The following is a 261,791-nucleotide window of genomic DNA, read 5'->3' as shown; positions in this document are numbered from 1 at the left end:
GCAGCAGCAGCAGCAGCCTTTAATTCAGATTCAGATAATTTTAGTTTCAGCTGCTAAGAACCAGCCAGATTGGACAGATTTGAGTACTTAGATCACAGCTGGACCTGGTCCTGATTGGCTCCCTTTTTTGTTTCCTGGCATTGGTCCACAACTTCCTGGAAGCAGTGTGGCTGTACGATGGCACTGTTGGTCTGTCAGTCCACCACTGTGGTCCAGACTGAAATAAAAGACCAACTATTGGATGGGCTGTCATGACATTTCATTCAGACATTCATGTTCCACAGAGCACTGACCTGCTGGTGATCCTCACGCCATCTTTAAGTCCAAATTTTAATTTGTCCAAACCCTGAAAAAACAATGACTTACTACTGTGTTTATTGCCTATTAGCTAACTTTAGCATGCTAACACTCTAAACTAAGAGGGTGAACACAGTAAACATTAAACCTGCTAAATAGCAGCATATTAAGCATGTTTGAATGCTGATGTTAGCATTTAGCTCAAAGCACTGCTTTTTCATAGTCTTGTTGAAAATGATTTAAAATGTTGGTACCAGGGGGTTTATGTTATAACCAACAGCTTTATTAATGGTTCATAATTTACATCACTTACAAGACAATTATAAGAACAACTTTTGGGTTGCCAGGTTGTGAAATGTCTCTGTGGTGTTCATCATCAGGGCAGTTTGAGCTCTCTGTTGACCTGAAGCCATTTATTAACTTATGAACATTAACAACTGCAGACATGATTGTTTTTATAGAAAAAACGTATAAAGAAAATTTATAGAAAACAATATAATTTTCCGCTGCCCAGCAATGTATTCAGATTGCTTGTTTTATTGGACCAACAGCAGATATTTGGTTTCTGCTACATTAAAGCATCAGATTTGAGAAGCTGGCACGAGCAAAGGTGTGGAATTTAGGAAATGACAAAAAGACCCATCTTTTTATTAAAATAGTTGCTTTGTTCGTGATATACAAACATTTATAATTGCAAATTTGATAAGACAACCTTTCATTAATGACATGAAGGATGACTTACCAAAATTCAATTCAAATTGTTTTTTATTAACCATACATACTTAATTTCACATAGTTTGTCCTGTATAAGAAGAGTAACTATTTTAAATATGTATTAGATGAATGAGCGCCATGCTGTCAGACAGAAGGTAAAATTCAACAGTAAATTCGGAGACAGTCCATCTCAGTCCCCACCCCTCCTAAACAAAACGTGTTTAGAAGCAGTTCACCCGGCCCTCCCTGCTCTCAGCACGATCCCGTCTCCCTCCGAGCCCTGGGGACCTGCTATTGATCGTTGCCTCGTAGGTAGTGATTGGACATGAGTGGATAATTTCCTTTGCTGCATTAGAGTCCATTACTGGCCCGCTCCCCGGAAAGCGATAGACATCCTCAAAAGAAAAGGGCAGATTTTTCTTGGAAAAGCAGTCTCCTCCGACAAATGATTTGCTGGCTGAGACTCCTCACACTTTATTATCAGGCCCATATGGAGGTAAGATACTGGCCAACAGCACAGGAGGTCATGGCAATTACCCCCCAGTTGTAAGCAGATATTAGTGTTTATTAATTTATTTCTCAACAACTATAACTTTTGCTATTTCTTCAAAGGAGAAAGTTATAATTCCTGACAAACAGGCTACTATACATTAATAAACTCAAAAATGTAGCTGCTTACAACTAAATTATAGTTTGTTATAAACAATGTATTAAATGTTTGTAAACTGCTTATAAACATTAAATGGGGAACATTAGATTGAGCTCAATCTCAGTTATATCCATTCAGGGACTATTTGTTGATCTTGCACCACCACTGTCCTTCATTTGTACCTTTCAACAAATTTCCAGCTGAGATTTCACCTGTACAGTCAGATTCTTTCCCTAGACACAGATCTGGACTATTTGTGGGTTGAATGTCCTTCTCGGGGCACCTCGAAAGGGGTTTGTTATGCTGGGCCAATCATTACTCATTCACACAGTCCAGGGATTTAAATGGGCAACCTTCCCATCATAAGATCCCTTGTCTTGATACTCGCCGGTATCCTTATGGATATCATAAAGTAGGTCATTAACTCTAATGCATAAAAAACAGAAAACAGACATGAGTCAGCAGGAGTGAAATGCATTGAGCTTGAATTACTGTGTAATCACTGATTTATTTAGGAAGCCCTTTTCCACAGTTTTCGTGCTTTCCTGGATATTTGATCCACCGAATAAGATGCTAAAATGTGGGTGATGTTTGGTTAAAAGTGCTTTCAAATGTTTGAATGGCCTATATTAAACAAGAAATTCCCCATGTACAGCAACAACAGTCAGGTGCTGATAGATTGCAGGATTTAGCAACGTTTTGCGGCTGTTGCTCAGGAGGTAGAGCGGGTTGGCCGTTTATCGAAAGGTCGGTGGTTCAATCCCCGGCTCCCCCAGGCTGCATGTCGAAGTGTCCTTGGGCAAGATACTGAACCCCGAATTGCCCCTGGCGGCTGTTCCACCAGTGTATGAATGTGTCTGAATGTTAGTTTCCGTTTGAGCACTTAGGCTCAGTGTATGAATGTGTTTGACTGGTGAATGCAGATTTAGTGTAAAAGCGCTTTGAGTGGTCGAAAAGACTAGAAAGGCGCTATACAAATACAGAACATTTACATTTGCCTATGGCTTCATCAGCGTGAACCTGAAGAAGCCTAGGCGACAAATAAATCACAGTGAAGTCATCTCACCCTGCTGTGGCTTGTGTTTGATTTTTCATGGCTTAAGTTAAACTTGACTTCTTGTATGTGAAACTGTTCACTGTGGGCTGCAGACTCAGGTTCTGTGATTGCATCTCTGCTTTTCTCACCTTTTAGTAAAAACTGATAAAAGCAGCATGCTTTCTTTTAAAACCTACAGACGTGGATGCTGCTCCAGTAATGCCCATAAGTCATATATGCTTCTGATAATAACCTGTGTGGAGCGATGATACTTTCTTACTCTATTGGGCTGTATAGGAAAAACAGAAGATCAAACTCTTACTGAAACTTCTGCACCATCTACAGAACATAACTGGCATATCGAGTGCCATTTGTGGTCTGCAAATTACATGTAAAATTCTATTTTCACTGACTTTTGACTTAACTCACTGACATTGTAAACTAAACACTTGTTTTTACCTTTGGTTAGACAAAATCAGCACATTTTTGTTTGGGCTCTGTCATTTTTTTTAATTTTTTTTTTTACCATTTTAAGTAGACAATTTATCTGAGAAATAATCATTGTTATTATGACTGTATTTGGCTGTAGACCCTTTGAGCCCCACTGAAGGACACATTGATTTAAGCCACCAGTGACGGCTAGTACTAATTGATCAACCTCTTCAGAGGCGGTGTGGATTTGTAGAGCTCTGCATTTCACTCAAAAGCACTTCAGAAGGACACATGCTCAGTAGCTACATTGGCTTTTAAAGCCAATGACCAACTGCCAACCTCCCTTAGTGGGTAGAAGGAGGTGAAAGAATAAAAATCTTCTCCAGGCCCCTCGAGATCCATGTGACCACTTCAGGCACCCTTAAAATCACTCAAAATAAACTCCCTTACCCCATCAAAGACCCCTGGTAGACCATCAGGAGTCTCTTCAGTAGCGAGAATCCTTAAAAGACACTGTTCCCCTGTACAGGACCCCGGATCATCCCTCCACAAGACCAAGAACTCCCTGAAGAAACCCTGTGACCAAACTTAAAAATTAAAAGAAAAATTGATGGAAGTCATGTACCATTAAGAGCTAGTACAAATTGTGTTTTTGATTAGTTAGATTAAAGTGGAATTTGTCAAACCACGTTCTGTCAGGCTCGCAGGCTCCCCTAAATAATCCACCAACCACCTTTAGAGAACCACAGGCTTCTGCCGCCCATAAGAGTTAATAACTCTTATCATTTATAGGCTGAGGTGCCTATTTAAATATTCAGGGAGGTTTAAGCCACCACCCTTGATAATGATGGCATTTGTAACCCAGCAGGTGAGCCCTTTAACGCAGGGAGGGGGCTGCGTTCTCATTTCTCTGGCGGGCTGCTGCTGCTGTTAACATGATGCAGCTCATCTCTTTCTTCCAGCCGGCTGTACAGACGTAGCGCGCGCATGCCTCTGGAAACTTATGTCCTCCATCATATTAATGGGATAATAATGTGATTGATTGGTCATCTCCCTGGGGAAATGGTCTTTTCTGCTTCCTGAGAGTCTAAGACTCATCAGACAACTTGCAGCTGACTTAGGAAGGATTGTTGCGCAAAAGCCTCTCAGCAGGGTAGTCGGAAATATCGGGGGGGGGGGGGGGGGTTAACCGGGTTTTTCCCGTTTGGAGGAAGGTCTTCCTTCGCCCACCGCAACTGTCAGCTTCCTCGGAGGGGACTAAAGAGGCGGAGGAGGGGGGGCGGAAGGGAAGAGGAAGAGGGGGGAATCCGGCGCTTCAGGACGGCTGAGTCCCGTTGCGATGCATGGAGGCTGCTTGGAAATGCTCCCCGGGTCCCCGGAGCGCATGAGGCGGTCCCAGGCGACGGACGGGCCACAGCACCGGAGGGATCCGGCCGGTGATCCGCAGCTCTGTCAAGCTGCCACACCATAGGTTCGGCTACAAGAGCACGGCTCGGTTCGGTATCCACGGAGCGGAGGCATATCCTCCGACAGCCTGCATCACATCCCCGCGTCGCAGTGGTGGATACTGTGTAACCTGTCGGGTGGCATCTATGCAATTTAATTTCGACTTTTCATTTTATTATGAGCACAGAGGAGGGAGAGGCGGGCTCAGCGTGTGGGGAGGCGAGGGCAGACACTAGCATCAGCCACAGCCACACCTGGGATGAAGGCGAACCCCGCGGCTCCCAAGGACGTCCCCGCCCCGACGACGAGGACGAGGCAACGCGGGGAGAGGAGGAAGAAGGGGGAGAAGGCTGCAGGGATGCATGTGGGGGGAACAATGGGGGACATTTTTCCAGTGAGGATGGGGCGGTCGGGGGCAGATCGTGCAAGGCACAGGCGATGCATTCAAACTGCAGCAGCGAAACCTGCATCCCCACTCCCAGCTGTCGGATCTGCTTCCAAGGCGCAGAACAGGTAAATGTTTCTGACACGGGAAACCGTTAACAGGTCTGATTTAGTGTGTCCAGGATTTTGTTACCACAAGGAGCTCACTGTCTAGCCTTAGTGACCCTGGTTTTGTGAATGGTGAAAGTAGCTTTAAATTGAATGAAGGTGAGGGCACGGATCTTACAGTACCGGATCCCGATTGGCTGACAGCAGCAACGTAGGCTAATTAGAATGAGGTAAACCTGCTGAGTGAGGCTTTCACCACAAATGACATGCTGGAAACTGGCCTGGCAATCAGAACCAAAATAAATCTGAAGACTAAACAGCTTCAACCAAATCCAAACCCGCTGCAGTGACTTCAGCACCATGGACAGCGCACACTTCAGCAGCTCTAAAAGTGAGCCCGGGGAACCTTCAGGAATCCTTGAGGGGACCTCAGAAGGCCCCCAGCATAATGATCAGCATCCCTGAAATTGTTACTCTTTTACCTTTATCTGACAGCTGCTTACTTTGCAGATTTTACAAACAAAAGAAAAATATGAAAATGCTAAAATATGAAACATCATTTTAAACTATCCAGCAGTAGCCGGTATAAAGCAGTTCAAATGAATTCTCCCTTAACTTACAACAACATTAAAATGCTACTTATGCAGCAATGCATCAGTAAGATATAGTACAATACATAAAGTAACACTGGATGGGACCCAAACACAATTCCAAATTAAATAATTCCTAAAGAGTAAAAGCAATGATGTGGCTTGCAGGATTTTCCTACATGGGAAGATTGAATACATTCAGAAGGCTGTAAATGGGAAGGGTTTTTAATTTGTTTTTGAGTTTTTTAGGAAATGGACTCATAAACATGGTTAGCAATAAGTAATTGTAGCAAGCGTTGAGACTAAAAGCAGCTGGAACTGTTTCTACACATAATGCATTATGAGTACTACAATGCTGTAAAAACTGAAAGCACCCCGAGCCAGAGGGAGTGTGACTAGTAGCCACATGAGACTTCCTCCATGGCCATAGTACATAATGACTAATTGCAGTTAATGTTTTTGGTCTATTAGAATATGAGGTCAGAATAATATCTGACCTTATACCAATCATCTAAAGTTATATGTAATCACACTAAATAATTCTATTATTCACTAAATTATGTTTGACTTTATCCCTTTTTGAAGATTTGAACCATATAGTTACATAGTCTTACGTTTATGTGCTCACAAAAATTCAGTCACGAGTGAACGAACACCAAAGAAACATTTATTTCTTGCTTCAAAATAATGTTATCAAACCAGAAACTCAATGCCAACTTCCTCCTTCCTCTTCTCCTGCTTTTCAGTCAGTTGTTAAGGTGTCATGTCTCTGTTAAAAATGCAGCTATTAGTTTAGAGGTAGCTTGCAATATCATTGGGGTCACATTGGCCAACTTTTTAGGCTTAAATTAATCACTATTTTGAAGAGCCTGAGCAGGGCTTTTAACACAAATACATAGTAAGGATGCCCAGGGTCTGAGGTCGAAATGTCCTGACAGTATTGCTGTGACTCAGGAATAATCATGTTAAAGTGATAAGAATTTTAAGATCAGTGCTGTGAGAGCAGGTTTTATATTTAGCTGATGTGACATCCCTGACTTAACATTCAGATCAGAGCGGCAGCTGGTTATTGCCTTTTAGAGTCAACAGGAAATTGAGACGTGGATATTAATAATCTATAATGCATCTCAACATTTCTTTGTCTACTTCTTCACAGTACTGATTAGTCATGTTTTTATAAATTCACTAATAAATTAAAGGCAGTTTGTGTTGAAAGCTACTAGCTGTTGTAAAACATGTTAATCTCAGTGATGAAAAAATTGGGATCCAACCCCAATCCAGATTTAAAAATCCAGGTATGTTCAAACCTGGTGCCATTGACCCAGAAATGGGCATTAAATAACACTGCATTACTTTTCATATTTTTAGAGAACACTTTCAATACAGAAAAACATTAAAATTGACATTGTGGCAAGTTTATTGGTAGAGCACCTTTCAAACAAATGCAATTCACAGTATGGAAAAGTATAGAATTGGATTTTTGTAATTTCCAGGTCTCATGTTGTCAAAAGCAAGACAAGAAGTATGGAGTGTGACTGAAAGATGCAGAGCTCTCCCCCTGTATGTCACAGCCTGCATACAGCTCTGCCCCAAGTGCCTTTTAATAACTACTAAATCCAGACATCTGCTTCCAAATTAGTTTGAATCACAGCATCACAAATAACCAAATATTAAGACTGAGTTATGCACTGATGTAGTTATCAGAAAAGTAAATGGATCTTTTCTGTAAGTAAACCATACCTTTGAAGCTATATGTTCATTGTTGTTTCCATGGACGCTGCAGAGACGCCATGAAAATTGAATAATTTTAATTATTTGGTTCTTATTAATAAAAGATACTGTTTATAAAAATATGGGGGAACAAAAGTATAATATCATTTATTCAGTATGTTAGGAGAAGGGCGGCGCGGTGGTGCAGTGGTTAGCACTGTCGCCTCACAGCAAGAAGGTCGTGGGTTCGATGGATGGATAGATGTTAGGAGAAAATAGTACAATCAATACACAATGAAACAAACTGTATCACATCCATCCTATCAATATAAGACAATGACAGAATGATAAACTCTTCATAATAAATATCTTCCCATATGCATCAGTCCATCTGCCCGCACGTCTTCCTGGATGTGGATGGACAGATGTGGACCTGCAGGGACGAATGCATACTGTCCACCCGTCTCTGAAATCTGACTCTCTGCAGGCCTATAGTGACAGCGAGCCTTGATGAGGTACGATTCATCCCCGTCAGAGCTTAAGGGAAAGAGAGGAGTCAGGGCAGTAAATGCCTAAGTGAATATCCTGTCTTCTGAACGTGGGCTATAGCCTATTAGCAGAGCTAATCTAATAGCTCTGCCTCCGGGTCCAGACTGATATTTGATTTTGATATAAGGCTGCAGGCTGGGCAAGCGAACCAGTTATCAAAAAGAACGCAAAACAGAAATTTGACACTTCAAATATTCATGTCTGAGCTGATAGTGTCAACATCAGTGCATTGCTGTTTTGAATTTTGATTTCTTTTTAAAACTAGACCTGATGACTTTTTCTACCAAACAGTAACCATCTCTGTTTGATTCACAAAGCTTTGTAAGGAATTGACAGTTCATTGTGAACTTTGTAAACATCTCATGGTCTCTTTAATTTTTTTTTTTCTATATTCTACAACAGATGGAGTTTGCTCAGTTGTGATGAAACTGTTTTAACATGTTCAGCATTTATTTGTCTGCATCTGCTGCATGGTCCTAAACACACAAAATGTTCACAGAGCTTTCCAGAGCTTTCAAATGCATCTTATGATCCTCCTCAGTAATTAAGTTTGTAGTGAAGTTGAAAGTCCACCTTGATTTAAGATTTATTTTCAATAATTATAATTCTTTGAATTACTGTATTTACTAACTTGTTTTGGGGCTTTCAACTGAACTGCAAACTCTATGTGCTGATGAAGACAATGAGTAAGGTTGAAACTGGAGGAGTAGCTTGTAAGTGCACCAAGAGCGGAGATTGGCGTTTCAGATCTGACAGTATTTATAATCATAGCTCAAGTTCCACTTACTGTCTTTTTTCGCAGCTTTCAACTCTATTCACTGATAAAACTGATATGAGTTGAAAGACCTTGAAATACCTAGAACAAGTGAGTAAATGGACTTTAAAATAAGATGGTCAGATATTACAATTCTTTGACAAGATCTCCTTAACTTACGCTCAAGTTACTGTTTTTTTCAGAGGCTAATTGACAAAACAATCTCAATTCACTTCCAAGTCCACTTCATCTGACCATGAGATGCTGTTGAAAACGCTATAAAAAGCTAGTAAGTAGATATTGAGGCAAGATGATTATGACATATCAAACATCTACTTCCCAGGTCAAGAATGAACTTTCACAATGAATGAATGAACTAATTATTGAGGTGCCCTGGTGGTAAAGCAGTCAAGTCATACAGGAAATGCATGGAGATATTCTAGTTCTATTAATACCCTTCAGCTGAAGCCTTGTTGACCTCATTGGTCTTTTATTGTTCTAAAATAAGTGGAATGTTTTTGTCAAATGTCCTCTTAGAGAAATCAGAAACATTAAAATCATCCTTGATGTTGGTTTAATCAATCACGTCATCAGTGGCTAGCCGACCCGCATCATTGCATTCAAGCGGAAGCCTCCGAGGTCCTTTTAAACCCACAAGGTTAATATGACATGATGAAAAATGAGCTCCCTGACCACTGACCTTAATATACTATTAATACGCCACTCACAGCCCAGCAGGCAGGTCAAAGCTACCGTAAAGGCTGTCTGAGGAATGCCTCAGGGAAGAAAAAAAACATCTGAACAAATAGATATGGCTGTAATGATTAATGTCACGCTGCGTCCCCGCCATTAATATCTGCGAGTGTTGTAGCTTTGAGAAATGATCATTGATCTGAGCAATGCTGGCAAAGCCCTCTGGTGAAGTCGTGTTTTCTGTGATGTATGACCTGCCTGGAGAAAAGGCCAAACTGAGGCCTGAAAACAAGGATTTCCAGACGATGGGAAAGTTGACTCATAGACCTTGAAAATGGATGTTAGATTAATATTGGGAAACGGTTCTAATATCGACCCAAAGGCACATAGTTTCTCTTGATTCCTGAAGAGATTTTGAGGTTTAATCTTTCACTGGTTCTACAGGGAGCAGTCACAATAATAGAAATACCAGACAAAATACGAAAAGAATAGTGTTTTTACAAAGTTTAACCTTTTCAGCACTATTTACTGTAGCTTTACTTGTGCGTAGCATGCAGTGTAGTCTACATTTTCTTGCCTGTATTTTATCCAGCTTCTCATTAGTAGGATAATCAGTTAAGATCAGCATCATGTCTGCTTTAGATTTTATGTTATTTGTGATATTATTATTTTGGGCTATTAAAGAAACAAATAAGCTACATGCTAATGTCGTAGCTCTCCATGCTAACATGCTGATGTTAGGCAGGTTTACCATGTTCACAATCATACTTTAGCTTGTTAGCATGCTGACATTTGCTACTTAGCAACAAACACAGAGTACAGCTGATTAGCTTGGCAGGTATTCGGTCGTAAACCAGGTACCAAGTATTAGACAAAAAGAAAATATGACCTGATAATGGCGCCAGAATTCAAAGGCAGTAGAATTCATCCATAAACATGGCAACAAAGACATTTTTTCCTGACCCCTGATGGTGAACAGCAGGAAATGTCGAGGCTAGACACAGCAGAATAATGTCATGTGCTGTTTTCACTTAAAATGTTGGATTTGAAGCCTTCTCACTCAGGAATGTGTTGTGGTGGTTTGCTTGTAGCTCCCCTACTACATCATGTATAGGCTGTGGAAGGAGTTCAGGCAGAACCTGGCCAAGGAATCATAAGAATCATAAGAAATTATGTTCTTATGTCAATCGGGAAAAATCCTTTTTTACTGCCTTATTATAGTACGGTATTTCTATTGTTTTGTTCCCTCCACTGTTTGCCCCCCATGTTCATGTTTGACCCTTTGTCCTCTCTCTGGTCTCCAGGGCGACCTGTTGAACCCATGTCGGTGTGACGGCTCAGTGCGTTACACCCACCAGCATTGCTTGCTGAAGTGGATCAGTGAGCGAGGCTGCTGGACCTGCGAGCTCTGCTGCTACCGCTTCCACGTCATCGCTATCAACATGAAGAGGCCGTGGCAGGTAAACAAGGCTGGTTTCACCCCAAAACAGCAGCTGATTTCATGGGCCGGTTCCGGTTCTGTTTAAAATTGCCTCAGTTAGGGACTCTGTTTGGAGGTGATTGCAGTGAGAACCATTACACTGACTACACTTCAATATATTGTCGCCTGTGGCAACAAACAAACACTACTTACACATTACTGTACACTACACTCTACTTTCAATCAGTAAAATATTGACCACATGATCAATATATATTTATATGATGTTCATCATAGTAAAAGTAGTAAATGAAAGAGATAAAAGGGACAACTGTAGCATTTATATGAAAAAGTATTTTTTAAGAATTAAAAAAGGAAAAGGATTCTTCTTGTAACAAGTAAAGTTTAAAACAAAATGAGCAAAAGCATCTTAACAATTGCGTTATTTACAGATTCAACATGATGATTTGAGAGATGTCGAGGCTGGATTTTCAAATTTAATTGGATTAAATGTTTATTAAATCCTGAATCAATTTGCTATGTGGTGTGCTCGAATTAGCAAATGACAACATGTGCTCCGAACTTTACGACAAAGTCTGTGATCTGACATCATTAGTCAATGCCTACCAAACCAAAAACAGAGATTTAAAGTGTACACTCATCTGAGCACCACATGATGCTAAAAATGCTAGTCAGTCTGAATTATTAACACTGAAGTTGCAAATTATTGGAAACACACTTTGTATTAAGATGGAGGTTTAAATGATCAGTGAAAAAGGCGAGTGCTCTTCTTGAGGAACAGATTTGCTGTTTAAATGCCTGACAAGCAATGTGACACCAGACTGCAGCCATTATATCCTTTATGGCTTTTTTTTACTGCTTTTTACAGCCATAAACCTTTTGAGGTTACAGTTTTTTTCCCACCGAGCGTGCTCTCTAAATTATTATGGAGGCATTAACAAGTGATTGTTTTTACAATCCCTGATGTGTCGACCCACCACTTAGATTTATGCTCAGAAAAATTCACAGCTTCTCTGGTCGAGGAGAACAGCCACACAGAGCTGAACTCGTAAAAGCAGTTTCGCTGGCAACCTGACAAATTAGCCCACCTGCGTCTGTCAGAGCCCTTCTGCAAAAGGGTTTACTTGCACTCAGTTTCAAAACCCAAATCTACAAGTGCACCTACGCTATGATTATGTAAATGTTTCTTCTTCTTGACCGCCTAACAAACACTTTAATAGCATTTTTTTTTTATTCTTTATGGATGACACTCACAGAAATAAGTGAACAAATCTGCCCCAAGTGCACATTCTAACCTTTTAAAAGCACAGTATGTAATTTCTGCTGCTATCAAAACAAATATCAAAACAATTACATCAAAATGTGTCTTGATGATGTCATAAAGTACTGTGGGATCATGGGAGTTGAGGAAAATCCATCTGACGTGACTCCGAAATTATTTTCACAGACAAGGTCATGTTTTAGTTTAGCTTAGTCACCTTTGCCAACTTCCTTTCTCACTCTTTGACGTAGCCCATGTTTCCCCAGTAGTTATGTGACCATTAGCATTTAGCGCAAAGCACCAGTGCACCTAGCATCACACAGCTGCTAGCATGGCTGTAGATTGTCATTGAAAATGCAACAACTTGAAGTGGCTATGATCAATATTTTTATGATAACGATGCATCAGATAATGCGCAACTTTACTGTTTTGGTTACTCTTAGAATCTGTTTCAGCCACAGTAGGCAGCTGTTTTCAGTGAAAAAGCTCTAAAAAGAACTGTACAAACAAACAGAAGACAGACAGACACACATTTATCAGGTGGACACAGCCACAGTTCAGACAAATCAGCAACAAATGTTGCTCCGTAATGGGTGGCTCGTTAACATGTTCACCATATCAATGCAGAAGTCGATTATATGTCAATGCTGTTCACAGCTTGTTTCTGCTGCCACCAAGTGGCCAAAAATTGAAGGTTTAAAATGTTCATATCAGTTTCTAATAAGACACCATTTATAGTTATAAGTTATTACTAACAGCTTGAAATAGATCATTTATTAAAGCCTCATACATCAGTTATAAGTCATTAATAATAATAAGAACTTTTGGTTTCGCGATTGGGAAATAGCTTTCTGGTTTGTGTGTATCCTCCTCCACCATGACACTAAGATGGTGAACAAGGTCAACTGTATACCTGCTAAACATCAGCAACTCCAGCCTACAGTCTTGTTAACAAATCGCCTGTGGAAAAAATCTGGTGGTGTGGAGTTTCAAAGATCTGAGCATTTAATAAGCAGGATTAGGAAAAATGCAATTAGGTTGCATTGTGGGAAGTGTAGCATTCAATGTTTTTGAAGCTTCAGACATATTCTGGGCTCTAAATCAGGATATTTCTGTATCTGTAGTAAAGACTTTATTTTCAGTAAAACATAGAAATAATGATGGTTGTTTTTCGTAGCTTGAGGCAAACGTAGCGTTGACTGTGAACCTGCTGAGTGTTTCAGTTTCCTCTTGAGATCTCTGCTGTCAGTATGGAGCCCCAGGATCCCTTCAGTCCTCATTTCCTCTAAAGCTAAACAGATAGAGACTCCTGAGGCTTAAAATATCTGCATTCTGGACCATTTTTCTCACTGAAGAACATTCAGGCCTTTTCAGATCTGTTCGCTCCAGATGGGACTTGAATCACCGGCAGACTGAACAAACAGCTGAGGCTCAGCAGAGCTCTGCTTTCTGTCCGCTCAGTCTGCCTGAAGTCTTTTCTTCTGAAACAAGCAATGTGCAGCTTCACAATCATCCACTCAGCATCAACAATTTTCTGTTTTCATGTTGTTTTCATCAAGTTTTTATTCTGTACTTTCTGTTTTCTCCTCCTCCACTCTCCTATTTCCTATTTTCTCTTGCTATTGATTTGGCTCTGGCACATAGAGCTGTCCTCCTGTTTCCACTTCTTCTTGGCCTCCTTCATCTCCTTTTTAGAGATTCTGTTGTACTTGTAGGAGGTTTTCAGTGCAGCTCAAAACTGTCTGGTCATGACTTTGTGCTCCCGCCTTCTGACATAACCCGTCCTGTGGTTTTCTAGCCAGGTGAAGGTCCTGCCAGTCAGGACAGTAGAGAGGATAGACTCTTTCAGCAACAAGGCAAAGTTATTCAGTGGTAGTAGTTTGTTTTTCTGACTTCTCAAACTTGCACTGACTGATATTTTTGGCCACTTCCAGCGGAAACAAGTTGTAAACAATGCTGAGATATCACCCGTTCAGTTGATATGGTGAACTTCTGGCAACATTAGCATTAATTTTGAGTCGTGTTAGTGCTAAATGCTCCACTGTGTTCACAAGCTAGTCGCTAACTGTGCTGAGCAGGTAGGATACACTGTGTTTATAGAGCTTTTACTCTGAAAACAACTGCCTGTTATTTTCGCAGGGAGGTAATAAAACCAAAACAATGAGCCGAAAGACACTATAAAGCTCTTGGGAAATTAATCTGTGGATTAATTGCTACAAGCCACACCTTTCACTTTACACATAGTGGTCTGATCTATTGTTGTCATAGAAATATTAATTATACCTGCTTTAAATGGTAATTTATTTTAACATGAGCCATGATTCGTATTGGTTATGTTAATACTGTGACATTACTAAAATAAATAGAGTCTGATGGGTCAAGGAACTTGAGCAGTCGGTCGATCCGACAGGTTGGAAACAAGCATCACAGCTTAGTTAGAATAATTTGTGTAATTATTTTACTGCACCACTTTTGTCCTCTTTAATGTTTTCCGGTGCAATGAAGTATGTTTACTAACTTTTCAGATGGGCCCATAAGCTGCATGAAGTGTTGATTTGTTTTCCAACTTGTCTGATTCTCTAACTGCCTGAGCTTTTGGTCCCATCAGACTTTGGACTAGTGACGTCACAGTGTTCCCAGACCTCAGCAATGTGCTTGTTGGGTACAACGTTATTATTACTGATAATAGAATTATGTCAGGGGCAAAAAGCAGAAACCATGCAAAACTTTTTTTTTTGATATCTGCATCTGTAAGTTGTACTATCAGCCCAAAACAATGGAATGAAACTGAGAAGTTAAAAGCTTAAAAACTGTAAAGGGACTATAAAGTCTTTGGTTAAAAAAAAGTATTTCTAATGATTGTGTACTGTTATGATCCAGAGTAACAGGGACACATGTCCATTTTAAATGAGTTGAGCTCCACAAATGAAATTCCATTAATCATTATTGAGTCAGGGTGATGGGAAAAACTTCAGCGAGATCTCAAACATTCTCATTCTACATTTTAACTCAGAAAATAAACTAAAACTATCTACTTGGCTAGATACATGAGATGCAAATAAGTAAATACGTATTTTTGTGATGTCATTGAATTATCCATTTGATCAGAAATGCCACTTCTGAACAGACATAGCTTTCAGTGTGTGTTTCTTACTTTTAACATCCTGCGGGTGGCGCTGCTCAGAAGTTTGCTCCAGTTGAAGGACAGTCTGCCCCTCAGGGTTTGTGCCTTCACAGACAGACATGAAGAGGTCTGAACATACAGATGGAACCATTTATCACAAATATTACCAACACTAATGATGCCAATACAGTAATTGCTGCTGCTGCCAGTCAGGTCAATATTAGAATTGATCTTAACGTCATAAATATTAAAGGACACTAAAGGACGGTACCCACCCATCCACAGCCTGTTTACCCTACTGCCTTCTGGGAAGAGATATAGAAGTTTCTGCTGCCGCACCACCAGACTGCAGAGCAGCTTTCCCCCCCAAGATATCAGACTTTTAAACTTATTCATCCTCAGCACTGCTCCATTGATTATACTTTATTTCTATTTACCATTTTGCTTTTATATTACTTTATTGTCTGCTAGGAAGCAGAAGGGAGTTAAAAACACAATTTCACTCTATAACCTGTTGTCTTGTGACAAAAATAAATCTACCTACCTACCATAAAACTAGAGGGATCAAAATATTTATCTTGTGATTATACACTTTTCATGCAAAAATAACTAGGTATAACTTCTGAAGTGCTGCCACAGCTCAAATGTAAAGTAATTAGGTCCTTACAAGTATGATGTCAGATGAAAACAAATTCACACAAATATGGTTTTGGAACATTTAACCTGTGACACATTAACATACTGTAGAAGCATGCAATTTTAAGATATTTTCATGTGAAATGAAAGACATCACATACAAGGTACAAGGTTGTTTATTAGTCATACAGCACAAGGCTGTATAGCCTGTAGCAACATGTAAATGCTCCCTATTTGTATAGCGCCTTTCTAGACTTTGCGCTTTAACACTACATCGCATTCACCAATCACACACATTCATACACTGAGCCTAAGTGCTTAAACAGAAACTAACAATCACACACATTCATACACTGAGCCTAAGTGCTTAAACAGAAACTAACAATCACACACATTCATACACTGCGCCTAAGTGCTTAAACTGAAACTAACAATCACACACATTCATACACTGAGCCTAAGTGCTTAAACAGAAACTAACAATCACACACATTCATACACTGAGCCTAAGTGCTTAAACAGAAACTAACAATCACACACATTCATACACTGAGCCTAAGTTGCTTAAACAGAAACTAACAATCACACACATTCATACACTGAGCCTAAGTGCTTAAACAGAAACTAACAATCACGCACATTCATACACTGAGCCTAAGTGCTTAAACAGAAACTAACAATCACACACATTCATACACTGAGCCTAAGTGCTTAAACAGAAACTAACAATCACACACATTCATACACTGAGCCTAAGTGCTTAAACTGAAACTAACAATCACACACATTCATACACTGAGCCTAAGTGCTTAAACAGAAACTAACAATCACACACATTCATACACTGAGCCTAAGTGCTTAAACAGAAACTAACAATCACACACATTCATACACTGCGCCTAAGTGCTTAAACAGAAACTAACAATCACACACATTCATACACTGAGCCTAAGTGCTTAAACAGAACTTAAACTCCAGCCCCTGCTGCAGCCTGAGAACCACACAACTATCCATAGGCTATTTTTTGGTTTAATTAGTCCATAACCAAAACGGGTCAAACAGGAGTCAGGACAACTGCCCGTACTTTCGAGACTGTCCCGACTTTTTCGTGACGTGGTCACTCTACTTAGGATAACAAGAAGCCCACTGAGTCACTGCACCTTCAGTTGCAGCTAATGTAGGCTAACTAATCAAATGGTTTGGTGTTGGCAGATTTGGCAGCTGTTAATTGCAGTGTTTACTGGAATTTTCTGGCATTGTCCGTTTACCATTGGTCTGAAGGATGGACAGCAACAAAAATATTTAATCTTCATGATGCAGCCTGTCTCACAGGTCTTCAAAGAGCAGAGGCTACTTGCAATAATATTGCTACATTTTGTTTCCCTTCCTCAGCCCGCCTGCCTTTAGATAGAGCACGAGAGGAGAGAGACAGAGAGAGCACATTGCTCACAGCTTCAGGGCTTATCTGCGACTTCTGAATGGTCCCTAGCAAAATTGTGGTCAATACATTTATATAAATGTTGTGGGTCAGTGTCTAGTCAGTCTATAGCTACACAAACGGGTAACAGCTGCGCAAAGTAGTGAGAGAATAACATGACACCTGACGCTCTGTGCGCTGTGAAAAAGGATTCTGTAGTCATGTAGATTTGAATTAATGTATTAGGTAAAAAATATTCAATATGATTGTGTTTTTGATTTTGAGGCAAATATTTAATTAAAATTTCAAATAAAAATGTTTGGGATAAAATACATCCATTGTAGTTAAATAAAACATAAGCATTATATTTATCTAACCCCAAATAGAGAGAATATTGAGTGAAATCAAATTAATGTGATCAGGCAAATTTTAATTGAAAAGCACTTCCTGTAAAGAATTCCCATGATGCATGGCGTAAAGGGAGTTTTGTTAAAATTAGCTAATATGTCTCCTGTTTGTTTGAAATACAAAATTTACTTTGTGAATTATGTTTTTTTAAACGTGTCTGTTTAGAATATAGTGCTTTTTGTTTGTAATTGTCATTCTTTTGGTTTTTTTTTTCTATACAGTCTATGGTTTACTATTGAAACCAGGAGTGAAGTGCCTGTTTTATTTGATAAGTTTGGCTGCACTGGCTGTTGACTGATGTATCAAAAGCAATTCCCTTGTAAGGTTAAGTTTACAAACAAATAACAATGCATTTGCGGCCGTGCGGGGGTAACCTAGCCGGTGGCCTGGGTCGGCTCTCCCCGTGCACCCGTGCTATCTTCCTTAGTAGATGATTAATACTCATATATCATTGATATATATATAATTATATTTATTTTTATTAGTACTATTTACAGGGAGATTCTTTTTCAAATCAACTCAATATTTTTGATTAGTTAGTAATTAATTCTGTACTGTTTTCTATTTGAATCTTCTCATATTAAATGGAAACTATTAAGGGTCTCATTTAATTAATATTTACTCAATACCAAACACTGTGAAATTTAATTAATAATATTGCTTGTAATCTGTTGCCTAATTTTTATTGAGTAGATATGGTGTATCTTTTCTTACAGTGTGTCCTGCTCAGAGACACTTCGCTCTGTTTGACTGTCTCTCTGCTCCAGGATGCTTCATTCCCTCTAAAGCGGCTGCGAGCTGCACTTTATCAGAGGTGCTGAAGTGAAAATTAGTGGGGAATTGTGGTGATTTTTCTGTCTGATCACAAGTGTTTTCAGTTTCGGTTTTCTTCCTCTCCTCCAGTAGGCTACAAGTCAAATTATTTAGGTACTTATATAGGCCTAACTGTTTTTAAAAACATGGGCCAACGATCAGCCCATAAAGAATAGGCCTATACTGGGATGGCCCAATCACATCTCTTACAGCACCCACTGCCTCCCCCTCTGCTCAGCTGTTTCTTGTGTTGTGGGCCAAAAAAATGATAATTCACCAAATGCGCGAAAATAACCGATATATCAAACAAATCAATATGATACTGATTACTGTATTACAGTCCATTATATTTTTATATTCTGAATTGTCACCTGCCACCTAAATTTTGTTTCCTTTCTAAAGACATTTCCACCATTAATTGGGGAAGAAAATGTCTCCAGAATTCAGGAAATTAATGGTTTAATACCCCCACACCCCCCTATTGAATATTATGTCAATAAATAATTCTTAACTGAATTCAGATTAATTAAGGATTAATCATTGAGGTGAAAAGGTGCCATATGCACATTTAAAAAGACATTTTAAGCTACTTCAGGCATGCCTGTATGTATATAGACTCAGCTGGGATTAAATTAAATGAGAAAAGTTGATCAGGAGAAACATACCTGACAGCCTTACTACATTATATTAGGCTATATTCTTCTTATTTTGAATTGTCACCTGAGACATTTCCTCAATAAATTGGTGCAATGAAATTCACTAGAATGCAGAAAATTAAGTGTTTAAAGCCCAAATTTTTGAGGGGGAGGATCCCCAGACCACCCCAATTTAATATTATCAGTGTTACTTATTATCAATAATATATGTAGGCTATATATATATCATTTACTGTTGCTTTATAAATGTACTTTGGGTAGGCAGCAATGGGGGTGGGGGGGTTAAAACATGAAAGATTTCTGTGTTGGGCTAAGACCCCAATGTTTCAAGAGCCTGGAAACGCCCCTGTCACAGTTTGACTTCGAGATGAGATTTGGGGTTTCTCAGCTGAGCATTACTGATGAAAACAAACTTTTACCATCAGATAATTTGATCTCTTTTCAATTGTCCAATGTTACACTGTGTAAGAAAACACTTGTCTATCAACTTGGGAGGGTTAACAGGTTCTAATTCTGTGTTCATAACCTCTTGGTTTCCCTCTTAAATTCCCCCTTAAGACTTAACCACACAACTCTGAGATCATTTATGCCTTTATCATGGAGCCCAAGTCCATGAAAATACATGCGGAAACAATTGATGTGCAGAAATGATTTTGCACACAGTTTATAATCATTAAACCCAACATTCAGCCTGATGTAGGCTATTTTATGTCTTTGGAAATTTTGCGATCTCCTGTACAATTTAGGATAATTTATTGTTGGTTTAAGTAAGTTTGTTTGTACAACATGAGTTGTACAGTCAGCAGTCGGTCCAGCTCTTCAGATTGTACATTAAGAGCATGTTTTGCAGTCATACCGGTACATGTATATAGCCTTCTTGCATGCATTGTGCAGTCATATCGTGTACACGTACACACACACACACACACACACACACACATATATATATATATATATATATATATATATATATATATATATATATATAATCTCCTTCTTCAGAGGAAATGCATGTGTTATCAAAACGGTTCCATATGTTTTTAATGCACACATGTAGATATGGATGGATTGCAGTAACATAGTTTTCATGGCACCATAAATTATTCAAGTAAAGGCAATTTATAGGATACTGGTGCTCCATTATTAATATTATTAATATATGTATAGTGATGAAAGACTGGCTTGAATGAAGTGAAGAAATGATCTCCATCCATTGACCCTGAAACAAACGACTGTGAGGAGCTTTGCACTCCAACAGATTCTTAAGGGAGACTGTTTTCATCAGAAAATATGACAGCAAAAGACAAACATAGTCTTACACATAGAGGTGGCAGATCATGAAACGCTGATATGAATAGTTTTCATTTTAACAATCACATTAGTTTGAAGGCACTGACAAACGACCTATATTTTGTTTTCAGTCCAAGGCATGTATTTCCTCTCTTCTCTGCGTGTAGTGGCAGTCCATCACCATCACCCTGGTGGAGAAGGTGCAGATCATCGCAGTGTTCCTGGGCTCTCTCTTCCTGGTGGCCAGCATCTCCTGGCTGCTGTGGTCAGCTTTCAGCCCGCAGGCCATCTGGCAGCGCCGTGACGTCCTCTTCCAGATCTGCTACGGCATGTACGGCTTCATGGACTTGGTCTGCGTAGGTGAGCCTAGGAATGATTTATACAGCTGTCAACAGCAGAACGTAAAACACAGCGAATAGCTATACTCTGCCATCAATTATTTATGAAATATTTTGTATCGTCATGTTTATGTGTGGAACTGTTTGACATTTTGAGTCACTTTTGTTGTTTGGAATTGTTCATCTGTTGTTGTAGCTAACAGGCCAAATCTAATAGAGATCTGAAAACATTTTAAAAACTCTTTATCAAAACAAAAAAGTCTGAACTTACAGTTTCCCTCTGGTCTAAACCTGTTGTACATAGAGATGTCCATTTTTTTAAACCCTCTTTGTGAAACCATTTCATTTGTTCTATGGAAAAGAATAGTAATTCTTTTTTTTCTGTCTAGGTTACAAATTCCACAGCACAGATGGAGCATAGCTTTAGTTCAGGCAGAGCACTGAAGTCGCAGCTTGCATGGTTGGCATTAACTGCTTCTTAAATGCTTCACCATCATCATCCTCATCTTTACATCTTTACAGCTCGTACACAGGCTGCTGGACTACCAGCTGACGATCAACATCCACTCATGTTTATACAGGTGTACACAACAGCCAGTATACTTCTCACTAACTACTCTGATGATACTTTATGATGTTTTTACACTGTGGCCTACAACTGGAGCCCTGTTTATACTCTCTCTCTTTTACCTTTGGCAAATTGCGCAACATTAAAAGTATGGAGCTTCAGCATGCAATCGTACCCAACGATGTACAGACAACTATTAATGAATACTTCGAAACTTAAAAACGTGATAATTCTTAGGCAAGTTCTGGTAGGATTTTTAAGCAGATACACGGACCTTTAATTGACATCAGAGATACTAATAATATCGTCAGAAAATGTAAGTCACACTAACTCTAAAAACATTCATGTCTGTGTCTTTAGATTTGACTGAGTTATGACTTAGAGATGTTAATTAAATTTTTTTGAAAATCTGAATTGGGGTTTAAGAGATCTTCAGGCTCTTAAGATGATCTTTGGTACCATGAAAGCATTGCTAAGGTTTCACATTAACCTGTGTACCAGAGGTAAGTCAGGTTAGAGTTTGAGCACCAAATTTTTGGTGATACCTAAAAATGTGAAATGATCAGAGAATCAACATTTCCTTTCATTTAATTTTTGTCATGGTAACAGGCTTGATTGTCCATGAGGGGGCAGCAGTGTACAACGTCTTCATGCGCTGGCGGGCGGTTAACCTCCACTGGGATGTTCAGAGCTACGACAAGGCAAAGGACATGGAGGAGACGAGTACCGGCCCTTCCTCACTGTCCCCCAGGACGCTTTGGTTGCCACTGGTCACCTTTGGGCCCAACGGCCCATTACACCCCACCCAGCTGGGGACGCAGCCATGGACCTGCCTCTGTTTGTCCCCCTTCTGCCCCCACCTGGTGCCTCGAAACAACCTCAGCCAGGACAGTGACTCAGGAGAGGTTGTTATTCGTGTAACATCGGTGTAACAACAGGCAGTATTTATGCAGGAACAAACACATCTGATAGGTCACACTTGGTGGTAGCTGTGCTTCTCTGGGCAGTTTATGGTCTCACACACCCTGATTGTTTTCCTCATACCAAACGTTTTCCTAATGACTTCCAATTGTTTGTCTGGTCTGGGGCCGGTCCTCAAAACAATCTCAACACTTAAATCAACTAACATGTGGTGTTTTATTTATTGCCTTTGTGTTTTATTTTCTGCAGTTTTTCAGACAGACATGAACCACACTCCCCTCCACCTGTTTTTTTCCCTAAACATTATAAAGAATTCATGTCAAGTGTGTTAGAAGGCAGTGATGGGAAAGATGATCAGATTTACAACACACGAGCATATTTTCACACATCTCATGATGGTTTAGGACAGCAGAGATGGCCGTGTCAGAGGTAATACTGTGCATGGTCAATATGGCACTGTAACCTTCTTTTAGGCACTTCTGCATTATGTAGCTTAAGGTCGGGTATGTGGGAGCTGTCAGTTTCCCAGTCGTTGATGTGAACAAGTTGGTTAGGTACAGAATATTGGCGCATGACATGAACGCAGCATAAGGGCTGATCTGTACTGAGATAAAATATCTTAAAAACATATAAAACAGATATTCTGGTAACACTTCATTTTACAGTACCACAGTTTCTTATAATGTCAAAGAAGTGAAAGTGTAGTGGTAAAATGGAGAACATTTCCCCACAATTGGTAATTTCTAATTAACAGTAATTAATAAATAATTAACATTAACTGGGTTTACTTCGGTTCAAATAGAGCAGTTATTTCAAGGAAGTCTTTCTTGAAATCAATGACCTATTTATAAAAACCATACTAACATAAATACCTGGCTCAGAACTTAGTCTTTCCTTGTAATTAGTTCCATAGAAGTGTTGTTTATATATGTTGAGGCTGTAATAACCACTAGGCTACACATCAGAAAACAATTGCTGGATGGCTGTAAAATGGTGATAAATTTCATATTTTAAGATACTTACCAATAGTGGTGCAAAAACACTTAATCGATCTAACCTGGTCTTTGTCGGGGTGTGTTCAGGCTCAATGCAAAGCGAATTTTAGTGGTGCTCCTATTGCAATATTAAGTCATGACACATTTGCTCGAGGCAGCGCAGATTACATTTAAGTGAAGACTTGTCCACTTGATTAGAGAAGAGATTAGAGATTAGATTAGATTCAACTTAAAGTGACAATTTGAGCACTTCCCAAGGCTACAGGAGCCCTCCGTGAGAAAACCGGAGCAAACTCACACACCTCTGATATGTTCAGCGATGTCTGGTGTGGTGCCCATTGATGGCTATCTCGGTCAGTTGGAGAAACAGTCGACCAGTCAAAGCTTTGTAGGCATCGTTTGACATAGCTTGATACACAGCTGCATCCATAAAGGATCGCAGTAGAGAAATGGCCACAAAAATAGTGTCAAACGTGATCGGTGGAACTGAACATATTGTTGTAGACTTATTGCTTTAGATCAAATAAACAAGTTAACTTTGACACTGTGCCCATTGAAAATGACGTTGGTGAGTGCTGATTGGTTAGGGCTACCCAAAACAAAATGAGCCCACCCTCCTTCCAAGACATAAATTAGCTATAGCTAACATGAACACAGTGTCAGGCCAAAAAGTGAATCAAAAGGCAATTTAGTCTGATTACCAGGCAAGATATTGTAAGCTGGATATGGCTGATACCTACGGAAGCCCTAAGCGGCCATCGATTCATATCTTTATTTTACTCCGTTTTCCCGTGTTAACGGAATAATTATCTCGTGATCTTGAGATAACAAAACAGTAGTTTAACGCAGGGGTTGGCAAGAACGTTTCTTAGTGTTAATTTCAAGGTGAATTAGCTCAATGAGTAAGTTATATAACTTGTAGTTTCAAGATTGTGAGTTTGATCCTCACAGAAGACCAACTTAAAAAAAAAAATCTTATTCATCTTCAACAAAGTTGTTATGAAGATGACTGATTCACATGTTCACAATTAATCACGTGCTGGAGTGTGCGCATCCCGGCAATTGGTCCACATTCATTAACCTATGGACTTTTCATTTCCCCATTATTCCCAGGCAGAGGAAATTCATCCGCTTCTCATTCTGGGGAATCCATTTAACTACACATTTCCTGATGGCTATTTCAGAACCTTTGAAATAGCCGTCGGGAAATGTGTGATTGGATTCCCCTAAATCTCTTGATAACAACTTTGTTGAAGAGAATGATTAAAAACACACAAAAGAAGAATAAAAAAACTTTCCAGAAAAGTCAAACCTGCATGTCTGCAAGTCTGGCACTCTACCAACTGAACTAAACTCAGTAAATCAATGCAAATATTATCACAAACAAACACACCTGCCGCTGTATTCAGCTATGGTTCGTTATCTTGAGATCATGAAATCATTATCTTGTTATCACGGGGAAACGGAGTAAAATAAAAACATGAATTGATGGCCACTTAAGGCTTCCGTAGATACCTGTACTGTAGCCTTCATTGACTGTTTTTGGCTAATAAAGAATCTCATCAGGCTCAGCTGTCCTTATCAGCTTTAGCTTCACTTTGTCAGCCTACGTACAACTAAGGCTGTCCTTAGAACACTTGGCACGTTAACATGTTAGCATGCTACAATTGGCACATGAACATGACTACGGTTAGCATTTAAACATAATAATGTTCAGTAGAATAATGTTGAATGTAATTTTGAGAATGTTAGCATGCTAACACTTGGTTATTCTAGGTCCAGAACTGTACTGTAAGAGTTTGTATAGTTTGGAGTTTCAAACTGGATCCAAAACAACTTAACTATGTAGAGAGCTTTGTATCCATCACTGTTTCCTTGGGATAAACCTGCTTTATGTTTTGTACAAATAAAACTTACCTTTTAAAAGACCAGATCTTTCCCAGCAAGCATTTGACGGGTGGAGAAAATTTCACAGATGCAAATGAGCACAAAAAATACCTGATGTCAGAAAGATATTGGGGTTTCAGTTTTACACAAGGTGCAGGCAGCAGAAATGGACATTTTTAACTTAATTATCAGATGATTTGTGCCGGTATAAATACAGCCGTTGAAAATTGTGGTTTTGAACTGTCTGTATACCATTATGTTGAGCTTCCAGGAGCCCTGTGGTGTTTGGGTTGTGGGGTTTTGGGGTGGTGGTTTGGGGCTCTGTTCTCGACCTTGTCATTTGGGTCGTTTGATTTTTTTTGGTGCCTTAGGAGGCTGAGTGACAACGTTGCAATGCGCAGCACAGAAATGACTTGAATGTGACTTTCCCGTTAGCTGTATTTCTATTTATTTTGAATGTAACATGGATGTAATGTATAAAGAATATTTATATATACAGAGAGCAGTGTGGGTTATTTGCCTGATGTCAAATTGAATTTAAGTGCATTTGGCTTTAAGATTGTGTTGCGAGGCAACTATGATGGCTACTGCAGGATGAATGTGAAGGGCACCTTCCTGAGAGCTGAAGTCACTACATAGAGGTGACAGCAGTAACCTCTTCACATTGAGACCCAATGGACAAAAGAGGAATCTAATGTTGGTGAGTCTAACTTTATACAGTATGCACAGTTAATGGCAGGAGCTTTTTTGCCCTATAGGTTAAAATGTTGTATCTCAATTCCTTAATTTGTCAAACAAAAGATCCTAATGGTATTTTACTGACCAGAATTTTATAAAGGTCTCAGTGTGCTTCAAGCAAAGTGCTGGTTGGGTTGTGTAACAGCATCTGAAATCACCTTTCCAATGGCAGAATCGTGGGTGGCTGAGTCAGACCATTTCCCTGATACAGACAATCTGACAATTATGTGCATTTTCTGCCGTGACAGTGAAGGTAGGAAGAGTTCAAACTTCTCTTTCAAACTCCCTTTTTTGATTCTTCACACAACTACTTCTGTCACTTTTAATGTGTACAACAGAAGTATTCACTAGCGTGTGTTTTTATTCCCAGATCTGGGAGACGGTGGGACGCAGTCAGGGGGAAGATATGATTGAGGGCTGTTTGCCCCGCCTTTAAGTGTCGCTATTCAGAACAGTTATTATCTTGTGTTTAAACATCTCTAATGTTATTTAAGATTCCTACAGAGATAGTATAGTTGAGAAGTTATTTTGAAGTTGTCCACTTCAGAAGATATCTGCCCCTGAATGGACTCAACTCAAGCATTTACTTTTAGCATAGCTGCTACACTTTACCTGGTCCTGTCATAGACGTTTGTACACCAGAGATTTCGACACCTGTAGTAGTAGTAGTATTGAGTAGTAGCAGCGAAGTACTACTGTAGTAGTAGTACACAGTAATAGCAGCTGTAGTACTAGTAGCTGTTAAGGCTGTAGTTGTAGTAGTTTTATTTACCAATTAATTACGAAGTACTCAAAACATAAAACTACTACTGTTGATTCAGTCTATGAAAATGATGTAAAATAAAGAACAAGACTTTACAGTGAATGCGCCCTTAGACCAAATATGCAACCATTTATTGTTAGAATCATCCTTTCAATACATAACACAGCTAATACAAATAAAAAAAACAAAACAAGATACCAGTATTGTGTCAAAGATCCACTGTCAGTTGGATAGTTGCGTAGAGAAAAATACAGCAAGATTTTTATCTTGAGAAAATCACCACATAGACATCATTCAGGAGAAAAAATAGAAGGCAAAGACTTACAGTATAAAATGTACAGCCACATGATTATATACTATATATATATATATATAACATTGCACATTATACCAACAAAAAGAAACCACGCATAGAATACAAAATAAGTGTACACAATTTACAACAAGGCACTGTGGGGAAATAACCTGCACACACGTCTTTGGATGGATCTGCCGCCCGCGGAGCTCCAGTGAAATGTTGTAGGAATGTTACACTGCAAACATTCAAGCTGAGCAAGTCATCCAGACTAAAATCTGACTGATCGCATCAAAATCCAACAGCAACTTCTAATGTTTCAATCACTGCAGCCTAAAGGGGCATTATGTGATGTTTCAAAGTCAGCAGACAATAACCGCTACATCTCAAATGTAACAAAAAAGCCCCCAAAAAGTAACCTGTATATATCCCAGTAAATCTCCATAGTTTAAACTGGGATGTTCATGTTGTGTTAATAAAAAATAGCTACACTTTTAGTGGTGATTGAAAACCATGTTTTCTGACAAGTCCTTGGTTCTTATTAAGAGGGGGGACATGGATTAAATGCTGTATTTAGTACATACGAATGTACTTTTAAATATGTATGTAATTTTATAGAAAGTGTTTATGGACAAAATAACTTGGAAAAAATAACAGGAATGTTAGATTACGGCTAATCCAGCAAATTTGATAACTGATAAATCAATGCACTTCATTGCCTTGGTACAAAAATCACATAAAAATCCAACATTGGCATAAAGCCGCCCAGTGCAATGATTTGCTTACAGTATATATAGACAATATATACAGCCAAACCTTAGTTCTCTGAACCGTGGTGCATCTCAGTGACTTAACGACGCTGCAGATGGACTTTCACGAAAAACAACTGATGTTGGTGTGTCAATGTATGCCGCCAGTATTAAGAAATTAATACGTTTGTTTCTAGAAAAACAGAATTTCAAGACTTTTACAAGAGTTTTGCTTGAATAACTTGCGTAGCTGGACAGATTCTGCAGTGTAAAAAAATACATTGGTAGTTAAAGGGAACGTGGGCTCAACTTCCAAGATTCTGGTTACACAGGAACACGAGTGGCACCGATAAGACAAAGTCTGACTTGAGTTTGTCCTCTATTAGTTTGAACAGGCACTTTTGTGACCTACGTATCATAAGCAAATCAATCAAAACAATCAATCACAATCTTGAAATGCTTGAGACGAGTACAGTTGCATATTATTTACAAGTGAACAGATCGTCCCGGAGAAAGTTTGTATAGAAGGTCAGGTCCCAGAGTTTTCCAAGCAGAGGAAAAGGCTTATGGGCTTTAACTATTTTCTTTCTTTTCTTTTGTCTGTCTGCTGTTTTTTTTATTATTATTATTTTTTACATTCGGTCATGTAGATACACCTCTCTTGTAACTTGCATACACATGACACACAAACATGCACACACAAACAAAATCCTCAGTAAGAAATAGCCCCATCCTGCAACAACAGTCCTTGTCCTTGCAAGACATTAGTATTCCAAAAAAGACACATCTGCACTTTCAGAGTGACCTGACGAGATAACAAGGTTGTGTTAAACCTTCAGCTGGTTTTCTTTGGTGTGAGAAACAGTGGAAAAAGTTGAATTTGTTGCATTTGGCTATTTTACAAGTCCAGTAAGTGTCAGGATGAAGGGTTTTGATTAATTGTTTGCCGTATACTTTTGTTATTATCCAATCATTTGTGTCCTTAAATGAAATTAATGGATTTTGAATTTTGTGTTTAAACAAAGAGATGAACAACTTTTCCTGGTTTCGTTCACTTCCTAGGTGGCTTTCCACACTGCTACATGGAGATTTATCTGCAGCTCCCACCACATTGTCAGACTGCACTGTCCATAACAACCATGGGTTTGGACAGTACACACTTGGCCACTAACATATTCCCCATTGTTCACAGCTGAGGAATTCTCCTTTTTGGACAAGAGGTTCACCCAAGGACACTTGTGCAGAGCAGATCTTTGTCGTTCTGATCTAGTAGGTGTGGATGGTTAATGTTTTGGAATGAAACCAGTTACAGTTGAGCTAGTTAACATTAAGAGCATTGTGGTTTGTCTCCAGCATTCACAGAGTCAGCCTGACACGTCAAGCGTACGAGCTGGTCTCTCCAGAGCGCGGAGGATGGCCATCCACGCACAGCCCGTGGCGGCCACGCTCGACCTTCTGTGGCACTCTGGCAGGTGGCCATAAGGTCAAAGGTTAAAGGGCAGAGTTCACCAGGCACTGCACTGACTGCCGTGGCTGCTGACAGACTGACAGTTGCTGTAGCGCTTCTTGACGATCATGCTGATGTAGGCCTTCATCAACTTGGCGATGTCCATGACCTGCAGAGGAGGAAGGCGAGAGTTTATACTGTTCACGATGTTTCAAGATTAAAGGTGGGTGTTTCATGTGATTATCTGTATGCTTTTCTCGATACATTTCCGACCAAAATAAATGAATCCCAATAGAATTGCAGCTCTCAGTGGATTTGTTTGCCACGGCAAATTTGTGCAGGGCTTTTCTCTAGAGCTGAACTTATGAGCCATTGGCTAATTGTAAAATTATTTGACAGTTCTGAACACATCATTCACATAATTTGTTGTGTTGTACCAACCATCTGTGTTTCAAAGACCAGCTCTCGGCCCTCCACGGCGATCTTGTAAGCGTTGGGCAGCGGAGCTCCGAAGGAGAGAATCTGTTCATACGGGAAAACCTCCAGAGGCCACGGCTCTCCTCGTTTGTACACAGATATGGCCTCCCGGCTCACGCCCAACCACAGCTCAGAGGGAAACGCTCCGTCTCGACACTAAATCACACACAGAAACAAGCATGAGAGCGCTGAGGCTTGACTGATTTAAAATAAAAAGGAAGATTTGTCACCAACAATGAAATGCCTGAAGTCATGTATATTCATAAATATAAAAACGTGAGTGAGGAATAGTTACGTTGTGATCTTTTAAAATGCCATGACAGGAAACAACTATGAAGGCAGCGTAGAACCTGCTCACATGTAATCATGAAGTGGCTCTACCTTGAAGAACACTGCGATGACTTGTTGACATAATTAAAATTAAAAACTAAGATTTTAGCCAATACGAACATTTTCTGATTACTAGGCTTAGTATTGTGTGAACTATTAACTATTCTGACACTTTTTTTCAAGTTATTCAAACACGTCCTCACCTCAACGTTGAACAGGGTGGAACCGTATCCCTTCCACTCCTTCACCAGAGCCATGTATTTCACCATGGCCTGTTCCTGGCTCATCCCCTGCAGTTTCTTCCACTTGTCAATCACGCAGGTTCTCACCGCCGCTGCCTCCTCCCTCATCCACGCCTCCAGGCTGTTCTCCTCCTCCAGCTTCTGCCGACTCAGAGAGCCGCTCCTGAAGCTCCTCCTCAGCGTTCCCTCCAGGAAGCTTGAACGTTTCCTCTCGGACGTCCCTGAGCGGTCGGCCACTGAGCCGGTGCCCGGAGCGAACGTCTTGGCTGAGTTCTGCACCCTGGCCCGCAGTCGCACCATGGGGAACACCTGGGACATTTCAGGGATGTTGGTCTGGGAGCTGTGATCGCCCAGGAGGTACTGAAGTCTCAGGGCAGCCAGGAACTGCAGAGTCTCCTCAGGGGCCGGATACTGACCACGGATGACAGCTTCATGGGCCTGTAGACAGCAGACAAAGAGAGGATGTAGAAGAAAATGTTTTAATATTACATTTTAATTGAATATTTTTTAATGCGGAATATAAAATGTTTTACATATATAACGTTATATTTCACCAAATAAGCTTAAATGCATGTGTCTGATTTTGACACAAAGCTGCTCTACTAGACCTTTCAGATTAAATAATATTGATAATAAAATAAATAATATAGACTTTAAAATTAGCCACAATATGATCTAAATCAGGAATTATCAGATTTAAGACGTTAACATGAAATACAAATCTTTTTTTGGTGCTTGAACTCTATGAATTGAATTCTATGCAAAAATAAAATCCAATACCCACTTTTGACTTGAGACAGAACTGGTTAAAACTTCTCACAAAATGAGATTTAAAACAAATGTTGAAAAAATTATTCTGAAACAATGAGTCAGTTAGTCAACTGACAGAAAAAGTCTCTCACTGTGAGAATCTCACTGTGAGAATAAAGTCGGCAGCTGTTTAGATAATTGGTTAATTGTTTTAGAAATGGATCAACAAGAAGTAAAAATCTTTGGGATTTGGGCTCCTGGTCAAACAAAAAAAGGAATTTGAAGACGTTATCTTCTGCTTTAGGAAACTGATGAATCATCTCTCAGTCTGATGGCTCTGCAGAGCAGAAGAATGACTTGTTGGTTTAAATTCGGTCTCACCTGTTCAAACATGAAGGCAAACTCCACACTGTCTTTGGGAACGTTGTCTGTGTCCAAAAAGCAGTAGAGCTTGAAATAAAACTTCCAGCCGGTGTTGTGTTCGTCTGGGCTGGCTGAGAGCCTGAAGACCAGAGAGACAGTGTCAACCAAGACCGGAGGACACAAAAAGATACGCTAAAACACACACACACACACACACACACACACACACACACACAGAGAGAGACGCTTACTTTTCAAATTTGGCGAGCACGTCGGCCACCACCGTGCGGCTCTCAATGGCTTTCTCCGTGGTGTCGTTGTGTTCAAACAGAGCAAACATGTTCCTGCTGTCCTCCATGGCCAGGCCACGGATCAGCTTCTCCACCACCTGACACACACACAGATCAAGGCACAAACACTATTGAATCATCTAGAATGTGCAGATCAGATGAGATCTAACAATTCAAATAATAGATAAAAAATAATGGATAAAAAGCTTCAGATATTTACAAAAAAAATGACACATTCAGAAAAGGTGGAACATAAAAATGCTGGTTAGCCAAAACAAAAGTATGAACTGTACATTTACAGTGTATATACAACATTAAAAGAAAACTCTGTCTCTGTCTTCAAATGGGTATCACAGCTGGTCATGTCATGGTTAATTGTCTGGTTTCAATATTCAGATGAACCTCTTTTAAAGGGGACCCATTATGCATTTTCCATATTTTCTGTCATATCTATAATGTTACAATGTTGGATTGTTCATGTTAAATGTGGCCAAAACTTCAAATAATAAGGTAAACGTATTTAAAAGAAAGAAAGAAAAAAAAAGAAAAAAGAGAAGCATCTACAGTTTGTTTCAGACAGAGGCTAAAAATGAGCATGAAGGGCCAGTATAAGATAGAAAAGGATTTTTTAAAACTTTTTTGAACAACCATTTCTCTTTTTTTACTTTTATGCAGACTTCTTCAATGTACCTGTATATAATATCTTAAGACTCAGAATCTCACTAAGCACTCCATCAGCCTGATATTCCATCTGAATTACCACTTTGTTTAACTTCATTCAAACTGAATCCCTGAACATCGGAGATGTGGGACGTGATTCAGACGTCCAGGACCAGGCTAGCATTCAACACCAGCTTTTGAACCACTGTGTAATAAACATCTTAGCCTGTGTGCCAGCAGCCCCGGCTGTCACCCACCTCTCCGGCTGTTGTGTGTGAGTTGATGGTGATCTTGCAGGATCCTCCGCCATGACAGTGAACTGTGGTGCTCATGTCCTGCCGGGCCACGATGGAGCGGATCTCCTCTTGCGACGGGACGTTCTCTCTGGCTCGAATCTTCTTCAGGGAGTCGAGGGAGAAGGCGGCGTAACGATCCATCTCAGAGCCGGGGAAGAGCTCTCGAGTCCTGCAGGGAGAGAGATTTGGATTTGTTAATGTTAGAGATTACACCAACAGTTATCTAAAGACAATTTGGCGGTAGTTGCATCCCCAAAAATGCATTTTCTGATTCACAAACTGTCTTTATCCATCTGTAAACATGCCAATACCTCTTCAGGTGGAACTTCAGGTATCTGAGGATGCTCCTTGTGGGGACGAACGTGCAGGACATGCAGGCCAGGATCTTCCAGCTGCAGAGGTTTCCGGGGCTGCCAGGCTGTGGCGGACGAGTCGTCTGCTTGATAAGTTGGCAGAAGAGCTCGTCCCGCAGAGGTTTGAGCTCCTGGCCGGTCTGCAGGATACCCTGGATTATGGGCACTGGGTCAGCCACGCCCTCCAGGTGCTGCAGAGAGCTGAACACTTTGAGGGCTTCTTCCTGCAGCGTTGTGTAGCTTCTGTTTCTCAGAGCTGAGCAGGGAGGAGGGAAGCGATCAGTCATGTGGTGGATGGTGTGAGCTCATTCCTGATAATACAGCAGCTTTGGACTGGAATTTACATTTACTGATATTTCCGTCTTACCTGATGAAAGTCCCTCCTCCTGAATGTCTGTTTTTTGTGTCTATATCTGTGTGACTCACCGGTGAGGTGGATGTCGCCGTAAGGCAGTGGTAGCAGTGGTGAGTGCAGCGGGTGGTGGCTGTAGCGAAGGATGGGGTTCCTCTTGTATATCTGCTCCACCACCTCTGAGTTCAGACAGTTCTCCTGCAGAGAGCAGAGGAGCCTGACTTAAACGATGCACTGCTGAGGGTGTACTAGGGTGAACATGGTTTTAAAACGAGGACTGACGTCTTTGCATGTAGCAGGTGCATTTTCCTTTGTAGTAATTTAAGTGAGTAACTACAATGAGATTTGACTTTTGGAATTATGATGGTTATAGTCACAGTTAAATGACAAAAAATGTGTTAAGTTTGAATGTAAACAACTTTGAGCAGTTTCTCCAGTTACCTCTCTACACACATATCTACACTGAACAAAATTATAAACGCAACACATTTGTTTTTGCCCCCATTCTTCATGAGCTGACTTTCTCTATGCACACAAAAGACCTATTTCCCTCAAATATTGTTCAAATCTGTGTTAGTGAGCACTTCTCCTTCGCCGAGATAATCCATCCACCTCACAGGTGTGTCATATCAAGATGCTGATCAGACAGCAAGAGGATTGCACAGGTGTGCCTTAGGCTGGCCACAATAAAAGGCCACTCAATGTCGCAAGGGAACGTGCAATTGGCATGCTGACTGCAGGAATGTCCAGCAGAGCTGTTCCCCATGAACTGAGTGTTTATTTCTCTACCATAAGCAGTCTCCAAAGACTTTTCAGATAATTTGGCAGTACATCCAAAGAACCAAAGAATTTCTGCACAAACTGTCAGGAACCATCTCAGGGAAGCTTATCTGCATGCTCGTCGTCCTCATCAGGGTCTCGACCTGACTGCAACTTCGCACAGCCATTGAAGAGGAGTGGACCAACATTCCACAGGCCACAATCAACAACCTGATCAACTCTATGCGAAGGAGATGTGTTGCACTGCATGAGGCAAATGGTGGTCACACCAGAATACTGACTGGTTTCTGGACTATCCCCCCAATACAGTGGAACTGCAAATCGAGTGGCCTTTTATTGTGGCCAGCCTAAGGCACACCTGTGCAATCCTAATGCTGTCTGATCAGCAATTTGATATGCCACACCTGTGAGGTGGATGGATTATCTCGGCAAAGGTGCTCACTAACACAAATTTTGACAGAACAATATTTGAGAAATAGGCCTTTTGTGTACATAGAGAACAATCTTTGAGTTCAGTTCATGATGAATGGGGGCAAAAACAAAAGTGTTGCGTTTAGAATTTTATTCAGTGTATGTCACTTGAATTAGAGACTCATACGTAACCACAGACAGAGTGTGGACTGCATCTTGTTATCTGTATTTGCCCTCTGATAAACAAGGGACTTGTGTGTCCTGCCCAGTGTATTCTGGGATAGACTCTAGCCTCAAGTAACCCTGCACACAAAATGGATGGTTCTTTTAGTAACCCAGTATATTTGACTTTGCATGTTGTTTAAGAAGTTAAAAATAAAATGAAACTGAATCTGACTCCTTCAGAATGAACCTTCCCTGCATTAAAAAAATCCAATAATTAATCCATTACTTCTATCACCCTCTTATAGCTTCTAGTGGAATCTCCAACTACGTGGATGGAGTTTCTCCATCAGGTTGCAAGGAAGTTTCCTACCTTGATGTCCTGGATGAGCTGCTGGGTCGGTGTGTCGATGGGAGCTTTGGTGTCGATGACGTTCTGGATAGAGTTGGCCCAGCGTGTGGCCTCATTGAGCAGCTTACAGTAGAGACGGTACGAGTGTTTACGGCCGTACACAATCACATTCCAGTAGCCTGTCAGGGGGACCACATGAGGAGGAACAGAAAAAAACACGTCACGTCAAAGGAACAATTGTTTCTGACTGTGAGAGAAAGGTCCTGTAAGGACACAGACATATCACGGATAAATTAAGGCATTTGGCACACATACTTCAATCTCCCATTACAGATGCAAGACACCAGAATAAAATGTCAGTAAATCAAGTCTATTCTATTTCCTTTCCTTACCGGTCTCTTTGAAGACCTTTTCGTCCGGCTGAACCACTGAGCAGAGGCTGTTCAGCACCAGTGTTCCCAGCTTCAGGGCGTTACGCTCTGAGCTCTTATAGTAGTCCAGGGAATTATGGGTAAGCAGGAACCAACGCTTCTTCAGCTTTAGTGAGGCTTTTGTACTGTTCTTCATCTCTTTGTGCAACCAGCCTGGTGGAAATAGAGGAATTAGAAATTTATGTTGCTAGTTGCTTTCTTAAAGGTGAAGTGTCAGCCTGACACGGCAGCAGCAATCAAAACTCTGCAGTTAAACCTGCAATTTTCGTTTTTAATACCTTTTAAATTCAGAAAAATGTCAGAAACCTTGATGGAGTTTGGTGTAAGCTGCTACCTATGTAAAGTTCAAACAACTACAAACCAGAAGTTATTGTTTTATCTACAACACATTGATACGCTTTTAAATAAGGTGATCTATTCTTATCCCGTATTTGAGGACTACAAACTTCCTTATCTGATTACATCAGCAATGATTTTCTTTTTTTTTTGCTATTTGTAAGTTTAAACCAAATAAAAGTAAAAAAACAACAACACACACAGTCACAATAAGTGACCAGCTTCTACTTCTGCTTCTTACAGATGCTCCTCTAGCATTGTTTATATCTATGTTGCTGTGCTGCTGTAAATCTGATCTATTTTTCTGCCTAAGTGCATTCTGGGAGAGATTCTAGCCCTCAAGCCGCCTTCAAAAGGCAGGAAGAGTAAAGGGATGTTAAGATTGTGTTGTTACCTCGAATGATGAACTCCTGTCCATCGACGCGGGTGTCTCCTTTGGAGCGCTGCAGCAGAGTGATCCAGTGGTGCATCTCCTCGGGCGTGTCGGCGTTGCAGTGCAGCAAGCGGTTTGCCGTGATCATGACGAAGGAGTTCGGCCTGTTACGGTTCAGAAATGCAGTTAATGGTGATGATTGTAAGAATAAGAAGAAGAAGAGAGGATCAAACACCGACAGCTGACCCTTCACAAACTTTTAAATCTAAAACCAGATGAAAGACATGAGAACAATCAGTCTGAACTCAGATTGAAGAAGCATCCTAAAGTATGAAAGCAGGAATTAATTTGTTTTTGTGTTGAGGCCATTGCTGGATTTTTAAATATGTATGAAAAGCAGCACACCCTAGTGGCTGAGTTGAAAATAATGAGGTACTGAAACCAAACGGGTCTCAACAGACCTGAATGAAGAGTGGTGGCATTTATCTAACTGACACTACTTCTGCTAGTGTGTGTGAAACAGTGCAGGGCTGAACAAAGAAAGGCCAGAGACGTGACGTGATGTCTGATGCAGATCCTCACCTCTCTGGATTATCTGACGCACAAACCGAATCGATCATCCCTACATCCAACGTTCCCTGACGAGACAGAGAGAGAGGTAGGGGTTTCAGTAACAGTGTTCAGGATGTGGATAATGAGTTTGACCTTCCTCTGCCCCGTGGAAACCAATTATCCCACACAGACACACACACACGAAAGCAACATCACGCTCACTCACAGGTACAACGCTGAAAGGAGGAAACAGCATTTCCAACACATCTATGTTCGATCAGAGAATTGAAAAGAACAGAACAGAACATAACAAAAGAGGGCAGCATGACATAAAACACATCTAAAAGTGTTCAGATTGACACAGAGGGAATTTTAAATGTCAATGGAAGGAAAAAAGAAAACGTGAACAAAGGCAGATCAGCTCTAAGAAGAGACTCATCCACATGAGTTGAGATGTTGTTTTAACAAAAACATTGCTCTTATTCTGAAGCTATTTCACTTCCTGTACATACTTACAGAAGAAAAAAAAAGAGTGAAACCAGTTTGATGAATCAAAAAAATCTATACCATTTATATTCAGGTTTCTATTCTTTTAATATCTCTGGGTGTTTAAGAATATAGTGGTCAATGTTGCAAATCAAGGATCAGGACTGTATAAAACCATGTTCGAGCCATTCTATTTTCATTATTTGTAAAAAGTAATTTAAGATAATGGCTCAGTTATCAGTTTTGGGGGGTTTCAAGTTCTGGGAAGAAGATTTTGACTTATTATTGACATTGCCATTAAGACATCATTTGACAGTGTAACTTGAGATGGGTTTTAGCACCAATAACCAAAACTATTTTTCTTCCTAAAAAACACCCAGCACACATTACAACTCCATTTCCCACAGCGCTTTGCTTCCCCCGCAGTACTCACCACAGCATTCTGGGGGTTGGCCTGCTCGTCGTGCATTTCTCTGATCTCCTGTTCTGTAGAGCCGTGGACCTGACTCAGCACGCTGAACCACTGGCTGGAACCATGCAGACGACATCATCATCAGCAACATCATCAAGACATGCAGCCAATCAGGATTTACAGTGAACAGGACACGTTTGAAGGTCCAAAATACTGACGTCTCAACTGATAAGTTGATTTCAGAATAATTTGACTCAAGCTGTCTCACTAAACTGGGATATCGTTTTGTCACTAGATTACAATTTTCTTTTGTGTCACATAAAATATATGATCTGTCTTATCTAATCTTATTTGGAGTTTGTGAAGAAAGAAGCATACAGAATTCACGCAAAATCATTATGTATTTTATGACATCTAAACGGTGAAAGGCTTTTGGTTTTCTGTCTCTGTTTTTCAGACGTAAAAAGATTTGCATTGGGTGAAATGATGTTGGGTTACTTCTAATTTACTTTTGTCCAGTGAAAAAAATCATCAAGTTACATTTTGGAAATTCTTTTGTTATTAATTATTGCATATTTGTGTCAATATGCTGTTCATATATAGTAAATATTCTATGTTCAGACTGATGCTTTCTCAAACATATGGAGCTGATGTCGGTTCACACTGAGAGAGAGGCTGGCACTGCTAACCTGCTGCCAACACACACACACACACACACACACACACACACACATACACACACAGTTCTTCATCTTCCTGTCAGGACAGATATATGGAGGAAGTGGACTGCCCCCTCTGAGAGGAAATCGATGTGTTACCAGGGGCAACCAGCACAACGACCCCATAGCGACAATACCTCTCCTGTCTGACTGTGTGTGTGTGTGTGTGTGTTTGTTTTCTTGGGGTAATCATAAAAGGAGTTAAAAAGGAGACAAATCTAAAGACAGAAGCTGGTTAAAGGAACAGCAGGTGCAGCATTCTTACTGTATTAATGATATCTATAAGTTAATGATATCTTTAAGTTAATGATATCTTTAAGTTAATGATAACTGAATGTGACATAAAGTTATGGTGTCACATCAGTACATTACAACAAAGACATACCATGTGGGGTTGCTCTGATCAATTCACATGGCTGTTTCTTTTATACTTTCATATATCACGTTTGTTTTTGTCTTCTTTTCAGACCTGTGTAATTCTGCAGGGACATTTAGATGTATTTTTGGAGAAGTATAATTCCAACTTTAGACATTAACACTAATTGTGATAAGGTGTGAAAAGTGTTTTGTAAAGCGCTTTGGACTACATCACTGCATGAAAGGTGCTCTAGATTAAGTTATATTAAACATTACTGTCTGAACACACACCTGGCATCCTCGGCAGACTCTGCGATCAGATGGTAGGTCCTCTCTGGCATCACAATGTCGATTCCATTCTCCTTACCAGTGTTATCAATTATTTCTCTGCAGATCACAAAAAATCTCTCCATAAGAACCTCACCTCGTCCTCTTTGGGTCACCAACAGGACACAATCAAAAGATATGACATTAACTAATAAGACTAATTTTCTTGAAAAATGTTTTGACATTACATTTCTATTTGCAGCTTTCCTATTCAATACTGTTATTATAAAGTCAGCATGTAGTGGCCAATAGAACAACAGCATCCTAGTTATTGAGATAATATTGTAATACATGTACACAGTAATTGTGATTATTTCAGATATAATAATAAGTACTGAGTGTATTTCTCTGACCATTTTCTTTATTCTAGATTGCAGCCTGCATGTCCGATGTGTAATTATGTAAATAAGCTTAACACTCAATTACAACTCCCCATTCTTTTATTTCTTACAGCTTGTTCTCTATAAAGAGTAACAACACACAATACAAACTATCTTTGTTCAGCGTTGTTTTCCTTCTTTTTAGGTGTGTCTATCTATGTCTATCTTCCTGTACATTTTTCTTGGAACTGTGTGTAACATTGAGAGCAACTTAAAACTGGAGTCACATTCCTTGTAGGCCTATGTGTACACACTCTTTGCAGATTCTGATTCAGTGATATATTAATAAGTGTTGTCAGCAACGCAAAGTTAAAACCAGAGTTCGACTCCTCATTCTGGTTTGGAAATGTAACTACTGCGGCACAGCTGACTGTGCCCTGTTAAACGACATCATGCTGGTGATTTTGAGGTAGCCTGATTGTTCCTTACTTGGCATTATGCATGTCGAGCACTCCCTTCATCTTCTCCTCGCCATCGTTTTCAAAATACATGAGCTTGCTCTGCCGCAGCACGAACCAGCGGCGCTTCCAGTTGCGGCGGGACAGTGTAGACGAGCCCCCTCCCTTCTTGTGCAACCAGCCCTGCTTCAGAGCCTCCTGCTTGGCCCGAAACCACAGGAAGGTCTCATCCTTCAGAACACACCAGCGCCGCTTCCACGTGTTTATAAGACCGCCTGGAGAGGAAAATATTGAGAGATTTTGACTCATGTGATCACAGTCCACTGCTAAATCTGTGACCACGAGGGCTGTGACTGCTGGGGGACAGAGAGACGTGAGATATTACATGACATTTGTTGCACTAAAGATTTTGATGTGAGGTTGGAATAGAAGGACAGAACAATCTAACTATTACTACAAATCATATTCTCACTTTACTGTGGAGCTTCTCAAAGAAGTGTAATACTGTAATGAAGGAGATACCTTTGATGTAGAGGAAACTGTGGAAGTACGGCAGCGTGACGCAGCTGTAGACTGAGTCCCGCCGATACGACAGCTCGTCATCGGTATCAAACCTGTCAAAGTCATCCTCGCTGTCCTCAAACTGGAATGAAAACAACAGAAATTCAACATATACAAAGTCAGCATGGCTGAATGTTTTCATGGTAGAATGTAAGTTACTGCCCCTCCTGACAAAATCATTCTCTGACTTCAGCTTCTTAAATGTGAATTTTCTGGTTTGTTTACTCCTCTATGACAGAAAACATAACATCTTGTGGACAAAACAAGACATTTGAGGACATCTTGGGCTTTGAGAAACACTGATCTACATTTTTCACCATTTTCTGACATTTTATAAACCAAACAACTGATCGATTAATCGAGAAATTAATCGACCAATGAATCAACTATGAAAATATTGGTCAGCCCTAATCCTGAGACCAGACTCACCGAAGACTGAGCCCCCTCCGAGCTGAAGCGGTAAGCCCCTGAGCTGTTGTAGGTGCCTACAGAACCACGGTAGTCAGGAGACCACTGGCCGCTGCGAGGGTTGGAGAAGGCCACACTGCCACTGGACACAATGGCTCCCTCATCGTAGTCATCCTGGTCGTAGTCTGAATCCTCGTCTGGTGGTATGAGCTCCACCAGGTCATCGGACTGAGCCTCGGACGAGGCCTGGGGGTGGCAGTAGGCCGAGTCTCCGCTGGAGGAGTTGCTGTGGCAGGCGAGGGGCAATGGTGGTAAAGGCAGCGGCTGGTGAAGCAGAGTCAGGGTGGTTGGTGGCAGTGGTGGGATCACACCATCATTGGCGTATGGGTCTTCTTCAGACGAGTCATCACTTGTTCGGATCCCGCTTGTCCGCTGGCCGTCAGAGTGGCCATGCTCGCTCGGGTTCGGCGAGTCTTTGAAGGCCTCATCATCAGCCCCAAAGCCTTCGTCCACCTCCTCCTCCTCGTTGCCTCTCCTCCGGCCACCCTCTTTCTCCTTCTCGTCCCCTTCGCTGACTCCCAACGAGCTTTCAATGTTCCTCACGCACTCATCAATCTCGTCAAAGTTCAGCGAGTCGAGGAACTGCTGCGCCGCCTTGCAGGCTTCGTCCTCCAGACGCCTGAGCTCCTGGTCACGGAGAAGCTGCAGGCGGTTGAGGGAGGCCTCGGTCAGAGAGAGCTCCTGACGCTCCTTCTGCCTCTGCAGCACCTGGATCTCCCGCTCCAGTCGCAGGATCTCCTCCACCTGAGATGCCTCGTGAGGACGGACTGCCTCCTCTTCTTCAGATCCCTCCTCGAGGGCCTCTGCTGACTCCAGCTCCTCCAAGGTGTCCGGTGATGCTGCAGCTGCTCCTGCAGGCTGAGGCAGAGCCAGAGAGGCTAACTCCTGATGAAGCTCCTCCAGTCTTCTGGCCTCTTCAGCCTGAGAACAAAAACAAAAAAAATTGGAAAACAATCTGATGGAAACATTTTTTGAAATCTTTGGAGGATCTGCACTAAAACTGATATAACAACAGAAGACTTGTCATCCATTCACCTCTAAAATATTATCCTAAAGGAATCATGAAGGAATTTAGGGGTACTATGACACAGGTTTCTCCAGGTCATGTTGGGGTCAATTGCTGAGCTAACTGAGCACTGTGTTTCCTCGACCGGACTCAATAAATAATGCTATGTTAAGTAAATGTAAATGCTCCGTACTTACATAGCTCCTCACTTCACACCTGAACCTGGCTCATAATATTTTGATAACACTATCTGTTTCAATTGACTGTTCTTCAAGTCTTGACAGTGTCATTTATCATAATTTTACTGCAGCTTTTTGCCTCCCCACATCTTTTTCCAAGGTACCTACTCTAATTTCTACACAATGCCTAACAAGTTGATCTGTACTGTATAATAATGAATGTACTCAAATAAGATAAAAACAATAAAATAATCTCAAAAAATTTATGAAAATTGTGTCTGACAGACCAATCCAAATATGCCTATGGAGGCTGGGCTCTGCCGAATATCATCAGTGAAATGTTTAAAATGTTAAATCACACAAATTAATTCCTTAATCAGTTTCATCGTACCTCTCTGGCGAGTCTCTCAGCCTCCAGCCTCTGCCTCTCCCTGCACAGACACAAACAGATAGACATCAGCTGACTGAAACAGACAGTAAAAGATATGATTTACCAAAACACAAGTTAATTACATTTCCCGTCTCACTGTGGCATTAAAATCCCATAAAACCCATCTAGAATACAGGTTGTGAAGATCAGACGGAAAGGCATCTGTCCAAACAACAAATAACCAAAAAGTACATATAATACTACAGGTATGTGGGTATTTAGTATGCTAACTGTACTGGTAACTTGACTAACTTCACATTGCTGTCTCTTTCTGTTTATTTAGTCTTCATCTTTGCTGCTATTTGCTGCAGTGTTTTTTACTTCTGATTCTGATATTATTTGAGTCACAATTCTAATGTTTTTCGGCCAATAAATATACATTAAATAATGGATTTAGTTTAGCCAGAATTGTATATATAGTTATTGGTGACTAAGCTTTGAAAATTAGACCATCATGTTAAGAGAAATTTTGACAGTTTAATGGATATGTGAATGTGAAGTATGTGGGGAGGCATTTAGACCTTTGTATTTCTAAAATCCTGCCTATCATAAATCACTTCTGGTGCACCAGAGGATTTGTTTTCCCCGCTCACTGCAGCTACAGCACCAGACAACGTGTGCTGTATTAATAACAAAAAGGATTACATGAGACCAGCAATTGGTAGAATTTATATAAAAACCCCTATAACTACTCCTTATATTGTCTGGCCCACCTCTCTATCTCCTCCATCCTCCTGCAGCGCTCCTCCTCCTCCCTCCTCCTCCTCTCCTCCAGTAGCCGGCTGTAGGCCCGGCGGGCCAGCTGGCCCCGCACACGTTTCTGGAAGGTGAGCGCTGCCCAGCGGAGGAGGAGGAACTTCCTTCTCCAGTAGAAAGCCCGGTAGTTCTTCTGAATGACCACAATGCACTGCAGAAGCTTCCTGTACTGCTTCCTGTGTGCAGGACAGCATCAACAACGACCATTGGTTAGAATGAGCATTAAAACTGTTTCTGAGTAGCTTCGTGATGTTGTTGTTGTGTTGAGTTTTGTGTATTGAGTCATACCTGGCCATGTAGCCCATGACGTGGGCCTGGATGATCATGGCCGCCTTCAGCACCTCCATCTCCCTCTGCTTCTCCAGGCGATGCTCCAGAGACTCACGAAGAAAGACCTGAGGGAGGAGAAGAAGAGGACAAAGGAAGAGTGTTATTGTATCACTCTTATCGGAAAAACATTTCAGTGTTTAACTGAACTTTAACCTTTCTCAATCCTTTTAAGTCCATGTACAGAGAAAAGAAAGAACAAAATACAACACTACAACTTTATGTAGAATTTATAAAAATGAGGATGAAGAGATATTAGGTAGAGATCAATAAAACTACAGTATTCATTTTGTTTGTTTTGAGCTGTAGGTCCTGACATGTTTTTAACACATGTCCAACTAATTCATTCATTTCCATACACCTTGTTAAAAACATTTCCTTTCCTAAAGTGCAATTTATTATTATTGCCCTCTCTAATTAATCTACTGATTTTTCTGCAGATTTTTTTATTGTATAAATGTCACAAAATATTTAAAATGTCAAGCACAAGAATCCTCACGCTGTGAAGCTGAAACCACAGAATGTCTGGCATTTAAGACTTCAACACATAACTGAGTGACTCAATTAATTGACTATTTGTGTCAGCACCGTGCTCCAATGAAAGACTTTTTCAGATTGTCCAGTATGTGTGGGAGTTTATCAGGTGGAGTTTTAAAAGCATTTCATCAGACCAAAAGGTCATAGGAAAGTTTATACTGATCCATCAAAGGTTCTGGGAGAAGACTGTCACAAAAAAAAAGAAAAATGTGTTGTGACTATTATACTGAGCTATTAAAATAATCCTAGATTGTTATATTATATTTGTTAAATATATACATGTGATTAAACAGGTGCAATGAAAAATGCGTCCTGTTGTGGTATTAAAACAGAGTGGAAGATTAACAAATCATCCAGTCATGGCACACCATTGTACATGGTACATCCATTACATACGCTGTATTACACACACAATATGAATTTACAAGTGAACAGAATTAAAAAGAGGCAGTCCCTCCTTTTTCTTTAACATCACCATTTAAAAGACACTCCCACTTCCAGAAGAACAACTGAACTGAACAAAGCAGCCGACATAAATCAAATCCAGATCCTCCTTGCCTTTTGTTCACATTGCTAAAGACAGCAGATTACTGCAGCGAGTGATTTCGGCTACATCTCTCTGTGAAAAGACCGGTCTTACAGGCACTTAGTGCAGCTGCCTACCATAGAAGCCAAGCTGTCGTCCATTGATAGAGAAACTGGGCTCACTGAGGGACGCCGGGGGTTAATCCGATTAGGGAGGGAGGAAAATGAGATATGGGACATGGTCTCGGGCGACAGAGACGGTGGGGAAATGACACGGTGCTGCGAGGGTACAGGAGTACAGATTGCCTTTCTCCTGTTGAACGATGTATTGTGTGTGTGTGTGTGTGTGTGTGTGTGTGTGTGTGTGTTGTTGGCAGAGCGAGTGTTGAATCCTCAGTGGTGGAGCACTAATGAGATTTTCAGGAGGAAATGTAAACTTGTTTGGGTGATTTGGATGTCACTGACAAGCAGGTTAATTAACAAGGAAACATGCAGTACATGCCCCGGCACGGGCACATACACACACACCCCCAAAACCACCAGTGTCTCCACCTGAAGTCAGATGCTGGGTTATAAAAAAGACAACAGCATTTCAAGCATCAGAGCAGATTAAAACAGTTTGATTTGTATATAGACATTGTTTGCAGTTGTTCATTTCTCCTTCTGTATATATTTATATACACTATGTTTACTTTTACCCATCTTTGTATCCATATCCATAACTCTATCATCTTTTTCACACTGTGGGAGAATATCATACATATTCTGTATCACCACGTTTGCCCCATTTATTGAAGCTACATGTCTTGTGCATATTTGTTGTAACACATATCCAAAAAAATCAGTCTGTTCAAACCCATTACCATTCAAAACAATGTGACCCACTGGTGGGTTTGAAGAAGTAAAATAAAATGTTTTTTTTCCTTAACCTCTTCAAAAAAGGTACATTTGTACACACGCTCACTTCATTAATGGACTTCCTACATGAATCACACATGCTCAAAACGTTCGTCCTAGTGTACAAGCGCACACATTTGCATCTCCATGAATTGAACAACTAATCCTTTTTAATCATTACTATGCTAATTAGCGCAACAAAAGCCGCGCTAAGCCACTGCACACTTTTGATTCCGGCTGTTGGGGCCCTTACGGAGTGCCGCTCCCCGTGACAAGGTCAGGCCCGCGGAGAGAACAGAACCCTGGGAGAAGCAAGCAGAGCCACATCACTTCCAGGAAATTAAGTTTGAGGCTGTAAAAAACAAAAACAACTCCCAGACAATAGTCAGGACATGTGCCAACTGAAAGGAGCTGGAGGCCGGCTCAATGTAAATCTCACTGCGAGAGGCAGTGGGACAAAGTGGACGAATCCCTCTGAGGGAGATTGAATTGATTTAATGGTTTATAGGCAGTCACAGCAGCAGAAAGGGCTCTGTGTTTCAGTGCTGAGCATGGTGTTGACACTGTCAGGTTTAGAGGCTCTACAGAGGGCTTCCAGGTGGTGTGACTTCAGCCTGGTAGCCATGTTGGATGTTCAACTTTCAGAAAAGCGACAAGAAAGCACCACTAACTGTTTTGTAAATCTGGTAATTGCTGGCATTTCATTGCTGCCCTGCAGCCGTGCTTTTCACAGAGGCAACACACCCAGTGTCCTCCCTTACAGCTGGGGCATTTAGCACATTAAAACCCCAGCAATAGGAGAAGACTTGAATGCTGTTCTCCAGAGGGAGAGTTTTTACTTTAAACTCTGGCTCCAAGATGTCTTAAAGATGAACACCATATAAAACAGTTCAATCTATTTTTGATATAGCTCCTTGTTGATAGCTTGTCTTAAACATATGTACAACATATATTTATGTTATGGTTAACAGTAAATATGATGGATATATTTTATATCCAATAATCTTATATTGGTCATCTCGCAGCATTTTTGCTCCTTAATCTTCATTCAGTTTCTTGTGCTACTGATCCTGGACACACACACACATACACACATTCATCCGTCCACCAACACATACATGTATCCTCCACTGCTGTCACCTCTTGGAACATCACACGGTCATGCTGTGATTAAGAATCTCTGTCCACCATCTGTCATTTCCCCACAGCAATCACACACACACACACTAATTATTCATGGCCTCACACACACCTACACACACACACACACACTCAGAGCCTACAGTCACACAGGCTCCTGAGCTCTGGAATGATTTCATCGACCTGGATTTGTAAGAAGCATGAAGCCAAATTAAGCCTTGAGGGGAGCAGAGTGCAGCCAAAATGGATTGGCATCCGCCGGCGGCAAAGTAAGTCATATTCATGTTAGCAAGGAGAATACGGGGCAGCCAGTGTGAGCCAGAGGCAGAAGGAGCAGCAGGACATTCAGGAGCTCAGGGTTTGACAGGAAAAAGTCAATTATACTGTGGAGGCCTGAGCAGAAGGGATATATTTCACTGCTGATCGACAGGAAATGCAAATCCATGGGAAAAATAGTTTTTGAGGAAAATTTTTGAGAAAATGACTTTTTACCTTGGATCCACTCTGGTCTTAAACATATTGACACATAGACCAGAGACCTGTAGCAATACAACAGCACCATACCATACCCAATTACCCTGAATATAATTTAATCCCAGCCTGACTGATGGTCCTTGTTCAGGTCTCAGTTACTAGGAACCAAGGTGACCCCTGAAGACCTCTACTTAATGGTCATGGCAAACCGTTTATCTCTCAAAGATGAAATTTATGTCGTAAAATGCAATAGAAAATGTAAAAACTTAATGTTAGTATGGGTATATAAGCAAAGAACATCTGTCCTGACCTTGGTCTTGCCCAGCTGCCACTCTGCACTGCTGCTGTCATAGAGGTGCAGCAGCTGGATGCAGCTCCCCCTGGGGTCATTTGGTATCATCACGCCCCGCATCAACACCTTGTACCTGAAGAAGTGATGAGGTAAAGCAGAAGGTTAGAATCCAGCGCTTTCATTGTTCACATGACGGAGCAGCATCGATCCGGTTCTTCGGGTATATTTTAGCTAAATACTGTTTTCTTCTTGACCTTTACATGTGTAATGTATCAGATCCTCTTGCTGTAATGCTCAGTGCTTTACATGATTTGGTGCTCTTTGGTGCAACAATGTTAAGAATATTTTTTTTCAATTGCACTGATTTGGGAAATGAGACTATCTGGACAATATTGGAGTTAAACAAACATCTGCAGGTTATTGGTATGTGACATTTCATCAGAGCAATGTGGACACAACCATCCATATCTGTCACATTACAATAGAAGAAGATGTGTGCGTTAATGTATGACTGAGGCGAGGGGCTGAATGCCTTGGTGCCGAGACAAACCTGGAGCAGAAGTCTTGGAAAGGTCTCCGGATGGGGAAGCCGGTGCGTCGAATCTTTACCGTCTCCAACATGCCGGAATATCTGAGCTGGTTCAGAACCAACGTCTGGTCGAACTGGTCAGGCATCTAGAGGCAGACAGTGACGATGGAATTTTAGGATAATTATAATAGGCCATTCGGCTGAAGACGGTCACATTCACATCTCAAGTGGACACTTTTATAAAGATATTTTAATAATGGTCAAATAAGTCAAGGGAGAAAAATATTAATGAGAATGTCGGAAAATGAGTCAAGTAATCATGAACATTTCAGATTGTTGTCTGCATTTAAGAAAAATGTTCTCTTTGTTAACACTGGAGGAGTTTACTTTAAGTACTACTAGTATTACTTTAAGTAATTTTAACACTTACTTACTTATTGCATATATACAGTATATTATAAATTTCCTGTATCTGTTGCTGGTATAAATAAAGGACATCTTGTTTATGATTATATTTCTGCTGGTTTCATGTGACAAGAAAGTCATGTTGATGTCCCCCCCCGCCAAGAAAAATCAACTCATTATTGAGACATAGGAGCCTCTAAAAGCATCAGCAGATGGTTTTTATTCAGTAACGACAGGACACTTTCATTTATGTTCCTCTGCAATTTAGTCCAGTCAATGCAGTCAGCTGCTCATACAACACTATTATAACAGTACTGACAATGTAGGAAACCACGCACCGTGTTGGTGATTGATTTTAGATTTAAACTCAATTTCTGTTTGAGAGCATGTTTGCAACACTGAAATATTGTTTTATATCATACAAAAGACTTTACGGTGATGAAAGGGTCAATTGAAAGCAATTCTGTATTGCAGTTTGCTTTCTGGATAGAAAAGGGAATAAAAAACACAGACAAGGGTTTTTGGTGGTGGGCCTTTTCTTTTTTTGGGGAGGTAGTGGAACAAGCTTAAAACAACATCATACTTTATAAAGTTTCTATGCCAAACAAGTAAGAAAGCAGTGCATTTAAACATCTGGCAGAGCAGCATTGTCATCTCATTGGAATGACAAAAAATAATCACTCAATCACTAAATGTTCTACTTTCTTCACTGGTCTCTAACTGTGTCTTTCTGCTGCTTGTTGCTGAGCGGTATTGTATGGAGACTAAACCAGACATGTAAAGCCAAATCTATGAGCCAAAAGAGAGGCTAAATAACTGCGTAAAAAATTCTGGCAAACTATTTCATATGACGTCTGCAGCTAAACCCCACGACACTTCCATCCCTTTAAACTTCCACACGCATCTACAGACACCAACATACATAACACTGCATTCCACTCATTCACAACGTTGAACTCAGAGGGAGAAGTGCATACGACAGTGGCAGCCATCAACAAATCAAAACCCTTCAAAAAAAAAAAACACACTTGGCATTGAGATACCAATTTTCCTTACAGGAGTGCATTCAGTGAAAGCCATTTTCCCGGGGACCTCTCTCACCCTGTAACCTCAGTGGGTGTAGGAGGGCTTAGAATAAGAGGGTGCTTTCAAACCCACTAGTAATGCCCCCTTTATTCAGCGCCCATCATCCCTGATAGCCTGTTGATGGCCCATTTAAGCTGCTGAGATGAAGGGAGGCCAATTCACCACCAGATCTCGACTGAGTGATTGAATAGTGGCCTTTAACCGCTACCGGCCACAGAGGGGACTTAATTAGCATAACTGACATTTGCATACGGCCGGCTGCAGCGTACAATGCTGAGCGGTGTCAGGAAGCTGCCCTCTGCCTCCTGCCTTTCTTTGCCCCCTGTTTTCTATCTCTATAGTTTCCTCTTTCTGCTCAGATTCTAGCTGCTTCTGGGATGTCAACAACCACTCTTTTTGGGAAGCTTATTCAGCTGCCTGGCCAACGTGGTAAATGAAATCGCTCCATCTTTCTTCTTCTCTATCATTCTTTCATTCTCTGAAACACAATCTGGAGAAGTTTCATGCTGTGTCAAAGCGCAGCCTCTGTCATTTTAAAAGACAAAATAAGAGACCTTCTCTTGCTTTCTGACTTCGTCACAACATTTTCTATTGCAGAAAGATCCATTTTATCCTTTCTATAGAGCATTTCTGTCAATGAAATAACTAAAGCTGTCTGAAGTGAGAATAAATAGCTCAAACTGAGACCTCTGTTGTCTACCTGCAGAGAGAAAGCTGTATGGGTCTAACACAGAATGATGCTCTGCCTTTATATAATACACATAAATCTACTTCCCCGCGACCCTGTACACAGGATAAGCGGTCGACGATGGATAGATGGACATAAATCTACTTTGGAAACTAGTGTCAAGGTTTAAATATTTTACATAAGTCACAAAAACCTGCAATTTTTTCACATATAATTTAAAGTGTGTTTTGAGGTCATTTGCAGTATCCATCTGATGTCTTTTCTATGCAGCAAAGTTCAAATGAAGAGAAATATTACTGTTAATATTGTGCTTCCAACTTTGTGTTTGCCCATTTCTTGTTTCAACATGCCAGTGTCCTCATGCACAAAGCCAGCTCCATAAAGAGACGGTTTTCCCAGTTTAGTGTGGAGATACTGCTGTGCACAGAGCTCTGACCTCAACCCCATCCCACACCTTTAGGATGAACTGGAATGCCTCCAGAATTTTGTACATTTGGGGAGGATGCCAAGCAGTCAGAATAACTGTTCTGAAATAAGTTAGTACAACAATCAGCATCCAGAACAAAGACTGAGAAGTAAACTCAGTGTCTTTCTCAGCCCAACTTCCCTGCTAAATAACTCAGAGCTCGGGGCATTCAACAGGACAAAAGGGGGCGTGATAGTCCTCTCCTGAGGGGGTTGGGAACCCAAGGAGGAAGACAGGGAAGACAACCGAACTCAGGATGAGCCGTCCATCCTTCCCCACCAGTAAGAAGGTACAGAGAGCTGGAATGTTGCATGATACCGAATCTTTATTCATTTAATAATTTTTCATTAAAAATTATTCATTAATGCTTTTACTTGCAGTTGGAGCTACAAATGTCTGTACTTCAATTTCTCTGTGTGAGATTTCATCTTCATCATCTCTTGTATCTACATTTTAGGCATCAAGATTACAGTCAGTGAAAAAAAGTTATGTATTTATGGAGAAATGCAAGAATCAGGCTCCAGACAGTAACAGCACATTCATCTTGGAAAGAAGCTGTGATTTTAAGAATAGTGAGCTGATGAAACATTGTTTGGTCAAAGGACATCTCACTTTACCTGCCATAATGTATTGACACTGGTCAGTTTGACCCTTCACACTAGCCTTCAAGTAAAATTTGAAGCACACTTTAAAACCTGGGAAATCTTAGATGGAGTTAGGATGCCTATGCCCATTTGCGTAAATGCCAAAAAATGATCTGGTTGAAGGTTCTGACCCACTGCTGCCAGATACGTTCATCTGGATCTGTTGTGGCCTACTTTACAGTTATTGTCATATAGGGTTGCAATTGCCCTTCAGCAGCCCAGAGTGGCAGTAACAGATTACTGGTCATTACCCAGAAGGTATCAAATGAGATATTCTCCTTGTGTCAAATCCAATTTTCTCTGGAGGAGGACTTGGTCTGCTCTTAAGGAAAAGGCTCTTTTTTTGCACCAAAAAGATTTTCTGCCAATGACTATACTCAACACAAAAGCAGAAAATTCTCACATTTGAGAAGCTGGAACCAGAGAACATTTGGCAGATCAACATTCTTGCTTTAAACAGGACCAAGAGCATCTAGAACACAAAGAAGTCTGTGTTTCTTTGTCAGAAGTCTTGTTTGCTGCTGGGCGTCCAGGTCTGAATGTGGGAGCCAGCAGGGATTATCACTCTCTGCTCAGTAGGGGCTGCTCTACTGAGTTTTGGGGAATCCCTAGAACAATGTTTTCCGCTCATAGATGGACACAAATCCGATCTAAATCCCTGACCCTGCTGGATTTAAGCCTTACCCACTTTGAAGGAGGATTCTTATTGGTTTAAATTTCTCATAATCATCAACGACACACAGGATTCCTGCAGGGGTAGTATTACTGAGATGAAACCAACAAATACAAAGACAGACAGACCGATACCATGGACAGTTAAGTTGCCGAGAAAATTTCATCTAGCCTCTTTGCACAAGTTCTGATAACGAATAAGAACTCAGAACAAATAATGACACCGAACAAAACATCCTGAATCTGAATACACCAGTGAGATGAATGAAAAGATGAATCACTGACTGTACCACAGGTCAGTATTAACGGCCTAGTTTTAAAAAGGGAAATTATAAAACATGCTGGACAAAGAGCAGCTATGGTCTAGGGATTGAACAAATTATTCTTTCCCATTATCTATTGATCTGTCAGTTATTCTTTTAATTTATCAATTAGTGGAACATGTGGATTGTTTGTTTTGTCTGACTAACAGTCCAAAACCCAAAGGTACTGAATTCATGATATAAATCGAAAGATAAGCGTCAACGTCAAATTCTCACCTCTGGAAAGCTGGAACAAAAGTAAATGTTTGGTATCAACAACTCGCACAAAAAGTGACTTTGACACAATGTTCGATTCTTAAAATCGTGGCACAGCAGGACACACCTGGCAGATGGGTGCACTTCACTGAAGTATGTGACAGACATTATTTCCCATTTTAACATCACAGAGATTGTTTTCTGTGTTTCGGCTATATTGAAGGATCAACAGCAGCAAAAGTGAAATCCCATTAGAAAGAGAACTGAGCTTTTCATCAATGAAACTACTTTCTCTTCATTATCATGTCATTAACTAAACACTCTCCTCATTATGTGTTCAACCTGATCATGCTTTGCCTTTCAAGCTCGATATAATTGTAATAATCATCATGCACTTGCAGCAAAGCATAGCCATGCAGGCTCCATCTCAAGTGTGTCATTTTGGTTCTGAAAGCCTTCAAGTCCAATTAACGAGACGACTAACAGGAAGCATCAGAGGGACTCTCTGTTCGTCCAGTGCATGGCAGTATAACATTACACAGCAATAATCTCTCATTGGATTAATTAATTCTGTAATTAAGAAACAAGCTGGTGCGTCTTTTTCTGGCTATTGGTAGAAAAATGACATCTGTTATGCTCAGGCTTTTTTCTTCTAAAATGAAACTTAATTTAAACAGAGACATCACCTGAGAACACAGACAAACCTTAACAGCTTTCCCACCTTTATACCAAATGTAAGCCTATTGCAATTTGAACAATGCAGCAGTTACTACATTGATTTGGATTCCTCTTAATTACTGCTGCAGTCTATATTACTGTTGATTCGCTTTGCCAAAAATCTAAAGAGATTAATTAGGGAAGTTGGATATGCATTGGTGTCACTCAAAAACATATTTTAACATTATATGCATGCTTTATGATATCTTCATCTTCCTTTTTATTTTCGTGCATTTCTACTAGAACCTTTGTGTGACTGGTCATTTTTTGTGCCTGAAAAGCCTGGAATGATGAGGAACTCGCTTTGTGCATCTGTCATGTGTCTGAACACAAACTATGTGTCATCTCATGCCACAGCATTAAAACCCTCCACTGGACACTTAAACCCTGTGCAACAAGCGCACACTTGAATGCACCGCTTCCCATTTAAAACATGCATCAGGTCTCACCGTGCATCGTAGCTCCCAGCTTCCCTTCCTCAGGCTTCGTCAGATCAGAGACAAACGGTAAATGACAGAAAACTTCCCAAAGCTGCTATCCCCGTGTCTCTCCTCAACACACTGAGACATAGACATTCACACACACTCTTTCTCTCTGCCTCCACAGAGTCAAACAAAGGCTTTCAAACCCAGAACTCCACTCCCCTTTTTGTGTGGAGAGGGAGGGCTGTGGTTGTCATGGTGATGCGTCTCCTGCTGAGGCTAATTTGTGCAGGCCACTTGTAGGCTTGAGAGAGAGAGAGAGAGAGAGAGAGAGAGAGAGAGAGAGAGAGAGAGTGTGTCTCTGTGTGTCAGAGAACAGGCTGTTTACATTCAAATGTGGTGGTGACTTTTGTGTCCACTCACTGCAGCTAACTAGACTGATGAACTGGTGTGATGCTGCCCCAGACTGGCTGAACTGGACCCAACATGATGGGAAACTGGGCAGAGTGATAATTCGATTATATCATCCATCAACGTCCCGTCGATTCATATCATCTTTCATCTTATCATTTTTGTAATCTTATTGTGAGATTTTTACACATTTACACATGGTATACGTAAAGTTGGATAAATGTGGTTTTATTTTATCTTATCCTATCAATGCAATTAAAAATGGACAAAGTGTGAGTTTTGCTCTGAAGCCATTCATAACAGTAGAACACAGTTCATTGCATTGAACATCAGTTTGATTATTTCACATGGGTCTCTAACATACTTTTTTCAGGTATTTTTAAATATTGTGGTGGGATTTTAACCGTTTCACCTAGCCCTCTTCAGACTTTGCCAACCCTGCTTTTGCTTATGAATGAACTGGATATTGTGTTCCAAAGTTGTATTTATACAAAGATACATTTCAGAGAAGTTTCTTTTGTCGTGGATGTTATGGGAAAAAGTCTTCAGGCCAGCGGACCTGTGACCTGTCATTGCCTCCCAGCTCAGCACTGTTCCCGGCAGCTTGCTCTGTATCCAGCCATCAGACTTTGCTCGGGTTTCTTAGACTGAAGCTAATATCTCTGTCCACACAGGAGGCCTGTTCTTCTCATGCAAACTAATCAGAGCCCAAAGTTTAATTGAACAGTTATGTTATAATATATATAAAAAAACATTTACAGTGAAATTTGAATTTGTTTAGGAATTGTGTCTTTTCCTGCCCGCATGATTTGTTTTAAAATATGATCCGACTGCTGGTGATGTGCACATGGGCTGTTAGCATGCTAAGATTAGCATACCCTTCCCTGACTTACATGAACCATACAATGTGCCATTCAGTTATTATTCAAGTGTTTGGTGTGCACAAGTGACATCTCAGCTTTTTTGATACTACCGCTTGGGGTGTCAAAGTCAAAGTTTTTCAGATCTTATACATTGTGGCTTCAATTTTGAGAGTTAGAGCACATTTAGAATGCACATTAAATAATAACAATTACAATACTTACAATTATATCTTTGGTTCCTGGGACTAAGGAGTCAGACAGAGACACTGATTTATCCGATTTATCCTAGTTAAACTGATAACTGACAGTAATAACAGAGATGTGGGTATTCTTCTAGAGATACAAAAGCACACAGCAATGTGTTGTCAATACATGTCCAGTCCTGCTAACAACAAGAACAAAAATCAATAGACTCTGATCAGCCTCCATAGTTGTTATTACTGTCAAAACACACACACGCACACACACTATAATGCTGCCTACAGAAGGATGGGGTTGCTATGGTGACGGGCTACTGCATTTGATGAGCATAGATGATGAGGATGACAGCTTTTTATGAGCGGGCGAGCGTGTGTGTGTGTGTGTGTGTTCGTGTGTGTGCGCGTGTGTGCGTGTGTGAGAAAGCATGAATAGGGAGTTGTTGTGCTTAAAAGACACAAAGGAAAATGTCTGGAAATGCTGACATCTGCCTGCTGATCATCCTTTTATCCAAACTGAATTCTTTATGTCTGACTGTCTTATAAGCACACCAACAAAGTATTAAAATCACAAAGTATAAAGTTATAACATAAAACAAACAAAAAAAGAAAACAAGAGTTAATTTGATGTATTGGAGGTGTCATTATTACTCTGATGTAATACTGTTATGTCTTTGTTTACTTATCACTTTTGGGTTTTTTTGTTGTTTTTTTTTTACAGAAAATGAAAACAGTACTTTTGTAAAGTGGAGAAAAAGATTGATAGAGAAAATCTAAAGCTCAAAGCAATCACATTTCTGGTTTGGCTCATTTAAACAAATCCAAAAGGGTACATTTCTCTATTCATGTTTGGTCTGAGTCAGAGACAAGCACTCAATATATCTCATGTTAAACTAAAGTTTAGTTGGAGGGATTTAGGACTCTCGCTATCCTTGTCCGAATGTACGATGTTTTCCCACAGTCTGCATTTCTCTAATCTCTACAACGCAGATGCAAAGTTAGCATGACCCATACTCAGAATAACCACAATTGAGAATAAAACCCAGATTGAAAAATACCGTATTTTTCCTTTATGAGGCAGTCTTGTACTAATGTCTTCTTTTGTACAACAAGAAGGAAACATCTGATATGAGTGCAGGTAGAAACACCCCAATCACTGAAGTAACTTTCTGGTAAGACTCCTGTGTCTTTGGTGTGTGACTATTTCAAAGTGTACAGTAAGTGCACACGTGTGTGTGTGTGTGTGTGTTCATATGTCTATGTGGGTCCTAATTTTATTTAGAGCCAACAGTCTGTCCACACTATTATGCATTCAGTCAATATATTGATATTTCCACAGAGACTCCACTTCCCATCTGCAGGAGTCTCATGACCCTGCAGGCTTTTTCAACACATTGTTACATCACCGCACCGAAATAGTCTGTTAGTCACCAAATTAAACTCTCCTCACTTCCCAAAATGTCTTTACTTTCCAAAAATGTCTCAAAAAACAGAGGAGCTAAAAGTTTAAACTAATTCTAAAGGTTTCTGAGGCAACACTTCCACACTGAAGTGTTGATTTTTAGGGGTTTATTATTGTTCACCATCATCATCCTTTCTGCGTCCATCTTCGTGCCCCCCCTTACATCAGACACCTGCTCAGAGTCAAACAGGCAGATGACAGGGACGCCTCTCGGGGGCTTTTAGGGGCCGCGTGCCGTCCTGTCCTGACCCTTTTTCCCACTGGGGCAGCCCTAACATCCCCCCACCTCCTTCCCTCACTACATTAAGCCCCATTCAAAAGTCATCATCCAGCCTTGTTTAACATTCAATCAGAAGAGGAGTGCAGACGGTTGTGTTTCGCCTCATAAAAACACGCCGGCTGTCCCGCTGGTCTCCAGAGGACAACAAAGATGTCCACAGTGTGTGTGTATCTTATCTATGCATATGTATTGTGTATCTATTCATCGGAAATTTAAGAAATAAAATTGTCCTTCAGATTAAAAAAGGACAGCAGAGTAGAATCACACAGACTCTAAACTAAACTAAACATTAAAGGCTTCCCATGTACACTTTTGGTTTTGAACTTCATGGCAGTATACAGAGTTTTTTAATGAGCAATCAGACCAACTGTTCTGACTGCTCACTACGTGCACAGTATGCCATGTATGACTTTTGAGGGTGGTAGGTAAAATAAGCACAACGTAAATACAGTGTGAAGCGAACAAAACTGTGACTGAAATCAGGTAAGTAAGGCAAACAATATGGCCGCAGATTGTGGTTCTTGACAGTTTGGACACAATTTGTTCACAGCTCAAAAAGTGTTTTGCTTCTCAGATGTACTCACAACCCTTCATCACAGTAAAAAATAAATAAAATGTAAAAACTCACGTGGACGCAATCATCTCTCACACACACACACACACACACACACACACACACACACACACACACACACACAGGGGTCTCGGTGTGAATCATCAAACTCTACAGACAGAAACACTCTTCACTGACGGTACAGACGTGTTACATCTGTACAAAGTGTCCACATCTGAGCCTGGCAGAGCAATGAGTGGTGTGAAGAAACAGGAAATGGACAAAATAACATAAACGCCTGTCATTATGATATAATCTAATCTCACAGCCATGCCAGTTTCTGTTTATTTCTGTTGATACTGACGAATTGTTTATATCCACTGTACTCTACAATATGCCCGCCTGAGGATGAATTCCACCACTGGAAAACTATCTATATCTTATCACTGCAAGCTGTTGATAAAATGCTTTTTGGCTGGTGGATTTGTTAAACATTTTGAGAATATTTGGAGAAATAATTGTACTGGGAACATACATTCTGACAATAACTGCTTTACAACAGCTTAATGTTGTAAAGCAGTTTTAAAAATATTCACTGTCAGCTACTACTGTATCAGTTAAACCATACAACCAGTTAGCAGGGACTCTTCTCTGGTAGCTAACAACTACTGATGACTAGTCATGGTAACTATCAATAATTACAGACATCAGTAATCAGTGTGAATCGATTCCACTACTGACTGTATTTCTACATCAACGTGACACATCTGACGTTTGCAATGATGCTGCTAATGAGTCGACAAAGCATCCAGACAGACATCGATAAGATACTGATCCAAGAATAGTTCTGCCAGTGAGTTAGTCAATACACGGCAGCCTGGGGAGTTAAGTCAATTTCAAGCCTCGTTTCAAACCACAGACTGTAGACGTTACAAGCCAGAAATAAAATATAGAGCTAAGGCAGTGGAGCCTGGTCGCTTCTTAAAGCGGACTGAGGAAGCAGCAACCTCCATGACTCCTCCATGACTGAGCATGATATGCTGAGACAGTTGTCAATCAAGCAAATTCACCCACAATCCAACGTCAGGCTCCATTTCCAGCTCAGCCTTAGCCCCTTCGTCTTTCAGGCTTTTGATGTCTTTTCTCCTAGAGGGGTTCTTTCATTGCTCATGCTGTAATAGATTTTACTTTTCATATAGACAGAAAACTGTGTTATCGTGCGTCTGAATTTAGGAAGCCAGATAAAGGAATAACTCTATGAAACAGCGCCTGGCCAACACTAACAGATGCTAACATGAGAGGGGGATGGGATTTGGGCTCTCTCATCGTCAAGTGTCTTTGTTGTTGTTTTTTACTGTATTGTCATTTCTGTTGTTTTCTATTGCCTGTGAACTTTGATGCCATTTTTGCCAGGACTCTTGAGAAGAGAATATCCTGGTTAACATTTTTTTTTTAAAAGTCAGTGTCTTCCAAATGCAAATGTTTTCCAGAGCAGAAAACAGAAGTGTAACATGTATGTATCCAGCACAAATCACGTCATGAGTTCAGTCGTTGGAAAATTAATTTTGCAATATTAGTACACAAAACAGTTCAACTGAGATGCATTTTGAGTTAGGATTGGTTATAGGAGTTCTAAGAAGGTTAATTACAAAAGTTATATTTATATCCTCAATAAACATAAATTAAATACAATATTCTGTGAATATGGATTCGCTGCAGTCAGTGGTGGGAGTCACAGTGCAGACGGTTAATCCCTCCATTCTTTCCTGTATATAATTTGTGTACATTATCCCCACATTCTACAATACTCCAGCCTGTTGCTAGGCAACCTGGGGTCAAAGGGCGCCAAAAGGGCCAGACACCTCTCATTCCTGTGTGTGGCTGGTGGGTGGGGGAGGACTGTTTGATTATTAAATGACAGACGATTCACACACACTCTCTCTACTTCAGTGCTCCGACATCCTGACCTGCTAATGTTTGCTTTAGGCAAAGTAACGAGTGTGTACTAGTGTGTGTGTGTTTGTGTGTGTGTGGTCGGTCCTGAATACCTATATCAGCACTCACCTTCTGTGTATTTGGTTTAATGCATCGAATGAAATATGGGTTGGAAGTGCTGAGTGTGGCCATCAGGGAGTGCAATGAAACCTGCAATAAAACAAACACTTTTGTTAGTACTAATATTACTATTCTTACTGCTATTGCTTCTACTACTACTACTTCTACTACTATAACTACTAATATTTATACTACTTCTACCTATCACCTATTTATCTGTGAAAGGTGCTATATCTAATATACATATAAGAAACGTTGCTTACTTACTACTGATGCTACTATTACTAGTATGACAGCTAATATTTTTAGTACCTTTTCTCCAAGAAAAGGTATTACTATTACTACTAGCTGCTACAGTGCTATTCCAAACTGTTATGCATCAAATGCACATATATTATACACCACAACTACATTAGTTACTGTTTTTTAATCATAAGTTACTGCCTTTACTAATGCAACTACTGTGGCCACAATGTACAAAGGTTTATACTATTACTGCTATCACCATTATTTGTGAATGTTATTGCATGAGTTACTGCAACTGTTACTAAAACTGTAATAACTTGTAATTCTCCTCCTTCTACCACCAGTATTATGATCACCATATTACTACTGTAATAACTACAACTACCGCTGCTACTATGGTTTCTAAAACAACTTACCACAAATGATCTACAACTACTGCTTCTAGTACTACTACACTATTTCTGCATCTACTGCTGCCGCTAAATTTCTGCAGAAATGGCTACCACTACTACCACAACTGCTACTACCACAATAACTACAAGTTTTTTCCTATTAATACAACTAATATAACTTCTATTACTAGTAATATTAAGACTGCTACTTTGACTTTTACAACAATTACAACTATTGCTATTACTACTAACAATGCAATTGTTAATACTGCCATGTTATTTTTTCCAACACTACTAGTATTACTGCCACTACTGCAGTACCACTTGTGCAACTACTATAATAGCTACTGATCCTAATGCTACTACCACTAGTGTCAGAATTAACTGAAACTAAAAAGAACACGCACTTATGTATAACTTCTCCTAATAAAGATCATTGAGCTCTGTAGTGTTTGTGTGGTCATGATACTTAGCACTGATGGACACAGTATTTGAGAAAGAGTAAACAGTAAACATGTTGTTTGTTTATGACCCACCTTAAACTGGGTGCTGACTGTGGGCCGTCTGTGCTTGGAGCTGTTCTTCAGAGTGTCCTGTTTGTTTCGGCTTAATACATGTTCAAACAGGTCGTAGACAAAGTCCAACCTTTCAGAAGAAAGGGGAATAGTTAGGATACAGATGCTGTGAAATTGCATTCTGAACATTAAATCTTCCTAATTTAATAGTAACTGCAATTAAAATAGTTGTTATTCAAGTGTCAGTGATAATGCACCATATTAATAGTGTACCCCAGTTATCAGTCATTGTTTAAGAAGTCACACTATGGACAGACTGAAATTATTTATAGTTATTAATAATGTATCCAAAAAAACTAACTTTCAATATTATATGTAAGTCTCTACGACAATCACATCAAAGTGAGATTATAACAGTATTTCTGGAAGTTTAGTTTTAGGTGTTTGAGTTTTGATTATTGCTTGACAAAAGTAGCTGTGAAAGGTGCAGACTGCAAATGTTCAACACATTTTAACAGGTGAGCCTGCAGAGCTGTGCACAGAGGAGAATGATAAACTTATTATGATACATTTGCTGTGAAAAAGCACCAGTTAGTTTTGGAATAGGAAACATGTTCAATTTGTTTGCCTGTACTCGTCCAGCTAAAATCGAAGAGTGAAAGGCTTTCAGTTTGAATTCTTGGTCTGAGAAAGTCTGGAGACACAGTCCAGCGTGCCTCTGAGCAAAGCATTTAATGCCAAACTCTCTTTTATTTGTAAAATTACAACAGTAGACAGGATGAAGCAAGTCATAATCATAATCCTCTCCTTCAAAAAGTTAGAAATGCTGCTATCTACCGGCTCTCCCTCAGCAGGTTGAGTATGTCATCTCTGAAAGTGTCTCTGTTCTTCTCCAACATCCCTCTCACATCGTACACCACCTGCAACAAACCACAGGGGGGCGTCAGAGAGTTATATAGGAACAAAGACAAGCGATGCACTACCTGGACATGTGTCTTCCTCTGCAGCTATTCAGTTTAAATGGATCAGTTTAGTATTTTTTGTGAAGATTGTTATCAAAAAACAAGCGGTATCTATAATGTTTTGAGCAATAGTTTGTTCTATTGCAGAAAACATACAACATACAGTAGGCAACACAGATATTAGGGTCTTACCTCTCCTGCATAGTGCTTGACTCCAAAGTAGTGCACAGCAACACGTGGCTTCACATAGAAAGAGTTTTTCTGCAGCAAAAGGAAGGAAACCATTTAATTGCTTTTGACAAACACTCCTCGCTCCTCTGTAATATCACTAACAAAATCACAGTCACTGAGAAAAAGGCAGACTTCAGATGATTACAGATCCGGTCTGTTTTCTGAGCTGAACAACTGAAATCATACCTGCATAAAATGTGCTCCTAATACTGCTGTAAAATAAGAAAACACGTCTCTGTGAATCAGAAAAACTGTATTATTCTCTGAGTAAAGAATCGACTCCTATAGTCGCCCTTTCAACCCTGTCTTCATGTCTCTGGTTTGTTGTATCCAATTGTCTTTTATTCGATCATAATCTTGTTTAATAAGGCTGTAAAGCTTCACTAAGAGCACAGCCAAGAAAATATTTACAAGTCTTCTACCTATTTACTGCTTGCAATCACATCAGTGTTTAAATCAAGTCAAGCTGTTTGCTGCAGATTTAAAAGCCAAGAACTGTAAACAGCTGTTGGCCAGAATTTGCTGACAGGATCAGTATCCTGTTAGCAACAGATCCTAAAAACATTACTTTTACTATAGAATGCAATGTGAATTATAACTGTAAGGTTCATATATGAATCTTCAGGTTCAGACTGCTTGTAACATTATTTCAAGCTAACAAAGGGACACATCCCAGGCCATGTACAGTTGTACCTGGGTCATTTTTATGACACATCATAAGTTTAGAAATTGTTCACAATGACAGAAAAAGACTAGTCTATTTCAGTTACTTATCGACACAAAGGCTAATCCTGGCGGTGGAAATAATCTTACTGGTTCCACTGGCTAGTGTTGTAGTCAAGACCGCCCAAACCGAGTACAAGTCAAGACCAAGACCAGTGTTTATCGAGACCGAGACAAGATCAAGGCTGAGAGCAGTCGAGACCAAGACCGAGGGAGGGCGAGACCGAGTCAAGACCAAAACCAGCATGGCATGCAATAAAATGTGGAATGAGATCATAGGTACTTTACAAATTGATCTGAAAGATCCACATTCCCATTAAAACACCCACATACAAACACTAAGAGCTGAAATCAACGTAAGCATCGCAGGGAGGGGTGACAGTTGTTAATTAGGGTTATTGGTTCCATTTGAAGCAACATGTTTTACTTCAAATCAAAGTTAGGATGTTAACAAATCAGACAATGCAAAAGCAATTTATTGATATTCCCAAAGTCATGGTCTTGAAATAAAATCCTGAGTCCTCAATGTCCGAGGCAAGACCGAGTACAAATGCGGTGGAGACTGAGACGAGACCAAGACCATCAAAAAGTGGTCTTAAGACCAAGAGCGGTCTCGAGTACTACAACACTTCCACTGGCGCAGAGGAAGTTTTTCTGAGACCACATACACAGAATAGAACTTATTCTGTCAAAATAATTCCTTAAAGTGTCTGAATGATGATGACTTGTTATCCTTTTTACACTCATTGCAATTTGTAGTTACGTTTTCTTTTGTTTAGATAGTAGAAGTCTTCACATTGTTAGCTTTTAATGTGTGAGCTTCTGTCTGGTGTTAATTAGGCTCAGACTCAGAAAAACTGCAGCCCAGTGTATTCATTCAAACATTTGTGTGTTCCCACTTTCACTCTGCAATTAGAGAACAAACTGCCGGACTAAATGTTAGTCCCACATTGATGAGAGACTCTCGAGTTGAACAGACTGGATGTGAAGCAGAACTCTGCAGTTAAAAAGTTGTTGAAAAGTGAAAGGGTCAACTGAAATGTGTTAGATGGAGACCTACTGAGTGCTGGCTGTGGAGTTTCTCCAGTAAGGTGTCGTCTGTGGCTTTAGGGAAGTGACTCTCCTCATTCATCAACGCCAGGAGACCCAGTTTCTATGGAAACACAGAGGGATCATCATCATTATCGATAACAAGATGATCTTACTTGTTCTTATCCTCACCACTGTCATCACAGCTATCTTGACGCTCTTTTTTTTCTTGACTTGCCTATTCTGATATTTATTATTTTTTAGTTACATAAATCCATATTTTAAAAGTTTACCTCCCAAGTACATAATTTCCTGTTCCCTCTTGTTAAACACGTCCAGAAACTTAATATTACTAGTAATATAATCTTCATCAACACCATCTCATTATTTACCTGCAACAAGACTTTCTAGAAATATTTGTTTTAAAAGGTATCAAAAATATCCACAGCAGCATCAACATCCCACTTCCTTCTGCACATAACTCCACAGTCGAGCTAGAGTTTTGGTATCACCCACAAACCTTCTCGATAAGATCCAGACACTCCCCGTTGTCCATCCAGTTGATGTCAACCCAAACCAGGCCTTCCCTGCAGGAAGCAACCAAAAAACAAACAACAAGGGTCAGAGAGAATTTACAACAGCAAATAAAGAAAAGGACAGCATTTCAAGGTAGCTGAGCTTGGCATGAAAGTAAACACATTATGATCTCGTATTCAAGTCTTTCAGTGGACCTTTCAGATGAACTTTTGGTCCAACCATCACCTGGCGTTTCATATTTTAGAGGAAACCCTCATACTGTGCTCCTGTGCAGGTAGCAAAGTCCTACAATCAGGACTACCAGCTGACAGCATGGCCATCTCTGTTTCATCCAAAAATATCACAACAAGATGACAAACACAGCCAAGACAGTTTGGAGGGCTGCAGACTCAAATAAAAAAACAGAGTGTTGGTGGAGGTGGAGGATATCAGGTAATAATTTGGTCGGACTGTACACTACACTGAGAAATAATGAAATGTTTATATATAATGTAAAATCATAATACTTGACAGGCTACAATATGCAGGGTTCTGATTTTCCATGCTAGGTTAGCCAGTTAAAGAGTGAGCCGGTGGCTCACATGGCAGCTTTCTAATGTCATGTTAATGAAATCTTGAATGTGTAATTTCCGTCTAAGGAGATCTAGAAGCCAAAGAACTATAAGTTAAAGCTAGCTTGTGAGATAGTGACCACAATCCTTCGCTCCTTCTGTCCTGACTGTGTGTTTGAACAATATACATTTGTAATATACCAAGAACTTAGTTATTTAGTCTCATGTGAGTTGCTATAAATTTAATCATTATGGAAAAGTAACACCACAAACTAGTCTTGCTTAAAGGTACCTAGCAGTAAGTTAGCTCAGTAGCTTAACTGCCATTTCAGTTAACATGATTTAGTGTGGTAAGCTACCTTAAATCACATTTTACATGTATTGAATTAGATTAACAGATTTTATTTATTTCGTTATAAATATTACATAGTAGACACCTGGCAAGGCAGATATCCCTGAACTATAAACAATAAATAATCAAAATAAATATTATTTTCCAAACAAACTAACCTAGCTCCTTAACATTTTCCTAAAGCAGAGGAAAACCTAGTGTTCACATCTTTAAGGTATGAGCTATGGCTATTCTTTCTTGTGTAATGTTGGACTGATAGCCCAATTATCTGCCCAGCATGAAAAATTTAAACCCCTTCTGAGATAAATGTTAGGCTACTGTTGTTGTTTGCTGACAGCAAAAGGCTTGTTAGAAAACAACATTCTGGCTAAAGTAAAAGTGATGACAGACGACAGACTTTTGGAGTGAAAAACCATACATGAAGAGTAAACAACCTCCACCTACTTGTTGTATTCAAGTTGCTCCAGGGAGAAAATGTGCTTGTTAAAATATTCCTGAAGCTTCTCATTTGCATAGTTGATGTTGAACTGCTCAAAGCGGTTGACCTGAGGGGAACACAATCAGGCAGAAATTAGACACAGAAAACATAGAGGGAGAGTTAATGAAGTGAAAAACAAGACATCCCTGAGGTGTGTTTACCGATTTTCTTGATTAACATTTAAAATCTGATTAAAATACTTGGGGAAAGAGAATAAAAGGTCATATTGTTGAATTTAATTGAGTGTGCTTGTGGGATTGTGGGAGGGATTTTAATTTAATTTAGTTAAATTTAATAAAGTATTTATCCCTGAGACAATATTAGATTCTAGGTTCCTATTAGATACACAAAAGGAGCTAGAAAGCATAGGAGTTTTTTCTCCTCAAATATCAGATAGATGTCAGTGTACGTCTAATGGTGCAAAAAGAACTTTATGATGAATCTTTTCTCTGGTTCAAACATACCTCGAAGTTCTCAAATCCAAAAATGTCCAGGATGCTGATGGATTTGAAGTCTTCTTTGCCCCTGATGCGGATGTTGAGCTTACGAATGATCCAGTTGAAACACTGAGAATAAAGTGCCATGGCCATGGAGTCTCTGGAGTCTACCGCCTGCAGAGAAACAAGGAAAATGTCACTGGTACCAAGCAGTTTGTTAAAATCAGTGGTTTGAAGGTTACTGAAAAGTCAGAATAAAGAAAAATCTTTTATGTTTCCAGAAAAGTATTCAGTCATCCTTTATTTATTTACCCTGTCATATTAAACTGTTATATTTCAGATAAAATGTTTTTCACAGAAAGTTACTTAGCTCCAAGTAAGACTTACAGAAAACAATATGTAAATACACCTTATGGCTCCTTAAGAGCAGCAGGCTTTATAACATTAGCTTATTCTCTTTTACATCTTATTTTTATTTCAGAAATATGGCATCACTTTATAAGTTTTAAGCCTGAGAAATTGTGATTTCTTTTGCTGCACCTACAACTAATGATATTATTTAAATCCCTAAACAAAGCAGAAAAATAGTGCTACAAACTTCAAATTCTTAAAAGTAAATTAATAAAACAAAGGTTCATGGTACATTTGCTTTAAATACGTTTTCTTTATTGGCTAATAACTAATCAATTAAAGATGATGAAAACTCTTAACATATGTAAACTTTTTTTTACAGTATCTACATCTATTTTAAGGAAATTCTCATTCTGACCTACAGCTGAAATTATTAGTTGACTGAGGTAAAAATAATTGACCACTTTAATAGAGCAAGTATTTTTCTTTCCCTTCTCAAATGTGCTGCTTTTTTCTGTTTTATATCATCGTTTGCTTGGTCATTGGAAGACATCAGCTTGGGCTCTGGGAAGCTGCATTGAGGAATTTTCTGTCACTTTTAGACTAATTACTAGCAACCCTTCTCTGATCATACAGTTAAGTTGAAATAACCAAGAACAGTTCTACAAAGGTACCGAACACTACTGTGTTGCTCCTTTTTAGTACCATATTAACCAAACACTGAACGGTTTGTTGTCTAATTTTGTAACAAAGAGGGAAACTACACCATGGAGATTAGTTTTCTAGTCATCTTTTTGCCTGTGAAAACAGTTGTGAATGTCTTCTGCATGAGTTTTGTCAAGTCTCAGAAAAAGATGTTATCTCTACTTGATTTTTTAATGGAAAGCTTGAGTTGCAATCTAGGTGTGTTTGTAGAGATCATTCAGGTTATTGTACAGGCGTGGTAACTGCCATTTACTGACCTGTTCCACAGTCAGAGGTGTGGAAATTTCTTCGCCCCTGAGGATCATGGACCGATGGGTCAGGACCTCTGCCAGCTGATCTGAGTTCAGCCCCAGGAGGTCAGACGTCCGGCTGAGGGCTGCTGATGTATAAAACACACAAACCTCATTATCAGAGATTTCAGAGATGTTTGGACTGAACATTTCATTTTAAAACTCATTCTAAAGCTGACATTAGCAAAAGATGTCTGCTTGTAACATCCAGCTGATGAATTTTTTTTCCCAGCATCATCCTACTCATTCATCCAGTAAAAATCACAAACCAGTGATCACTTCCTCACGTCACCACGATGGCCTTTTCAATAATCAATAACTGCTGCCGCTACCTTTTCAAGCGTGACCTTTGACTCTTGTATATTAAATACGTTTGCATTTGTTCAGTCCGGTGATAACATGACCCTGGGGGCCAAACCTCTCAGTGCCACAGGAAGCGAAGTTGTAACATCCAGCAATGTTAATGACGACTAACATCCTTGGCATGTTTGTTCACTGAACTGTGGATTTTTTCCTTTGATGGATTAGTCTATAAACATACTGTGTGAAACATGTTATTTTATATTCATACTTATCTAAACAAATGAAGAGTGTTACATTTTTAATTGCTACATTTTTTTTGATTTAAAGAAGAAAAGAAAGGAAAGAATGATCACATACGTAGTTAAATGAATGAAACTAAAGTGAAGCGTTTTGCACTGCTACGCAACAAAGTAGAGCCACTTAAGCCTTTATTCCTGACAACTGCCAGGCCCTACTCATGTTAACGGAAACATACTGACAATGACTAAGGTTGTTGTTTTTCTTGTGAGGACAGTCTCACCTTGACAGGAAAGCAAAAAAAGTAGTTGGAAAATGCTGAAAGTGACAGTGGAGAGAAGTAAAACAGAGGAAGGTGAGGACAAACTCTCTGACCTGATTTAGAGGAGACTTGCGCTCCTCCCGCCGTCATAAACTCGATGTTCCCTGCGTGGAGGATCCCAGCCAGGAGGCGAAGGATCTCCCCAATGTTCTCCTCCGTGAACTGCATCGTTCGCATGGAATTCTGAGAACCACAAACACGCAAAAGAAGCAGTTGACGAAGGTCACAGCTTCATGTTCTCGCTGCAGGCAGGCAGGCAGGCAGGCGGTCTGATGGATACATGTTGAATTCCTCACCAGCTAATTTTGTTTCTTTTGGGTCTAGACTGAAAATATCTCTGACAGCAGCTGGTAGTTACCATCTGTCTTCAGCAGGCTGATTAGTCTTTTGGGGGATTCTGGAGGTTTGGACAGACTCAGAAGTGGTGGTCTGAGTTTGGCAGCAGTGGTTTCACTTTTCAGTCTCACCAGGATCAAATACTCAGTTTCTTATTCTGATTTAAGGTTATGAATAAATGAATCATACAGAAATATAATACAGTATGTATGTGGGAATGAAAAAGTACATTTTTAGTGATAAAGCTAGTTGTGTCCTGCGTACCAAAACATCCTGAAAAGTGCCCTTGTCATTGATTGTCTTGTCAGCGATGCAGCTGGACTGTCTCAGGTAATGGTAGCTGTCAGGGTGGGTCAACCCGAATGCCTCTGGAACAACACAAACAAGCACAAATACAAATGCACTCAGTTACCTTTTCTGTTTTTCTGTTTTTCCCTATATTACAAAACCGTGTTATTATTAAGTGTCCAAAATGAGTTTTGCATTCAACACATTCTAGATAATGCACTTTTGTAAATTGTTACTATCTTTAAGTTTAGTAAAGTGTGACCTACCTTTCTGCTGGGTGTTGATTCCTTCTAACAGGGCGTAGAAGATGTGGTAGTTTCTCTCCCCTGGGTTCTGCCGGACCACTCGGTTCTGTAGGGGAACAGAAGAGCTGCTATTAGGTACTCATATTTATATTAACACAAACATGCATGCACAGTTTTAAAGTGGTACTCCAACCAGAATATATCTTTTGTGCGTCAAGCACTAACCCCAGTTTGAAATGTGTAAATTATTTGTAGTTTCATCCTCCCCGCTGTGGTCTTTCAAACCACTCTTGCAGCACAATCCACTTTTTTTCTGAATTGCTTCTGTGTTGCACTGCCTCAGAAGCTCTGTGTTTAGTCATATTTTGGCACAGTGTTGAGAGTTTGGAACATACAGATAGATTAGAAAAGCAGTGTGCTGCAGAAGTGGTTTGGGAAGTGTTTGTGGAGGTTTAAATGCTTTGTTTCTACACCCTGAAGTTGTCACGACTGAGAGCTGCTCTACCGATGACATTTTTAGCAATTGAAGCCCACGGGAAGTCTGACAATAGATTTTGATGGAGTGTCACTTTAAACACACTCAAGTGCAATTACAGACTTAGTAGGAGGAAGGACACTCACCTTTTCTAAGAGGTCTGTGATCAAAAAGTGTCAGTCAAGGCACATAACTGCTGGAGATGGCTCTACAGTGGCTACCAATGTGATTCTGCTAATGTTCTACAAACACAATGACTAAAGCAAAGCACTGTTTGCCAGCTTACACCTGTTAGCTTACACCTGTTAGCTTACACCTGTTAGCTTACACCTGACTTTCCAAGTTCATACTAACCAGAGTAAAAAACAATTGGAAGTCTGAGGCTCTACCTTGTCCATGGCTCTGCATATGTTTAGCCTTAAAGGCATCTTTTGCCAACCGCTTCAAGTACTTCCTTCTTGTATGTTAAGCCTGGATAGGAAATGTGCAGTTGAAAGGAAGTGGCAGCCGCTTGAGTGGGTTTTAAAGGATACAGTCAATGATTCTGCCTCCCTGGATATTGCCCTTCTGGCTGAAATGCAGCTGGATAAACTTCCCAAAGCGGCTGGAGTTGTTGTTGTAGACGGTCTTGGCGTTTCCAAAGGCCTCCATGATGGGACTGTGGAGTGAAGAAGGAGCAGGATTAACCAGGACATTAACCAGGGTTCTTCAATTAAACGTTTGCCAACTAAAATAGTTAACCATAAATAACATTAACAATTACCTGCTCTCCAGCAGCGCCTCCTCCACATGTGACGTCCCGTCTCTTGACGATACCTCCAGGGAGTGCTGGCTCATGGCCGACAGGAACTTTAAGATCAGCTTGGTGCTTTCTGTTTTTCCAGCGCCGCTCTCTCCACTGTGGGGGAAGAAAATACACGACTGGTGAGAAAGCAAATCTTCATAATCAAATCTTCATTTTTTCTTCTTCTTATTATTATTGGAAATAATGATGTTAATTTTATTCTTTGCATTAGGCTTGATATATTTTCTGCATTAGTAGCAGCTGTTGTAGCAGCAGCAGTAATAACAGCAGTAATAGAAGCAGCAAAAATAGTAACACCAGTAGCAAAAAAAAGAAAATAAAAAAGCAGTGGTAATATAACCCAAGTAAACATGATTACTATACATTTCAAATGTTTTGGGAGGGCTGCAATAAATAAAGTTATACAGGCTCGAAAGAGCTTGATTTTCAGAATCAACATTTTTGTCAGTCCAACGTTCAGACACAATCAGACAGCCTCCAGCATCTTTTAAGACTTTTGATTGGAGCAGAAGGTGTGACACAGGTCTGAACTCAGTTTGTGAAAACATCTGAAAACTTGTGTGGGTGGAGTGCGTCTTTACTCAAGGTGAGACTGAGTGTCTTTGCCTGCAGGTTGTTTGTGCTTGAAAAACCTGCCTGCCGCAGGTTTAAACTATCGATTACTCACAACAAACGGGGTCAGATATGAAATAAGTGTTTTTCCTGACTCATGAGTGAACACAACAGATAGTTTTCACACACACAGTTGACAGCATGATGGGAAATACTCAGGGTACATGTTCCAAAACTCAACCACTAGATGGTGCACTGGACACTGCTAATTAGCTGTGTGCTGACCGTCACTGCCGTCATCACCTGATTCGTGACTATGAATGAAATGTAGGATGCAACAACACAACAACAGGCCTCAAAGCCACAAAGGAAGATCAATATGATGGGAAGACCTTCATCTTATTCTCCAGAACTGAAATAAGGTGCGTAGAGGCACTGCAGGGTGGTGACGCATGACAAACACACATGACAAAAATCTGCAGTGGAATTAAAGTTGAATCTAATTAATGTAGGAACAATAAACAAACCAGAATATTCACATAGCAAGCATTTAGGAGGCTAACAAGATTTAGTCAAACAACAAAAGAACACGTAAAGATGGGCAGATTATTGAAGAAACAATAACATGATGGTCATTACTTCAGTCAATTGTTCAGTCATGACAAACATATTTGGGTACACTGTTAACACTAGCCTTGTGTATTTCAGGTCTAAAATCTCAGCTGTTTGGGCAAAGTATAATGCCACATGAATAAATATTTTTACATTTAAAATGGATCACGTTCATTTAATCTGTTTAATGTTTAATATGAATGATGTTGCTGGTAGTGACAAACCCCACAGATAATATTCACCTTCACAGACGGAAGTTCCCCTCAGCTCTTCTGAGCAGTTTGGTGTCACTCAGTTCATTGTTTTATATTAGGAATGCTATTTTATTGACTCTGATAAACACACTGTACACTACCTGCCCAACACCAAACAGTAGATGCACTTAAGAGACTAGACTAGCTAGTAAAGAAAGTGAAGCATTTAGCAGTTAACTATCCAGAGAGCTGGAGTTGGTGGAGACCAAAAACAGAGCTAAAATGAAAGAGATTATTGATTCGACATTCATCATGTGGACACTAACACAAATCCAACAGGATGGTAATGTAGCTCTGCGTCTGCTGAATGTGTAAATAGGAAGCTTTTTGCTACAACGCATGGGCTTGCAATTGTTTGCTAACATGTTATCAAACATGTTATCAACTTTATGAGATGATAACATATACATTTTGTACAGCTTGTTTGCTGCCCTCAAGTGGACAGAAGTCAACCATCACTGCTGCTTTAACTTTTGCCATTTGCACAACAGTAACTGATGTAAAGGTTAAAAGAAACACGCAGTTCATAATCTTGATAGTGTTGTGATAACTACAATTGAGTTCAGTTCAGTTTTCAGTTTGAGCACCAATGAAATGAAAGTTACTTTTCAAAAGAATTATGAAAGACTTCTAAAATTTCAGTATAGTTTTCTTCACAGACTATAACTGGAGAAGAACCATTAGAACTATTGGCTGCAGTTCTGTGTAGTAACATCAAGACACAAGATTTTACTGACAATAAAATTCAGGGTTCATCATTCAGGGTTTTGGCTGTATGCACTATAAACTAGACACTAGACAGAGCCGACATTTAAAACAGCTACTCTCCATTTACTGCGGTGATGACTATGATTTTGCATGTCAAACCACCTGACAACCTTCATCAGCCTGATCCATAATCAGTGGTGTCCAGCGTTACTCTCATCCCACTGCAGGCTTTGTTTACAAACCAACTGATGGGACTGGAGACATTTTTCCATTCATCATTATCTGAGTGTCTCACACAGGGCCTGGCAGCAGACTGGGATGGATTCTGGGGGTCTGTAACAGCTTAGTTTTAATTTGTGATGTTGACGCAGATTAAAACAGGTTTGTAGTTTGACGTATTTATTTCCATTGTCATTGTTTTTGTTCTTAAAGCCAAATAGTTACATGGACATGTTCGGAGAGATTTTAAATTAAACTCAATATTAAAAGGAAACGACTGCAGCAGCTAACAGCATACTGGCTTCCCTCAAAATGAAAATCCTGTTGTTGGTTTGCATTTTTTAGGTATTTTTGCTTGTTCAATGACTCAAATTAACCGTCAATGAATTTACCTCAGAAGGTTGTTTAGGTAAAGTAAATGACAAACACAGAATATTAAAAAGAGAAATGAATGTTGGCTCTTGAACGAACTTGTGTTTGTGAGTTTTAACTATCACCGCTGTCAAACACAGCGTGATGCCTGAAGAAACGCCTCACACACCTCTCAGGGACAACATGAACTTGGCAACCTGCAGCCACACAGTGTGAGGGGCTGGCCATGTTAATTATTAACCTGGGAAGCCATTACACTGACACTGTGAGCAACTCAAGAGCATTAGTCCACAAAAGACACATCATTCAACACAAACAGGACACTTCACCGCAGTGTTGTCCAAAACACACCAAGACCTCTGAGACCTTTAGAAGCTACGCTGGTGGCTATAAACATAAACAACATCTCTGTTGACTTTCTTTGCGTGAATAAAGGTTTTAAAAACCAATTGGAATGGCTGTTTTTAAACGAGCATACCAGTGTTGATGTTTTATTCAGTTTATTAAAACTCATACAGTTCACAATACTTTTGAGAAGTTCTGACCATATTTGCAACCTTTTTAAATATACACGTACAACTACATTACCAGATAATGTTAGTCTGATAACACATCAAGCTAGTCTGCAAGTTGATTTTCTTATAATACTGAACTGAATGGAAGTTAAGAATATACATCCAAAACTCTAAAACATCACAGCATGTTTTAGTTAATGGTCACACATGATGTGGAGTTTGAGTAAAGTGCAGGCATTTGAGTAAAGTGCAGGCATTCGTTTTAAAAGCCACTATAGGGCATCTTAAATGTTAGCTTTTTTTTCTCCTTATGAGTGCTGCTTTTCACATCTGTAAACATTTTATGACCAAAGGTGTGATTCATTTTAAGAACAAAACTCTCCAAACCCATTTGGGTAATGGCTGGGTGACTCCCGGCAGTCACACTGAAGGTTTTCACAGCTGAACTGCTGTAAACTCAAATGTTAGAAATGCCTTTGATTGAGCCAGCTTTTCTCACGGCACAATAAGCGATGTGTTTTTGCTTTCAGTTTGCTTACAATAAAGAGGCATCAAAGAACAATAAAGAGAGCACCAGTGAGCAGAAGCTACACGAGCTGAACAGACAAGGAAAGGCGAGCCAGCTAAAACTCAAACTATTTGATTGACAGGTGATGGCTGAGAGGTGCACAGCAAAAAGATGGGGAAGGAACACTTTTTACTAAACAAAACCCTGCAGATGCTGTTGAATTTAAATGATAGTAACCTGTGCTAACTGTGGCTGCAGACCAGAGACAGGAAAACTAAATTAATAAAAAACACTGAGCCCCTGGCATCACCAGACTAATTCTGTTTCCCTTCTATTCATTTTCGATTTCAAAGGGGCATTAACAATGGGCGTGGACCAAAATGCCTCTGGATGCAATTGGGTACACCTAAACCAATCACAGCAACAAAACATGTGATGCAGTGAAGTGTTACCCACTTTACCCACATTAAACTTTCCAAATGCTGTCAGATGTACGGTAAACATCTTTCTTTTCGATAATGGCTTTCAGTGCAGTTTATTGTTTTTTAAAATTATACTATATTATAAACTACTTTTTTTTAGCATTTGAAGCAAAGAAACTCATTGGGTGACATTTGAATCAGATACAAGTTAAGTTTAGATTACTGATACATAAAGAGCAGCTGAAAACAAAATAGAGGCTTGTTTCATATATTGCATGTGCATGTTACATGAACTGACAGCAGACTGAAGGAAGTCTACTGGAAAACAGGCAGTGGGTAGCATATGGACAGACTGCATTATATCCTCCTCCTGGAGCGTTACGGTGGTTCAGAGGCCTGAGGTACATACCATGTAGTCACGACACTGTGAAAAACATCCACGCTCTTGCCTCCATCTCTCCTGACTCTCACCATTGGAAACTAATCTAATAAAGCAGAAATGTTCTTTGTTTCCTTTCCAGCTAAGTGAGATATTTCAACTTTTACATCCTGGAGCAGAACACAGAAGTTGGAGATAATTAGATGGCCAAATTCCAACACACACAAACAGAATCTTGAATGGAGTTCATTCTAAACCAAAGTTCCCTGATAAAATGATTAATTCTGACAGGAGAGCAGGTAAAATCTAACATACTGAGTTGAGTTTTTAATGTTTTGTGGGCAGATTGGATGTCTATCATAATGGACATTTGAATATCTACCTTTGGATTTTTACAACTTTTAATTCACAACTATGAAAGTAGGCTAAATAAACCCTGTCTATTCATCAGTGAATACACAGAGCATGTTTTATTTATAGCAACATTACTTTATTTATATATCATGTTGACAAAAGCTGATAAAAACAAAAACATTATAATATTTTAAAATAACATTTTAATCTGATTTATTAATGTTTCAATGATTTACAGACTATTTTATGAAAAACACAAAAAACAAAAATGCAAAATGTAAATTACTTCACATCTAAGTAGATTTTTTTGCTAAAGATTTGTACTGATTTGTATTTTATGGGCACCTTTGTAATTTTTCTTGTACTTTGGGTTTCTGGCAGCTTTGTATTTTATGTTAAATTAGTGATATGACAAACATTCAGTTGAGTTTGGGCTGAATAAAGGGACACAATGCATGCTGGGTGGGGACAGGTTAAAAGGTGTTAAACAAAGACAAAAGGTATTGCTTAGAAAGTCTGCAAAATTTTTTAAATCAAGATCAACCTGGACTCCAGAGGGTTTTACGCCTTATTTTGAAATCTCACTGGTATGTTTGGTTGGACAGAAAACAGGACTGGAGATAATGTAAACTCTCAGGGGGTCTGGCTTTAGCTTGAGATTTGATCGCGTTGCACCTATGGACACATGTTATGACACAACGGGCTGCAGGTTAGACACTCACCATGTCAGAGATGACTGAGCAGCCATTTATGGTTCAAGTCATAAGCTTCTTTAAAAGCTCCAGTTTGGAGCATTTTTAAACATGTCAGTGTCATTTTAATTATGACACCTTAGAATACTTAGAATTAACAACCAAGAACACAGAGGAAATTATCCGTTTATCCGAACGGTTTATCTTCCCCCAGTGAAACGATTAGTGCTTTTGTTTGTCTAAATTGAGAAACACACTTCTGATGCTTTCCTTCTTCCCTCTCAATGAACACGTTTATCTTTAAAGTGATTTTTCCACGGGTACCTCCTTTCACTTCCTGCTTAGGAAGCATTAGCTCAGTTTGTCTTGGAAGAACTGCACTCTTTGTCCATTTTGTGATATAAAGAAATCCAGCCGTTGTGTCTGTTAGCTTGTTTTGATGTTTATCTGCCACCTAGTGGCCAAAAGTCATTATGAGGCAGCTTTAAAGTTTGTGTATTTGAGCGTTTGTAATAATACTTCATCCAACTAAACTAAATCCAACAAAAGGCAAGCAAAACAAATCTTTGATTTTTTTAAAACTTTGATTTAACTTAATTTTTTATACACTAATTTCTTCTTTGCATTTATATGACATGTTGATGTCCTTAGTGTTTACCTTAACACGTTAGTCTTAAAAACTTGGTCACTGACATCTGAGGGATGTGTTTCTCTGACTTTCTCATTCTCCAAAATTGCTCAGTGCAGCTTTGATGTACTTAGGTTTCAGTTCAGGTGATAACATGGAAACACTTTTTTAATATTGAACAGTCAAGTTAAGACTCGAGTCTTTGGCTAAAGTTTTGGGGGGTCTTCATTACAGCTGAAGAGAAACTGTAAATTCAAACACACAGCCACTCTGGAGATCTTGGCTCTTTCCAACATTGGGTCAAACTTTCTTAAAGGGATTGGATCTTACTTTAAAGGGCTTGATGTGTGTATCTCATTTAAATAGCTTAGACTATAATGACGGCCAAATCTGAAGGCCTTCTAAATGTTACTTATTTAAAAGACCTCTGGCTTCATGCCAACATGTCCAAACTAGGACACACACACACACACACACACACACACACACACTCCTAAACAGCACCCTGCTTTTGTATAATCCCTGGCTCTCCACACGCTGTTGCCACCCAAGGTAAAACCCCCCACAGGCAGGAAGGGGGGAGTCTTCAGCGGAGCAACTGAGCGTGCTGGACAAACTGCCCTCACAGCTCTGGACCTCACCCAGGCCTTTTGTACCAAGGAGCAGAGCTGCAGACTGTTAGAGAGTGAAAGAGTTTCTGAGCGAGGGAAGAGAAACTGAGACGAGAAGTAAAACACAATGAAAGAGAAAAAAAAAATCCATCTCTACACGTCCCTTAATCTGGTATAATCTGTTGCCTTCTTCAGAACTGAGAACTTTTCACTGGAAAAAGTGAAATGATCTCAACAAACTTCTTGAAAGAAGATTAAGATTAAATTACTTGTTAAGATGGACTGGAATGCATGTCTAAAGTCTGCCAGGCTCCTCTGCAGGGGTAGTGCTTCACTGCCAGAAATATTAAAACCTAACAAGACAATTACTTACACACTCAAAATTCAAATATGGCCTTCTCAACCACACTAGCACACGGACTTTAGAGATGTGGGTGTGTCGTGTAACACTTTGGTCCAGACTGAAATATCTCAGCAACTACTGGGTGAATTGCCAGTTTGGTACAAACATACATGTTCTCAAAAGGATGAATCACTTTGGTGCTGCTCTGATCTTTTGAATCCCAAATCGTTACTTATGGACGTGTGGTCAAGACCCATTGGCGTCGCTTTTCAAGGCACTGGGTACCCCTTTAATGTTGTTTTTGCGCATTTAAGTTAGTAATGATAAATATGCAACAAGTCAGGCTTTCAAAATAAAGCATGAGGTTAACTTTGTCAGACGGTCTCAGTTTGGTTAGGTTTAGGCACTGGACCTGGGGTGTCAGGACGCTGGTGCACTCTCTCCAAACGCGTGCATGACTGCACTAATCTGATCAAGAAGCTGTAAAATAAAAACAGTAATGTAAAACAGATCAGATCTACTTTATGCAAGGCAATAAAACACAAAAAAACAAATAGTCAGCCTAAGTAAGTTCCGGTTTAAATGAGTGCTCATGTAAATACACCTACAACAAACAGGGCAAGATATGCTCTCTTCCTTTGCTGTGATGCATTCCTTCCTTTGGTCACAGTTTAGTCAAATTATTAATCTCACAGTGCACCCAACAGAGAAAAATCCTGCAAAATCTCAAGAGGAAACCCCTCAGGTATGTTTTTGCAGGGCTTTAGTGCAGGGCTTTTGTGAGCCCAGATGCCTGAGTAATTAACAAGGCTAGAGAGTCTTGAGTTTGACCCCACGCCCATCTCTGGGGTCAGCAGGCCAGAGACAAACTGCTGGGTCCGGCTGTGCAGGATTACACCCTCAGACTGTTGTAATTCAATCAAATCTGGGCTGTTTTGGACACAACGGCAGCCAGTCAAAACAAAATCTTAATCTTTGTAAATGAAAGTCTGTCAAAGGTTTGAGATAATCCCAGTGTTTTATGTTATAGTTTGACCTTAAGACATTTTCTAGAACCAAGTAGCAGTATTTCTTTTTTACAAAATAAACTGAGTATCATATCTCAAAATGTTTCGGTGGTACTGAGAGTCAAAAACTGCAAAAAGTAGTTGGTCAGACATGCAGTCTTTTCAATGATCAGATATTTCCTGATCTAAATAAAAAAAATTATATCTAATTGAAAAGATCCAAAACAATTATTAAATGGACTTAATGTGAGACTGGTTTGTTCAAACTCAAAAACCATAAACTGACTTGTTCAGATGCACATTTGTGCATGTGTATACTGTAGATTTACAATTATTGAGACACGGTAGTAAAATGTTTCCTTTAAAATGTTTGATATAGACCGGAATAAACCCAGAAAAGGGCAAGAAAGATGCAAACTAGATTTATTGGCTATCAGACAATCTTGGCCAATCAGAGGGTCTCAATGATACAAGAAGTTTGAACTAGCCTGCATTTTGAACATGCAAACAATGGTGTGGATATAAACATGACAAAAGTATGTGGACACCTGATGTTGGAACCTGGCTGCAGGGATTTACTTTCAATTAGACATAAGAGAGTTAGTAAGGTCCAGCTCTAATGAAGGGTGATCAGGTCTGGATGAGGTGGTTTGTCTGTTGGATGGGGTTAAGGTCAGGGCTCTGTGCAGGCCTGTCAGGCATTGCCATGATGAAACAATAAAGGGCCAACCACAAGCTGCTGACACAAGGTTGGAAGAACACTGTAAGATATCATTGCATGCTGCAGCATTAATATTTCCCTTTAGGGGACCAAACCAGTAAAACAGAGCCACGCAAAGACCAAAGGCACGGAATTAAGATGTAAAAACATGCTAACTAGAAGTCTGAATCTCCTGTTTATTGCTTTATTATCTAGAAGAAAACCTGCCATGGTAGCACTTGCTGTGCGCAATGAAACTTTGGAGGTTTTCCAGGAGATTCTTCGTTGGTGGTTCAGAATACGTTCTTGCTGAAATCTGCAGCAAAAACACAATGGGGGGTGGGGGGTGGGTTCTATTAAAATCATGTGGCTTGACACAGGCAGGTATCCGCATCAGTGAAAACGCAAAGCGGCATTCATGAGCATTAATGAGCAGATGTCTTGTGTTAGAGCTGGTTTCTTCTTCTTCTTCCTCCTCCTCTTCTTCTTTTACACCGGCTCCTGTTTCATTCACCTCCCTCTGCCTGGATCTGATTACCCACAGTCCCTAAATCCGACGAGAAAGCTTCCTGCCTCGACTGAAAGTGCCAACTAGCAATTTATAGCTCTTCTTATTCTCTCTCTCTCACACCCACACACACACCATGAAGCAGTCCTTTTTCTGTATGGGTGGGGGGTGCTGCCATGTTACATGTTTTACGAGGGTCCGCTCTGAGATGGCTTTGGTGTTTTCGGGGGACCAACAGGAGAAATATGTGTGTCAGAGATTATTGTGAACCAGACCACGTACTGTGGCAGCTGGGCAGGACTGACTCGGTGATCAAGTGATCCTCCACCTAAAATCTAGCTTTAGGTTTCAGACACACAACTTTACTCCTGATCTGGCGGTTAAAAGTTTCTTGCATTTGTCAAGTTTCAAGCCCCACCATTGGTTTAGAACACATTCTGTTTCATGTCTAACAGTGAGATTGAATTTACAGTGAAAATACATGTTAATACTTGTTGTCTGCTGACTTCCTTTCCAAAATACTAACTTATCTTGACTGCCATAAAGGTTAAATGCAGTTACAGTAGGTCAGAACACATTTGAGCAGTCTGTCTACCTTTTCATATAAATATATAAGAAATGTTAATGCTAACTCAAAAGCTCCACTGAACTAGTTCATTCAGAACTTCCACACTAAGGTTACATAGGTGGAAAACTAGTAAGTGGATCTTTCAGTTGAGGGTATTTTGTCTCAAATAATATAAAATATAATAACACATCAATCCAGGGTTTTCAAACACAAAGAGTATTTTTCTACTTACTGTGACTGTGGCACATAACCAGTAACCAGCAGCTCTTCTGATTTCCCATTTCTCATTTTTCTCGTTTTTCTGAGCTACTATTGTTGTAAAAGGCCTTTGTTTACTGTAACTGTAGACAACAGGTTTGTCTTGTAACAAACACCAGAACAACTTTGGCTGCACAAAGGCATACAATCCTAGGAAATATGTTTTAAGGGACCTAGTTCTTTTCAAAAGATCTGTATATTTTGCAGTGAAAATAAGTTCAAACCAAAACGATGAGCCTGTAGTTAGTAGTACAGAACCACTGCTAGTAGGTTGACGATAGGTGGGGTATACATAATCCATAAAAGTTATTTATATTATTCTATATAATTTAATAAGTGACTTTTGTTTGATCAGGGTTGCCTCCCAACAGTGCACTAGGAACCCTGAACAGCCGCCAACCTGACGTTCACTCAGCAGTCAGCCCACACAGCCAGGCAGCAGCCCTCAGGAAAAACACTTGGTAGTCAAAAAACTGAGTGTCCCTGCTCCGCCCTGCAATTATTCACAGCCTCACACATCCATCACCCGCAGCAGCAGACCAGAGGGAGCTCCAGCACTTCGCCTCTGCTGAGACCGAATCACTCTCTGGTCCAAGTATCAGAGAGTGATTATTTATTAAACACTGTGTGAACAAGAATTTTTAATTTACACCGTTTTACAAACTTTTGATTATATATAATTATATATTAATTAATTGATTACTTAGTTCATTTCAATTTTGTGTAGGGCTGCTCCACCTGTCTCTGACACGTTTCTGGGCATTATAAACAATATATTCTTAATCTTGTATGAATGTTATGTTGCAACATATAGTATATACAGTATAACATGTCAACTTATGTGCAAAAACACTATTATTACTTTAAAAAAACATTTGAAATTATGTTTTTAAAAACATTTGTGCATTAAACTTAATGTGTTATTTTTGTAAAAAATGTTTTGCAGGCAATTTTGCTTTTAAATATTAACATTTTCTTTTGGCTAAGCATACGGTGGAAGCCATTTGATGCCCTGCTCATCACAATAACGTTTATTTCCCTACTTGCAACAGCTGAACTAAGTAAGACCATGACCTGGAGCTCAGACCATCGTGTTGGACATTTACAACGGGCAAGTCAAAAGATGAACTGTTCAACCTCAAAATATTCTCAAAGATGCAAATAATCAACCCTTGTGTGTGTCTTGGGAGGCTCAGTGTGTCATTTACTCTATTTTAACTGTAAACCGTCAGGTTGCGTTTTAGCTGAGACAACAGTTAAAGGTCACGACTGTGGTCTGTGGTCTATCCTCTCTGCCCTGCATGGCTTCATGTGCTGCTGCTGCTGCTGTCACGGGAAAAACTACGCAACCAAATTGGTGTTTATCTTATTCGTGAAGTAACAGATTCTGTGGTAAATTAAGTGTTTTCAGAAAGAACTGGTTGAAAAGTCCGCGGCATGGGTTCATAAATACACAGAGTTCAAGGAGGAAGGGCAAATTTCATTTTGAAAAGCAAGAAGAGAAGAGACTACTGAACCCTCGAGGGAAATATGCTTGTTGCAGCAGGAAAAGCACCAGGAATCAGAGGGATAAGAACACACACAAGCAGATCTGTAGCAGTGATACGTCTCTGTTAACAGAATGGCAGCATTGTGAAGCTCAGGGCCTTCTCCAATGACAATATGACATGTTTGTGTTTACGCCTCGCTGTGCGCGCCGTGGTGCATCTTATTCCCACTGACCAACATCCTGACTGACAAAAGAGTTTCTGTGCCCTAAACAGGAGGACGAAGGCAACTCAGAGCAGAAGACGACTGGAGGGAACATGAAGGCGAGACTGCACACACAGAGCTGCTGGTTTTCACATTTCATTAGCAACACAGGAGTTTTTCTATTCAGGTATTGATGTATTCAGGTCAAAACTTAGTCACCAAAATTACCTTTAAAGTCACTTAGCCTGTGCCTGAATTGTCATTAAAAACCCTATTAGAAGTCTAGTTAAACACCTACAATCACCCACAGGAGAAACCAGGTTTCTCTAAATCTCTCCACCAGAGAGTTTTGGGTTTCTACTTCAAATTATGATTATGAATTCATGTTACTGCAGTGTGAGTGATACAGGGATGTTTTGGCTCGTGCACCATTATTCTGAGGGTGTGTCTTGTGGATTAGGCCAGCTACTCAACGGGATCAGTTGATGCTTATGGGAACAATGATCGAAGTAAACTAAGAATTGTCAGATTTTATGTTTAGTCATTAACAATGCAAGCAAAACCAGTGTTCACTATATGCTTTCTTCACAAACTCAAACCAGGTTACATTTGAAAGGGGACATGTGTGTCTCATTACCCACAATGCCAATGAAACAGTCCCAAACAGGGCTGCAAAATAATGCCAGCTAATTGTCAGAAAACTGCACCCGTGCCTGAAGCAGTGAGCTGCGTCTGACCACCAACCCCTACCTTTTATATTATTATTTATATTTTCACCTTGCTCTGCTTTACATCTTAGTTTTTCAAATTCTCCTTGCTGAAATAATTTGAGCTTGAATCCTTGAATGTCAGTAAACTCCACACAGCACCACATGTTTACCACATGTTTACCATTCTGACTGACCTGTGATCCTTCGCACCACCAGCGACAAGACATGTAATGTTGGTGATTTAGATTTCCACAAATTCCTGTTGCGTAACAGGGGGAAACCTTTAGCATCTGCAGCTGTTGAGATGGGACACTCCAGTCTTGCAATCTCACTTTGTGATTCAGGCTCATTCTGATGGAACAATTTGATGGTTTTAATCTTGTAGCAATGCAATAATACTGTATGTCATAATGTTGGAAATAAAAGTGCACTGATGACTGATTCACACTAAATAAAATGTCTTTGTCCCTGATCCCAATCAGTTCCACACAGTGAGGTTTGCAGAAATTGGAAATTAGTTATATTATTATACTTACTTTGTTCTTATATAATTCTCCTTACTCTGTGACTATTTTGCTGCCAGAGCACCCCCATGTCCCCACAGGAATGAATAAAGTCTACTTGCCACATATTCAGGATACCTCGATGACCACAAACACAACAGTTCCCACAGAGTTACTGGGATGTCTCCTGCATCCGCTCTTTCTAATCCAGGGGCCAAATATTATCATTTCTTAAATGTAAATATAACTTTTTTTAAAGTCAGGGGGAAACGAACATCTCTGTCTGTCTGATACAACAATGGAGCGATGGCGGATGTGAAAGTCATCCAGCTCAAATCAAAGAGGAAGGATGTGAGGAAGGAAAGCAGCGGCCAGAGGATGGAGATAGTAACAGAGTGTGTGCGTCGAAGCATGTAGTGCTCTGATCTTCAGAGCTGCAGCCAAACTGCTCAGGGGACTTGAAATTTGATCAAAGTGTTTGGCACCCTCAGGGGACAGTGATTAACCAAGCTTAAGACCACAACAGTTTATTCAAAGTGCCAATTAGAGGACTTGATATAACCTCTGACAAGAAAGGTTCAGATATACTGACTGGGCGTTTGCTGCCAGTAACACCGTACAATCTGCACAAGTTGGGACTATTAGGAGGATGTGGACACGAGGAAACTTTCTCACAATGGAAAATTTTTAGATTTTCAGCTAACATCAAAATAGATTTCTGTGTCAGTCAGCTTGTTTTAGAGTGTTCTGCCCCCTAGTGCACAAAAATATATATTGCTGTAGCTTTAAAGTTTCATGAATTTGATAAAATTTTTGCCTGGCTCACAGTCAAGACCACCTACCTGATAAGGACACACTGGTTCTGCAGCCTCTTCCACAGTGAGCGGTAACACTCGTTGGCGATGGCAAATATGTGTGGGGAGATTTCACCAAGGTGGTGTCGGCTGTACAGCTCCACGGCCAGCCGGTCGTACAGGCCGGGGAGCCGCTGGTAAGGATTCACCGCCGCCAGGATGGAGCCGATGTAAGTCTGAATCAGAGAGATGATGCAACGTGTGTTAGAATTATAAACATGAATACAGTATGAAAGAGCAGATATATTATGATAATCTCAATATGTGAAACCCTGAGAAGGTAGTACATATGTAAGAATGTACATTTCTACAACACAATGGGATTTTAAAGTAGTGTGGAGTGAATACAGGGTTTGTAATATGACATCATTTCTACTTCAAAACCAGTTCATTGCAGGACTGGTCAAACTGGATTGGATGCATTAATTTGTTGAAATACCTTGAAGGTTCAGATAACATTTATTTCAGGGGATTATTCCAAAACAGGCTTTCATATCCAGTTATTTTACTTTGTCTGATTTACCCCAAATGGGGAATATTTATTGCTTTATTGACATAACGGACATGAAAGTCCACGGAATAACAAAACATTTTAAATTTTGGCCTGCAAAGTACTTTCCTCAGCATGCAATTAATGCTGCTATATTTACCCTTCAGGCAGCGTGAAAGCTAATTAGCGTTGTTAGCACATCTTTCTGAAACCAAAACATAACATTACTGTAAGTTAAGAAGTGTTGACACCAAAACATTTCACAGGCAAGTGTGAAAAGTGCAAGGAAAATAAAAATTATGGACTAGAATGAAAGTGTTTTGGAAAAGGTGTGTCGTACATTTAAATCAAAACAGACATTATGGGAGCACAACATTTTCATAACTTCCAGCTCGCTTATTAGTGTTGTTTGAAGATTTTTAGCCTCGTTAGCATGTCTTTTTGAAACCAACATGTACAGCCAGCGAGCAAACTAACAAGCAAAATAGTGTTGCTAAAACATTTCAGACACAGGTGAGACTAGCATTTGTGATTGTGAGACAATCAAAAACATGTATGAAGCAGGTAAAAAGTTGAATGTTTTTTGTTAAATGGACTGAATTGAAAATGAAGTGTCACATTGGACCAACAATTACAGAACATCAATTTCTGAAAACCCCTCTGATGACATGTGTAATAACTCATCTCTGAACCCATACGTCACTACTTGTCATTTAATAAGAGGCGGACAGAGCAAATCATCTCTGCTGCCTGTCATTGCTCAGGTGGAAGCACAGACGGGCCAAAGGCTACACATAATCCAATTTCTCTGACAAAAGCACTGTGATAAAACCCCATTAAGCTCCAGGTGGACGACAGCAAACATAACAAGCAGCCGAACACATGATCTCAGAAATACACAAAATGTCCTTCTTCAGTTCTCCTCATCGGGAAAGCTCAGCTACACAACCTTCAACACATTTGACCTTTTGTTTTTCTTTTCACCGCCCCCCCTCCCCAAAGAAACTGCAGATTTTCCAAACCAGCTTCATATTTCAAAGTTCAAAGCAAAACAAACCAAACTGCTTAAATAGAAGCTTGTGAAGCCAGAGAACGTGTTGGCAGCAGCCTCAGGGCTGCGGTGGTGACTAATGGATAAATAGGCAGGCTTGGAAAAAGGCAGCACATCAGCATGTATCTGTGAGAAAACAAATGGTTATTTCTGCCACTGGCCTCAGTTTGAAAAGTTGTAAAGGTTGCAGCAGCATCATCGGGGTTCTCAGAGTCACCCGGGTTGTGCAGAAAAATAAGGGGTCGCTGTCAGAAAGGCTCATCGTTATTGTCAGAAGCGAAGGTTTGAGCACTTGCAAAGGTTAGAAAAGCATTAAGTATTTTTTTTTAACATCCACTTGAGCATAAAAACAGTGATGCTGTCAAAACTGGTAAATGCTCAGAGGTGCAGTAAACCGGCTGAGAGACCTTTTCCATCTCTCAGACGTGGTCACATTCCAAGACAACAAATCTTCCTTAAATTAGTTGCTTTAAAAAAACAAAACATAGGAGGAGTAAAGGTGATCACAGTTTGTAAATGTTACAAATGACTAATGGCTGGTTTACCAATAAGCACCCAGCTAACTGTTCTTAAATCCTTTGTATTACATTTGAGACATTAGAGTCTGATCTGAAAGGTAACACTTTGTGGAGTTTACTTTAAAAAAGCCAGAGTAGGCAATGCACACCAGAGGCCTCTAGATTCAATTCAGGACAGAGCACCGTCTCATTTCCCAGCCCTAAATAGAGAACTAGCAATTTTATTACATTTGATTGATAGATGGACGCAAACTGTACCTTGACCTTTTTTTGTGTGCGTTACATTTCATTTATTTATGAGATATATAAGAACAATGCACAAAAAAAAATAAAAAATAAACATTTCTGTAAAAGTTCCAGTGTTAGCCAGCTGGCTTATAGCATGAATATTTGGTGTGCTGTGGCTGTCAAGTGACACTTGTAATGGAACAATTTAGCTGGGTATTGCAATAAATCGAAATAATTGTTCATAATTTAAAAACAAATCTCTTTAAATCATTTTTTTTTATAATTTCTATTTTACTGCTCTGCTTTTGACATTTGTAACATTGTCCTGTGTAACTGACAGATCACTTTCTCCAAGAACACTGCAAATAAACGACCATTGCATGCAGCTGCTCCACTGCTCATGTTTCTTTCTAGGACAGCTGCAAAAGGGAATTCCCAGTAACTTTAAGGCTTAAAAGGTAAGATTATTATAAACTTCACCCTCATGTCTCACTGGAGTCTTCATGTTCGACCATATACCTTTAAAGTGGATAAAGATGACAGTTTCTGAAGATAAGAACAGTTTTGTCTGTTAAACTTGGAGTGAAAGTGAAAATCTCATTACAGCAGCGCACAGTGTTCCCATAACCTCACATTAGACTGTGAGTGCCTCTGGCCTGGAGGAGGACATGAAATGCATTAAGAAGAAAGAGACAGAGAGAGCTGAACATTTTGGTCTGGAGAGCATCCCCATCTCCCCTCTGTTTATCTCCATAAAAACACAACATCTGAAAGAAAACATGGCTTTCAGCCTTCTGTCAGTCACAGTATGAGCAGAATTTCAGCATCTTGTTTTACTCTTTAAGAGGAGTATTTCATACTTACTGCATCTGTAGCCATTTATTATTGTTTTATTACCTGTAATAAAGTCAGTAAATGTGCTATTCAAGTTTATTATGAAAAAGTAGAGCTTTAAAGCGTTGTCTCCTACTAAAACAAGCCGAAAAATTAAAAACAGAAGACTAATTTTCCTTGAAACAGTTTCCAAATACTGTTTACTTTGGATGAATAGGAAAGAGGAAAAAAAACTAAAGGTCTCCTTCTAACGTAGTCTGCCATGCCTGAGGTGAAACCATGTTCAGTGCTCTGAAGTGGCAAACTCAAATTACAGCCATAATAACGATAATTAGTGTAATAGGCATGCCGATGTATAGGGCATGGAAAGAAAACCAACAATAAAATCCCCCTGGCAATGCAAGGTTTCAGCTGAGCATTTGTTATCGAGCTCAGTGTGTATGAGAACCTCAGCTGAATGGAAATAAAGAGAGGAATGAAGAAAATAGCTTCTGTTGTCTCACTGTGTATATTTTCCAGAGATCAATAGTTAATATCTCACTCAGCTTTCAACATTATGAAAACAAGAAAACATCTAACCTTAAAACTACACATGCAACGTAGCATTAAAATTGCCCAAATATGACATGATACTGATGCTGACATTCACCCAATAACTGGTCCCATTAGTCGCATCAGTAGTGGTAGCCTGTGGTGTTTAAAGAGGTAGTATTAACAGCAGTCATAGATTGTTGTGGTAGTTATAGCAGTATCCGTGTTCAGACAGACAACAGTGTTGCATGAAAAAATGCAGCCCCCTCATTCTTTTGAATTCGATCGCCACTGATGTGTGTTTAAAAGTTAAACCTGGCTCAACTTTTGCTGCAAGGCAATATCATCTGGCTAGATGCTGCAAGGGCCAATCAAATATGTGCAAGTGCACATTCCTGGTAGATTATTTTGCTTAGATGTGAATGCTGTATTTTACCGTTTCCCTTGCCATTGACACAACAAATTTTCCAGAGTTGTAAGATCCTGTGTGAGAGTAATTTAAACCTCTGCGCAGTGTTTTGGTTTCTGATAAACTTTCCGAGTCATGTATCTGTTACTCAAACCTGCCTTCCTGGGTCGTTTACTGACCATGTTTTTCTCATTATCTTATTATCATTAACAAATCCCACGAAAAGATCCAGTCCAACAATGCGTTAGTCCACCTCTCAGTTCTTTCTGACTTCTCTCCCATCTGTGGCTCTCAGCTCCAAGCCCACTGGTTCTCCTGAAGATCCAAATTTTAAGGATATAGTTTGATTTTCAAAAAGGCTTATTACGGCATTAAGAAAAAGCCATTAAATGACTATGAACCTGCCCCAGCAGTGATATCTCATTCGTTTACACATTTGAACTACCCCTCCCTGTGTTACATCCTGGCTAAACATCCTGTACAAACAAAAAAACCCATCAAACTACAGAAGCAGTACACTCCTTTTGCTAATGCTGCCGGTTTTACTGATGAGGAGGTCTGCTTGCACAGGACTCCCCTCCTGTACAAACGTCTTTATCACCTGCCCCATGTTGCTCACTAAACCCCTTCCACTAATCTCCCCTCGCCATTCACCTACTGACTGACTGACCTACATTCAGCCTGGATGCAAATACATTTGAATGGCAGTTGAGGTGACAGTATTTACATGATAAATATTGGCTCTGCACTGCAAAAGTAAAAAGAGGAAGGGGTGTTGTTATAGTGATATACAGTGGATCATACATGTTATCTCTCAGACAGAGCTGAGTGTAAACACAGCGTGGCAGCTCTCTGCTCAGGTGAAGGAGTCAGTTTATAGGCATAAGAGCAGAGAGGTCCGTCTTCCGCCGGCAGAGTAAACACTTTACAGTTGGACTGATCTCTGGCTCTGAGGCTGTCGTGCATCACTCCGCTCATCTTGTAAATGTCTTTGTAGATGCTTATGTAGAGTTGTGTAATGTTTGGGAGTTTTACTTGAGTTCTTTTTTATAGTATATGCGGAAAGTCGACTGAGAAACAAGTTTGTGCAACGTCTCAAACTTCTACACCTTGTGACAGTTGTACGGGATACTTCTGCATGTATGAATGTACACTCATTTGGACTCACACTTAAATACTTTTAAGGTTTCATTTGTACACTTTGTCATGCATTGAACCTGGATTCGCTTTACAATCCATTTTTGCTGAAACTGTGGTGGTGGTGGTGGTGGTGGTGGGGGGGGGTTAAGTTCACAAGATGGTGAGTGTCGCTCAGAGTAAAAAGTCATGCCTCCCCTTAACTCGATAAATTACAACCATTTGGACTCAATTAGATCCCCCTGTTGCTCCGTCCTGGTAACAGTTTCCACGGCAGCACCCTGCCTGAGAGCTAATTGGCTGTGACTCTCATCAGAAGCCCCCCTATTGGCTGATGTGATTAACCGCGGCCCCTCGTTCTCCATGTGTGGTGTCAAATACTCTGCGTTACAGAGTCATACCACAGAGGTGACCCAAGAAACGTGATATCCACATTTACATAGTTTGCTTGAGGTATTTAACCTGTGGTATTTATGACAGTTTACAGTTTTACAGTCCAGCAGTATGATTATGGGCACAGACATTTTGGCATTTGGCTCACCAATGACTAATTACATTTTTCAAAAGGTGACCATCTTTATGCCAAAGGTTATATACAAAATTACAAACAATTAGTGGATCCAGACTATTTTAATTGTTGTCTGAAGAGGAAACAGACCAGAGGCAGCATTTATATTTAATTTCTATAATTAAAAAGTAATGATAACTATAATTGAATGGGAAAAAAGAAAGAAAGAAAGAAAGAAAGCGTATGTATCTGGGGACTCTCTAATGAAACCAAACTCGCAACAAAAATAATGATAATAACAATATTTACGCATACTGATTCAAAAATGTAGTTTTGGGCGATCCGGAAAGCTGAGTACTTCAACAAACAAAAGAAAATGCAGTTTTGTTGAGAGTTTCCCATAGACATCCAGTGTGGCATTAACCAGTGTTCTAATTAATATGTAATGAAACAAATATCATAATTTGATTAATAAAAGGGTCGTAACTTTGGTCTAACCGCCTGAAACAGACTGCAAATTCTGCTGTTTTGTTTTCTCTTCATTACAGACATTCAAAACCTGATTGCACTTGGTGACACCTGGGCATTGAGTTCAGGTTCATGGTTTTTCACTTGGGAGAAATACAGTATGTCGATATTTAAGTTGATATTTTTGTCTACAGGGATGTACAAATGGTTAGTGTTTGATAACAAAAAGATAAAGTATGAGTACAGTATCACTTTACTTTTAGACATTTTCAAGAGAGAAAACCAACAGACAAATGGCAGATATCTGTCACTGGTCAAACTGACCTAAAGTGAGTGTTTTGCTCTGTGACAGAGAGCTGTAACTCAAGCTCTTTATGTTTACAGAAAGAGCTTCAGTCACTGCTGATGGTGTAAATGTAGAACAGAGGGAGGCATGCAGGCGGTCAGGCCCGTCCAAAAAGTAAGATATGTCTGAGACAGAGCCAGATAAATGCACTGAGAGGGAAATGAAGACCAGATGGAGAAAAAAACTGGAGGACCAGAAGCCAAGCGCTCGCCCAACCTGTCTGACTGACGGCAGGAAATGTAAGAGAGGGGAGTGAGGTGGGGATATGAAGCAGTCAGAGTTACCGTGTCACCAAGACAAATTCCTGCACATTTGTTATACCTGACGATTAAAGCATTCCTGATCCACTGTTTATGTTTAATATCGCTGTTGATGAACAGAAACCCCACATCTGCAAAAACCAGGTTGTTCAGGGGAGGAGAAAGCTGATTCTCTCAGCGATGCCCATTCATTTTTTAAATGAGGCAGTGTTTCCTGGGGCCTTCAAACCTTCTCAACACATGATAAGTTGTGGAAAGTTTTGGTTGCAGCAGGGTAAAAAAAAATATATATATATTCTGACTGGAGGATGGAGTTTGACTTTCTGTTTTGCTTGAGTAAAAACTCCAATCAGGCTTATTGGTGTTAAAGCGCCACTAAGACATGACACGCTAGGGAATATGCATTAGACCTGGTGAATGTCCAAACTCTTTTAGCTTTGTTTTTGGTCTCTACCAACTCGCGAGGGAAATGTTTGGCTCTGTAGCTGCCAAATTCTCCACTATGTCCACTAAAAAGTCTCTAAATGTGTCTGTCTGCTGTTTGGTGCTGAGCAAGTAGTGAATTTGTAAAGCTACTGTTTTTGCAAAATAGCTGCCTCCTGTGTCTGGAAGCGACACTATGAGAGCATTTAGACTTAACCATACAGTCAACGTGTCATAAAACAAAAACTGTGAGCTGAAAGAAGCTAAACTTCCCATGCAGACCTCCATGCCAGTGTGCCTGTGTCCACGTGGACTGAAGATGCTGACTGCACAAGTGCACACAATTGTCACAAGAGCACAGCTCCATGTACATTTTGGAGTATAAACCAACACTTTAAAATGCTACACGCAGGACTCTGAGCTACAGATGCAGCGATGACCAGACTTCACCATTAACCACGCTTTTAAATGTCACGGTTATTAATCGTAAAGGCTCCGCTACACCGAGTGTTTCAGTTGCACAAAACAAAAACGTTTCACGAGCAGTGCACCAGCTTGAAGTGCCGTGGTTATCAGAGACATGGTGGCTACTACTGTTCACTGGTTAAACTATGGCAGAGGGACCAAAATGTGTTGTTTCCACCAAAGACACACCAGAAGTCAGCAGTGTGGGAGAATTTTGGGTACACCCAGACTGACCAGGGCGTTACTAAAGATGTTGGATCACCTGTTCAAAAACTTGCTGTTAAAAGGTTGCTGCTAACGCAGTGAATAAACTACATCAAATCTGATGCAGCACCTGCTGGATTACCACCGAGCTTTGCACGCCCAAGTAAAGGGCAAGGCAAGTTTGTTTGTATAGCAAATTTCAACAGCAAGGTAATTCAAAGTGACTTACATAAAACATAAAAGCAACAGGGAAATAAAAAAAGTTTAAAAGAAAACAAAAAACAAAAAAAAGCAGCACGTAACCTTTCCAACCCACCACAGCGCTATGAGGCCCATTATTTTCAATGACTTGCACCGCACCAGGGCGGTTTGTTGCTGTGTCGAGCAAAGTGAACTGTGTTGTGAAATTAATTAATGCACAATAATCGTGATAATATTGAAACCGTGATTATTCCTCAGACTAAATTGTACCAACTAAATCTGTACTCGTTGCATCCCTACTGTGAGCTTATCTGTACTTACAGCTACAAACAAATCAGATATTATTGGTGTTTGTAATAATTCTGAATTATCACATGGAAAATCAACACCGGTTGGGAGTTTGATTCCTATGTTTTTATTCAGGGTAGAATGAATGCAGATGAGCAAAAAACTCTCAAAAACATTCACTACCTTGAGATACCTCAGACTCTGAAACAATGATAAACCTTTATAGAGTTATTTTTCAAGGCTCAGTTGTTAGACAAAACAACATTCAAATGCAACTCTAGCATATAAACACACAGCCTAGTGATCAAATCTGTAAAAAACCCAGATCTTGCAACCAAAGAGTAATCATCTGTGCCAAAAGTGATATGTCCACCAGATTCCAGACAAAGCAGTTTTTCTGTTAGCAAAATAATTGAACAAATAACAGTCGGGTGAATAATGTTTCTTTTCTTTGTCTCATTTCACTAATGCAGAGATTTCAGCTAACATCTCTTTTATTGTTAGATATATATGCATATCTAACAAAAAAGATCTATATTAAACCAAAGGGAAAGTCTCCACCTGTGGTCTAGATCAGGTCTCAAAGGAAGCGACCAAAGTATTTCTATACATGACCTGCAGGAAATGACGTCAAGAGAGTTTTTGGCGACGCGTAAAGCTGTGTTAGCTGGAAGATGCTTTCTCCACACCTAACAGTAATCAGGACTCAGAGATGGACGATGGCTTCAGCGGAAACCTCTGAAATGTAAATGTATCTTTTGCACATGCAGACGTTCGGCTTCTAATAAGGACTAACGTGGGTTTGTGTTTCAGTGGGTCTAAAGGAGTGTGTGTGCGTGGGTGTGGAGACTGATAAGGGGTTTAATTCCAAAACCAGATATCTACTGTGGGAAAAAAAGCATCATGTAACACTGCATTATCTGTATTGTTTCAGATATCACGACATTCATTTGTTACTGCCTGTAAATCAACAGTTTCAGCATTAACTTCTTTGCTCATATTTTAACAACATCAAAAGGATCAAATGAGGTGTTTAGCAGGTTACTCATTCACAGGCCGAAGGTTTCACCAATTGTACACAGGTTTTGAACAGTCAACCTTCTGCTCAATAAGGAGCTCTCTACATTCCAGGCTTGTGCTGCATACATTCTTCTCAGTTATAAGTTAGGACTTTATGAAAGTGGGGCAGCAGCTGGCTATTGCAGTCTGTCAGCGACACGGCGGCTTGTTAAAATAAGCAGAGTGAGTCACGAGACTCATTCTGCTCTTCGCTGAAACTGATTCTGCTCTGTGCTGAGTCTTTGATCAAAGATGGAAGGAGCAAGAACCTTAAATCTTAGGAGTGTGATTGAATAGTTTGTCCTGTGTGAAGCATTTCAAACTAAGCTGAGCTCTGGCATCTTTATTCTTCGTCCAACAAGACCTCATGTGTATCTAAACAACAAACCAGGTCATTTGTGAGTGCCTTCCAAAACAAACCAAATGACTCTTCCAAAATGACTCATGAGTGTTTTATGATCCACCACCTCTATGGTTAGAGTTTGGTTAAGTTTAAGCAACTAAAGCTGCTTGGTTAATGTTTGGGAAAGATTACAGTCATGGTTTTAGAAAGTCAATGTTGACTGTTAGTAGGAGACAGCACATTAACTGCTGTCTCCCATGTCAAAGTCAGATCCTTTGGATGTCCAACATGCACCCCCACCTTCTCCGTAAACCCTTATTTCCACTGACTGTGGCTGTTTCTGCCTCCCTTGCAGCTGCTAGTGATGAAATGCTACAATTTTAGCCAGTGTCCAGCAAATTCATGACCGGAGCATCTCTCGCTCAGATCTTTTCTCAGCTCTACGTCCTTCAAGTGTAAACTTGACTTTAATTCACATTAAGGTTTAGAAATGCCCATATTTACTGATGTGAATTTAAAATTGAATGGTGTATTTTATTAGAAAAAATGACTTTAATAATGAATGAACAATGAAAATGTTGATATTTATTGGCAATTGACATGATGTAGTGGTGCAATCTGTCTCTATACAGATAGCAAAACTACTTTTTCTTGTTTACGTCACTTCTCATCCCAAGTCTGGCAAACAGAAACTGAAATATGTTATGGTTTTCCTCCTGTTAGTTTAGACTGTTCTGCAAATGCAGTTACAAAATGACGATAAGACATCTACAATGTATCTGTTACTACATCCATCGTAAATGACCTTCAAATGTGTTTTCAGTCTGCTTGTGAAACAGAATAAGGTGTTTGCAAAACATCTCTAAAGAATAGTGAAATATGTCTCCTAAAAACAGATTGCAAGAGGACACTGTTCTCCTTTAAGCTCAACCAGTGGACATTAGAACTGTTACTGAGGCGTGACAGAGCTGTGCACCGACCAGAACACGCTGCAGCTGCATCCAGCGGGAATGAAAGAGTTTTTGTGGCATTATAACAACGTGTTGCTGAGGGATTGTTCGAAATATTGTGTCAATTCTCATCTTTTCTTCCCAGCTCAGTACCTCTATAGTTTACAGGGAGAGCTGTTCTTACACACTACAGACTAAACTATGCCAAACCTGTTCATCTCCGCCATGTATTTGTAGTTTCTCAGATACTTAAATTACCAAGGATTATTGAGGCCTGTGGGAACTGTGTTAAATACCTCTGCAGCAGATTTACCCAGCCAGTAAAGAAAGCTTCTCTAGCCTGTCATCTTAGCTCTAATCTATCTACTGTTTTGTCTTTACAGCCACCTAGGTTTGTGTGTGTGTTCTGAGGATATTCAGAATCATCAAAGTGTTTCAAGAAATTCTGTCTCACCTCAAAAACTCAAACCTCAAAATGTGTCAGTCCACATAGATTATATATGGTTGGTGACAGCTGACTCTCGCATGTGCTGCTTGATTCTGCACGGTCATGCCAAATCATCCCCGGCAACAGAGTTCGGCTTGTAGCATTTTGTTGAGGTTAAAGTGTGAGCTAGAGATGTGGACTGTTATTTGTCATACGTCAAAATTCACTGTTTTGACAACATGTAACTTGAAAAATCAGCACTGAAGAGCTCTAACATGGCACATCTGTCGGGGAACAGCTTTTACCCTATTCTCATGATACATTCAATAATCATTTGGCCTTAAAAATAAATAAAACTGCCCATGTGTACTAGTTGCTACTTTTAACAGTGAAGTTTCTAAATTCTATTCATTTCAATAAAATTTGCTGCAATCAGCATATTCGCTCACTCTGTGTGGAGTTTTTGCATGGAGTTCACCCTTTATGAACATCAACATGCAAATTTGCTCCAATTACAAACTGTGACAGTAGTGAGCTTTGAAGAAGAATAAAGAGAACAGGAGAGTTTACAAAAGGAGGACGCTATCATATTAAATTCAAGAGAGCTTTACTGTAATGGCGGGTAATGCCTGTCAGGTGCCAAGTCATTCACATAAACATAAAAAAAACAATATAAAAGAACCAAACACATCACTGTCATTTCTAGTGTGTCTATTTCTAGTCGTTTTGTGAACCTTTGTGGTAGTTTTATGACAACAACAATCACAAAGTAAACATGTACTTGTGTGTGTGTGTAGCACGAAGGAACTACAAATTTTGTTTCATTATGCAGCCTTGTGCTGTATAATGATCAATAAACAACCTTGTACCTTGTATTGTGGCATAAGTTCAGCCTGCTTCAACTTTTGTCGCTTGACCCTGTGCTCCTTTTCAAGATCCCCTGCGTATCCGCTGTTTCGACTGCTGGCCCCATTCAAATCAATTCAAATAAAGCAGGGCTAAAGTCAGTCTGAACGCAGCGCCTTAGTGCTGTAAATTGAGACAAACTCCACAGTAAAGGAATTTCCTGAGATACAAACGTTCCTGGGTAGGAATGAAAAGTTCTTGATTTGATTGACCCCCAGTGGGACGAAAGACAGAGAGGAGCGGAGGTGTTGACACTTGAATGCCCAGACAGAGACTCTGGTGGGGGAAGATGAAAAAAGAACAGCATGTGATTAAAAAAAATGAGAGAATGTGTTTTTATTACAGAGGGACAGTATTGGCGTACAGCACAAGTCAAAGATTCCTGAGAGAGAGAGAGTCATAAACGGAGGGAGAGTCTGTGTGTGTGTGCTTCCACTGGAATCTGCAGAGGAGACGAGTGAGGCCACCAGTCGACAGCACAGCTGGTTACAATCACAGCAGCTAAAGACTGTACACACACACACACACACACACACACACACACACACACACACACACACACAGAGTCTGGTAGCCTCCAGGCTAAATTCCCAGTACCAACTATGTAATGCTAACACTAAAAAAGAAAAATATTTTTCTAGCAAAACAACTGAAAATCAGCCCAACTAAACACTTTAGGATTCAGAACATCAGAAGCACTTCAAACTGAATTTGTGTCCTCGAATATGTTCACTATGAAAAAATATATAGGAATAATATTAATCCTGTTTTTTGCATGGCACATCACAGCATATTATATAGTGGTGCCAAATACTGCTATACACAATATTATATATATTAATATTTTGTGAGTGGCAAAGCTTTTGTAACTCATGAAGATTACACATAACCATTACTGCGAACTCGGTTGCAATATTTCGCAGCCCATCAACAATTTCTATCTCCTGTCTACAGGACTGGGAGCAAAATTGAAATGAAAAAGGTTAAAATTTCTAGGTAATTAAAGGATTTTCAGTAAACATTTCTGCAGTGGGAAAAAATTAAAAGAATACATGCCAGCCTTGACAGGAATGGTAAGTTCTCTAGGATGTTTAATTAAAGATTTGACTGACTTGTACGGGAATATAGCATAACAAAAAGTTTGCTTGGCCTGTTATTCCACAAAACATATTTTTTCTTTAGTTGACATGTCCTGTCTGGTAACTCCATACTTTTAGTTGCAGTGAGGTCAAAGTATTTCAAGGATTTGATTGGTGGATTGTGGTTAAACTCTAATTCTCCTTATTCTATTCTTTTAGATGTCAGCAGGGGTGCTATCAGGAATTTCGTGGCCCCTGACAGGTTATGACACCGGGCCCCTCGCTCTGATACATTTGACTTCATGCATCAGCCCGTCACATCATTGTTCTCTTTCCCCTTGTCACCGCAGGAGCTTTTCCAGAAACCCAAGAAACGTTTGCGGAAGTCAGGAGTCAGGAAGTTCCTGTGACTGTTTGGTCAAAAATCTATCTGAGAAATATAAAGTCTACATATTACCTCCCACCCCCTGCACACACCTTCTTCTAACAAGCAGAAGATAAACACACCTAGGCCTGAGAATTATTATTTTTTCAGAGAAATGTCTGTTTTGCTGCTCTCTAGGGAACTTCTTTCTCACGTCACCGAGGGCACTGACTTTCAAAACAGAAAACATATGGGTAACGACACTGAAGCCACAGTTTTCTACAAGGCCTCAGCAGTCAGGACAGATATGAGGAATGTAGCGGCCCGGCTGTTCATGAGCAGCCATTTTTCAACATGGACAGAGGAGAATGTATAGTGAACAGCTACATGACAAAATCCAGACACTGAAGCATCCAGTGGTTCATGAGCTGTTGCTAGATGTGGTATTAAATTATTGATTTATAAAAGGTGCCTGTAGGTTTTGCCACTTTAAAAGGTAGCTAGCTGCATAGAGAAAACAGCCACATCCATTAATCTTGCAATGTTTTTTATATTTATTTTTGTAACTTACCTGAGACCTTCTAAACAACCATTTGAAATATAATTTTAATCCTTTTAACATCTGATGTATCAGATACTTGTTGGCTGTTTGGCTTCAGCAGGGTGGGTATAGCCCTTCCCTTCGGTTTACCACAGCCCACTTCGCCAAAACCTCTCCTCTAATTTTTACTCTTTGCAACTCTGGCCCAAAAAGAAAAAAAAAGCCCAGTCAGAGTTGCGATCGTGCGGCAGTGATGAATTGATTGGATAATTTTGACCATACGGGAGCATTCAGATGTGATTAAAGTAACAAGCTGGCATTTGTCAAAGGTTACTGTGGCTAATGCGTGCAGAAAGCACAAGGCTGCCTTTGTCGCCGGCTTGTTTTTCTGGAGAAATTGCTTTGGTCAGGTTTGTTCACTAGTCCATAAGTACAAAACGAGACAGTAATATGTGAGAGCCATTTGTCCTACATATTCTTTGTTTTCTACCCCATACAGTAGAGTTTCATAGGTTCCTTTCCTCTGTCTGGGATCAGCAGGAAGAGAGCTGCTTTGTTTGCCAATTGGCTCACTGTATAAAGCAGGACAGCGTGGAATAAATAATTTTGTTATCACAGGCTCTGATAATGTGATATATATACACACACATTTTAGTTGGAACACCCTCAACAAACACTCACCACCCCCCCACCGCTCCACAAGAACATTGTTCAAATAAAAAATGCAGTGCAAAAAGGCCAGAAGAGCAAAGATGAGCCTCCAGAACTGAACTGTAAACAACACAAGTAGAGGAAAGCCCAGTAGTTCCGGCCAAAATCTGGCAGATTGTAACTTTTAGCGTCACTAAGCACTCTGCTTTTTGAGACTCTCCTCCCAAGAAAAAACGTCCTTTCAGCAAATGCCCCAAAATGAATTGCTGCCTTAATCATGCCATTAGAAACATCCCATGAGTCAGTTCTCAAAACCTCAGGGGAGCTGTAGTGGTTAAATGCTACCAAAATAACGTGTTTTAAAATGACAGGATGTTCCAAATGTTTAGAGTAGAAGTAGGTACTCATTTAAAAAAGTACCCCACTGATTCAGCATTGCACTACTATAATATTGCCGGACTCATGATGAGCAGTTAAAAAAAAATATTATATTGCCCTATTGTGCTTTTATGTTTTATGTAAAGCACTTTGAATTGCTCGGTTTATGAAATGTGCTATACAAATAAACTTTCCTTGTCTTCCTTGACAAAACCTGGGGCCTACATTACTTACAATGCAACTTGACCAGAGTTCAGTGGGATAGTCAGGTGTGTTATGTAGTGGTAGTAGTGGCTAATATAGCCTGGAGCCTCTAACCTGCAGCAGAGATGGGGAGATGGGGCTGCAGGGGTCTGATACACTAACTATTTATGTCATTTTAAAACTTTTAGTCGTCAGCCCTAACCAATGCTAACTCAAGTGACATCACTCGAGGACATTTATCAGACTTCACACAGCTCTAGGCTTGGGCGATCTTCTCTATTTTCATATCATCTGATCATGGCTACTTGATCACCCATTGACGATCTGATCGCCAGTGGGCAGTATTATGTTGCAGCAAGTCAATGAAATGCCAGCATGGAAGAAACGGGCTTATTAGCTTTAAGAGAAACCACCAGAAACATCTGTAAATGCACAGTACAGTGTTTCCCACAGAATTACAGCGTGCTAACCTCGACAATCCAGCTGCATGCTAACGTTAACATATCCTCATTAGCAAGGCTCCTTACATGCTTGCTTATAACTTATTTGAAGGTGGGTCTCCGACATTGACAGCGTTGTGTTGAGAAAATAGACAGACTGACTTCTCAGAGTTAACCTGAATCTCTAAAAACACACGGATCCATTATGATGTGTTTATGAGAGACCGAGAGAGAGTATGTAGTAATAGTATGTGTCGGTCAGCGTTGATATTTTGGCGTGTCATGTTGCCACAAATAAATCAGTGAATGGGAAACACTGCAGTGTGGTGCAGATTCAAGAGACTGTTTTTATGTCATCTTAGTTCTGATAGTAAGTTAGTTAAAATCACCTTAAAGGGGCATTATGGAGTTCCCAGCAGCCACTAGCGGTGCGGTTTTAAGACTGCAACCAGGCATGTGCTCGTACGTGTGCTCGCTTGAACTCATGTGCGAGCATAATCCGAAACACAACCGCTTTCATACAGAAATCCTGCAATAAATGCAGGCTGTGGCTTTTCACACAGACATGTTCAGGCTCTGTTACTTCAACGTTCCCGTCTCAGAGGCAGATCAACACCGGTGCCGTACCTTCCATTCAGGCCGCATGCTGCATATTGGCACAATCCTCCCGGAAAAAAGGCAGCTATAGACAGGCAAGGAGACAGCTTCACACTATATGCTGGAAACTCAGGTAAACCCCTACTGCAACGTTACAGTAATAGTTTTATCAACTGCAGGTTGAACTAATCCATGCTCATTACATGAATACGGTACATTTACTGCATTGAGCAAATGTGCTACAGCGTCAGCTCGCCTGCTGCTTTCCGTAACTATCTTTATTATTTGTGTATCTTCCACCGGAGGCTCAGCAATGTCAGCACAGCTAAATGTATTGGATGATAACTAAACGGGTAGTGAGCTGGACTGAATATTATAACGAGATTGTGTCACACTTTATAATAATAAGATCACAGTAAGTAACTTCACTGTACTGTTAGTGCAGGCTTTCTCTGTGTCTCCAGCTTTATGAATGCTCACTTTGTTTTTACTCTAAATCATCTGAACCCGTTTGGTCTGATGGGCTTCAGCACATAAAACTTTGTTATTTTGTATCCTAGCTTACGTGGAGCCTGTGTTTTGCTGTGAGCCGGTTGTTTTGTGGTGTTAGTGGTCTGCATGTCGTTAGCTGCAGTGTTGTCGCTGTAGTGTGAGAGGCTCAGGAGCGGCACAGGACTGAATTAGACCCGGTAAATGCAAATGTGAATGCTCTGTATTTGTATAGTGCCTTTCTAGTCTTTTCGACCACTCAAAGCGCTTTTACACTACATCTGCATTCACCATTCACACACATTCATACACTGGAAGAACAGCCACCAGGGACAATTCGGGGTTCAGTATCTTGCCCAAGGAAGGGATTGAACGCTGACCTTCCGATTAACGGGCAACCCGCTCTATCTCCTGAGCCACAGCCACTTTTAATGTGAGGAGCCCATTGACAACAAGGCAATAAAAAGATCAATTTCACTGAAAAACTTACATAAAGCCCCTTTAATATCGGGGCATGAAAAACCAATCGCCGGTCATCCCTTCAATCGTCGATAAGCGATCCAAGCGCCAATGCGATGAGCGATAAGCAATGAGTAGCTCCTCCTCTAACTTCTAACATGGACAAAAATCTTCATAAACATGTTTGACCTTGTTGGAACGATTGAAGAAAGAGACACTCAATGATAAAATGTCCTGAGTAGCAAAAGTGGAACAGAAGCCAACAAAGAGAATGGGTCTAAAGGGTCAGAGTTCACTGCTAGAGTAGGAGGAACAAATATTGTAGTGATCACATATATCACAGAGAGAGGCATCAGGGTTATTTTAGGTTTCCATTTTCAGATTCACTGTGCTTTTGCTCCAAAGCTAACATGCTTTTAACTGTCTCACAGCTTGGACGGCTCGGCTGCTCAGAGCCAAGCCAGGGCCCATTGGCTCCCACCAAGCTCCCAGAGAGGCCACCACTGGAATACCAGCCTCTAAAACGAGCGTCAAACCAAACAAACCCAAAGTCTCACGTGGCGTCCTGTCGCTTTTGGCTTCAGAAAGAGGAGTTCCATTCAGTTAAACAACCCAAAAGGCTTAATTGCTCTAATTGTTTGGGTTTTATTACCTGGGCTTTTCAACGTTTATGCAAATAAACACGTCTTAACAGTAATGTGTAATGTTTAACAGATCTTTCTATGTACCTTTACACACCTGGAAACACTTCAGAATTCAACCACCTGCATAAACACACTGTTAATTCTGTGTAATTAAAGACAATCCCTTAGTGTTTGGAAACAAGGTGACATCTGCAGAAAGTGATCCAAGCAAAACAACTAACTATTTGATGTTAGATTATATAATTAGCGGTGAACATCAGAAACCATTTTTTCCTCTAAAATAGTAGTATTTTGAGAAAGAAAATGTCCTAAATTGTGACACTTAAGAGCACTCAACCTTTTTTATTCTGAACCCACTGAGAGAAAAGTTATGCACCATGTGGCAAAGAATAGCAGCATCTAAAATGGCTATTGGCATAGTTCATGGTTAAACCACAAGAGCTCAAAATATAGATCTGATGCAACAGAATGAAACTGATTTATTTTATGTCTTACATGCACAGAAGAAGCAATCGGTTGGTTTAGTAAGAACTAAAGGTAAAAGGACCATTAGAGAAGCTTAAAACCCATTTCAGAGTACCACACACATTAGCCAGGCCTGAACATGTATCTTCTAACAGGACAGTGACCCTCAGGGGAAAAAAAGGAAAGGACTAACTACAGCAATGTAAAAGTCCTTGAGTAGACCAGCCAAAGCTCAGACTGAATCCCATTTAAATGTTGAACAATATGAAACAGCTATAACTGTGTGTGTGTGTCTTCTTGTGTTCGTGTGTGTGTGTGTGTGTGTATATATATAACACCAGAAGCTTGAGAAATACCAAGGTCTGAAAGAGGAGCTAGAAAAGATGTGGAAAGTAAGAGCAACAGTGGTGCCAGTGGTGATTGGAGCACTGGGGGCTGTGACCCCCAAACTGGGAAAGTGGCTACAGCAGATTCCAGGTAAAACATCAGAGGTCTCTGTCCAGAAGAGTGCAGTCCTGGGAACAGCTAAGATACTGCATAGAACCCTCAAACTCCCAGGCCCCACAAGGGATGATATATATATATATATATATATATATATATATATATATATATACACACACACACATTTTAAAAGTTGTGGTCCTGCTGACTTGTAGACAGACTTGACAAAGCATGAATTCATATGTTTAATAAATCTGCATCATATTGTAATTATTTTGGCATCAGTTTGATCCGTTTATTGCAATTAAATCACAGCAAAATGTTTACTTTGGGTCCATACAGCTATAGTAATCGTGAGTTGTGTTTATTACAGTAATTCTATATCTGATATGTTGAGATCCACTAAAGTTAGGCATGATAAGAGATGAAGAAATCCCAGGTTTTGTTATCTTCACCACCTTGACTATTAGGGAGCCGGGAGTGAGAGTCTGCTCTTCTTCATAATTTCCAGACCGAGCCACCACCTTCTCCTATCTGCCAGTTGTCTAGACGGTTATCTCTGCTGTCATGTACTGATTGAGCAACTTGAGCCATTCATGGGAGATTCCTGCTTAGAGCTTATAAAAGAAGGCAGTGTAAAGCCTGAGCTGAACACCACTCATGGGCCTCAGATCTGATGTTTTCTCATCAGCATCAAAGGAAACTCGTCCTTTTTCTCTGCTGATCTTGACATCAGGGATTTATGTTGCAAAATCAGATTCAGAGGGAAAAGAATTTGGTCAGAACAGAATTTATGTCCTTCATCTCAGACACTTATTTCCACTTTGAGGCCAATGGAGGAGGATAAACTAACACCAATTTAAGGATTCTCCCCTATTTTCTTAAGAGAAAACATCTTAAGTTTAGATAACAATTTATATCCAAGTGGACAGCATAATACACTCCATCACTATTGATACACCCCATACCACTTTGTATTTTACAAATGCTTCGATCAAAAAGGTCTATTTTAGACATTTACTGTATCTATTGTCTGTGGATGTTGATATTTTTTATTTTAAATTGTGGATTACTTACTCACTTATTTCTTTTTCTTTTATTTTGTAAAGTTTGCACTCTTGTTATTGTTAGCTTGTTTTGTTTATTTATTTCATTATTTCTTTATTTTGAATCGCTTTTATTTTATATATGGGTATATAAAATATATATATTATACTATATATATTATAAAATATATTATATATTTTATATAAGTCACTTTTTTCTTTACTACAGGAGTGCCCAGAAGATGTTGTAAAGGTAACTGGTTGATTATCTTTCCACAACTCTCATATTACTTATCTTTTTGGGTCACCAGCTCAACCGGACCCAGTGGACCAAATCAAACATTTTGAGGGGGTAGAAAAATCTGTTAATCTTGAATCAGTGTTAAAGTCATCGAGTGTTGCCTAGCCTGTAGGAAACTTACATAGATGTGTCTCTGCTGGTAGCGCTGGAAGAGGTTGTGCATGATAGCGCCATCATGAAGGTCCTCGAGGGTCGCCATGTCCTCCACCCCTCTGATGCTGCTGTGGTGCATGGGCTGCACCTTCTGTCGGGTGAGTGCATTCTGCTTGTAGGTGTACACCTGGATCAGAAAATGGAAAAAATATGGATGTGAGAACCATGACAAAGATGATATGCTGTAAGGCAGAGGATCACATGCTTCTGTATGGCTGTCACTGTGTTTTTCCCACTTCAACAATATAGAACTTTACAGGGGGGATTTATACTTAAAATAAATAGATCCAGCTTTCTCTCCGTTTGGCTTATTTATGACTGGGTGAGCTGGTCCAGGACGTATGATAAAGGCAAGACCACCAGACCACAGCAGATTTTCATAAATGTAAAAAAGAAATTAAAAAAAAAAATTCTTTCTTTAAAAGTCTAGTCACTAAACTACCAAAATGAATTCCCCTCATCGACTGCTCTGACAAACCTTCTAAGATCACAGCAAACATTACAACCATTTGCAACACCTTTTTGTGTCACAGTAATAATGATGCAGGATAGAAAACAGCTGGGAAAATGAACTGGATGAAGACAGAAAACATTAAGACAGACAGCAGTGTGACTTTATATTTTTCTCTCTAAACATTACCAGATATTTTGATGTTAAAAATGATCAGTACCAGCTATTTTTTGTTGTTGCAAAAAGAAATGATTGAGCAGAAGTTCTGGTGTTGTTTTCATCCAACAACAGTAGAGGAAGATGAATGTTATATACTGTAAGGTGGTGAAACTTTGACAGGAATCATATGTCAGGTACCTGATCTGCTGATGCTGACAGCCTCTCTCTGTTTGACTGACTGGTCAGACAGTTTAACTGTATGATGTATAGCAAGAAACATCCTGACTGACAGATTATATCTCATGTTACCGGAAGAGTGTTTAGTGTGGAAGAAAGCCTGGAGGTTAGAGAGTGGAGTGGTTGAAATGTATATACAAGAGTGAAAGTACGTGCAGCTGAAATAAAGCAGCTTTTAGTGGTGGAAGAAGAACTCAAAGCCTTTACTTACAAACAAGCAGTAACACAGTACCCACATTTTAGAAAGCAGTATCAACAGTATCCAAAGTAAAAGTACAAATCCGAAGAGGAATAGAGTACATTTTTCTGTTAGATTAAGAAGGAAGGAAAGGAAAAATGAAACTGATGGATAGAAAGTTCCAGGTTCTCTTTAGATAATGTCTAAAAGTTGTTGAGTCCCAGCGCTAAAACAGATGTCCTGTGTTCTTCAGATTTCCTGATATCTACATTTTGGAGGTGCAAGATTTTAACTCATCTCACTCATCAGCAGCTATACTGTTTTTATGTAATGTTAGACATGAAATCTGAATCTGATTTTATATGCTTTATGTACCTTCTTGAATACTGGTTTTTAATGGTCTGTCTGTGGTTGACAGTAATTGTTATTTGTTGTCAAGTCTCATCAGAAAAAGAGATCTTGATCTCGATGACACTACATTAAATGCATTTTCTAAATTCCATCCATCGGACAAATGTAATGAAGTAAAAAGAACAATATTTCCCTTTGAAATGTGCTGGAGAAAAAGTCTACAAAAAGTACTGTTCTTGAGTAAAAGTACATGCTTGCCTCCTCTGGCTGGTTGCTTGTTAAGTACCATTAATTGTATCCTGTAGGCAGAACCCTCCTCTTCTTGTTGGACAAACAATACTCCTCACAGTTTGCATTTCATGTCAGCGTCCACACAGGTGACATATGGCAGCTAGCTGGGGTAAATATGACCCTTCTGGGTTGGTGAAAACAGGTCAGGAGCTGGATGAGGGTTTCAGCAGGCTGCTTATCATCGGTGTCTGAGGACAAGGCTGAACAGCTTTTGTGTACTGTTTGTCCTACAGTGACAAGTCAAAACCAGATCAGATAACTGATTCAAAGATCACTCCATCCTCAGATCCTTTCCCCATTTTATAGATCTCATCCATCTATGATATTGTGTCATGACATGGTGCCATTTATCTTTTTATTAAGTCAACTTTTCCTAAACACAATTAATCTACGTCTGTTCCATGTGGCAATATCCTAAAGTTTCCAATTTTTCTAGTTCGACATTAGTCATAAACCCCATTCAGATTTAATTTGAACTGTAACTGCGCTGGTCAGTGATTTTAATCCTGTCCCCACCACATACTGTGTCTGTACTTTTCACTTTCTTCTACATAGCCCCCATTAACTAAATAAGCGAAATAATTACAGTAAATCATTATGTTAAAAATAACGCTTAACCTGTCTATTACAGAGCCAGCAACTGTAATTAGCCAGGAGCTAAAAAGCTGTCAGAACATTGACTTTTACTTTTAGGGAGAAGGAGAAATATTTATTACCCATCTCCCTGTGTAATATTAATCCTGTCTGAATGGGGCAGTAGCCTTAGCCAAAACCCATCTTGTCTTGTACCTGCAATTCATTTTGGTCTGTTTTCTTCTACCATGAGTGTAGAAATTTGCAGATTGTCTGATGTGATTACATATTAATGTGGCTCATAGTGCCACAGAGAGGCTTCAAAAAGAAGCTCTCAATGTTGAGGCTCTGTTTACACCAGCCAGTTTCATACATCCTGACTGTTACTCCCAGAGAGGAGTCCAGGCTGCTGTACATGCACCCAAAGCTGAAATCTGTTACACATTTTACATTTTAGCAGCCAAACACACAAGCTATACTTTACTAATACTAATACATCTCTCAAGACTGACCAACCAAAACTACTCCCAGTGAATATTATCATGCCTTAACCAACATGCTGTCAAGCTTTACATACCTGTAGTTCCTAATTTGCATTTTATACATGCAAACTGCTATTCAGATATCAATCTGAGCCATCTAGCCGGAGACACAATTATCTATTATCCCATGTACTTTTTGTATGTGGATGTGACTTCTTGTCTTCCATGTTTGGCCAGTTTAACATAAAGAAGAAAACACTGAACTACTTAAGTTGCAGAAGAGCAAAAAGCAGCCTTTTCTGCTTTTTGTGTGTTTGAGATCTCCTTTTAAGAAGATTTAGCCTTCAAGCCTCTGTAAAGCCTGAGGTCAGTTACAAGGAGGAGTTCGAACTCTAGTCAAAATACTTTACACAAGTCACAACTTTAATATCAGCTTCAAGTAAAGCGGACAGTTAATCTTGTGAAATGTGTCTAATGATTACAGAGAAATATAAAAACGTATCCTTTCGGGGTTTTTTGTTTGTTGAGAAAATAGAACTCGGAATCGGAAAAAGGTGCCGCAGTACCACTTGGACTTTCATGAAGAGTCACAGCAATAAGCGTTGAGGAACAAATAAATAAATGTGGTTTTCCTCAAAAAATATGATATTGAGGAAAACCACATTTAGACAAAGAGGCTATTCTTCAAACCTTCTTTCCACAGTAACTCAGTAACATCAGCTCGGTTTTCCTCCAGAGGCTCTACCTAAAAGAGCGACATTAGCTGACTTCTTAGACCACAGGACAGTCCAGTCATGAAAAGGAACAGCCACTGAGGTTAATTCTCATCGCTCTGCAGGAGGTCTGCAGCCTGCAGGATTACACACTGAGATCACTGAAGGGGGTCTACTCAAAATAATGATCAGTCACTGCAGCATCACAGAGGTTCAACAGATCAAATCTTTCAAATCAAACATCAATTCTTCCACTTTTTTGGAGGAATTCTGTTGCTTGAAGTGACACTGAAGATAATCTCATTTTCCGACTCCGTTTGTGGCTAAGATGGGGACTCGAGGTTGAGACTGACTCGAGTCGTACTTAAGTCGCACAAACAGTGACTTCAAACTCGACATGAGACTCAACCTCAACAGACTTCAGACTTGACTCGGACTCCAGGTGTGGGACTCGTGAACAATGTTTAATTTTAGGAAACATCTTTCGAGCTTGCTGTTATTCCCCTCCCTGTGTTACCTATAACCTGCCTACGTAACACACTACGTATCAGCCGCACAGCCACACGTGAGAGAGGACAACAAACACCGGCAGCAACATCATGCAACAAGACCCAAACAAAGAAGCGCTGACTGCAAAATAGGTAAGTAACCTGAAGTTAGTAAGCATGTTTAGCTCAGCATTTGCCATCTAACGTTAGCTTGCTTCTTGCTTTAACCCTGACTGTCGTTCGTTATGAAAAGATGAATGAGCGTTTATTTGCTTGCCAAACTTGTGGTGGTCAATTAACGTAATCATTTACGTCCCGCTGGCTGCCATCATGTTAAGTATTAATGTTGGCTGCAAACTGGTTACAGGTTTATTGTTGATCATGTAACATTACATTTTTATTGAGTTACCATTCCACTGTTTGACAGTCTGCGGAGTGTGTTGACTTACAGTAGTTTATAAGCTGTCATTAATTGCATTGCACATTACATGGTTGTGCTTTGTAAGTGAAAAACACGTTGCAGTTACAGAATCCCTTATAGCTATGCTTAGTACTAAGCAGCCTGGATTGAGGACAGCAGGTGATACAACATTCACTATAAACACAAGTGACTTGAGACTAGACTTGGACTCTAGCTCTTGACTTGTGAGCATCTCTGGTTTATGTCACCTTGGCAGTAGCTGTTATTGACATTCTGTAATTCTTCAGTGAAGTTTATACTATCAGATTTTAACCACCTTGGATTCTGGGTGGAAAAAGGAGAGCAGCCAAACCCAGTGCTGTCTCAGCCTTTTCCACACACAGCAACAGCACAAAGAATATTCTGTAACACACACAAACACACAGGTTCGGCATTTCGGCATTAAATGCAAAACGATGTCTACTCGTGACCCCTTTTGACAGGTGTATTTTCATCTGAGGTTCTCAGGTTCAACTAAACGCTGATCATAAAGAAAGATCAGAGTAAAGTCGGGAAAAATATATGTAAGTTGTAAAGTAGAAATATGTTAATGCACATGAAGACAATATCTTCAAAAATCTAAATGCACATACCTACCCATCATTAGTCGGAGAATTAACAATTTCAAATAAACACAGGATACAAATTCTCCCACCTCCTCCACAGAGAGCTTTTAAAAATGAAGCCAAAATATGAAGGAAATTTTGCTAACTGCTCATCCACTACATAACAAATTATTGCAAATTCATATTGGGGTTCAGCAGTAGGACTTCAATCAAGAGGTCAGTTTGAAATGTATGGCCTTATGGAGGCCAATGAAAAACCAAAATGTGTTCATCTTATAAATATCACTTTTGTCATCATCTTCACTCCTTTAAACTTAAATACCAAAGGCTGGTTGATCCTGGTGATCCCTGTGTCATTGCAATGGGTGACAAGTAAGGGACAAAGAAGAAATGATAACCCCAATGAAAGACATATTGCTCCTGTTGTGTCCAAAACTCTGTTGATGTATTTTGTTTTTTTCTTTTCCCACTTTTGGTGTCTGTTTCTTCTGTAGTCTGGTTTCACACATGAACTAAATTGCATAAAGACGTATAACTCTAACCATTAGCTGAACATCTGAAATGTAAACACACACGCTCACACGCAGACACGCAGGCACACAGAACTTTGTCTGTAGCTGGTCGTTGACCCACTGTGTCCGAGCGGCTCGGGGCAACTCTTCCTGAAGAAAGCCAGTCTCTGTCTGAGGAGTCAATCACATCTGACCCCCCACACAACACACATTAACACCACAAACTCCCACCCAGAACCCTGCTGGGCCTCATTTCTCGCATTCCAGCCTCAATGACGCTTCGGGGGAAACCGAACGTCACAGAAACGTAGTTCAGACAGATGAAATGTGATCAGATCTTTTCAGCAGCAATAATAAATGCTACATTCACATGGGTTGATAACTCCTGTGGTCTGTACAGGTGATAAGGACCATTTGAACCAAAATACCAGAGAGACCTAAAAATAAAAGTTCTGGCTCCCTGGTCATCATAACATAAGTGTTTTATATTTGCTGTCAGGTAGACAGTTACAGGGAGATAACTGAAGTGTCTAATGTAAACACTGTTTACTGTATAGTCAACAGTCAGACATGTGCAGTCAGTCCTGAGGTCTTGGAGTTAGCTACTGTAAACACAGCTTCTCCTTTGTGTCAGCTGTCAGGCCGATCACTTCATCTATTCCTGTTCCACTCAGACTTGGTTCAACTATACAATATGTCAAAAAAAGGTGTATATTGATTACCCAATGATTTATGTTCATATACACCAAATTAACAACAGCAAATACATTTTGTTAGAAAAGTAATGTGTCTCTGATGGTTTTTTTTATCAACTATACAAGGGACAATTTTCCTACAATATTTCCTATTTCCTGATTTTTCTTGTTGTTTTACTTAGCACGTGGTCAAAGTTTACTAGAGCCAGCGTTTGGTTTCTCCATTCTGGGCTACTGTAAAAATGGATTGTGGTGCAACATGGTGGACTCTCTGTGGATATCTCTGTAGATATAAAGCGCTCATTCTAAGGTAACGAAAACAATTATTCTTATTTTCAGGTGATTATACAATAATGAAAACATACTTTATTTTCTATTTCTGCTGTATTCTTACACACTGGACCTTTAACTGAGTACTTTAGTAGCCTAAATCTAACAACAACTGTGGCGTCAATATCCAACCTTTGTAAGATTAACCATCCACCCCAAAATCACAAATCATTTACATGGTGTTATATGAGGTTGAGGAATGCCAGTCAAGTTGACAACTGGGAAAACTATTTCTGTATAGAGCTGGCATTGTGCATGGGGACATTATCATGTTGAAACAGGAAAAGGACAAACACAATCTGCTGGCACAAAGTTGGATGCTCACTATTGTCTAAAATATCACTGTATGCTGTAGCATCACGAGTTGCCTTATTTACGAAAGCCTATCCGTTCTACCTCTTAATAATGTGACAGCACAGTTATGGACTCTCCTTCTCCCTCTCTCATCTATTCTTCCTCCCACCTTCATTGGAACTGAGGGGCCAAAGCAGGAAAAACAATGTGGACGCTATTTGCCTCCCTCTCTTTATTGTCATTGACAGTAGTGTTGTCAAGACCGCCCAAACCGAGACCAAGTCAAGACCAAGACCAGAGTTTATCAAGACCGAGACAAGACCAAGACTTTTAGGGGCTGAGAGCAGTCGAGACCAAGACTGAGGGAGGGCAACACAGAGTCAAGACCAAGACCAGTTCCCTGCATTGCATGGCACGCAATAAAATGTGAAACGAGATCATAGGTAGTTCTCAAACCCATTAAAACACCCACATACAAATACTAAGAGCTAAAATCAACGTAAGCATCGCAGGGAGGGGTGACAGTCGTTAGGGGTAACAACATGTTTTAGGGTTATTGGTTCCATTTGAAGCAACATGTTTTACTTCCAATCAAAGTCAGGATGTTAACAAATCAGACAATGCAAAAGCAATTTATTGATATTCCCAAAGTTATGGTCTTGACTGGTCTTGAAATCAAATCCCGAGTCCTCAATGTCCGAGACCGAGACAAGACCGAGTACAAAGGCGGTCGAGTCCGAGACGAGACCATCAAAAAGTGGTCTTAAGACCACTTTACTACAACCCTAATTGACAGTACTGTTAGCATTACAGTCCCTGTCCCAGCAGGCCTCAGAAGATGACAGGTTGTTCTTTAGCTTTGGCCTAATTAGGTTTCTAATTGGTCCAGTTGTCTTTGTAGAGATGAGGAGGGTCCATGCCTTGAAAACAAAGCTGTGGGGCCCAGGCGCTAAGCCTAGCGACAGATGCTAACTGGAGTAAATCTCTGTGAAACAAAGCCACTAGACAGCATCACTGCAGAGGAGGGAGTCACTGCTGTATCCTCGGATCAACAGGCTGTCCTGAATGATCCAGGAACACAAAGTCCGTTGTTCTTACTTATGTGGATTAGGAAAGCGAATTCACATTTATGTTCGGGAAATTAACGAGAGAAACTTACAATAACTGACCGAGGAAGAGTTTAACTAATAAGGATTTTCAAGGCTGAAACTGGTACTTTTTCCCATGTAGCGGTCCATCATATGTCCTGACACTGAAATATTAGTTTATAGGTGAATTAACTGTTTTCATGAAACCAACCACCAATTGTCAGTGAATTTGCTAGTGGTTGAGCGGTTAAACGTCTTTATTAATCCACATTCTTTACTTCAATTCAAAGCATTTACAGTAGGACGATCTTTGCCAAATTGGATTGTTTTTCTTAGTTGTATATTGAAATTTAAACAGTTGGTTCTGGAAGTATCTTTTGTTCAACTCTTATCAAAGATTCACATATCTTTTGATTCAAACAGGAGAGTTTCATGTCCATCCAAGACTTGAAGGTCACCTCATACTGTCTCTGGGGAAGTAACCAGGACTTGACTTCTGGAAGCCTAGACATCTAAAATAAAAACTCCACTTTGAGGGTTGTCCTCTAGGAAAACGTTTTATTTTGGTCAATATAAATTCACTTGACTTACAGTATACACTTGTTTTTAGCTTGAACTAACATTATGCAACTTAGAGTTTTGAGTTGCCCTGGAATTGTACCCTTGCCTCAAAAAAAACAGCCCTTAGACCAGAGACCGAAATTCCTTCAGGCATGTTAGCAGCTATGAGAACAAAAAGGCTGCAGGCTGCTAATCGCTTCAGTAACATTTAATAATGACTCTAACTTTCAAGGCAGCGACCAGTTGTCAGAGGAGAAGGAATGAAACTGTTCATTTTTTGTTGTTAGGTGGGAAAACTGAGCCCTCTCACCCCCTCACTCTTTCTGTCGAGGGTTGAACAGGTAACCCCCCCACCCCACCCCACCATCATCAAAAGCAGCAGCTGCTCTTTGTATCACCATTCATCTCCTGCTGCATTGTCCTGCAGTCAGCTCAGTAGGAGGAGACTGTCTGCACCGTCAAAAACACTGAAACCTGAGCAAGATGGGAGAAACCCTGCGACCTCTGACCACAAACAGACTCACACGTACAAACACACATATTGTACATTCACTAACATTTAAGACCACTTAAAGCTGCAATGCAGATAATATACGGCAATCTTCAAGGATGGACAACTTACTGATAATGAATTCCTACCAGTATTGGGGATAAAAATATTGCATTTGTCCTGATTCACAGCATCATTAGAACATCCCCTCAGAACAAGAACAAGCAACTAAATTAGAGTAGATCCTCACACAGTTCTTGACATAATACGATCAACACACTGAGGCATACACAGCGTAAACAATGTGTGATGTTAATATAAACTACATGCACGCACACAGATTAATATATAGGTGTGAACACACACAAGTGGGCGGGGTTTATAGTTGTGTGCTTCTCTGATTGGTCAGCACTGGCTTTCCTCACAAAGAGCCACATCTGCTCTGAAGCTGAACAGGTGACGTCCATTCTCCAGTTACACACAACAGACGGCACACACACAAAGAAACACACCTATGCGTATAAATACATGGATGACGACGCACATACACAATCCTAATACACAACATGACAGACAGACACACATTTGACTGCGTACACACATGCCTGCTCACACAAACACACTTTGTCATGACTCTCCCAAAGTGAGCAGCTGGAGTCTTGCACAGCGTACATGTATGGTCTGTTTCAGGGACTGAACCTGTAACTTTTGTGTTACAGGATGGTTCTGTAAGGCTGCTCCTTCCATCTGACACTCATCTCACTGAGGTTTGTTGCTTGGAGTAAAAATGATTACGAGCAGCTAATGCTAATACTTTCAAAGCTCTTAAACAGATCAGTTGTGTGCTGCATTTATATCCCAACTCTGAGCTGAGCAAATTAAAACCTTCCAGTCCATCTGGACTAACACCCACATGTATGATTAATGCTGTTGCAAGTTATTCAAATGAAGCAAATGAAGAATAAACCACAGAATTTAAATTGAGGAGAGGAGGCGAGAAGAGAAAATGAAAAGAGGAGAAGAACATTAAAATGGAGAGACAAAAAAAAAGTAGTAAACAAAAAGAAAAGACAAAGACACGAGACAAAAAAGAAATATGGGAATAGAAGAGAGAAAAAGCTAACAGAGACTCAAAGGGACAAAGCAAAAAGAGATGAGACAGAAAGAAACAAGACTAAATGAAAAAGTAAGAGAAAAGAAATAGAGACACAGAATAGAACAGAGGGGTCAAAAGGAAAACAAGAAAAAGAAAGCAGACAAAAGAAGAGGAGTACAGTTTTTTAATGATTAGACACAAAAAAGGAATAAGGTGTAAGAGGAGTAAGGTATTAAAAAGAGACAAAAGTTAAAGAATCAAGAAGAGGAAACAAAAAGAAAAAAACAACAGACAAAGAAGAAATATATTTAACAAGGAGAGACAAAAAGAAGTGAGGAGACAAAAGAGACCAGGGAAAGGAAACAATGAAGTAAAAAGACAAAAGGAAAAGAAACAAGAAGAGAGAGAAAAGAGGAGAGAATGATTAAAAGAATAAAGAATAATATATATAGACAGGATTTGAGAAGACAACAGAACTTCATCTGAACAAAGGACTTGTTTCCAGGTCTGTTTGTTTCAAGAGTCTACAGCCATGCCAGCAGCTCTGTGAGGCTGTATTTATGCAGTTATTTGAGCTAAGTGCTAACATCTGCATGCCAACATGCTTATGTTTAGCAGGTATACAGCTTACCATGTTTACCATAGTTTAGCATGTTAGCTAAAGCTAAATGGCCCTCTCTTTATGCAAGAAGGTACGCTCATTGTCTGTGTTTCATCTATAAAGGCACTTCTTGCTGGCTCCTACCTATTTGAGTATCTTTTTAACAAGGACTCAAGGCCATTATGGATTACGTTCAAAGGACGTCCTACACTTGTTGGTCCCCCATGTCCGAACAGAATTAGGTAAAAAAGCCTTCATGTTTGCTGCACCTTCTGCTTGGAACCTTCTTCAGAACTAGTTGAAACTGACAGCCTTTATTCCTTATAGACAGTTTGTTTCAACTCTGAAGGATATGGAACAGGTGAACATTGGTCAGTGTTACTGTTTATAAAGTTGTATTCTGCCGTCTTCAACACAGGGGCTTGTTTTTTATGCTGCCTCTTGGCCAGGTCTCTCTTGCAAAAGAGATTTTAATTTCAATGAGACACACCTGGTTAAATAAAAAAAACAAAAAAAACCCATAACATCTCCGATTTAGCAGAGCTGAGGCTGATGGGAATGCAAAGTCTGTATACAACCCCATACCCCCGCCCCCCAAATATTAGACTTATTAAATACTTTATTTACAATTCATCCTGAGAGGAACATTAATATCTGAACCACATTTCATGACAATCCGTCCAATAACTGCACAGCCATTTCACTAAAGTGTGTCATCCCTATCGAGCCACAAATCATCGCCTGTCTACACAACAGCAAACATCAACATCCTCTAGTTGAGACTAAACTGTGGTGTAGAGGTCATTAGCTTCAGTGGCCAGCAGGTCTAACAGAACCTCTGAGGGAGTAGGAGCCAGGAGATAAGAATGCCTTAATCTGCCAGTAAATCTTCAGGACAATACGCTGGCTCAACATGACCCTAAATCCCTCAGCGCTAACATTTACAGGCCGTCTTCTGGTAGTGCCTCTCTGCTGCTGCTGCTGCTCACCGGCTACACAGGAAGTCTTTGTTAAAGCTGTCAGCACAGGAGAGCAGTGGAGAGTAAATGCACCCAAACACTCCACATACGTCATTGTTATTGGCCTGATTTCTAAGGCTTTGATTGAACTGGAGAAAAGATGGCAGTTAGTAGTCTAAACTCACTTTACTTCAGGTTTGTAGAAAAGTTTTTGCAGATTTTTTTTATACATTATAATACCCATTCGGAATCCTGCAAAATCAAAATATCAAAATATAATGTCAAGGCACATCCATAAAGAGTCCGTGCACCACTTTGGGTCAGGATCCACATAGTGGTGTGCCGATTCATAATCACACGAGTTTCAGCTTCAGCCTTACAGCCTTTGTGCTGTTGTGGTCCGGCTTGGTAGCTGGGCTGACCAGGGCCACCTGTGACAGCCTTGTCCCCCTCCTTTTTTATTCCTGTTGTTGCTGCTTCGCATGAAAGGTTTTCCACCAGCAAACCAGCGGGAGGCTTTTATTGTAAAGCAGCTATAGAAAGTAGGGCAGAACGATTAATTGTTTTCAAATCGACATTGCGATTTGAAAGAACGCGATTAGCTAATTGTGAAGATGGTGATTAAAATGTAGGTTAATTATACAGCGCATCTGACCTGTTTCAAACCGTCATGCAGTTACAAATTCATTCCGTTGTCATCCTTGATTTGCTAACCAATGTGGTCACAAGCGCCTCCTGTTACAGTCCTACTCACCAATCAGAGTGGGCAGAGGGCGTGCACAATACTACAACCACTAATGAAACTAGAGGAAAACGTGGGATAATGGCGTCAGGCGACTTCCTGTCCGGTTGCTGCTCTGTGCTGCTTGATGTGTAAATCAAATCGTAATCCCAATATCTGGCAGAAAAATCCCAATAGGTTTTTTTCCCCAAACCGTTCAGGCCTAATATAAAGTGCAAATTATTTGTCACCTAAATTATGTGATGCATTATAAAATAAAATAGTTGTACAACACTAGACAAGGACACATGGTATATGGTCAGTGGATCAGTCAATATATCAGGAAGGAATAGAATAAGAACAAACTGCCGCAGTGAGCTGGTTAAATGGAGAGCTGCAGAAATCATCCAAATAATCCTGCACTCATTTTCTCTGGTTAAAGCCACTGATGGTGGTTTGTTTCTAGAGAAATACCAATCTAAAATTAAGCTGCCTGTTCACCTCAGGGTCAGATCCCTGAACATAAGTGGTGGAACTGTGTAGACAAACACCAAATGTTCTTTCCATACTCTCTCTATAGAGTTATCTAAAAGTGCTGCAATGATCAACACCTCTTGCATTTGCATCCAAAGTGTCTTTTTAATGTGCTAAAGGAGTCGTAAACCTGCTAATAGCAGAGTGTGTTGGATTTGACAAGGCAGATCAGCTGTGTGTGTGTGTGTGTGTGTATGTGTGTGTGTGTGTGCGCCATAGAAATTACTACAAGGTGTGGTGACACGACATGATGCTGGTAGGTTTGTCGGTCTTCCCCGTGAGCGCTTAAGTGTTTAGATTCAAAGCAAAGCTTCAAAGCAAAAGAATCCCAGTGTGTGAAGATACACACTTCTTGGTGCCCTCATAACACTTTACAATCAATTCAAATCTGTGGAGTTTAACACCTTACAGCGGAAAAATCACAGCCAACTATAAAGTTTAACATTTTCTAGGTCAAATCTAGCATCTAAAACTGCTTGACAAGTTGATTCATGTTAATTCTTAATAACCAACCCAAAACATACATAAAACCCACTGTGACCCCAGATCCATAGTGTGTGTCCTTCACCTCGCCCATATCCATTGTTGTGGCAACACATGGATCAAAGACGTAATGAAGAACCATATGGCGTGAGGGGATTTGCGGCATCTTGAGCTGATCCCAAATTATAAGTGGACCTCTTCAAGCCTTTGCTCTCTTGCGTGTTCATGAAAAAAAATGTGTCAGCATCAGAAGAGGTATGGGAAAAACGGGGAGTTTCCTTGTCAGCAGAGCAAACGGTCAACCTCACCTGGCATTTTTGCTTCTATGGGACAGTAAGGTCAGCTTAGGAACAGCCAGAATATTAGGCCTTTCCTTCTAAGTAGGTAGTCAGAGGAAATATAAGCCTCAGAAACTAAAACAAAGACCTAACTTGTGAACTAAAGCTCCTTTAAAGCATTGATTTTTGTTACTTCACCATATCCGAAGCACTGAATATTATGCAAATTAGACCAATAATGAAATTTTTTTTAAAAACATCACATGGTTTGGGACAAGTTTGGCACGTGACAAGACAACAACAACAGAATCCTGTTGTTCTTTGTCATGTGATGGTTTGTTTTATGCTTCAGTAAGTTACTAGACTTAGCACATAAACTCAGGTTACCGTTTCGTTGCCTCACTTCATGTCAATAAAAGAAATGCCTTTCTCCTAATGTACTTGCAACATGAATGATTATGTATACATGTTGTTACAGTCTGGACCCATTTGAAAACTCCATCCCAATACTTTCTAGACCATCACAAAATACTACAACAGAAGCAGGGACTTTGTAGGGGACAAGAATGGCCCATAAAATAAAACTGTTACTGAGATCCTGAAGTCAAAACGCAGGATAAGTCCTGGAGTTTTAAATAAACGTTCTTTGAAAAGGGTTGAAAGAGGATAGAAAGTTCTGATGAGATTCAACCATCAGTTTCAGAGAGAGGGTCACATAAAGTAACCTTACTGCTTCTTACCTGGCCATAGTCTGTTGCAAAGACAACAACACCTCCAGAGCATGAGGACACCGTGCTGGGAAGGTACTGCTCCTCCTCCCGCAACCACACCCGGTCACCCTGCAGGAGAAGAAAAAATTAGTTTTTCTTACCACGTTAACTCCTTACTGAAGAATTCAAATCCAAATACAAGAGGCTAGAAAACAGGAAACCAACCAAATACTTTAAACCAGACGTTAAAAAGCATCTTGAGATTATCCAAGATGGGCAGAGTTTACCACAATAAACTTAAAATGTCTAAATATTGTAGCATCTGATGTACAAAAACAAACTGCCACATTATTAAGTTGTTTTCCTAGCTGAGTTGACAGAAATCATAAAGAAAACGTCTTGTTGACATCATGGACAGATTATTTATTTATAGATATTCTTTTGTGATCTCAAGAAAATGGGATTTTGAGGTAATGTAATCCAATACGTTGTACTGTGCTGACATTAGAAGCTGTATTAGCCACCAGTGTTGTTACCATGGCATTACAATGGTACTGACCTTTCTCTAACCAATAGGAAGGTCTTTGCTGTTGAGTAAGCATGGAAAACTCTGCAGTGTTGGGTTTCAGAGGTCTCTACCTGCAGCCAGGCTACAGTCACCCAGGAGGCCAGTAAACCTGCATGTTTATTGATGCTTTTTAGTGACCGACAGCAGAGCAGAGTTAGAAAACACTTTTATTCCTGTTGACCTGTCGAGTTTACTGCTCCTGGTTGATACAGTGTTTCCCCCGCAGCTAACAGCTGGATATTTAATCACTAGAGTGTCCTCTGCTGTGTTTGCAGGGAATAAGCAGAGAATTCTAGGAATTTTGGGGCGAAGGTCTGAGTCTTTACTGTATGTTTACAGGTTCTTATCTTGGTCTTTTAACATTTTCTGGCTTTGGATGGGACCACAGCACCAAAATAGTGAGCGCACAATTAGTGGAAACAGACCAATTACAAGGAACATTCAGACTAGTAGCGCCAAACTCTGCAAAGCTCCCCTTGTTGAAAAATGACTGAGCTCAAGAACGGAGGGGCCCTTGAAGTGGATTCCCTCTTAAATCGCATAGCCACATGTGCCGCTATTCATTAGCGTGACAAGCTAATGCTAATGGGAAAAACAAACGCTGCACTTTTGTGAGATACCCCTCCTCTTTGTGAACCAAGCTATGATCAACCTCTGACCCACAAGCCCTCATTCTGACAGAGTCGTGCTGGTGTGTCGGAGAGAGGCACCTGGCTGGGAAAAAGTTAGCGGATGAATGGATGTAGTAAAACACATACGCGCACACGCGCACACACACACACACACACACACACACACAGACTTTTAGGGTAAAGCTCAGGTCTGCAGTGTCAGCAGTGGCTCAGGGGTGAGCGGTGTGTTGTTTTAAACACTAAGCCGTCTTCTCTGAAGAGGGAAATGGCACGATTCAAAAGGTCCTGGTAAAGATAAATCTGATGCTCAGAGGAAACTCAAACGAAGCTGCGTTTTGATCCCAACTTTGGCATATAAAGTCTGACAGAGAAATGACCTTCTGATCATCCGAGAGACTCTTCTTTTTGTCAGCTTTTGCGTTCATGTTGGTGGTTTGTGACTTTTTTGGGGGCCTTTTGCCTTTTTGTTGACAGAGACAGTGGTAATATGGGGAGAGAGAACGGGATGTCATGCAGCAAAAGTATCTGGGTGAAATCAAACCGTGGATGCAATTATGCGGTGCACGAGGCTCAACCACCAGGCTATTAGGGTGCACCAGTTCACCTGTCTGTCAAAGCGTTCGTGTATGCCTTTATTGATCCCTTTACTATTCTTTTTTTTTCTTATTTTCAACAAATCCCATTAAAAGAGAATGAGTGAATTGATCCTACTAACAAGTATTGTGTGTATCCAAAGCCTGATATATCTTATGCATCCGTGCCATAAAGCGCCAACTATTACATAAAAGTTATGTGTAAACAGACATAGAAACTGAAGAAGAATAAACTTAATTCTGATGCTGGCAGTGGCTGACGTCTGGCTCTTTGATGCTACAAAAAGGAACCAAACAAAGGAAGATGTTCCATTGTAACGTGCACAAAGAGAAGGCGTGTGCTCTTTACCAGCCGGGTCCATATGGACATGTGCACCACCAGAGGAATCTGACCCTCGGAGGTTTGGGGGGAGAAAGAAAGAGAGGGGTCTCTCTCCTCCCACGAGCACACTTTTCAAGGGTATTTTACCACCAAAGACCCCAAGCACACACACACATCCATTTCTTTGTGGGCAGCGTGTGCCGCCCGCCCTCTCTCTGCTGAGGGGAGGGAAAGAGGCATCTGACAGTGGGATACTATCTTATTGTGCCTCCCCTCCCTCCTCCCTTAATCCACTCCTTCTCCCCTCCTTGCTTTCTTCACACAGGCACATACTCTGATCCACAGAGCTACTAGTCCATTTCTAAACTAGGGGCTCTGTGCCAAAAGGCTTTGCTTCACCTCCTCTCCCTCATTCATCACCACTGATTGCCTGAAATCTGAACATCAAAGATATCGCTTGTACTTTCCAAAGGACCAAAGAAAATGAAGACCCAGGCCGCATATTTCTGTTAATGGATAAAAAACACACTAAGAAAACCAGAGAGCACTCAAAGATCCTATACTTCCACAAATGCTTGAAAATGGTTCTTGTACCAATACAACAATATTTAGAAAATTTAAATCTGCATCAAAATGCACATAGTGCTGGCGGACATGATTTTTCTGATAAAACCTCAATTCTGACTGGGAACATTAGAGCTTTGTTTAAGGTGTGAATGAAACACAGAGTTAAAGCCATTTAAATTTATCATGATGCTGTAGCACCAATGATTCGTGAAATACCAGAGTTCATATGTGGATATGTCACATTGCACAATGTGTTTAAGAATGAATGGTCATTTATATTTACTATGTTCTGCACCATGTTTGGCAAACAGTAAATGACATATGTTGACAGATTAGTGAAAAAAACTTTTTTGCAACGGTGGAATTAGGTTACGAAAATAGCTAATCTTACTGTGTTGAAAAGGCTCTACAAATAAATTCCATGATATTCTAGGAATTTTAAGAAATACCAGGAATCACATAGAATGTGTGTGTGAGAGAGACCCGGGTTCAATTCCCCACTGTGACCTATCTACCAACGTGTCCCTGAGTAAGACACTTAACCCCTCGTTGCTCCAGAGGTGTGCGACCTCTGACATGTATAGCAATTGTAAGCCGCTTTGGATAAAAGTGTCGGCTACATGAATAAATGAGTAAATGTAAGACGTACACGAAATTCCGTCAACACAGAACCTTTAAATAACGGAGGAAAACAACTGCTGTTATGTGGATTTTCTACCAAAGCAAAGACATGAAAGAAGCTGGGCCTCAGCCGAGCTAATGTCAACACACAAGCAGGGAAATGTTAAAGAGTCTGGACTGGGACTGGGAGCTGTGGATCAAGGCCCAGCTGTTTCACCAGTAAGACCCCTGAGCCTCTCATTCCAGTTAAACCTGAGTAAACTATTTCACAGAGCAGAGTCAGTGGTGTCAGAGTATGAATCAACAGGCCAGATTATTAAAACAGGAAGAAGGCTGTTGGGGAATTAAAATTAAGCATCTCATTGTAAAAAAATCAATTTGTTCTGAAATCTAGACTCATCAAATGAAATGTCTTGGCTTCATAATACCCTGACCTTTTGGTTTCTCTGTTATGTTAGCAATCATTTTCTGAGGGCAGATGTCATGTTCTAGGAAATATGCAGTTCATCTCTATAAAATGTGGGTTTTTTTAGTCTATTCAGATTCATAAGAGTTGGAGCTATTCCCGTCCAACACTGTATAACATCCTTGGTCATCATAACATCCAGTCAGCCACATGTGTCCATTTTCCAGAGAGACTCTTCTTTCTGGCCTTTATCTTAATCCTGACACCTCCTCCCAGCCAGAAACCAAAACACCAACACAAAGCTCCTGCCCTGGAAGCTCTGGGGGTGAAGCTGAGGCAGTGACCCTTTTCCTGCATGTATTTTCCCTCTGTAACCTCGACATGTGTGGCTAATGCTCTGTCTGCGGGATGCAGGGGGGGTGGGGCCGGTAAAACGAGGATCTGTGGTGCCTGGAGCGTTCGTACGCCGTCAGGGTCGGGAATGAGCAGCTGTCTCGTTTGAGAGACTCCACTTCCTTTCCCATAATAGAGTCCTGTGTTCGACCACAGCCATCCTCTCTATCAGAGCCGTCAATGGGAAAGCCTGTGGGGCCATCTTGTTTTGGGAGCACTGAAACAGTGTCTCAACACAACTGCTGGTATGTTCTCTGAGAGATGATGCATTGCTGCCCAGCACTATTTTCTGCAGTCTGCATTTATTCGTCTAATGTGTAGCTGTTGCTGGAGAGGACAGGGGAGTAACTTCTACAGAGAAACCATGCAGAATCTTTAGAATGATCTAGTGATAAACTAGCAAGCACAAGTCCAGTTGTTTTCTACTGAGTGTGAGAACACCATGTTGCCACTGCTGAACTTTAACCTCGTCTACACCAGCCGTGCAGAAAAGCCGGCACATCAGAAACAGGTGCAGTCCTCCATCAGTGTCTGCACAAGATCTGTTCAGCCACAGTTGTGCTCTGGACAGGGAAGCTCTTGACAGAGCTCAGAATGGACTTAAAAAGGGTGTAAAAAAGAAACTTTGAGCCCACGCTATGAGAATAAAGTCCCATCCACAATACTGTGTTGTTGTTTTAAAACGGAGACCTTTTGCTTCGTTTGCACCTCCCTTCCAGACTAAAATGGTGAAAACGAAGACCTGAAATGGAGAAGTTTGAAAACGTTGCCGACCCCGTTTTCTCATTTTAAAACTCAACTCAGGGTAGCGTATTGGTTCGGACGGGCAAAAACAGAGGACTTTAGAAACGATGACGCAGACGCTCACGTCTGGCTCTCTGACTGGGTCTCATAAGTCATGCAAAGCAGAAACACGATGCTGCTGACCGAGTTATTGACTTGGTATTTTATTAAAATATTTTGTACCATGTAAATAACACTTACAGCCTAAACTTGTACTGTGTCACCGTTTACTTTGCAATGACTCGCAGTCCGTTTTCCACAGCTGCTTTTAACTCCCGGGTTACATTCAGTAACAGTCCCAGCTCGATGCAAAATACAATCTAGTGTGGTTTTTAGTCTGTAGTACTTTATTCTTTCGCCAAATCTTCAGTATCTACAGAATAGACCATCTGCTTCATGTTTACACAGGCACACGCACGCCCAGTGTACCTAAACAGCCACTAGATGTGCGTTTCCAATCGTTTTAGTGTAGACAGACGCTGGTGTAGACGGAGATCGTATTTGTTTTAAAACTCAGTTTTTAAACTAAAACATAGTAGTGTAGATGGGCCTAAATTGCAAGCAAAGTGCGAATCATTACTTTGCCATTGTACAATAATAACTACAGCTCTCATATTGTTTTTTTAGCAAGTGGTTGTAGAATGCTAATAAAACAAAAGGTTAAAATAATGACCTGTTTATATGTTAGTGCAGTGCATAATCATCTGTATCAAAAATGGTCAAGTTACGGAAACTGGCTTCAAATGTCTGGCCAGATTAATAATCTAATTTACTTATTCTTTGATCAGCTATTTCCTGATTTAAACTTGCTTTTATTCATACAAAATGTGTACACAGCGGCTTCTTTTATTAAATAAAAAAAGTGAGGTATTGACAAAAAGGTTCAGTATCACTGCTGATATTGTATTAACACTGGTAAGTATTTCAAACAATACCAGCTGTAGTTGATGTTCTTTATCAATAGATACTATAAAAATCGCCACCAATCACATCCTTGTAGGTAAAAGTTCCCCCCACATGCAGAACAGCAGGTTTCCCTCCATCAACCAAGTGGAACAGATTATCTACGTCTTGTTTGTACAAGCCCCACATGCTCCTCACACTCTCCCTCAAACATCAGGCTGAGAGGAAAATATGGTTGTGTTAATCACAGTAAAAACAACTTTCTCCTGAAAGCATCATGCAGCACTTTCAAAATCTCCAGTTTCAAAGGTGAACAACAGATCAGAAGCAGCGCATCATGCACCGTTTATCTGATGTTTGAAAGGGGGGTAAATGGCTTATGCTCCCGTTTTTTGATCTTGACTGTTTGAGTGCAGGTGCGCTTGGTATTTTCCCTTTGTGTCAAGACCCGTGAGTCCTTGAAACCTCTTCAAAACAGTCTTGTGATTTCAAAAACATTCAGCTATCAAAGAGAAATGATTTAATCTTCATTGCTGAAAAACATTTTTCTCTTCTGAGAGGCATTTACTATCCATCTACCAAAACTGATACTATAAATATAACAGTCACTTATGGTACAGATGGTTTTCTAAATTCCAATAATATGGCTGCTGATTCAGCCTTTACTTTGACCAGACCAGTAGGAGTTTACAACAGATGGAGGGCAAGCACAGACGCCTTTATCACATCTTCTTTGTGAGACGTTCTGCAGGTACTGATGTATTTCCATTGTTGGAGTCACACTAATGGCCATATCAGGCATTTTGCTTTGTTTGCTTTTGGGGGATAAGCAGAGGAGGCAGATTGGACAGATTAATTATTAACTTTTAGAGGGAACTGCTTTTTACGACCGAGGTTAAAGTGTGTAACCGTCTCACTTTACATGGTTAGCATTTGTGTGTTTTTAAATGTGTCTGGCTCTCATCCAGCCAGTGGAGAGCAAGAAGGCCGACACATATTTCAAAATTAAAGTGCTGCAGAGGAAGGATGTTTGTGAGGAAAATGATCATTTTCAAAACTTCACTTAAAAGGGTTTTTAAATTTCAAAAGCACCTTTTTGTCAGACTGCTAATTTGACCGAAGGTTTCCCTTTTTAACATGCCTAAGGACAGATGGAGAAAGTGTGTAATTTTTACCCTCCAGAAGAAAATTGATGGCTTCCAAAACTTGAACAGAGTCATGGGTTTAGGCCTTTACATTTTCCATCTGTTGCAGGACAAATCTTACATACAACTGTTAAAGAGCAAAACCAGCAGAAGAATTTGGGACTTGGGGGTAAAGAAAATAGTGAAAGTATTCAGCATGCTCCCCTGTGACGACAGTGAGTGACAACACAATAGAAACAGTGCACACACCAGTGTTTAGTGGGAAACTGCTGTCTGGGAAATGCAGCCAGGATGAAGTCTACAAGTGCAAACTGACCTTGAATCTTTGCCAGCATGCAGCACAGACCAATCACCTCGCAAAGCCTTTGTGGGGAGCCAATCAACATGGGTTCATTGGAAGAGGCTATTTAGATTTGAATGACTGGATACACAGTGAGAGCAGGGTATTGTGGGAACTGATTACATTGCTATATTGACTTTTGGAAAAGTCTGGGAAAGCCTCACAATGACACACACCAAAATAAACACATAATTAACTCGATTAAACACAAGTACACAAACACAGAAACACACACGTCAGTGTGAACCCATTTATCTGCAAGTACAGATGCACACATTTCACCAGGTCTCACTGTTTGACTACACGACACACACACACACACACTTTACAAAAATGTATAAATACACATGCATTCAGTAAAATTTCTGACGAGGCGAATATCAGCTTCACTGTTACCTACTCTGCCTGCATGTTTAGGCTCAGTAGGTAGTTTGCAACCCTTTATATTATGTCTGCCAGTTTAATGTTTCAAGGCTATGTACCACACAATGCCACACATGCCTACATACTTCTTTTCCAAAATGAAATATATTGCTTGATAAAAAGTCAGGGGATCTCTTAAGACATAGTATTCCTCCTCTGAGGATCATGATTGTCTGTACAAAATTTCATTGCTATCAATGAAATATTATACGTTGTTCTAGAGCCTAAAGCATGGCTTAAAATATCACTTCAGTTTCCATATTCAGTATTTGAATGGTTTAGTCTGTTCTCATTATGTGATTGTGGACGATGTGTAAGCCAATTTCGTTTGAAGTGTAACTTGCTTTAATGTTCATGAATCAATCCATCTTTAATAGCAGCTCTTTTCAGCTTTCATCTCTAGTTATCTTTTGGAACCAAATTCTTCTTTAATTCACTTGGGACTGAAGTCTACATTCTCAAACTGAGTTAGGAAAATAATTTTGAACCCAACATTGTTTTTGTCAGAGTTGTGGGAGGGAGCACAGGCCTGTCAGTTGCTCTGGGTTATCTTTTTTGCAAGCTTAGACATTAAAACATTCTCAGTAATGACGTCCCAGACGGTAGCTGGATGTATAGAATGCATACACATGATCTTTCATAATAACTGCTGCCTTCATCTCAGCTCTACTTATTGAATTTCCAAACCTTAACATCCCTTAATTACTGTAGATGCGACATACCACTGAACCACCCGGCTCAGTGCTGCATATTATCCTACTCTAAAGAGAGAGTGTCTGCTGAAGCCTGGAATTCATACATGACGTGTAATTTTGTCAGGGGTAAAGAAGAAAATAAACTGGAATAAATCTGTGTATATAGAGTCAAACCACATCACATTCAAAATTAAGCTTGAGATTTCATTTTTGACCTTGGAAACAGTAGTTTGACAAATAATTTAAATAACAAATATAAACTCATGGTCCACTTACTAGCCTTTTTCAGAGACGTGACAACTGTCAATCAAAGAACAAAATGCACAAAATGTATGTTCACAAAGAAGAGTTGGCATGCTAGCCTATTAGCTACAAAACATTTTCAAAGTCTTGTGGTGCTGCATTTAAAGAACAGCATGCCAGCACAGGTAGTTCTCTCCAGCAAAGTTTGGCATTGATAAACTTCGCTGTTGGTTTTTCAAATCCAGAAAGCAAACACTAAAACAAAGACACTGTAAAAAGGTTAATCAGATTTCACGGCAGAGCATCCTTGAACACAAAAACAGAACGTTTTCAATAGCACCCTTCTTGTGCATTGCTGCACAACTTTAACACACTCAATAAAAAATGAAGGTAAATTAGCTACAAGTAACAAGTCTCTGCAAGCTGGTTTTGGGGCCTGTAATAAAGAAAATCTAAAAACACATTGCATGCTTTAGGAAATTGTTAACAGCAATGTTATATATTTCATGTTTTTAGTTAAGACATGCAATGCTACTGGTGTTAGCCTTTAAATACAAGCAAAATCCAGTTTCCATTAAGACCATCCCCGACATCTAAATTAAAACAGTATGTTAGCTTGAAGAAAATGCTCCACAACATGAGCATGGAAATCACAAAAGGGGGCAAATTTTCCCTTCAAAATGACAACAAAAAGAAAGATTCAACACACCAGAAGCCATTATCCCTCCTGTCTGCGGCTCCTTGATGTGGCAGCAGAACAACAGAGCCCAATCACAGCTTAATCACACCCACCGGGCTTGTAATTGAGGCACAGAAAAGCCAAAATCCAGCTTTCCTGACGGAGAAATGAATGTGAAACACGCCTGTTAGCTTGTACAGGGGTTAAATGAAACCATGTGTAGTAAGAGTTCTGCAGCCGTATCCGGCCAACAGAAGACTCCCTCTGAATATTTTTGACATTTTTCCAAAGAAAGGTGATGTTTTCCCCCCTCTAGCTTGCTATACGTCTATTTCGGATCATTTCTGATCCTGAAACTTCCAGCAGTGAATCAGTTTAATGTCAAGATTTGTTGTTTAGACATATTTATAATTAGATTTAAGATGGCAGCTATCTGTCCCTGCAGAAGTATTACACAGATGAAACTGTAAAAGCCTTTGACAGCATTTCCAAGGCTTTTTAGGCTTTATAAGTGACTCATTTCATTGTGGGAGAAAGGAAGTCACTGATTGGTTGTTTACTGAGGCTGTTTCTGGGGTGACTGATGATGATGAAGAAAGAAGGACTGTGTTTATCACAATCAAAAACACCCCAACAGACAAAGACACACAAGCAGCTGTGAACACACACACATACAATAAGTCTGCAAATACACACACACACACACTCTGTTGTGGATGATCTGTGACTAATTACTATAACATGAACATGTAGAGCAGCAGCCATAAAACACACATGGACCACTTCTCAACAGCCAATCAGACGCTTTGAGGAATTGCTGACTGGAGTTTAAATAATGTTGTTGACTGGCTGGCTGTTTATAGAGCTACTGCATGCACATTCCTGTTTACATGCAAACAAAGTCTGATTATTTACTGAAGACGCTTCTTCCACCGGAGTTCCACATCTTTTTGTCGCATTGGTGCTGTGCCATGGTGGTTATTTTTGCATAAATTTAGCTTATTTTCAAAATGTTAAAAATATTTTCCCCTCTTACATGCAACCCTAAATGTCACAAAACCTCAAATAAAACATCATGATACCATTAAGGTATAGGGATACATGTCTAAGATTCCCATCACTAATGGAACTAAAGCAGTAAATATCAATTTTATTGTTTGATTATAGTGATAAATTCCATTGTCATCTTCAAAGCTTTTTTTTAATGTTAACACCAAGCTACTACAGTCCAATGTAAGCATAATAACGTCAGGGGGTGGAGCCAAAGAAACAGGTTTTTGACATTCCAGTTAAAGGTAACCTGTGGAGTTTTTGACCATTAGTAGTGTTATGGAGCAATGTTTAATTTCTCAAGGAAAAAATAAACCAAAAAATAAGATCTCAATTTCACTCTATAACCTGTTATATTGTGACAAAATAAATCTACCTACCTTGATTACAGGATTTTCTGTTATCTGCATTTTGTTTGCTTACTACGACCCACATGCATGGTTTTATGCTGACCACACTTTTTTACTCAGTAAAAGTGGCAGTAACGTGCCAACAAACGTAGAAAAGACTACTATACAATTTTGTATATTTTACAGTATGTAAGAAATGCATTCTAAAAAAAATTTTTTTTGCTGAAAGAATTGGATTTGCGCATATTTTATGAGGAAGGAAATGCACTCAAAATGTTTAGAACTCAAGGATACACACAATGTGTTTTGGTGAGAAACACTGAATGTAAACATAACTTTGTTTACAGGAAAACTTTTAGGCCTTGTTAATAGCAGGAGCAGTGTAGCCAGGAAATCTAAGATGAACAACAACAGAAAGATATACTACTCTGAAATGAGACTGTATACTTTCTTTTACCCGAGAAAGGTAATGCTAACACACTAAGGCACACCAACAACGGAGTCACGTCAACCAAGACACGAGGTAACACAACATTTTTAACCATCGGACAAGAACATTTTACAGTGAAAAGATGAGGAATCTGAAGAAGGACTGCTGAGAAGCGTAGATTAAATGAATTGGCCCAGACAGCTCACTGAAGTCGAGCTCACATTCTCTGATCGGCATCATGCTTCATTTATGACTCACCATTGCCTCAGCTGAGTACCAGCTGACGAGTCATATATCCACTCATTTGCATGCAGGTGTACAGCGCGACTATTAGAACCTGACACTTGTCACTGTTACGTTTTCTGCTGCCACCCATTCCGTCACTCCATCCTCCTCCTTATAGGTCTGATATGGTTCAATTTATAAAGATCTAAAGATCATATGTGTTTGTTAGGGGGGGTTAGTTCTCACAGAAGAATCCTTGATGCTACTTAAGAACTTTGAGAGAGTCTTAAGAGCAGTCTTTCTAAATGAATAACCTTTTCCTATGAATGGTCTATCCCTTGATTTGAAGTGTGACTAAACCACTCGCCCTGACTAGACTGGATTGAAGGGCCACATGTAAGTATAGTAGGGTTGTCTGTTAACATCTACTGTACAAAGAGACTGGGGGACTTCAGACCAGAACCAAGAAGGGCGACTGCTGAAACAGATTTGTTTAAACTACATTTACTCAGCTGCTGTGGATCACCGCAGCAGACCCAGAAGAAAGAAAGCTGACCCACTACAGCAGGAAACGTTAAATTAAAATAATACATTACAGTGAAACCTAATGTCCCTTCAAAACACAGAAAATATTTAGCTAATAGCTACAGTTACTGCATTTACCAGTGATTCCCTCCAAACTGTTTCAGTGCTAATGGTCATTCCAAAACCAGAAATGAGACTGCAAATGAGGGACAGATGCAACACCAGTTAAGAAAGAGCCACCATATGAAATCCACACAACTGCTGCAAGATGCAGCTTTTTTCACCTACTGAGATCACTGTAATAGTTATTCTATTTTTCCCCAAAGAGGATGCAAATTGTTTTAATTCTGCTGCCTGAACAGCAAGAGACAAAGGGAAAATGGTGAGTTGAGGTGAAGTTCACAGTGGATCTCAACAGACAGCGATTGTTGAACGCAGCAAAAGCTGACTGCCAAGAGGCTCCAGAAGTACAGTTTCATCTTGATGAAGAAATTACAGAAATGACTGCGCTCATTCATAAAGTCTAGTATCCCTGAAATATTTTTTTCTACAAAGTCAGACACACATAAAAAAGAAAAGGGCACAAAAACTTTACGCTTAAAACGGGTAAGTGAACAAAAGGAAATCTGTTTTGTAAATTTCACACAGAACTTTCCTCTGACCACAGGATCAACTTCTAACAAGCTTCCCTCTGCTTACTTTTCGCTCCTGAGCCGTATTTTACCAATGATGACATCAACATCAGCAGCTCTGTGGTCAGAATAGATTCAGCCCAGACTCAACTTAGACATGGTCAACATTTAGAATGTGTGTTTTGTATTTTTTTCTTGAATGGTGTGTGAGTGGCACTTAAAGCAGGCTCAGTTTCCTCAGAGCAGCTCTTCTCAGCCAGGCCTGCTTTCAACACATACAGTATCACCTGGTTGCCAGGGATGGTTCAAATTTACCCACTTTGCTGCCAACAGCTGAAAATATCGCTCTTGAAAACAGCTGAGGTTACAACAGGGGGAATACAGCACACAGCATAGTTTCAGATCATCTCACTACGTTTTTAGCATTTTTGAACTGGATTAAGGGATTTGTTGTTTCTTTTTTTTTGGTCTTGCCTCGGTGAGGCTAACCACTGCCAATGCTAGCATACTAAAATGTTCACAATGACAATATGAACATGCTGACATTTACATACAACCTTAACCCAGGTTATCATGCAAAGTTATTAAGTTAGAATTCATCCTGAGGGGGACATCAATGTTGTTTTAAGTGCTTGACCAAGTTTTCGAGTGAGAGCAGTCCCAAATGACCCTGAGAAACATCGTGGGATTTTGAGAATTTGCCTGTTGCTTACTATGTTTTTGGTTTCTTGGATGTCGCTGCTATCCATATCCATAATAACATACACATAAACTTCAGCCAACTGGCTAACACACAAACAAAATGTAAACTATGTCTGTCCCTATGAATTTGAATCCCCACATGACCTTTTGTGTGTGCTAAAAATGCTGTATAGTGATGTGCTTCCAGATTTCATAGCATATATTAGCTCTTTATAGCAGTTCTTATCTTCGCTTATTGCTACAAAGCTGCCTAGATGATCTTGACTATAGGCTCCATGGTTTCTGTCTGATTTTGTTTATTGCTTATGTGCCAACACTGTGCTGTTTTTGGATTTAATATCATATTAGGAACTGCATCTGCCTGTTGTCCTTACCTACTGTTTAATATGGACTGATGGCCACATCATGTACAAAATCAATACTATACAACAGCAAGGGCATTGAAAGATGAGTGATAACCACAGCTTTCAAACAAAAAACAAGCACACAATCCAGCCAATATCACATAACACTTGGTAGGTTTTAATTATTAACAAAGCAATTGTCAGAAGGGGTCAAAGGTCACGTCACTCAGCGCACCCAGGTGCCAGAGGAGAGTGGGCGAGAGCAGTGGTGTTGACTGGAGGCCCCACAGGAAGCAGCTGCTCATCGGCTGATCATCCTCCTGTCAGTGATCAGGTTATTAGGAAACATCCAGCACAAAGAAACCTGATCAAGAGGAATCCAGCAGCTGATAAAAGTGATACTGACTCACAAGGATGGTACTTTTCAAGAGATAGCAGGTCATCTGAACCAGATATAATAGACCTATTTTCTGAAACAAATGGAAGGACATCACTTTCCCACACTATATTCTCAAAACTTCAGAGACATCACGTTTTGGGAGATGAAGCTCTCAGTATCCTCCTCAGCTGCTTTGTGGATAATTAAAAGGCATGTAGTTGTGGATCTGGAGAGCAGCTGTAGGGTGGATCCATGTGAGTTTGCAGCTGACTTGGGTAAGAACCTCTTTCAGTTGGAAGACAATCAAACTGCCAGGGGGAAAACACAAGCCGACTGTTTCGTAAGATCGTAAGATGTGAGAGAACAAGAAACAATCCAGGACTGGGAATCAGACAGAAAGCTCTGCTACAGAGGGGAGTTGTCACTGTGGTGAGATGCTGGACATCAGCTAACACAAGCTTGTGGACGTGAAGCTAACTTGTTGACACGTTAAATACATTTTTACAATGAGCGTGTTTAACTGTTGCTAGGAACTGAGAGGTCCTGTGAAGGCCTCTTGTCTACCGTATGAGGTCTAACCTTCAAATAAACAACATTTTCCCAACTACAGTATAATTAAAGTGACTATTTCAGTATTTATAAGAAAGTATAACAAGGGTTGGGTAAAAAACACCAGAACCCCCCCACCCCATTCTATACAAGGGCTATTACTTTTTTATTTGAAAATGTGGGAAAAAATAATATTCAAACTGTAATGTTTGAATTGAAAATGTACAGTCTAGAAGTACAACAGACCTTTTCCCTTGTGGTCCAGCCCTTTTGACCTGAGTAAACTAAACTAATAAATAAAAATGGAGGACACTTCCAAGCAATAACGCTACATAAAAAAATGACATACTCGTTCCTATTAACCTGAGTCTAGGTGACTTGTCAAGATAAAGGCTTCTACATTAGGAGATAACCACACGCACACAGGACATTACTCTTGTTGTCACAGCTGATCCCTTCAGTATGAAACTGCTCTAATGACAGTGTTCTCTCAGCTCCGTCATTAGTGCACTGCTGGAACATTTACTTTCTCATCTCACTTCTGCAGGTGGACGCTGTCCAACAGGTAGTTTCCTACCACTGACACCAAGTCTGACAGTCACAGCTGGTGTCAACATGACATGTTCAGTTTAAACCACCGTGAAGGAAGCAGTTTAGAATTTTACAGTGACTGAACGTTTGCTATCTTCTGTATATCTTCCCTGTCAATACTACAGTCAGTTATCCAAACTTGTCAGTAATATGTCATCGAAAACCACAATTTTGAAAATATATTGCCTCATACTGAACACCCAGTCCATTTTTCCATCTAATTGCTCAGTCGTCCATAAACGTGCTCACTGCCTTCTATGTGTCTGAACATGTCGGACTGAAGTCTTTCTGGATGGATCTGGAGGATTTGGTGGTGAAACCTGGCTGACTCAACAGGGCGTGTGAGGTTTCACCATCCTGCAGCCACTGACCCAGATGTGACCCAGACCAGGGACCCTAACTCAAACCCTGGTTATACCTCCTAATGTGCCTGTGATGGGACTGCAAAGAACGTTAACACAAACAAAATGGTTTTTTTTAAACCACATTCATATGTGGTGTTAGAGGCATTATAAGGAAGATATATATTCTGAAATATAAATAAGAATATTGTAAATGCCTAAAAATAGTTATAGTTTATAGTAATAATTTTTCCAAGTGTCTGCCTGATGGTTTTTATTGGTGTTTTCTCTACAGGATTAGCAACAGCAACCGCTCATGTCTGTCTCATCAGTTCAAAACATGCTACCACATGTATGACAATATAATCACCTCTTTATGTTCTCCAGCACATTCAATCACATTTTAATCAGCAGTCACCAGGGAATTTTGTATTTTATATCTATTTATATTATTAGAACCAAGTGAAAGCAGATTTACCTCTTCATCAATAGAAACGGAAGCATTATAAACCCCAGCATCCAAACAGCAAAATATGAATGATACTGTCACAAAGATTTCAGGACTGGCGAAATGTTGTAATATATGGAGTCTGGAGTGTGCCACCGGAATATTTTTGGACTTTTACAACGTATAAATATAATGAATTAATACATTTATATGCTATAAATGCATAAAAAGCTTTTACATTACGCATTTAACAACTCAAAATAAATACAAAAACAACTACAAGATTGATTCGTTAATCCATTTACTTAAATCGGTCTTCTGCTTTAACATTTTACAGTTTACATTTTGTGATCCCTTTAAATTTAAAGACAGCTGGCTTTTTAATTTAAGGATGTTTAAACTGTATGCCTCCTAAAATCAAATGAAGTTCAACTAAGGCAGCAGCAGCAGAAGCTCTGATTGGCCAGTTGTTGACCTCTAACACACAACTACCAACAGTACATAAAAAACAGGAAGTATTTTAAAAATGTATCACAATAAAACTAGTAATATCAGGAAAATAATAAAACAATGAAAACCCGACACTCCAGACTCCATAATGAGTTGCTTTTGAGCCTCCATGAATGCTCCTGTCATCCACAATGTGGACATGACGACCGATGAGCAAACATTCACCCTCCTTTAGCTTTCCGTCAACAAACCTTGAAATATTTATTCATCAGAGCTATGAATTCCTGATGACAGTGAACACTTGTTTCGCTGCACCTCCTGAGAGATGAAGATGAGTCATGGTGTCTCATCAACTTCAACAGCTCTCATTCTGTTGTTCTGGTAACATGCTCAGATAACTGATTCTTGCTTCACACTGAAAGCCGATGACACTGTGGATTAATAATGACTCAGCCATGTATTCACTCTTCAGTGTTGTTAATTAACTGAAGAATGAAGACGGAATCTAGTACTGAAATAGGTAAATAATGATTATTTTTGTCGTCGACTAATCTGTTAATGATTTTTTCAATTAGTCGACTAGTCACGATTATTTTTGTCAACCCCTAACCCTAACCACGCTCTGTGAGCGTGACTGGCTGGACAGCTACTCACAGGCACTTGTGGAGCCTCTTAACCCCAAAAAACGTTTGAGTAAATTTTTGATTAGCCATAAACTTTCGTGAAACTGCCAAAGTTCGAAATCTGCACAGTTGATAAGTCGCTTTAAAACTTCCCAAAGGAGACTCAGTGATGAAATAGCGTACAAAACTCTCCTGCTTGATTGCTGCAGTCTTACAGTCAAACAGTTATGGCAGACAGTGGAAGCGATACTGCCCCCAGCGCCCAAAACGTACAATGTAGTTGCAAATTAACAACCAGAAATGTTTTTAATGAGAAGATTATTATCTTCAAACTTAAACATCATCTCTGTAACGACGCATTGAAAATGAAAGTCTGTGTTTTTATAATCGACATTGTTGATTATGTCGACTAATCGTTGCAGCCCTTGTAAATACCCAACAACATGTTTCGTGACGTGAAATGTCTCGTTTTTACTTTGGTGCCTTCGCAGAGCAGGAGATTACATTTGAATGGGCCTAAATATGTGTAAATGCAATTTCACTGCTCAGTAACATTTTCCCACCGTTTCTGATGTTTCCTTGAAGAAGGCAACTCACTGCTCCAGTAAGGAAGCAGCTCAGTCACTAAAACCCCAAGACTTGAGATATACTGGGAGGCTGTGAATGTGTGAATAACCAGCATGTGAATAAATATATGAATATGGAGCAGACCGGTGCTGGAAAGAATATGTGGGCTTAGCAAACCACCATGTGTAATTACACGCTGAAAATAATCAGACAAACAATGTGCAATGAATCAAGTCACACATAGAAAACAAATGTCAAAATGTCTTGTGTGTCTTTAAGGTCAGAAACGGAAATGTTGGAATGCAAAGACTCCCCCTGAATATTTGATAGAGGCGGGTGATTTTGGTTGAGAGCAGAGGCCGATGGAGAAAACAGGTGTTTCTCCACCATCTTTACAATGGTGACTGCCACAAGGATGAGTGCAAAGAACACAAGAATGTACAATACACATTCATTGTTAATTTTGTACTTCTACAAAATGTTTTGACCTTTTGCACATTCTGCACATCACTTTTTCTTCAGCTAAAGAGCTCTTCGTTTTCTTTGAATTGGCTTGTTATTACAACGTTAGTGCCAGCACCTGGTTGCTGGCCCAGCTACAGTCGACTGAGAAGATGCTTTTGGCTTCCCATTTCAAGACAACCACATGAAACAACAAAGGGGTAAAAAGAAAAGCTCTGAGACACTTTTAACCCCCCAACTAGAACATAAACAGGCTTATCCTGTGCATGCAAGAAAGATGGACATGTTCAAAAGAGATTTGAGGAAGGCCTTTGAAAACAAACAGCTTTGAAGTGAAGAAATTCTAACTTGCTTTTCCTGTCTGCATTCATGTCTTTGTCCACTGCCTTCCTGCTTTTTTTTAGCTGCATTTTTTTGATCCATTTTGGTTCATTTTCATTTCACTTAGCCCGGGCACAGATGTGTCCAAGGTTAGGGGAGGCCAAAAGACCGTGTGGATCCTAAAACACGTGGGATGATCCAGGTAGAGAAAAGCACTGATAAAACTATCTTCACCATAAAACCAACATCTGATCTGGTTTGTGAATTTCTACAGTACAGGTGCCGCATTCATTTGCTCCTTGGATGGTCGCATATCCCGACTAGAGAAGTCTTTCTTCTGACCTCGGTGTGTTCATGAGCTTTAAGTCTCAATGTGGAAACAGTATGGACGTTATTGTATAGCGTCTGGGTGAAGTATGCTATGTATAAATAATTAATCTAGGTCACTCTTCGTGGACAGCAACAACCGGTTACAATTTAATACCATATTTCAAATTACACGAGTAAAAAATGTATATGAGACACCTGAATTGATAAAAAGAATTAACTTTCATCGGCCATGTTTCTGCGTATTATGACGTCAAACTTAGAAACAGCCAGACACATTTTTGCAGACTTTCCGAGTTGTTGTTCAGACTTGAAGGGGCATTCAAGTGAATTTTCGCAAGTGTGGAATTCATTTTTCCGATTATACTGACACCACATGAATTCAGGGTTAATCCTCAACTAGTCCTGTGGAGCTGTTTATAGACCAACAGGAGGTTTGTCTGAGCAGCTTGCAGGTGAGAAAGAGGCAGTGTAGCTGTAAAAACAGCATGAATGCAGTCGACTAACCCTGCATGACTAAAAATAAATACTCTTTTTCATTTGTTTTTGGACTGAGAAGGTGCTTTCAAGCTGTTTTTGGTCTACGGAACAAAGCGACAGTGAATCCCACAAACCCAGGCTGTAATCTCTGTTATGCTTGCTGGGCAGCTTCCTTGTTTTCTCCTGACTGAGTCAATGCAACATCCACAGAAAAAGGCAATGGGTTTTTGTCTGCCATTTTAAGTCAGGCATTTTTGGGGGGCCTAAAAAGAACCGCAACTGGGATGGTTTAGTTTTTGTTTCAAGGGAGAGAGAGGGGTTTGTGACACGTTGACTACTACTGTCTGTCAGCAGCACATCATAAAACCTGTGGATGTGTTGCAGTGAAACATAGGGGTGGGGGAAAATACTGTATTGATACACGGACGCCAAGTATCAATATTTTATTATATAAATTGCTGTTTTAGTCCACTAGAAAACTTAACAGGACCATATAGAGGACTGAAAAAGTGATATGAACAAACAGAGAAATGTATCTTTTTAGATAAACAGATGTTGACAAAGTTTGACTTTAGGGACCAAATTGGAAGTTGGAAAAAGGTAATAAATTGCAATATATCTCAATATATTTAAAATTGTAATAAAATCGAATCGCAACATAAATATTGTGATAATATCGTATCGTGGGGCCTCTGGTGATTCCCACCCATAGTAAAACGTTGTGGACAGATCAGACTTGGATCAAGAAATATTTATTACATTATTGGTGTGTAAGATAATCTGGGATTTCTCTCCCACTGAGCACCTCATCTCACAAGGACAGACTGCACCACCACTACCGTGTTCATCCCATCACAAACTCTTTATGTATTGTCTATTTCTGCTTGTAACCACACAGATTATATTTTCCAGATTTCATGAAGCCAGACAGGCCCTGGTCTTTATTAAATAAACCTAAGATATTTTCCTGTCCGAGAGCTAGTCGTCAAAGGAAGATCACTTCTGGGCTATTTGCACTGCTGCAGAGTCTATTTTTAACAAAGGGTTTAAAAGGAAAAGAAATAGGGGCTATAAGGAATTTGAACACACTGTATGTAAAAATCAAGGAATCCTTTAAACATGACATCACAAAACAATGCATGCAGAAAAACTGGTTTCTGATTAAGCAAATGTCCCGCCTGTGACTCAGTCACCACAATCATGCATGAAAAGCAATTCATCTCCGCTGCTGCCTGAAGCAAACAAGCCAAATCAAACTCACATGAAGAGAGGAATTCTGAATATAAAATAAGAAACTGAAGTTTGCAGAGACTCTTGAACTTTCTGCCGATCAATGATGATCTGACGCTGAACTTACTGGGCATAGGCCGATTTCCATCACGAAAGACCACTTAGGCCCATAAATGGGGGAAATGACCAAACTCTGCTTGCTAAAGCCCACCTGACCTACTTTCTTCTGCTGTGTGTGTGTGAAAGTCAGCATGTGCATGGGAGAATGTGTGCATGTTTAGGACGTGAAAGCAAGAGTGATACAAATGCGTGGACACGTCCAGTATTTGCATTAAGTGAGCTGTGAGGAGGAGGATATTGTGTGTACCAGTGTGTGTGTGTGTGTGTGTGTATGTGTGTGTGTGTTACAGGCTGGCAGTTTAGACCAGAGCTGCCATGTGTTGCCCAGCTGTGGTCGCCTAGCGTTGGTTTTGCAGACTCGTAGCAGAGGCAATGGGCAGAATATAAATACTGTCTTCCCCTTTCTGCCTTTCTTCTGGGACAAACAACAGACGCCTTGTTGTATAAAAAGGGGCAGTTTTACCCTGAGAAACACACTGTGTGGCTGCACAAATTAAAGCAGTTGTTCACCATGACCTGAAAATATCTGCAGCTGGTTAAAGGTGGGGAAAGTGGTGACACATGTAGGTAGGGTTGGGTATTGTTTCAATTCTGGTCCTTAACGTTTTTAAAAAACAAACCCCAAATGGGAACATCATCTAAGTGCATAACCCCGACTCACACAGTGAAAAGCTGCACCGTGGTTTTGTTCCGTTCTCAGCCCGGCGTCAACTTTCACAGGAAGACGTGTTATATACAAGTTATTGACTTGTTAATTTGTTCTTTTTTGATTTTACTACCGGGAACAGCTCTGAAACCCAGTTTTGTTCCGTCCTCCGTACAGCTTCATACCTCACAGGGAGCACAAGCACTGACTAGAATGGCTGCGATCAGCTCTGGCAGCCATGGTGCAGCCATGGCGCGGCCGTAACGCGGCGTAGGCGTTCCCTGTGTGAGTCAGCGGTATTTTAAATGCTCTTCAGGTAAACATTATACCAACTTTCTCTTTCTTTCGGCTGTTTTGAGAAAATCAAGCACATCACTTCCTATATAGAATCAAAATGATATTTTCCTCTTATCTCCTTCAGTCCTTATTGACCTACATTTTCACACTCTGCTTTTCATTGCTGAATTACCTCTATCTCGAACAGACCTTGTTTATTCTGTCTTTCGCTGTTTGCTCAGTTTAGTGTGAGAAAGGCCTGATCCTAGCAGACAATTTTTAACTTCCTCTAATGACTATGTTTTTGTTTGGAAAAATGTCAAGTCACTGAGTGCAATTGCAAAGACACACTAATAATTCTGGTGGCTTGGCCGTTGAAGGACTGGGTTAAGTGGCGAGGTGAGGGTGGAATTAGAGGAGAATTACTCTGCAGAGCATGTGTAAACAAACTGGAAGGGTCTATTTAATCTGACGACACCCCGGTGTGTGTTTAAAACACCACTTTTCACAGTGTCATGGGGAAAATTGTCCTCTGGGATGTACACATTTCTAAAGAGAGGTCAGAAGTGATATCTACTGCCACTAAAACAGTTCTTGAGTCTTGCTCAAAAGCAGTTTGTCAGGCGTTGTCTCTGTACATGAGATGCCACAACTCGCAGGCCAACTCTGCATCCTCTGTATGGACCACTTTGTATATTCAGAGGCTGAGGTTCAGCGGTCAGGAAATAATGGTCTGGAGAGACTGTGCTCCACGTGACCCTCTGACTGTAAACCTTATTGTCAAAGTGAAGCGTCCACACACTAGGCAGACTGATAGTGGTGGGTAGAGATAAAGCCGCCACCTGTTACTCATCATAGAAAGAACTTCAGTTTCGAAATAAGATAATGTGGCATCTGATGAGTTTATTCACATTAGTCACTAGTGAAGGCATTTCAAGGATGGAAATAAATGAGTGTCCTAGACTGAGAATGGCCAGTGGTGGAAGAAGTAAGACAGAAAGTCATCCCATGTCCTGCATTCAGCTGTCCTGAATTTTCTACTGCATGCAAGTGTCTAAACTAAAAACACTGATAATGAAGAGTAGAGTTTACTTTCCCTGTTGGCAACTGATCACATGAGGGATGTCAGAGAGAAAACTTGACAAAAATCTCTAACTCTAACTTTGTAGACAACTGAACTGATAAAAAAAAACAACTACTAAATAAACCTTGTGTTACGAGGCTGTTTAATCAACTACCGTTTCCAAGGTTGAGAATAAGCTTCCAGTCCCCACTTTTGGATAATGTTCCAACAGCACTGTGTCACCAAGTATGGCCGTTTCTCCACGATCCTGAATCTTTTTACCCGAAAATAATATTTATCTCATGTTCGGTGTAAACTGTGAATCTACAAAGTAACCAGTACACATGGCTGTCGGATAAATGTAGAAGAGTACAGTAGTTTCGTCTCAATAAATACTGAAGCAGAGCAACATAACGTCAAAACTAACAAAACAAACCGCCAAACAAACTACAGAACATAAATATTCATCCCGAACATTCAAATTGCAATAAGGTTTAATGGACAGTGGAAATCACATGTGAAACTGTGATATCGAAAACGAGGAGATGCTCCGATTGCCTTTTGGCTCCATGCTGAGTAGATCAAATCAATCTGCTCATTAAATTAGATGTCAACCCAACTTTTCAGCTTTTCCTAATGGCCAGAGTAAAAACAGTCTGATGAACCTCTGAGGAGCCCTTACAGGAGAAGACCTGCACTCTCAAAAGGTAATAGGATTGCATGAGGAGGAGCTAATTACTGGAAATGGATGTTTTGATTTTCGGGCTGTGTCTAGTCTGCACTTGTGTTGTGTTATGTTGTGTGTCAACACAGAGACTAGGATCAGATAACCCTCCTCCTACCTCCCTCCCAGAGACGGCCAAGACAATAAGTGATTCAAAGATAAACATTGTACATATACGCCCGGAGACAGAAAATCTTTCTCTGCAATTCTCTTGACTTGGAGTTGGCAGTTTAACATTGTGGCCATTAAAACCAGTCTTCAGCTGACAGCCACAGAGCAGCTACACTGGGACAGGCCTCACTCAAAAGCATTTCAGCAGTGGTAGTTAATGCAGTGGGATTATAAACAGTTCTGATACCTGACCTGATTTGCCTGTCCCAGTAGAAGTTTTGAGATCTGAGACCAAAAAAAACGGTATTTTGTGCTCATCACAATTTGTCCTCTAGTTGAAGAGGTTCAGAGCCATTTTGTGACCACACTGTGAGACTGTTCCTCGGTTTGAATCTGACCTTTGTTATATCTCTCATCTGGTGCCATCTGATAAAGGCATACAAAGTCCCAAAAAAGGATTGTGGTAAAGTTCTGCATTTGTTTGAGCCATGTGATGTGTTTCAAGTAGAGACGTCACAGTACGCTGTGCTGTACTTCATCCTGGCGAGTTTAAAGGCAGAGTCTTCTTCATTGTGGAAACACTCTGACCTTGTATGACCATGTATCATACCTGGACAGGGTTCTGTTCTGAATTATGTATGCTTGAACTGTCAAGTTCAGCTGGGAAAGAAGCTTGAGGTTTACCAGCCACATTCATCTGACCAGAAAATGCAGAAAAGTTATACCTTCAATATTATTTAAACATAACGTTGGATCAGGATGGATCAGACAATAGCTACAATGTGGATAGGGTTTAAAGAGTTTTAAAAAGAGGTTCAGATCTGATTCTTTATGTAAACCTAAAAAAACTATTTTATACCCACGAAATTGGGAGGGAATTAAAAAACTCTATTCTAGGGAATGGAAAAAATCTTCCCGCAGGTGTTACCATTAAATCATTACAGTGATTTGTGGACCAGGTGATTTTTCTGGACAGTTATTTTGTGTGCCAGTGTGTGTGTGTGTGTGTGTGTGTGTGTGTGTGTGTGTGTGTGTGTGTGTGTGTGTGTGTGTGTGTGTGTCATACAAAAGGCTTGACAAGTGTAAACTGCCTTCAGGTACTCATGTGTGAATCATAAATTACAACACACCACTGTACAAACCAAACCACAAAATAACCTCACAAAAGGTCAACTGCACACCTTTTCTGTCAGGTGCATATTTATCTGGCTCGCTCAGACAGGTGGGAGAGAAGAAAATAAAAAACAAGTTACGCAGGTGAGAACACGCACATCACGTCCTGGTCAAACCTGTCCTCTAGGGCTGTGCAAAATGACGATATCTATCGGTCACATCGCACAGCCCTACTGTCCTCCGTACTGCAGGACAGATTGACAATCCCACATCCACGTTTCAGTTGTTTTGTCATTACTTTTTGTTTCACTCATTTGTTTTTGTTTGTTTTTGCTGTATAAATTGTATGGTTTCATTGGTGACATTAGTTCAGTTGTACCAGGGACATTAACATTAAATTATTTACCAGCAATTTTGACATGACACGTATTTAAGTAACAAAGTCTCAGTTGTAACTTCTCAAATATGGTGATTTTATGCTCTTTTTTATATTATTGTAAACTGAATAACACTAGGGTTCAGACAGTCTGACAAAAGGTACAGATTACCCCTACAGAAGCTATGATGGGCATTTGTTTATAATAAAATAAATTACAGAATAAACCCAAATAAAACAATTGATAGGAAAAGCAGTCGACAGATTAAGTGTTACAAAAAATCCCCTTGTTCTGTTTTTCTTGCTCCACTAATACAGTGGATTTCATAATTTTAGTAGTTATTTTTATTGTTGCAACCGCTATGTGGTAACAAATGGGGATCCAACTAAAGAATCTGCTGAAGAAAAGATGATGAATAAAGGTTCAAACTCTTCACTCAGAAATGACCTAAATTTTGGCCTAAAAAGACACTGAATTGATGTTCAGATGCTGTTGATCTAAGATAAAACACACACACACACACACGCACTCAGTAGCAGCACTTGTTATGGCCGGTCTGATACACCCAGATCAGAACACTGGTCATTCTTCAGCTGCCTTCAATAGAAGAGTGACACCTTGTCAGTGAAGATAAATCAAATCGAGCCGGATCCAGAAACCTCATTCCTGGTTTTAATTGACCATTTCAGCAGTGGGGAACCACAACCCAGCAGGACGCTGAGGGATTACTGTCAGGAGAGCATCTCGGAATTCGACCCATTTTACCGGATTTTGAAATAATTCCTTTGCAGCCACCGAACCAAGAAATGACCTCTCATGCAGCGGTGTAAAGGTTCCTGTGTTACTGCAGTAAGTATAGCCAGGCTGACGTGGAGCACAGATATGTGGACACATCACATACAGGAGGAGTGACAGATTTTAACATTATCTTAATAATGTTTCTGCTTTATTGCACAGTGACACAGGAGATTATCCAGAGGTCAGGTGACAGCAAAGGTCACGAGCTGCATCTGAACCTACATACACAGTATACCTGAATGAACATACTCACCTGGGTTTTCAAACACTGGCTTGGGCTTCACCTTTACATACGACAAAATAAATCTTATCTCAAGGTCTACAAGCTTGTATTAATAGTTTTTAACCACATTCCAGTGTCTTTATCAGCGAATGGGGACTCACGTAACTGAATGATGAACTGCCTTACCAAAGGCCTTATCGTGAAATCACAACTGAGCCAACCCCATCACAACTGAGCAAATTTTCACTTTGACTGACAAAGACTGCGACTTGTGGTTGAAAAGATTAAGAAAAAGCTAGGCAGTGGACCTTAAAGTTCTCCTCCAGTCATGTTTCAGACATAAAAATAATTTGTAAAACTGATATTTATCTTGTTTGGCTGTAGGATTTTGTTACCTTACAAGAACACATCTTTTGCCTGGTCGCGGTGCAAAAAAGGCATTTGTAGCCTTGTATTAATATGGGTCATTGTTTCCAGGTTTCATTAAAAGAAAATTTTTTCATTCACGTCATTTTTTGGTTAAAAAAAACAAAAAACGCACAAAAACACTGTGTATTTGGAAGACAACAACATGACGACTTGATATGGTCTGACTTTAAGTTTGAAGGCCTTCATGAACCAGAAAGTATTTAACATAGATTTTGGATTTGCAGATTACCTTCAGCAATTACATCAACACCAGAATCTAAAAATGTTACTTTCCCAGATCATGTTTCTGTGACCTCTCTGACTGCAGATGCATCACTCTTCTCAGTTGCAGCAGGTTGCTGTTTTTGACTGCATTTATCTCTAATTTCTTACACAGCACAATGGACAGACAAAATCACAGAAGGTTGAACATGGCCCTCTGAAGACCATGTTGATGTATGTATGAACACACATGTGCAAGGAGTTGGAGAGAGTGAGAGGATAGGAAGTGTCAGGATCCAGAGGAATGTTTAGAGCCTTCCGGCAGGAAGTTGTGACTTTATGGAAAGACGGAGGAGGAAAGAAAGAGGAGAGGACAGAGGGAGTGAAGAAACAGCGAAGTAATAGAGTGAAGAGACCTGGCCAACAAATGATTTAGTGTCCCTGCTGAAGCTTCAGAGACTTCAGTGTCATCAAACTGAAGACCAGGGATGCTTCTCAAGTCTCTTATTTGTCGTTTCCTTGTTCCTCAAACCTCGCCCAAACCGGTAACTGTTCTGCTCCGTCCTCTTACAGACTGTCCCAAAGATCTTATTTGCGCTCCGAGGAGCGTGGAGCGAAAAATGTATCTTAAAGATCTACGACTTTCTCTATGTACACAAAAGGCCTAATTCTCTCAAATATTGTTCACAAATCTGTCAAAATCTGTGTTAGTGAGCACTTCTGCTTTGCCGAGATAATCCATCCACCTCACAGGTGTGGCATATCAAGATGCTGATCAGACAGCATGGGGATTGCACAGGTGTGCCTTAGGCTGGCCACAATAAAAGGCCACTCAAAAATGCATTTGTGAACAATATTTGAGAGAAATAGGCCTTTTGTGCACATAGAGAAAGTCTCAGATCTTTAAGTTCAGCTCATGATGAATGGGGGAAAAACAAAAGTGCTGTGTTTATAATTTTATTCAGTGTAGATGACAAAATAATAACACAAATTAGTTTAGATTTCACCAGTACACGTTATAAGATTTTGTCTAATATGATTGTTATGAACTTTGTCACACTGGGGAATTTTATGAAACTTTGTTGTTCTCCTTTGTCACCAGATAGCTGATGCTGAATGCAACAGTCTGTTTTCTTGAAAAAATTGCAGACTTGTAGCTATTGTTAGTGTTCCTGAATGTTATTTGCGTTCTACAAAAATGGCTGTCAATGTGTATTTTTTGCATATATTTTATTAAAAAAACACAACACTGACCACTACAACTGTGAGTGAGCTTGATTAGGTTAAAGAGATTAAACATTTTATGAAATTAAAACAAAAACAAATAAAATACTATTTTAATGCTAATCCTGAAATCGTAATCCTCAAACTGATGTTTGTAGTCAAAACATATGTGTGAGATTAACTTTCACCTCATCCTCTTCTGAACAATAAACAACGTCTGACCTCGTCGACTATGACAGCCTCTTTATCACAATAACGCAGACGTACATACACAAGGCTGCTATTGTGGCATCTAAATCATGGATTAACCTACAAACTGAGACAAGAAGCAGACATGAAAGAACCTGGAGGGCGGTTTTATGAAGCACTTTGGAGGTCAAGTTAAAAATACCTTATTTTAAAAGAACGAATCCCTCAGAATGTGAAGGTAGGGCTGGGCAATGAAACAATAATGATAATTATCGCAAAATAATTTTCCTCAATAAAAATATAAAAAATGTTCAATATAAAATTTTTTTATTCATTTGAATTATGACAGTCACAGTAAAGTAATTTCCACCACGGCAATATGTTGGAGTGCGGTATTATCGCATTTTTCATCAATTTGGTGCCATATAGCAGAGTAAGAGTGTCTGTATGTGTCACCTCACTGCACAGCGAGCCGCTAACAGCTTTATGGTCGGAGCAAGCTAGCTGCTGCGTGCTAGTCAACAACATTGCCAAACAAACAAACTTCTTGTTTGACCGTGTCTTTTTCACACGTAACGTTAGCTATAACATTACCTTCAGGGCATGTCTATCAAGTCAATTTACATACCGCAGCAACGCACGCCGGTGTGGAGCAGAATGGCTGTCCACAACTAACCATTGCGCTGTGGTACTATGCTAATGGCAAGTTAGCTAACCTAAACCGTAAAACAACACGACAACACTTACAGCTTCAGAGTTTGAAGTCGGGTACAGCCCTTGGCAATCCATCGATCAAAATCAAAAGTAGACTAGGAGCCAGAGCGTTCAGCCATCAAGCTCCTCTCCTGTGGAACCAGGTTCCAGTTTGGGTTCAGGAGGCAGACACCATCTCCACATTTAAGAATAGGCTTAAGACTTTCCTCTTTGATAAAGCTTATAGTTAGGGCTGGCTCGGGTGGAGTCCTGAACCATCCCTTAGTTATGCTGCTATAGGCCTAGACTGCCGGGGGATTTCCCATGATGCACTGAGCTCCTCTCTCCTCTACTTTCTCTCCCTCTGTATGCAACCTCATCCCATTACTGCATGTTACTAACACAACTTCTCCCCTTTCTGGTAGTCTTGTGCTTTCTCGTCCCTCTCCTCTCTCCTATCACTTCCTGCAGGTTTTCTGGCTCTGGAGTTGTGGAGTCTGGATCTGTGGCTGCGGGTCACCTGCTGCCCCCGTGTTCCTGCTCACCCTCTACATGGACACCCTCTGCTACAACGACTATTGTTACTAGTCCTACTGTTGTTATCATTAACACTATTATAAATATCTGTACCATTTTTCATTTAGTCTATAGCAACATCACCTTTACTGTCTGCACCTCTGTGTGGATATTGTTCTCTCTATATATATAAATAACATTGAAATGAATTGAATCGTTAAACCGTTTAATTCTTATATTTAGATATTTGTTTTTTTGAGAAATAGTGACTGAAAATATTTACTAATCATAATTTTTGAAACAAAACATTTTATCATAATTGTTCTACCTCAGATTTGTGAAGAGATCTGCTGTTTGGCATCAAGTGTTTGTCAAGTTCTGAGCATAAAGAAAAGTTTAAAGCCACTTTTAACCATCCGGTTTCCTCAATTTTCACTCAGGAGCAAAAATCAGCTTTTAAACTGGAAAGAAATAATGATTAGACATTTATCGTGATAATTATCAATATCGAATGGTATAAATGTTTTGCCTGCAGCTTGTAGTTAAGTCTGGGTGGCTGTTCATCGCTTTCTGTTACTGTATGTTATTCCAAGATATCTAGGGATGACACCCAAAAGCTCTGCACACTACAAGGTCTGCCAAGTGTGGAGATTTATAACAAACTGGAAGACAAACACTATAGAATGGTTGTCTGTGTTTTCTTGACTTAGTTGGTTGCTTTGATGAATAACCAACCTGTCCTCATCCATAGCCAACCTGTTGCTGCTCAGGACACTGAGACAGATGACAGAAGTTCTGTTGACCTTAACTGACTTTATTTCTGTGATTTTGCGATTTGTAGTTGATTATGATCCTGTCTACACTCAGTTGCCACTGTACTCATACAGTCAAAAACAACAGCCTGTTTCATGATTATAAAGTTCAGTTTTAGAGAGGTGTTGTTCATACTGGAGGCTGCAGTTTCTGGTTTTTGTTGAATTGTATTACATTATACTGACTGGTGTTTCTATTATTTTGTCCACCCCATTTATATCATCGAGGTTAGACTAATTAACAGAATGTACAGGTAGCAGCACAAATGACATCCACAACTCCAAAACTGGTACTTCACTAATCCTGTAGTGAAACTACAACTACTGATTTTTTTTCACTACTACCACTATTCCTCTCTGGATTATTATTTAATTAATTAATTAATTAATAATAATAAATCCAACATTTTCAAAGTGCTAAGCTTTTTAATGAAGAGATTACTAACCTCACCTCACAGATTCAGTTGCCTTAACTTCGCGGTTCTTCAGATGTTGTGGAAATGTAAACAAAAGGAACACAGAAAGTGGGCTCTTAGTCTGTAGTGTAGTTCCTGTGTTTCATTAATTATGAAATGGTTTTAACTCATATTCTGTCGACTGCTTAAATCATTATTAAACTTATCATTTCAGCACTATTTTTTCCCCTGTCCCTCCCCTGCTGAAAGGTCAGAGTTCAGCAACAGACCAGTAGATCTACAGCTGAAAGGGAATAATGAGCTGCTCAAGGACACTTCAGCAGGGTGGACAATTTAAGTCTACAAAAGTCTTCCACTTATTGTTCACTGTCCCACTTCTTGTTTCACCACCAGGCTGCTGAGCTGCCTATTAAAATGATCGATGAGAATTTCAGTATGCAGTCACCCATGCTAAAGGAGGAAATAAAAATAAATGGGTTTCCTGTCAGGGCCTGGGTCTGGCACTACAGGTCTGAGACTGTTTGATTTCCCACAGTCACAATTGCCCCTCTGCCCTATATACGGTCGGTTGAGAGCAGTGAAACCGGTTTAAGATGGAGTACAGGCGGCTCTGGCTCCCATCCAGAGTGTCTGCCTCCTTGAGAAAGTGTTATTTCAGCAGCGGCGTAAAAAGGCTTCACCAGGCTTGGCTGGCTCTCTGTATGTCTTTTTCCCTAAACAGTAAAATGATGTGAGAAATATGATACAAACTCCCTGTATGTAACTCTGGAGAAGATGATCTTCCTTACAAACTTAATTAGAAGTTTAGAGGGAAGCAAGATTGTAACTCAACAGCTGTAATTCAACAGCAAATATACACATTCACACTATATGACCTAAAGCCTATGTGCTTTTATAGTCTCTAGTCCCAACACAGAGAAATCCTAATGCTACAGTATACAATGACATTTTAGACAATAATGTTCTTACAACTTTCTGTCAACTATTTGTTCCATTTCTGTTTCGTTTCAACGTAATGCTGCCCCCGGAGCACAAAGCCAGCTCCATTAGGAAATGGTTTTATTGGTTTCAGTAATTAAATGTGGATAGAATTTTGCCACATATCGGTTGGTAACACATTTACACATTTCTATACATAGTTCATATATAAAACAACTAAACAGTCTCCATTACAACTGGGCAACTCCATTCAGTGAGAAAGTTCATGAGATGTGGTTGACAGCCGTGGAATCATTCAGTAAAAGGACCTTGTGTTTAGAATTTGCTAAAAGTTGCTGTTTAAGGTCAAGAATGAACCTTCCAGCCAATTCACATACTTTCTTTGGGTATCCAAACACTGTTGGTCACATAGTGAATCTTTTTTTTTTTTTCTTGCCATATAGTTTCCCATGGTTTTACTGTTTCTTTTTTCCACTGACTTTCCTTCTACTAAGACAGAAGTTACAAAAAGGAGATATATCAGTTATTTGCCTCGGAAATTCCACAGACTCCGATTGGTCACTTGTCAAGGTGACCCGAAGAACCTTCTAAATACAGGATGTGCAGACTTAGCAAGAATTCTGCTGTACGTACATTACAAAACATTTGTCCGACAAGGAGCGGGGGGTGTCTGCAGTAAACAAAACGACAAATCTGCAAGCTGTTTGAATTCCTTTCAGTTCCTTCTGGCTTCTCCACAGGTGTCAGGTTTCAGCTTTAAACAAGCCAGGGAGCCGCAGAGGGAGGGAAGAGAAATGCTCTGACACAGCAGTGCCACTCATGAAATCGTTGAAATCATCGTTAAAATGAAGCGATATAAAATGGGTAGGGCCTTTGTTGTGGTGAGCCTATTAACGTCTATGATTGGCCTGTTACTTTTAATGGTTTTAACAGGAAATGCAGACGGCTGAGGCTTGAAAGAATAAGAAGCTTTGCTAGTTTCAGGACTGCTTTGGAATCTAGAAATCCAGGTTAACGGGTGCAGCAATGAGATTCTTGGAGGTATAACTGCGTGATTTTATTACAAACATGAAGTAGAAGCTCTCAGCGGAGTTCAAACCTCTGAACAGCTCGTTGCCAAAACAGTGCTCAGACAGCCAAAGCTGCAGCCACCGTAACAGTTTGTGTGTGCTGATCATTTGTCTTCCAGAGTTCTTACAAAATAGCACATAAATGCAACACAGCTCTGCCAACTAGGATGTCTACAACCCAAGGATTTTCTTACCAGCATATAACATTGGAATGTATGAACTACTGAGACAGTTCGGTGTTGATTTGACAAAATCTCAAATCCATGTTAGTACTCAGTGACGTGAGATTACAGCTTAAAAGCAGAGGTTTCCAACCTGGGGGTTGGACACCCCAAGAGTCACAAGATTAATTCTCTAATCTTCTTATCATTGCTTTTTTTTCTTATTCATTTACCTTCACAGGTCATTAAAAAACACTAGAAAAAAATCAGAATGATCCCTCTTTGGTTGAAGTCAACACAGTCTCACTCCCTACTCGTCAAATGTCTGACGCATGGTCAAGGCCCTTTGTTGTCGCTTTTTAAAGACTTGGGTAGCCCTTTTGCATCAATTATTGACGTTTAGGGATCCACAGTCAAGTTAGCAACGCTTAGCAACAATAAATATGCAATATCCGGTTACACTTTCAAGATAAAACGTAACGTTTCGATACATTGCCATGTTGAAACGCGCATAATTAAAGTCGTGAAACGTTGCAGTTTCGTTTAGGCAACACAACTACTTGGTTAAGGTTAGGAAAAGATCATGGTTTGGGTTAAAATAGCTATGTATGTCAATTAAGACTTAAGTTAACTAACGTTAATGTCAATTTACCTCACTCGCCTAAATAAAAACATTTAATGTTTTGTTTCGCACGGGACACAAACCCTGTTCTCCTGCTTCAAGGTCCGGGTTCTGGCCCTCTATCCACCCCAATCACCTCCTTACTTCATCTTTTCTCTTAAATATCATACTTGCCTTTACCATCAAAAACTGACACAACAGGGCTTCCCTCAATACGTCGAACAATGACGTCAAAGGGATCCCTAGTGCGTCACAAACTGACGATTATGGCTCTTGACCAAGCGTCCATATGTGACGACTTGGGAGTGAGACCGGGTTGTTGAAGTGTATAGTCACAGCCTGTGGATATACAGTATCTGATGTAGGGTGGAAAAGGCATAGCTTCATTTGCTTATAAGCCAAAAAGGTTAGGAGCCAGTGCCTTAAAGGATCAGTTCACCTAAACTCAAATTACTCAGAGACCTGGTACTTGTCTCTGGCTGGCTACTTTTTGAGGAAAATGTCAATAATTTCAAAAGTTCATGGCAAACTTAAAAGAAACTGTGGACATAAACTTGTGGAAACTATTCTGGCCTTTTGTTAACCTGTGAACCAGACATATCTGCCGAGTTCATGTTTCATTTGCACTGGCAGATATGTCTGGCACCCCCCTAACCAGACTGCTTTCCACCCAAAACCAGAGGAGTGTCACTGGTCCAGATTTGAAAAGTCAGACATCTCGCTGCCCCAAATGATTGTAGCTCTGGACCTGCAGGTCCATCCAGTGCACGCACCACGCTCACGGAACTCAAATCAAACAAACGCAAAAAAGCATTTTGGTCTAAAGCCCGTTGATAACGCCCATTGGAAATCATTGTTGTGGTGATTAACTTCTTGTTTTCTTTCAATTCTTAAAAACGCTTTGTGTCAAAAGTGACACATAAGCAATGTGTGCACTGTGCAATCCTTCTACCATTAATCCCTGTTTTCCCAGAGCCTGACGGATCTCAGGATTCATGTTCCACTTATTGGATATCTGTGTGTCTGGTGTGAAGAACTCTGAATACAGTTGTCTTGACTAACACAATAATCATTATAAACCCCCACCTGAGACAAGCCTGCTCTCTGATTGGTGGATAGATGAAGCCTTCCTTCGCATCACGCCCATCAGTTCAAATAAACACAAACCTTGTAGCCATTTGACAGGCTTGACTGACTGACTCCACTGTGTACACACACACACACACACACACACGCACACACACTCTCTCTGCAGGACCTGCTGCCTCAGAAGACACTGTTGCCTGTTCATTGGATATAATAATACTGGACTTTAGCCAATCATTGGTGCCCACCAAACAGGATTATTCTCATGTGCAGCCTCAAGGGTGTTAAACCTGAATGAAACCTGCCTCATCCTGCCTGAAACAGCTGCTGGTCTTGGTCTTTCAGTTGATCATTTTAGTGTTTCAAAATGCAATTTAATACGTTTTTCCACTCTGCAAAAAGTCTTCATTTTTGTGGGATCCAATTTTGGATAATTTTTTTAACATAAACGTGGTAAAAAATACAGAATAGGTTTGTATGTGTGTATATTACACTTATTATTATTCTATTATGTGACACTGCCTCATCATCATCTCTTTATTATAGGGGGACCTTACTATCAGCAGTTTAAATCCTAATACGCTGCTGCTATGCTCTGCTTGCTGGTCCAGAACACCTGAGATAAGGTCCTGTTTGTGCAGCATGTTTCTATGTTTGGCAGCTTTTCTCTACATCAGACTAAAACCTGTACAGGACATAAAGTGATTCTGATTGGCCAGGAGGACAGATTCATATTTCAAGAAAATATGCAGTCTTTATGTGTGGTCAGACTCTATTTATAGTCTCTGGAGTAACTCTGGTCCAGACTGTTTTGGCTACAGCTTAGTAATTAGAGACAATGAAACATTCTGCTAAAGGATGTGTCATTGTCAACACATCTATGTTTCTATAGTTTGGGACAATGTGCATTGCTGTATTTCTTCAGCACAACATTCAATTTAAGTAAGGCTGTTGGAAAAAACTCTTCGACCTCTTCCACCTGTGAAACACTTTGAGAACTCAATGGATCACTTTAAAATGCACCAATTGGAACACAATGAGACAGTTGTTTTAATTTAAGTGTTGGGATATTAGTAACAAAGTTCCTCCTCACCAAACTCCTCCCAAAACACTGTTTCAAAAGTTTACATACAGTATGTTTACATATTTCCTTCTATGATTCAGTTTATAAGTTAAACAGTTTGCATGAACTACTGACACCCTGCAGCTGAAGGCTCCTTATTTCCACACAAAAAATAGTTATTCAGTTATAGAGCACAATAGGAGCAACTTCAATTAGATAAATTAATGATCCTGATAGCAGTGGTAACCCCTGCTGGCTTCAATGTTTAAACACATAAACAAACCTAAAACATCGACGGAAAAACACAAACAGGATTATACCTGAAAATTAAAATTTTTTTAAACTTTAAATTTGTGATTAAAATAAAAAAACTTCTGGATTAGACCTAAATACAGGCTGACTTTTCAAGAAACTACCAGAATTGATCAAATATTATGCAAAGTCAAGATTAAACGCAACATTTTGTGAAACACAAAGGGATTAAACACAAACATTTTGCAAAGCTACAATTTCTTTCTGAAGCAGTGTTTTTACACAGTATATTTACTAAAGGAGTAAACCAGTAATCTTAAGGAGGTTTCTCTCAATGAGATGACAGTTGAAGATTCAAAGCCCTTTATATAGTGTCTTTGTCTAGCCCCAGTCACTGTGGGTCCCTCATCTAAACTGTCTTCAATATAAATATGAAACACTCCAGTTTCCTTTCTAGTTCAAATTCCTCTCTGCTCAAACTTTTGGTCTCCATCTGTGGCCGCATGGAAGCTGGTTTACTTCCTTGTGAAATGCCCTTTTCCTTAAAGACTGGGCTCTTTGTTTCAGCTGTGATTAGCTGGCAGATATAAAGGCAGGCAGGCTGATATTTGAGACTATTGTGCACGCCTGCCTGCTTCTGGCACTCAAAAAGTCTCTCTTAGACTTCCAGGGAGAGCTCAACAGCCAGATGTACCGTACACTCGTCATGAGACCGACACGACTCTGCTGCAGGAGGTGTATGTACCCTTAAACCTCAGAGTGTTTGTTTTACTCAGCTCTCTCAAGCGCCTATGAGCTCAGTGAGTCTTATGACCTTTAGCCTTTCATACCACTGAAAACCTCCCTGGATTTTGAAAACGTAGGAGCACCAATGACAAAGCAGGCAATCTTTCAACCAGGAAGCAGCTGTTTAACCGTTACAGCACCACCTGAAGAGAAACTGGTTTTAAATCACTTTCAGTGTTGTGTTCTTTTATCTGTCAGTAAAATGACAGCCGCTGTGACCACTTTTCCTAAATACTTGGAGTCCTAAAAGGAAAAAAAAATATGACTCAGGTGTTGCTGCTGTTACCTGGCCAACATCCCCAAAGAGAGGTGTGGATCCTGATGTCGTAAAACAACTGCAATGAATGCTTATTAGCCATGAGTCACAGCTCGTGGAAGATTTACACAACCAGAATGCTTCTATCAAGATTACCCACCTGACAGAATGTAAGCTACTGTGGTTTATTATCATGGTTGTTGTGGAAATACAGAAGTTTTTTTGCTTCATAATGATCAAACAGCTGAAGAGGAACTTGGAATAGTTTAGACACAGCTTTATAATGAGCAAGCAACATGACAAATACTAATATTTGTTTGGTGGCATTAACTTATTATTACCAAATAACATACAGCAGCTTTCAGAACACCAACACTGGAAAGAGGCACCAGCTGAAACTGTTACAGCATCAATTATCAGCTTCATGAAATAAATGACAGTGATTGCACACAGATGATCCTAGAAATTAGAACCCCCTCATATAACATTCAATAAACGTCCCTTTGCTGTTGGCCGGCCAATCAAAAGCTCCTGGTGGGATGCAGGTTCATCTTTTCTTTTCTATTAATAGGTTTAAAGGGCTTTCTTTCTAAAAGGAAACCAGAAAAGAAGTACGGAAATACCACAGATCCACCGGGACCCAGTCCAACCCCCCTCTGACCAGCACAGTCCCTACACTCTGATATTCTTATGATATGCCTTTAGAGGTTTACATTGTGTGTGTGTGTGTGTGTGTGTGTGTGTCATTCTGTAAGTTGAGGGCAAATTTGAACTACTACAAACTAGTATTACAGTAAGTTCTAGGTATACAGTAACTTAGTGAGTTCATGCTGACTTTATTGCACTTTATGGTATTTGTACCCTTATAATATTCCTTTAGACATAGACTGCTGCTGAGATGCTTCATGAATACATGTTTTAAGATGTTTTCATAGTTTCATGTATCCTAAAGTTCATTATAGGAATCATAACAAGTAAAAGTCTAACTAATGTAACAATGCAAAGCCCAATGTGTCAAACATGCTGAAAAAAGCAGTAAAAGGCTTGAGCAGTGCCCTCTTACCTCCGTGAAGAAATTATCCATTGCCCTCGTTATTTTAATCCCCGAGGATTTACAGTATGGAAACCGCGCGTCCGGTCAATCCAACTCATGTGTTGTTAGTGTGATTCCACGCAAGACAATGAAGCAGATCTGAGAGTTTCAGTCCATTATCTTCCTCCTGAGCGTCTGCAGGATGGAGGACAGTCAGTCAGTCAGTCAGTGAGGAGCTACAGTAGTAAATTTACTCTTTGTTTCATGGGTTACTCTTCCAGCAGAGACACCAGGAGTCCTTCAAAAACTTTCGGGTCTACTTCTCCTGGAGCCCAGACTCTTCTTTGCGTCTCCGTGCGTCACTTTTGCCCACAGTGTGACTCGGTGGTAGGTTGTTTGGTCAACAGTCAAACGTGCAGCAGAGGACAATTAAACGAGAGGCCGGTCAAACTTTGGAGACGTTCACTCAGTCAGTCACTCAAACCGGTGAACAATAATCCCGAAGCTCCACCTCCACACCCAGCAACCTCTTCCAACTCCTCCTCCTCCTCCTCCTGCAGCCCTGCTGTCTCTCTGACTCCTCCTGCTGTCAGTATGTGGAGCCCGGAGCTGGCTCAATCTGACTGGAGGTGATGTTTCCAGCACAACGGATGGATGAAAACAGTGGAAGATTTGATTGAAAATCTGATCAAGACGAGACTGTATAGAACATGTAATGTTTCCCAGAAAAAGAGAAGATACTTGATTCTTGACCTTTTTATTTTACGACATTAAAACAAATGTAAATTTTTAAATAGTTAGGTGAGAGCGGGGTATGTTGTCACACTTTTCACACTGTCTAATATTTACTGAGCACCGGACATCACAATGGTACAAATGTCATACCAAATGAAAGAATGAAGTCTTGGGCAGAAGCTTTGTATTCATCATATCTTCATATCTTATCTCATTGTGGAGTTGTATACTGTTAATAGAAAGTGTGCACTTGTGACAATTTGCCCCATCGGCAGGTAAGTTGTCACACTGGATTATCACACTTACTTGTGAATATTGATTTCAATTTCAAATTGTAACCAGAACTAAAAATAAAAATCAGTCAACAATCAAGCCTAGAGAATTTGGAAAATAAATAATTTAATTCAAAACAAATATGTTGGCAGAGCACACATTAAGTGGCGCAACGTCTTTCTTTGAACTTAAAATCAAAAGTTCTCTGGAGTGCAAATAGATCTATGGTAATTGAATGTAATGCTGCAGATAACTTGCTTAAATGTATAACTTCTTAATTAAACAGATGTGGTGTTTAAACACTAATCCAAAAATTTCAAAAAACATTTTTGTACAACGTACATATGTATCTGACTAATCAGACGTGTTTAGAGTCACAGTTCTGGCACACAGACATTGCCTGGCCTGAGGTGCAAACATCGCAGGCCCATTTGTTGCATTTCACACATTTAAACAACATCTTCTCTCTGGAATACTGTACAAAAATGTCTCCACAATTATGTCAAAATCCTTAGCTGTACTTCTGATTGATTTGTTCTTCAACTTCACCTGCCTGACTGCCTTTAACATTATGTCAGGTGGTGTACTGCCATTCTCTGTCTTCTGTTGATAATTTTCTTCCTTCCTTCAAAAACACATTCCTCTTTGCAATTACAAATTAATTACAAGCTTATTTGTCTGCTACCCTTGTTGCCTAACTAAATTAATAACTGTATGATGTAGTGTGTGTGTGTGTGTTTGTATCTACTAACACACTACATGCCAACGCTATAAGACCATATATACTCTGTCATGAATTCAGTCTTGTCCAGGCATATGGCTGCTTCTGTAAACTAGTGTCATAGAGGTACTAGAACTAGATGTAATTACACAATTTCACATAGTTTTTTGAACATGTTCTCCGTGTTTATCAAAGTTATTGAGACAACTTTCCCCAAACTGACATGTGTGCTAATGTTGGCTAAATCTCAAGGTTAGCTAAACATAGCACTTCAGCTGAAGTATCAAAAGACAAGTTAATGTCTCCTCTATTCTGTGCAGTTATCATTTTGAACATTCACACCTAATAAGGTTGGAATACATAAAATGTAAAATTCAAATGTTTTACTTTTGAAGAAAAAAAAATAAAATAAAATTGTGCTCACCTCAGATTAGAGTGACCGTGACCATACAGTATGTAAACAGGAAGTTGAACATCGAAAAAGAAGTCACACAAAATGGCTTGATTTGATTTTTGACATAGAGCCTCTAGTGTTGGAGCAGTGTGACAACTTACACACGAGACAACTTACCCCGCTGTCCCCTACTAAAATGGACCTTGAGGTGAGATTGGTTCCTCAGCTGCTGTTTCCATGGTCAAAACGGAACTTTAAACCTCAGCCTTTAATATGGACGAGAAGTCATTAGAGTGCTCAGAAAAACAAGTATGAACATATCCCATGAAAGCTGTGCAAACTCCATCTGCTATATAGATCTAGAAGTGATATGATAGAGATGAACATCTATAAAATGCACCTTTTGGTGAGATTGTTTCATCAACAAAATAAACAGTTACTTTCTTGACCTTGAAAAACCTTTTTTTTTTTGGAGCTTCCAACAATACCACATGGTCTTCATACTGTAATATTGCTATGATGAAATTATGATAGCTACTAAGCTCAGCCCTCAGCACAACCATGTCTGTGACAACTGAGCAAACTCCATATACTTATGAATGTGATGTCGTTGAAAGCTCAGAGAAAAGCGGGCATGTGGACCTTGAGTTGGGATTGTTTCTCCATAATTATGCACAAAATAAAGGCAAATTGACTGTGTGACTGTTTTCATTAAAAAGCTACATACAGTATCTCTGAAAAACAATCCTGACTAATTTGATCATGACTTTTATCCTGATGACATAAATTCTTGATCAAATAAGAAAATAAAGTACTGCGGTTCTTCTGGCAAGCTGCTGGGATTTGTTGGCTTTCCAAGTTCTTCAGATGGATCAATTCTCTCATGTGATGCTGAATTAAATATTAACATCACACAGTAATTGTCCAGTAGATTCTGGTTCACTGAGTTCACTGGTAGCCCAAAAGATATTGAGGGAGGTTTATGTCAAACAGAAACATTTACACAATAGAGTGTAAACTTTTAGTTTTTCCATCCATCAACTCCACTAAACATGTGTTACATTGCTGCTGGGGAGTTAGTTTATTCTTTGTTTTTGGCTTAAAATATAAATTCTGTCTTTTCTACAGCCCGGCCAGTTTTGGAAAGCATTTCAGTTTTTGTGGTTTTAAGATCAGGTGACAAACCTTTCACATATTTAAAATTTTGAAGCCTGTGACTTGGCCTGGAGCTGCAGTCTGTATAATCTGATAATGAGCTATATGATTAAGCATGAACATTCCAGCTGTAGGTTAACAACACTCCAAACATAGGAGTATGTGAGTGTGTCTGGTTTTCCCCTTGCCTCCTCACACAGAATGACCCCTGACCCTGCTGGTTATGGCCCCAGGGCTCCGCCAGACGTCAGTCCTCTCATTTGGTAATTAGAGCCCCCTGCTGCTGTTTGGCAGGAGAGCAGCAAACCCTGAGTGCTGCCCCCTGGCTCACAGCCCTCGATTGAGACAAGCAGTCCAAATCTTACTTACAATTGCATTTAAAAAAAGCAAGGCAGAAAGATAAGAGAGGAAGGTGTGGAGTTATTGGTATTATAGGCTACTAAACAGTTTTCTTTATAAGCTCACAAAATGCAGGAGGCTTCTCAGGTGCTTCAATTAACAGTCATGTTTTCACTGGGAAACCCTTGTACTGAAAAGCTCTCGGCTTATACTGTGCAACATCAAAACCACAGCGTTGCATGTGGCTTTGCTGTCCTGTGACTATCAGCAGCTCATTGAAGAACGGTAATACATTCTGAGCTAGCCACTAGGGAACAAATGTCGGGGTGTATAAGAAGGAGGAGATGTATGTTTGACATCATATCCTCAGAAAGCTGAGCAGAACAATACAAACAATCAGCAAACCCTACATGCGTTCTAACAGAACGTCCATCAAGGCAGCTCAACATATCAGGCTATTTGCAGCTGAGGGTTGATAGACTTGGGTGTGTTCTGGCACCAGAACCCATAAATGGTTGCCAGAATTGGAGGTCTTGAGGGAGCTGACTTGCACACTGATGTGAGCTGAGAGTTATTGCAGTTCCAGCTAACATTACTGCAGTTCCAGCTAACATTACAAGGTTTATCTGGAAACCGAGCATGCTGAATTTAGAACATTGCAGGACAAAGACTTTCTGGCAACCTGAACTTCATCTATGATTTGTTGTTTGTTCTTGTTGTTCTTTAAAAAATCAACACTTTCCATAATGCAGTGTTTTAGATGTTGAGTAACTGAGATAAGGACAGTGATGTAAAGTTCTGGTTCTCCTATGCTTAGCGAATTGATTGTCTGCATGTCTGTATTGTTGGTCTGGTGTCCCCACAGATTCTGTATGGGGCTCAGGTCAGGAGAGTTGGCTGGCCAACCAAGCACAGGAATACCATGGTCAGCAAACCAGTTAGTTTAATTTTTAAATTAAATTACGGGGGGGACTTTTTCACGATGTTCTCATTTTCTGAAATGCACCTGTACAGACAGTATGCACTATATAATGTCTACATTTAATACAGTCATTGAAACAACTGTTAAATGTAATCTTGACATCTAAAAATCTCTCAGTTACCTAAATAACCAAAATGAACCCAATTTCATCAAATCAATGGTGGTAAATATTGCAATTCCAGTCTATTTCAGACTAAAGCAAATCCAATGTAGGAGGGATGTCAATCTGAAATAATTAATAATACCTGTTCATTGCTTTGGTTAATTTTCTCTAAATGAATACACAACAGTGATGGTGGACCTCCAAGTGAGGTTTTAGGTGCTGGGCGTTTTTTTCTCACCTCACCTCTTGTTGATACATCTTCACAGCTGTCCTCTTTGAGGGGTTCTCCACCCGTTATGGCTCTCCACAGGTCACCTGCCTGGACAGTGTCACCCTTGACCTCTAATTCCCCCCCCGCTGACAGAGGTTAAGTAACACTCATTCCCAGTAGCGATGGTCTTTAAGCCTCTGCGGATTCCTCAGTCAGGTTCAAACTGGATTTAGTGCGGGGAAGCTCACCTTTACTGACACACAATAACATGAACACAGCTCCACCTCTGGTCCTGACCTTTTGTGTCAAGGATTTTTGAGAGCTGACATGTAGGTGTTGAGTTTGAGTGAAAGACTGATCCATCTCTTGAGTGATGAGGAGCTGTAGAAACACTTAGTTGTTAGGTAACCTCTGCATGTTTTAGCCTGTGTACTACAAATCACCCATGCTTTACATCACAGATGCTGGTTTTAGAAATCAAAATTATTTTATTTCCCCACTTTCCAGATTTCCATTGACTTTTTACATCAATGTAACATCAACACAGAAATGTAGAAATGTAGATCTGCTGTATTTCTCAAAGTTTCAATAGTTTGATGGGATCCAATGGATGCAATGAACATAAAATACTTCAAAAAGCTGAATAGAATACATTTGATGATGAGCAAAAGTGTGCAATAGGTCTCAAGTTTAACCAACTTCTTTACTTCAGCTCACTACTAAATGAACTGATGTTCTGTTTGCTGATCAGTGTTCAGTGCGATTATGAAATTTCGTTTGAATTCATACATACAGTAAATCATTTGATATTTTGTGTTGATTATTTTACATGATTTACTATGTTTTACTTTTATCTTAGTTTATTACAAACAAAATTAATAATTCAGAGTCACAACTGAGCAAACTCCATCTACTGATCTGATGAAGATCATGAGATGTTATTGAAAAAGCTACTGGTTAAAGATAGTTGGTGAGTAAAAGATAGTCAAGTAAACTTGAGTTAAGATAACAATTTGTTTTCATGGTCAAGAATGAACATTCATACTAAATTAGTTTAGTTTAGTTTATGAAAGTTAGGTTAATAGGTAAGATAACTCAAAGTTTACGTCATAGGGCAGGTTAAAGTTATTTAGTTTGGTTTAGTTAAGGAAACTTAGATCAGGTTAAATTAGTTAAAGGTTACATTAGTGCAGGTTAGAGGCGGTTTAGGTTAGGTTAGTCTATGTTCACCCATCCAATTTTTAGACCTCCACCAAGACTCCTCAGAACTGACAATGACCACAATGTCATCTTTCCTTGGTGGCCTTCCTCGTCTTCATCTCCCAGTCCTCTCTGTCCAGCACATGACTCAGACTGTCCATCTGTCACCTCGGACATGGTCATCAAAAGTGTGTGAATGGCATGAATATTGACACAAAAAGTGACATGAGCACAAAATATCGCATTTTGACAGTTGAAAAAAAAATCTTTCAGAACAGGCTGAGACCTGAAATGCTTTAAAGGAGTGCAAGCAGCAGCATGGCAAAAGATTTGACCACTACTCCCCTGTTTCCTTGGACCGATCATCTCATTGTCGAGAAGTACTGGAGGATTATAGGAGCCAGTTGTCTCTTGTTGTTTGATTCTTTGCCAGCATCTCCAAACTTCCAAACGCCCAAAGACAGGATGAGGAAGACAAACATTTCCTGTTTGCTGTTGGCTGTTTCAGATTTCTACCAATGATGTGAGATAACGTGGCCCGGTCTTTTTTCCCCTGCTAAGTGTGTTAGTGGTGAAGCCAAAACAGACTTCCTCCAACCGGCATCATGCTGAGAGGAAGAGAAAGAGTGGAGGACTGAGAACGGCACATAACAGACATACAACATCTGGAGGAGGAGAGGATGGAGAGCCAGGTAATGTAAATGTGATCTGTTGTGTCACTGGAACTGCAAATGACAGCAAAATTCCCAGAACAAGGACAACAGGATGTATCATACAGTGTAAATAAGTAGACCATACAGTGAAGAAAATATCATAATTCTATTTAAGCATCGCCCATCATCATGCAGATTGAATATTTAACTAGAAATATGGATTTAAATACCACCTTAATGCCGATGCTTGTGTGGCACTGACTTACAATATTATGTCCTTATGTAATAAAATGAGCATACTGTACCTCACACCATCTCAACACCCTCAAACAGGAAAGTTGTAGTATACAATATGTGTTGCATACATGTTGAGTTTTATTTATGTTTTGACAGTTTGTTTTTGTTTGGACATTAGCTGGATTCGTGGTTGTGTGTGTAGCTTTGGAGCCTATGCAGGGTGGTTACACTGTGACTGACATTCACCTCCTCAAAAATGGTAACTACACAGCAGGTCTTTGACGTCTACAGCGATACCATATGGCATGAACCATGTTTGGTCAGCTCGGGTTGTTTGTGTTCTCTCCTACAAGTTTATGATGCCGGTGGAGATTGCTGAGAGTGAAGACAACATTAAGTAAAGTGAATAAAGTTATCAGCAGTTTTTCAGTGATACACATCAAAAACCATTTCCACTGCAAACCCTTTGCTCACCATGATCATTGTGATCTATCACAGTGAAAAAAACGGTGCAACAGTAGTCTCCTATTCAATACTGACTAACTAACTAACTAAACAGACAATGACAAACTACTGCTTCTCTAATGCAACATCTCAGCATCGCAATATATTTTCGTGGTTGGCCTGGAAACGTAGCATGATGAGACAAGAAATCCTCCTGAGACCCAAACAGGTTACATGCACCAATTCATGCATGTAACCTGTTTGAGTCCTAATGTGCTGTGTAGAGTACATCTTGGGCTTTCTAGTGATGTCAAACAAATGGGGGTGTGGCCAACATAGCAAATGTTCTGTCTTTTCAAAATGACGGAAATCACAGCAAGCAGCTTTTATGGCCCTAAGAGAGGCAATTGATCTAATTTATACAAATATCATGTTTGTAATGTTAATAATGCTTTTGTTTTTTATGGATGAAAGCCTTTTATTACTAAGATTTAAGAGGTGTATGGTAAATGTAAGCCTCTTAAAATACACTCTTAAGTCCATGTCCTTTGTAGGGGACGGTGGGTTTTGCTTCCACTCATTTTCCATATTTTTAAGGAATAGAGCACTGAGTGAGGCAGACAATATTTGCAAATGCAACATGTTTCTTTGTGAAAATCAAAATTCAAAACATTTTTTCTTCCGGGTCTCAAGAGACATTTAACCGTCCCTCATTTTGTTGACAACTGCTTCAAAAACTTCAAGAACAAGCCTCATTAGAGTCAGCACTCAGACCACCATTTATCATTTGGAAATGCCCTCGGTGGTTCCTGGTACACTTTAAAGGACACCAAACAGAAAGAAACTCCTGTAAAACTGGAGGTGGGAGAGAGAGAGAGACGAGAGAGAGAGAGAGAGAGAGAGAGAGAGAGAGAGAGGTTCATAATTACTTTCAGGCAAGGCTGTCTTCAACTCCCTGTGATTACTGAAGGCTAAATGTTAATCTTAACCACTTACCGAAGAATGATGACACAGCAGCCTATTTCAGTGCAGGCAGGGCATGCCAAGCCCAGATATTACTATAAACCCCCAAACACTTGGAAATAATGAAAATATTAGAATGAAAAGCCTACTTGTAAAGGCACAGATATTTTCCACACTGATGTAGCAGTAGGTCTGTAGAAGTTTATCTCAATCATCAGGTTGTATGAAGTCTGTAGAAAGTGGAATACAGATCACCACAGTGAAGGTTTTAGGTGTCTACTTGAAAGTGTTTACATGCTTTAATGTTCAAAAAACATTATTTTTCTCATTCGTATTCATACTGACGCTTTGAGAAAGCCTGACAAAGCATTGGTATTTGACACCAAAGTTACCCTTCAGCTTCCGTATGAGATGCGCTGGGCTTTCAAGTAACTGCAATGTAACCCATCCTCCGTCACATAATGTATCCTAAGTAATGTTGATGATTGTGGTTTGTCTGTCATGGTTCGTCCACACCACATCACCAGAACCAAACGCTTCAAAGCTGCTTTTGAACTTGACTCTGATGTTTGAAACAGTTTCTTCTTTTAACCCAAGCCCATATCTTCCCTTCAGTAAATCGTTCTATTCGCTGTGTGGCAATGACAGACTCTTCAATTCAGAATGATTATCAAAGGTGTGGAAGTGCATTCAACCGGATAACTCAGCTGCAAATGAAAAAAAAAAAACAAGTGGAGGAAGGGAAACACTGTCAAACTGTGCTTCTTGTTGGTGCTCACATCGTCACACACACCACTACAAGACATTACGCACCAAACTTGCACTAAATAAACTGATAAAGATAAAAATCCCAATTTAACCAAAATTCAGGCAAAAGTAGCGAGAAGCAAAAACACATGAAACATAATGGGACAACAAAGTCAAAATGACAGTAATTCACTAAAATTAGTAGAGTATGCCTTTAATGTAAACTCGAATCAATTACCTCCACTGTCCACATGTGGTGGCATCAATTTTTGAAGTGCATCAGCATGTGAAATCATGTTTAGCACTGGATGTTAGGGAACAGAGAAACGTATAGGGTCCATTATAGTTTATATTCAGTCCTCTGCAGTGGCATGTCCTCAGAACATGCAAGATTTATCAGCAGCTCTGAGCAGAAGTCGGGTCAGTCAGGTCACAGCATCTTCCAGAACAAACTGACCTCTCCCTAATCCCCACATATTTCCTGCCGGAGGGAGGGGAGGGGGCTGTATTTAGCTGGTCTTCACCCTGGGAATCCCTCCAGAGCAGCTGAGATGTTGATAACAAACATCTCACTCTGACACTAACAATGGAGGGTGACGTGCATTCATTTAGTAAAAGGAGTACCACAGTGTAAATCAGTAAAAGAAAAATCCTGAATATGAAAGTGTAAGTGTTAAATTGTCCCAGATAGAGTGGAAGATAATGTTGAGCTTTTAAAAGGTTGACCTGTTGAAGATTGTTTCCCCCTAATAATCTCATCCTGAATGGCTATTTTGACTCTACAAAGTAACCAGCAACTCCTCTATGTCCAACCAAAGTACAATATTTGCCTCTGAAATGTGGTTGAGGAAATGTGGAAACTGCACTGAAGCACAGAAGTGAAATAAACGGGTTCACTTTAATCTTTAATGTCTGTTTTAAAAGGTGTTGTGTGGACTGTAATGTTTAAGGTATGTTTTTCAATGTGGACCCCAGGAAGACTAGCTAATGGGGATCCACGCAGCTCACGTTAGACTGGTCGGCGAAAGTCAGCCGCAGTCGTCTTGAACGCGCCTAATGAAACGTTGCAATTATTTGCAAACACTGCCATCTAGTGTCTACCTGTCAGTATTAGGGAGAAACCGCTGAGGAGTATAGAAAGCCTAACGTGGCACATTTTATTTTCACTCAACATGTACACACTGACTTCTTCCTTTGGTAAATACAAAATAGGCCTACATCTTAATTCACCTTCAACAACTGTGGCAAAAGCACTAAACGTGCATCAGTGTCCTCACTTTCATTTTGTTGCAGTTTCAGACACTAGTTTAATCAGTTGGATAGAACAGTTTTTATTTTTGTGGATGTGGATGTTTGGAAAAAGAGAGGCCATATTTTTAGTATTAGTGCTTAAACATTAGTGGAATGATTGTTGAAGTTCTGTTTTGTTTTTTTTCTAAGATCATCACATAATTATTTATTATTAGTTTTTCTAAAGGCAGTGGGTCGTTCTTAAATTGGAGGACTTACTGCCATTCTCTATTTTATATCATTGTAAACCAAAACATATTTGCATTTCGAATTGTTGGTGAGCTACATGATGCTTTGCACAGATTAATCCAATCTTTCTTTTCATAAATGAACAAGCTGAGTGGGGACAACTTAAGAATGATGAGTGTAGTCAAAACCTAAAATGTAGGACAAATGGAGTATTTACTGATCAGACAGTTTAATTAAATAAGCGATCTTCTTCCAGCTGCAGGGTGTCAAGTGCATTCATCTGTGCATCAACAGGCATGCGTCCAGAGTCCCATCCAGTCCTCCCTGTATGTCTCTAGCTGCAGTGAACGTCAGGGGGCGCACAGAGACAAGGTATAGACAGACAGAGTATGGAAGAGTATTTCCACTAAAACAAGCCAGAGAAATTTACATTCCCATCCAGTGCGCAATAAAAATATGTTGGTTATCATACTAATCACACAAACCCACCATGAAGAAGAGATTTTACAGATAGAAAAAAATACACATAAAGTGGGCTAAATATATTTAGTGCAAGTAACTTCCTCTTTGGAAACAGAGCTATTGTGATGCATGATGGATGGAATATTATTGGAGAATTGCAGGAATACTACAGGGATTAGATATCAAAGAAAGACACAGACGGTAAATTACATTTTCCTTCAGAGAAAATTTTGGATTGTGCATATGCTGTGTGCGTGCGTGCACAATCTACGCGCGTGCACGTACTTATGGATGCGTGTGCGCGCAGGCGGAGGATCGCCGAGTCGAACCGTACCGTGCAGCAGGCACAAGCCGCTGGGTGCGCAGGAGAAGCCGCAAAAAAATACAGCAGCCGCTGCTTGAAACTGCGAGGAGAGCAGAGGGAGCGTCGGAACTTCAGTGTGCTCGGTAAGAGTGGGTTTATTTTGCTATTTTTCTCCCCAAAAGAGCCCTTTGGATGCTTTGGGCTGTTTTATTGTTATTTTTTCATCCCTTTTGTCTTTTTCCATCTCTCCATTTGGGTAGCCGGGGCGCACGCCGCATGGATGAGTGTAGGTAACGAGACAAAAGGTCTTGTACATTTGTTGAAAAAAATAAAGGAAATAGAACAAAAACTGAGCTGAACTGGAAAATTTTGGCATTCAAGAAATGAATTCTTCTATCCTCAATTTTACTGGCGATAAAAAAAATGTGCACGAGCTTAAAAAAGGGGTGTGTGCAGTCTGGAGGAACACGCGCTTCACCCTGAGAAACAGATTCTCGTTTTTCACACTTTTATTGAGGAAAAAATCGCTTCTACTGCGAACAGGAGTGTCTCCCTACGCGCTCCATGCTTTCTTTATTATTTATTGATTACCCTGAAATGGTTTAAGATTATATCATTTCCGCAGTCTGCTAGACAACGCAAAGGGGAGCGTTTTTTCTTGTTAGAGCGAGAAAACAGTTGAACATCCAGAAATAAGAGGAGCCCTCTCCTGCTCGCCCTACCTCTTTGTCTGTGTGGAGGTGTGATACCATTTGGCTACATGAAACGGGCACGCACATATAAACACTATCAAACACATTCAGGGTCTCTAACCAGAATGTGTCATCATTTAGATGAATTATTGATCTCATATTTCCATTTTATTGCACTGTGAAGAAGAAGGAGGAGGAGGATGGAGGGTGGAAAAAAATGAGGAGGGGGGGGGGGGGGGGGGGGGTGGGGGAGCGTGTGTGAGATGGGGGGTGATGGGGAATTGGGAGTTTACCCGAATCCCCCCCTCCGCATGTACAGACATTAAGTAAATCCTTTCACTCTGCTTCTGTTACTGCTGCATCGTCGTTGCATGTTATTTCAGCAGCGTGTCCAACTTTATTAGCCATTCTCCGTCGGTTAATTGCCTGGTCCTTTGTTTGACGCGGCACGCATGCGCACTGGGAGTAGGGTGTGGATGGGAGCGATGCCACCTTGCCTATCAATAGGATGGAGAGGAGGAGGATGGAGGGGGATTAATTCTTTGTCGATTCATTTAGTCTGGAGATAAAAAATGATTAGTGAAATAAAATGAGCTTCTTTTTGTGGAGGGGAGATTGTGCGCGTGCGTGTGTTAGGAGATGCTAGATGGCAGTTTGTGTGTGAAGGGACACACAGTGATAGTGATGCTGCTTCACAAGTAGACAGCCTTTTCACTGTAATATCATTCAGTAGATCACAGTGATGATGTAGTGCTAAAATAATTAGTTAATGAACTGATGAATCCATTAGTTGATGTAAGAAATTTAATAAACAGCAGTGCTGATAATCAGGAAACCATTAAAGCAAAAATGCCACAAAATCAGCTTTAAGATTTTCAAATGTGAATATTTGCTGCATTTCTGTCCTTTATAACTAAACAAATAGTCGATTAGTCGAAGAAAAGACATTAGCATTAGCTGAAGCCCTGACTCTTCCATGTGAGGTCAGTATAAAGGAATCCTTCTTGGACGGATGTCTGATAATTTCTACTGATTACCTCTATGGTTTCCTTCATAATAGGGTATTGTCTATCTGCTAAATTCAACACTGATATTTTAGTGAAATTGTTGTAGTGTGTGTGTTATCTTCCATTATGTCACTATAATATCCATGCAGTATTTATGTAATTATCCTTTATGGTTATTCATTGTTTAATGATATGCAGTGATGGAAGTAGCTAAGTATTGTTAAACTACTCTTTGTACAATTTGTGAGGTGCTTGTACTTCACATGAGTATTTCCACTTAATGCTACATTATACTTCTACTATACAACGGTTTGGGAAATATGTACTTTTTACCAGACAATGTCCAGTCTGATATTGTGAGATCAATGTTACATCCATGTACAGCTCAGCTCTGAACTATAAGATTCCTGTAAAGCTGTATAGGTACGTGTTGAATTGGAGTGTTTGCAGCAATGGTCTCCCTCTGAGCAGTGTTATAAGATCGCCATAGTAACGGAGGGACCATAGTAATGTGTCCCGCCTGTCTGGCTGCTGATTGGCTGTCATAAATCCAGCCTTGAGTCCGCTCATTCATCCTGCTGGACGGAGACAAACAACAATCTGATGAGGAGTTATGACGGTGAGTCATCCATTACCACCGCTGTCAGCTGCTCAAGGTGTGTGTGTGTGCGTGTGTGTCTCAGAGAGGAGAGCAGAGTCATAGCAATGATACTTCTCTCGTCCTCCCAAATCGTCACTATCTGACTGTTTTCTGTCTGACACACATACACATACAATATAGATATAAAACTATAAAGACAGGATGTTATAGTAGTCATAACAGAGAAGTCCGCATACTTTTGTCAGACTTAGATGAGAGGTAGACAGTAGAAACAGTGTGTGTGTGTATGTGTGTGACACACAAGTGAGAGAGTGTGTGAGCAAGGTACCGTGCCATGTGTCCTCTCTCCTCTTGGGGACCCTGCTGATCTCAGAAGGTGCCCTCTTTGTCTGACTTTGATGTTCCCTCCCAGCAGAGAACAGTCAAATATTTAAAATACAAACTTTGTGGAGGCTCCTGTGAGTCATGTGATCAACAGGATCACTTTAACAGGACGCAGCGCCATCTTAATTAAACCATCAGGCTGCGTGTGATGCCGACAGAGGCTCGTTAACTTACAGGAGAGGAGATGGAGCAGAACAATGGGAGGCTGCAGCTGCTGCTTAACGCACATGCAACTGAAGGTGGGGAATGGGTGCATCTGCAGGTTGAGTCACCACTGCTGAATTTTTATTTGTTTTACATTTTAACACAATTGGGTCTGAAAAAAGATTCGGTACCTTGAAACAAGAAAGAATAGCCATGCAGTAGTATCTGAAATTGCGCGCTGTGGTTGAGGCTGGGATACATTAAAACCAGTATGTATATGACTAGGATGAAATAATGGAGGAAACTTTATTGTGTTGTGGGGTTATGGTACAAACATGGGGACATTTGAGGATTATCTTGGTTGGCGCGACTTGCCGTATGCTAAACTCTTATAGTGTATCAGGGTGTGGGTCAAGAGTGACGCCTGCAAGCTGGTTCAGTCAGTTCGAGTCAGCCGTTGCTGTCACATGGCATACGCATTTCTCCGCAAATTAAATCTATACCCAATGCTATATCTTTTACGGTTACGGTAGTGTGCTGCTCACTATGTTGCTGCCACACAACTCACCTGAAAGCTTTGCTGTCACTTGCTGCTACCGCTGCCGTGGCTGCTGGTGATATTCATATAGCATTTCAAAAGCCACATCCTCACCCATCATCCACCTGTAGGCTCCTGGTTTAAATTCCTTGCCTAGACCCCAAATATCAATGCTGTACATTCATATTAAAATCCACTGAGTTGGCTGAGTGAACTGTTTTTTTACTGCGACTAGTGCTACAACTACTGCATTTCCCACATGTTAAGAATGTATTTGTGGTTGTCCAACATTCAAATTCGGTCATCTGCAAAGAGTCACAGTAAGCCAACATAATTATGAAATGAATGCTTAATACTTTTATAGTTATAATGGCGGAATAGCTGTTGCAGGAGACAGCTCATGTTTGTATCGAGTCAGGGTGTGAAATGGGGAAGTGAATTTCTTGGAAAGTAGCCACAGTTAGCAGCCAATTGTTTTATGCTGTTTCACAGAGCAGCTCACAGCAGTGTGAAGGTATAAATGTTAAGTGTTGGTTGAGTGTTTAGTCTCTATAAAGAGTCCATGAGCTTCAGGGAAACAAGGAGAAGTTGTTGTTTCACACTTGTGGCCTTTAAACTCGAGATTCAAGACTTTTTCAGTCTGTTCTGTTCAACTGTTCAGTGTCCATCACTGCAGCATGCTGGTCTTACAGGAATGAGGTTGTGTACTTTCATTTCAAAGGAAGCATGACACTGTGTATTAAATGCCTTTCTTGGTGCTGTTTATGCTGTAGTGGAGCCACAGTTCAGCACAGGGACTATGGAGGCGGTGACGATCATCAGGAATTTTCATTTCCTGACAACATGATCGCCTGCTGCCTCATAGTTTATATCTGACTGTCTTTTTATAGATGTTATAATGAGTAGCAGCACATAGTCATAGAATGTCCCACTGAGCACACTAAGGTCGTGCCCTTGTGTTTTCTCTGGGAAGTTTGTGGTTTTAGTGACCTGGAGAGATTTACAGTTGAAAATTACACATAGTTGGATTTTTAAGAGCGGACACTAAATCTATTATTAGAACTTCAAAACTACATTTTTTTTATGCATTTCATAGAAAATAGTTTCCAATGAAAACTGTTCTTAAATAGTTTTACTATCCAATATATCTTGCATATTTGTTGTCCTGAATAACCATGACATTGTCTTGAAATAGCACTGTAAAAATGCTGTAATATATACAATAAGAATTTGTTCACCTCCATTGTATTGGGCTGGTGGCTGAAAACTTTGCAGTAGTACAAAAATCTGCAAGTAATACCAGAACCAGTAGGAATTAGCAGTGGGGGATATAGATAAAAATCCTCTATCTAGCTGGTTAAGAAAGTGGACCATTTAGCAGCTAAAGAACCAGATATTTTTCTCAGTTGTTTGTGGAGGCCAGACCAGAGCTAAAAGGAGAGTGAAAATTGGACTTATATTCATCAAACACAAGTTGAATAAGATGATCATGTTGCTCTGGGTTTGCTAGATGTGTAAATAGGAAACATGTTGCCAACATGTTCGCTGTAAAAACAGTAATATGCCAATCTGTGGTGGGTGTATACTTCTTTTCATGTTTTTCAGCCCTCAAGTGGCCAAAAATAGACGCATGCAGCTTTAAAGGTGCTCAGTGATTTTATTGATCACCCTCACATCCATAAATGTGCTCACAGTTTATGTTTTTAAACATCAACAGGAAATTGGGAATACGTTTGTGGATTTGGGGGGTGCTCTAACAAAATCTGAGAGTGTACCTTTAATTAATTAAAGAAAGAAGCACAAACAGATCTATCAGAAAAATATCTGAAGAGCAAGAGCTGACGACAGCTCAACATAAACACTAACATGAGTTTACAAATGCTAAGCTCATGTCTTTGACCCGGGTTTTGATGTGTCTTGCAGTCAGTGTTTCTGCAGCAAATGTACAAGAAAATGAAAGTGGCTGGCCCCTCCTTGTGTCCCTGCCTGCTCCAGTCCCGCCGGAGGTTTGACGGCGGTGCAACATGTCCTCGTCCTCGGCAGCTCTTTCACCATGAGCGCCATCTGTCACATCGCGCCTTGTCTTCCAGGAAATTACAGCTCAAACCGAAAGCGACAATGTTATCTGATATGTACCCCGACGGGGCGGGAATGAACTCAGCAATCTCAGCTCGCTCTCTGCTGAATCCCAAAATCCACTCACTCACTCAGTCCTTGTGGATTTGAAAATCATTTGGTGGGGGCAGATAAAGGGACAACCCGGCCATATTTCTTTCACCGACTTGTCCTCTTATCTGTGGAGGACTCAGATTCCATCCTAAAAGCAGAGCAGACAGTGGTAACACTTAGATGGTTATGAGATTTTAATAGCCAAACAGTTTTATTTCAGACTTGATAGATAACCTGTAATTGCTACAAACGAGGAGCAGATCATGAAATATTGTTAAGGTTTTTGCAGCTATATCAACACCTGTGCTTGATAAAACAGGAACATTTTTACAGAGATATCAGTTGTGGTTTTGTTAAATAATAACTCATGTCTTTGAATGAAAGTATATTTTTTCTCACCGGCTGAATGTACACAGCAGGTACAGAGCAGGAAGTCCTGAGAAAACCCTTTCATGATTCTTGATACAGTGAAGGTATTTCTGTTATTGTATGGAAGAGTCAAATATTAACTGCTGGAATATCCTGATGCAAATACATAGTGTGAATTATAGATCAGTGTGAACCTCTATAAAAGTTCACAGTCGGATCTGCTGGCTGCTGAACATATTTTTTTTTATCTGTGAGGTGGTCAGCAGCCATCTTGTTTCAGCCTACCAGTGCAGTCTGCAACACCAGGAAATCTGGTGCACAGCAGTGCTACTGATGATGCTTAGTTCCATTACAGTACTCTTAATGATGTATGGTAATAATTTAATTGGAATCAACAATATTTATTCAGTATTTCCTCTCCTTTATTTTCTGTATCTGATGATCTTTTACACATAGAAGTTGACAGATGTGTGGAATAAATAAGGCAGACTGTCAGTTTTATGTAGTTAATCATGTTATCAGGGTCGGGGAATAACGGATTACATGTTACGGTGTTAAGTAATCAGGATACAAAAAAAAAGTAACTGTAAAAAAAAAAGTAACAGTACAAAAAATAAAGACGTAATCAGATTACAGGTAAATTTTGAAAAATTGGGGATTACTCATAGGGATTAGGGAAAACACAGAGCTATTTGCCTCCATATATATATTTTATATACAGTCTATGGTATATGTACGTGTTTCTGTAAAAACCCAAAGCTAGGGAGGGACGTGTCACAGATATTGATTTTATTTGCGTTTATATTTGCCAGTGTGTGTTAACGTTATGGCTCCACCCCGTGACCAGTCCGCATAGAGTCTGTGCGGAGTGGTTCCAGCTCTCAGTGAGTGAACATGGCAGATGGACCTGGGCCGAACACACCCCCCGAGACTGGCAGAGGCCAATTTGACTACTGGGAATACAGTCCTGAGGTGGTTTTCTTGCCGGGTTTGGCTCTGGGCACCCCGGAGCTGAGTAAGCTAATAGGACCGCTAGCAGCACGTTAACCTACCGAGCTAACCCGCCACAGATACAGGCAGATAGGCTACAGTTAGCGGTTTAGCAAAAAGTAAAGCTATCCATCAAGAAGCGTCGTGTAAATCATTCAGTACTGGATTCCCTGTTTGTCTCTGAGGCTTTGTTCAGTCCTGTTCATGCCGTGTTCACTGCGAAGCTGCTGAGCGAGGTTTCGTTTCCCACTCACCCTGCTCTGGTTCCCAGTTGGACGCTGCACCCGAGTACTGCACCCCTGTCTCGAAAACCTCCAGTGCTTGAGTAAACACCTTTATACAGTCTATGGTAAACACTAACACTCCCCCGGTCCTCCGAGCTCTCAGTATGGGCAGAGCTAATCTGACCAGCAGTTGCACAGCTAATTGAGATAATAACAGCAGTTAGCTGTTACCTAACTCCAGCCACAAGTAAAGCTATGTGTCCATCAGGAAACTCTGATTTCCCACACTGAGAAATCTTTTCATCAGACGCTAAATTAATACAAGTGCAGAATGATGCCATAGTGGTGACATCATGCATATATAAAAACATTTAAAAATGGATTTTGGGAAAGGGAGATTTTGTTGTTCTAGGTTTCTCTAAAAATACACAGAGCAGACAACACATCAATGATACTTCTCTTGTCTTCATTTGCCTGTTTTGCATTGAAGTAATCCAAAAGTAAAGAGAAAAGTAAAAAGTAATCAGATTACATTACTTTTATTTTGCGGTTCTTGGATTATGTTACTGATTCCATTTTCAAATAAGTAATTAGTAATTGTACCAGATTAAATTTTTAAAGTAACCCTCCCAACCCTGCATGCTATATACTTAATCATTCTGTTTCTTCAAATTGTCGTCGCTCAGTCCACCACTCTATACCAAACTGAAATAGCTTGATAACTATTGGATAAATTACCATGAAATTCTCTACAGACATTCATGGTCCTGAGAAAATTTCACATTGTCCAATACTTTTATGTATGGAAGCACATTGTATTCAACAAAAAGTGTTTTTTAGACACCACATCCCGGAATTACGAGAAATGATGTCATAATTACGAGAAAAGATCTCGTAACAACAACATCAGCACATTACGAGATCAGGATGTAGTAATTATGAGACAACTGAAAGGTGCCACTTACTGGCCACTGCTACGCTCAGTAGAACCACAGCATCCTGATCTCATAATTTCGACATTCTTTCTCGAAATGATGACATCTTTTCTCATAATTACAAGGTCTTTTCTCATAATAATGAGATCCTGATCTCGTAATTACGAGATCCTGATCTCGTAATTACGAGATCCTTTCTCGTATTTTTTTTTTTTTCTTTGAGTAATTCCGCTTCCGTTTTTATGATCAAATACATGCAAAATGACATTCCCATCAGCCTCAGCTTTACTTTGTGTTGTTGCATGCTAACACACTAAACCATAATTGTCAACACTGTAAATGTTTGAAGAATATAGTATTAGAATTTACAGGAAGAAGCTCCTCCCACCCAACTGTCCAACAAAAAAGAAGAAATTTCTTAAACCTCTAAGAACTTTTTTTGCCACTTGAGGGCAGTGAAAACAGGTTGCAAACACCACGTTGACATATCATCACCTTTTAAGTTGATATGGCAAACTTGTTAGCAAACCAAAAAATCCAGTATTTACACAGCAATAAATCCCATTGGTGTCGTACTTGTGTTCATCTGATGAATATTCACTTTCTTTTAGCTCTGTTTTTTGTCTCTACCAACTCCTGTGAAATATATCTGGCTCTTTAGCTGCTAAATACTCCTCCATGTGCACCAGCTAGTCTCTGTTTGGTGCTGAGCAGGTAGTGTACAGTAGGTATTTAGTCGTTGTCATTTCATACATTTCATAATATTTTATATTTACCATTTTCACCAACTACACTGCATTTGGTTCAAATCGGGGGGCACTGAGATTCATTTAAAGGCGAAGGTAAGCTCAGCATGATAATGGTGTACATTGACCAAACAGAAACAAAACAACACAATGATGTTCTCATTGTAACACATGTAAGGGGAAGTGCAGTTTACTGGAGTGAAAAATCTGCATCTCAATGTCTCTCTATGAAAGATAATAGAAAAATTACCATATTTTCCCTGTTCAGAATCAACTGCTTTAGTAGCATCTCCTGTTATGGTTAGAATCAGTCCAGAATATAATGAGATGGTACAACAGAGTTTAGACTCGTAGGTGCTTGGCCTCCCCATGTTTTTGTCGCAGTCCCAGTTCCGTCAGCTCCCATCAACCAGAGAGAAACTGACGACAAGAAGAAAATTACAAGAATATCTCTCACCGGGTATTTTTTTCCTCAAGTGCGAGACGTGATCAAGGGCTTGTCTCAAACGCTCAACAATGTGTGTGTATGTGTGTATGCTATTAGACTGTGAGCAGGTGGACAAATGTGTTTTGTACATGCACGGTAACAGTAAGGGGCTGATTTTACAAGGCTTTACATCAGTTTGGAGAAATGCTGCTGTATTATTCAATATTTGATTATATCTATTTATTAATCGAATACATTTAAATTAATCATTTGTAAGATTAAAATTAATACATTAATTGATAATGTTTCAATATGTTTGAAAAAATAATGTTTTGAAATATTTGTTGTTTTATATGTTTAATTTAAAATTTTAAACTAATTCATTTGAATGTATTTGTCAGTATTTCACTGACTACATCACTGCCTTGAAGGCAGACTTATAATTCATTCTTTATATTATTGATTATTATTATTAATAATTAAAATAAATTGAAAACATTTATCACATTTATTTAAAAATGCATTTAGCAACATTTATTTAAAAATGCATTTAGCAACATTTATTTAAATTGAACCATATGTTATGAGATGTATTTTATATAATAGAAATTCTCCAATCTGAAATTCAATTAATTCTGAATAAATTTTCTTTTTTGCAGCTTAAAACTTATTTGGGCATAAACTTATAACAAGCTTGGTGTTGCTTAAATGGCTGGATATCTCATTTTCCTACTTGCTCAGCTGTAACACAGTTGATACCAGAAAGACCAATTAGAGGCTGTCTAGACTGTGTGCCCTGTGTCCTACGTGAATGCAGTCTGCCTGCGTGGTGCTGGATGATGTGTGTCTTGGCTCTCACCCCCCTGTGGCTCTTTTTTGGGGTTAGCTGGAGTTTAGAGTCGACTTTGTCCCGTCTCCTCGTCTGGCCTGCCACCCAGCGTCACTGACTGCAGGGCTGTCCTCTCTCTCTCTCTCTCTCTCTCTCTCTCTCACTGTCTCACTGTTGTGGCTGGGGACAGCGGACGCCCGCCACGTCCAATTTCGCTCCGCCGGCGTCTGGCCGTGAGCTGCCGACGGCTGGTGACAGGGGTCATTTAGATGCGACGCTGAGAGGGCCAGTTTATCCAAGCCAGCCAGTCAGACACACAGACGGACAAATGTAGCAAAACAGGGCTGGGGTGGATGTCTGAGTCTGCAGCTGATATGTTTGTAACAAACAGATGCAGTTGTGTTGTTAGATCACAGCCTCAAGGCAATTTGCTCTGCTCAGTCTGTGTATTTGAAGCTGAGTCCTGTTTCTGGTGCCGTTTTGAGGTTAAAACCACATTTCCCTTTCTTCACTTTAAGCTCTGGTGGAAACCAGGCAGGAGGTTCACATGCAGCTCATTTATTAGACACTTCTGGTGACCTGTCAGCCCTCCAGGAGAGACATTTTTGCAGCAGAGGAAGTTCTTCTCTTGTGTTAGAACAAAGTAAGAATTTTAGATTTTAGTTGCATTTCGCTCTTAATGAAATACACTGCATTTCTCTGTATACACATATTTTCTAGCATTTGTTGCAACAAGTCTTTTATTCTCACCTGGCATGATGAATTAAACTAAAATGAGAAACCTGCACGGGCAGTTCAGGGGAAAATGGATTACAGCTGTAACAGTGGTTGGTAGTTGGAAGTAAAGGACTGAAATTCTGAAAGTGGGAAGTGAAAATGCAGAGTGAGTGTGACATGTTTGGTCTGCGTGGGCAGCAGCAGCAGTTGATAAGAGCTGCTTTTTTAAAACAATAATCTTGTGCTTGTGAACTTGCTGCCTCCTTTAAACGTCTGAGGGAATCTTTCTCTTCCTTCGTGCGTCAGATTTATGAAAATATATTAAAGATGATTCCAGTGAAGGTGCTCTATGTTCTCCTGTGCACTTGGATCTAGCTGGTAAAGCGGATCATAAACATTACAGAAAAGTCCCCAGAAAGCAGTCAGGAGTTATTACTGCCATCTCCAGGCTCAGAGGCAGGAGGGGTAGAGCGTCAAAATGCTTTTTTTATAACACATCTGTCACTTGGCTAACACATAAATGGGTTGATATTTTATCATTTCATCAGTTAAACGTAGTGGATTCATGTGAGTGCATAGGTACAATTATGAACACACCAGACCAGCACTGAGAAGATTGTCAGCCTCTATGTTGCTCTTGGTAATGCTCTGTACTTGTATAGCGCCTTTCTAGTCTTTTCGACCACTCAAAGCGCTTTTACACTACATCTGCATTCACCAGTCACACACATTCATACACTGAGCCTAAGTGCTCAAACGGAAACTAACATTCACACTCACTCATACACTGGCGGAATAGGGGTTCAGTATCTTGCCCAAGGACACTTCGACACGCAACCAGGGGGAGCCAGGGATTGAACCGCCAACCTTCCGATTAACAGCCAACCCGCTCTACCTCACAGCCGCCCAATGTAATGTAATGTGAGCAGTAATGTTGGATTTGGTTAGTGTAGTCTGTTTGGTTGCTTTATGTAACAAAACAGGAACCTTAGTTGTGAGAAACGCACAACTTCCAGTTCCACCGATCAAACAGTGCAGTTTCATTACTATTTCAGTGTGATTTATGTCCAAGTCACCATAGGCTGATGCATTAGGAAGCAGAGAGAGTTTAAAGTACTCTTAATTTGTGATCCTTACTGCTGAAATTTATTTTGACACAAGATATGTACTCAGAAACAACAAGAATAAGGCTGTGTCTGAAGTCACAACCTATTTTCTACTAAGAACACTTTTACCGTAAAAGATTTTAATCATACACAAACATAACAGAGTGCTCAGGTTCCCATAATGGTAGGAGAAACGTAGTGTCTGGCATCTGTACTAGAGCTGAACGATTGAGTTTCTAGTCTCTGCAACATGAATCCTATTCTGTACTGGAATAAGCATAAAACAGTTGCTTTCTGAAAGGTTAGAAGCTAATGATGTGATGACAGTCATGTAAAATGTATGCAAAATTTGCAGTTGAGCAGCAACATGCAGAACTGATAGTCATTTAAAACCCATTTCCCATCAGAATTTCTCAGCCCATTCCCGGAACTTTCTCAGAAATGTCACTCGGCTCTGATCCGTTCTGAGAAACACGCTCTGCTCACCAGTGCAGCCCTGCAGAGATATCGATTGATGCTGGACCGTGTCTGGCTCCGGGTGGAAGCCGGGGGCCTCAGGGATCCATGCAGACAGATGGAAAAGAGGATGATGTGGGACAGTGGGGTGGCAGAGCTGCTAGTGGTGGGCTTAAATCTGCAGTGCTATTGATTGACACAAGAGATAGAGCCCTCTGAAGCCGAGCTGATAGCAAGACAAAGAGAAAATAAAAATTCTGCTCTGAAACAATCCCAGGTGGTTTTAGCTAGCCAAATGGAGCCTCTATCCCTGTGTGATATGTGCAGATTGTATCTACCTCTATAATATTTTTAGGACTCTCACTTGAGTTGGACAATACTTCAGGAAACAGCAGATAAGCAGTAATTAGACATATCCCCCCCTCCCATATCTTACCCTATCACAAAAACACTTTGGTCATTTCAAGATTATGTTAAGTTGATAAGTAATATTCCTAAATTACTCGTTGTTGTTCTTTGTTCAGGATCTGAAGCGTTCTTTACCATTGCCTTCACTGGAGAAAAACAGCTCTGCACACTCTAAGTATTTGATGATGCAGAATGCAGAACAGAAGTGATAAAAGGGAAGGAGATATTATAGTGCCTGCATTCGCTGTTCTGGGTAACAGTGTCAGATAAATGTAAGATGTAAATGTGATTACCCCTTTTGGGACAGCAGATTGAACACAAACAAACCTCATACCAATCAGGAGCTATTCTGACATCAATTAACTCTAACCTAAAGAGCCCAGAGCTGTACTTTAAATTTGTATTTTTACACACCCTGATGAAATATTTCCACTAGTGTTGTAGTATTCGAGACTGGTCTTGGTCACAAGACCGGTCTTAAGACCACTTTTTGATGGTCTTGGTCTCGTCTCTGAGTCGACCGCATTTTTACTCGGTCTTGTCTCAGTCTCGGACATTGAGGACTTGGGATTTTATTTCAAGAGCATAACTATGGGAATATCAATAAATTGCTTTTGCAGTGTCTGATTTATTTGATAACATCCTAACTTTGATTTGATGTAAAACTTCAAATGCAACCAATAACCCTAAAAAAAATGTGTTGGTACCATTAACGACTGGCGATGGTAAGCATGGAAAAGGAGTGTTGAATAAAGATGCTTACGTTGATTTCAGCTGTTAGTGTTTGAATGTGGATGTTTTAATGGGAATGTGGATCTTAAAGATCAGTTTGAGAAGTACCTATGATTTCGTTCCTTTTTTTTCTCCGTGAGATGGAAGAATTTAGAAAGTTGTGTGGCGCTGCGGGGAGCCTCCAGCTGCAGTAGTGCATGGATCATGCGTTATATTCATCCAGCCAGAGGGAAGGATCATAAACCGTTCAGAGCGCGTTGGTCGTACTAGCGACACAACCCGTACTGGAGAGGGAGTGGGGTGGTGGAGCGTACAGGGCCAGGGACAGTAGATTGCGGAGCGAGCGGCCTGCTGTGGACGGTCGATGATCGTTCCCTCTGGCTGGATGAAGTCTGACACTCCGCATGATCCATGATGATAGAGAAATTCAATTCTTTTCAATTTTATTTATATAGCGCCAAATCACAACAACAGTTATCTCACAGCGCTTTTCATAAAAGAGCAGGTCTAGACCGTACCTACACAATATACACACAGAGGTACAGACAGTAAAGGTGATGTTGCTATAGACTAAATGAAAAATGGTACAGATATTTATATTAGTGTTAATGGTAACAGTCGTGATGTTAATGATTATAATAACAATAGGACTAGTAACAATAGTCGTTAGCAGTCGGGGTCAGCAGGTGACTCGCAGCCACAGATCCAGACTCCACAGCTCCAGAGCCAGAAAACCTGCAGGAAGTGATAAGAGGAGAGAGGAGAGGGACGAGAAAGCACAAGACTACCAGAAAGGGGAGAAGTTGTGTTAGTAACATGCAATAATGGGATAAGGTTGCATACAGAGGGAGAGAAAGTAGAGGAGAGAGGAGCTCAGTGCATCATGGGAAATCCCCCGGCAGTCTAGGCCTATAGCAGCATAACTAAGGGATGGTTCAGGACTCACCTGAGCCAGCCCTAACTATAAGCTTTATCAAAGAGGAAAGTCTTAACCTACTCTTAAATGTGGAGATGGTGTCTGCCTCCTGAACCCAAACTGGAACCTGGTTCCACAGGAGAGGAGCTTGAAATACAGAGATTAATGTCAATAAAACATGTTGTCAATATTTTAGAGACCCCTGAAATATCACAAATCATACTTTTAGAGGAGCTGATGTCTTATTAGTTCTCACCCTTCTTTAAAGGTTCATGTCAAACATTCTTACAATGTCTCATAAGAGTCAAATTCAAATCAGTCAATTGGAGTTTTTCTTTTTATTATTCAGTTATGTATAAAAATGCGGCTATATTTACATTAACTCATTAAAGGTAATAGGAAAAACAAACCAATAGACGTATTAGAAATTCCTCTTATTAATCACATTTGTTTCGATATCACATTTACCAGTTTGTGTCCGGATGGATTGAGGTTAGAAACAGTGACACACAACATGTGATGTCAGTAAGGGAACAGCAATCTTCAAAAATGCTAAAGAACTACACTAACACTCCTAACATTTAGCATTGAAGTGTAACAACAAGCGAACACATTACGCATGTTACCATATTGTGAGTATGTACAGCATGTTACCACACTAAAAATGTTACACGATTAATGACATTAATTACCTTGCTATTGTCGCGAATGGGAAAGTGCATGCAGCTCATGTTGGGGATTGGCAATGCTGTATTTATATCCGAATTATTTTGAACACACACAGTATTGATTTTTCGCATTTACCATTTGATATTTCGTGTGAAATGTCTGAAAGACATGCATGCATAATGTAAATTTTCCTCACACCATTTGCAATGTAAATGTACTTTAGCTCTGTGAAACTACTCTACAACAGTTCCATGTCTCTTTACTGACACTGAACACCTGTTCAGGATTTTCTGGTATTCTGTTGTCCTCTATGTGTGCTTAAATTAGACAGGGAAGGTAAGTTATTCAAATAATGCAAAGAACAAAGCTGCTGTATATTCGATAACATGCAAACACAGCTAAGAACACAAAGTCCTTAGTCCTCTTCATGACACAGTCCACACAATTACATAACACAAACAGTGGTTATGTGTGCACCATGTTAATGGGCTTATTTTACTCACGCTTATTAAATTTTTACATTTTTAATTAAAGTAATATTATTAATATCACTATGTGTCTGTGCAGTACGGAAGTCTCCACTCTCACTCCACTCTCTCGATGCAACCTCTCAGAGACGACATGATTTCAGGAAGTCACGGCACCCAGCCAAGAAATAGTCCATTACCCACATTACCCCCAAAAATTTATATTTTTTGTTTTTATATTTCTTGTTTTCGGAGAACAGTACAGTATTTAGATAAAATATCTAACTTGAGGTCTGGGCAGCAGTGATGCAATGAGATTAATCGAAGTGATTAATTGAGAGCCATAAAATGACTATCTGCATTCTTTCAGTTATTTATGAGGCATTTTGGGATACCCAGTTTGCATAATGACCACGCCACATGTACAAGAGCTTTTTTCCCTAGTCCTGAGTCAAAAACTTATAAAAACACCCAGCTTGCCAGGCAGGTCATCTTATTTAAATTTAGCAGCCAATGTGAGGAAAGATGCAGAGACGAGATCACGATTGCTTTGAAAGTACGCAAACCGAGTACTTGACAGCACTTGAAGTCTCCTGTCTTAACAGCGTGTATCTGAGGCTGGGTGGCGGCGGCGGTGTGTGTTGGGAGGAAGGATTATTGGCAGGAGCCTGTGATGGAGTGGAAGATAGAGCCGGCTGTCACAACAGTTTGGGAAGAGTCCCTTTGAAATGACAGAGAGGCCTAATACATCCACCCTGCGCCTTCTCCAACTCCACTCAGGGTCCATTTTGATTTGTGGTTTATGATGTGCACTTTATTGGAGCTTATCTTACATGTACAGTGTGCACTCCTTCTCAAAATGGCTGCCGTGTGGACTGATCAGGGAGCATGGCAGACTCTACTGTAAGGCCCGCGGCAAAGGATCATCATGCAACAGCTTTCCAGATGGAAAAAAACTTGTGACAGCATGAAGGTGTCAAAGTATAAACAAAAAGAAGTCTGATTGAAAAATGTCTCTTAGCATGTATCATCCAACTCAGCTAAGAATGAAAAGCGCTCTTGAGATTAAAATGAATGTAGTCGCTATTATAACACTAGGCATCCTGAACACCATGTTTGACTCAATAATTAGAAAGCACATTTTGTTCGGACAAACTAAGGAGAAAATTGACTTCTCATTAAAGTGAATGTTTTATGTAGATGAATGAGTTTAGTCTAATATTCCACCAACACACTGCAGACACAAATTTACATCCTCATGCCGTTGTAGCTGGTCTATTATACTGTGACACAAAACCAAAACACTGCAGTTATTTTGGAAGATGATATTTCTTTTTGCACACCTGATTTATTATGGTCTGAAAGCAACTGACCCAACAAGCTTCCTGACAGTGTCATTGAATCAGACATTGTCTCAGTATTTAAGCCTATGGCTTCAGTATCCATGGGTATTTTTTGCCCATATATATCATGTGGGTGGGATGTATAATTGCAGAGTTCAGGTCATGTTAGAAATAAGTACATGGTCAACGGCTCTATTTCCATTAAATGCAGGTTTCATTACCTTTGGCTAACGTAAGCCATGCATTTTTGTTTGCTTTTTCAGCCACGTTTGTATTTTTAAGCTTTAAGTTGAATATATGGAGGCTTCTTCAATCAGTTCTCTTACTATTTTGATGTGGATGTTAACAGTAAATTAAAAGATATGGCCTTTAAATGGAAATACCACCATTCCGCTAACTTTGGATGAAATATTACTTTAGAAAAATAAGAAGCTGCAGTGGTGGTAGTAACTGAAACGGGTAGCTCGAGTGGACCTATGACAGAGTTGTGCATTTATCAGAAAACAACACCCCTTTATGCCAGCTTTCTAAGTAAAAAAATACAGTCTATGTATTTTTTGTTTTTGATATCAGTAAACTGAGTTGTCTTTACTCCAAAGTCCCCCAAGCTACATGCAGCAAAGCATTGTATTAACGTTGAATAGCACAGCTAATGCTACCTTGAACAAGCATTAGCTAGTTTGTACACACATTAGCTCAACATGTGTATCCGTAAGGGACTGGGAGGGATAAAATAATGCCATCTGTTTTTGTTTGCAATTATGCCTATTCAGGGGTTCCTTTAAAATGTATGACTGGACTGCATGCACCTGTGCAGAATCTGTCTGCATCCGCTGTATACTTTCCATCCTCCTCTATTTATATCAGGGACAGCTTAGCTGACAACACTGGCAAGCTAACTACAATTATAAAAACACAAAATCAACTAGTAGTGAAATGCTCAAACAGCACAGATTCAGATAATAATCCAAGTAGGCTAGACTTCCTATTTGTTGAGAACTGTGTAGTTCAAACAATCTGCCATTGTTACTCGCAAGTACCCAAGATGGAGGATCTCCAATATGGCTGCCAGAGGCTGCATTATATGTCAGCTGAAAGCCCTCAAACATTTAGCATTAACAAAGACAATATAGAACAGCTGATCCATGACATACCCTGTGCTCTTGTAAGACTGACTCAATGGTGGTGATTGTGTGGGCATAGACTGTTTAATGTGAAACAGGGAGTGAGCAGACAGTGCTCTGGTAGGAAGGGAGAACGGTTTGCACGGCCCGGTCGGTTGATCAGACCATGCCGTCATATAGAAACTGAATGGTCAGGATAAAATGTGTTTTGAAATTTCCAAAAGATACCAGAAACACATAAAAATCTTTATTCAAACATTGGTGTCATTCAGGTATTGTGAGATTATGAAGAAATAGGTGGTTAAAAAAAAACAATCATACAAAGACACTAGAACTATTGTAGTAGAGTATTAGTAGTAAAGTAGAGTATGTAGTAAAGTATTGTACATTCAAATCCAGTCTTCAGCTCAGCAAGAAAGTGAGTTTACATCAGATGCCAGAGTTTGTAATGCAGGCTACAAAACACAATGCTTTGTAGTAGTATATGAGCAAATATGTTACAGGTATTACTTTTTTGTACCAAAAACCATACAAAACAAAACTTAGGATAAACATTTGAATGAATTGAATTGAATTAAAATGTTTGAAACAGCTGAAACATTCAGAAAGTGTACTATAGGTTCTGAATGCTGGCTGTATTATTATATAATGTATTATTGGCATGTTTAAAATACTTTGAAAAATCTGGTTGCTATTGTGGAAATTGTCTGTCAAAAGGGTTGTATTTTTTAGTGGTTTTCATTATTAATGACAAAACTCAGCACAGACTTACGTTTTTTGGTCTTTTATTAATGCATCTTCATTGCTTTTTCTAGCGGAGTCCTTCACTTAGCTCAGAAGGACATAAATGAATATTTTATGGAAAAGAACACATAGTCATTGATATGCTGCAGCCACACTAGCCACTAATTTGCATCCCCATGCTATTCATTATTCTGTAGCATTTTCTATTTTCCTACTAAACACATTACGGTCGGGATGGAAAGGATGCCCTTTTAATACAAAATTATTTATTGCTAAAGTTATCGCATAAATTATGGCAAATCCAGCGTTGCCCATGTCAAACAAAGTGGATACTCTACTAAAGCATAAAATAACTACTCTCATTTCCGATCTCTGAAGCAGTATCACTTATTAGCTCTCGGGATTAGCACTTCAGCATGTGTTGGTTCCCCTTTGAAACCAAGAGACAATATTAATAAATTGGTATTATAAATAAATTACTCTGGCAGATTCACTGGTATGAAAACACTGGGGTGTTTTGGCTACACTTTGCAGCTCTCCTAATTGAGAGCATTCAAAGCAGAGGGGCAAGTTGCCAGACTGAAAACATTCGGAGGGTTGGCAGCATCCAGAGCGGCACTCAAAGGAGAAGGCAGTGGGCAGCGCAGTGCTTCAATTATCCCTGTCTACATATTTGGTTCAGTAGTCACTGATAGGTAGTTGAGTTAGAGTGTGGGTGTTGAATTGCTGATATCGCAGGGCTGATATGGTTCATGCTGAGGTCAGTTGGGAGCTGTACATTGTTAACATATTAGTTTTCTGCAGATTTATTTGTTTGAGTTCTCTTGAAAGGGAGATTTTTTAAATCTGCACAATATTTTTTTATTAACAGTGGATCAAACAGTGTGGTGTTGCTTGTAGTGATAAAACTACAGAAAACTGCTGTTCCCTTTAGCACTACAAAGCTTTTTAGCCTCTTCCAGCTCATTTTTTTGGTTGTATGTCCCACAACTTTTCTGTATTGTTCAGTCTCACCAATCTCATCAACCTCCTTACCAGCAGCAGCCAGCTGTTTTCAGTAAAACAGCCCCAATAAACCAGCTGTACAAGCAGGAAAAAGGAGAATGCGTTAGAATTTGAGCAACTTTGACAAGGGCGAAATTGTGATGGCTAGACAACTAGATCAGAGCATCTCCAAATTCGCAGCTCCTGTACCTATCAAAAGTGGTCCAAGGAAGGAGAAACGGTGAACCATCTGGTTCTGATAGAAAGGTGTTGGAACACACATTGCATACACAGTGGACTCCATACCTTGACAGGTCAGGGCTGTTTTGGCAGCAAAAGGTAGACCTACATGGTGACCAGCAGGTGGTCATAATGTTATGGCTGATTGGTGTATGTCTTTGTCAGGAATTGGTGGAGACAAAGCAGATCTCAAATGACAGTGAATATTGGACTTACATTCAACACAAGCCCAAAGTGACAAACAAAACAATTATTGTTGCTTCAAAACTGGAAATCAACCAAATCAAGCATATAGCCTTAACTCTATATGTTGAATTGTATTCTGTATTATAACACAACTAATGTATTTATAACATGTGAAATAAGCTTTTTTTGTTTTTGTTTCAGTCTTTATATCGAGTCCAGGTGCAGGATCACATTTCCAAAATCAGCAGACACCCCAAAGCTCAGTTTCTATTCACTGTTCATGCTAAACATTAGGTGCAGTAATCCTGACCTGTCGAGCACCTGATCAGGATTCTAAAGCTAATTTAAGAGTTACTCTTACTGTAATTGCTTATTTATTTGCTGTTACATTCCTGTATTCGTATAGAAATATATATATCTCTGGTTTCCCAATAAATATGAGTCACAGTGTGAATAGGAAGCTGTTATCTGCACACACAACCAGTTCCTCCCCTGTTGATTCACCTCCTCCGGACGCAGTGAAACTGAAGAATTCTTTGGGACTCTTTGTCACTCTGACAGTCTGAGCAACCAACCAGTACAAATGTCGTCTCGCTGGAAGGCTGTCACATCTTTTTGTCTGCATGGCCCGTGTGTGTGTGTGTGTGTGTGTGTGAGTGTGTAAGGACCAGTTTTCAACTTTATCTCCTTCTGGTCGCCTCTGGCTGACCAGTTTCTTACAGTAAAGGCTTTTTGCTGAGTGATCTTAGCACGGTGGCAAGTATACCCATTGACAGAGCCCTACTCTGCCCAGGGAATTAAATACCTGACATCAAAACCTGTCTCTGGTGGTCTTTAATTACTTTAATTCAGTTTTCTGGTGATTTAGTAAATTATTCTTAATTCAGGACAAATCTTCAGGATTTGAAATGTGTAGTGATCAGAATTTCCAGCACATATTTGTGCGTGAGTAAAACTAATCCCGTATGAATACGACTGTACATAGATTTTTGGTGCGGATACTGGAATAACATTTTTTAAATACCTCAGTTTGAGGAAAATGCAGTTTTTTTCTTCAGTCTCTTAACCTGCCTGGAGGCCCCAGTGCTGACCCTGTTACTAGGTGTACACTGGTGCATGGTGTTAATGAACACACTGTCATTTATACAGCAACTCTTTTCAAAACAGGGCCTCAAATCAGGTAATAAAGCAGGATTCACATTACGGCCCTCATCATGTCAGTTGATTTTGTACTTTATCGGTATATATTCCCAAAATGTTACAATTAAATCACCACAAATCCATTTTTGGGGGTCCCTAGAAGTCTGGAATCTGAAATATTAAATACTGTCAAAACAAAAGCATCTGTACAATAACTTTACCTATAAAAAAGTCTACATTTGCCATATTATTATTTAAATGAGGAATTATCTGGTCAAAGAATGAGGAAACAAAATATGATACTACTTACTCAACCCAGGTGTACACACTGAACCCTCAGCCTTTGTTGGCCTACTCTACACTGCTCCTTTAGTTCAGACCTCTTTTTTCATGATTATCAGGGCTTGCACAGAGGCAACATTACTAATCCCAACAGCCTACAACGCATAATAGGAAATCTCAAGTATCTGAGTGTTCTTTGGCAAGAACACCTCATACAGGAGGAACATGAGATAACCAGAATTTGAGGCAGACGTGAATCCATTTTATGGAACAGCTGATAAAAAATAATCGTTTCATATTGCAATCATTACAGTCTGCAAATGTGCTGGTTGTGTTTGTGCTTCATTGTGCACTTCATATTTTCTAACAAGCACTGTCACAAGGGTATTCAGTAACTTAAATGTTTCGAAGCTCTTTTGCAGTTTTTTGAGACAAATTCTGAGTTTATCCATCTGCAGCATGATGTGATAAAGTATCAAGCATTCAACAAAACAAATACAATAATAGACTAGTGTCTTCCTGTTCAAAAAGCTCATATAGTTTAGAGTTGTAGCTCCACACATTGATCATTATTTAGCTGTGATGTTACTAACTATCAAAAATACTCATCGAAAACTTTAAAGTGGCAGAACCTTCTCAGCAGCTGCACCAAGACTCTGGAATAGTCTCCCTGAAAATCTAAGAACAACCCCTGCAATGTTTCTTGACGTGGTTTACATATTCGTTCTTTGATACAAATGTCTGTATGCATGTGTTTGTGTGTATATATGTGTTTATGTGTGCTGATATTAGGTTTGGGGTCCTAGTATTTTACCTGCTGGCTCACTGTCACACTGTCGCGGCTTACTAAGACACATGGATAGACCAGATCCATTACCTGTAGTATTAGTTAAATGTTTTTCCTATACTTGTAAAGACGACAAAGCCATTTTGTCAAAAAAAGTTGTTTATTTTTTTTACTGAACTAAAATTGGTGTAGCTGAATTATGCAATGAAATTTGCACTTATATAGCAAAAAAGCTATCAGTCATCTTTGCTCAGAGCTTCACCTGCTACCATCCTTCTCCAGCCTCAACCAGAGTCCTTTCAAGAAAAAGCAACAATACAACAGCGCCACAACCTTATAGCTTACTAAGGCATTGACAGGAGTTTGCTAGGCTATTTGTGGGTGGTTGATGATTGGTTGCTAAAGTGTTGCTTAGTGCTGCAATAAGTAACATAGAAAGGTTTACTACAAACAATTAAAATACAAAAGATTACTTAACAAAATCTCCGGTGAGCCAAGATTGATCATTTTAAAAACACTAATCTTCCAAAGATCTCCAAACAATATGAATTATTTATGTTGTGATTCGGTATATAAGTATAAAAATTTTTTTGGGATTTGCTTTTTCTTATAAGGAACTCTCACTTGGAATAATTACATCTAATGATGGTGTTTTCAGGAGGAAATGTTCTGTTTCATTTGCACGTGCTCCACTTTCTATTCCCATAAACCCATGATTTCCCAGAGGATCTGAGTCCTCTCAGGAATTTTCTGCTATTTTTGTAGAAACAATTTGGGAACATGAACATAAGTTTAATTTTCATAAAGAGGTAAATAAATAAATGCTTACTCTGCCCTTCTGCTGCTCTTAAGTAACTTAAATATCTCTCTTCCCATTTTTTATTTCAAGTAGAACTATCTACAATACATATGAGAAAGAAACGAGTTTAATTTATTGTTTATCTTACCTTAAACCCATTCAGACTCAAACAATGCTCATTTCGTTTTTGAGAGTTGTTTCAGCTTCATACTAGGATGTGAAGGTTTCTAGACTTTCTGTTTTTGAAACCAATGCTGTCATATCAAGGTTCATCAAGTTCATGACAACCCGAACAGGAAAGAAATACAAGAATTATGGAAATCCATTGGCTCACGTCCAGAGTAAACAGTGGAAATCACATAAGCCTAACAACGAGGCAAGAAAGCAAACAGACAGCTCAGCTCAGCGGTTTCTTCTTCAAATTAAACCTGGTTTGTTTAATGCTTCAAGTTTGACAGTTTGACAGCGAACATCCACAAACACAATGGATAGTTACAGTTTCTCTTCATTATTTCCAGTTTGACATTTAATGTCATTAGTCTTGACCTTTTCTCTGCAGGTCATTAGCCATTGTTATTGTCATTAAACCTGTCAGTCAGCTTTTAGGTTGAAAAACACTTCTGACCATAGCATGTTTACTGTAGGCTGACCACCGTTCAAATGTTGGAACTATTATTAGAATGTTATCTTATACAATCCATCCGCTAGGAGAAGTCAAGAGCCAAGGTATACAATCAACATCAATTGTGCCCTAGGGATTACAGACTCCATAGGAACAAGAATCCCCAAATCCTATAATTACAGATTCTGAAAGGGTAATTTGTATCACGGTCACCTTGCAAAGCTAGCTTAAAAGGATATCTTGTAAAAGTCAGCTTTGCAAGGTCGTCCCTACCTCGGTCTTTACCATTACCCAGGATGGGGTCCTCTACAGCTTTTCCTCAACGGCTCCAGACAAAAACAGTGTTACTAGGACACTTGACGTAAATAAAGTCTGGAGAGCAGCCTTGGACCATCTGAATGCAGCTTTGCAAGGACACTTGATGCACTTGTCCTTATGGTTATAATGGTGAGAGATTACTTTGTTTTATTGGAGGATGTGTGCTTTCTTAGCAACATTTTTACAAGGTATTACAGGACACTCTATTCTAAAAGGCTATCTTTTATGATTTCCTTATAATTACAAATTTGAAACTAGTCATTCTCATTGTAGTCTATAACTTCACCTGGTGCATATTTGGAGTAGTGCAGCCTATCAAAGCCTTCAAATTTTCTAAATGAATCGTAGTCAATGGAAAATGTAATGTAATATCGTTGTCTGCAGAGAGTCCGCAGCTGTCGACATTTTGCAAATACTAAGGATATTCGCATTTGGTAATGGTAAGCTTGCGTCTACAGTACAGTTTTGGAGGGCACCAGCATCCTGCTGATTAAGCCTAATTTATACTTCTGTGTTAAGACTATGCCATAGCCTACGACGTAACCGATGCCATAAAGTATGCACGTACCCATGCATTTATAGTTGTGTGTTGGTGTCTGCGTCATTCTGCAATTACACCGCCAAAACGCTAGTTGGCGGTAGCGTTGTAGGCTGTGTTCAAAATGGGCAAAAATGACTCAGAAGGTGTCTAACAGGATAGCGAGGCATCGAGTGCTGGTCGAAATGGATCAAGCAATCTTTTCATAAGATGCCTACAAACTGCCCCCGTAACAGTCAGTTTTAAAGGCAGCATCAGTACTGACTCGATGCTGCCTGTTACCCATAAGTCTGTGCGTGGTAGTTTTTAGTAGTAATTTTTGAAAAGTTAGCAAGAACTAAACACTGAACTGTCCAGAAGAGACACAAGACTTCACCTCAAAAGCTTTCTGAGGCTTTCTGTCTATTACATTAGCTGCCTTCTGTTTCGAACAGAGAAGTAGGGTCCACTGTGTTGATGACCTTTGCCAGCCGAGCAAGCTAACTTCTTGACTTAATGATAATCGTGTGGCTCTTGTAGACTTTTCAAATTTCGACCGAATGGATCACATTCTGATAGTGAAACGAGTCATTGAAACACTCAAAAATATTGATCCACCGTGTTACAGCCACTGGATTGGCTGCTAGTATTTACATTTTTGGGGAGGTGCACAAGCTTGATTTATATCAAGAGCACAAGCCTGATTTATATATATTATGTAAATCAAGCTTGTGCTATGTGTCGTTCCAGAGGGCATTTTTGATTATAAATTGAGGGGATCCTTAAATGTTGTTTTTCAAAATCTGATTACATAAAAATAATGTTTGCATGAATATTCATGAAGGGTGTAATGTTATGGAGGGAAATTGGCCAGCACGATGTGACAACATTTTAATATATATTTTATATATATTATTTTCCTGCTTGTTCCAACAGTTCACTGAAGCTTATGAACCCAGGTTTAACCATTACATTAAAAGATACAAGTCTATAGATTCCCCTGCAGTTCAGTGGGACTTGATTAGAATTTAAATTGAACTTCTGTCAGTTTGAGCAAGGCTTGGCCACTGAAAGTGCCTTAATGGTGGAAATAATGTGTGGGAAAGCAAAAGCAAAAAGAAAGTAAGATAACTAACAAAGCCTAATATGAAAGTAAAGTACTTTTGGTTTCTTGTAAAATGGAAATCTTGAATATCCTTTCACCCCGTCTTGTTTTCTTCCTTCAAGGTCTTCTGTCTTTCATAGTCACATTAAGAAAACAGAAGTGTTTTATTGCGAAATCACTACCACTTTGACCTCTACAAATGGTTTCAGTAATGCTGCTGATAGACTAAACTATCCTCAGTGGCTGTATTTCGAAGGGCATCAGCTAAAAGTCTTAAATGTAGAAGTTGGTGCAGAGTTGTTGAGGCCATGCGTGACATTTACCAGGTGACATGAATGTAGGCTCTGCTGATAGGGCTGACTGCTTAAAACCACTTCTGAGACAAACAGGATCAGAAGAATACATAAGGATATAAAGTTTGCTAAAAAGACTGCAGAGAACCTGTTATCCACAGATACTGATGAACGCTGAATGAAATCTGTGTAAACAAAAAGATCATAGAGATTGTTCCACATCATTTATGAGGTGACAGGAGATGAGAAGTGCAATAGAGAACCAGAAGTGGTTAACAGTTAGATCACAAGTTAAGTTCTGCAAACATTATGTGGGAGTGGGAGCCAGTTTGTAAGGGACTATTTTCAGCCATGGACTAATACACATATTAAAGATTCCGTTTCATTCCTTTACCCACAGAAAAGACCAGATGTGCAGGAAGCAGTCATTTCTGGTAGCTTTTGTTTGGTCATGCAAATAATTTGTGTAACAATCTAATGAGGTTTTTAAATGTTGACATACTGCTGACTGCCTTTCTGAGGATGTTGAAACGCTGGACATGCTTTGGGAGTGATCTGTGGCCATTATCATTATTTGAGTAAACCCCTCCCATAGCAATATCTGAAAGAGTCTGATGACTAGATGATTTAGTTGTTTTATTATATTTGCTGATAACCTGCAGCTTTATGATTTGTTGTTTCCTGCACAAGTGACAGGTGATGGAGTTTGTTCTATGAGAAGAGCTGATGTTTAGATGACAGGAAATGGTCTGGCAGGTAACTTGGTGACCTTGTTTTGGCATTGATATCTTACCTTACCTTCTGAACCACACAGACGTAGTAAACACCACCCATCTGGTGCTGCAGGCAGGGGTTGAAAACAAACACCAAATATGATCTGACCCTGGGCTTGTGCTGATGATGGAGAGAGGTGGAGAAGAGGAAAAGTAACTTAAGTCTCTTGCAGGAAGAGTCTTTGATTTATGGTCATGAGTTGGATCCAGTGTATCCTTTCTGTGAAAGTACATATTCACTGGATTAAAACGAGGCCACAGGTCTCCTCCATAAATAGCACCACAAAGAGCGGAATGATGCTCTTTAGCTCGTCCAGACCATTCATGCGTCCGGCAAGGACTCCCGTCCTGCGGCGTCTAGTAGAGCGTATTCTACACTGCATGTTTTCTCATAAACAAGTGATGACTCATGGAGCAGCCTGAAGCTGTGGGTTGTCAGCAGGTTCAGTATCAGGGCCTAAAATCACCGCTATGTGTGGAAAGTTAGAACCTAATAAATTAGATCAGTCTGTATTTTCCTCAGGTTCTAAGTTTGTTTCTGGAGATATTATATGACTGGTATTACTGAGAGTAATGTATTAGTCTAAACTACCTTCTTCAGGTCCTGCAGAATTCATGCTCTTATTTATTTTGTTCATCATGCAATTATCACTTCTATTATTTAAGACCCTAACAGATGATTTGCATGTGTTACCCCATTTGCAACAAGTCATACATACACTTTATACAATATTCAACCAGTATATTGTAACCCCGCTGTACATATTAGAAGATACAGCATAACGGCACTTATTTATACTCTGTATAAATCACAATGTTTCTGCACTTCTGGTTACATGCTAAGTGCATTTCATTAGATCTGCACCACTGAAAATAAAGATTAATCTAATCTAATCTAAATTAACTACTTTGCAGACAACACTGTTGTATATATATTTCACATATATATTTTATTCAGTATGTAAATGGACAAACATATTTAAAAACTTGCAGATCTTTCAAGTCAATCTTCAACCAACAACTACCTCTGGCTTTATCTCCGACTCACTGAAGAAAAGTCCAAGCTTGTTTCATGCCTGTTCCTCTGCAGACTTTTGTAGCTGTGCTGTCTCTTTTAATGTGAATGTTTGGTTGAGTTTACATTTTGCAACGCAGGGCCCCTTCTTGTTTTCTTACTGTAACAGCAACCTTGAGGCTGACGGATGGTTTTGTGTTTGTGTGTATGTGTGTTTGTGTGTGTGCAGAGTACTGGGCTGGTCAGAGGTCACATATTTCTCAGACACACTGTCCACATCATTCATTAATAAACAATGTGTGTGTTTATCCGTGCACACATGAACCAAAGTTGTTCTGTATGCATGTGTGTGTGTGTGTGTGTGTGTTTGAGCACATGCGTCAGTGATGCCTCTGTGGCCTTCTGCAGATTGTCATACTGAGGAGTGGAAACTGCTTACTGTTTGGTCCTAATCACTTCCTAACTTCAACAACACACACTCACTCACACACACACACACACACACACACACACACACACACATTTGCACTTCTACCCATGTGAGGAACCTCACTGGAATAATGAATTCTCAAGCCCCTAACTTTGTGGTTCCCAACCTCATCTAAATGGTCGTAAGATGATTATGGGACAAGACATAAAGTAAAGTGTAGCTTTTTTTAAATCTTGATTGTCAACAAGGGAAACTGTTTACTAAGTTGGTCACACATCAGCTAGAGTAAACAATTTTTTTCTTTCTGTCAAACAAAAATTAGAGATAAATTGGGCTTTTCTCTTCTTCTTCTGTAGAGTTCTATGGCAGTTGGCATCTATAAACGCATTACCACCACCTGCTGGGTTAAACAGTTTCCCAGTGTGAACTATTTACATTATTCACCCAAATTGATCCCTTTCACAGCACAAATCCTTCCCTCAGTTTAACATCTAGCTCTTCTCCGGCAGTCCAAGAATCTCCCTGCAGCGTCCAAACCATCTTAAAATGTTCTAACTTATCCTTGATTTCAACTGCACAATTTATAACCATGGCAATGAATGCCACGGTTTTCTTGTGAAATACTGATGCTTTGACTTGCTTAAGCTTACTACAACTAATGTCAACACTAAGGCCCTAACCTAACTTTATTAACCTATGCCTCATTCTAACATTAACCCCTAAAGATAAGTATTAACCCTCAAACAGTCCTCTGAAGAAGTGAGGGCCAGACAAAGCGCCATAAATGACTGGAACAGAAGCATCACTTTCTAAAAATGTCCTCACTCTCAAGGTCTATAAGTCAAAGTGGTCATCACAAAGGCAGAACACACACACAGACACACACAGATGTGCAGTATTTACAGACTAACATTCACTCACTAGTGAATGAATGCACTACATTTACTCAGCAAGATTGAAAGGCTTCGGAAATTTACACCATTGAGGGAATATTCCATTTTCTTTCGTAACCTGGGTCGTTTTTATCATAATTCGTCTCAGTTATGAAATCATTTTATTCAACAGATTTATTGCTGAACAGCAGCGTAGGGACACAAGCAGTCAGTTTAGTCATTTCATCTAAACTGACTGACGGCTGGAGTTGAGCAAAGGATGTTGTAATTGAATGGTCAGCATCTAAAACCCCTAGGTCACCTGGACTTTCGATAAAAAGACACTTTTACAAAGGTCACGTGAAATAGAAGGACATAGCTTTATTTTTAATTCATTGATGAAGGTGGAAAATCAGCAGGTGACCAATAAGTAGATTATCTAAGTGGCTACAGGGTGGTAGTGTTCGTTTCCACATTTTCTTGTAACAAGTAAGTTAATTTATGTCTTTAGAGTAGGTGTTCAGTACAACGCAGTTGTGCCTTTGTTATCTAAGTGCAGTGATCAGACAATCTGACAGTATGATTGAAAATCCTTCACCTAACAACTGTACACTCACTGTTAAAATATTTAGGAAGGTGAAGTCACTGTAAACATCCTTCCTCCGCACATAACTGCTACAACTCTCACCTATAGTCACAAATGTATTCTTCCGGTCTCCAGACACTGACGCTTGTTTTCAAACCTAACAGCTCACTGTTTTGCCACACTTATTGTGGTTCAGATTCAGGGCTCTCATCAACCCTGATTCCAGCAGCAGGTAGCTCATTTCTTTTTCCTCTGTGACACTGACACTACCTAGCCAGCACAAAACATCAGAAAACATTTCAGGAGTTGGTGGAAAGGGAAAGAAAGTGAATATTGGAAATAAATACCACTCAAACAGGCAGACCATGATACAAATTAGCCATAAGAAATTAAGTATAATATGTCAGATAAGTATAACTGTCAGCTTGTTGTGGAGTTATCCTGCCCCCTAGTAGCCAATAAATCCATTAATGGTGATTCAAATCTGATGTGGCACCATAATATTCACAAAATGTGCTTCAGATGTCTTCACCAACAACTCACCATTGAGGTGGGATGAACAAGCAGTAGCACTGATCGATGAGACAAACCCCCCGTTATTACCATGTTAACAATTTTCTAAACCGCCGCTGACTAACAATTAGCAGAAGTGAAATTAGACATTGAGACCACTGTTTCTCTGACTTTGTATTTTTAGCAAGAAGTTGGGGTTTTAATGAGCACTAGAGGAACTTCAGCCTGCTGATGACTTCTCTCACGAAGGCTCATCACAGATCACAGAATGAAAGCATTACCAAAAAAACACCAAACATCGTTGCTGCAGATGGTTTTGCCATCCGTCCACTTTGCAGAGTTTGCAGGTCTCAAAAATCTTAGAAACCTTTTTAGTTTACTTTGCATTTACTGTATTTATGGAAGCTATCAGACTCTTAAACTCTAATTCATCCTCAGCACTGTTCCAGTGACGATAGTTTATTTCTGTTTACCATTTTTCACAATTGATTCTTTATTGTTTATTGTCTGCTAAGTAGCAGAAGGGAGTAACAAAACTCAATTTCACTCTATAACTTGTTATATTGTGACCTACCTAGCTACCTACCTACCTACCTATTTATGTTTATGGTTTTGGCCGGTTGACAAAGATCTTTTTCTATTAGGCCCCCCAAGAAATGGATGCCAGCCAAACAGCGGCCTATTATTGCATTAAATTAAATCAGACTGCATTAACAGAGTGGATGGCCGTGAATTTGGCTGTAGTTTAACTGTGAGGGTACATGTGTGCATTTCAACGTTTGTCTCGGGGACACTGAACTGCAGACGTTGTAGGTGCACTACAAAACCACAAATCAAAGCGTTCAACTGGTACTGAATTGCAAGAACAACATGTAGCTTTGTTTTAGAGTGGGTTGTAATTGGATTATTGCTGCAGTACAACACAGAAGAAGGAAATTGTTCTATTTTCCTTCCAAATGTCAATGTAGATGAGGTTTGCGAGAGATATCTTTGTGACAAATGTTTTTTAATATTAAATAGGAGTTAATGACAGTTGAAGGTTTTACTTGTGGCCTGCGACGTGTTTCAGCCACAAATGTTTGCGTGTAGGTGGTGCATTAATCCAAACCTGGGAACGCTTACTTCTTATATTTTGGTCAAAACTGGTATTAGTATTAGTATTAGTCTTCTCTGACATTTAATCATTTTGCTTGTTGGCTTGCAAATATTATTACTACTTTTATCAAATATAGGTAATTTTCCAAGCACTGTCCTCCATTCTGCCACGTTTGCTTTGCATACCTTGATGTAATAACAGAAATCAGGTTCCAAACATGTATAATGCATACAGAAATGTTGCCAGAGCTTTAGATTTACTTGAACAGGTTGTTTGAATATGAATGAATGAATGATTTTCATAAGCCCTGCGATGGACTGGGTGTTCCCCGCCTTTCTCCCAATGTCAGCTGGGATTGGCTCCAGCCCCCCGTGACCCTGTACGCAGGATAAGCGTGGATGGATGATATTAATAAGTGCAAAGAATGTTAAAACATTACATGTAATATGTTACATGTAATTCCGCTGACCTTTTCATCAAATATGTCATTATTTAGTGTGTTTACATGCACACCAGTATCAAGGTTAAATGTGGCACATTCAAACATCATTCTATACCAGAAACCCGGAAATGCTAGCTACCCTGATGAAAAACAAACATAAAACAGACATAATAGGCATGATATGACTGTTGGAATGAACAGTTCCTCCTTAATATCAGACATATTATGAACTGTGAGCTGCAGCTTGTGCTTGTGTGTGTGTGTGTGTGTGTGTGAGTGAGGAGATATGGTAGAGTTTGATTTCCTGCCAATAAACAGTAGTTCTGTGTTGGTTGCACTGTAGCCTTCTCTTTTTAACCACATCTGCCATGTGCTGCTCATGAATATATGGATATGCACATGTTGTATATGCAGAGCTCAACCTGCACAAACAGAAACACACAAATAAAAACACTTTAGAATTACACTGTGGTGACACTATGGTGAGTTTTTTCAGTCACAGAAAAAGCCAACTTAAACTACTTGTGATATAGCATGCTTGTCTCAGCAACATAATTCATAATTAAATGTACCAGGTCTTATGCAGAGCCCACTGAGATGCGTTGCATGAAAATCATGCTGACACGCAAGTAAAAAACACATCAAGGTGTTTCTCGTCAGCCGTTCAGCTCATCATCCTGGCAGCTTCGTCTGTTAACGAGGACTTTTATAGTTCACACAGTCCACTCAGAGCTGCTTCATCGCATCAGTACTGTTTTCACCTCTACACTGCTGCTCATCATAACAGACTTTCAGCCATCCAGTAGTGAAGCAAAACAATGTTCGTAAGCATAGCCACACTGAAACCACTTTTCACTATTGGGTGGCACAGACATCTGTGTTTTTCTACGTGGTGTGTTGTGAATAGTCACTCACAGTGAGTTTGAGTAAACCATTAGAAATCATCTTTACGGCCTGTGAAAATAGCTCTTCTGAGAAAGTTGCATCACTAGGAAATGTGGCACGAAACGCTCAAAAATAAAACTCCACAAAAGCGGGAGTGATGGATCTAAACTGGAGAAATAAGTGACTCAAGATGGCAAACTGAAATAAGTTTTCTTGTTGAATGGGCTTTTAAGTATATTTTAGTATATTGTTCGTGGAGTTAAAAGTAAAAATAACTACTGTTTCTCAAAACCTTCTACATAGAAATTTAGAATGAGATAATATAAAGAATATGAATATGTGGCATTCCTCACCTCCATATTTGTGTAAGATAAAGGGAAGCCCCATGGTCTGTTAGCTCCGACCTGTTTGCTCTAAAAGACTGAACTCCCGCTCCATGGAAAAGTTCAATATTTACCTCTGAAGTTCATGTTTGTCCAGTGAGTTCTCCTGAGTCCCTCATCTTATCTCCCAGTTTGCTGTATGGGTTAAAACAGGTGTCAGAGCTAGTGCTGCTCACATAATGGTGCTTGCCTTAACTAAAGGTGTAGAGCTGGACTTTGTCATGTAGATTGCTTGACAAACATGCAGTCAGAAACAAGGTTTATTATGTAAAAACCATCAAGAGTAAAGCAAAATTGAGTGAGATGCTCCAAGGGAAAGATTTTTGCTTAAAGGAGCAAGGTTTGAACATATTTTTATGGAATTTAATTGGATTCGAAGTTACGTTATTTCCTGTTAATTTCCCTCTTGATTTTACGCTCAGTGGTTCTTAGTTGCAGTAATCTAGATTGCTATGGCTTTTTGGTTCTGCAGCATTAGCTAATATAGCTATTTGGTTTTGTAAACCAAAGATCATAAGGTTGATCCCCATCCATGTTTTCAAATGAATTGTCCATGCAACTGCAAACTACTTGTCAGGCAGTTTGGAGTGATAGGCATATGTACCACTGGTATAGAACTATAAAGGTACATTACATTCGTTAGTGTCTTGCAGTGCACCAAACAGCATACAGTAGCTATTGTTCCTACAGATATTAAATACACATATTTTAACAGGCTTTGGAAAAAATGCAAATGAATGTTGTAAGACACAAAAGTGTAAAAATGGGAAACTCTGGTTGCCATCAGAAGTTCCAGAAAAAAAACAGTGCCATGAAAAACATATATAGCAACAATTTTGGCAATCAATTATGCTTTTAAGTCATTTCTAAAGCAAACGTGACAAAGTATACTTTCTATGTGCAGTAAGGATAATATCAGGATAGACTCTCCAAACCTAGCCTTGCTACATGCTTTCTGCTATGCTAGCTCTGCTGATGAAGATCTATTGCTACTCTTTGCAATCAACGCTATCCAGATGAGGTGTGAGGAGCTAGAACAAAACACACACCTGGACCATTAACTTGAAATCACAAAGTTTCAGAGACCAAAGGTTGACCCCTGTGTATACTTTCTCAGACTGGATCCATACAAGCAACTTCAGAGCTGAAGTCTCTCTGTCGCTGCCATATCCATCAGGAAATGTGTTGAAATGGGGGGTCGATTTGTGGTACTCATGTAATTCGGAAAGAACTAAAAAGTCTGTAGCACCCTGCATGTTTCTGAAGATGTGCAGAAGACGCCTGTCTTCTCAGAAGGCCCTCTCAGCTCTCTTAACTGTTAAATCATTAAAGTCTCATTTCACACGTTTTGATGGTTGAAAGTCACATCAATGCACATTACGTAACAATACTTCTCCATAAACATGTTTACATTGTGGATTAGTCAAGTGTGACATCAGGACGCCTGGTCGTGTGAACAAAACTGCATTTACAGACTCATGTATCTAATTTTGAAGTGTGACGTTGCTGCTCCCTCAAAATGGAGAACCTTTTGTTTGCTCTATCCAGGTTTTATGTGCTCAACTGCTTTTTCATTGTGATTAACTCAGGAAGGGATAGTTATCAGTTTTTTCTCCACCATCAGTGTATTAAAATGTCATGGTGCTACAGCTGTGTTTGGGAATAGGGGAAGGAAGCGTCAGCAGAAAATTAACAAGAAGTTGAACTCAGTTTGAGAAGAAAAACCTTTGAGGTGCAATATGCTGCTAGAAAGTAAAGAAATTGAATTGTCAGGCCTGATGCTTCGGTAGTGTTTATGTAGTTTAATGTTTGATGTGTACAAAAGTCTTTGCTAACATTTGATAATAGAATTTTGATATAAGTGGTTTATGATGTCATGTGAAAAGGTTCTCCATGTTTCCTGTTCCAGTGCACTGTTCAGCTTGTCTTTAGCTCCATCAGATCCAACTCAACAACTGCTATTAAAGTTCAGTAAATTTCAATTCTGTCTGAGAGGACCTGCTGGGCAAGTCTGGTCTAAGTGGTAATTATTTTAGTTTTGGGACCATGTAAATACTAGACTGGCCTTGGGGTACACTAGTGAGCCACCGCCTTCGTCCCTGGCCTCCCTTAGTCTCTTATCTGTCTGAGAAAACAGCAGAGGCAGTGAACATAGTCCCATCAGTCACATTAACCACAGCAGGTTACGGGCGTGCCTTTTTTTTATTATACTGCTTTTATTTTTTTTGTCACCTAGTGAGCTACAATTGAAATTGGTTCTCCACAGTAATGTTTTTACTTATTGGAAGTTGCTTTAACATAGCGTCAATACTTTTCTGTATTATTAGTAGCTTAGTTAAAGCCAAAATTTGTGGGCTTTCCTGACTATGGCGCCATCCAGTGGTAGAATAAAAATAAACGATGTTGTGGATGGCCGCTATGAACACAACAGTTTGTCAAACATGAAAAAGTAGCAGTGAAAACAGATCAGATCAGAACTGATGAGCTAAGATTATGAGAAAATATAAGATAATGAGGACTTTGTATGTTAAAATGTTTCTCCAACTTTATAAACGCTTTCCAAATTAAATTATTATGTATATAAATATATAGATTAAATAGCAATCAAGCTTTACCTGAAAATCTGTAAAAGACAATTAAAGAAGCAAAGGACACGTTATTGAATGAAAAAAGTTACATAATTTTCTCTGTCTGCATAAACTGATGCTGATCATTTTGTAGTTGATACGTTGCATGCAAAATAATAATAATAAAAAATTTATAGCAATTTTCATGCTTAATGTATACACTTTTTGTGAGTGAGTAATCATATAGATCATTTAGACCATCACAGGACACCCGATCTCCCCTCTGAAAACAGTGTAACTATAATAGGATAATATGTTCTTTGTTAAATACTTTTGAAACCATTAATTCAATGGAAGAACATCCCATAGATGACAGACTGACACCAGCCAGTTACATCAGCTGCTGGCGATTACAGGTAACGCAGTGAATTGTGGGTATTTTGCTGAAGCTCTGCTAGCACCTGTTCGATCACCTAACAGAGCCTGAAAGTCTGACCTGGATGTGTCAGACAACAACAAAATTGTTTTAACATTTTACAAGAGAGACAAGGCCAGAAGCTTCGCTCTGTTTCACAATAAATCAAGATGGAATGACAAAGTATTGCAGGTTGGTGAGTGAAGAAATTATGTCAGCAACAGAAAACTAACATTGTTAATTAATCAGTCAAGATACAAGGCTTTATTTTCAGTGTTGGGTCTGATATTGGTTTACATATATCCTTTATCAGACATTTTCTGACAAATTATGGACCTAGAGTTTTTATCTCTCCTGGCATTCCCTAGGTCATGGCTGGACACTTGTTGGAAGACGTTGAACCACTCTGTTAAGTAGAGCTCAGATCCCTTACTACCAATAGCAGTATTTTACTGAAAACTAGAGACTGTCGTTCTGATCAACAGTTTTACCACTGTTTTGAAGATAACTGTGGCAACAATACTGATGTGCGACGTTAACGTTCAACTTTCTGATGAAACTTGTGCATTATTACACAATGTTACGCTGACTATAAACAAACTTAACAATGACAATTAACAGTAAATACAGCTTTGTTTTTTGAGTTCCTCATTCCTATTACCACAGTCTCTTACAGTTAAAACATTTGACTCAGCAGGAAAATGTTCACTTCCACTTCATCAATTATTTTCTAGTCAACTATTTATATATATATATATATATATATACAAATTTCAAGGTATTTAGTCACAAAATTCTAAAAACGGTAGTTTAACAATAACAATAACTACTCAAACCGCTGTTTCCAAGGTCGTAAAGGAGCTCCCTCTCTCATTTAAAAAGTGGTTCTGACTCAGAAATTTAAAGAAGCAGAGCATTTGTGGTGAATGACATTCCATCCAGACAAACGTCTGCCAGCTTTGCAGACATGGAGGTAATGTGTGCTTCTGAGGAGGAGAGGACTTTGCAGAGTGAAATGTCACTGAATCCATAGAGAGGAACGTAATCCCTTTCACTTCTCGTTTTTGTTTTGTCTGCTGCTGGTTTCCTCTGCGGCCAACAAAGCATTCAGCGATTTTGTATTCAGTAATAAACGTCTCAGTAAAAAGTGTCTCGCTGGCTTTCCTCTCTGCTGAGTGCGTCCTCTGACTTGTAAGCGGCAGCTGAACAAACAGCGGCTCTCTGTGGTCGCACGGCACTGATCAATAACCATTTTAGCCCAGAAGCTTTCTCAAACTCTGTCAATTTGAGGATTGATCCTCTAATGAATACACCAATGAATGTGTGTGTATGTGTGTTTATCCATGCCTGTGTATGTGTGCTTAGCATTTGTTTAAATGCACATGATTGTGTGTGTGTGTGTGTGTGTGTGTGTGTGTGTGTGTTCAGCCTGAGGCCACAATAAGCAGTGGGCAGTCTGTGTGTACTCTGGGTAATTAGGCTGCTCTCCAGAACAAAGTGACGACTTTGTTTAGATCACTTTCTGCTTCAGTATTTGACATGATACTTTAATTAGCAAAACTGTTTTACTTCCTTTGTACCAATATTTATTAACATTAAAAACAAGCCAAATAAATAAAAAACAAGTGAACTAATACTAACAACTATTAACAAACTTTCAATTTCATCTCAGTCTTTTTTTTGTTGTTGCAAGAATTCTTCTGATTTGATCATAAGGAAGTTTTTCCTTGCCTCTGTCGCCTAGTGCTGCTTTTGGTGGGAATTATTGGGCTTCTGTAAATAGCATCATAGAGTACGGTCTAGACCTGCAGTTTTATGAAAAGCGCTGTGAGATAACTGTTGTTGTGATTTGGCGCTATATAAATACAATTGAATTTAATTGAATTTGCAAGCAATCTTCCACTTTTACCATTTTAGCCAACAGTCGATTAACCATTTCGTTAGAGTAAAGTATTTCAACAAATGGATTGCATGAAGTACATTTTAAATGTGGGGATCCCCTGACTTTTCACCGCCACCATCAGGTCAAAATTTCAGTTTGGTTTTCCAAACACTTGCCAACCAATGACATTCCCATCAGACATGACCTAAATGTCACCATGTGTGTTGGCATGCTGACTTTAGCATTTAGCGTAAAGCAAGGCTGTGCCTAAGTACAGCCTCATAGAGCCTCCAGCTGTAGACTCTTGTTTTCAGAAATATTGCATTGGACAAAATTGCAATTAGAGACTGTCCTCACCAGAAAAACAACAGCATTGGTAAATGATCAAATGCTTAAAATGACTGATGTTTACCTTCTTTCACTAACCTTAATTAAGAAATTTTAGTTGCCCAAACCTAAAGTAGAGGTGGCAGATCAGAAAACACATGTGTTGCTTTGGAAGACATTGACAAAAGCTTATAGTAGTAATAAAGCCAGTACTAGTTGGATTTGTGTTAAATAAAGCAATTGCAAGTTTCAAATTTCTGAAAAAAAGCAACAGTGGGCTAACGGTAATGGTTTCTAGTGTCTTAACTTTGTGGTAAGCCACACAGTATGAAATCTAAAAAAATTCTACTTGATGAATTTTGGTTCACTGACCACAGATACAGTCATTTATATGGCATATTAGAAACCAAACATAAAACAAGACCTGTTTTTGCTCTGCAAAAAAAATCACAATCTTTATTCCAATATTTTACTCCAGGTATAACTAACTTGTATAATTACTTTACTTGCTCATATCCTCTTTTTTATCCTTAAAAGTGTAAAGGTACCATTGTATCCTCTGCAACAGAAAGGTATGGTTTAATGGGAAGCAGACATTTGAGACACACAATTATATATGTGGCAGCTTCAAGCACATTTATTCTCCTGTTAATCCTGAGTTACACATGGATGAAATTAGCTTCACACAGCTGGAAGCCACTGTAGACTGAAAGTGTTTACTGTTGGACAGAAATAGCTGTAGCTGCTGGTCCTGCTGCTAGCTTTGACACAGGGGACCAGTACTGACTTCCACTGATGCTACACTTTGTGCCTACCACTCCTGGAATTCAATAGCAGCTCTATGTTTTCAGGGTGGAATAAAAGTGTAGAATATGTGGTGGGAACGGTTGGGGAAAATTCTTTTGCATCATCTTTGGCTCTGATGGCGTAAGGCTTGCCAACATTGGGAGCGCTGTGTTTTAAAATAGCATACTTCTGTGGGAAAATCATACCAGCACAATGTGAGAGTCTCACCTCCTAAAACATTCATCATGAACTCCAATCTGTCATTTCAGCTACTTGAATATCTCTAATCGGCCTCCGTTGACTGTGAGCTCCCACCTCCCAGCATCCTCTGCTCCCCCCCATTCCTTCCAACTCAGTGCAGAAGGTTTTTTCTTATTTGTGTGTCTGTGTGTGCGTGTGATTGGGCCAAATTTTCTGCTCCAGTTTTCCAGCATGTCCGCTCAGCTCCCTGCACTCGCCTGCTGCAGTTTAGTGAACCAGACTCATCCTAAATCAGCCAGCTATGTGGCAGCGGGAGGAAGTTTTAGGCCTGTGTTATGAATTAGTGTTACATTCATTTTGGGAGCAGACAGGGCAGATACCTCACTGAACTACTTCATTGAAGTCCTTCATATCACTGTTCTCAGTGATCATGAGGTGGTGTTAAGTTAAATGATATTACATTTATTTATGTAGCAATTTTACATCATACTTTACAAAACGAGAGATCAAAACAACAATTTGTAATTACATTAAGCTGACACTTTTATCCAAAGCGACTTACAATTGCTATACATGTCAGAGGTCGCACACCTCTGGAGCAACTAGGGGTCAAGTGTCTTGCTCAGGGACACAATGGTGGATGGGTCACAGTGGGGGTTGGAACCTGGGTCTCTCACACCAAAGGCGGGCATCTTATCCATTGCGCCACCACCATGGGGGAGTTCTGTGCTGGAACCATAGACTGAATATAAGAAGTGGATGTAGTCAACGTGATGTCACCCGTTGGTTTGTGGACTGCCGTTTTGAAACCTCGAGTTTGGCCTATAGGGCGCCGCCATGTTGAGTTTTTGCAACCAGCGGCACCGGATGTGACCATATTTGGAAGTCTGTGGAGCCAACGGCTCCGTGTGGAGCTAGCTAGTTTGCGGTCATTTTACCATTATTTCTAATGGAACCGGACTTCTTTTTGCAACCTGAAGGGTGGCCTGCTGGCCGTTCGATAGAATGCATGTTTAAGGGACTTCCGCGTTCGCATCAGTTCTCTGACCGGAAGCTTCATGCTTGGCTGGAACTGTTTCTTGGCGGACAACAGTCAGAGCAGCGTGCTGCTTCCTGAGGTCTTGTTGTCACTGTGAGGTATCCAGGTTTGGTGCCTAGACAGACCAGAATCAAAATAATGAAACTGGGGTGACCACATCTGGCAAACTGGGCTGTATATCGGAGACAGTGCAAAGAATAAACTGTTGTTCATCAAGAAATAGTTTCTGTGTGTAACTCTCCTTAAGCCACAAATCATTTTTACTTTTATGTTTTTGTACGGGTTAAACAAGCAATTTAATTAGTGAGCTTTAGAGGTGCTGGTAGCTGTTTTTTTTTCTTATTACTTATTACTTGACAGAGCCAGGCTAGCTGTGTCTCCCTGTTCCAGTCTTTATGCTAAGCTAAGCGAACCACATTATCAGTCATACAATATCAATATTTGCATCTAGCTTTAAGAAAGAAAACAAATAAGATTATTTACCTAAATGTTCAACTGTTCCAATTATTTTTTTCATACTCTCATTTGACATTAGTAAAACATGAATTTCAGAAGTGCTTTTTTGTAAAGCATGATAAAATCCCTCTAAAGCTAACTAAGAGTTTTTTCAGAACTGATTTAAAAAAACATTTTGCTGCGCTGATTCACTTCAAAGTCCAGAAACCTGAACAGCAAGAGCAGTCACATTTGTGTGTAAATCCAGAACCTGTTAGAACCTAATTAATTAGACAACCAACAAGTAGCCATGGTTTCACTTTAGGACTAGTAAGTAACTAAATATGTATGAATTTGCAGGAGTAATACCACCAGAGCATGATGGGTAGTGGCAAGTTAGCCTAGAGCGAAATACATCTGGTATACATGATTTTTAGTATTCAACAACAGTATTTGTTCAGGTATTATTAGGCACCCATGCAATTGTGCACTTTTATTTGCATTTTCTCTAGGTTTGCATGCTTCAAAAGCTGGAAAACACATCTATGTGAAGCTTTGGAGTTGCGTTATTAATCTGACAGCTGCTTTGGTCAGTTGAAGAACTGACTAAGCACAGATAGAAACTAAATCTACACCAGCCAGGCTGAAACAGAGCTGCAGCAGCTGAAGTAGCTTGGTGTGTAGTGGCTGTAGATGGGTTCAGTAACACTCTGATAAGGCAGAACTGCTTAAAGGTCACTGTGACACAGGAGGTGAAACTGTGTTGTTTTTAGCCGGAGGCTAGATTTCAAAATGGGATATTATCTCTGTCAGTGTCCCGTGAAAACCACGTTCCACCAAAATGTTTCTGAGAACTAAGTGACGCATTTTTTATTTATTTATTATAGGCCAGGATCACATAAAAGGTCTCATTGGGTTTAAAAAAAACAGACAGAGAACTCCGTCAGGAAATAAGGGTGTTTTCAAACTTAATTGTTTGTTTACTCTGGTCTGAATCAGTGAATGAGTTGGTAAATGGCGCAGCTGTGGCTGAGGAGGTACAGCGAGTTGCCTGTTAATCAGAAGATTGATTCCCCGGCTCCTCCAGTCTGCATGTCAAAGCGTCCTTGGGCAAGATACTGAACTCCAAATTGCCCCCGCTGGCTGTTCCAGCAGTGTATGAATGTGTGCGAAAGGGTGAATGTGGTTGGAAGACTAGCAAGGTGATATACAAGAACAGACTATTTACCATTTAAACTTGATGCATGTTCCCCTAGGTTCAGTCAGGGACCAAAATGCATCAAGCCAGATGAGAACATTCACTATTCTAATTGGTTAGGTAGTCTAGGGCACAAGTGAAAAAGTAAACATAGGTCTGACCTGGACTAGCAACCTGAAGAACCTTCATGTTGCTTGCAGAGTACATCTTGAACAACACAGTTTGAAAGTTCCTTTGACACTGACAGTTTAAGCTTGATTTATATTCCTGCGTAGGGCCTACGCCATAGGCTACGCACGTAGCCAGGCATTTATACTCGTGTGTCGGTCTCTCCGTCATTCTGCAATTACACCGCCAAACGCTAGTCGGCGGTAGCGATACAGCGTCCACTTTGTTGATTTTTGCCGGCCGAGCAGGCTAACCTCTGGTTTAGCCCTCCGCTAACGTGAATGGGGGGTAAAATTGTAAACGTGCGGCTGGTATAGACTTTTCAAATGTTATAGACGGAATGGATCACATTCTGATAGTGAAATTAGTCATTTTGCTCGGCTTGTGACGGTCAAATATATTGATCCACCGTGTTACAGCCAGCATTACGAGGCTACCCAGCCGACCAGTCACAGTGCTTACGGTCCGCATCGACTCGACGATGGCGTGCACCTCCTCAAAAATGTAACTACTACGCAGAGGCTTTGCCTGATTCGACGCAGAAGTATAATTTACACTTTAGTCAGAATCCACAGGAGATTTAAAAGGAAACAATACCACAGCCTACCTGAGCAAGGTATTTTGAGTTTGGTTTCGATCAGTAACAACACAATCTAAACTCCTGCAGGAAGAAAATGTATGTGGTGATGACATCATTTTAGTCAGCCAACTAATGTGGAATGGATAATAATGTGCAGTGTTGTTGTTTGCTGTCCAGGCTCTGACCTCGTCTGAATCTCCTCACAAAAACAGGCCAAGCTCAGCACAGCAGGGAGTGGGGAGTGACAATACTACATTTTTATCAATTTTTAAATTTTTCTGCTATCAAAGCAATAAGACCAGATATTATTCCTGGAGGGCCGGTTCTTGCCCGCAGGCTCCCTGTTGCTGACCACTGCCTTAGAACATAAATCAAATAAATTCAATCTGATTGATTCCCCATCCATGGGTGGGTGGAATAGGAGAAGAGAGTCAAAAAAAAATGCGTAGCACTGTATTGTGAAGAAATCTAATGTAAGACCAATGTAGTTAATCTAGTATTAAGAAGACAAACACAGAACACGCAAGTCTAATCCAAGCAGGTCTGTTCTTTTATTTTTTTATCAAGGCTCAGTAGAGTGAGTGGAAGCTCGGCAGCAAGTGTTTTACTTTACTTCACACGAATGTGGAGGATAGCTTTTCATGACATGATCTTCATCTGGTTCCTCAGTTCCGAAACCAAACTGTCGCTAGTGCTCCTGCAGCTCCTCCTGCTTTCTGCAGTCGAGTTGATTTTCCAGCGGACATGGAAGTAGAGTGTGTCCGAGCAGGACGGGGAGTTGGGCAGTGACAGCTTTAACCTTTAACGTGTCATCTTGGATGGCAGGAACACAGAACCTGCCAGGCTGCAGGCTCTCCACTGCTCCAAGGCTGGGGATTTACTGAGACCCCAAGACCTCCTGGAGACCGCCATCTGCCTGACCAGAGGGACAGGAGAAAGGGCTTACAATCTGACCCCAAAAAATGTGAGAGTTTGTATATTGACAGAGAGGAATGGTGTCTGGGCGCTATTTACACATAACTCTTAAATCTTGACAAAATGTGAGGAGAAAGAACAATTTATATTCTGAGCTAAACAAATTAAATATCTATTCATTTTTTGTTGTCAAATGGAGTATTTCCAACATTTTGATGGAGACACACTATGAATCAGAGAGTATTGCTTTAAGAAAAATCCAATCATTGATCTTGAAATTCTGTTGTCTTGCGGCAAATGGCAGGGTGAAGTGACGTTAGGCGCTGAACTTTGTAGACTTTGTTTACTGAAATTCAGCAATTTTAATCAATTTACTTTTGGATTTTGAGTAAAGTAAAATCGTAGTACATAAATATCTATAACACACTGTAACCTTTTAATATTGTAAGGTTGCAATTATCACTGTGTAAAACAATATCTTGATAAAAATCAATTAAAGCTGCATTAATTTATATTAAATTTACTTTCTGAATAATATTGTGGCAAACCAAACAACTGCCTATGTACACATTCAGCAGTTGTACCTGTGTCCACGTCATGAACGACAAAGGAAAATATCTGGCTCTTTTGCTGCTAAATGCTCCACTATATTCATCAGCTATTCGCTATGTTTCATTGTCTGCTGTTTGGTGCTGAGCAGGTAGTGTACTGTGGGTTTATCAGAGTTTATTAGCTGAAAACAGCTGCCTGTTGCTGCTGCTGGAAAATGACACTGATGAGAGCACTGAGACTGAACCAAAACAGTTAAGTTGCGGGCTGTAAAACCAAAACAAATGCTAGAAATGCTTCAAAGAGATGAACCAACTTGCTGAGTCGAGTGATACAAGCAACAAATATCACACATAGTCAAATGACCCACTGTTATTATGAAATAATTTGTAAGTGCAGCTTAAATCACAAATATTCTGTGCACATAGGATCTTTAACTTTGTGTAATTATTAGGAAAAAAAGAGGATCCAGCTGAGAGAATAGATAGTGAAGGTGCATCCACAGACTGAAACAGAAAGAGAAACATAATCCCAGGAGGGAGAGTCTAATTTAGACATGCCAAAGAAAATATAAAGAGAGAGAGAGACTGGCTACGAGTAGGGAGGTTAAGCAATTAGGATCACTGAAATTACACACTCAGGACAGAAAACACTGCAGGTGAAGCAGACGAGAGCAAAGACATGGAGAGGAGGGGAGGCTGGAGTGATGATGGAGGGATTATTGCAGTGAGAAGAAAGTTGGAGGCGGGTTGTGTAGCGAGTAGACGAGGAAAAGAGAGCCCAGCCGAGCAATGGTGTTGGTGTGTAGGCGTGACAGATGATTCGCCAGAGAGAGTGAGACTTTGAGAAAAATCTGAAGAGAACTCAGCCATCTGGTCCTTCAGGGAATTTTGCTCATCTTAAACCGCTTTGCCATCTTCCGACTTGCCAGACACAAATTTGATAGTCGATTAATAATGTTGCATAAATCCTTTTTCGGTGAACACCACTGTTATCAATCATGTGTTTTGTTAACTCAGCAGCTTGCAGGGTTGAGAGATTGGAGAGTCGGTGGTTAAGGGAGACAACTGCTGAACACAGTGGAAAAAACAGGAGAAAAAAATGCAGGTGGTGTTAATCATGGTATGTGCACTCTCATGAAAAATAAATGGACCTTGGAAACTAGGTCTGTAAAGATTGCATTTAAAAACTGAATGCAGATCCTTAAAGGAGTCCCAGTAGTGTCTACATTTAATCTAATCATGAAACTCATTCAATTGCAACAAGTCCTCAACATTAAATCACAAAATAGATTGTTTGTCAGTGCCTCACGAAACAAAACCAACCTAAAAGGGGTGTTTCACAGCTGGAAAAAAGACTGGACTAGAAGTAGTAGAAAGACACACATATTTTTAAAATTGTTGCTACATGACCAGAGAAAACAAAGAGGGGCTGTGGGTTTTCTTTTTGCTCAAAAGGTAGAACAACTACAACAACCAGAATGCACTGGGCACATTACCTTCCAAGGCCACTCCCACTACCAAACTTCCCCAACTCCTGCAAACAGCCGATCAGAGCTACTAACGTTGGGCAAACCTCTGACAGCACCACCAGGTAACAAACTGGGGCAGTGTATGTGCTAAGCTTCATAACGTGTATTGTATGTTTTCACACTGTAACACTGTCGTATTCAATTTGAAAGAAATGCAGGGGTTTCTGTGCAGGGTCAGAAATGAAAGGACACATTTGTCAATGGCAGGTGAAATCTTTTTGGCTAATAGTTTTAACAGAATCACAGATCAACCTTTTTACACAGTTAGAAGATTAGCTTTTTACAACAATGATGTGTTTGTGTATGGGTACGTTTGAAAGGTCAAAAAATCCATTGAACTTAATTTTAAATGAAGTGAGTGGAACGGCAAGTTGGAGAATTTCTTTTGACAGGGCTCATTGCTTTATAGTTGTAGTGTTTTCTCTGTGCTGTGAAGGCTTCACTTTTCCTTGATTGTCACTTTCAAGTGGTCTTCTACAGGCATTTAACATTATGCTTCTGTTGGACTAATTTAATGACATTTTGAAAACCTGTTTTTGACCCCAATTTAAGTTACTTTGGGTTGGAGTGTCAGCTATACGTCTACCTAAACTAGTCTTTTTCCTCGGGACTGATACCATCGTACAAATGAAGTGATGCTGGAAGTTCACAGCTGTTAGATCAGACTTCCTTTTGTGCTTCACTGACTGTAGTTTGCAGGTTAAATTAAGTCTTTTGTGCAACCCAGAGCATTTTCTCCAGGTTGTCTCAGCCCTGCCCCAGCTCTTGAAACACTAAAACCACACGCCCAGCAGCGAGAAAGCGTGCCTTTGGTTGAAAAGAAGCCATTGTCTGCCCAGATGATTGTGAGTCATTGTACTGGCAGCACAAGCTGGGAGTCAAATGATGTGATGCAGCAGAGAGACCTCCATTGTGGCCCGTATAAAGCTGCGGCAGGAACGGCGGCCCTGGCAGATACCGACTGTTGGACTTTCAGGGGAGTTTTGCATGAATAGACGAGTAATTCAGTCAGTGGCGACGAGGTGATTAGCATTTTGAGTGGATTCACCACCAGCTCTGTCCCATTCACAGGGCGAATTTGTGAGTAGCCAGCAGAATCTCTCAGTGGTCTGGTTTGTTTGAGAGGAAAAGGTCACGTCTGCTTTCAGGAGACATTTTGACAGATTTCTCATTTACAGATGGCAGAACAAACAGATGATTTTGAGTGTCAACCGAGAATAATCTCAAGGTGTTGTGAAGTTAGTTCACAATAATCACCACATTTGAAAAAAATGCTTTTCATATGATGATTTTACATTTTACTCTGTTTTCATTCACTTAATACTCTTTTAGTCCTTTACAATAGCTTGAAACTGTTTTTAAATGGCCAAGAGAACAAATATTGTCCATTTTATAACGTTTGCACTTTGAGATGCCCTGCCAACTAGCAAAATAATGGTGTGCTTGTTGACCCTGAGACTGGGGACCAGACTTATTCAAGTTATTTTTATTGCTCATACATGTATAACTCATTTTATGTGGGAAAACACCATGGAGAATAACAACAATAAGAATTGATTAATATTTAAATGTAGCATTTTCTTCCCAGAATGCACAATTTACTTTACTAAAACTTAGAAAGCAAGGAGGGTGTGTTTAGTTAGCAGAATATTGTAAAGATTTTTGACAAGGCAAGTGGTTGTCTGTCACTTTGCGCATTTAGATGCAGCTTCCAATCCAAGAGTGGATTGAACACACTTTATAGTATAAAATAGCTAATTATAAGGATTGTGTTTAGGCAGAGGTATGTGCTCTGTGGGTGCTTTCTAGACTAAGTCTAGTCTAACTAAGATTGTTAGGGGTGTTAGGGACAGTAAATACACATTTTAAGTATTTCTTTGTAAATACTGCTAATGTTGGAAAACGTATCTTTAGTTTTGAGGTTTTATTTTTTCTACAGTGAATGCAGCAGTTTGGAATTTGGAGGCAGAATTTGAAACATAAACAGCACATTTTTCTCTGGCATTTCCTAATGAGTAGTATTGAATGCCAAATTGCTTTTGGCAGTTTTAAGCATCAAGCAAACATACTTCATATTTCAAACAACAAATTGTACTGAGTCTTGAGTCTTTGCTCCTAATAAGCCTGATTTGTTGTGGTATTGAAGTCCTCTCCCCCATCAAGCAGACAGATGGTGATATCCATGAAAAAATGCTTCAATTGAAGGGGTACGCCAGGAATCTGCAGGTGTGTGTGTGTGTGTGCTGAGCCTGCCTACACACAGTGCTATCTACCTGCACATTGACTGTTTACCCGCAGCTCCTAATCATATGAAATGCAATTTCAGAGTCTCTTTACACAGACCTCTACAGATCCCAGGATTCCATTCAGTTTGCTAAGAAAATCATTCTTTGTTGATGATACAATGGTTTTCTCATTTAACCATGGTGGTATCAACACTATGGCTACTAGGGGTGGGAGAAATAATCAGTTCTTAGATGCATCGCGATGCAGACGTGGAAGATGATGAATTGATTAACAAACGTCTAAAAATCGATTATTTAAATGTTAATTGATAATGTAATGTTGACGGAACGAAAAAAAAGGCGGAACTCGCGGAAAATGCAGCGCCCGACCGTCTGCGGAGCGCGCACAACAGAGAGACCAGTGTTCCCCTGTATTTGCCACCGCTGCAGAATGAATAACCACCACACTAAAATGTCACACAATCGTTAATATCAGTGCGCAAGTGATGATTTTAACAGAACGTGACGGTGAAAGTTAGCGGAGGAAAAATATTAGCAGTAAGTTCCAGTCTGGCAGTAAACGTGCAGCGTAGGTCGCTGTGTGTCCATTAATAAAAGTCTGTAGTTTCCCCAACGGCTGGAAAAGTGAAGGCTGTTAGCGCTAGCTAACATCTCCCCTGCTCTCTGTCCCCCACACCAGACTCTGGACTTTTGGGGACAGAGCCTTCAGCATCACAGCCCCAGCTCTTTCCCCAGGCATTCAATCCTGAATGAGTTTGTTGTTCTGTAACTATGTGTAAAGCGTCCTTGGGCCCCATGAAAGACGCTAAAATATTTATTTATTTATGTAACATTCCCTAAATTAGTAACAAAGTAATATTAATTATCAGCTGTATGTCATTCCTAACTAAACTACTAGTCAAGGGCTGAACACATCAGGCACAAGCTTAGACTAAACTGGTGTTCAGCTCTGTCCTGTATACATGTCGTACATCCTGATAATTATTTTTCAGTTTGGTTTTTAATGAAATGAGGGAACATGGAGCTAAGGTTAATAAAGTAAATTAGGGATGCAAACTAGTGCTTTTAAGCTAATTAGGAGATGTTTCTTTTGGATTTTAATGTGCAAATGAAATGCTTAGTAATTATCCAGGGATCCTGTATAGAAAAAATGTTGCATCAAGATGCATCAATAATTGTTATATAATCGAATTGCAGCCCTCTGAATCGCAATCGAATCGTGAGGTGCCCAGAGATTACCACCCCTACATACTGCAGAAGTGTTATGTTCTTGTACCACACAGATGTCACAGAGGGATGGTTAGCTTGAATAGTTAGGCTAAGCTTAGGACGTTGATACCTGTGACCAGGGTTTGTGTCATGCGTCCTGGGTTGCAAGGAGAGAGGTCTCAAAATCTGGACAAAGAAAAACTACACTATCTTCATGGCTAATTGCCACTAGGAGTAAGAAGGCAAATATCTATTCATAATTTGGTTGAATTGAACTTTTAAGTTAATGCATATATGTACAGAATGTATATGGCATCAAAGCTCTGACCTTGTCACTCCCCACCTGGAAGTTCAGCACTGAGGGGATTAGGGGGTGATGATAAAAACTATACCGATTAAGGAACCACTTAATCATCACGGTATAACATCATGTCAGTAAACTTCAGGGATATCAATCTGTACAGTTAGGAAGCATAAGTGATTGTGAATCAGTGTCATCTGTTTTGGTCCAAATGAAGTGTCAGTGAAGGTCTGGGGAAGCACATCATTGGAGGGTTGCACAGATATCCACGTGCAAGCCAATGGTACCCTGACTGCTGTACTGGGATGAAATCCTCAGAGCCACTATCAGATCTTACGCTGGTGGCCCTCACATTCCCCACACCTGAATCTAATTGAGAACCTCTGGGACGTTATGTATTGGTGCATCTGCTACCACCAAATAGCACCACAGACTTTCCAGGAGCTCACTGATGCCCAGGACACCATCCGCCGTCTCATCAGGAGCATGGCCAGAAGTTGTCGGGAGTACATAGAGGGACGTGGGGACCAAACACACTGCTGAGTCACATTATGAGTTGCCTAGATGAAAGTCATCAGGTTGGATCAGCCTGTGATTTCAGTTTTTACTTTGATTTTCAGTGTGATTTTGAATCCAGCCCTCACTTGGTTGGTGATTTTGGTTTCCACTGACCGTTGTTACATAATTTTGTTCTCAGGGAATTATACGATATACAGTAAAGATCTTGAACTTAGAACTATTTTGTTCATCAAGATCTGATGTGTGATTTAAGTGTTTCCTTTTAACAAAATGAATGAGCAGTGTATTATGTTGAAAGGCAGAAGGCCCTTTCTTTAAAAAAATTAAAAAGGTTAGTTATATTTGTTACAAATAGTGTCATTTTAACTCTTTCACACTAATGAAGGTGCTGATTGTTCACTGAGGATGTATATGGGAATTATGAAAAAATCACTACATTAATAGCATGTAAAAAGTGCTATTTTGTATTGTCTCAGCAACATATTTTTTTATTTCCTCTTGCTCTTAGCATCTCAGCACTTTATTGTATTCTTAATTATTAGTTCTTGATCTGAGAGGTGAGAAACTAGATGAGAGAGTCAATGAAGTCCAGGATGATGGATTATTTGAGTATTTCTCTTTTTATTTGCTTCAGAATCACTGATTCTAACTATTATTACTACATTCTTCAGTTGTCCTTCTATGTAACATTGAACTTGATTTACTGTTTCCTCTCCTCATGTTAAAATAAGCTTTGCCTGATCTGGAAGTGGAAAATAGCATTGCATAGGTTCTCTGAGGCGCATGTGGTTCAGGTTGAGATAATACATCAAAAATGCAATATGAGAGATGTTTCTCCATAAATGCATGACTATTGCATATCATTTCTGGGTGCTTTTTGATGAGCATTTTGTTGTTGTTGTTCTTGGTCTGCTCCCTTATGAAAGTTAATGCCGACATGTTAAATTCTGCACTTGCTGCCTCATACAGAAATGTCTGTACACCGTGAGGCTGCTCGTGAAATACCATCATTCATTTTGACCACAAAGTGAGATTGCCCTTCATCATAAATCATGTTCTGAAGAGGAGAACTGCTTGAAACATCACAAAGTCATTGTGGGGATATTTCATTATTTTCTATCAGGAGCTTCTGATGTGTTTGACACTTCATTTTGTGGTTCTTGCTTACATTCGAGTCATTGTTCGGTTTATTTGTGTAGAATGTGCTCTTATTGCATTTTCTTCATAATGAATGAATGAATTACTATTTACTTTTGTTTCCTGTTTCAGAGGCCAGAGATCCAAAATGGGAGGCAAGCTCAGCAAAAAGAAGAAGGGATACAACGTAAATGATGACAAGGCCAAAGACAAGGATGCCAAAGCAGAGGGGGCCTCTGCTGAGGAGAGCGAAGCACCGAAAGACAACAAAGATGATGCCCCGGCTGCCACCGATGGTAAGGAGGTAGCTAACGACACGGCAGCCAAGGAGGCGCCAGCAGCAGACGCTGCGGCGCCCAAAGAGGACGCAGCTCCTGCCACTAAGGAGCCAGAGAAACCTGCTGCCAATGCTGAGCCGAAAACAGAGGCGCCTAAAAGCGCAGAGCCCGACAAGGCTGAGGAGAAACCAGCTGCGCCCGCCCCGGCCAAAGAATCGGCCCCTGCCGCCAAGGAGCCTGAGGCTAAGGCCGCAGCGCCTGCCCCGGCTGCTGAGAGTAAAGATGAGGCCGACGCCAAAAAGACTGAGGCCCCCGCGGCACCAGAAGCCAAAGCCGAGGCAGCCCCTGCTGCCTCTCCTGACCCCAAGTCCACAGAGGCGGCAGCGGCGGCTCCCGCACCGGCAAAGGAGGCCGCCGCAGCCCCTAGTTCAACACCAGCCGCTGAGCCTCCTGCCAAGGAGGCGAACGCCACAGAGGCACCGAGCAAGGATCAAACCGTAGCAGTTCAAGATTAATGGACAGCTTCTTTTCGGAAATGAAAAATAAAGTACCTAACTCAACGACGATTAAGATTTAAAAAAATCAAAATGAAATTAACTAGCCCACCCATATTATGATGATGATAATAATAATAATAAAAATAATAATAATAATAATTGTAATCATGACGATTTGTTGAATGAGGAGGACTGGAGCAACCACCTGGAGATGTTTCCCACCGTTGCAGATGATTATTGCTATTATTATTGTTATGTTTTTATTTTTTCTGCTGTAGTATTTGAACTTTGATACGAGTTTGTGTCAGCCATACGCCTTGCCATTCCGCATCCATCATCCCTCTCCCTCATACAGTCAAGAGGTTTAACCTGACTCCCATCTCAGCCCACAAAAGGCCTGTGCTCATACATTCACATGCACCCTCTGCTCTGTGGATGTCAGAATATCAAAATTTGGGGGAAATGGGAGGGAGGGGAGTGGGGAAGGGGGGCTTAAGATACTATGTAACCAGCTGGACTCTGTCCACTCTTCAGCTCCCCTCCTTCCACTCATCCTCCCCTTTAGAGTACCGTGTTCTTGGCTTTGGCCTGGTACCTCCAGTATTTTGGTGCCGTGGAATTGTGGTTGTATCCTTTTTTAAACCCCCCCCCCCGGCTTTTTGATATGGTTGGGTTGTGTCGCTACCCTTTTTCCTCTTTTGGTTACACGCCACTTTCTCTGAATGGCAAAAACTGACTAGAACTTTAAAATTTATTGTGGGGACAGAGAAAGTTCAGGCTTTCTAAGACATTTCAGAGGTTGAAAAAGGCTGACATTGCAGAGCAAAACACATTCTTAGACATATAAAACAGTCGTAGGAATTTTTCAGATAAACCTCTAGATTTTGTACTGAAACCCTTAGGTATATTGTGAGTGAACTAAGTGGTTTTTTTAACATTTGTAATATGCTTATAAAATCTGCAAAGCCTTGCTGAAAAAATCTCAGCAGTGTTCTTTGAAAGTCTGATGGACATCTGATCCTCCATCCAAATCTGATGACAAATTCTATTTCAAAAGACATATCTGCTGCTGACCCGGGTGAAATAGGCTTCACGATCACATCGTAGAGATAATTTGATCTTGCTTAGAATACCAAGTTAGTGGCATTTACTGTATCATCAGGAGAGTTCAGATAGCATTGCTACAGTTGAGTCTCTCAAAAGAAAATAGAATAAACTGGCTCTTAAGCTCTTTTCTTTGATTGTCTGCATGACTGCGTTGCTGGAAGTGGTCCCCCACTTCCCAACTCATTTCCTTCACTTCCCTAATTAAAAGTGGCATACCACATAGTTAGATATACTGTATATTTAAGTTAAGTATTAGCAGCAAAATATACTTACAAAGCATAAGTATATTGTAAAAGTATATTGATGGAATGTGGTGCAATAGATGAAATATGCTAAAAAATGTGGCAAAATAATTAATAATAAACACTCTTCAACCAGTAGATTGAATTAAAATTTGCATATGCAGTGCAAGTTATTTATGATTATAGGAGGAACATCAGTAAAGCAGTCTGTGGTTTGAAGCAAACCTCACCACTTTGGTATCTAAGCAGATTAAAACACTCACAAAGATGAGGTCTTTTGCAGGTGCTGCTTCGACCAGGTCTGTTTTCCTGCATTTGATCCTTGTAACTCTGTGACTCTCAGTTATTTGGATTGGTCCGATCACCTTGAGGACAGGAGGGGGGATTTCAATGAACGAACAGAGCTGTCACCAACCAACTCAATCTAGTATGGTCCATGTTTCTATGGCAACCATACGACATACTATCATTATGGGATGGAAAAGCCTTGCACATGAAAAGGGAGCTTCTGATTTCGTCATTTTCACCTCTCATGCATTTTCCTTTATTTTTCAGAAATATATATTATATATATGTACAGTACATATATGCAGTGGTGTAAGACAAATCACCTACAAAAGAAGAAAAGAAGAAGAAAGAAATTAGCTGTAAAAAAGTACTAATAGTTAAGAAGAAACTTTCCATGTGCAGTTTTGGTGATTAAATGAGCTGAAAAAAGAAAAGGAGGAAAGTAATGACAGTTTGAAAGAAAGAGCAGCGATATAGAAACAAGGAAAGAGTGAATGAAGAAAAATTGAAGGGAGGAAAGAATTAAACGAGAAAGGAAAGGGATAAGCAAAGATTGAAGGACAAGAAATATCTGGTATTTCATAATCTTACAGTCGAGTAAGGCACCACCACCCCAAAATTGTACTTAATTACAGTGCTTGAGTAAATGTACTTTTGTAATTTCCACCTTTGCATATATGTTAGTATATATGTATATTTACCCATCTCAGCCATCCATTTGCCAACTTTTCAGTTTCATCCAGCTGACACACAGCGTTTTCTTCTCAGCACTTGTCAAACCGTAGCAGAAACAAACACTCGAGGAGCGTTGTGTGTCACTTGGTTCAGTTTTTCTTCCTCTCTTGACTCAGTAAATTGCATGTCTGTGGTTGGGTGAACCTGTAGTCCTGTCTTTTTGGTCAAGTGGAAAAAAAATTATTTCTCAGTCTGCATCCATGGCAACTACAGTTGATATTTTCATCCCATGTGTCACCACTGCTATTTCCACACCACATGTTCATTCAAAACAAACAAAAAGATGATATGGAAATTGATGCATTCAAAATTATATGTACTTGTATAAATGGTGCAACAGTAATAAAATGTAAGAAATTGACTGAAACTTGAGGATTTTGTGCAAGTTACTTTACAAGCTAGAAAAAACAAAAATAATCAAACACCACAACAAATATAATTGGTCCACCTCTCAATACTTTCTGACTTCCTGTCTGTTGCCCTCAGCTCCAGACCCATTGGTTCCTAGTGAAGAAATAAATAATTAAAAAAGTTTCATTTTTAAAAACAGCTTAGCTATTTCCTTTTAGTAACTAACATTCACACACTGGCGGAACAGCCGCCAGGGGCAAATCGGGGTTTAGTGTCTTGCCCAAGGACACTTTGACACACAACCAGGGATTGAACCGCCAACCTGCCAATTAACAGCCAACGCTCCTGAGCCACAGCCACACCAACAAATGTTTCATTTGTTGGGGACTATTTTCAGTGTATTTACAGCAGCAGTAGGATTGAGTCAAAACAAAAAACTCAGTGGACATCTACTGATGGACCAGCCTTTATAACCTGGAGGGCGAAGCTGACCAGGTGAACTACATCAGCTGACACTCACATGAGGCGATGCAGCAGTGATATGCTGAATTCTGATTAGTTGGTCTGTAGATGTGGGGTTGCAACACTCCCACATTGTGGGAATTAGTACCCAAATTTCTGACTGGGTTAGGATTTTGACACAGGTTGGTGGATGTGTTTCACAATGTGATCTCATGTCTCCAGAATAGCGCAAAATTGACTCCGCTCTTGTACGTGCAAAGGACCAATAAACCAACAGAAACCAAAAGGATCACAATAACAATATATCAAATGAATGTAAAAAAAACGTGACAACAGGGGTCTCTTGTAGTGATACAAGAGTGTACCTACAGGGAACTATCAGATGAGTCTGCAGCTCCCATAGCTGCAGAAAACTGTAGTTTGACAGCAGACACAGTTAGAGGCTAGCTGGTGTACATGCACCAGTTGACACAAATGTGACTCCAAATGAAGGATGTTGCTCTGTAACAGCTGGTCGTGTATATAGGCTACTGTTTGCTAAGTTCACCATTATCGACTTAAAAGGTGCTTATACGTTGTGTTTACCATACTTGTGTCCACTGAACCCAAGTGGACAACAAAAACAACTGTTAGTGCAGTTTCAACCCTTTCTCACTCTCAAGTAGTCAAATATGGATGCTTGGTCAAGACCCCTTGGTGTCACTTTTTAAACGCACTGGGTACCCCTTTAGCACCATTTCTGGCTCCGTGGAAGAAATTTAATTAATTAAGGAGTACCCAGTGCGTTAAAGGCCGGGTTGGTTTTAACCTGAAATAACAGGTAGATGTGTGACTGTCAGCACAACACGTTAATACTTAAACAATCAGTAGATTAATTAGTCAATCGAACAGAAAATCTATTGCAAACTATTTTGATAATAGGTTCATTATTTCAGTCATCAAGCAAAAATATCATCAAGAATCTTTCTCTGGCTCCAGCTTATCTTAGGGTTTTGGACTGTTGACGACATCTTGTCATGGGCATTTTTATAGTATTTTTTTCACTAAATGATCAGTCACTTCATTGAGACATAATCAAAGATGAACTAATAATATATATATCAGTATTAACCAAAATAATTGTAATTATGATTTTTGCCATAATTGAGCAGCCCTACATGAAAATTTAATTTTAATTCATGAAATTATAGGACATTTGTTGTGTGAAACTGCACCTCTGCCTTTATTCTGTACAGGTTAACACTTTATTAAATAAAGTTTTTTCATTTTTAACTTTTGTTGAAAATCGTTTTAGTGCAGAGCGCAAGTATGAATTGTTTAGGACTCGAAACTCAAAGTTTAGGACTTTGGACTTGACTTGGGACTTGACTCTGACTTGACGTTCTTGATCCATCCGGACTTGGGACTTGACTTGGGACTTGAGTGCTAAGACTTGAGACTTACGTGTGACTTGTAAAATAACAACTTGGTCCCACCTCTGCTTAAAAGTAACTTCATAATCAAGAGAGATCTACAGAGACTGAGAAACCAGTTCATTTCCATCATTTCCATTTCATTAGTGGAGGTACAGAGCAACATGACAAAGAACACATACAACGTGCTGGATATAGAACACAATCACACAGACACAATTTCTCTGCCTTACATCTGCAGTGTGGTGGCACAAGTGATGCATTCTGACATTTCTATTTTTGTTTGTTTTTATTTGAAAACTCTTGCAAATCTAGGTCTGTCTTTCTGTCTGTCAGAAATATTAATATCTGACCTTTAGTACGTGGAGCGAATCAGAACCCCTACAACACACACACACGCACACACACACACACTCCATCCCTGTAGTGGTAACTACAGTCTGCAGAGCTTTACATCAGCAGGCTTCATGCAGAGGCAGAAAATTGGCTGAAGACAGATGGTGAATAATGAAGGAAAATAAAACCTTTGTCTCAGCTGCTATTTTCTCTCACAATCCAGTCCATCAATCCCCATCAAAGATAACTCCTGAGATAAAAGAGTCAGAAAATGCAGTAATTACAGATATACAATGCTGTCAGATTGAGGCCTTCTCATCTTCTGTCAGAATGACTGTAAAGTGTCAGATAACGACACAGTGATGACATTAATGCAGCGGGTGTCTCTGTTGTTTAGCATCTAACGTAAAAAAAATAAAAAAAAAATAAAAAAAGCACAAAATAAAATACTGACGAGTGGTGATGTTCTATTCAGATTCTAACGCTATATAGTGTTTTAATCTGTTTTTAAAAGTTGTCTTGCCTACACTTGTTACAATAAAGCCAATGTTATAAAGCCTGTCATACACAGCCTGTCCTCACCCAGAAAATGACAACATAGGTCAATAGTTTAAGGGCTTAAAATGACCGAATTTTATGTTATGAGCGGCCTCTTGCAGCTGTGTGATGAAGTGCATGTGAAAAAACATCAGATGTAGGATATAAATAACCACAAATCTTCTTTTGGAGGTGGTGGGTAGTTGGATGGTTAGTTATTTAAGCGACCTTCACCCAGGAGACTGGAGATTGGTTCCTGTGTGAAACAAGTAGTAGTATTGTTAGCGATAGCTAGCTAGTGTTAGCAATGTGTGTTTTTTGTGTTTTGTGGTGTTCATTTTTTGTGTTTTAAGTAGCGTTTTGTAGCATTTCATGTAGCCTTAGCTAGATAGCATAAGCGTTTTTTTTGAGGCATTAGCTACCATTATCACTAGCATTAGCTAACTATGTTTTAATTAGCTAGTGTTTTAGACATTGACAGCCCCCTGAAGCCCCTTACCTTAACCCTAACCATTACAGGGGCTACGCATATCGGTCATCCTCCTTGTGTTGCAATGGGGAACAGAATGAGTTTTGGGAGTCATTAAAAACACTCATATATGTCGTTTTGGAGAAAACACTCATATATGTCATTTTGGGAGTTATTAAAAACACTCATATATGTCGTTTTGGTAGTTATTAAAAACACTCATATATGTCGTTTTGGAGAAAACGTTCATATATGTCGTTTTGGAGAAAACGCTCATATATGTCATTTTGGGAGTTATTAAAAACACTCATATGTCGTTTTGGGAGTTATTAAAAACACTCATATATGTCGTTTTGGAGAAAACGCTCATATATGTCGTTTTGGGAGTCATTAAAAACACTCATATAGGTTGTTTTGGAGACATCAAGTATCTACCTTTTTTGTCGTTTCTATATGAGGATGTGTTGGTCATACACTTTCACTGTGTGTGTGTGAACTGTATGTGCGTTTCACCAGGTCACGTTTGGAGGGAAACCACTAGATGTTTTTACAGCACAAAAAAACAGAGTTTCTTCTGGAGCAAAAAGACCTAAAACATTCAGTTTATGATTGATTTAACTTAAGTCCCAAATGGTTTTAAGTAGGACAGTCACGATGCACATTTATCAGGACCTCATCGCATGGATGTATTTTGAGAATTGGACACCATATTCCAAGATGGCACCCATTCAATCCAATGGAAGCTTCTTACATAGCACTTAATCCTCATGGTATGAAAAAGTACTTACAAAGTTAAACAAATTACCTCAATTGCAGTTTGAGGTAGGGGAGAGCGGGGTATGTTGTCACACTTTTCACACTGTTTAACATTTAATGGGCACCTTACTTCACAATGGTACAAATGTCATACCAAATTAAAGAATGGAGTCTTGGGCAGAAGTTTTGTATCCATCACATCTTCATATCTTATCTCATTGTGGAGTTGTAGACTGTTAATAGAGAGTGTGCACTTGTGACAGTTTGCCCCATCGGCAGGTAAGTTGTCACACTGGATTATCACACAGTTAGAAACTTGTAAATGCTTATTTCAAATTGTAACCAGAACTACAAATATAATCAATCAACAATCAAGCCTAGAGAATTTGGAAAATAAATAATTTAAATCAAAACACAAATGTTGGCAACTTCTTAACTAAACAGATGTGGTGTTTAAACACACTAATGAAACTAATTTTGCATTTCTGTATTTCTGTACAACGTACATATGTATCTGACTAATCAGACGTGTTTAGAGTCACAGTTCTGGCACACAGAAATTGCCTGGCCTGAGGTGCAAACATCGCAGGCCCATTTGTTGTATTTCACACACTTAAACCACGTCTTCTTTGGAATACTGTATTAAAATGTCTCCACATAGATGAGGCCAAAAGAGATGTCAGCGGTTTATGTCAAAATCCTTAGCTGTAATTCTGATTGATTTGTTCTTTTACTTCACCTGACTACCTACCTCCACCTTTGTTTTGTTTGTTTGTTTGTTTGTTTACTTTATTTATACCCGTAGGTAAATTTGTTTTACAGTGCAATGACATTCTATGGCATCCAGTACAAAAAACAACACACAACACAGAACATCACACTACACATAAGGACAGATAAAATAAATAAATAAAATAAAAAATCATTATGAAAAATTCATGAAAAATTCATGAGACCCCTAGTATATATCTGAGAAAACACCTCTACAATTTGTTAAGCATATCAATCGCATTTATTACGAAGCTGCTTTTATGTCTTTTCGTTCTACACCTAGGGACTTTATACCTCCTCGCAGACGGTAATAACTGAAACTCATTTCGCAGAGGGTGAGAGTCATCATTTAAAATTGAAAGGGCCATCCTTTGTAATTGTTTGGCATATAGTAATGCCACTCCTGGTTTTGACTCGCCTATCAAACGGCCAGACCATTTTATTATCTGATCTAGATGATTTTTTGCCTTTAAGGATATATGACCGTACCATACTAAGATGGAAAAAGACAAAAAAAAAAAACCTACACCTACTCTCTTTAACATTATGTCAGGTGGTGTACTGCCATTCTCTGTCTTCTGTTGATAATTTCCTTCCTTCCTTCAAAAACACATTCCTCTTTGCAATTACAAATAAATTACAAGCGTATTTGTCTACTTCCCTTGTTGCCTAACTAAATTAATAACTGGATCATGTAGTGTGTGTGTGTTTGTATCTACTAACATACTACATGCCTACGGTACAAGACCGTGTATGCTCTGTCATGAATTCAGTCTTATCCAGGCATATGGCTGCTGCTGTTAACTACAGTGTATAATATTCTATATACAGAATCATTTAATACTGATGTCAGAGCTAATTACACAATTTCATAATTTTTGAGCATGTTCTATGTGTTTATTTGTACTGGGGCAAGAAATCACATGTGAAGACTTGCCTCAAAGTCATTGAGACAACTTGCCCCAAACTGACATGTGTGCTAATGTCAGCTAAATCCCCAGGTTAGCTAAACATAGCACTTCAAAGTATCAAAAGACAAGTTATTGTCTCCTCTACTTTGTGCAAAGTTATCATTTTGAACATTCATACCTAATAAGGTTGGAATACATACATGTAAAATGCAAATGTTTTACTTTTGAAGCAAAAAAATAATAGAATTGTGGTCACCTCAGATTAAAGTGACCGTGACCATATGTAAACAGGAAGTTGAACATCGAAAAAGAAGTCACACAAAATGGCTATTTGATTTTTGACATAGAGCCTCTAGTCTTGGAGTTATGAGCAGTGTGACAACTTACACACGAGACAACTTACCCCGCTCTCCCCTATTCTGTCAACAGTTTTACATAAATTTTTTATAAAGCTTCTTGGTCAAAAGAGGGTGTTTTTGTAGCTGTACTGGTGCCGACCACAGGGGCAATGTGGCAGCTAGGCTGACTCACCATGCTGTTTCCCCCATTCAATAAAAGAATGATCCAATAGTTGCTCTCTTTTTGCTCATCCACTCATCAAGAACTCTCCTTCACTGGGATACAACTTCATTAATCAAACAAGAATACTCTCCAGTTTTGGGACAATAATGAGAAATGTATTAAAATCAATATTGCACAGATTAATATCTGAAGGCGGCATTTAGCTATGTAATACTGAATTATTTGCAGGACGTTTTGCACTAGGAAACAGAAATATAGTTTAACTGCCATGTTGGCACCTAATCGAACAAAATTATTCAAAAAAATGTTCACCCTTATAGATTAAAGGTTCCTGGTGGTGTGTCTGACCTCTAGTGGCCCCATGGAGCTGTACTTCTATGAGTGAGTCCTCTATTTTACTTAACTTCTACATATGCACAATATGATTTTCAATGATCAACAAATATCTGTAAAATGCCAATATGTGTTACAATGCTACTAAACGCTAATGTAAACAGTCCTGGTTTTAAAATACTTGCTTCTTTCTTTAGCTACGACATATGAGAGGTTAACTCTGACTGTTGTTCGTTATGAAAAGATACATGAGCCTTTATTTGCTTGCCAAACTTGTGGTGGTCGATTTATGTAATCATTTACGTCCCGCTGGCTGCCGACACGTTAAATATTAATGTTGGCTGCAGACAGGTTACAGGTTTATTGTTGATCATGTAACGTTACAGTTTTATTTAGTTATGTTACACTGGTTTGAGAGTCTGGGGGATGTGTTGACTTACAGTAGTTTATAAACTGTGATTAATTGTAGACTTCTTGTACATTAGGGTACATGGTTGTGCTCTGTAAGTGAAAAACAGGTTACAGTTTTATTTAGTTAACGTTACACTGGGTTTGAGAGTCTGCAGGGTGTGTTGACTAATTTAATTACATTGGACATTACATGGTAGTGCTCTGCTGTACTCTGCTTCCTTAGATATTTGCAGTGTTACAAGCAGCCTGCAGATGATATAACTTTGATTATAACCACGAGAGACTTGATTTGGACTCTAGCTTTAAGACTTGAGACTTGACTTAGACTCTAGCTCAAAGGCTTGTGAGCATCTCTGCAATATATTCATTTTTATCGTCAAGGCTCCTCATTTCTCTTTAACTTTCATGTGCAAGCGTGGGCTGGAATCTCATCCCCTATATACAGAATCACAATTCAAGACAGACACTACACAATATCCACACAGAGGTACAGACAGTAAAGGTGATGTTGCTATAGACTAAATGAAAAATGGTACAGATATTTATAGTAGTGTTAATGATAACAATCGTAATGTTAATGATTATAATAACAATAGGACTAGTAACAATAGTTGTTGTAGCAGAGGGTGTCGAGCAGGAACACGGCAGCAGGTGACCCGCAACCACAGATCCAGACTCCACAGCTCCAGAGCCAGAAACACCTGCAGGAAGTGATAGGAGGAGAGAGGAGAGGGACGAGAAAGCACAAGACTACCAGAATAGGGGAGAAGTTCAGTTAGCAACATGCAATAATGGGATGAGGTTGCATACAGAGGGAGAGAAAGTAGAGGAGAGAGGAGCTCAGTGCATCATGGGAAATCCCCCGGCAGTCTAGACCTATAGCAGCATAACTAAGGGATGGTTCAGGACTCACCTGAGCCAGCCCTAACTATAAGCTTTATCAAAGAGGAAAGTCTTAAGCCTACTCTTAAATGTGGAGATGGTGTCTGCCTCCTGAACCCAAACTGGAACCTGGTTCCACAGGAGAGGAGCTTGATAGCTGAACGCTCTGGCTCCCATTCTACTTTTGGAAACTCTAGGAACCACAAGTAACCCTGCATTCTGGGAGCGCAGTGCTCTGGTGGGGTAGTAAGGTACTATGAGCTCTTTAAGATAAGATGGTGCCTGACCATTAAGAGCTTTGTAGGTGTGATGGCCACAGCCGTGGCCTCACAACCAGATGAAGAGCGGTAACCTCATGCACTGAGTTTATGCTGTGTTCTTTAGGATTAGTTTATATACCTTCTTCATACACATTAGATATTTTTTGCAAATATTTATTTGGTTACAAATAAACTTACAGGACACTTAGTTCATTTCACATTAAATTTTATTTAGTTGACTATACAGAAGCATCTTTTTGGAGTGCGCACCATTGGTTACTTTTGGATTGTCATTTTGTTATAATTTTGTTTTTGAGCTTACCAGTGTTGGATGCCACACCCAGGAGAGATCCAGGAAGTCTGCTGGCTTAACAGGTTGGCGCTTGGAGCAGGAGCAGCTTTATAGGAGAGGTGGCCTAATATATATATATATAAGTCCCCTTTGTTTCTTGTGTAGTAGGTCAGTTGTATTTTTGAGTCTCTTATGTTCAGAGCTTTAGTTATTGTTTGTTTATTTGACCTCTTTTATGGGCCCAAAACTTTACTTTTTGTTGTAATGATTTTTTTGGTAAATAAAAACCCTTCTTTGAATTTCCCTCTTGACTCCTCATGCCTAACTGCCTGGTCCCTCACAGTAGGTAAGATTGATTGGAATGATTTTAAATTCTATTCTGGATTTTACAGGAAGCCAATGCAGAGAAGCTAAGACAGGAGAAATGTGATCTCTTTTCCTGGTTCCTGTCAGAACACGTGCTGCAGCATTCTGGATCAGCTGAAGAGTCTTAATGGACTTTTTCGAGCAGCCTGATAATAAAGAATTGCAGTAATCCAGCCTAGAAGTAACAAATACATGGACCACATCATTTTTAGACAGGATGTTCCTGATTTTTGCAATATTACGTAGGTGAAAAAAGTGCTGGAGGCCAGGACAATGCCATCAAGGGAAACAATATGTTTAGATAATGTGTCACGGAGGTGCTTAGGCCCCAGAACAATAACTTCAGTTTTATCTGAGTTTAACATTAGAAAATTACAGGTCATCCAGGTTTTAACATCCTGAAGGCACATATGAAGTTTAGCTAGCTGATGGGTTTCATCTGGCTTGATCGATAGATATAACTGAGTATCATCTGCATAACAATGAAAGTTTATGGAATATATCCTGATAATATTGCCTAAGGGAAGCATATATAAAGTGAAGAGGATTGGTCCGAGGACAGATCCTTGAGGAACTCCATGACTGATTTTGGCGTGCATGGAGGACTCATTGTTAACATGTACAAACTGAAATCGATCTGATTAATAGGACTTAAACCAGCTTAGAGCGGTTCCTTTAATGCCAATGAAATGTTCCAGTCTCTGCAATAGGATCTGATGGTCAATGGTATCAAATGCAGCACTAAGATCTAATAAAACCAGTACAGAGACAAGTCCTTTGTCTGATGCAATAAGGAGGTCGTTAGTAATTTTCACCAGTGCTGTCTCTGTGCTATGATGAGCTCTAAATCCTGACTGAAAATCCTCAAATAAACTATTGCTCTGTAGAAAGTCACACAGCTGTTTAGCAACTGCTTTCTCCAGAACCTTAGAGAGAAATGGAAGGTTAGATATAGGTCTATAGTTGGCTAAAACATCTGGATCAAGTTTGAGTTTTTTCAGAAGAGGTTTAATTATAGCTACTTTAAAATTACTGTGGTACATAGCCTGTTGATAGAGATAGATTGATCATATCTAGTATAGAAGTGCTGACTAAGTGGTAAAACTTCTTTAAGCAACCTAGTCGGGATGGGGTCTAAGAGGCAGGTTGATGGTTTAGATGAAGAAATTATTGAAGTTAGTGGGTAAAGATTGAGGGAAGCAAAACAGTCTAAACATATATCTGGTTCTACAGCTGTTTCTAAGGTTCCTGAGTTAAGAGATAAGTTGGTGCCAGTTGAGGGCAGGTCTTGGTGAATTTTGTTTCTAATAGTTAGAAGTTTATCATTAAAGAAGCTCATGAAGTTGTAACTACTGAGAGCTATGGGAATACTTGGCTCAATAGAGCTGTGACTCTGTCAGCCTGGCTACAGTGCTGAAAGAAACCTGGGGTTGTTCCTATTTTCCTCTATTAATGACGAGTAGTACGCTGTTCTGGCATTACGGAGGGCCTTCCTATAAGTTTTAAGACTATCTTGCCAAATTAAACGAGAATTTTCCAGTTTGGTTGAACGCCAATTCCTCTCAAGTTTCCGCAATATTTGCTGTAATTTGCGAGTTTCAGTATTTTACCATGGAGCTAACCGTCTTTGTTTTATTATTTTCTTTTTTAGAGGGGCTACAGAGTCGAGTGTCATTCGCAGCGAGCCTGCAGCACTATCAACAAGATGATCGATTTGGGAGGGACTAAAATTAGCATAGGAGTCCTCCGTTACTTTGTGACTTGATAATGAATTTAGAGCTGATGGAATCGCATCCTTAAATTTAGCTACAGCACTATCAGACAGACATCTTGTATAGAAATTTTGCCCAATGGCGTGTTGTTCAGCAATACAAACTCAAAAGTTATCAAACAGTGGTCAGATAAAGGGGGATTCTGTGGGAACACTATTAAATGTTCAATTTCAATACCATACACCAAAACAAGGTCGAGGGTGTGGTTAAAACATTGAGTCGGTTCATGAACACTCTGAGAGAAGCCAGTGGAATCTAACAGAGAGATAAACGCAGTACTGAAGCTGTCATTCTCATCGTCCACATGAATATTAAAATCCCCTACAATAATAACTTTGCCCGTTTTAAGGACTAAAGTGACGACAACTCTGCAAATTCAGATAAGAATTCAGAGTACGGACCAGGTGCTCGGTACACTATAACAAAAAGAATTGGTTGCAGTGATTTCCAACTTGGGTGTGAGACTAAGAACTAAGACCAAGAACAAGGCTTTCAAATGAGTTATAATTTAGTTTAGGTTTAGAGCTGATTAGTAGGCTAGAGTCGAAGATAGCTGCAACTCATCATGTAATGTATGTATGCTAACTACTGTCCACATAACCTGAGGACTGGTGAATGAGTAATGGATGGCTTCAGATGAACTTATAATGGGCCTCACTGCAGTCTGATCAGTCAGAGGCTGAAAAAATAACAATAATAACGTTGGTTTCCCAGTTTAGAGGGGATGGAAGAAAGAAAGAAACCTTGTTTTTAATAAGTGTGGACATCTTACACCACCAGTCTACAGCATGTGTAAATCTCACATCAGGCCTCACCAGAGGCCGGAGTGTGTTGGGACGCTGTTGTTTCTGCTTTTCTACCAAGAATCTCTTCATTTGTCCCTTTCTGTCACTCACTTGGTTCCCCTTCCTCTTTCTCTCCATTGCAACTGTCCTTTGAAGCCTGAGTGAGGAACTGTGCGAGCACTGTTTTCAAAGCATCCGTGTCATTTAGCTTGCTGACTGTGAGCTGGTCCTTACCCAACCTCCATCTCTCTCCATTTTCAAAGCCAGGCGCGGTGGGGATGATCAGAGAGACAGAGAGGGGGAGCTAGATGGAGGCGAGGCTTTGTGGAAGATCAGTCAGATCCTCCTGACGCTTGGATATTCTCGATCGGGAGGCCTTCGAGCTAAATGTGCAGAATCTGCCAACATCTCTGTTGCTGTCAGGGAGGATCTGTTAGGAGGTTTGTCACCAGACATTTGTGTGATGGTAATCAGACATGTTTCAGGCTCAGGGGATGAAGAAAAGGTTTTAATGTAACGCTTTAGCAATTAAAACTTGATATATTCCAGTGGTGTTGCTTTTAGGATAAACATGGAAGGCTCTGGTGTATTACAGGTCCTAAAGGTCATCCAAACAAAATATAGGTTAATGGTCCCAAATGGATGTTAATGCATAAAGATTTTGTTTTTAGATTGTTTGTGCTGCACCTCAAGATACACATACAGTATTATTACTTATGCAGTCAGTGCAACTTAAACTGAAAACAGTGTGTTTTGTATCTTTTTTTTAAGGATTAATCGTTTTTGATTGGTAAAGTGTATACTATTGGTTAAGGAAAATGCAAAAAATTTGCAACCCTATACTGAACAAAAGCAGTGGACCAACTGACTGACTCCTGTGGCTGAAAAAACAAAATAAAGTTCAGAAAATATGCAGGAGATTCTGCTGCCCTGTGCATTTTCTCCATCTTTTATCCAATCAGTGTGACTCCCCCAAATCATGCAATTGACATTTGTTTCAATATGCACACAGGGTTAATGTTGGATGGTGCTACAGCTACCACAACAGCTTCTCACATGTTGGATACCATGTTGGTTTTCTCAGGTCTCACACAGGTCAGTGCTGTAATATGGTTTGCTGTTGGTCAATGGCGCAAATGTGCATGTTAGAGTTCCCCACAGCCTTACCTCTGCTAGAGAATGTGTGGATTTACTTCACCTTCACAAGCTAATCCATTCGCTTTTGCAATTCTATTAAAATAAATTGATTTTGCACCAAAATATTACTCTTACATATGCTAGGGTGACCAAGCCCTAACCCTGAAGCCTTATAAATCTTCATTTAGTTGCAGTGTAGAAACTGCTGTTTTATGCATATTGAATATATGGTGGTTAGTGCCAAAATGTGATTGCTATCATTTGAGAAGGTGTTGCCATCTGTTACAGAGATGTGGCAGGCAGAATTAAGTGAATTTAAGGGACGGCTGGTATTTAAGAGGAAATGACAGCACTTTACAGCTCGATCTTATATATTTTAAAGTCACTAAATGATTACCTGAAGGAGTCGTCCCTAAAATGAACATATAGCATTATGGAAATGTACTTTTTAATTTCTTAAAGTGCCATTTTGCTGTAATGAAAGAGTATTCATGAGAGAGAGATGAGGAGCTGCAGTTCTAAATGAGATTGCCTCCATCTGAGAAAGTGACACCAACTTATTTCAGAATGACTGACAGCATGGAAGTAAAGTTAATTATGGTATTTTATAAAGGATAATATTAGTACTAGTAATAGTTGGAAGCTTCAATCTGTGGTTTGTAACATAAGAACACTTTACAGACAGAATCCTTTGATTTCGAGAAATTTAATGAAATGGAAAACGGTGTGCTAACAGCAAAAGTAAGTACAGTAGGTCAAATTGGAACCTGAAAGTGGAAAAGAAACCCAACCCAGTTACGGACATATCTGGGTTTCTTTATGTTGCATAGGTGTTGTGAATGTTGTGAAGATATCCTTTTTGAACGTTGCTTTCTTAAATTGCAGTCTGTGGAGCTCTCTCTGCCACCACAGTATTTGTATAATAAGACATTTGATGGGCCTCCTGATTTTATATATATATATGTATGTATATATGACACATGGCAGCAAGACATCAAGTCTACATCTACATATATAGTACTGTCCATTACATTCTACATACAGTAATTCTTCCAGTAAGTTAGAAGTCTGAAAACAGTGTTAAGGAAATGTGCAATAATGTTTGGGCACGAGGGCATTCTTAAAATATTCAGTGTTTCCCATGATCTCCCTCATGTTTCCCCGGTCTCCTTGCTGTTGCGTAATCTTACATAATATGTTGAATATTTAAAGCGGGTGTAGCTCAAGTGCTTGTTTGCTGCCGAAGGAACAAGGACGATCTTGAGTTGGATTCACTAGAGAGGAGATGAACAGTGATGGAAAAAGAGAGATGGCTGTTGGATGTGTACTCCTGTCTTTGAGGATGCACGCACACCAGAACACAAATACTCATGAAACCTGCCTGGTGTTGACATTTAATTGAAATGTTTACTCTCCCAAACTAGACCCTGTGACAGCCGTAAACATGTTCAATTAAAGGGAACCCCACCCCCAGATAGTTTCACATGTAAACTGTTAGATTCATGACATTCAATTTATTCAAACTCTTATTTTGGTAAGTGTTCATAGCAATTTCTGTTGTTCATTTTGAGCAAAGATCACTGGAATCAGCTTTTTAAATGTGAATATTTGCTGTTTTCTTCTATGACGATAATCTAAAGATTTCAGAGGGTCTGACTGTTGGTTGGACAAATCTACCTATTTTAATATCCCAAAATATGCCATCCTGGGCTTTGGAAATGGTGTGGGCATTTTTAAACCATTTTGTGATCTCTGATTTTATTTATCAAGCCCCATGTCACTCTGCTTAGACTGCAGTCTGTCTTACAGCAGTACTGCATCCCACTCTGGTCGATATCCTAGTCTCGACAGTGCAGATATTTTTAATCTTTTTTATAACAGATTTCTTCCTGTATGTTTGTTGAATTTGTTGAATTTTGTAAAAGTAAAAGAAAGGAAATAAATCTTTTCCTTTTCTCATCTGAGGGTCTCCTTTCCTTAAAATAAGAAAAGAAAATTGAAGGGGGGCTGTGAATGGAGGATGACAGCATCTTTAACATTCCTTAATCTTTGGCTGATAACTTTCTAATATGTAGAAATATAATGAACATGGTGAATGCAATGGCATTAAACATGCTGATCAAAATTCATTGAAACTCAAACCACTTTATTTCTTAATGAAAGGGTACAATAAGAGGATGATGTTCCTTGCAAAATGCATGTTTAGTTTAACAGCTCTATCTTATCTCACAATTATTAATTGAGCATTAATTGCCAAATTAACTTTTTACATTACTAAGGCTGCAAATGTTGCACAAAATGCATTAAATTCATTTTAGAGCCTCCACAAATCAACCCTGTTATGAATTCTTCAAAACATACATGAAACTAAACCTTACTTTTTAAGAAAAATACATGTATTTCAATGGAGAATGGAAAGACATATGTGGAATAAAAGTGTTTTGGTTCATAGTTGGCATGAAGATCAGTGCTGAGGTACATTGTCAACAAACTGCATCACACTGGTTGCTCAAATGAAAACTGTTACAAACAACAGAAGGACGATACCAGCAATGTCTAAATTACAGAATTAATGATCACTTTAATTACTCCCAAGAGCTTCCTTGTGAAGAGGCGTCACTGTTAACGGATCATGACAAAGATGCCACTGCTTGTAAAACAAAAAGCAGCGGGTTGAAAATAACTCCAGATACCTGCTTTGATGTCCAACACATAACAACCCCATTGAGAAATCAGTCAAAAAACTCCATGAAGAACCTGAGCGTCGGTCCACCGCCTCGCTGAGCCTCCTCATTGGTCCGGGAGCTTCCTGCATCATCATGATTGGCTATGGAGGCGGGCACAGTGCCGACTCTCGCCTAGCAACAGGCACAAGTGCAGCCACTGCAGAACACCCCCCCAACCCCACCCCACAGCTCCTGCCTCCATGTGAGGGAGTAGCTGATAGATCGAGCATGTGGAGACACAGAGAGAGAGAGAGAGAGAGAGAGAGAGAGAGGCAGGGACATAGGATGACATATGTACATGAGCACACAAACATAATCACAGGGCTGGAGATGTGTTGAGCCAATTGCATGTGCGCACACACACACACACACACACACACATACAGTAAGTACATCTTGTACTGTCTTGTTTAACCCTTACATAACCAGTCTAACACTGTCAGCTTCAGCCTGGAAGAGCAGCTGGAGGGAAAGCAAACACACTTTACCCACAATTCAACAACAACACAAAATGTTCATGTAACATTCACTGTCAAAGTAATAGAATAATAAACAACAACTATGATGCAATATCTCGGTCAGAATGTTGCTAAGCTTCTATTGTTATAAACAGGGCCTTGCCCTTGTGCTCTGCAAACAGGTGGAAATGGAATGGCATATTTCTATTTCTTCTCACATTAGTGAAGCAAGGTGCCCTTAAAATGCTGTTTTGCTGAGACTTTAAAGTATAAATATAAAGTTGGACATTACAAAAGATAACACATTGCCAGTATTTTCTTCAGCAACAACATGCCATTCACTAGCACTAAATATCGGGAGGACCGGTTTGATCTCTGGTAATTCAGTCATCCACATGTTTTAGCTTTTCTTCTTTTCATTCGTTGAGATTGTGAGAGGATTTTAAAGCAGCTCAAATCAAATGGCACTGAAGAACATGCTGTGTGTATACTCAACAGTCTCTAAGAAGTCATATTTCAGAGCCAATGAACACGTTGTCCTCTCACTGTTTTCCAAATTTAGATATCACAAGTTTGGCAGACGATTACAAAGAGTGACAGGTCTGAAAGAGCATCAGCCATCATGCAGGTTTGGAGAAGAGGAGAAAGTTATGTAGTGTTCAACAGACTACTTCAGGTAAAATATTTGCATGGTTCACTGGCTCAGGATTCATAGTGCGCTTTTTCTAATTTTTAAATTTAATTTTAACTAATTTCAGGGAGTTTTTGGACATTTATGGATAATTTATGCTACTGCAACAAGTTAATTACCACCGCAGTTTAATGAAAATGCTGCATTAGTAATCCTGTTGTGTGTGGATGTTCATTCGTGACCATTGGGAATAGAATCTAAGCTCTGGCTTTAAGCTTGTGTCATCAGGTGACCTAAATGTGCACACAGGTGGTTGTTTATGAAGGCACATCATGACCCTGGTTTCTGCTCAAAGATGGTCTTCCAATGTAAATGTCCTTAATCTTCCTCTGACCACCAACTGACTCCTGGTTGACGAACTTTGACCTCTTCCCAGGCAATTCTGTGACGGGTATCTTCAATGTCTTGTCCAAGGTCCTTGCAGTTTTACCATTGTATTGTTCCCATCTGCTATTATATATGTTATGTCACACACTGCCAAAAGTTCCCCATGATCTTAAAGGGAGGACTTTAATTGGTTTCAATGGTCATCAATTGTAAGTGATTGTTTTTCACACTGAGCCTACTGAATCCAAATCCTAACCCTGCAGTACAGTTATTATCCTCTTAATTAAATAAATAGCACTTTTGTAGTTAGCCTGTCTTAACATAAAGAATGGGGACACAGCTAGCCTGTCTCTTACCAAAGTTAATAAATACACCTACCAACACATATGAAGCTCACTAATTTTATTTGTACACAAAGAAATGTAAAACACTAAAACACACAGCTGACTTGGACGGATTTTGGAATAAAAGGTTATTTTGTCACATTTGAGGGAGCTTGGCAAGCACTGGTGATTGCCTAGATATCTACAGACATTACTAAAGCTGGTCATCAAAGGTCCTTGGCGAAGAATTGCAGAACCCATGAGCAATTTTCAAGTCAGAAGCAACCTAAGCTTGACAGAAATGTTCACACCGCAAGTCTGCTCCGCCACTGCTTTCTCCACTGAATAATTCAGATCAGTTCATTTGCCAAGTACAACAAATATACGGGAATTTGTCATGGTGGCACTGCTGCAGACAAGTCAATAAAACAAAAGAGCTAACACAGCATTGATACATGCAGTACCACAGGAAGAAATTCAATACAGTAATGTATACACATCATTTGATTTAGCTGCATATACTGTCTCCGCACAGCACTATACTGTACCTGCATACAAAACAACTTTGTGCATTCCAAATGGTGTTGCCTGCATTCCTTAGGCTAACGGTAAATTATGGTAAAATAATGTTATTTCTGTAGCCAGTATTATATCTCATTCATCAACGCCATTTACGCTCGATGCTCTTCCTCGAGGGGGCTGAGAGAACTGAAGAGCATTCAGAAAGTCTTCACCTCTTTAACAGTTCAGCCAACTCATTCTCTTTGTGTTACAGTTTTTGCCCGTTGCTTGAACACATTTTGCAAAACTTCGCTCATTGTGCCAAAACTCTACACACAAGTAAACATGACACAACACTGGGAAATATACCATTCACATCTGTGTCAAATTGAAACTCTACTATCAAAACCTAAACTCTGCTATCAAAAATTAACATTCCTTTGTCAAAATGTAACTCTGATGACAAAATGACACATACTTGCATCATATGCATACACTTTCGGATCAGAGGTATCACACTAGTCTACTTTATATAAAACACTGCAGTCTTTGATTTTCACTGTTTATTCAGAAGGCATATTTTCAGGAGGCACATTTTCAAACAACCAAAAAAGCTAATAGGCCTTCTCAATATTGTACATTGCAGCACTGTACATTGCAGTAACATGAATTCAGATAAAGCAAAAAAAATAATATAATAATACAAAAAACACTATACTGCAAGCACAGAAAATCATGGCAATTGTGCATATGTGGGCTCATGGATCCCGCCGTCTGTTGGGGTCTGGCCACAGGACCTCATCGACATCGCAAGCAATGTCTTCTGCCGCTAGGCACCGGGGAAAATATCCCCTTGCATGTCGAAACCATCCATGGATTGCTGTCACCTGAATGTCGCCGCAGGCCTGTTCCATTGCCTGCAGAAGAGGCATGCGGGCATGTGGTTGGCGGTCATATATACGCCATCTCCAAGCCGAAAAGAATTCCTCTATAGAGTTTAAAAATGGTGAGTAAGGGGGCAAGTATACCACTTCAAATTGATTGTGTTTGGTGAACCAGGCCTGGACCAGAGCAGCTCGATGGAAACTGACATTATCCCATACCACCACAAACCTGGGCTGATCTGGTCTGTTCTGTACAACTATATTATGGAGAGCATCTAGAAATGTGAGTATATGTATGGACCTAGTTCTGCATGATGATGCAGAAGCCCTCAAAGGCTTATGGCAGCACACAATGTGATATTTCCCCCGTGCTGCACAATTGCCCTTTGGCCAATTACATTACGACCCTGTCGTCTTGTTTTGCTCAGGTCGAATCCAGCTTCATCAATGAAAATGAATTCATGAGGCTGTGCAGCTCCATCCATGACCAAGATTCTCTGTAACAAAAAAAAAAACATTACTGCACTACAGTGCTACACATACAGAACCCTCACCCCATCACACAGGTACCTGTGTAGCTCTCCGAATGGATCCATGTGGTACTGATATGTTACATATTCAGCTGCTACTGGATTTCACCAATACTGTATCGTAAATGTAAAGGACAGTTACACTTACCCGTACATATTCAGCTCGAAGTCCTTTGACCCTGACACTGTTCCTCTCAAATGGGACCCTGTAGACCTGCTTCATGGTGATGTTGTGTTTTCCCAAGATGTGTCTGATGGTGGTGATGCTCACATGGTTTATGTTGTTGAACACTTGCCTGTCTGCAAGTATTTTCTGTCGTAGCTGGTGGAGACGGATGGCATTGCTTGCCATCACTAGGTCCACAACGGCAAGTTCCTGCTGTTGTGTGAACAGGCGTTGGCGTCCGCCCCCAGAAGGTCTTCTAGTCATTCTAGAGAAATACAACCACAAATTGTCATCGGTTTGCTTCTTTTTCTTACATTACTTTACTGTATATACTGTATCATCCACTGTACTGAAACATCTCAATATACTGTAAGTAATCATGCATGGTATGTTTCACAAAAACCACTTTGGCTGCTAAAGGAGAATTAGCACCCTGCAATACCCTGTACACGTGATGTGGTAATGTGATATACTGTAGTACAGTGCTGTAAATACCATCTGAGTAGAGTAGAAGGTAGAGAGGTGAAGACATACCTGTTTTCTAGTCGGAATGTTCTTATTACAGATGCCACTGTGAAGCGGCTTAGATGTGGGTGGACTCTCTGCCTAGCTTCCCTCATAGTCAGGCCATGGTTGATGACATGGTCCACCAAAGTTGCTCTTATATCATCAGAAATAGGGGTCTGTGCATGGCCTCTTCAACCATGATCTTGACCTTGTCCTCCTCCTCCTTCTCCTCTTCCTCCTCCTCCTCCTCCTCCTCCTCCTCCTCCTCCTCCTCCTCCGCCTCTGCCTCTGCCTCTTGCTCTCCCTCCATCCATGCTTGCAAAGTTCTTGAAATGGCTAAACTGAGGGCTTTTTGTAGCTGACTGATTGGTGTTCAGTTTTGCAAGTAAGTGCCTTAAGGTGTGTATTTGAGTGGTTGCAATTACCTGATGTGTTTTGTATTTTGGATACATGTGTTTTCCAAATGGCACCCTGAGATTTCATTTTTGAACGAAGTGTCTTATGTATGAAATAAAGTCTAGTATGCAGGAACAAGTGTGTTGCATAAAGGACCAAGTGTGTTGCATAAAGGAGTAAGTGTGTTGCAGAATTGCAACTAGAGTGCAAAGCAGCGCTTTTGTTTACAGTTTTTTTCAGTCGCTAACAAGCGCTTACCCATACTTCAGATACTTTTTCTAAACTCTTAACACAGACTCACACCTACAAAACACAATTGGCCAAATGGATAATTTTCTTCTCAAAAACACATTTTGTTAAATATATACTAACTCTTCATTTCAAAATATAACACTCATTCTCTGCACACACTATCTTTACCAAAACACTGGAAATCTGACTCAAAATGAAATTATTCTGTCAAAGAATGACACTTGTTTTCACTTCACAAAGTACATGCAGTCGATCAAAGTACACCAGGTTTCAAAATACTGGCTATTGTTGACATTACAAAAACTACATAGACTTTTATGTTTCAGTTTTACAGGTATTTGCATGCAAAACATGCAATCCACCGTTTTTACACTAAATTTCTTGGTTGGTAACTGTATGTCCACAGTAATGTTCACATTCAAAAGCATTCCAGTAAAAAGCAAATCGTTTTTTGTACAGGAGGTACAGTAGAAACACGGTATGATAGAACAGAAAAAGTTTTACAGTATTTCTTACAGTGAACAAAATATCCGTGAAACACACAAGACCATTCTGGACATACCTGGACATATTGTCATCGTAGCTCCTTGACTCTCTCACTGTTCCTCTCAAAGGGAACAGTGTAGAGCTGCTTCATCTGCACTCTGTGTTTGGACAATGTCCGCGTAATGGTTGTGAGGCTGATGCTATCGATGTTATCAAACATCTCATGGTCCTCCACAATTCTTGTCTGAATTTCACGCAGTTTTATTGCATTGTTTGCAACAACTATTTCTACAATGGCAAGCTCTTGATCATTATTGAGGAGCTTTCCTCTTCCCCCAGAGGGTGGAAGACGTTGCATTCTTTAGGGGGACAAAAAAATTAAACATATGCATTACTGTATGACCTTATTGACATGTCAAGTGAGAATAGAAACAATCCATGTAAAATGCAATACTTACCTGTTGGTTTGTTGAAAGATGCGTATAATGGAAGCAACCGTTGACCGCCTCAAATTGGGCTGCACTCTTTCACCAGCCCCTCTTAGTGAAAGACCGTGGTTGATTACATGGTCAATGATAGTGGCACGAATTTCATCACTGACTACTGTTCTTGGAGCCCTTGGAATGCCACCACCACGCATTCTTACACCACTTCCTTGCCCTCTCCTTGGGCCTGCTCCTCTCCCTGGTCCTGCTCCTCTCACTGCTCCTGCTCCTCTGGGCCCCTTGCTCTTACTCTTCTTCGTCCAGACATTACAGTGTTTGTCTTTTTCTGTTTCTGTTTCCAAACACATCACTCCTCAAAGTCCTCCTTTTATATATGTGTCAATGTAATAGAAGAAAAAAACCCTGCCACTAAGCCAGACTGGAATCAGCTGTGGTTGGCCCAATTTACCCAACATAAATCAGCTGTGTGTCAATTATTTGAATGTTTGTTTATTATCAGCCAAGATATATTGTTTTCAAACTGATATCATTGCAAAAACAGAGGTTTTTATACTGTATCTAAGGTTTGGAATATTGTTTTTGCTATTGTGGGATGGTGTGTGTTAACATTCGTAAATACTACAAAAATAATCCATAATTTTGTTGGGAGGTATAGCTTGTCTGTTAAGAAAATTTAAGCATTGTGGAAATGTGTTCACTGACTGCGTATTGACGACATGAAATGTGTGAATGGTATGGCCACAAAAGACCGATGCTGTGCTAACTGTGTTTAGAGTTTTGAAAATGTGACAACTGATTGGACAAACGCTTGTTAGCGACTGAAAAAAACTGTAAGGTATGGGTACATGTGTTTGAGGTATGGTAACAAAAGCTTCAAGTTATGTTACTTTAGTCTAAGCATGGGTCTATAGTGTTCAAGCAACGGGCAAAAACTGTAAATGCCTCAAGTACACCAGCAGTTTTCAGCTCAGCAGACTGCATCACAAATGAAGTTGTTACATTCATAACAATATAAAGAGTGAAGTTCTGCTGTTCAATCTTTATCTTATGTGAGGTTAGATTCTTCTCCAGAAGAGGCAACCCAGTCTACCACAAAACACGTTTATATATTCCTTAATTGCTGCCTTGATTAGGTTTTCTGTTTACTTTCTCCAAACACATGAAAAAGTACCTGCAGAGCAGGTACGTGTGTGTGTTGACAACATGTCGACCACCTGAAGAGTAATCCACTGTTACTAAGCGTCTCTTTCGTTGTCAACTTCCGTTGTGGTTCACTTCCGTTGTGGCTTTTGTGTTTGTGTTGTGGCTTTTGTGTTTGTGTTGTGGCTTTTGTGTTCGTGTTGTGGCTTTTGTATTTGTGTTGTGGCTTTTGTGTTTGTGTTGTGGCTTTTGTGTTCGTGTTGTGGCTTTTGTATTTGTGTTGTGGCTTTTGTGTTTGTGTTGTGGCTTTTGTATTTGTGTTGTGGCTTTTGTGTTTGTGTTGTGGCTTTTGTGTTTGTGTTGTGGCTTTTGTATTTGTGTTGTGGCTTTTGTGTTCGTGTTGTGGCTTTTGTGTTTGTGTTGTGGCTTTTGTGTTTGTGTTGTGGCTTTTTGTATTTGTGTTGTGGCTTTTGTGTTTGTGTTGTGGCTTTTGTGTTTGTGTTGTGGCTTTTGTGTTTGTGTTGTGGCTTTTTGAATTTGTGTTGTGGCTTTTGTGTTTGTGTTGTGGCTTTTGTGTTTGTGTTGTGGCTTTTTGAATTTGTGTTGTGGCTTTTGTGTTCGTGTTGTGGCTTTTGTGTTTGTGTTGTGGCTTTTGTGTTCGTGTTGTGGCTTTTGTGTTCGTGTTGTGGCTTTTGTATTTGTGTTGTGGCTTTTGTGTTCGTGTTGTGGCTTTTGTATTTGTGTTGTGGCTTTTGTATTTGTGTTGTGGCTTTTTGAATTTGTGTTGTGGCTTTTGTGTTTGTGTTGTGGCTTTTGTGTTTGTGTTGTGGCTTTTGTATTTGTGTTGTGGCTTTTGTGTTTGTGTTGTGGCTTTTGTGTTTGTGTTGTGGCTTTTGTATTTGTGTTGTGGCTTTTGTGTTTGTGTTGTGGCTTTTGTATTTGTGTTGTGGCTTTTGTGTTTGTGTTGTGGCTTTTGTGTTTGTGTTGTGGCTTTTGTATTTGTGTTGTGGCTTTTGTGTTTGTGTTGTGGCTTTTGTATTTGTGTTGTGGCTTTTGTGTTTGTGTTGTGGCTTTTGTGTTTGTGTTGTGGCTTTTGTGTTTGTGTTGTGGCTTTTGTGTTTGTGTTGTGGCTTTTGTATTTGTGTTGTGGCTTTTGTGTTTGTGTTGTGGCTTTTGTGTTTGTGTTGTGGCTTTTGTGTTTGTGTTGTGGCTTTTGTATTTGTGTTGTGGCTTTTGTGTTTGTGTTGTGGCTTTTGTGTTTGTGTTGTGGCTTTTGTGTTTGTGTTGTGGCTTTTGTATTTGTGTTGTGGCTTTTGTGTTTGTGTTGTGGCTTTTTGTATTTGTGTTGTGGCTTTTGTGTTTGTGTTGTGGCTTTTGTGTTTGTGTTGTGGCTTTTGTGTTTGTGTTGTGGCTTTTGTGTTTGTGTTGTGGCTTTTGTGTTTGTGTTGTGGCTTTTGTGTTTGTGTTGTGGCTTTTTGTATTTGTGTTGTGGCTTTTGTGTTTGTGTTGTGGCTTTTGTGTTGTGTTGTGGCTTTTGTATTTGTGTTGTGGCTTTTGTGTTCGTGTTGTGGCTTTTTGTGTTCGTGTTGTGGCTTTTTGTGTTTGTGTTGTGGCTTTTGTGTTTGTGTTGTGGCTTTTGTGTTTGTGTTGTGGCTTTTGTGTTTGTGTTGTGGCTTTTTGAATTTGTGTTGTGGCTTTTGTGTTTGTGTTGTGGCTTTTGTGTTTGTGTTGTGGCTTTTGTGTTGTGTTGTGGCTTTTGTGTTTGTGTTGTGGCTTTTGTGTTTGTGTTGTGGCTTTTGTGTTTGTGTTGTGGCTTTTGTGTTTGTGTTGTGGCTTTTTGAATTTGTGTTGTGGCTTTTTGTATTTGTGTTGTGGCTTTTGTGTTTGTGTTGTGGCTTTTGTGTTTGTGTTGTGGCTTTTGTGTTTGTGTTGTGGCTTTTGTGTTTGTGTTGTGGCTTTTGAATTTGTGTTGTGGCTTTTTGAATTTGTGTTGTGGCTTTTGTGTTTGTGTTGTGGCTTTTGTGTTTGTGTTGTGGCTTTTGTGTTCGTGTTGTGGCTTTTGTATTTGTGTTGTGGCTTTTGTGTTCGTGTTGTGGCTTTTGTGTTCGTGTTGTGGCTTTTGTGTTCGTGTTGTGGCTTTTGTGTTCGTGTTGTGGCTTTTGTGTTCGTGTTGTGGCTTTTGTGTTTGTGTTGTGGGATTTGTGTTTGTGGTGTGGCTTTTGTATTAGGCCTGAAACCTATGGGCCACCGTAGCTTGGAGGGTAGCTAGTGTTTGGAAGGGAGAGGAGAGCTGTGCTGCAGCTCAGTGTTTTTATACCGGTGTTTTTGACGGAGTGTCGGAGTAGCTGCTTGGCGAGCGTTATATGAGGTGCATTTAGCTTTCATCCCTGTGACATCACAGGGATGAAGGATGGGAACTCCCTTTGGGCTGGACTTTGGGCTTTTTCACTTTGCAAACCTATTACATGCACAAAAAGGGTATATAACTCCATAAAGGAGAGGGGAAAAGCCAAAAAGCAAAATATGACCTTTAAGTTTTCATCAGTCAGAAAGTTTTTACACAGAGATGAAGTCAGTCCCCTCTTCTTCAAAACAAGTGGAACAGCTGATTACAGCAGGTAATGAAACTCGTTAAACATCACGTTCCTCCAACGCAGGCGGACACAGACATGAGTCCTGCAGCTGGTCTGCAGCTCTTGCCTTCCAAACTGTCACAATTTTACTTTTGTGTTGCTTTTTCTCAAACTTCACATGTCTCTTCATCATACTCTCACACAAAAAGCTGCTTTAATGGTCACGCAAAGCCTATAATTTTTCATTATATTCCAATCAAATCTGATGTTCATTTATAAGTTTTGCTCATGGATAGTGGTTGCAAATAATGATGCCTGTGCATCGCTTTGCACGGCATACAGGCCCACAGCCTACATCAGCTGGTTAATTTGCCTAATCTTCACAGGTCTTTAGACCATGGTGGAAACGGACACAACAGTGGCCTGAAGGAACCTTTTAGTTCCTTGAAAAGAGATCTGGGGACTTAAAAGTCCCCGGTAGTTTTAGTCGAAAAGCGGCTGATGTTAACCATTTTGATGAAAGGATGAAGAGGGCACAAACAGAGAACAAAACTCAATCCGAGTGACTTTCGTGAACAACAGTCAGGTAAACGTGTGCTCTCTCCTCCTCCTCCTCTCAAAGTCTGATGTCAGCAAAAACAGTAACATTAGGTTTATGCTAGCTTGCAGTGACTCTCGCAACCAGACTTTTTGCCTGACCAATGTTAGAGTGAAATACAACTGTTTATTATGTTTGATAAATGTGTTTATAAACTGCAGCTTGGAAAAGAGAACAATGCAGATCGTGTAGTGTAGATGACCGTGCGTGTATATGCTCGTACACAAAATGAAACTAACGCATTCCAGCAGCAAACTCTGTGAGGACCAGTCCAGACAATGGATGGGCCTGATGTGTACACAAGGTAGCTCCACCTTTAATCTTGAGAAGCTGCAGAACTGCAGTCTCAATTCACTAGTTTCTTCTGTAACTGTCACTGTACATTTCCAGGTAAACTGAGGTTATTGTTTAGCATTTTCTCTCTGCTCTCCTGCCATTCACTGCTCTTTTGTAGAGTTTTGCGTACAACCACACATACTACACCCACATATACGCACACTTCCTTAAAGGTTAGCGTTACAATTTTGGATTTATTCACGCACTTGAAAAGCATCTTTCTTTTCACATTTTTATTTACATCATTATATGTTGATATTTACATCATAATAGCCTGTATATTAACTCAGTTCAATGTAAAATCAGAAACTGAGCACCCGCCTACAGCAAAAATTGTATAGTCATCGTTTCATAAAGATACTGCAAAGATTTGGCGGTAAGATTAGAAGTTGAATTGGGCCCATCAAAGCATCGAATCTTGGACTATTTGGGGTCAGCCCTGGTATAAATTGTATTTTACCCTTGAAAATGTATTAAAGGAAGCCTTGGGGAGCCAGTTTGAATGGGCCTGATGCAGCTAATAATTCTCATCTCAGGGTGTCAAATACAGATGCTTTCAGAAATGACAAAGCGTAGTTATTTGATGCAAAAGGTAGCCATCAGCATCTGTTTGAGACACCCATGCGCATCTGTGTGACCGGAAGCGCTGGCTACGTTTGTGTTAAAGGCACCCCCCAAAGCTCCTTACCCTTACCCTAACCATCACAGGGATTTGTGCCTAAACAAAGTGTGTGCATGTCGCATGCTAACCGTACCCGCTAGCACATCGGCCGTGAGGCTGAAGGGCACCATTAGCGTCAAATAACTACACTTTGTCATGCTTTCTGAAAGCATCTGTAATGACGCACTGAGATGAGAATGTGTGGATAATTTACAGGGGCAATGCTTATGCTTGTCAGTAAAGTAAAGAGGTTTCCATTTAGGCGTGTTACAGAGACAGACTGTTTTAAAGGAGGAAGGATTGTAGTGAGAGCACTGCGGCGTCAGGTGTGACTATGAAGCAATGGCAAATTGTTTACAAGCTCATGAGTCAGGTAGCAGGGCCCCAGAGCACAATTTTGCTTAGGGCCCCAAGGAGGTCAGGAGCAGAGAAAGAATGCGTGTTTGGTTAAATATCAATGGGTCCCGTCTTGTGCTTCCATTTGGCCCTGACTTTATCAACATTCCATCGAGTCTGTTCTCTAATCTTACCCAAACACTTGGAGATTGCCTAAACATAACCATGACAAAAGGTATCAAGTTAAGTTTTATCATAGAAACTAATAAAACATGTTAGTGGAGAACCTATTTTCCAGATGCAGATTAAACCTTTTACACTTGAAATGAACTGTAAAGACATGTTTAAATGCCAGACTCATGTTGATTAAAGACATAATCCACACAACATAATGTTTTCTAAAAAACACTAATTACTTGTTATGCATATGCCCTTCTTGGAGGCAGTGTTGCATTTCCATACAATACATTAAAGCTATAAAACAAGAACAATGTGCTAATAGGCCGTTTTGTGCCAAAAGTGTTGTTTATGCAACACATGAACTAATAATCTGCCACTTAAATCTCATGAAACATAATCATTCACATCCCAAATACTGTCCCAAAATGAAGTCTGAATTACAACAGCATGCATACAGCAAAAATATCACATAATAATCAAATATATCCATCTAGAGAGTTTTACTATATCTCCATTCAGTAACCAATTGCTTCAACAAGTGCTTCTGCAGCTCATGTGCATTTTGTCAAACTGCAGGACAAATTCAACACAACAGCGGGAAGGCTGTGACACGTTCACTCTGTCAAAGATGCTCGTCAGCTGAGCCTCCTCCAGCTCCCTCTGTCTTTTTTTATCCACTTCTCCATCCTGCCCAGTGTGGGGTCTGTGCATCCGTCAGGCGCTGTGTGGGAAACAGTGGGACTGGAGCTTTGTAATTGTTATAATTTTCATCCCACCCCCCTCCCTCCACGTCTCTTGTCCACGGCCACCTGCCTCTTTTCCTTTTTTGCCCCTGCTGCTAATGCTGCTTGCCTCTCAGGGGTGTCAGCGGGTTTGATTTTCTCGCTTGATCGTCATGGCAACCACATACTTGACAATTTGAAGACGAAGCGATGTGTCTGAGTCACAGTTAGCTGTATATATATTGTATATTTACAGGCAGAATGCGTTGTGGCGCCTTGGTGACACTGGTTCAGAGACAAACTGAAAGTGAAAACCTGCACAACGTAATCACATAGTTGTTGCTTTGCGCTATGTGCTCGAATATGTTCATATCCAACAATGTTGTAAAGGAAGGCAAAAAATATATAGAAAATATACACAAAAGTAATAATTTTTTCCTGTGAGAGCATATTTGGCTTTTGCTGCTTAAATTAACCTAAAGCCATGACCTTGATGAGTCTAATATTTTTTTTCTAATTTAGAAAATGACAAGAATGCAAAGTAGCATCACCAACTCTAAACTGTGATTTCTCATGTGTTTATTGTGAAGTCCACCATAATTCTGAAATGTGTTTTCACATTTCAGCTATTGTCTTCTCCTGGCATTAGCTAAAATGTGGAAACACACTTTGGTAGGATAACCACACAGATGAGCCAGCACCTTCTCAACAAAAAACCCCACTAACAACTGAGCTTAGTTGACAGTAGGTAAATACATGGTTTAAAATTATTTGTACACAGAGTCTAACCCCAAATTTAGTTGCAAAAATAGGAAAAGCTTTTGATCATATCTGTCGCACAGGAAAAGTGCACACCAAGCCCAAGATAAAATGTATTTCTCTTTCTATTTGTCTACCTTATCGGAAATGCTCCAGTCTCTAGCCATATCTGATATTTGGCTTTTCATGTTTCTCAAAATAAAGAACAAGTATTGTTAAGAGAATGTTGGCATGGTGACAAAGTAGATGTTGAGTTTCACCGACTGTCATTCCTTTTTTATCTTGCAGCTTTTGTTGTTGGATAATTCACACACACACAAAATGTGTAAGTAAGTAAGTAAAATTTATTTAATATAGCACCTTTCACAGACCAAGTCACAAAGTGCTTTAGAAAAAAGAAAATTAACAACAATAATATTAATAATAAGATGAATAATAACAACAGTAACAATAAAACAGTGGAGCAATCAGACAGTCATATATAAGCATCAAACATTATAAAGGCATCAATCAATATAATCAATTTATTTGTGTATGTTAACAGGCGCATCAATAATCAAAATTAAGACATTTTGTATTTTAAAGAGAATATGACTATTCACAGTTAAAAGTCTACAGGGAGACAAAGGCCTGTTTAAATAAAAAAGTCAGCTGATTTTTGAATGCTTCGACTGAGACCTCAGAGCGTAGGTCTGACCGAAGAGTATTCCACAGTGTTGGTGCAACCACTTGGAAAGCACGGTCACCTCTAGTTTTTAGACGTGTACGCGGTGCAGCTAGTAGGGCTTGGTCTGAAGATCTTAAAGGCCTAGTGGTAATATACGGGTGCAGCATGTCTGAGATGTACAAGGGTGCCTGACCATGCAGCGCTCTGTATGTTAAAACAAGCACTTTGAATTGAATCCTAAATTCAACAGGGAGCCAATGTAAAGAGGACAGAATGGGACTGGGTAGGTTGAGAAACAACAACAAACTCATGCTTTGGCCTCATCTCTTAATGTCACCAAGCAGGCATGGCCTTCACAGTCAAACTCTAATTTCTGACCACAAATTCTTTCTGTGGAAAGTTTTTATCTATTGTACACAAGTATGTGTGGTGATGTTTGTGCGTGAGGAGAAACAGAAACACATGTACAGCTTGGTTTTGTGAAAATATCCTGCATGTAAAGATGCATCAGCAAAATGTATCACTCTCAATTACTGACTCATGTATTGCTCCATTAGGTTAATAGTTCTGCTCATGTAAATGTGCTTACTCACATACATAGGAAGAGTTTACAGATGAACATTTAAGACTGCAGTTAATGCTCTGTTTTTCTGCTGTAGTAGCTATAGCTGGTGCTCGGCACAGTCTCCCCACTGAGAACGCCCATCACAACATTTTTAGAACAAGCAAGAGAGAAAGCATTTTTTTTTCTGGTTCGCCTCAACAAGCTTCAATTTGTCTCCCACTTAGAGACCAATTGACTCGCTCAGCCCTTCGCCCCTGAGACCTGCGAGCATTTTGGATTAGAAAATGGAGCTCTGCTAAACAGCACTCAGCAATGTGTGAGGTCCTCGGCTGCATGTCCAGTACAGCTCCACAATGCAGAGACGTAGCTGACGACAAACAAATCTAGATAATCTAGATTGGGTTGAAACCCCCAGTTACCTCACCTCAACAGTAATGTGGTTAGTTAATTCATGAAAGGAGGTCAATGATGATTTATACCTGTTATAGATCATGTAAGTTGGAACAATGACTGTTGATGACTCTACACTAAATTATATATAATTTTAGCTTATTTAGGTAGAATAGAATTTACAACTCAGATGCTGCAGAGCAGTGAGTCAGACCTCACTCTTACAGCCTGTTCATACCACCATTTATAAAAGTGAATATACAGACAGTAATCTAAGTGTAATCACCAGGAGGAGTGGTTTCGCTTGCAGAGGCTAAATCTGTCCACTGCTTTTGAGTTCCATTTTGGTGAACTCTGACTCTGACCTTTGAAGAAGCTGTTATATTAGCTGTTTTGCAACATCTAATTTTAAACAACCCTCCTCTGCCGCAATACAACTGCTCCTCTAAAGTAACCACACCAAACTTGACAGGTCACAAGTATTTTGTTGTGTTTGGGGTTAAGGCTGTTACTGTGTAAAGCTTGTCACATGTCACATGTTACAACAGCCAGGGTTCCCACTCTTTCCTAGAGATCATCTTCCAGGACTTTTCCAGGATATTTTCAGTAATGATATAGCTGGTATGACAGACAGAGATCACGTCATAAATTCTATTACATGTGTAGAAATAATCTGGTCTTGTTTTAATGCTATTTTTTAATATTGTTTTATCACTTGCCATGATATTTTAATTGTTGTAATTTTTGGTTTCTTTTGGAAAGCCCTTTTTGTTCTGTACTTGGGAAGTGCTTTTCTCATGAATTATATTTGAACCACTGCTGCCTGAACACCGGTAGCTGGACTGTCTCAACACAAATAATGGCCCAATTGTTTTGCCTACTAACTGCATTCTGTTGAACCTTAGCTTTCTAATATCACTACTACTTCATAGGTGTGCAAAAGTTCAATTCAAAAGTTAACTGATGTACTAAAGAACGTGTCACAACAGGAAATGAATCCAAGCCGTGGTATTAATCAGTTTATCACACCATACGTACTAACAAAGCTAATCACAATCTCACTGCGAGCCACTGCTAAGGTTGGTCATGTTATGGTCCATTTTATCGTAATGTAGCATTGCGCATTTAGCCAGTGTTGTTTCGACCTTGGCTTCGTTCTTATCCAACATTTCACTAGCAAGGACCAAACAATCAACAGATGTGGTTCAATTATTTATTGATGAACAGAACAGAAAGATGTAAGAGGCTTGCAGTTACTGAATAGACATTTGAAAGCATTGCGGGGAAGCCACGTTAGGGAAATCCGCCGTAGCACGATGACCCCCTATAACCCTATGGGGAGGAAGAAGGAGATGAGAAGATCGGACATAGGAAAGGGGTGGGGGGAGGGTGCAGAAAGCGAGAGCAAAGACGGGTTGTGGAGATGGGTTGTGTGGGTATTTATGGAAATGCCGGGAGTGACGTGATTGATGTGTGGTCCGGCTCTGGAAACTCTGCAAATTAGCTCCACTCTCAACAAACACCCAACCCGTCTAAAACCATTGCTCCGAGCCAAAGCTGAAACACATACCTTAAACCTTTACAGGCAAATCAAGCTAGCAACCACATCAACTTCAGCAACTGAAACAATCTTGTTAACCACTTTAACATTATTCAACCATTTAAAACAAGTTGAAACGAAAACGTTAATTTATAAACCTAATAAAAACTACCACCGTCACCACTGTAATGGAAATTAACCATTCTGCAGATGAAAATAAAGTTGGTCCCGAACACAGTTGTTGTTGAGTTGTCTTTGCCGTACTTATTCTGAGGCCTCAGAGGTACAAGTCATACAGAGTACAGAGCAGTCTGCAGGAGAATACAAAGGAAATAGAAGTGTATGTGTTTTATAGAGCTGTGGAGTGCGTTTGTTTTTAGCATCTGTTGGTGTGAGGAAAAAGGAGTATGAGTGGCAATTACTAAAACAATGAGTTACAAACAGGAACTTTGTGGTACCTGTCCGGCCGGACTGGGCCCTGAGTCATCGGTGTGAATAAGAATAGAGAAGTAGGAAAGTACTGAGGATGCTGTAGCGTAAAACGCTGAACTGACGGTGACCTCGGTGAAGTACATTATATTACATAAATGACATCAAACAGTATGAGAAACAATAATGCTATAAGATACAAATTGCCACCAGCAGCAGCAGTGACTAATATTTACCATTGGAGGACAATGCAAATGACATTATGGAGAGTTACGGTCACTTGAATTAATGTCATCAGACCTGTGCTACATGTGACGTGACCCCGGGTGTGTTTACAACACTGCCGTAACATAACCGACCAACCACAACATAATGTTAACATAATTTTCAGGGTCAACACAAGATTTTTGTGGATATTTTACTTTTTCTCTCATATTCCAGATGTTTTCCATAACTGGAAAATTGGTCAAATGTGTTCCAGGTTTTCCAGGATGCATGGGAACCCTGGGAAGATACGTGTATGAGAGGGCTGCTCAATTATGGCATTAATCACAATCCTGATTATTTTGGTCAATATTAAGATCATGATTATTAACTGATAAATCCATGCAACATCATGCATTTATTGAACTTTTACTATTGAACATTTTCTTTTTTTTTTTCAAATGTATTATGCATTACCCCCAGATCCAAAATAGTTCATGAAATATGAAATAGTAATCCAACAGTATTAACTTTACACAGCATCTAGAGCGCTAGAGGATGACAGCAATGACTGATTTGAAGGGGGCGGAGGGCCTGCTGATGGGGCTCGGTGTGTGTGTGTGTGTGTGTCATTACATAATGCTGAAACGCTTCAACCACAGTGTTATGGCATGAGATGCAGTAACTTAAACTAATGGTGAGTTAGAAAAGTATAAATCAAGTAGTGAGTGTAGCCAATGCGTTGAATTAGCCTGGAGCACTAATACTAAGGATGAAATTGAGCAAATTTTGCAGTATTTCTTTTGTTAGATTGCTTAAGTTTTGAGTTATTTACTGCTTAATTCAACCAAGGCTTTATGCAAGACTAATAAGAGACTATGAGTTCAGTCACACCCATACCCACAGTGACGTTTCTCCACTAAAGTGTGGAAATAAAATCCAAATAAAAATCGGTTGAAACCAATGTGTTGTGTTGTTAAAAAACTGGATGTTTTATGGGGAAAGAACCTTGGGATCAGATTTTAGTCATTTAAAAAGAAAATACCAAGGCTTGAGCAACAGAGGCCAACTGGGAACAGATACTGGGCTTATATGTGTCCTAGAGTTAAAACGAAGTGTGCTGGCTGCAAGGCCTTCTCCTACTATGCCCTTTTCTCTGGAATGATCTGCCTGCTGATTTTTGACAGTCTGACTCCGTTCAAATCTAAGATGAAATCTCATCTTTTTGCTTTATCTTTCAATTAGAACGTATTCTTCTTATGTGCCCTAGAAGCTGCCCATGGATTCTTTCATTTTTTTTCTTTATTCGAATCGATTTAAATCGATTGTCAAAGGACAGAGGATGTTGTACGCTGTAAAGATTGTAAATCCCCTTGAGGCAAATTGTGATTTGTGATATTGGCCTATATAAATAAAATTGACTTGACTTGACTGAGAAAGGGTGCAGAGCTTCAGCTATCTATTGGCCTCCCCAGGGCCACGCTGCTAGTGTGGCTAAAAACACAGAAAAAAACTAAGAAATTCTCTGTTTGCGGGGAGGAGGGGGTGCACTGTTCAGAGGCACACTTGTCACATTCTGTTAGGTTTTTATGAGACAGCAGTTGTGAGTGTGTGTGTGTGTGTGTAGGGGTTGATGGTTCCTTGGATGTGGGTTGAGCCCCTACAAGCCAAATGCCATCATCCCAACATCACCCCCTCCTCAGCCAGTCTAGCAGCTTGTCCTTCCCCAGGGCCCGTGTCTGCCATGTCAATCCAAGTCTGGGTGGGTACCTTTTTATATACAGTCTATGGTGGGTACACACTGGATCATAATCACACATATACCAACCATGTTTACAAACATTCAGATAAGCACTCACAGTGGCTACTTTTAGTTTTACAAACAATTACAATAAGAACTTCATCAGGATCATCATTAAAGTGTCTCGTCTAAATCAGAACAGACTGGTTCATTCAGAGAGAAAAAAAAACTCACAAGCAGTTCAGTGGATGGTGGTGTCATGTAAACAAGTTTCAGATTATTTTCTATTTTCAGAATAGAAGCACATGCTCATCCATTTAAGTCAAAGTTGTTACAGCTGTAGTTGTTTCTGCTGCAAAGTCAAGCACTGCTGTTTAATCTAGTGCTGCCCCTGGGGGTCTGGAAGAGTAGAACCAAAACCACACTTCCAGGCAACTTGGAACTCATGCATTTTTGACCTCCAACTAGAAAAAGTAATATGGAACAGTTCCTACTTGTGAGCTTGGTGTAAAAATATGTACCCCGACTTCACGAGTAGCAGCAGAATGACGTCACACAACAATGGCAGCTCTCATGAAGCACACATTGTAAATGGTAAACCATAAACTAAAAAGCAACATAAGGTATATTTGCCTGTATTTAAAATAATAATACATACTAGCATATATTATAAAACGTGTTCTGCAAGTAAATTGAAATAGAAATATATTGCCAGTGTTATTATAGGTACTGCAAAAGCAGGATTTAGGGTTCAGCTGTGTGTGTGCTTGACAAAGAACCCTCAGTTTGTCAACGTCGGCCATGTTTTTTTTCCACTTTCAGTGTCATGCACCTAGAATGCTTTGAGATCGGAGGTCAAAAATTTTAACATTTTTTGCAGCAATACTTTATTTCAAGTTGGATTGTGAGCTTTTACTTTGAGAAGTTCTGAAAGACATCCAGAAGAGTCTGTGGCGTGCTTGACACAACTCTTTAAAAAAGCCTTGTAAACGTGAATCCCCTGAATGAGAAGTGCAGGAATGTCCTCCTCCTCGATATAAAGGGGAAATCAAAATAAGCGCCCATAGGCTGATGGATGTGGATCAATCACCGGGATGCTCACACTCACTCCAGCACACGCTTTATCGTGAACATGTGAAACAGTCTCTTCATAGTTAATTTGTGTGGGGAAAAAATACTATTCGCACAAGAGGGGAACAAACACACAACTCTCCAATAGAAAAGGCCTGTATACTGCTGGACGGAGCTAACCAGGAACCCAACAGTTTAAATTTAAATGATCAAACTTGTTTGCCGACCCCCTCAGAACCTAACCTTGTGGTTTCAGAGTCAGTAAAGTAAGAGTTATTTTCAGTCGGCACAAAGATTACAGCATCTTCTCACTTTTGTTCATTATATTTTCATGGGTGTAATGGTTGCTAAGCAACAACAGCAATTTTCTGTGTCTGAGGAACACAGAGAGGAACTACAGACAGGCTGAGTGGGTTTTGATTAAAAAAGACTAAATCTTTGATCTTCTCGTGCTCTGCTTGTTGAAAAAAACACAGGACTCTTAGTTGGTATGTAAAATTTGGTTTATCAGTGGAGGTGAACTCTTCTGCTGCGTCAAAGTTAAACTAATAATAGAGGCAGCTTATGTCACCATGTTGGAAGAGTGACAGCAAACCTGACAGACTGGCTTACTGAGCTTTTATTATATACATTAATTTCTTTGTACACAGCAAATAATTAAGCTTCCTGGACATTTTCATCTGTTATGTGTTGGCTCTAGAGATGGCAATGTCAGTCTTTCTGCCATGACAGGATTCATCCATAATGCTCAGCTTTAGCTTTAGGCTCCTTATTTTTAATAGTGGACTACACAATCCCCAATGTGTAATGCCCAAACAGTGTAGCAGCATGATTTAATGAAGTGTTTACATTCTGGATATTAAACCTTTTTCCTGAAGATATCTTAAAGCTTTTCCAGCCACCCATTGTTTCTCTCCAACAATTCTTTACTCCACTCATCCCTTTCTCCACTGACCTTTTACATCTGACCTGTACTTGCTCAGCATTTTGCTCACTGTTCCAACCCTCTTATTTGTCCTCTCATAAAATGTTGCATTAAGTTGTAAGGCCGTAATCTTAAAACAATAATGTCTTTTTTCTGACACCTACCTCTATAAATTCTAACTTATACTTATATAAGTTATTTATTACACATTTTCTGCCAAGATCCCAGTATGTGTTAAGGAATGGTTGTTATTTTGGTGGAGTTGTAAGTCACTGTAATCATTGACTTTGGTTCAAAAAGTCAAAGCTACTATGAGGCTTCAGCAGAGTTAGATGACTCACAAGGTTATCTACCGTTGTTTGTAAGAAAATTTAATACACAGGGGAAAGATAGTATCTTTAGGTGTTGCAGTAAAATGAAGCCCCTGAAGTCAGATAAAATGGTATTTTATAAATCTTGTGGCACCAGATCCATGTCATATTCACCGCTTATATAATAGCTTGCTCCAAAAGTTCAACACAGTCAAGATGGTTTCCAGCAGCATCTGCGTGTCAAGTTTCCTCTTAATTGAACTGTATTGTAAGCATCTTGCAAATGTAATAATGATTTCATTCACTGTAATTGATCTTGGTCTGAAATTTCACTGTTCTTCATGGCTGAGTGACAAGGCCTTTCATTAAACTGATGAAGTTGAGCCATGTAAAAGAAAATACAGAGTTGAGTCTGAGATGATGATGTGTTGTCAGAGACATTCTAAAGTGGTCACTGTAAAGAGGATATGTTTTCATATAAAATAGCATTTTTCATCTATCCTACAATTTCCTGTTGTTTAGTAACTTTACAGCCTCACAGTATTGCTGTGGGCTTTTTACATTCTATTGGATTCTTATTTATAACCTTTACTTCACGTCTGCTGCACTGACCCACTTTCTCCTCAGGGATCAATAAAGTTCTTTTGTATCTTATCTTAGATCCAAGCGAATATCAGCCATGCTGTGAGTGCTGTGTATTTAAGTGGAGTGAATCGATGTCAGGCTGAGTGGTCTCTGATTTGTATTGTAAGGACATGTTGGACAGATCAGACGAGCAGAACCTGTTTCCTCAAATGCCAGCCTATTAGCAGGTTTGAGGTTTGGACTGCGACCGTTAAATGAAATTTGACCAAAGTACTGTTCTAACTCTCTGTTTGAGTGTGTGAAGAGGATTTAATCTTTTCACTGTCACAGCTGCAGTGTTTTGCTATGAAGCATCACCCTAATGTTTAAATGTACATTTGTCTATTAAACAAAACTCCACCAGCAAACTCAGAAGCAACAAGAATGTTGTACTGTTGCCAGTTAGCTGATATTCTTGCCTATAGCAGCTTGGAATAAGCAACAGGAGAGTAGTTGTACATTTCTAAGTAGACAAAACCAATAGTAATAGGTCGAGGAGCACACGTCACAGTTATTATTGAAACTGAATAGATACTTCTGTGACCCTGCAATTATCATTGAGGATGGGGATGTGCCCGGTTTAGACTTCAGCTCTATGTACTGTAAAGCTCTATTACAGTTTTTTCTGAATGCTTAAGCGCTAATTGTGATTCTTGTAGCACAATTTCTAAAACTATTAATACGTATAGCAAAACCACTCACTGAGTTTGCAAAACTAAAAGCACAAACACTGCTTTGCACTCAGTTTGCAATTTTGTAACACACACTTTGCAAAACTGTAGGCACAATTCACTGCACAACACTCTTTTTGCAGAAAACTGTTTTAGATAATTAGTTCACTTTGCAATCAGCCTAAGCACTATAAATAAGCCACAGGTAAGCTGTCTGTGTGGAGTACAATGGAACGAGCAGTAAGAGTGAGAAGAGTGAGAATCAGAGGAGGCCGAGGAGGCCGAGGGAGAGGACGTGGAGGTGGAGGTGAAGAAGTTGGAGGAAGAGGACGTGGAGGTGGAGGTGAAGAAGTTGGAGGAAGAGGACGTGGAGGTGAAGAAGTTGGAGGAAGAGGACGTGGAGTTGAAGAAGCGAGAGGGTTAGAGGAAGTTAGAGGAAGAGGACAAGGAGGAGCAAGAAGAGGACGAGGAGGGGAAAGAGGAAGGGTAAGAAGAGTAAGAAATAGAATAACTGATGACATCAGAGCTACAATAGTGGACCATGTCATCAACCATGGGATGACCCTGAGGGAAGCTGGCCAACGGGTTCAGCCTAATTTGAGCCGCTACACTGTGGCAAGCATCATTAGGACATTTCGAAATGAGAATCGGTAAGTACTTTGTAGCACTGCCATACTCTAATGAGAAATACAACAGTACCATACATGCAAAAATACTGAAATTGTTACTTTACAGAATTGCTAGACGTCCACATGTTGGTGGCAGAGGAAGAATGTTCACTCCAGAGCAAGAGACCCATATAGTGAACATGGTGATTGCCAATAATGCAATAAGACTGCGCGAAATACAGCAGCGCATAATTGATAATGACACCATCTTTCAAAATATACACAGTGTAAGCATTTCTGCACTAAGTCGTTTACTTGCGCGCCACAGAATAAGAATGAAGCAAATTTACAGAGTTCCTTTCGAGAGAAACACAGAACGTGTAAAGCAACTGCAATATGACTATGTGCAGGTAAGCTATAGTGTCATTGGTTCTGAATTTGGAAGTGCATACTGTAGTGCTGTGCATGGGCCTGATGTGTTGCATTTGTTTTGTCTTGTCCAGAGAGTGATGGAACTAGAAGCAGATGCCATGGGACATGAGCTACTTTTTGTAGATGAGGCCGGTTTTAACCTCAGTAAAACCAGGAGACGTGGCAGGAACATTATTGGACACCGTGCCATCATCAATGTCCCAGGACAACGTGGTGGTAACATAACCATGTGTGCAGCTATAAGCCAAAATGGTGTTGTTCACCATCATGCAACCATAGGCCCATACAACACTGCACACATTATTGCATTCCTGGACACCTTACATGACATGCTCACTGTTCAGAGACCAGAGCAGACCCGATATGTCATCATATGGGACAATGTTAGTTTCCATAGGGCTGCTTTGGTCCGCAACTCGTTTACAAACCACCCATTTTTCATGGCACTCAACCTCCCTCCATACTCTCCATTCTTAAATCCCATCGAGGAGTTCTTCTCTGCCTGGCGCTGGAAAGTGTACGACCGTCATCCTCATCAACAGGTAGCCCTTTTACAGGCAATGGAGGAGGCATGTGGAGATACTGACCAGGCATCATGTCAGGCCTGGATACGGCATTCAAGGAGATATTTTACCCGGTGCCTTGGACTGGAGGATATCGCATGCGGTGTGGACGAAATTTTGTGGCCGGACCCAGAAAGACGACATGATGTAGGCTGATTGTTTTTTTTTGTGAAATTACTATTTTGTGTTCTGACTTTGTCTTGGTTTTGATGAGTGTGAATAAACACCAATACTTGAAGTTTGGATCCTTGTATGTTTACATGACACTATGACAAAAGTATGACCTCAAATTGACATCTGTACACAGAGAAAGCAAGAGCCAGATGTGTTTTGTATTCATACCATCAGTGTGTAGTTGGCACATTGTGTGCTTAGTAGATGATGGCTTGTGTTTACTGTTTGATACGAAAACACCATTTTTACGAAGGTGTGAAGAGTTAATCTAGCTGTGTTCGCTTTTGCAAGAGAACTACAATGTTTTGATAATTGGGTGAAAGGTTTTCTTATTTGTGTGTAGAGTTTTGCAAAAATAGCCAATAGTTACAAAAAAT

At 39.9% G+C, this 261,791-nt stretch overlaps 3 protein-coding genes across 6 annotated transcripts; 2 read left to right on the top strand and 1 right to left on the bottom strand.

Annotated features, from left to right (window-relative positions):
* The first annotated feature begins 4,446 nt into the window (after window positions 1-4,446).
* On the top strand, window positions 4,447-25,574 carry march11 (membrane-associated ring finger (C3HC4) 11). Its single transcript, XM_038717247.1, has 4 exons — window positions 4,447-5,087; window positions 10,667-10,822; window positions 20,576-20,768; window positions 21,924-25,574. The coding sequence occupies exons 1-4, from the start codon at window positions 4,752-4,754 to the stop codon at window positions 22,244-22,246; spliced, it is 1,008 nt and encodes a 335-aa protein (XP_038573175.1). The 5' UTR covers window positions 4,447-4,751; the 3' UTR covers window positions 22,247-25,574.
* A 1,146-nt stretch (window positions 25,575-26,720) lies between these two features.
* Window positions 26,721-156,706, bottom strand: myo10 (myosin X). 2 transcript variants are annotated; one of them, XM_038717229.1, is made up of 41 exons: window positions 156,208-156,706; window positions 118,670-118,768; window positions 104,307-104,465; window positions 84,026-84,213; window positions 70,027-70,161; window positions 69,797-69,921; window positions 69,410-69,423; window positions 68,810-68,894; window positions 68,520-68,623; window positions 67,973-68,102; window positions 67,025-67,146; window positions 65,739-65,885; window positions 65,241-65,341; window positions 63,877-63,943; window positions 63,388-63,480; window positions 61,566-61,634; window positions 61,249-61,331; window positions 60,433-60,541; window positions 59,268-59,348; window positions 47,841-47,965; window positions 47,309-47,423; window positions 43,387-43,493; window positions 43,056-43,274; window positions 42,304-42,343; window positions 40,689-41,648; window positions 40,221-40,341; window positions 39,730-39,973; window positions 38,885-38,980; window positions 37,539-37,632; window positions 36,650-36,705; window positions 36,089-36,231; window positions 35,320-35,511; window positions 34,949-35,106; window positions 33,297-33,420; window positions 32,829-33,126; window positions 32,479-32,686; window positions 31,523-31,659; window positions 31,290-31,410; window positions 30,120-30,596; window positions 29,551-29,742; window positions 26,721-29,278 (listed from the first exon to the last, which is right to left on the bottom strand). In XM_038717229.1, exons 1-41 carry the CDS (start codon window positions 156,226-156,228, stop codon window positions 29,168-29,170), a joined length of 6,270 nt encoding a protein of 2,089 aa, XP_038573157.1. In that variant the 5' UTR covers window positions 156,229-156,706; the 3' UTR covers window positions 26,721-29,167. The 2 variants fall into 2 exon arrangements, with proteins under 2 accessions (XP_038573157.1, XP_038573158.1); XM_038717230.1 differs by having other exon boundaries at window positions 67,025-67,143.
* Window positions 156,707-167,570: 10,864 nt separating this feature from the next.
* basp1 (brain abundant, membrane attached signal protein 1) lies at window positions 167,571-222,103 on the top strand. Of its 3 annotated transcripts, none has more exons than XM_038717250.1 (2): window positions 167,571-167,722; window positions 218,722-222,103. In XM_038717250.1, exon 2 carries the CDS (start codon window positions 218,738-218,740, stop codon window positions 219,380-219,382), a length of 645 nt encoding a protein of 214 aa, XP_038573178.1. In that variant the 5' UTR covers window positions 167,571-167,722; window positions 218,722-218,737; the 3' UTR covers window positions 219,383-222,103. The 3 variants fall into 3 exon arrangements, with proteins under 3 accessions (XP_038573178.1, XP_038573177.1, XP_038573179.1); XM_038717249.1 differs by lacking the exon at window positions 167,571-167,722 and adding an exon at window positions 213,105-213,239; XM_038717251.1 differs by lacking the exon at window positions 167,571-167,722 and adding an exon at window positions 214,236-214,257.
* Window positions 222,104-261,791: the final 39,688 nt, after the last annotated feature.

This window comes from Micropterus salmoides, unplaced genomic scaffold (assembly GCF_014851395.1).
Source record: "Micropterus salmoides isolate LMB-PRFRI ecotype aquatic unplaced genomic scaffold, ASM1485139v1 Ms_hic_scaffold_14, whole genome shotgun sequence".
Lineage (NCBI taxonomy): Eukaryota > Metazoa > Chordata > Actinopteri > Centrarchiformes > Centrarchidae > Micropterus > Micropterus salmoides.
The sequence above is the reverse complement of the archived record's forward strand: the minus strand, read 5'-3'. Positions and strand labels throughout refer to the sequence as shown.

What these genes read in the sequence shown, in the direction of transcription:
- march11 (XM_038717247.1), top strand. Translation starts at nt 4,752, where the DNA reads ATGAGCACAGAGGAGGGAGAGGCGGGCTCAGCGTGTGGGGAGGCGAGG. An exon ending in GCTTCCAAGGCGCAGAACAG is followed by an intron (nt 5,088 to 10,666) that starts GTAAATGTTTCT and finishes TCTGGTCTCCAG; the next exon opens with GGCGACCTGTTGAACCCATG. An exon ending in CATGGACTTGGTCTGCGTAG is followed by an intron (nt 20,769 to 21,923) that starts GTGAGCCTAGGA and finishes TCATGGTAACAG; the next exon opens with GCTTGATTGTCCATGAGGGG.
- myo10 (XM_038717229.1), bottom strand. Translation starts at nt 156,228, where the DNA reads ATGGATAATTTCTTCACGGAG. An exon ending in TTGGATTTGAGAACTTCGAG is followed by an intron (nt 65,342 to 65,738) that starts GTATGTTTGAAC and finishes TGTTCCCCTCAG; the next exon opens with GTCAACCGCTTTGAGCAGTT. An exon ending in GCGTCAGATAATCCAGAGAG is followed by an intron (nt 36,232 to 36,649) that starts GTGAGGATCTGC and finishes GAACCGTAACAG; the next exon opens with GCCGAACTCCTTCGTCATGA.
- basp1 (XM_038717249.1), top strand. Translation starts at nt 213,127, where the DNA reads ATGCACTGGGCACATTACCTTCCAAGGCCACTCCCACTACCAAACTTC. An exon ending in ACCTCTGACAGCACCACCAG is followed by an intron (nt 213,240 to 218,721) that starts GTAACAAACTGG and finishes TTCCTGTTTCAG; the next exon opens with AGGCCAGAGATCCAAAATGG.